The following is a 267,263-nucleotide window of genomic DNA, read 5'->3' as shown; positions in this document are numbered from 1 at the left end:
GTGTAAGGAAGACTAGTAGATAAGACCTGTACCAGAACAACCTCAGCTGACATCCACTATAAAATCACTCATTAGTGCACTATTGGTTCATGCCTTTTACCCTTGGCTGCCTCTTGTTTTTTACTCAGTCATATTTGACCTCACCAAGACACGACTGTGTGGACTGCTCTAGGCTGGCACAGGCCCCTCTGGAGAGCTGTTGCATGAGGTGAGTGGGCTGATGAACAGATGTTTTTAGCATTAGGGCGCTCTTAAACTGTCTCACCTAGTATAAAAGTTCAAGGTTCTCATTCACTGCAAAAAGACCTGCAACTACAAGAAAGAGAATCCCAAGGTGGGCTTTGCATGGATATAGAAGTCTTGGTATTAAACCTAACTTTTCTAAGGAATAAGACATTTTGGGGTAGGATTATCTATTGGTGTATAATATTTTGGAATGTTCCTTATTACTGCCTTACCTTTCTCCTTGACTGAAACATTTGGTCTCTTTCTAACAATAGTGAGGTGGAATAGAAATACACTCCATACAAAAGCAGGTTCCAGGGGAATTGAAAGTAAGCCACAGATGAGCTAGAGAAGGCTGCTGATAAGAATATGTTGCACAAATTATCTGGCTTATCCAGGTGCTCTGCCGTGCGTCTAACCCGTTGAGCCTGTGTGTTATCTCCACGTGACTTAATCTGTGAGATCTTGCCACAGGTTAACTTGCTCGTGTGTACAAGAGGCGGACATTCCTTTCAGTGCAGTCGGAACTACTGTTGATCAAGCAGAGAGTGGCAGTTACTGAAGTGTCCCTGCAAAGTGGAAACACACCTGTTCCTTATACAGTTGGCTCTCCTAACCTCAGATTTCGCATCTGCAGATTCAACCAGCCACAGATGGAAAATATGTGAATAGAAAATAAAATAAAAATAATGCAGCAATTAAAATAATACAAATAAAAACAATACAGTATAACAACTATTTACACAGCATTTATATTATATTAGTTATTATAAGTAATCTGTAAATAATTTAAAGTGTATGAGAGAATGTACATAGGTTATATGCCATTTTATATAACGGACTTGAGTATCCGCAGATTTTGGTATCTGCAGGAATTAATCCTCCACAGATACCAAGGGACAACTGTAATTTCTTTAATAAGCAGTGGTATTCACACCTGTGTGCCAGAAGTTCAGCTTTTCATGGTAACCCTATTATCTTGGAAAGAGAGTTCCTTTACATATCAAATATATCTAAGCTAAAAGCTGAACTTTAACAGCCAGCATGCCCTTAAATTTCTCACATAAAAGGGAGAAGGTATAGACTTTCCCAAAATAACCTTGCATCTGTGAAGTACTTTACCATTTATGCAAAATAACTTTATTCCATTGATGCCATTCATAACCCTTTGAGGAGGGATCTGTTACTGTTGCAAGTCTTACTCAGGCAAGACTGGCATCCATGCTTTAAAAAAAGCTGCACTCTACCCCAACTCTTAAGGGAGTGTTTTTCATGGTATTTTATTACAAAACTGTGTGTTGAAGTAGAGAGATCCTTTCATCAATTGATCTCAGACTTTACCATCAAAATATTAACTGTGGTGTCTAGAGAGAGCCAAACAGAGGGTAATTTTGTGTCTTTCCTGAGGTGGAAGGAAAAGAAAAGGGGGGAAGGAACAGAGGATGTAGCTAACCCAGGAGTGTGGTTGACCGTGGAATAACCTGATGAGTGAGGACTCTGACCCATATTCCCGGAATACGTTTAATACAAAATCTGGGAAAAGATGGGAGCTGCCCCAAAGCCCCTGGTAAATATTTAAGCTATTACGATTTGAGGAGGTTGCTAAACAATAAAACAAATAATTATTGCTGGGAAATGGTATGTTTTGAACTAATTCCCTTCTGCTAAAAATAAAAACTCATGTTCTAGGCTGATATGTACAATATCAGCCTAGGGACATATACAAGGCTATGTACTGGCAGCAGCTCTGTTAACATGTTGTAATTACAGCAACGCTGATGGACAAGGGCCAGCCATTTGTCATCTCACCTGATGAGTGGCCAAGCCCCTCATTTGCCCTTGCTTGGAATTGTGTCCTGCATTTAATTACTAAACCTCTACCACATACTGAAATCATACAAGTGCTTGTCTCCAGCAAGACCATGGTGTGGGCTGCTCAGTGGCAAAGAAGCTGGCCTTCTGCAGAGATGAAAGATGAGGTTGTTAAAAATGGAAGGGAAAAAAAAACCCAACTCTGAAATTCTTTATGACTAATTTTTCCTTGTGATATTGGTTGTGGAGTTTTCTGTCAATTCTTTATTCACTTGGTTGATTTCAACCATTATTTTATCTTACTTACAAGAAAGCAGAATCATTGCTGCTCTAAAAGTTACAGGGTAACATGACTGGGCTGGAATTGAGTAGAGGATGCTTCTCGGGTGTGTCTGATGCTGCCTCCTTAGTGGAAGCTCTAAAATTTCACTGTGGCATTGCAAGACCTGTGGATCTTTGGACAGTCAGTAAGAAACAGCTATGGAATGGGGCAGGCATTCCTAATGAGATCCCTGGATACTAAGATCCCTTAACTTACTGCTAAGGGACTTTCAAGAAACTGTTTCCTTCACTATAAAAGAGTCAAATGGAAATGACCCTCAACATATTTATATCAAATCAGTAAAAATTAAGTGTTTCTGCCTGCTGGTCAAAGTTTTAATGTACATATGTCTATGTTTGCCTTAAAAACTGGGAAAAGTATTATTAAGCAAAAAACTTAGTTCACTATCACAAAGTTCCCAAGAAAATTGAAACTAAGAAGGGAACAAAGGGCAACTGAATGGCGAAAACCCTCAGCAGAGTGGAAAACCCTGGAATCAGAGTTTAAAGACATGGTTTGTTCAAATCTCACCCCTGCCTCTTCTGTGTAGCCTTGCAGGTATTTCTCTGAGCCTCATCTGTGAGACTAGAATAAAAGCTTACCTTCTATGGAGTTGACAGGACTCAGTAACGAATTTTATAGTAAAGTACCCTATAAGCAACATGACGTACTTAAAATAATAACAATAGTAGTAATAGCAAGGTAGGAAAAGCCTGAGATGTGGAGCCAGACATAGCAAGTACAAATGTGCAGTTACTCGTCCCTGGCTGACGCTGGACAAATGATGTAATCTCAATGTGTCTCCATTTCCTCAGCTGTAAAACAGATTATTTTCAGGATTAAATGAGATTGCATATATAAATATGGCCTGACACATATTAGAAGTTCAATAAACATTTATTTTGTTATTTGGAAGCCTTTAAGTGTTATACAAATGAAAATGTTACTATTTTCACTGCTCTAGTCTAATGCATGATGATGCTTTATTTCTCTGACATACACACAGAAACATAAGCCTCATTTCAAAACACCTCAGACACATGATAGATGTTAAGGACAAGAAAGAGTTAAAAGCATAAAAATGTGGAGCATATTATTCATATATTTTATATATTTATATAATATTTATGATTTTATATTATAATTATGCATTATATGTAATATATAATTACATATATTATAATTATATAATTATAATATGTAATATATAATATAATTTGGCTCTGTGTCCTCACTCAAATCTCATCTCGAATTGTAATCCCCACATGTTGAGGGAGGGACGTGCTAGGAGGTGATGGGATCATGGGGACGGTTTCCCCTGTACTGTTCTTGTGATAGTGAGTGAATTATGAGAGCTAATGGTTTGTTTGTTTGTTTTTGAAACAAAATCTCGCTCTTGTCCCCCAGGCTGGAGTGGGACAGAGCGATCTCAGCTCACTGCAACCTCTGCCTCCTGGGTTCAAGCAATTCTCCTGTCTCAGCCTCCCAAGTAGCTGAGATTACAGGCGCCTGCCACCACGCCCAGCTAATTTTTGTATTTTTAGTAGAGATGGGGGGTTTCACCATGTTGGCCAGGCTGGTCTCGAACTCCTGACCTCAGATGATTCGCCAGCCTCGGCCTCCCAAAGTGCTGGGATTACAGGCGTGAGCCACCACGCCCAGCCAGCTAATGGTTTTAAAGTGTGGCACTTCCTCACTCTTGCTCTCTCCTAATGCCATTTACGAAGTGCCTTGCTTTCCTTTCACCTTCCACCATGATTATAAGTTTCCTGAGGCATCCCTAGCCATGCAGAACTATGAGTCAATTCAACCACTTTTGTTTGTAAATTACCCAGTCTCAGGTGGTATCTTTTTTTTTTTTTTTGAGACGGAGTTCCACTCTATCGCCTGGGCTAGAGTACAGTGGTGCAATCACGGCTCACTGCAACCTCCGACTCTAGATTCAAGCAATTCTCTTGCCTCAGCCTCCCAAGCAGCTGGGATTAGAGTCACCCGCCACCATGCCTGGCTAATTTTTTTGTATTTTTATAGAGATGGGGTTTCACCATGTTGGCCAGGCTGGTCTTGAACACCTGACCTCAGGTGATCTGCCCTCCTGGGCCTCCCAAAGGGCTGGGATTACAGGGGTGAGCCACCGTGCCAGCCAGGTAGTATCTTTGTAGCAGTGTGAAAATGGACTAATACAATATATATTGCCAATATATAATTAATATGCTATTAGTATACTTTACTGCTGTCATTATTTTTCTACATTATATTTAACCTGAACTATGGTGATAAAATAAATACAACTGAGCAATTCAGAAAAGCCTCCTATTCAAACTAGTCAGCCAAAAATATCCCCTCACTCCCTCATCCCCCTTCCATTGATTTAGTCTCCAAAGAGACAGGTGATGTACAATCTCCAGTCACATCAACTTATCAAGTCTAATCATCACAACTTCTAATCAATTAGCATCAAATCTAGTTAGTATAAAGCATCCCATCCTGACTGCTTTTCAGTCTTTATTTCCATAAGTATCTTGATAGGGTCCAGAGAGGCCTCATAAGAGCCCTCAACATTGCTACAGCATTTTTCTTTTTGTGAGACAGAGTCTCACTCTGTTGTCCAGGCTGGAGTGCAGTGGTGCCATCTTGGCTTACTGCAAACTTTGCCTCCCAGGATCAAGCAATTTTCATGTTTCAGCCTCCCAAGTAGCTGGGATTACAGGCACACACCACCCCACCCACCTAATTTTTGTATTTTTAGTAGAGATGAAGTTTCACCATGTTGGCCAGGCTGGTCTCAAACTCCTGGCCTCAAGTGATCCACCCACCTCTGCCTCCCAAAGTGCTGGGATTATAGGCGTGCGCCACTGCACCTGCCCTGCTACAGCATATTTGACAGATTCATACTGTTTCCAAATGTAGCCCACCTGTTATTAGCCAAGACTCACAGGAAGTGTCTTTCAGGCATGGACTCATCCCATGACATAGTTACACGAGTTGTGGCATCCATTCGAATCATCTTATTACTTGGCAGTTCTGCATGGCCTACACTCCACAGCAAGCTCAGGAAAAGGTGAGATCAGTCCCATTGAAGACCTCAAGTTCTCTGCATAAAAAGGAGAGGGGCCAAGAAAGTGGGTGAGAGTAGATACCTTTTACCACAGGTAGGAATATCAGTAGAAAAGGTAAGGCAGTACTGGAGAAAATAGCTGTATATTCTGTCTTCCCTCAGCTCCACCCCTTGCTTTGCTGGTCTTTATATGTGCTAATGTTTGAAATTTGCCTATAAGTAATAATAATACTTATAAAGTCCCTTTAAGAACTATATCCAGAGATATCTGATGTCTTTCTTCTCAAGGTGGTCATCCTCAGTCTCAACCCTGGCTACACGTTAGAATGATCCGCAAAGCTTTTAAAAGCATGGATGCAGGGTCTCATCACAAGTCAATTAACTTAGAGCTGAGCAGACAGCGGGCAGCCATCACTACTGTTCTCAAGAGTCCCCAGGTCATTCTATTTTTGCAGTCAGTGCTTTAAGAGCAGTTGTGATGTCCACATTCTCTGGTGTTCCCAAAAAGGCACTGCTCTTCCCACAAGTGCTGGGAAGCATGAAATGTGAGGGGGAGACTATTTTTCATGGGTAGGAACAAGTTTTTCTGTCTCAGATTCTATCTTGTTGACATGTGTGATGCTGAGATAAGGAGACCACTCTTTCTGGTGGACGCCCTTAATGCCTTCGGGAGTTTACATCTCATTCTTCAAAATGTACCACTCGGCCTATAAGGAAAGCCAGGATTGTAAATGCATTTGCTCACGTGGAAATAACCTACCTAGCCCATTTGCAGATTAAAAAAAAAATGAAGCATCTACGTCTGTGCCATCCTTTCCACTAAGTGCAGTTCTTTACTAACTTTGACTTCATGCCTCCATGAGAAGCATCCACAGGCTTTTTTTTCCCCAAAATTGCATACTCCCTCATCTTCCACCCAACCCCTCGAGTCTTGCAAACTAAGAACTGCTGGGGGTCCTTCATTTTTGTTTCTATTTTTTTGTTTTTGTTTTTGTTTTTGTTTTGTTTTGCCGGAATTTTGCTCTTGTTGCCCAGGCTGGAGTTCAGTGGCCCCACCTCGGCTCACCGCAACCTCCGCCTCCCAGATTCAAGCAATTCTCCTGCCTCAGCCTCCAAAGTAGCTGGGATTACAGGCACCCACCACCATGCCTGGCTAATTTTTTGTATTTTTAGTAGAGATGGGGTTTCACCATGTTGGCCAGGCTGGTCTCGAACTCCTGACGTCAGGTAATCCACCCACCTCAGCCTCCCAACATGCTGTGATTACAGGCGTGAGCCACTGCGCCCGGCCTTTGTTTCCATTTTCACACAGCACTGCTGCCCATCTTAGGGACTTTAGCATTCACAGGCCCATTGCCCCATATCTACTTGTCAATATGAGAAAGCAGGAGGCCAAGAATTACAAAATGATTCTCCTTTGGTTGGACTTCAGTACCCAGGCCACCCAAATTGACAAAAACTCTGAATGCAGACAAACAATGCTTGTTCCCTGTCCTCTGGCCCTTTGCAAATAAATGCCTTACCAGACCTGCCCTGCCACCCCACTCGCAGCCACCCAGCAAGAGCAGCATGTCAGCCTGCCGGAGCTTTGCAGTTGCAATCTGCATTTTAGAAATAAGCATCCTCACAGCACAGTACACGACCAGGTGAGTCAGTTACTTTTCTGCTTGTCTCTGGAAGTTTCCTGTAGGATTAGCATCTCAAGGTCTTCTTAGCAGCAAAGTACATGACAATGTTAATCCACATGGCAATATACAGAGCCCTAGAATCTAAACTTCGAAAAGAGATAAGAAAATACATAGGGTGCATCTTTATGAGTTTTCTGTGGAAATGTGCTGCTGTTTCTGGGGATTTATTTTCAACAAGGCACTCAAATGTTAAGATTGAGGTATTCTTTAAATATCTGGAATTATAAAATAAAGCTTGTTTTCACCAGTGTATGATGAACCTGGGTTTATTAGTGCCTGATGTCTGAGAAGTTTAAAATTAAGGAAATTAATCTTTCCCTCACTCTGCTTCAATGCCTGACACCTTTAACATTTGGATACATCACCCTTTTGCCTCCACATTAGGCAAAGGTTAACTATTTTGTTTCTTTCCCTTGACATCCTGAGTTGTGTTCAGAGGCATGCATTTTGTTTAGGGCCATTTGGGATTTAGGTCATATTTCTTCCATTCCAGAATTGCAGTGATGCAGACCTGTCACTCATGCTTCTACCAAAGATACTTTTTCTCCTTTTTCTCTGATCCTAATCGGAATTGCAAAGCCCATGGCAAGTCATCCAGGAAACAAATCACCCATATAATAAGTTTTTATTGAACAGCTACACTGTACCTAGAAATGGTGGAGGTTAGGGTCACATGAGGCATCCTTCCTTCCATCCTGGAGTCATCAGAGTAGACATCGACCTGTATAATTCAATACAGGATGATCCGTTCTGGGGAGAGTACTGAAATATTCCTCACTTCAACAGTGTGGCTGGGGGGAAATGTCTGCCCAAGCCCTGTTCCTCTGCTCAGACATAACCATAACCTGCTTCCAATTCCTCATTAGTCATTTGACTCTTGGTTTACCCAAATGCTGTTTTGAACTTTGATGCCCGTCTCCAGTACATATTTGCCTGCCTCTTGGCTGCAGTTGGAGGCCGCCATTCAGCCTGGGCTCCACTCAACAAGTGGGTTATTCACAGGGCTGTATCTTTCAGGAGGGGGCACCCAGAGGTGCTACACAGATGAACATGGGCCCTGGATCCAGTGCTCGACCAGACCTTTCCTTCATCCCTCCTCTTTCCATATTATCTGTAAAGCATTGTACCATTCAGGAAATATTTTTGTTTAGTGGGCATCTGGGCACAAAAGGGATTTGGAAAGGCAGTTCCTCCAAGTTGCTTTAGCTCCCTTGAACTTCACCTGACCCTTTCTTAAGCTAAAAAATAATAATAATAATTCAAACAACCCACATTCCTAGATTGCAGCTCCTGCTGATCAAAAATGAGAGGCTGTGGGGAAGCTTTGATTGCTTTGAAGTGCGTACCCCCTGGGTCCTGGCCACACTCAGCTGTTTCAGGGAGGACCGGAAAGCCCCATTAGCTGGACCCCAGCTCCAGCAGCTGCACGGCTGAGTTTGGTTTGGTTTCGTGGGCTCCCATTGCTATGCCCTCTTGAGTTTGCCCCGGTTGCCCTGCTCTGAATGCTCTGTGCTTTGCCCTTTGACGGGGGTTGAGGTCAAAACAGAGTGTTCAGAGCCCTCAGTCATGAAGTGAGACGATTTGTTTGAATAATAGCTAACTGAAATTTGCAAAATAACTTTTAAAATCCTCTGAAGCTAGACTTCCCAGGCTCAGGTCAAGGTGCCTTTACTTACCAACAGTGTCATTTTGGGCGGGTTGCTTGGCCTCTCTGTACCTCGCTTCCCTCGTCTGTAAGATGTGGTTTTATTTATGTCCTGGGACTACCATAACAAAGCACCACAAGCTGGATGGCTTCAAACAAAAGAAATGTATTGTCTCACAGTTCTGGAGGTTAGAAGTCTGAAATCAAGGTGTTGGCAGGGCCGTGCTCCCTCCGATACTCTGGGAAGGGTCCCTCCTAGTTTCTGGTGGTGGCCAGCACTCCCTTGTATTTTATTTTTTGGTTTCAGATCATTTCAGTCTATGTGTCTATCATCACATGGCCATCTTCACATCATCTTCCCATTGTGTATGTCTTTATAAAAATGTCCCCTTTTTAAAAGGACACCAGTCATATTGGATTAGGGCCCACCCTAACGATGTCATTTTAACTTGATTACCTCTGTAAAGACCCTATTTCCAAATAAGGTCCCAGTCTTATTTGACACTTAGGACCAAATAATTATCTGGGGTTAGGACTTCAACATACCTTTCAGGGTTGGCGGGCAGGCACAATTCAACTCATCACAATGGTAATGATAGCATCTGTCTAATAAGGTTTTCGTTGTGAACATTAAACAGGTATACATGTAATGTCCTTATGACATCTGTGCCTGGCGCATGGTAAGAACTTAATAAATGCCAGGTATTTAAAAAAAATAATAACCTTCCTGTGCTTTCACTTTGCTATCTTTCTTGTTTAGGACGGAAGGGTTGGAATTACAGCTAGCCTTCAGGGCTCTCCCATGGCTTGAAGACATCTCATGCCACAGCTACAGTGACCTATTATTACTGGAGAACTGTCAGGGATTTCTAACTATTGTTTTTTTCTTTTTTCTTTTATTTTTTTACAAAGATTAATGTGCCCATGAGAACTGGCCATGAGGGGGACATCATCTCTTATGTTTCTCAAGGTAGAGCATCAATGTTTAAAACCACCATGAGAGTAGAATAGTAGCTCAGAGCGTTGCTTCTGGAGCCAGGTGGCCTGGGTTCGATCCCAGCTCCACAATTTACTGGCTCTGCGCCTTAAGTAAATTCCTTAACTTCTCTAAACCTGTACCTCACCTGCTAAATGGGAATAATAATGTGTCCTGCTGTGAGGAATACCTGAGATAACAAAGACAACATGCTTAGCACAGTGCCAGGCAAACAGGAAGTGCTCTGTGAGTGTAGCTATCATTACCTTTTCTCTCTAACTTGTAAATAACAAAATATGCACATGGTTCAAAGATCAAAAATAAAACAAGGTATACATTGAGTATCTTACTTTCCCTACTCATAACTTTCCGTGAGATTTGTGTTATTATATGTAAAGTATATATAAAGAGTTTAAAAACACTTCTTCGCTCCCACCTCATCCTACCTCTACAGGTTGTCACATATATAAGTTTCTGAGTATTCTTCCAGTACTTATTTTGTAGGTTAAACCATAGACTCATACGTAATCTTATTCTCTCCCAGTCTTTTGCAAATGATATCATATTATATATACTATTTTTTACTTTCTTTTACTTTCCTTTTTTTTTTTATTTACTTCATGGCATGTCCTGGATAACTTTCTGAGTCAATATGTGGGAACTTCCTCATTGTCATAGCTGATTAATTCTTACTGATGAACATTTGGGTGTTTCCAATCTTTCGCACTAGAAATAATGTTGCAATGAATATCCTTGTTTATATATCATTTTGTAAGTGGTTAGGTGTACCTGAGGATTAATTCCCAGAGTGATCTGAGTCAAAAGATAATCACTTTGTGACAGTGCTAAAATTGCCCTATTTGTATTATTTTGCACTTTCACCAGCAGAGTAAGAGTACTTGTTTCTCACAGCCTTGCGACAGGAACCACAGGCCAACCTTTTGATATTTGTCAACTTCATAGGTTAAAAAAAAAATAGGTATTTTGGCACGGTTTTAATTTGCCTTTCTCTTATTGAGTCAGATTGCACATTTTTTTCATACATTGAAAGGCCATATATATGTTTTTCTTCGCGAACTATTCATTTCCTTTGTCCATTGTTCTATTGAGTCTCCTGTCTTTCTCTTACATATTTCTATGATCACTTCATAAATTAGTCTTTGTCTCTGATATGAATTACACATATTTTTCCCAGTTTGTCATTCTTCCTTTGACTTTATGTGGTATGTTTTAGTGGAGTTACTTTCATATTTAATTTATTCTTCACTTTTTAAATAACTAAGGAGTACTAGATTGGGGTTTAGAAGACCTGAAAGTGACTAGTTACCTGGGCTCTGGAGAGAAGTTGTCCGGGTTTCAATTCCAACTCTGCCACCAAGTAGCTGCTGTCTAATCTGAGGGCAATTCCTTACCATCTCTGTGGCTCAGGTCCTCATCTTTAAAGTATAATAATAATAATAATAGTAGTAGATATCTAAGGGATGATATAAGAATTAAGTGAGATGATAAATACAAAGGCTTAAGGGAAGAATTCGTGACACATATAAGCACTCACAAATGTTAGCAACTATTATTTAATTTATTTTAATTCAATTTATCTCAACAATCTGGAAAAATATCCAAACATTCATTAATAGAAAAGTTTTGGATATCTAACAAACCAAAGATATTTAAAATGTCACTTTTTCCTCCTACTTTGGTTATATTTGCCTAAGTTTTTCATTTTTATATTCCATGCAAGTGAACAGATATTTATTTATGAACTACATTTGGCCAAATAGGATAATTTGTGTATTTGTCCATTTAATACAGCAAACAGTTATCAACTTTGTCGAATGAGCCAGACGTTGTGTCAGGAATTGCAGTATAATGTTGAACACATTACGGAGGGTCCCTGCCCTCACTGGGCTTACAATCTAGTGAGGAATGCTAACAAGGAAATGGCAATTACAACTCAGTCAAGTTCCCTTGTTGCACCTCAGCCAAGTGAGGCCTGTGATGCTCCTGTGAAGCTTCACCAGTCCACTTGCATACCAGCTTCCTCTGCTCTAGCCTAATCGAGCACTTTGCTCCAATAATGCTGCCACTTTTCTCCTGCAGCATCAATACCTCCCTTTTACTGAATCAATCTCAATGACATACAAACATATTTTAACTTAAAAAAAAATGGCACATTTCTCCACTTTACTCTAGACCCACTCCCTTGCATCCGGTCTCGTGGTATGAAATACCCTCTTATATTCTGACAACATCACATCTATATCTATGGTGAAACGCCACTTATACGCCGACATCCCCACATCTATACCTATGATGAAATACCACTTAGACTCTGACAACTCTCACATCTGTATCTCCAGTGCAATTGTTTCCCTGAGCCCAGTGACCAATTGCTTAGTCAACATCTCTTCTTGAAAAATCTAGTAGGCATCCCAAACATAACATGTCTGGAGAATACCTATTGATTTCTGTACTCGTCTCTACCCACCCTGCACCACCATTCTCCAAGTTACTTAGATTAAAACCTGGGAATCATACCTGAGACCTCTACGTGTGTCATTCCCACTTGCAACTTAACAGTGAGTCCTATTGGTACTACATATATATATATATATATATATACACACACACACACATATATATATACACACACATATATATATACACATATATATACACACACACACATATATATATATATATATATTTTTTATTTATTTATTTATTTATTTATTTTTTTGAGATGGAGTCTCGCTCTGCCACCCAGGCTGGAGTGCAGTGGCGCGATCTCGGCTCCCTGTAAGCTCCGCCTCCCGGGTTCACGCCATTCTCCTGTCTCAGCCTCCCTAGTAGCTGGGACTACAGGCGCCCGCCACCACGCCCGGCTAATTTTTTGTATTTTTAGTAGAGACAGGGTTTCACCGTTTTAGCCAGGGTGGTCTCGATCTCCTTACCTCATGATCCACCCGCCTTGGCCTCCCAAAGTGCTGGGATTACAGACGTGAGCCACCGCGCCCGGCCCGGTACTATCTTTAAACATATCCCAAACCTGATTGCTTTTCGCTATCTCCATGGGCACGACTCACTCCAGCCCAAATCACTATTATTTCTTGCCTGCCTCCATTTTTGTCCACTCCCCAGTAGTCAATTCTCCATCCAGCAACCACAGAAATCATTGGAAAACACAAACTTGTGTTACTTCTGCTCTCCAACTCTTCTAAGTATTCCTAGCAAGCTCAGAATCAAATCCAAACACCTGTCCATGGCCTACAAGGTGGAGCTGCACCCTTCCCTGTTCCCCAGGGCATTTGCACTCTCTTTTTGGCTCACTCTGCTCTAACACCATGCTTGCTGTGCCTCCAACATGCCACATCAGGGCCTTTGCACTTATTTTTCCCTTAGCTTGGAAAACTTTATCCAGACCCTCACAGAGCTTCCTCTCTAAATTCATTGAGGACCTTAATGGACTATCACCTTCTACTCTCTTTTTGTTTTGCTTTTTTGCTGTGTAACAACTCATTCCAAAATAGTATCTTAAAAGAATAGCAATTATTTCTTTTGCTCATAAATCCAGGGGTTGCCTGGGCTCAGCTGAGCGGTTCTCATGGACCTCCCACATAGGTGTAGTCAGATGGTGGCTGCAGCTGGGGTCATCTTGATGGCTTATTCACTCACATGTCTGTCACTTGGGCTGGGAAGACTCAATCAGCTGGGGAGCTGAACAACTGGGTGTCTTTAGGAATATCTCTCTCTCTCTCTCTCCACCCCATGCTCGTAGGTGGCTTCGTACACAGTGGTGAAAGGCTTTCAAGCAAATATCTTTAGATAAACCAGCAGAATTTGCATGGCCTTTTGTAACCCAGCCTTAAAATTCATACAGTGTTACTTCCTCTGCCTTCTACTCATCAAGGCTGTCACAAAGGCCCAGCCAACTTCAATAGAAGCACACATAAACCCTACTTTTGATGGGAAGAGTGTCAAAGAATTTCTGGACATATTTTAAAAGCACCACACCACCTGCGAGAGGATTCTTTCACTGCCCTCCCTCCCAACTCCAGTCCTAGGGCAGTCTCTATCCTCTTACCCGGTCTGCTTTGTTTTCCTTCATAACTCACATGTCTTAAGAAATATTGCATGTTGTATTTTCTAGCATACTTGCTTATTATATCTCACCCACTAGAGTGTAGGCCTCATGATGACAAGGACATTTTCTGTCTTGCAACCTTAGCCACTAGAACAATTTCCGACATGTACCAGTTCCTCAGTAAAGGTTGGTGACCCTTGGCTCATTTAAAGCACATGAGAGAAGCTCTGAAATAAGACTTGAGAAATCAGGAAAGGTTCGTTAAAAACTTAAGTGTTTGACACTGCTGTTATATTATCTTTTCATCTTGACGAGTTGCATGAACTAAAGAAACTGTGCCAAATCCATTGGTTAAAAATGTAGTCCTAATTGGCTTATATTTCTCCCCTCAAAGAAGCCACATTATCATATTTATTGACCAAAAGATTCCTTCATAAAGTAAGTGCTTTCCTGTCTGGGCCTACCACAAAGTATCCTGGAATTTGAGGTGCTACTGAGGCTTTCTTTTTCTAAAACTGGAAACTTTTCTTCATGGCAGGATAATAGGACCAGGCGTATATCAATGACTCTTCATTTGATGCATTTCTGGCCCAGAGGTAGATCTCCTGCCATGTTGATGTACATCACTTTGATCTAGGAAGTGACTTTCAAGCTGAGATTGAAACACTTGGAGATACGTTTTATTTGATAAACACATTTCATCTAAGAATCCAGAAAGTGCTTTACAAATACTTCTCCACTCAGCCTAATAGCACAGCAGGGTAATAGGCAGGTGGTAAGTGTTGTACATATGCAGTCCTTGAACTACAAAAGATGATCTGCTGAGTGAGTTAAGTGGGCTGAGGAGGGGGTGTTGGGCTCAAAGGATGAAAGACAGAAGAAGCTATTCAAGATCACCTATGTTCTTTCTTAGTATTTATGCAGCATATTCTTTCAATAATATATTCTTTTTGCATGACTTGTTATTCTCTGCTAAAAATTCCCATGAGTTCTGCCTTCACTGTGCTTCCAGTGAGCCAGGTAGCTGGCACAGTGAAGGCAAAACAACCAGGTGTTAAAACAATTTTCAATTTATTTTTGCCTAATTTGACATCATTTAGGTGTAAGCTTAAAGTAGGTCCAGGCAAGCGTCAGGCTGTCCCACTGACGTGCTTTGCCTGGGGCTGCTATATGTTTAAAAATACTTGCATTCTTGTCCACTTGCTGTATCTCAAGATGTCTAAAAGGCATGAGGCTATTAGATGCAGAAGTTACTAAATATGCTATGACCACTCAGCTTATTTCAAAGAGGATTTAGGTTTGGGGGAAAAAGCCAGCACAGGAGACAGGGAAACATTGCACTGAACTAAGAGCTAAGAGTTGTCGAGTCTAGACCCAGTTTTCTACTAACTGTTCAACTTTGGATAAGTAGTGTAATTCTCCATTTTTAGTTTCCCATCTATAAAAAAGAACTAGTAATGCTTACAAAGTTTACCAAGAAAAGGTAGAGTAAAGGTTAATGAGAAAATGAGCTTTGAAAATTGTCTAGTAAAATGAATAGACAAATATAAGGGTTTACTTAATCAAAATCATTTATGAGTGTTATGGGCTGATCTCCCCCCATCCTCTGCCACTACTACCACCATTTCATATGTTGAAGTTCTAACCCCCAATACCTATTAATGTGACTGTATATTCAGTTAAGGCCTTTAAAAAGGTAATTAAGTTAAAATGAGGTCATTAGGGTGGGCCTTAATCCAATACGACTGGTGTCCTTATAAGAAGAGGAAATTTGAACACAGACACCAGGGAAGGCCATGTGAAGACACAGGGAGAAGATGGCCATCTACAAGCCAAGGAGTGGGACCTCAGAAGGAGTCAACACAACCATATCTTGATTTCAGACTTCTAGCCTCTAGAATTGCAAAAAAATAAATTTCTGTTGTTTAAGGCACCCAGTCTGTGGTACTTTGTTATGGTGGCCCTAGAAAACTCATACACTGAGCTTAACATCCAGAGAATGTAAGTCCTAGTCCCAGGGCAAGAGAGTGATATGTAAGAACCTTCCTATGGTGATAGATTGAATCATTCAAAGAATGAATTCAAGTCACAGTCCGGGAGAGCAATAAAAGATAAAAGGCAAAGATCTGGTGCTTTCTATTAAGTCCCAAGCGTGAGTCATACTTTTAATAAAAAAAAACAAAAAGGAGTCCTTGGGTTAGAAGCTAAGAAGGAAGTAAATAAGTGTACACATAGTCAACGAGGTCCTATTATTATTGCAAATCATGTTAGAGAACTGTCTAGAGGTAATGCCAGTATCATTGGAGCAGGGTCTAGTCACTTACGTGTGGGAAAGATGAATAGCCCTGGTTGGGTTCTAGATTTATCCAGTAATGGACTGTAACTCACTCTGGAGTATTTGCAGTGAGTTTTACCTTCCATGCATGATTCTCCAGTCTGTACAGTATCCTCTGAACCAGCATTCACTGAGGCTTGTCTGAGTGGCAGGTGAGAAAGATGAGGTTTCTGGAACCAAGGAAGTAATCTATCTTGGGGAAATGTTGAAACAAAATGTTAACATATTCATCTAAGTAAACGACAAATACAAAAGTAATAGACAAAAACAGATAATCCAGTTCAAGGCAACAACAGCACTAACACTGGAGAAATCAGACATTAAAAAGATTCATAGAAATGTTAATAGAGCCTAGAGCAATTCCTGAAACCAATGATGTTCCAATGAGATTCCTTTACCTCCTAGTGTAATTTAGTTTTCTATGTACATAGCATCTTGTCTCATATTTCATTTAATTAAGTATTTACTCACTTATTCACTCATTTATTCATTCATCAAATATTTATTAATTTCCTATTATTAGCTATGCAGGGGGTTACAATGGTATTCAAAATAACAAAACAAAACAAAAACCATGATCCTCAAACTAACTAGCTAGAGTTTACATTCTAGCTAAAAATATCAGTGAGCTTGGGGACATTTCTGTTTTGTTCAGCTTGAATATCAAATACCTGGAACATAGTAGGTACTCAGAAAGGATACCAGCTCAGTGACAATTTTAGGTCTATGGTGGTTTCAATCTTGGGTAATGATATAATGAGTACTCCTACACCTACTTGAGGTCCACCCTTCAGATATCATGGATTTCCACCAGATGTTGCTAAGCAGTGTTTCTCAACATTGTTTGAACATGAGAATCACCTGGGTAACTTTTTAAAAACATTGATGCCTAGAGCCAATCCTCAGAGAGCTTGATTTAATCAGTATAGAATGGGGATCACAATTTTACAATTCCTATTTTTAATATCTAAGGATTATGATATGTACTTGGTATTGAGACCCACTGCTATAGGGCATTAAGGTGTATGTGCTATTGCCTCTTGATGTGGCCTGTCAGTTCCAGATGAGGCTGTAGTTTTATGGAAACATTCCAGCAGAGAATTTCTTAGTCATGTGGTTTCAGATATGCACTAGTACTCAGACTTCCAAGAAAGCAGGTTCTTCTAGACGTTTTGGCATCCCATGTAATACATTTTTAGCCTGCAATTTTAGAAGATGAAGCTCATCACACCTCCAGATATTCTGGAAGGTGTAGGCAAGGGCCAGGCTTACAAAAATGCCACCTCCAGCCAGGAAGCCTGCCTTGCAATCCTTGCTCAAAAACCATGTGGATGATTCCCCAGGAGATCACACCCTAGAGAGATACAGGCCTAGATTTGGCCAAAACCCCATGACTAAGGACTTCCTTCCTCCTCTTTCAATTATTCAATTATTCATTTAAAAAAAAACCCTTCCTGAGTACCTATTATGTTTCAGGTATTTGATATTCAAGCTGAACAAAACAGGAAAGTCCCCAAGCTCACTGGTATTTTTAGCTAAAATGTAAACTCTTACTTTGGGGATCATGTTTTTTGTTTTGTTTTGTTTTGAACACCATTATAACTCCCATGCTTAGCCAATAATAGGAAATTAATATATATTTGATGAATAGATAAATGATGAGTGAATAATTAATTCAATGAAATATGAGAACAAGATGCTATAAGAATATGTATATAGAAAACTAAATTACACGGGGAGGTTAAGGTGGATTCCCAGAAAAATATAATGTGTGTCCAAGATGAGATCAATGTAGTGAATAGTGAATAGCATGGTTAAAAGCCTGAAGACATGAGAAAAAGTGGCTTGTCTTGAAATTTTAATGTTCAGTGTAGCTGGAGCTTAAGTGGAGTAAAGTAAAGTTGGAGAATTAGGAAAGGGATAGGCCATGTAGAGCTCTCAAGGCATTGTGCTTTTGTTTCCTATCACAGCTGTAACAAATTACTACAAACTTAGTGGCTTAAAACACAAATTTATTATTTAACAGATCTAGAAGTCAGAAAATTGAATTAGGTTTCACTAGGCTAAAATCAAGGTGTTGGCAGGGCCAGATTCCTTTCTGGAGGCTCTAAAGAAAAATCATGTCCTTGCTATTCCCAGATTCTACAGCTGCCTGTGCTTCTTGGCTCATTGCCCTCTTCTTCCATCTTCAGAGCCAGCAACAGCAGGTGGAATCCCTTTTCATGCTTTGAATTTCTCCTGCCTTTTCTGTCTTCACATCTCTCTCACCCACTCTTCTCCTTTAAAGAGCCCGTGTAATCAGAGTGGGCCCAACAAAATAATACAGGATGATCTCCCCATAATCACATTTCCAAAGCCCCCTTTGCTGTGTAAGGCAACATATTCACAGGTACCAGCAATTGGAACAGGGATATCTTTGAGAGTCGTTATTCTGCCTATTGCATTATGTTAAAAAAAAAAAAAAAAAAAAACTTAGACTTCATCACAAGAGTGGTGGGAAGCTACTGAAGGTTTCTCGTAACTGAATGATAAGATCAAATTTGCATTTTTAAAAGACCCCTCTGGATGCCTTCTGGAAACTGAATTAGAGAGTAATTTTTGTAGTCATCTAGGAGATATATAATGTTGGTGTAGACAAGAAAAACATCTGAAAGAGATGAAGAGAATGGATGGGTTTGAGAATCATTTACAAGACTGTAACAGCAAATTTTTGTGGTTGACTAGATGGCATAGATGAGGATTGGAGTGCAGGATGAGACAAGTAGCACCAGGTCTCTGATTAGAATGACTGCATAAATGGAAGTGCCATTTGCCAAGACAATAAATACAAGGGAGAAGCATATTTGAGAGGGGAGAAAAATTAACGCACTCATTTGGGAATGCATTGAGTTCAGTAAGTCATGAAGACCTTCAAGTGCAAGGTCCAATTGGAAGTTGTATTCAAAAGTTTAAAGTTCAGGAGAGATGTCTGGGCTGCTGACTTATCTCTGGGTGTCTGATATGGTTTGGCTCTGTGTCCCTACCCAAATCTCATGTCAAATTGTAATTCCCATGTGTTGAAGGACAGGCATAGTGAAAGGTGATTTAATTATGGGAGTGGACTTCCCCCTTGCTGTTCTTGTGATGGAGTTCTCGTGAGAGCTGGTTGTTTAGAAGTATGTAGTACTTCTCCCTTCACTCTCTGTCTCCTGCCACTATGTGAAGATGTGCTTGCTTCCCCTTCACCCTTCCACCATGATTGGGTTTCCTGAGGCCTCCCCAGCCATGCCTCCTATACAATCTGTGGAACTCTGTGTCAATTCAACCTTTTTTCTTTAGAAGTTACCCAGTCTCAGGTAGTTCTTTATAGCCATGTGAGAACAGACTAATACAGAAAATTGGTAACAAGAGCGGGACATTCTTTAAAGATACCTGAAAATGTGGAATTGACTTTGGAACTGGGTAACAGGCAGAGGTTGGAAGAGTTTGGAGGTCTCAGAAGAAGACAGGAAGGGAAAATGAGAGAAAATTTGGAACTTCCTAGAGACTTGTTGAGTGATTTGGGCCAAAATGCTGATAGTGATATGGACAATGAAATCCAGGCTGAGATGGTCTCAGATGGAGATGAGGAACTTATTGGGAACTAGATCAAAGGTCCTCTTGCTATATTTTATCAAAGAGACTGGTGGTATTGTGCCCATGCTCTAGGAATCTGTGGAACTTTGGACTTGAGAGAGATGACTTAAGGTATCTGGTAGAAGAAATTTCTAAGCAACAAAGTGTTCAGAATATGGCCTGGCTGCTTCTAAAATCCTATGCTCATTCGCATAAGCAAAGAGAACTTATATTTAAATGGGAAGGAATGTGTAAAAGTTTGGGAAATTTGCAGCCTGACCATAAGGTAGAAAAGAGAAACTCATTTTCTGGGGAGAAATTCCAGCCAGCTGCAGATATTTGCAAAAATAAAGAGGAGCCAAATGTTAATAGCCAAGACAAAGGGGAAAATGCCTCCAGGGCATTTCAGAGACCTTTGTGGTAGCCCCTTCCATCACAGGCTTGGATATCTAGGAGGTAAAAATGATTTCATGGACTAGGCCCAGGGCCCCACTGCTCTGTGCAGCCTTGGGACATGACACCCTGCATCACAGCTGCTCCAACTCCAACTGTGCCTAAAAGGGGCCAAGTACAGCTCAGGCCATTGCTTCAGAGGGTACAAACCCAAGCCTTGGTGGCTTCCACATGGTGTTGGGCCTGCAGGTGCACAGAAGGGAAGAGTTGAGGTTGGGGACCTCAACCTAGATTTCAGAGAATGTATAGAAATGCCTGGATGTCCAGGCAGAAGTTTGCTATAGGGACGGTGCCCTTGTGGAGAACCTCTACTTGGGCAATGTGGAGGAAAAGTGTCAGGTTTGAGCCCCTGCACAGAGTCCCTACTGGGGCACTGCCTAGTAGAACTGTGAGAAAAGGGCCACCATCCTCCAGACCCCAGATTGGTAGATCCACCAACTTGCCCTGTGTACCTGGAAAAGCTGCAGGCACTCAATGTCAGCCCATGAAAGCAGCTGCAGGGTCTATACAGGCAGCGGCACAGAAGCAGAGCTGCTCCTTGCATCAGCATTCCCTGAACATGATTAGTGGAGTCAAAAGAGATCATTTTGGAGCTTTAAGATTTAATGACTGTCCAACTGGGTTTTGGACTTGCATGGTGCCTGTAGCCCCTATCTCTTGGCTGATTTCTCTTTTTTGGAAAGGGAGCATTTACCCTATGCCTGTACCTTGGGAGTAATTAACTTGTTTTTGATTTTACAGGCTCATAGGCAGAAGGGACTTGCCTTGTCTCAGATGAAACTTTCAACTTGGACTTTTTAGTTAATGCTGGAATAAGTTAAGACTCTAGGGGACTGTTGGGAAGGCATCACTGTGTTTTCAAATGTGAGAAGAACATGAGATTTTGGACAAGCCAGGGTGGAATGATATGGTTTGGCACTGTGTCCCCACTCATCTCCCACGTTGAATTGTAATCCCCACATGTTCAAGGAGGAGCCTGTCGGAAAGTGATTAAATCGTGGGGCTGGACTTCCTTTTTGCTGTTCTCATGATGGAGTTCTCATGAGACCTGGTTGTTAAAAACTGTGTAGTACTTCCCCCGTCACTCTCTCTCTCCTGATGTTATGTGAAGATGTACTTGCTTACCCTTCACCCTTCTGACATGATTGTAAGTTTCTGAGACCTTCCCAGTCATGCCTCCCATACAGCCTGTGGAACTGTGAGTCAATCAACCTCTTTTCTTTATAAGTTACCTTGTCTCAGGTAGTCCTTTATAGCCATGTGAGAACAGATTAATACAGTGTCATTAGCATAAACATGAAAACCAAAGTTCTGGTGAAAATATAGAGAAAAATAAGAGAGAGAGAGAGACATCCAAGGAAAGGATCTCGAGGGAAAATTAGTATTTCAAGGACTATCAGAAGAAGAGGCGCCTGCATAAAAGAGTAGGAGTACCAGGCAGAGAAGAAAAAAGAAATGAAAGAAAGACCCTATAATCCAAGAGAAGAGAGTGTCCTGAAGAGCAACAGTGGTGAATACATTGAATGCCATGAAGCAGTCAGTAAGATAAGGACTGAAAGGAACAGTGAGGCACATGGCAGTCATCACGGAGTTGGGCAAGAGCAGCGTTCACAGGGCAGGAGGGTTGAGAAGTGTTGGGATGTAGGAAACAAGAGACGAGGGTGCTCACTACTTTCTCAAGAAACTTGGCTAAAAGAAAAGAGAATTTAGAAGTAACTAAAAGGGCATGTAGAGTTTGAAGGAGATAAGACTTGTTCTTTGGATGTCAGAAAGACATAAATGTGCTTCCAGCATTTATTCTAAGAAGTGTTATTGTGAAGGGCAGGAGGGAGATGGTAGTGGTTGGAAGAAAATGTGTAATCAGGGATGGTGCATGATTTGTTCATTCCTTGGCTTTTTATGTTTAATATCACAAGCTTGAACACTTTATATTACAAATGGAAAGGAGATAGTAGAGAGGGAGAGTTTAAAAGGAAGGAGATATTCAATGAATCAGAGTCTCTAAGGGGAGCTGGGATCTAGAGAATTTGAGGAGAGATTGGCATCACCTAGTCTTTTCTGTGTTTTTTTTTTTTCCTTTTTTGTTTATTATACTTTAAGTTCTAGGGCATATGTGCACAACGTGCACGTTGGTTACATATGTATACATGTGTCATGTTGGTGTGTTGCACCCATTAACTCGTCATTTACATTGGGTATATCTCCTAATGCGTTCCTTCCCCCCTCCCCCCCACCCCACAACATGCCCCAGTGTGTGATGTTCCCCACCCTGTGTCCAAGTGTTCTCATTGCTCAATCCCTACCTATGAGTGAGAACATGCAATGTTTGGTTTTTCGTCCTTGCAATAGTTTGCTGAGAATGATGGTTTCCAGCTTTATCCATGTCCCTACAAAGGACATGAACTCATCCTTTTTTATGGCTGCATAGTATTCTATGGTGTATATGTGCCATATATTCTTAATCCAGTCTATCATTGATGGACATTTGGGTTGGTTCGAAGTCTTTGCTATTGTGAATAGTGCCACAATAAACATACGTGTGCATGTGCCTTTATAGCAGCATGACTTATAATCCTTTGGGTATATACCCAGTAATGGGATGGCTGGGTCAAATGGTATTTCTAGTTCTAGATCCCTGAGGAATCGCCACACTGACTTCCACAATGGTTGAACTAGTTTACAGTCCCACCAACAGTGTAAAAGTGTTCCTATTTCTCCACATCCTCTCCAGCACCAGTTGTTTCCTGACTTTTTAATGATTGCCATTCTAACTGGTGTGAGATGGTATCTCGTTGTGGTTTTGATTTGCGTTTCTCTGATGGCTAGTGATGATGAGCATTTTTTCATGTGTCTGTTGGTTGCATAAATGTCTTCTTTTGAGAAGTGTCTGTTCATATCCTTTGCCCACTTTTTGATGGGGTTGTTTGCTTTTTTCTTGTAAATTTATTTGAGTTCTTTGTAGATTCTGGATATTAGCCCTTTGTCAGATGAGTAGATTGCAAAAATTTTCTCCCATTCTGTAGGTTGCCTGTTCGCTCTGATGGTAGTTTCTTTTGCTGTGCAGATGCTCTTTAGTTTAATTAGATCCCATTTGTCAATTTTGGCTTTTGTTGCCATTGCTTTTGGTGTTTTAGACATGAAGTCCTTGCCCATGCCTATGTCCTGAATGGTATTGCCTGGGTTTTCTTCTAAGGTTTTTATGGTTTTAGGTCTAACATGTAAGCCTTTAATCCATCTTGAATTAATTTTTGTATAAGATATAAGGAAGGGATCCAGTTTCAGCTTTCTACATAAGGCTAGCCAGTTTTCCCAGCACCATTTATTAAATAGGGAATCCTTTCCCCATTTCTTGTTTTTCTCAGGTTTGTCAAAGATCAGATAGTTGTAGATGTGTGGTATTATTTCTGAGGGCTCCATTCTGTTCCATTGGTCTATATCTCTGTTTTGGTACCAGTACCATGCTGTTTTGGTTACTGTAGCCTTGTAGTACAGTTTGAAGTCAGGTAGCATGATGTCTCCAGCTTTGTTCTTTTGGCTTAGGATTATCTTGGTAATGAGGGCTCTTTTGTGGTTCCATATGAACTTTAAAGTAGTTTTTCCAATTCTATGAAGAAAGTCATTGGTAGCTTGATAGGGATGGCATTGAATCTATAAATTACCTTGGGCAGTACGGCCATTTTCACGATATTGATTCTTCCTATCCATGAGCATGGAATGTTCTTCCATTTGTTTGCATCCTCTTATTTTGCTGAGCAGTGGTTTGTAGTTCTCTTTGAAGAGGTCCTCCACATCCTTTGTAAGTTGGATTCCTGGGTATTTTATTCTCTTTGAAGCAATTGTGAATGGGAGTTCACTCATGATTTGGCTCTCTGTTTGTCTGTTATTGGTGTGTAAGAATGCTTGGGATTTTTGCACATTGATTTTGTATCCTGAGACTTTGCTGAAGTTGCTTATCAGCTTAAGGAGATTTGGGGCTGAGACAAGGGAGTTTTCTCAATATACAGTCGTGTCATCTGCAAACAGGGACAATTTGACTTCCTCTTTTCCTAATTGAATACCCTTTATTTCTTTCTCCTGCCTTATTGCCCTGGCCAGAACTTCCAACACTATGTTGAATAGGGGTGGTGAGAGAGGGCATCCCTGTCTTTTGCCAGTTTTCAAAGGGAATGCTTCCAGTTTTTGCCCATTCAGTATGATATTGGCTGTGGGTTTGTCATAAATAGCTCTTATTATTTTTAGATACGTCCCATCAATACCTAATTTATAGAGAGTTTTTAGCATGAAGGGCTGTTGAATTTTGTCAAAGGCCTTTTCTGCATCTATTGAGATAATCATGTGGTTTTTGTCTTTGTTTCTGTTTATATGCTGGATTACGTTTATTGATTTGCATATGTTGAACCAGCCTTGCATCCCAGGGATGAAGCCCACTTGATCATGGTGGATAAGCTTTTTGATGTGTTGCTGGATTCGGTTTGCCAGTATTTTATTGAGGATTTTTGCATCAATGTTCATCAGAGATATTGGTCTAAAATTCTCTTTTTTTGTTGTGTCTTTGCCAGACTTTGGTATCAGGATGATGCTGGCCTCATAAAATGAGTTAGGGAGGATTCCCTCTTTTTCTATTGATTGGAATAGTTTCAGAAAGAGTGGTAGCAGCTCCTCCTTGTACCTCTGGTAGAATTCAGCTGTGAATCCATCTGGTCCTGGACTTTTTTTGGTTGGTAGGCTATTAATTATTGTCTCAATTTCAGAGCCTGTTATTGGTCTATTCAGGGATTCAACTTCTTCCTGGTTTAGTCTTGGGAGAGTGTATGTGTCCAAGAATTTATCCATTTCTTCTAGATTTTCTAGTTTATTTGTGTAGTGGTATTTATAGTATTCTCTGATGGTAGTTTGTATTTCTGTGGGATCAGTGGTGATATCCCCTTTGTCATTTTTTGTTGCATCTATTTGATTCTTCTCTCTTTTCTTCTTTATTAGTCTTGCTAGTGGTCTATCAATTTTGTTGATCTTTTCAGAAAACCAGCTCCTGGATTCATTAATTTTTTGAAGGGTTTTTTGTGTCTCTATGTCCTTCAGTTCTGCTCTGATCTTAGTTATTTCTTGCCTTCTGCTAGCTTTTGAATGTGTTTGCTCTTGCTTCTCTAGTTCTTTTAATTGTGATGTTAGGGTGTCAATTTTAGATCTTTCCTGCTTTCTCTTGTGGGCATTTAGTGCTATAAATTTCCCTCTACACACTCCTTTGAATGTGTCCCAGACATTCTGGTATGTTGTGTCTTTGTTCTCATTGGTTTCAAAGAACATCTTTATTTCTGGCTTCATTTCGTTATGTACCCAGTAGTCATTCAGAAGCAGGTTGTTCAGTTTCCATGTAGTTGAGTGGTTTTGAATGAGCTTCTTATTCCTGAGTTCTAGTTGGATTGCACTGTGGTCTGAGAGACAGTTTGTTATAATTTCTGTTCTTTTACATTTTCTGAGGAGTGCTTTACTTCCAACTGTGTCGTCAAATTTGAGATAAGTGCGATGTGGTGCTGAGAATGTATATTCTGTTGATTTGGGGTGGAAAGTTCTGTAGATGTCTATTAGGTCCACTTGGTGCAGAGCTGAGTTAAATTCCTGGATATCCTTGTTAACTTTCTGTCTCACTGATCTGTCTAATGTTGACAGTGGGGTGTTAAAATCTCCCATTATTATTGTGTGGGAGTCTAAGTCTCTTTGTAGATCTCTAAGGACTTGCCTTATGAATCTGGGTGCTCCTGTATTGGGTGCATATGTATTTAGGATAGTTAGCTCTTCTTGTTGAATTGCTCCCTTTACCGTTATGTAATGGCCTTCTTTGTCTCTTTTGATCTTTTTTGGTTTAAAGTCTGTTTTATCAGAGACTACGATTACAACCCCTGCCTTTTTTTGTTTTTCATTTGCTTGGTAGATCTTCCTCCATCCCTTTACTTTGAGCCTATGTGTGTCTCTGCACATAAGATGGGTCTCCTGAATACAGCACACTGATGGGTCTTTACTCTTTATCCAATTTGCCAGTCTGTGTCTTTTAATTGGCGCATTTAGCCCATTTTGCATTTAAGGTTAATATTGTTATGTGTGAATTTGATCCTGTCATTATGATGATAGCTGGTTATTTTGCTCATTAGTTGATGCAGTTTCTTCCTGGCATTGATGATCTTTACAATTTGCCATGTTTTTGCAGTGGCTGGTACTGGTTGTTTCTTTTCATGTTTGGTGCTTCCTTCAGGAGCTCCTGTAGGGCAGGGCTGGTGGTGACAAAATCTCTCTGCATTTGCTTGTCTGTAAAGTATTATATTTCTCCTTCACTTGTGAAGCTTAGTTTGGCTGGATATGAAATTCTGGGTTGAAAATTCTTTTCTTTAAGAATGTTGAATATTGCCCCCACTCTCTTCTGGCTTGTAGAGTTTCTGCCGAGAGATCTGCTGTTAGTCTGATGGGTTTCCCTTTATGGGTAAGCTGACCTTTCTCTCTGACTGCCCTTAACATTTTTTCCTTCATTTCAGCTTTGGTAAATCTGACAATTATGTGTCTTGGAGTTGCTCTTCTCGAGGAGTATCTTTGTGGCATTCTCTGTATTTCCTGAACTTGAATGTTGGCCTGCTGTGCTAGGTTGGGGAAGTTCTCCTGGATAATATCCTGCAGAGTGTTTTCCAACTTGGTTCCATTCTCCCTGTCACTTTCAGGTACACCAATCAGACATAGATTTGATCTTTTCACATAGTCCCATATTTCTTGGAGGCTTTGTTCATTTCTTTTTATCCTTTTGTCTCTAAACTTCTCTTCTCACTTCATTTCATTCATTTGATCTTCAATCACTGATACCCTTTCTTCCAGTTGATCGAATCAGCTACTGAAGCTTGTGCATTCATCACGTAGTTCTCGTGCCATGGTTTTCAGCTCCATCAGGTCATTTAAGGACTTCTCTACAGTGGTTATTCTAGTTAGCCATTTGTCTAATCTTTTTTCAATGTTTTAGCTTCTTTGCATTGGGTTCGAACTTCCTCCTTTAGCTCAGATAAGTCTGATCGTCTGTAGCCTTCTTCTCTCATCTCATCAAAGTCATTCTCCATCCAGCTTTGTTCCATTGCTGGTGAGGAGCTGTGTTCCTTTGGAGGGGGAGAGGTGCTCTGATTTTTAGAATTTTCAGCTTTTCTGCTCTGTTTTTCCCCCATCTTTGTGGTTTTATCTACCTTTGGTCTTTGATGATGGTGACGTACAGATGGGGTTCTGGTGTGGATGTCCTTTCTGTTTGTTAGTTTTCCTTCTAGCAGTCATGATCCTCAGCTGCAGGTGTGTTGGAGTTTGCCAGAGGTCCACTCCAGACCGTGTTTGCTGGGTATCAGTGGCGGAGGCTGCAGAACAGTGAATTTTGCTGAACAGCAAATGTTGCTGCTTGATCGTTCCTCTGGAAGCTTCATATCAGAGGGGTACCCAGCCATGTGAGGTGTCAGTCTGCCCCTACTGGGGGGTGCCTCCCAGTTAGGCTACTTGGGGATCAGGGTCCCACTTGAGGAGGCAGTCTGTCCATTCTCAGATCTCAAACTCCATGCTGGGAGAACCACTACTCTCTTCAAAGCTGTCAGGCAGGGACATTTAAGTCTGCAGAGGTTTCTGCTGCCTTTTATTTGGCTATGCCCTACCCCCAGAGGTGGACTCTACAGAGGCAGGCAGGCCTCCTTGAGCTGTGGTGGGCTCCACCCAGTTCGAGCTTCCTGGCTGCTTTGTTTACATATTCAAGCCTCAGCAATGGCGGGCGCCCCTCCCCAGCCTCGCTGCCCTTGCAGTTTGATCTCAGACTGCTATGCTAGCAATGAGCAAGTCTCCATGGGCCTGGGACCCTCTGAGCCAGGTGCAGGATATAATCTCCTAGTGTGCTGTTTGCTAAGACCGTTGGAAAAGCACAGTATTGGGGTGGAAGTGACCCGATTTTCCAGGTGCTGTCTGTCACCCCTTCCCTTTGGTAGGAAAGGGAATTCCCTGACCCCTTGCACTTCCCGGGTGAGGCGATGCCTTGCCCTGCTTCAGCACACACTCAGTGGGCTGCACCCACTGTCCTGCCCCCACTGTCTGATGAGCCCCAGTGAGATGAACCCGGTACCTCAGTTGGAAATGCAGAAATCACCTGACTTCTCCGTCACTCACGCTGGGAGCTGTAAACGAGCTGTTCCTGTTCAGCTAGCCTTTTCTGTGGTTTAAGAGGCCTAACTATAGGAAGGATCAGTGTCAGGTCAGGCAAGTAGAGGTAGGGAATTTGTAGGATTCTTGTTGGGTGGTTTCTGGTTCTGATGTGTTTTCTTTTTTTTGTAATTATCCTGGGTGATATTTCAACCAGAAGAGACTCAAATGGTGAACCAACGGAGAAAGGAAAGTTCAAAGCCAGAAAAGCCTTGCTGAGCAGTGGGCCTAGGGGTGGAAAGGGAGGCATAAGTGCCAAAATATATGATGTTAAAACTCAGAAAGATCAGGAATAAGTCCTGAAGTGAAGTGTGAAGTGGCAAGGCATCCAGTTTAGGGCATACAGAATACCAGAGAGGGGAAACCTGATTTATGAGGTGCCCGCTACAGGAATGGCTGGGCCTGGGCTGGCTGGCTTAAATTTGCAAGAGAATGAGGTAACTTAGCCTCACCAGATTCTTGGGAGGGGTGGGGTATGGTGGATGGGAAGGAAGACACACAAAAAAATAAAATCAGATTTCTGGCTTCATTATGTTCATAATCTAGTTGGAAATATAAGATTAATCTATGTAAAACACCTGGAAAGATGCTTTGCTAGTTTTCCTCATTGCCGTTGTTTTGTTGTTTCAAATATTTGCATTCCTGGGAAGTTAAAAGTTAACTTACAATACAGACAAGAATTAACAAAAAGATGAGTTGAAAATACAAAACAGCATGCAATTGAGGGTGAAATGAGAGATATAGTAAAAAGATAAGTGGTATAATTTGAGAGGGGATAAAGTACAAAATGAACTGTGTTTATGAAGACTTCTTGGAAACAGATATACACAATGGTCATTATAAACTGGGATGTTCTGTTATCTTAGTTATGACCCAGAGCTAACAGAAAGCAGTGGCTCTGCATCACACATAGACTGCAGAATGAGCCCCTGGAGTGAATGGTCACAATGCGATCCTTGTCTCAGACAAATGGTAAGTGTTCATCTCCCTTCCCCACTGACCTCCCCAAATGGAAACTGTATTGCTAGCCTCTCCAGAAAAATGATTATGAGGCAGGGAGCCCCACAACTGAGTTCCAAACCCAGAAAGAGAGATAAACATTTAAATGTATGTTGCTAACTTTTCCAGGAAATCTTTATGTTGTACAGAATACTAAATGAGTGTCCAGAGGAATCATCTGTATAAGAGGCTGCCAAACCTAGAATGCAGAGTGTTACCCTAAATAACATCAGTGACTTCTTCCACCACTTCTATCTTAAAACCATTGACTCATTGCAGGGATATAGTTGTATGGATGCACCTTTAGACCATACCCTTTTTTTGGCATTAGAAATTCTAATCATTCCAACTGATATTGTGCAGTTTCGTTCAAGAAGCATTGAGGTCTTTGGACAATTTAATGGGAAAAGATGCACCGACGCTGTGGGAGACAGACGACAGTGTGTGCCCACAGAGCCCTGTGAGGATGCTGAGGATGACTGCGGAAATGACTTTCAATGCAGTACAGGTAATCTTTGTGCTTGAATTGCTCATTGTGGCTTTCTGTGTGCCTTCCTGAATGAAAAGAAAAAAAAAAGCATATGCTTCTGGACACTTGGATTTCCAAGCGTGAAAGGCCCCAAAAGAGGCCATCTATATATTCTGTACAAAGAACTCAAATGTGTTTTTCTGATACCTCACCTCCAGGGTTAAAATGCATTTGATAACTTCAGAAAGAAAGAGAAAATTTGACATTAGATACATTGAGTCTCTCCTGATTTTGATTGCAGGCAGATGCATAAAGATGCGACTTCGGTGTAATGGTGACAATGACTGCGGAGACTTTTCAGATGAGGATGATTGTGAAAGTGAGCCCCGTCCCCCCTGCAGAGACAGAGTGGTAGAAGAGTCTGAGCTGGCACGAACAGCAGGCTATGGGTGTGTATTTTACTTGTACTTTTTCAGATGAAAATGAGTGAAAATGATCTCCATCTCTCTCATTGTGATAGACTGGTAGAAGCATTTGTGCGAGGGACATAGGTGATACAGCTGATGGGTCTGTATTATTTTTGAACTACCTTTAAGCTTAAAGGAAGTGCTAAATAAGCATCTCAGGATAATTTGGACAAATTGCCTGCCCTCAGTAGGGGTCTGTAGAGTGGACTAGATGATCAAGATGTTAGATAATTGTCTCTCAGTGGAGCAAGAGATGAAATCTCTCATTTAGGAACCTCTGGGAGACCACAGCAACATTGACATGATATGTTAACATTTGGAATGAATTTCCAATACGAGATCTAGCAATTCAATTCAAATATTTGCATTGCTGGGAAGGCTGTCTTCCATTGGAACTTCTCCTGGATCTTGGGAGTTTCCAGCATTCTGGAGCTGACCCAGGAGGAATGTGATCAGAGGAAGTAGTTTTGATGCCAGAGGATGATTATGTTGAGGTTCTGGTTCTCATTATAGAGAGCTGACATTTCACTCATTTTCCATACAAAACCTAGGGGCTCTGGACAGATGGCTGTAAGCTCAGATGGGATGTCTTGGAGTTTAGAACTCAGGATTATACAGAATAGAGACTATATGCAGAGAGATTCGGTTCTATTCTGTTCTGTTCCATACATAGTCAGAGGGCATCCTAGGAATATCTACTACACAGCCTCTCTTACTCACTCTGAGCTGTTTTTGGTAAAGGTGGATTTGTTGCTATTTTTGGTAAAGGTGGATTTGTTGGAAAATTGTCCCCAACAAAGACATGGTCATTCTTCCACCCAGTAGTATATTGAAAGAGATGGTATATGGCTTTATTTCCTCACCTATAATGTAATGTGTCTCTTTATGCTCATAATTCCTGTGCCTGGGTCATAGTAGGTGCTCAGTAAATACTTGGTAGGTGGATACATTGGCTAATTATTAATTAATGAATATCCTTTAACTACTTTCTAAAATATTGTCAATTGGCATCATGTAAGACTGAATTTCTTTTCCCGGATAGGACTCCAGTCCCGGGTATGGAGATGAGGAGAGGAAAAAAGACAGGGGTGATGGTAAGAGCAAGGCTGGTAGAAGGGTAAGGCAGTGGTTCTCAATCAGTGGTAATTTTTCCCCCAGCAGACATTTGACGATATCTGCGGCGGGTCACGCCTGTAATCTCAGCAATTTGGGAGGCCGAGGCGGGCGGATCACGAAGTCAGGAGATCGAGACCATCCTGGCTAACACGGTGAAAACCCATCTCTACTAAAAATACAAAAAATCAGCAGGGCATGGTGGTGGGTGCCTGTAGTCCCAGCTACTTGGGAGGCTGAGGCAGGAGAATGGTGTGAACCCAGGAGGCACAGCTTGCAGTGAGCCGAGATCATGCCACTGCACTCCAGCCTGGGCGACAGAGCAAGACTCCATCTCAAAAAAAAAAAAAAAAAAAAAAAAAAGAGAGAAAAGACAGTATCTGGAGACCATTGTAGCTGTGACATCTTGGAGGGGGTGAGAATGGGGAGTGCTATTGGCATGTAGTGGGTGGAGGCCAGAGATGATGCTAAGCATAGGACAGCCTGACCCAAAGCGTCAGTGCCGAGGTTGAGAAACCCTACACAAAGTTACTAGGCAGTTCCTATGATAAGACCTCTATAAAGTTTAGCTAATGAAGGAGATGTCTCCTCTCTCTAAGCCAAATGAAACTTCTACTTCTTAAATCTAGGTAAGAAAAATATCCCAGGATACCAAGAGTCAGGCACCAGATAAAGCATTTCACGTGCCCTTCATGCACTTTATAAAATCTTGTTCAAGCAGCATTCAAAATTACTTACAGTGCCTTTGGCCCTTAGCCTAAAGGTGGGAATCTCAAATCAAATGGATGGTCTTAGGCCCCTAAGTTCTGCAGGCCCTCTTAGTAAATTTTAGGCAGTAAATGGCATGGGAGTTTTCCCAAATCTTATAACTAGATCATGGTGTGCTCAAATGGTCCTGATTCTTTTTATTTATTTCCTCAGGGAAAGATTGTGAGTCCATGGTGAAAGCCCATTACTACTTTATTTTGCTTTAATTGGGATCCAAGAAACAACTTTCTTTTTAATCTAAATAAAACAGCTTAACATATGTTATTTATTCTCATTCAATGCAAATTTATAGTTTGTCTTATAGGAAAAGAATATAGAAATATTGGCCCATTTAGCTGAAAAACAATCATTCATAATCTATTGGTTTCCTTTGTTCAGGGAAAAGAAAAATTTGTTGCATAGCATTTGTCAGAGAGTTTCATAATGAAGCAGGGCTAGCTAGGAATTCTTAAATACCTCACGCTTTACCACAGTCAGGGTTGGTGTTAGGAACCATCCCACAGCTGAGTCTTCAAGGCTGTGTAAGAAGGTGGTGCCCTAGCTATGGGGAAAGGTCAGCTGCAGAAATGGAAAATGAAGTAGGTCTTGATAGAATCAGTCCATCAACATTTTTTAATTAAATTCCCCATTACCATGAGTAATAACCTATGTTAAATTTAGTCTTCATGAAACCTATTGTTCTATGACGACTTTCATTTGCATAATACTTTAAACTTTTCAAAATATTTTTCCACACTGTATCTCCATAGATTTTCCAAATAATACTGGGAGATTGTTAGAGGAGGTATTATATTCATTTTATAGATAAGAACTGAGTGAAATAAATAAGGCCATTTGACTGATTAGTTCTAGTAGAGCTGAAACAAGTTTCTCTGAGTCTCATAAAACTATATTTTTCTACCATACCACCTTACCCTCTCCTCCTTAAAACCCCAACCAACACCCACAGCGGTTCCCTCACATCACTACAAAATCCGTAAGTCTTAACTTCGACACCTTAACTTCAAAGCAAAACTAACCTTAAAAAATGAAACTCCTTAAGTAGCTACTTATCACACAAATATTTGAATTAAGGAATATAGGAGAGTGGTATAAATCAGTAATTAATATTTAGGAAGAGGTTTCAAAACAACATATATTGTTATATTTGTAATATTCTTTCATACCATTAATGTTGCATGTTTACTCACTACAAACCTCCAGTATTCTTATATGGAGCTGTGGATTCTTTGTGAAATAGAGGTAATAGGAGTACACTCCCTAATCATAGCAACATGCTTATAAACTACATCTACCCAATTCATTCTGGACAACCTCAAAAAGTCCTATCAATAGTCACATACAGTTAGATTCTTCTACATGTGAAAGTCACAAGCACTCATGGTAATTAATTTATACTGTTTTCATTTGAAGGCCTCTCACATCTATGTTCTTATGCCAGGAGAATTGAGTTGTATCACAAATGTTTCAGCCTCTTATTTGTAGGCATCTGAGATTCTCCAGAAGTGTTTGGGGAAATCCCCCAACCCATCTTGCATTCATTGAAAAGGCATACATCCAGCCAGCTGTAAGTGATATGCAAGGAATTATTTTTTGTGATCTAAGCATAACACCACTTCTGTGAAGGGAGCTTTCTCTTCAGTTCACCTGGTAAATTGGAACTGCCCGTGGTTCTAGATGCAGGTGTGAAAGCAGGCATCTATAAGCACTGCCAAAGAACATATTCTTTTTTTATTTCCCAGGTGATGACTTTCCATCCATGAGAAGTGTTCATGTTTCTTGGCAGAAAAAATTGGCTTATTCTGGACTAGACTGGCTGTCTCTGTAGTAGTGGAACCAAGTCCAAAGCTTTTGAAACATTTCTTCCTTTGTTGTGCTTTAGACTGTGGATCAACTTCATTTTAACTTTCCAGATGGGTCCAGCCAACTGGCCAATTTGATGATCTATAAAACAATAACCTTCAAACTAGGATATGCAAACCATGGGGTGCACAAAAACTTTCCAAGGGCAGACAAATAAGTCTTAAGGTAATAGTTTCCTCAACTATTAATTATGTAGCTAAGCTAATAGTAAATCCTCAACTTCCATACGTACATGTTTTTCACAAAATTAATAAGCATGACAATTCAGCTGCATTCAAGCTGTCAGGCCCATTCTCCTTTCTTGCTTTTTTAAACAATCACTTACTTCTTACTTTTTAAGAGCAGAGTATACTCCTCACCCATCTCACACTCACATTTTACTATAGAGAGGAAAAAAAAAACAAGACACAACTCCAAATGTTAGCACTCAACTGGACTCTGACACCTTGAAGTTTTGTGATCTCTAATTCTTTTTATCAACACTGAAAGATTACCTAATCAACTTTTAGATAATGGAGCATAAAAATAATTTTTGATGAAAGATCACTAACTATGGGATCTCTTTTTGGTATATAACTCAGAAAAAGGGATTAAAATTGTGTGACATTGTTATAATAAAATTTCTTTTATTCTTATCTACTTATTTATGTGAGTAAAACTTCTCAGCACTTACAACTATAAAAATGAAAAGTAGGACTCAAATTGATACTGAACACTGTCTCTTCCTAGCACCATGAATGAATGAATGAAGTAATATTCATTCATGGATGTGGGAACCAACATATTAATTTAAAAAGAAGACTCATTCATTTCATTAAGATAGCTTTCCAATAAAATTTTACTTACAGTAATGATTTTTAAAAATTTAAGATACCTATATATGGCACTATTAATAAAGAATTTTTAATACTTAGACCCTATGGTCAAAGAGTATTTAATATTTTTAAATTTCAATTAATATCTTTTTGGTACAGAAAAGTATGACAAGACAATCAATAAAAACTTTAAAAAATAAACTATATTACATTAGGTTAAAATTCTGTGAGGGAAATGGAATAGAAATGTGGATTCAAGAATAAAAAGGGGCATAGAGTATATAGGAAGTCTGTGTGCCTTCTGTTCACTTTTGCTGTGAACCTAAAGCTGCTCTAAAAAGTAAAGCCTATTAAAAAAATAAATAAAAAGGAATAAAAATAACTAAAAAATTTCCAACTGTTAGAAAAATATCAATGCTGTGTGACCCAGCATCACTACAGCATTTATATTTATTGATTTTATCTTTAAAGTGGTAAAATAATTATATGTTAAAGTACAAATAATGACAACATTATTAGGAATTATATTCTTTGCATCTACTTAATCTTAAGATGAAAAATATTAGATGTCACGCTAAAAATGTGCAGGAAAGTATAATTTATCAAAATTCCTTTATAGCGGAGACAAACAGAGTATCTGAAGACCATTACCCTCATAACATGCCATTTCCGTCTCTGAGCTCTTACCCACACATTTCTCCTGCACTAGCCCCATCCCAATTTACCCACCCCTCAAAACCCATATCAAATCTTTCTTCTAAAACTCTTTTAATGACCCTCCCATGGTGATTTCCTCCTCCAGAAGACTCAATGTGTAAAGCACTCACATGTACCCCTCATTTGGCACAAGTACAATCCTCCCTTTCTACCCATCAGGGATCGGTTCCAGGACCTCCCACATGTACAAAACTTTCAGGATGCTCAAGTCCCTGATATAAAATGACATAGTATTCGCACATACCTATGTACATCCTCCTGTACTCTTTAAATCATCTCTGGGTTATTTATAACACCTGATACAGTGTAAATGCCATATAAATTGTTGCTATACTACAAGAGAAAAAAAGTTTGTACGTGCTTATCATGTACATTTTTTTCCAAATGTTTTTAATCCATGATTGGTTGAATCCACAGGCACAGAGCCCACAGATATGGAGGGCTGATTGTGTATTCTTCCTTGGCCTAGTTTTTGAAATTGGTGATTTTATGTTCTACTCCTTAATTTGAACACAATTTGCATGGAAGCAGAGAGTGAATATAAACTGTCTTAATATTCCCCCCTGCTAATTGCAAACACTGTACAACACATAGATATAGTAGTCACCTAAGAGCTAATCATCAATATAAACAAAAGTTGATTTCATTGTTCACTGAAAATAAAGAGGTACAATGTCTCTGTTAAAGTAGCCACACCAGATATGTAGTTCACTATCATATAAAGAAAATGTAGCTGAGATCTTGTTTAAGAAACAACCCAGGTCATTTGCTTCCAGTATTTTATGTCTTACTGGTGGAGAGCTTGTGTCAAAACCTTAGTGATACAAAAATAAGTGTTTATTTCTTTTTTTTTTTTTCCCAAGGCAGAAGAATTTTTCTTAGTACAGAACAAAATGAAAAGTCTCCCATGTCTACTTCTTTCTACACAGACAGAGCAACCATCTGATTTCTCAATCTTTTCCCCACCTTTCCCCTTTTTCTATTCCACAAAACTGCCATTGCCATCATGGCCCGTTCTCAATGAGCTGCTGGGCACACCTCCCAGATGGGGTGGCGGCCGGGCAGAGGGGCTCCTCACTTCCCAGTAGGGGCGGCCGGGCAGAGGCGCCCCTCACCTCCCGGACGGGGTGGCTGGCCAGGCGGGGGGCTGACCGCCCCACCTCCCTCCCGGACTGGGCGGCTGGCCGGGCAGAGGGGCTCCTCACTTCCCAGTAGGGGTGGCCAGGCAGAGGCGCCCCTCACCTCCCAGACGGGGCAGCTGGCCGGGCGGGGGGCTGACCCCCCCACCTCCCTCCCGGACGGGGCGGCTGGCCTGGCGGGGGCTGACCCCCACCTCCCTCCCGGACGGGGTGGCTGCCTGGCAGAGACGCTCCTCACTTCCCAGATGGGGTGTCAGCCAGGCGGAGGGGCTCCTCACTTCTCAGACGGGGCGGCTGCCGGGCGGAGGGGCTCCTCACTTCTCAGACGGGGCGGTTGCCAGGCAGAGGGTCTCCTCACTTCTCAGATGGGGCGGCCGGGCAGAGACGCTCCTCTCCTCCCAGACGGGGTTGCGGCCGGGCAGAGGCGCTTCTCACATCCCAGACGGGGCGGCAGGGCTGAGGCGCTCCCCACATCTCAGATGATGGGCCGCCGGGCAGAGACGCTCCTCACTTCCTAGATGGGATGGCGGCCGGGAAGAGGCGCTCCTCACTTCCTAGGTGGGATGGCGGCCGGGCAGAGAGGCTCCTCACTTTCCAGACTGGGCAGCCAGGCAGAGGGGCTCCTCACATCTCAGACGATGGGCGGCCAGGCAGAGACGCTCCTCACTTCCCAGACGGGGTGGCGGCCGGGCAGAGGCTGCAATCTCGGCACTTTGGGGGGCCAAGGCAGGCGGCTGGGAGGTGGAGGCTGCAGCGAGCCGAGATCACGCCACTGCACTCCAGCCTGGGCACCATTGAGCACTGAGTTAACGAGACTCTGTCTGCAATCCCGGCAACTCAGGAGGCCAAGGCTGGCGGATCACTCGCGGTTAGGAGCTGGAGACCAGCCCGGCCAACACAGCGAAACCCCGTCTCCACCAAAAAAATACGAAAACCAGTCAGGCGTGGCGGTGCGCGCCTGCAATCGCAGGCACTCGGCAGGCTGAGGCAGGAGAATCAGGCAGGGAGGCTGCAGTGAGCCAAGATGGCGGCAGTACAGTCCAGCTGCCGCTCGGCATGAGAGGGAGACCGTGGAAAGAGAGGGAGAGGGGAGACCATGGAAAGGGGAGAGGGAGACGGAGAGGGAGACGGAGAGGGAGAGGGAGAGGGAGAGGGAGATATAAGTGTTTATTTCTCACAAGGCTGGGCTTCACTGGGAGCTTCACCTCAAGCTGCAACAGCTGGGTGGTTCTGCTTTTCACTGGGATCACTGGGATAGCCAGGTTGAAGGGGCAGCAGCTACCCATTAGAAGCCCTTTTCAAGGCAATGGCACAAATACAGGAAAGCAAAAGCAATGAATGAGGCCTCTTCATTCCCATGCTTTGAACTGGCCCACTGTCACTCTCAACTACATGCCATTGGCTTAAAGTAAGTCACATGGCCAAGCACAAAGCCACTAGGGAGGGAAGTATACTTTGCCGGTGATGAGGTCATGGCAAGGGTGTACATGCAGAGATGGGTAAAGGATTGGGACAAAATTTTAATTTATCATGAGGAATAAGGTGTTTAAAAAAATAAATCAAATATATAATGTTTTTTTATTTTTTCTCATATTCAAATTAATAGGTCTAATTTTTGACCCTATATTAGAACTTTAAGGCCATAGCATTTTTCATGAAAGGTATTTTGGTGGGACAGGCAGTGGGAGGTGGTCAATTTTATCTATATGTCAGCCTTGAGGAAGATATTCATGCATCAGTTTCTTAACTTGCCTTCCATTAAAGTTGAACCATTTTAGATTCACTTTGGAACTTCGTAGATTCAAAGTTTATGTAAAATGTGCTATTTATATAAAGATGTTGTTTTTAACTAACCCACTACCAGTAGGAAACCCTTTCAATTATTTCTCTTGCATAAGCCATGGGTTTACAGTAAACTACCCACTCTTTGACAAATTGGTCTTAAAACCAACATCCAGATTTGTAATCCAGTTCATTGGAGTTAGGAATGTGGCCTAGGGCAATGGAAGAGTTTGTGTTTTTGTTTTTGTACCAAGGTAAGTTATAGATTTGATCCTCAAACCTATTGGCCTCCCTGGCTTGGGGCCGTTTATTCCAGATACAGCCTAGACAGCAATGACTGTGTTCCTCCAATGAACAGAGGTATATTTCACAAGGAAATAACTGCTTCTAGTTCATATATTGTTTCTAAGCCTACAAGTAAAATTAAACTTTTTTAAAAGCTAAATAAAATTTATATTTATGAATGAAAGCTTGCCAAATAAAAATATTTTGCTATGGGAAAAAATAGAACTTTTGAGAATGCCTTGCCAGGATGCTAAAATTTTTGTGTTCATCTTGGAGAGCATAACGGGAATAATATAAGCCTGGAGGGAATGAGGTTCTTGACAAGCAATGAGACAGCTGGAGGAAAAGGCTTAAGTTTAAAGAGAATGGGGTGAGTGAGAGAAAGCCCCAATGTTGATTCATAGATGAAAAATTACATGCACATGTTATATTGGCCCCCTGAGATGCTCTGTTCTCAAATAATTTAAATAGTTGGTATTACAGCATCAGTTATTGGTTCACTAAGGGAGGTTAGGTAAGAGTTACAGCAGTGAAGTTAAAACTCCAGGAACCAGATGGTCCCATGTGCCTTACTTATTGCATTTCTTTCATTGCACTCTAAACAGTGCCTTAGTTGCCTAAAAGAGTTCATAAGCCTCTCCTAAGGTATGCTTTCTGCCAGAGACACTGAGCCAAGGTGAACAGGCTCTTGCTTCTGTTCCTGATTATAGCACACACATATTGGGTGACGGTGACATGAACTGAAGCTGTCTCACTTTTTCCAGCTACAGAGGGCTGCCTTGCATTGTGTTGTGGTATTTCCACTTCTGATACTACTCTGTTCATTCTCAGGATCAACATTTTAGGGATGGATCCCCTAAGCACACCTTTTGACAATGAGTTCTACAATGGACTCTGTAACCGGGATCGGGATGGAAACACTCTGACATACTACCGAAGACCTTGGAACGTGGCTTCTTTGATCTATGAAGTAAGTCTCCTCGGAGGAAAACACATTGTTCAACTTTTGGCTGAAAAATTGCTTAAATAAGTTTAGTACCAAACAATGTGAAAAACTCAGTAGAATAATAATTTCACATGAACACAAGACTTAAAGAAGAGGCGATGTAGTTTGGATCTCTTTAGAAACATACAATTGTGTCTTCTCAATCCTCAGTAACATGCACCTAGTGATAAAGATGTGGCAAATACCTAGACTCCATAAAAAGAATTATCTCAGGATCTAACATAACTAAAAATTAAATCAGTGCTGATTTAAGTAGTGATAACACTGCTTACGTGCTACTTGAGTTTTGCTGTTATTGTTTGCTAGCCTCCTGATGAAAACTCATCTTTGCGTTGGTTTTCCTTCAGCATCCGCCTATGAAGAGCCTGCTTGACTAATGTGAGTGGCTATTTTCACTCACCTTAAACTCCTCTACCTCTTGAAAATGATTTATAAAAATGATTTTTACTCTACACAACACTATTCCAAACTTAGCTATCTTTCTTAAAGTCACCTAATTCTCTAGAACAATGACAGACTGTAGCCCTCCACCATTAAAAGGATTAATATTTATCACCTTTAGAAATTCTTTCTTTGTTCCAAGCAAAATATAATGAAGAATAATAATAAGCTTGCTCTGACCCAGGAGCTACAAGAGTCTGTTTCTTAAAGTGGTCCCATTGGTAAAGAAGAGCCACAAGGTCTGCCTTATTCAGTTATTACAGGGCTCTTATTGTTATCAGTCCCACCAGTTTGAAAAATGTGTATGCTTTTAAATAAGCATTACTTTCTGAAAATATCATAAATCAGTCTCTACATATTGCAGCCAGAAGCAATCATGTTTTCTCATGAATGCTAAAGACTGTCATATCTTGACCATTTGACTGGCATGTTTTTTTTCACATGTAGTCATGTTTCTTATACCTATAAGTCAGAATATGTCAGTTGCCAAAAAATCTGAGGAAATCTTTTGGGCTGTTGGTTTTCCCCAATAATGCCAGGTTAAACTTCTTTAAGCACAGATTTTTGTGATGGAAAGATGACAATTATTTTTAAAAAGTATTACATACATTCTCCTTTCTTAAATAGAAAATACCAAACATGGTCACCTTGGTCATTGCTGATGGGAGAAGGGCTATTGTTGTGTTGATTTAGTTTGTTTGGAGTTTAGTCTGCATTTTACGGTTTTCCTGTCTTCACCACTGTGATCAGCTCTTAGCTTCTCCAGAGGGGTAATAACTTGTACGACATAGAATAGTGACGGCTAGGGGCTGCCCAGGACTGATCTTGAAGCCACGTTTGGAAAGGAAGCACTGCTTTCCCTTATCCATAACCCTGGAAACACATGTGTTTCAGCATTTCAGAATGTTTGGTATTTTAGAAAGGTGATGTGGTGTGATATAAATCACAATGGAGTTTGGAGCAGCATCACATAATCTAACACATCAATATTTCTGTAGCAAAACTAATCTATGTTCATATATGGTGGGAAAAATGAAGACTATAGATACCTTTTACTAGTTCAGGTGAGATTAATACCCCCAAAAGAGTTTGATGTCAAGCTTATTAGAAAGAAGATAGGAATTGTGGACTTGAATATTTATTTGATGCCAACTGGGGCAGTGGGAGTTGAATAGGGGTTGGCTAAGGCCTCCACATCACTCCGTTGCTGCTCCCACTGCTGATAATCCCCTTATTCAAATCTGTTATGGTCTTGGAAAATAAGTAGCCAAACTCATTATTATTATACATAAAAGAACACAAACTTACATGAGGGGAAATATCTACTTTAACTCCTTAGAGATGATTTTTTTCTTTAATTCCTACTACTTAATGAAATATGTCATTTACTTTCTCATGTGTATCAGTAGTACCTGAAGGCAAATTATACATATTATACTTCTTTATAGCTTATTACCAATACCAACTCCATATAATCCTCACCAGTTTTTGTTGGATGAAATAATTTTTTAACTCTTGCCTTAGTTACTTATTGGCAATAATTTATTGGCTTTCATTTTTGACAGAATTATACTGGTCCATCATAACATGGGAATGCACCTAAATAATGACATCTTATTCTCATCCATTCATACTCTCTCATTTAGGGTCTTTTGTCTCTAATGGGCTGTGGTTCTAGAGCCACTCTGCTTAGGTTGAAATCCCACCTCTGCCCCTTAGTGCTGTAAAATCTCAGGCAAATTACTTATCATCATTGTGCCTCAGTTTCTTTATCTATAAAATAGAAATAATAATGCCTACCTCATGGAGATAAATGGGTCTAAATATGTGAAACACTCAGAAAGTCACTGGCATATAGCAAGCCCTCAGTAAATATTAGCTATTATTCATTTTAGAGTATAATTAGTTAAAGACTTAGCCAAAGCTAGGTACATAATTAGTGGTCACACAGCAGGTCAAGACTTACTGACCACTTTATAAATTAGCAGTAATGACCAAGAACAACTGTAGAAGTAAAAAGGGGAGGGGGGAGTGATGATTGCGTTTATAACTTAGGTCCTTTTCTACTTACTTTTCTTTGGTTGTTTCTTCACTTTTGTTGTTGAATAACAATTTGTAAGCCTAAATCAGGTTTCAGGTGTTCATTATAATTCTTCTTAAATCTGAGTCTCCATGAAAATGTAAGATTTGGGAGATGAACAAAAATTTGCAAAATGCACACAGATTATAAGCATAGTTTTCGCCCCAATCCTGCCAAAATCCTGGGTGACTTCAATATCATGTGGACTGCCAAGTATTTCTTGTTGCCTCATAACTTCCTATACCATTTCACTACAGCCACTCTCATTTCTAGCCACCTAACCCTTGGCTTTGTCTTTACCAGAACTTTGCTGTCTCTGAAATTTGAAAATCCAACTTTTAACCCTCTCATCTTATCACAGTTGTCTAACCTCTCAGCTCTCACCCTCATTTATGCCCACAAACCTCTTCTTGGCCTCATCTAGACCTTCAGTCTTTTTGGAATCTTTTTTTCTCCTGGTATATCTTGCTCTTCCTACTTTAAATTATTTTGTTCATCCAAGCTAGATCCATTTTGACTACATTTGCCAATATTAGCAATGTCCTTGTTTCCATTCCTCCTACAATCCAGAAAAACTCTGATTTGGCATGAACCTTATTGTTTTCTGCCCTACTTGTAAACTTACACTGCTGAACACTAAAGAGAATATTATGCTCACACAAAAACAGCTAGCATTATAATTTCAACTGAGTCCTCCACATTGTTCAGTAGGTCTGTAACACCTTCTCAGGCTTTCCTCATTCTCGTTCTTCACATGAGCAGGCTCAATCTTTCAGCAACACCCTCAAGCCTCTTACTCTTACTCACCATTTTGATCCTGGGTTCAGCAGATGACATTAGCTCCAACTTGACAGAGAATACCCAAGTCATAGGCAGGAGCTTTCACAGTTGTTTCTTCAAAGTTATTCTGTGTACTTACTTTGCTACTCAGTCCCTCTTTACATCCTATTCTCTCAGTAGGAAGTTATTCTTTCTCTTCCCTAGCCTGGATCCCACTCCAAGTACATTGCTAGACATTCTGCTAAGCCTCCACTCAACCTTTCCCTCTTTTTCCTTCCACTCTGGCCTTCATATATAAATCTTTTTCAAGGGTCTCATCTATAAAGAAACAAATGAAGAAACCTCTGCCATCTCTATATACCCATGTTGTCTACACTTGCTATCTCAACATATGTGCATTGCATTTATTCCCCACTCTCTGTTATCTTGTGTCTATGCATTTTTCAACCCTCTTCAAGTCTATCTCAAGCTTATTTTGAGCTCCCTTTTGGAGAATCCTTAAATAGTATTGAACTCTTTCCAGAGTTCCTACATTGCTTCACTGATTTCTCTCTATATATTCTTCTTAAGTGATTTCCTTTTCCTCTTCTCCTATGGCTTCAGTTTTCACTCTATTCTGATTGCATGCAAATCCTATATTTCCAGCCCACATCTCTCTCTGAACTAGATGCTTGTATATCCAGTTGTCTGCCATTGTCACAGAGTCAACATACCTACAGCTGATAACCAATCTTACTCCCAATTTCCTGCTTCTTGCTCTTGAATTCTCTGTCTTGGTAAGTGGAAATAATATCAACCTAGTCATCAAACTCAAAACCTGAAATCCCTCCTTAAGACATTCTTTACAGACTCATTTCCCTCAAAACCCACAATATCCAATCAATCTTCAAGTTCTATTATTATAATCTCCTTTAAATCTGTTTCTTATTCCCCATTCCCACTGCCACTGCCTTAAGCTCCCATCACTTCTCATGTAGGAATGACTCAAAATAGTGTTCTTAGTTTACAGCCTCTAGCTTTTCTCAACTTCAATTCATTCCCCACATTTCAGTGTAAAAATAATAAATCTGATCATTCTCCTTGAAGCTTAAATTTGGTGAGTGTCTATCTATAGCCTGCAGTGTAGTAGTCAATCTCCTTGGCAAGGAGTACAAAGTGATCCCTGATCTGATTTTTGATTGCCACTCCACCCTCAGCTTTCTCCTCTGAATCCTCCATCTTCTAAAATGCTTCTCCTACAAATAAATGCAATATGCTTTGATTTTTTCTCTATTTGGTATATATTTTGCTGTATAATACGTGCTTTTTGGTTGCTATCTCACCCTTTTATTTACCACAGAATACTGAAAAACTATATTGTATACTATGCTAGATAAATGCCTATTGAATGAATAAAAAATTCATGCCAGCATATTAACACTGTAAGTTAATATTTCTAATGATGGCAAAAAACAAATATTTAATTGGAATTGCCATTAAAGTTGACAGCAAAATTGCAAGCAGAGGCTTAATACACATTCCAACTATTCTTTCTACTGACAACTTAAGCCCATTTAGAAAATCTAGCAGCAGATAAAGCTTATTACATACCTGGTTATTTGTCCTATGTTGATGTTTCTCAAGTGGAAAATATGTAGTCTTTCCCTATAGAAACTGCTATCTTGAAAGGGACTCTGTTCTACAAATAAACTCATGCATTCAGGGTTGAAGTCATAGGCAGGGGTTAAATCATGAAGGCACTCATGTGCCATAATAAATACACTGAGCATAGTCCTGAGCATAATGAGGGAGCCACTCCGGAGAGCAAAACCCTGAGAGTTTCATTTTAGAACTTTGTGTTTTGTGGAAATAAATTTTAAGGGAACAAGACCAGAGGTAATGAGAACAGAAGGAGGCTATTTTATGGTCCAAGAAGCAGATGACAAAAGGCTAATCTGGGTCTGTAATAGTAGAGATGAAGAAGAAGAGATAAAATCCAGCATATTTAAGAATTAAGAAATTATTAATAAATTGGAGACAGTATAGCATATGATCAATCACAAGGTTCTGAATTAAGATTCTCTGGGTTTAAATTTTGGTAACTTCCTCCACTTACCACCTATGTGAATTTAGGCAACTTAGTTACATTTCCTGGATCTCAATTTCCATGATAAAATCATATGATAATAGTATACACTTCACAGGGTTTCAGAAAGATTAAATGTGTTAATAACTGTGAAGTGATTAGAATAGTGCCTATCACAAACTAAATTTTCTATAGATGGACCCTATAAAAATGGAAAGAAAAAAAACCCCACACAAACAACCAGTGAATTATAGGCCATCAAAAGAGATGTGGGAAGTTGGATGTGCAGGAAATCTACCAAAGAAGGAGTGGGTTCTAAGAAGATAATGATTCGAATGCTGGTAATTTTGAGTTTGAGGGTCTATATGAAATTAGATGGAGTTATCCTACAACAAGGAGATTATTTGAATCAAAATGGAGAGAATGATCTAAATTGTAAAAAGAGATCTAGGTGTTAATTAACATACACATGATCATTGCATCTTTTTTTTTTTTTTTTTTTGAGATGGAGTCTCGCTCTGTTGCCCAGGCTGGAGTGCAGTGGCGCAATCTCAGCTCACTGCAATCACTGCCTCCAGGGTTTAAACGATTCTCCTGCCTCAGCCTCCTGAGTAGCTGGGATTTGAGGCGTGCGCCACCGTGCTCAGCTAATTTTTGTATTTTAGTAGAGATGGGATTTCACCATGTTGGTCAGGCTGGTCTCTAACTCCTGACATCATGATCCGCCTGCCTCGGCCTCCCAAAGTGCTAGGATTACAGGCGTGAGCAACCGCGCCTGGCGATCATTGCATTCTTGAGGGTGCCTGAGATTACCAAAGAAGTGTACAATGAGGGAGAAGAGAAGAACATAGAGACTGAAGTCCTAGAGCACACAAACGTTTAAGATTTAGGCACAGAAAAAATATTCTATAGATAATAGAGATGGATTGTACTTGTTATCCTTTACTGTCATATTACCCCAAAACTTAATGGCTAAAGGGTTAAGAATGTGACAGTAGCTTGGCTAGATGGTTCTGGCAGAGGGGTGCCTCAAAAGGTTACAATGAATCTGTTGTTCATAGGTTTCTTCTCTCAATTAGTGAGAGATGGCTTTGATAATAATAACTAATATGTGGTTTATGGTTTTATTATCCATTTGTACAAATAAAATTTTAATGACATCTTCAACAGTTTTCTCTACTTACTCTCTATTTACAACTGCTCTCCAAACCTCCACAACTTGAACTCTGAAATATTTCTTGATCGTGTCTATCTCTTCCATTTTTAGTGCCATAAGCAATGTTTATTTCTTTTCAAGGAGTATTATATGAACAAATTCTTAAACAGGATAACTTCAACTGACCCTTATAATATGTCTGGCCTCCTAGAACATGCAAGCCCCTTGATCTTCTCTCTCTGAATCTAGCTTCTCCAACATCTGTTTATTCAGTACTCATAAAGAAACTTGCTTCCATCTTTGTGTTTTTCTGCTTTCTGTAATCTTGCCCCTTGGTCTCTCGTCCAAGACTTTTGCTTTTCTCTCTATGATGGTTACAAGTATTGGTCTATTTCTGAATGCTTAACATTGAGCCTAGACTTCTTTTCGCATGGATGGATTTTTCCATTTCCCAATTCAGCTTTCATTCCTATGCTTTCTGGGATGACTCCATCCTCAGAGTTTCAGGCTGTACTCGCCACTACCATTCTGGCATAGTGAGAAAAGCTACCTTTTCTTGAGCCATTCAACAACATCCTAATTGATACCCTGACCAACAATCTGTTATATCTGAAAGTGGCCCTCTACGCTGCTGAGTTGATAATTGCCTTATGCCATTTCCTTTCTAGTCATTTCACATACAAGTGCAGGTGCCTACAAATTACACCCCCTCTATCAGAAAGCATGGTGCCACCAGTATTGTTCTTTTTTCTCAAGATTGCTTTGGCCATTCGAGATTTTCTGTGGTTCCATACAAAATTTAGGATTGTTCTTTTTATTTCTGTGGAAAATGACATAAAATTATGATAGGGATTGCATTGAGTCTGCAGATCATATTGGGCAGTGTTGCTATTTTAACAATATTAATTCTTCCAATCCATGAATATTGGATATCTTTCCATTGATTTGTATATTTTCCATTTCTTTCATCAATGTTTTATGAATTTCATCATACAGCTCTTTCACCTCCTTGGTTAAATTTATTCCTAAGTGTTTTATTCTTTTTAATTCTGTAGTAAATGGTATTTTTAAAAGTTTCTTTTTTAGATGGTTTGTAGCTAGTGAGTAGAAATGCAACAGACTTTTGCATGTTGATTTTGTATCCTGCAACTTTACTGAATTTGTTAGTTCTAACATTTTTTGTCTTGTTTTGTTTTTTGGGTGGTGTCTTTAGGGTTTTTTACATAAAAGAATATCATCTGCAGACAATTTTACTTCTTCCTTTCTGAGTTAAATGCCTTTTATCTCTTTCTTTTGCATAATTGCTCTAAGACTTCTAGTACTATTTTGAACAGAGATACAATGGGCATCCTTGTCTTGTTCCTGACGTCTGATAAAAAGTTTCAGTTTTAACCACTGAGTATAATGGTCAATGTGGGCTTGTTGTATATGGCCTTTATTATGTCGAGATACATTCCTTCTATACCTAATTTGTTGAGAGTTTTTCTAATCTTTAAATGACGTTGAATTTTATTGACTGCTTTTTCTACATCTATTGAGATGATCATATAATTTTTATCCTTCATTCCATTAATGTGGTGTATCACAATTATTGATTTGCATATGTTAAACTATCTTTGCATCCTAGATATAAATCTCACTTGATCATTGTGTATGATCATTTTAATATATTTCTGAATTTAGTTTGTTTATATTTTATTGAAGATATATATACATATATGTTCATCAGGGATATTGGCTTGTAATTTTCTTTTCTTGCAGTGTTCTTGTCTGGCTTTGATATCAGGGTAATGCTGGTCTTATAAAATGAATTTGGAAATATTCCCTCTTCTTCAATTCTTTGGAATATTTTAAGAAAGTCTAGGATTAGTTCTTCTTTAAATATCTGGTAGACTTCATCACTGATGCCTTCAGATTCTGGGCTTTTCTTTCATGGGAGACTTTTTGTAGTACTGATTCAATCTTTTTAATCATTATTGGTCTGCATTTTCTATTTCTTCATAATTCAGTCTTGATAGATTGTATGTTTCTAGGAATGTATCCATCTCTTCCAGGTTATTCAATTTCTTTGTGCATAATTTTTCACAGTAATATCTTATGTTTATTTATATTTCTGTGGTATCAGTTGTACAGCTGTCCCTCAGTATCTATGAGGAATTGGTCCCAGGACCACTCACAAATAGCTAAATCCTTAGATGCTCATATAACATGGTGTGGTATTTGCATATACCCTATGCTCAGCCTCCAGTATAATTTAAATCATCTCTAGATTACTTAGAATACCTAAGTGATGTAAGTGCTATTTATATAGTTGTTATACTGTAATGTTTAGAAGATAATGACAAGGGAAATAGTTTGTACATGTTCAGTACAAATGCAACCATTGCAGGCCCAACTACATTTGTGATCCAATGATGGTTGAATCCACGGATGCAAAACCTGCAGATATGAAGAGCCAACAGTAATGTCTCCTCTTTCATTTCTGATTTTATTTGAGTTTTCTCATTTCTTCCTGAGTTAGCCTAGCTAAAGGTTTGTTCATTTTGTTTCTTTTTTAAAAAACAAACTCTTGGTTTTGTTGGCCTTTTCTGTTGTTTTTCTACTACCTATTTTATTTATTTCTGCTCTGATCTTTATTATTCTCTTACTTCAATTGACTTTAGTTTAGTAAGCTTAGTTTGCCCTTCAGTTTTTAGTTCCTTAAGATGTAACAATAGATTATTTGAGAAATTCTTTTTTGATGTAAGCATTTATTACTGTAAACTTTTCTGTTAGAACTGCTTATGCTGCATTCCATAAGTTCTGGAATGTTTTCATTTTTATTTATTTTAAGATATTTTTAAACTTTTAATCTCTTCATTGACTTATTTATTGTTCAGGAACATGTTAATTTTTCCATATTTGTGAATTTCCCAAAATTTCTCCTGTTATTGATTTCTAGCTTCATACCATTGTGATCAAAAGAGATCCTTAATATTATTTTAATATTCTTAAAATGTTTAAGACTTGTTTTATGGCCTAATATACGATCTGTCCACGAGAATGTTCCATGTGTGCTTGATAAAAACATGTATTATGTTACTTTGGATGGAATGTTCTGTGTATATTTGTTAGGTCCATTTGGACTAAAGAGTAGTTCAGTTCCAATGTTTCCTTAATAATTTTCTCTCCAGATGACCTGCCTATTGTTGAACGTGGAGTATTAAGAAGTCCCCTACTATTTTATTGCAGTTTGTCTCTCCTTTCAGATCTATTAACATTTACTTTATACATTTAGGTGCTCTGATGTTGGGTGTCTAGAAATTTAAATATCCTCTGACAAAATTGACCCCTTCATTATTATATAGTGATTTTCTTTGTCCCTTCTTGCAGTTTTTAACAAGTCAAAATTTTATCTGGTATGTTTAGCTATCCCTGCTCTATTTTGGCACTTAAAGGTGAAGTGAGTCTCATAGGCAGCATATATAATAGTTGGGACCTGCTTTTTAATCCATTTAGCTACTCTGCATCTCTTGATTGAGTACATTTAAGATAATTATCGGTAGGTAAGGACTTACCACTGCCATTTTTTTCATTGTTTTCTGGTTGTTTTGTATGTTCTTTCTGGCTATTTCTTTCTCTCTTGCTATCTTCCTTTGTGATTAGATAATTTTCTGTACTGATATGCTTTAATTCTTTGCTTTTATGTTTTCTGTGTCTATTATAGGTGTTTGCTTTGTGGTTTTCATGAGTTACCATGCAGCTTACATAAAATATCTATAGTTATAATAGGCTATTTTAAACTGTTAGCAACATAAATTCAATCACATTTTTAAAACTTCTACACTTTTCCTCCCCACATTTTGTTTTTGATGTCACAATTAACATCTTTTTATATTGTGTATTCCTTAACTATTATAGCTATTATTATATCTAATAGTGTGGTCTTTTAATTTTCATACTACAGATATACTTGATTTGTACATCATCAATATGGTGTGAGAGTATTCTGAATTTGACTATGTACTTAATTTTACCAGTGAATTTTATAATTTCATAAATTTTTTATGTTATGAATTATCATTCTTTTCTTTCAACTTGAAGAACTCCCTTTAGCATTTCTTATAGGAAGGTCTAGAGGTAATGAACTTCCACAGCTTTTGTGTCTCTGGGAAATTTTTTATTCCTTCATCATTTATGAAGGTCAGAATTGCCAAGTATACTATTCTTGATTGGCAGTTTATTTTTCTTTCAATACTCTTGAATATATCATCTCACTCTCTCCTGGATTCAAGGCTTTTGCTGAAACATCTGCTAGTAATCTTATGTGAGCTCCCTCATATGTGACGAGTTGTTCTTCTCTTGTTTTCAAAATTCTCCTTATTGTATGACTTTTGAGTTTGATTATAATATGTCTAAGTGAAGATCTCTTCATATATAGTCTATTTGGGGTTCTTTGGGATTCATGGACCTGGGTGCTCCTTTTTTTTCTCCACATTGGGGAAACTTGCTGTCATTATTTCTTTAAATAAGTTTTCTACACTTTTGTGTTTCTCTCTTCCTTCTGGGGCACCATAATACATATACTGGTTCACTTGATGGTGCCCCATAGTTCCCACAGGACTTCTTCACTATTTCTTTTTTATTTTTTGTTTTTCTGATTGGTAATTTCAAATGAACTGTCTTTGAGCTCATGATTCTTTCTTCTGTGTGATAGAATCTGCTATTGAATCTCACTATGAAATTTTTCAGCTCTGTTCTTTAACTCCCTAATTATGTTCTTTAACTCCCTAAATTTGGTTGTTTGTGTTTTTTTATGCTTTCTTTCTCTCTATTGAACTTCTAATTTTGTTCATGTATTTTTTTCCTGATTTCATCTAGTCTTCTGTCTGTATTCTCATGTAGCTCACTGAGCTTCTTTAAGCTGATTATTTTGAATTCATTATCAGGCAGTTTGTAAATTTCCACTTCTTTAGGGTCAGTTACCAGTGCTTTATTTTGTTCCTTTGGTGATGCCATGTTTCCCTGATTATGTGTGATCTTTGTGACCATGCATATCTATGCCTTTGAAGAAGTAAGCACTTATTCCATTCCTTAAAGACTAACTGCAGCAGGGATAACCCTTCATTAATCAGTGTGTCCAGAGATTCTGGGCAAGTCATCTGGCATGGTCCACAAGCAGGCTTGATGCTGGAGTCCTTGGGTAGACGTGATTGGTTCCTTGGTTCACTGGGGAAGGCCTGGAGCTTGGGTCTGCTGGAATGAGCCTGGTGCCTGTATCCATAGAGGTCAACCTAGCACTGGAGTCTACAGAAGTGGGCCTGGATCCTGGGTCCAGTGGGTCCACTGGATCTTGAGGCTGTAAGGACCATCCTGGAGGCTGAACTCATGAAGGCTGGCCTGGAGCCTGGGGCCAATAGGGCTGGCTTTGCACTGGGATGGCCCTAGAGGCTGGATCCCTGGTCTCGCGCCTGATTTTGGGATTTGCAGTGGCCATTCTGGCACTGGGTGAAACTGGAGCCTGAGTCTGTAGTGACCAGCCTTTGAGACTGAGTCCCAGGTGCTGGCCTGGTGCTTGAGGTCATGGAAGCTGGCCTGAAGCTGAGGTGTACGGGTGCTGACCTGGCATTGGGTTATAGCTGGAGTCTTAGTCTGCAAGTAAAATCCTGAGTCTAGGGCTACAGAGACCAGCCTCATTCTGGGCCTGTCTAAAGCCTGAGTTGAGGCTGGAAACTTTGTCTGTGAAACTGGCCTCGGGCCTGAGGCCATGGAGGCTGGCCTGGCACTGGTTAAGCCTGGACCCTATATCTATAGGGTGCTGGGATGTAACTAGAGTCAAAGGCTGAAGTTTTATTTAATAAGTAATTATAAAAGAAGTGGTTTTCATTTTATTTTGTTTTAAAAGAGGAGCCAGAAAAGCTTGTAGCAAAAATATTTGTTAGTCTGTTATATCAGGAGGGGCTTTCCTAAAGAAGTGATGTTTCAGGTAAGACTTGAAATAGGAGTGGGAATTAATCAACCTGAGGCCTATGTTTTGTGTGTATGTGTGAAAGGGAGTGTGTGTGATGTCTGTGCTATGGGAGGGTTGGGGGGAAAGAGTAAGAGAACATTCTAGAAAGAAAAAGCAGCATAAAAGGGACTTATGGTAAGAACAGCATGGGTTGTGGAACAGCTGGATGGCTGACACACAGTTAGGGAGAGATTGACTAGAAATAAATCTAGTTTAGACTATATTAAAGTCATTAGAAATACATTAGAAAGATCTAAGTAGGGAAGTGGCAATGGTTAGTTTGCTTTTCCCTGTTATGCTAGGCAGTTTCTTCAACATGTCTTGTTTTAAAGATAACTATATACATTTCAGTCTTTTCATGAGACAGTAATAACTTTAGGTTTCTCATGCAGAACAACCACTCAATACTAAATCCAGTCCATGACACTGTCTGAAGATACAGGTGTCCCCTTCCCAGACAAGAGTTATACCTAATTCAGAAGATTTCTGAAAAGGGAACTGAACCACTTATATAACAAGTCTCTCACTGACAACAACCTGACAATAGCCAAGTTGGCAAAAAAAAAAAAAAGTTCTAATTGAAATTTTAGTGTTGAAGGAATATACCTCAAAATAGTAAGAGCTATATATGAAAAACCCACAGCCAATATCACCCTGAATGGGCAAAAGTTGGAAGCATTCTCCTTGAAAACCAGCACAAGACAAGGATGCTCTCTCTGATGACTCCTATTCAACATAGTATTGGAAATTCTGGCCAGTGCAATCAGGCAGGGGAAAGAAATAAAGGGTATTCAAATACGAAGAGAGAAAGTCAAATTATCTTTGTTTGCAGATGACCAGATGACATGATCCTATATTTAGAAAACCCCGTTGTCTCAGCCCAGAGGCTTCTTAAGCTTATAAGCTACTTCAGCAAAGTCTCAGGATGCAAAATTAATGGGCAAAAATTGCTACCATTCCTATATACCAACAACAGGCAAGCAGAGAACCAAATCATAAATTAACTCCCATTCACGATTGCTAAAAAAAAAACCCATAAAATACCTAGGAATACAGCTAACAAAGCAAGTGAAGGACCTCTTCAAGAACTACAAACTACTGCTCAAGGAAATCAGAGAGGACATAAGCAAATGGAAAAACATTTCATGCTCACAGACAGGAAGAATCAATATTGTGAAAATGGCCATACTGCCCAAAGTAATTTATAGATTCAATGCTATTACCATTAAACTACCACTGACATTGTTCATGGAATTAGAAAAAAAAAAACCATTTTAAAATTCATGTGGAAACAAAAAAGAGCCTATATAGCCAAGATAATTCTAAGCAAAAAGAACAGAGCTGGAGGTGTCACACTGCCTGACTTCGAACTATAGTACAAGGCTACGGTAATCAAAATAGCATGGTACTGGTGCAAAAACAGACACATAGACCAATGGAACACAATAGAGAACTCAGAAATAAGACTGCACACCTACAACCATCTAATCTTCAACAACTCTGACCAAAACAAGCAATGGGAAAAGGATTCCCTATTTAATAAATAGTGCTGGGAGAACTGGCTAGCCATATGCAGACAATTGAAACTGGACCCCTTCGTTACATGTTATACAAAAATTAACTCAAGATGGACTAAAGACTTATATGTAAAACCAAAAGCTATAGAAATCCTAGAAGAAAATCTGGGCAATACCATTCAGGACACAGGCATGGGCAAAGATTTCATAAAATGCCAAAGCAATTGCAACAAAAACAAAAATTGACAAACGGGATCCAGTTAAACTAAAGAGCTTCTGCACGGCAAAAGAAACTAACATCAGAGTGAACAGGCAACCTATATAATAGGTGAAAATTTTTGCAATCTATCCATCTGACAAAGATCCAATATCCAGAGTCTATGAGGAACTTAAACAAATTTACAGGAAAAAAACAAACGACCCCATTAAAAAGTGGGCAAAGGATATGAACAGACACTTCTCAAAAGAAGACATTCATGTGGCCAACAAACATATGAAAAAAAGCTTAACATCACTGATCATTAGAGAAATGCAAATCAAAACCACAATGAGATACCATCTCAAACCAGTCAGAATGACAATTATTAAAAAGTCAAAAACAACAGATGTTGGCAAGGTTATAGAGGAAAAGGAACGCTTTTACAGTGTTGGTGGGTGTGTAAATTGGTTCAACTATTGTGGAAGACAGTGTGCCAATTCTTCAAAGATCTAGAAGCAGAAATACCATTTGATCCAGCAATCCCAATACTGAGTATATATCCAAAAGAATAGAAATCATTCTATTATAAAGATACATGCATGCATATGTTCATTGCAGCACTATCCACAATAGCAAAGACTTGGAATCAACCCAAACGCCCATCAATGATAGAGTGGATAAAGAAAATGTGGTACATATACACCATGGAATACTATGCAGCCATAAAAAGGAACAAGATCACGTCCTTTGCAGGGACTTGGATGGAGCTGGAAGCCATTATCATCAGCACATTAACATAGGAACAGAAAACCAAACACCTCATGTTCTCACTTGTAAGTGGGAGCTGAATGATCAGAACACATGGACACGTTAGGGAAAAAACACTCACTGGGGCCTGTTGGGGGTAGGGGTGACAGAGCATCAGGAGGAATAGCTAATGGATGTTGGGCTTAATACCTGGGTGATGGGTTGATCTGTGCAGCAAACCACCATAGCACATGTTTACCTATGTAGCAAACCTGCACATCCTGCACATGTACCCCAGAACTTAAAGTAAGTTGAAAAAAAAGTTTGCTATACTATAAGTCCTTCGTATGCATTATCTCACTGAATTTTTATAAGAACCTTTGTGCTAGGTATGATGAATATCCCTGTTTTATAGACTAAGAATCATACTAAGCACATAGAGATTATTGCATAATCACTTCAAAGTGACAGAGTCTGTATTTGAACCCCAGGAATCTGACTCCATCACTTTTGCTCTTAACTCCTTTGTTCTACTGCCTTTCAAAGAATTGTTTGACTTCTCTTTGGTTCTGTTCTGCTTGTTTTTCCTTTTGTTTCGTATCTTGTTTTTAACAACACTTTTTTATTCTCTTTTAGACCAAAGGCGAGAAAAATTTCAGAACCGAACATTACGAAGAACAAATTGAAGCATTTAAAAGTATCATCCAAGAGAAGACATCAAATTTTAATGCAGCTATATCTCTAAAATTTACACCCACTGAAACAAATAAAGCTGAACAATGTTGTGAGGAAACAGCCTCCTCAATTTCTTTACATGGCAAGGGTAGTTTTCGGTTTTCATATTCCAAAAATGAAACTTACCAACTATTTTTGTCATATTCTTCAAAGAAGGTAAGACAAAACAGTTAATATAGGAATATAGAAAGGTTCCAAACTACCCAGACTCTTTAAGTATTTTGAGCAAATAGAAATCATAAAAAGGAAAAGAAACATGGATCAAATTCTCAAATATGTAGCTAGCACGTCAGAAAGAATACTAACTGGAGAAAAGTCTGATAGAATCTTTGGCAGTGGTAAATGAATAATATGTTTGGTGGTAGTGAGCAGAAAATGCGTATTAAGAATTTAGAGCATTTTTTGACTGAGATTGTGGTAATATACCATTCAATTTATATGATCATCAGAATTTTAATGAAGAATTATACTGAAGAATTCTGGTAATTCATTGCAATGCCTTACCTAGAATGATCACTGTTTATTAACTACAAACTGTGTCTCTAAAGAAATGATGCTATGAAATTATACACATGCACATAAAATTGGTCTGATTATTTTGTAATCATACGTTTGAGACTTTGAAAATGTGATTTTTAAAATATTTGAACCAGATTTTGAAGTTTGTTCTACCACTCTTGGAATAAATATAAAATATACTCTCTGTAATCAGCATGACGCCAGTAAAATGCTCATTCTTCCTTTTCTGATACCACAGTCACTTATTTAGACAAGCTTCTCCCACATTAACAATAATAATTCACTCTTAGTACTTATATGATGCCTAACTATGTAATTGTTTTGTATGGGTCTGTACATTACCTCTCTATTTACATGCATACCCACTCAAGTGTACAGGTGGAAAATTCTTTAAATCATTCAACAAATATTTAATTGTGACCTATCTGGCCTAGGTACTTAGAATATATTTGTGAACCAAGCTGATGAAAATTTGTGTCCTCATGGAGTTGAAAACTCCACAGAAAGAGACAGCCAAAAATAATACATATAATAGCAAAAAAGAAGTAATATGGTATTTAGAAAGTATTAAGTTCTGTGGGATACAAGGAAAATTAGAGTAACATGAAGGAAAGCAGGGATGCCTGTAGGTGGCATGATTAAAAAGGAAGCTCAGGCTTAGCTTCATGGAGATGAGAAGTAACCAAAGCTTTGGAGGAGAGGAGATAGCCAAAGAGTAAGATTTCAGATTATTTATCTGACGGAAGGAACTGTTAGAGAAGTCTCTAATGTAGGAAAAACCTGGTGTGATAAAAGTTAGTCAAATTGAATCAGAAGGATAAAAAGTTAGAAAAGTTACCTTGAATCAGATCATGAAGAACTTAAAAGTCCACTCAGTGTGGCTTTTTTTCTGAGTGACATGGGAGGTCACTTGAGGGTTTTTAATTTTAATTTAATTTAATTTAATTTAATTTATTTATTTTGAGATAGATTTTTGCTCTTGTTGCCCAGGCTGCAGTACAATGGTGTGATCTTGGCCCACCACAACTTCCGCCTCCCAGGTACAAGCAATTCTCCTGCCTCAGCCTCCCGAGTAGCTGGGATTACAGGCATGCACCACCACGCCTGGCTAATTTTGTATTTTTAGTAGAAATGGGGTTTCTCCATGTTTGTCAGGCTGGTCTCGAACTACCAACCTCAGGTGATCCACCCGTCTCGGCCTCCCAAAGTGCTGGGATTACAGGTGTGAGCCACCGCGCCCAGCCTACTTGAGGGTTTTTAATAGAAGATTGACATTCTCTATTATATTTTAAATGATTACTCAAGGTATTTTGTCAAGAAGAGATCATAGGTGCTAAGAGCCAAAGCAAGGAGTCTTGCTAAAAATTACTGAAGGAATCCAGGTGAGACATGATGGTAGTTCAGATAGGACAATTATAGAGTCAAACATAAGTCCAAGGTTTTTGGCCTGAGCAACTAGAAAAATGGAGTTGCTGATGGAGAAAGCTTCAGATAGAGCAGATTTGGAGAGGGAGACCAGTAATTAAATTTTAGTTAGGTTAAGTTTGAGGTGTTTATTAGACATCCAATTGACAATGCCAAGTAGGAGTTGGTGTTTTGAGGCTGGAGTTTGGGAAAAAGACCTGGAATTGAGCTATACATTGACTTGTTGACTTCGTCATGGGGTCACTAACAGAGTTAGTGTACATAGAAAATAGAATACAATCAAATACCAAACTTCCTGAATTTCAATAGAAAACAAGTAAAAGAAACCAAAAAGTGCCCAAGAACTTTGCTACTTAGAGTGTGGTCTATGGAACAGCAGCATCAGCATCGCTGGGAGGCTAGAATCTTAGACTGTGCTCCAGAATTGCATTTTACCTGACTCAGTGTTGCATTTTAACAAGATTCTCTAGGTGGTTTGTTCACATTTTATAGTTTGAGAAGCACTGGCCTAGAAGACAAGAAAATAATCTCTATTAAGAAGAAGAGAGTGATGAACTGTGTCAATTGTGCTAACATGTCAAAGAAGATGAGGGCTAAGAAGATGAGGGCTAAGAAGTGATCATAGGCTTTAGGATTATGAAAGTCATTGGAGACCTTGATAAGAGACATTTTGTTGGAGTAGTGAGGTCAGAAGCATGAATAATTTAGATTTAAGAAAAACAGGGAAGGGGAGAATTCAAAATATACAGTATAGAAAACTGAATAAATTTTGCTTCTAGTGAGGGCAAAGAAATGGGTAGTGGCTGGTCAGGCAAGCGAGGCCAAGGGAAACTTTTTGTTGCTTTAAGATAGAAGAAACAACTGCATATTTGGATGATAATGAGCTAAGAGCTACCTTTGAAGTAAATTGACCCAAAGAACATCACATGTCTTTCTTACCCCAAATCCCAAGATATACCTCCCAGTTTTAGCAAAACTGAAAAGAAATCCAAATATGCTTTGAATAAGGCATATTTGAGAATTCTTGTGCAAGTCAGGAGATGAAGAGCTCATATGACCTATAACATACAGGCTAAGATTTTTATTAAAGACTGGATCACCCACTGTCACCTAAAGTTAAATCATGATGACAACAATGTGCTTTAAGAAGACAGACAGTTTGGTATGATATTCATATACTGCAAGATATACCTTTAAAAAGAAATAAAATATTTTAAACTCCCACATAATCATCATATGTTAACCACAGCTGTTAGGAGACCCTCAAAAGATCCATTTGCAAAATTGTGGGTGTCAATTGTAGTTTAGTTTTCATCAGGACAAGCTATGGCATTGAATCACACAGTTCACTGCCCTAGTTTTCTCCGGGAAAGGTAAGCCATCAGCCCTGGCCCTGGAAACATTTAACTGTTGAGTTGCTTAGGCTGACTTGAGTTCCACGTCTCAAAATATTGTCTGTCCTGTCTCTGTCATTAAAAATTGAGAGGGTGGACTGAAAGGGACAAGGAGACCTGAGATCTAGGTTTTTAGTACCAATGCTGTCAAGTATTATTCATATGTTTTGGGACAAATAACTTGATATCTTTAAATTAGTTTTCTCATCTGCATAATAGCAAGATTGGGCTTTATTGATAATGTCTCCATTTCCTTCCACTGTTGTTTTTAAAACAACTTAGTGAGGTATAATTTCATAAAATAAAATGCAAAGATTTTAAGTGTATAGTTTCATGAGTTTTGATAATTATGTACATTAGAGTAGCCATCTCCTTTAGCAAGAGAATATTTTAAATGTTTTAACATAGAAGACACAGCAGCATATTTAGATGGAAATTATTTAAGATCTATGTTTAAAATACATTGAGTTAAAGAACATCACACCAAGAAAATTCCATCATGAAGAGACACTCAGGCTTCTTACCCCAAGAAAAATTCCTTATGCCCTTTTCCGTTCCCTACCACCTAAGAGGTGACCACTGACCAGATTTATCTGACCACAGCTTAGTTTTGCCTAGTCTAGAACTTCATATAAATGGAATTATATAGGATATACTCCTCTATGTCTGACTTCTTTTACTCAGTATAATATTTTTGAGATTTATTTATGTTGTTACATGTATCAGTAGTTTTATTTTCCTTTTTATTGATGATTAGTATTCCATTGTATTAATATGCTATGGTTGTTTATTGATTTCTCTCTTGATGGACATTTGAGATGTTTTCAATTTTAAGCTATTCTGACTAATGCTGCCATGAAATTCTTATACAGATACTTTTGTGAACAAAATTTTTATTAGGTAAATATGTAGGAGTGGAATTGCTGGCTGGTCATAAGCAAATGTGTGCTTAACACTATGGGAAAGTGCCACACAGTTCTTCAAAGTGGCTGTCTAATTTTACCAGTAATGTAGGAGAGTTTTAGTCACTGCACATTCTCATCAGTAGTTGGTGTTGATAGTATTTTACATTTAGCCCTTCTGGTGGATTAGAGTGGTATCTCATGGTCACTGCTAAAACATTTAGTGCCTATGGAAGTTCTAAATTTCATAAATTTTCATTTGAAATGGTGGATAAAACACATGTTTCTCTTCTTCATCTGCTCTACAACACAGGAAAAAATGTTTCTGCATGTGAAAGGAGAAATTCATCTGGGAAGATTTGTAATGAGAAATCGCGATGTTGTGCTCACAACAACTTTTGTGGATGATATAAAAGCTTTGCCAACTACCTATGAAAAGGGAGAATATTTTGCCTTTTTGGAAACCTATGGAACTCACTACAGTAGCTCTGGGTCTCTAGGAGGACTCTATGAACTAATATATGTTTTGGATAAAGCTTCCATGAAGCGGAAAGGTATGCCTAGAAATAGAGCTCTGACTTCAAATACTGTTTTGACCAAACATTATTTTGTTCACCAACCTGTTTCAATGGTTAAAGTCTTAAGAATACAAAGCCCTGTAACCTGCTCCTTTGAGAGGACTCTCTTCCTGCCCTTTGGCACCTAAAACCCTGTTAAATAGCAAATTGACTTCCATCTCAAACAAGCTGACTTGGTCATACTCTACTCAACAGTAGCACTGAGAGATGGATCCATTGTATTGCAGCTTCACATCTATTAGAAGGTGGTACTTTTAGTGAAATACTAAACAAAAGGTGAAAGAAAGTACAGACATAATTTGTATAACCTACTTCTTAATCAATAGACTAGTTCAATTTCTATATCACAGTTATCTTCCAGAGTATACTTCAATATTGGAGGGAAAATATTGTTCTAAATTTTCTTTTAGAGGGAAAAGAAGAAGCAGTGTTATCATATAAATCTAACATCTTAAAGCAAGGGTGGAAAATTAGTTTTACCTCATGTGATGACACTTCTCATTATATGGTGGTGGTTGAATTGGGCTCATGTTAAGTAGGTTTCTGGTCATGGGGAAATCATGGGGAAAAGGGCCATGGTTAATTATCAATGTCTGTCATGGGTAGAAGATAGGCCTACTGATACATAGTTATCAGCCTGGCCTAAAGGGTTCGTCTAAGTCTTTTAAGAAAAAAGTAAATGCAAAGTGACTATATTAATAAGTTGTAATCATTCATGTTGTGAGTAATTATGGCTAGTTATAATATTCCTTAAGGAGGTGATGGATGCCAGGATGCTTCCTCTCTGCCCTTGTAACTATAGGTGTGTCTCTTAGGGAGGAAAGCGTTGCTAAAAACCACTTTAATGGCTTTTACGGGGTCAGTGTCAAGGTATCAGGTGTTAAGTGAAGGGTGGAATGTAACTGTGACGTAAAAGCCTGATATTCTCCCCAAGGTCAGCAAATACTTTATGGATAACAAAACATGACATAGCCAGAACCAGCTGGTCTTGATGCCTCAGTCTTGTTTTGGGCAGAGAGAAGCTTTCCCGGGGGGGAGTGGAATGTAATGTTACTTAGCTTACACTTTCACAGGGCTATATCCACAGCATAGTGAAGTTGCTGTGAGCTCCACCTGGAAGCTATATTGATGGAGATATCACGTAAGGGAAGGGTACAAGAGGACACAGGTCTTGAGTAACTTGAAAATGAGAAGAGAAAGGCTTATGAGTGGTGATCAAAACACAAAGAAATCTTCAGACTAGGAGTTGTTTTGATGAAAAAGCTCCATAGGAAGAGATCTTTAATCCTGAATAACTCAGAAGCTACTTACCTTCTGGCCTTAATAGACAAGGATCATCAGGTCAATTCTAGTGACTTTGAAGAGGAAGTGCTCTTTCTCACTTCTCCAGTGCCAATATCTGAGAACCAAGCCATGTCCTCCACCTCAATTTAAGATGTCTGGACATGAGTGTCCACTGCTAAGGCAGAGAATCTGAGCCCTTTAGGGTCACCCAGGTTATCTTTCACCCTCATCTTCAGAAGCAGAGTCCTCACACTTCTTAAGGATAAGGTTAGAAATCTAGAATTACGGATTTCTAGTATTGTCTTCGATTTTTATCCTCTCTCTTCCCTTCCCATGGGAAATGCCACCTGATAATTTCTAAGTTCTCACTAATTGTGGGTGCATGAGAAATATTTGATAGGTGAATAAACGCCTAAATGCCCCCAGATGTCTACCCCTGATACTCCTTGTAGAACCCCATGATTAACCTCATTTCATTTTTTTCTTTCCTTTTTCATAAAGCATTTTGACTCCCAGAACAAATAATCACAAATTCGTGTGTATGTGTGTGTGTGTGTGTTTGCATGTATGAAATAAATGATAAATAACGGCAAAAACTGACATTGTCAGTGAACTGTGGTCTGGGATGTTTACCCTTAAAATAGAGGAATAATTATTTTTTTTATGAATTGCAAAAACAGATAATAACTGATAGACTTTGAAAATATTAGGATTTTTCTTTCTAGTAACTGTTTGGGCATCTACACACCATAATGAGTCAGCTTCCAAGACTGATATCTACCAAGTAGCATTCATAGGATGAAAACAAAGTGACCACATACATCAGCCATCTGTCCAAAGCGATGAACCAGCTACATTAAGGATGAACTGAGTCTTCCAAAGAGGATCAGGAGATGTTGATGTATCTCATCCAAATTATGAAGTTGATACAGAGAAGTGCTTAGTAGCTAGACAACTCTGGGTTCAAATCCAAACTTACTAGCTGAGTAATGAGCCATTAGTAGGTTATTCAACTGCTCTGCAATTCCATATTTTCATCTGTACAATGAGGACAATATGGACTTACTTCATAAGGCCAGTGTGAGGATTAAATTAGTTAAAGCACACAAAATGCTTAGAAGGATGCCAGACACATGATAAGCATTCAATATATGTTAGACATTGTTGTCCCTTTTCTATGATATTACAGATAAAAGACTTTACTATAACCACCATAGTCTGACCTATATCCCTTTAAACCATGTGGTAGACTTAATGTGTCCTTTGCCATTAAGTTGACAAGCAAAGTCAAAAGGAGGTCACTATAATCTAATATGAGGACAAAGCAGGACAGACATGATGGCACATTTGAATTTAGTCATGGTGTATAGGAACCTAAGTAAGGATGTTGCTTGAAAATAGCAAAATTGGAATTTATTTGTGATGTTGGTAGACATTATCTAATAATTTTCAAATAAATTCATTAAACAGGTGTTGAACTAAAAGACATAAAGAGATGCCTTGGGTATCATCTGGATGTATCTCTGGCTTTCTCTGAAATCTCTGTTGGAGCTGAATTTAATAAAGATGATTGTGTAAAGAGGGGAGAGGGTAGAGCTGGTAAGTGTGGCCTCACTTGTTAGATTTTATAAAGCCTGAGGGTAGATGTCAATGAGCACTGCCCTCTTGCAATGAGCCCTCTTAATTGTCTGTCCTCTTTGTGCTTAAAAACTATCTTACATTTAAAGCGGTTTTCAAACCACTATAAACACCGATAGCGCATGGACATGTATTCACCAGTATCACTATTGTGCCAGTTGTACAGTACACAACTCAAGGGGGTGTGATTCACACGGTAGTCATTTTAGACTTGTATATTTATTATGGCAATAGTAAAAAAGTATCTTCATAAAAAGTTTCCTTTCTTCACCCTAATTTTAACAAAGCTTCCAAATAAGCAAGCGACAATGTTCGTGCATCCATTAACAAAGGACAAGGCCAAAACCATTTCCCCAACTCCACCTTCCATCTAAATTGAAATCCCTAATTCATCCTTAACTTTAAATTGGTGCCTAACCTTTTCAAAAATACAAATATGTTTGGTATAAATATTACTTCCTACTGTTAATCTTTAGCAGATTTACAAGCATGAATTAGTGCTAGAGTTCTCAACTTTTCCTCTAATCAGAAATACCTGAGAACATTTTTAAAATACAAATGCTTAAAGCTCACCTTTAAAGGAAGAGTCAACTGGTAGTGGGGAGGCAAAAGTGAGGAAAAACCTGATATATTTAAAAGCATACCAACCAATAATATGTGTCCATGATTGAAAAACCAATGATGAAGTAGTGGAAAAAAGCTGAATTTGCCATTATACGGTATAATTTCTATATTTGGTCCTTAAGCTAACTGTGTGATCTCTGACTAGTCACTCCACCTCTCTAAGTTTCCAATTTCTCTTCTATAAAAATGAAGAGGGGATGACAAAAATTATCTTGAAATTCCTTTCCAGTTTTAAAAATTCACAGCTGTAAAAGACTTACAAAGTTTTGTTAAAAGTGGCTTCATCTACAGAGAGACACTGAGGGAAACGATGGGTAGGATTTGGGAGTGGAAAGAAATGTTACTTTTCACTTTATTCTTTTTTGAACTCTTCTTTTTGTAATATTAAAACATATCAAAGCAAATGTACACAATATAATTATGAAGGTAAGTTTGCAAAAGAAAATATATATTACACCCAAAGTCATATTTAGTTCCCGTGAGTACATGTTTGTATGTGAGGAGCTGTGAATTTATCAGTGTATCTAGACCATGGGTATCATTTTTATTTTTTAAAAGAGATGACAGAAATCTACAACTGGTTACTAATGTAAATTTCCATTGTAGATTTGAGGTGAAAAAATGCATAAGCAATATTTACAATTAAAATTTAATAAATACATTAGGCTGTATTTTACTAAAAGGACTCAATAAATGTTTATCATATGTCCTTTTGATAACTGGCTTCTCTTTAAACTTCTTCTGCTTCTCTTTAAATCTTCCTTCTCTCCTCAGTAAACATCACCAGTGAAAACCTCATAGATGATGTTGTTTCACTCATAAGAGGTGGAACCAGAAAATATGCATTTGAACTGAAAGAAAAGCTTCTCCGAGGAACCGTGATTGATGTGACTGACTTTGTCAACTGGGCCTCTTCCATAAATGATGCTCCTGTTCTCATTAGTCAAAAAGTAAGAAACGTGTTTATTTTCAAACAGAAGACTGTGTCATTTTTTTATTAAATGTCACATTGTTTCAGGTGAACTGTTAGCTTCATCTGAAAGAGACGTGAACATTCAGATACACTCCCATTTCTTCCCCAAAAGGAGGCATGGCATAGAGAAAAGGCATGGTGTAGAGTCAGACCATCCTGGCTGACTTCCTGTCTCTGTCTCTCACTATGTGTGGGATGTTTTCTGACCTCTACAACACTGAATTCTCTAGGACTCCATCTTTGTTCTGAGAATTTAACGAAATTGCTTATATAGAGCATACAGCACACACTGTAACAAGATAGGTACTCACATATGATTAGTTCCCTCCCGTCGGCCCCTGGCTGTTCTTGCCTTCCCGTGGTGTTCCACTATCACGTCTAACACAGGAGAATTGTATTTACTAAGTGTCTTTTTTTTTTTTTTTTTTTTTGAGACAGAGTCTCACTGTGTCACCCAGGCTGGAGTGCAGTGGTGCAATCTCAGCTCACTGCAACCTCCGCCTTCCGAGTTCAAGTGATTCTCATGCCTCAGCCTCCTCAGTAGCTGGGATTACAGATGCGCACCACCACATCGAGCTAATTTTCTTGTATTTTTAGTAGAGACAGGGTTTCGCCATGTTGGCCAGGCTGGTCTCAAACTCCTGGCCTCAAGTGATCTGCCTGCCTCAGCCTTCCAAAGTCCTGGGATTACAGACGTGAGCCCCCATGCCTGGCCTAAGGGTCTTTATGAAAGAAATGTTCATAAAGTCTACAAGAAAATAAGACTAACGGTGAACAATTCTTATGGTCAGTAGATTTTTTTCCTTTTTCTATCTTGATTATAATAGTTTTCAGCTTACAAACCCTTTGGGAGTTCATAGTCAAGTTCTTATTCCTAGACAAAAAAAAATGTGTTATCATTGTAAAGATATAAATGACAATGTTATTTAGCCTCATCTTTCTTTCCCCAAGCTGCCTAAAACTAGTATGCATTTTTCTTTACTTCTTTTACTGGTACTATTAGTAAGTGCTTTTTTTCTACTTACCTTTATAACTTTCAATTTTCGCCGTATGTTTTACAATTTGCTTTCCTCAGGTCACATTTATTTTTGACTGCTCCCTACTCCAGTTTGATTAACTTGAGTTACAGAAATTTTAACATTTTCATAGGACTAGTTATTGGAGAATTTTATTCCTTTATTCTATTTTATTGTCTTTAAAGAATGAGTGAAACCACTATCTCCTTTATGTGAAGAAGGAACTCAGAAACTGAAAATTTTTATAATCTATTCTCCCTTTATGTTATAGAAATACAGCCGTTCATAGATATGCAATGTATTTATGAGTTAAAATATTTTGTCCCAAAGTAGGACAAAAAGGGGGAAAAAAGCTGGTGAAATTCCATGTATGAAATTAAAATCAGAGGATGCCTCTTTGATCTTATTAAATTTAAATCTAACACAAATTCATTATCTTGAACTCAGTAAAATAAGTTTATGTTGGAAGATCTTAAATAAGAAAAAAAATGGGTGATTTAGGTGAATATTTACATCGAGGTGAACATCCCAGGAGGCTTATTTTCTCATCTCTACAAAGCAAATTCAACTGTCTTTCTACAAATTCAAGAGTGTTCTCTGAAGAGGTCTTAATAATAGTTCAGCACGTTCTAGAGATAATTTTTTAAATCTCAAGTAAATAAGGCAGCTGCTGAAGATTTACTACTAGATTTATTAAAACTATTCAAAGACCCTCATCAACTTTGTTGGTGCAGTCCTGCTGTATGGATGCACAATATAGTTTATCCCATTTTTAGGGACAACCATTTACTTCCCCAAATTTTCAGGTTGGTAGGCATTCCATTTAGACTATCTGTATAAGTTTCTTTCTTGATAAACTGGAAGGCTGGCCTTTTCATATCAACATTCTACCTAAGGAAATGGTAGCTATAGTTAGTTCACTATGGACCACTTTTTAAATTTATCTTCTTGTAGAAAGAGTTGAGGAAAAGCAAAATTATGGGTTTTGTTGACTTTGTATGACTTTTAAGTCTCTGAAGAAACATGAGATATAGTTAAATTTGATCTTGAATTAGATTCCAAGTTATTTTACTCTCATAATTCAGGTAGAAGTGGACCTCTGGTTAACTTGTAGCTATTTCCAGGAGACAATTACACAATCTATGATCACTAATTCATTTTCAGGAATTTGAAGCATTATGTTGTCTGCAGATGACATGTTCAAACATAGGGGATAGTCTTTTGAAGAATTACTAGAACCTCTCCCCACCCACCCTAAACTATAAACTGGTCAATATTAAATCTTCTGTAGCAAATTAAAGCAATTATCTAGGTATTTATGTTGCAAACTGATTATCTTGGAGGAAAGACCAGAAAGGTGACTGTAAGCTCTCACTTAATATTATCAATAGGTTCTTGGAAACTGTGACCTTAACCAAAATGACCTGTAACAAAACCAATTTTACCATACGCTAATGAATGGGTTAAGTTCCTGTAGTGTATTTCTGGTCACAAAAACATCACCAAACTTCTAAATAAAAACTGAAACACTTCTAATATTAAATTTTGAAATATATGTAAGCTATTCACACATTTTAAAAAGATTAATAAAAACAAGTAAGATAATGATTTACCTGTTTATTCTAGTTCAGGGTAGTCTATCCCAGCAGCTCAGGGTGCAAAGCAGGAATCAGCCATGGACAGAGCACCGTCTCAACACAAGGCAAACTCCACACACCCACACTCACTGAGACTAGGACCATATAGACACACTGATTTGTCTAGCATGACTATCTTTGGGATGCGGGAGGAAACAAGCAGAACCAGAGAAAGCCCACACAAACATGGGGAGAATGTCAAAATCCCTATGCAGACAGTGACCCCAGCTGAGAATTGATTTTTTTCTCAATATTACAAAGAAATGACCTTGAATGAAATAACATTCTGGGACCTGCTGTTTTACTCTAAGTGGAATGCTGTATGAATATGTTACTGAGATTTTCTAAGTAAACTATGTGGTAAAATATATATGTTATAAATATATAGTATATATAATTATAAATATAATTTATAAAATACTATAAAATAATATAGTTTATAAAATCTATAAATACAGTTATATATTTTTCCGTACTAAAGTAACTATAGCCATGCTCTGTTAGGTAGAACCTGTGGTTTTGAGGCCCCATTTGTCTGCTTTGTCAAACCCAAAACCACTTCTTGAGGAATGTCTTGGCCCAGCCCAAAAATCTCTCCTTGGCCTTTCTCCATGCAGAGGACATAGGCTGGCCCTCTCTTTCAGTACTTACTTTTGTCATGGTCTTCAGCTTCCATGAAAGTATATTAATTCTATTGCCAACTTGCCTGAATGTTAACACAAGTGGTTCTACAGTTTAACTCAACAGAATAGCTGCACTTTGTTTTCCTCTTAAACCTACTGCTACAAATTAGTTATTAAAATGTCAGCTAAGAGAAATTACATTTATTATAGATTGCCTGGAAGATATAAAGATTATTATTTCTTCTAGAGCAATAGCAGCAAGATGAGTACAGCTACAATATTGGCTTCCTGTAAAGTTTTGTTTTTCCATTATTAGAAACAAAGTTATGTAATCTACTGTTTTATTTACTAAAAGGTTGTTATGTAATGCTGTGTCCTCTTTATGAGACTCATAAGAAATATTACTCTTTAATCTCATTTTGTTTCTCTTGGGAATCAGGTGAGTTCTTCTACCTGATTGGTAAGAAATGCATGAGATCAGTAAATTCAACTGTGTCTTACTCAATGCACTAGAAAATGAAGCTAAATTTGTGACCTACTTCATGCAAATGGATGGGTCCTCCTGGCATGAATGTAGTTCATTTTTGTTGCTTTTGCCTCCATCTTGCTTTTTCTGTTCTCAGTTCTCCTTTCCCATTTCCCTCAACCACTCATATGTCTATATGTTAAGCTGTATTAGTTCTTCCAGAGTTACATGATGTAGTAATTCATGAATTAATTAACCCGTCATTTTTGCTCTATTGTGTAACTGTTAGCAGTTATGAACCAGATGTTAAAGAGCATCAATATTTTAAAGGGTTGTAGTACCAGTGAAAATCATTTCTAACTCTCTTGTTTAGGGATAAAAAACAACACTCATTCTATCAACAAACTACAGTTGGTATACATAGTTTATTTTGGATGTCTGAAGGAAATCTCCACCTATTTATTATTAAACTATATTATCAACTTATTTATACTTTACCACTTTTATGGTAGATTATATCCTACCATAAATATATCAACACATGGTAGAAAGATAGAGTTATGTAGTATAGGAGAAAAAGTAAAATCATTTTCTTACTTAATAGAAGATAAAAGTTCATCAGAAAAAGATGGAACCCTTCAGGAAAACTTCAAAAAGTACATTTTAATTTTCCTTTGTCCTCCTGTGGAATTTTTAACTCCAGGATTTGAAGCTCCTCTGAAACTATTGCCATTGCATGTCCTTCATCTTTAACTCTTCCAACACTGTTTATACATTTAATCCAAATTGTATTTCCTTCATGACCCTCTATTCCTGTATCTTAGACTGTCTGGCCTTGACTTTCCTTTGAAGGGTATAACAAGATGAATTTCTTTAAAAAAAAATCAAAATAATTCTACCACATGCCTATGTTGTTTGTGCCAATGTGACAATGTTGGTGAGAGGTTTCCTTCTTTCAAATAAATATGACATGGTTGAAATCTGAATCCTATATACTATATACTAATTCATAAAAGACTACACTGGTGAACAGTTATGCTGACTTTGTAGAAGTTCTTGATATATTCCATATATGAGCATATTCACAACTAAAGTTTTGCAAATATCTTCTCCCACTAAAGAATTTCATCTTTAATGGTGTTTTTGATACAGATGTCCTCTTATGTACTTTTTATTTTGAACTAATTTTAGACACAGCAAAATTACACAAATAGTGCAGATAGTAATATTGCAGAAGTAGTATTGCAGAAGTAATATTGCAGAATAGTACAGAGAGTAATATTGCAGAAATAGTAGAGAGAATTCACTTATAAGCTTCATCTCCCAGCTCCTAATGTTAGTAATTTACATAAGCATAGTAAAATTATCAAAATCAGAAAATTCACACTGAGTAATTAGCTAAAGCACAGGTTTTGTACAAATTTCACAAGTTTTTCCCTTAACCTTTTTTTTTTCCTGTTTCAGGATCCAATCTAGGGTCCCACATTGCATTTAGTTGTCACATCTCTTTACTGTCTCCCAATCTGTTATAGGTCTTCAGACTTTCCTAGTCTTTCTCAACCTTGACACTTTTTATGAGGACTGGTCAGTTATCACGTCAAATGTCTCCCAATTTAGCATTCAAGTAGGTTAAGGTTATGCATATTTGGCAAGAATACTACAGAAGTAATGTTCTGTTATTCTCAGTGCATCATATTATGGGTTATGATGTTGATGATTTTTTTATTTTGACTTAGTTAAATGTATCTTTCTATTCACTATAGTTAGTGCTTTTAATGTTTGAATTAAAGTTGTTTCCTACCTCAAGGCCTTGATACTTTCCTATGTATTATCCTTCAACAGCTTTATTATTTTGCTTTTATATTTAGATCTACAATATTAAACTTGGTCTCACTAAAATAAGGAATACACGAAAAATATTAACTCTCATCATTTTTATTTCATATTACACTGAGTCCTAGCCAGTGAAATAAAGCAAGAAAAATAAATAAAATACCTAAGGACTGCAAGGAAGAAGTTAAACTGTCTTTCTATACATGGTATGTTGTTTAAATAGAAAATTCTAAGAAATCTATAACTCTACACTACATTTGTGTATTTATTTCTCCTTGTACTTGGATCAATTTTTATTTTATATATTTTAAGGCATATTACCAAAGGCATACAAATTTAGAATTATTACATTTTCTTGGTCAATTAAAATGTCTTCCTTTATTTCTAGTAAATGTTTTCTGCCTCAATTTTTTTTTTTAAATTACCTATGTTTGCCAGACGTCTCTGTTGGTATGCACATAGCACACATTCTCCAGTCTTTTTTTCTCAATTTGTTTGTGTCCTCAAGTTTTGTTTGGATTAGTTGGACTTTTTAAATCAAATGTGATGATCTTTGTTCTTTTCTTTTTCTTTTCTTTTTGCTTCTTTTCTTTTTGTTTTTGTTTTAAAGATCGAGTCTCACTCTGTCACCCAGGCAGGAGTGCAGTGGTGCAGTCTTGTCTAACAGCAACCTCCACCTCCTGGCTTCAAAGGATTCTTCTGCCTCAGCCTCTCAAGTAGCTGGAATTACAGGTGCTTGCCACCATGCACAGCTAATTTTTGTATTTTTAGTAGAAACAGGTTTCACCATGCTGGCCAGGCTGTTTTCAAACTCCTGACCTCAAATGATCCACCTGCCTTGGCCTCCCAAAGTGCTGGGATTGCAGCCAGGAGCCACTGCACCCAGCCTATTTTCATCTTTGACAAATACTTCTTAGGCACCTGCAGTGTACCAGGCTCTATTGTGGCATTGAGTCTAAAGCAGTGAATAAAAGAGATAAAAATCTCTAACCTAACAAACCTTTTCTAATATAATCCAAAAACACAAGTGAAATAGATATCATAATGTTAATATTTTAGTGTACATTTTCCAGTCATCAGAGTCTTTATCAGAGGTATAGTTAGCCAATTTGAATTCATATAATATAATTTTATATCTTGGTTTTTAGTGAGTAGTATATAGATACATTTTAATGTAATTAGATTTTTAAAAATAGACATTACTTATGTAAAGTAAAATTTATTTTTTTTAGTGTAAAGGGCCCTAGGTTTCCACAAACACTTACAATCATGAAACCACCATGAAAACCAATACATAAAACATTTCTACCACACAGTTCTATCATGTCCATTTTCAATCAACTCCTCTTTCCTGCCCCACTTCTACATAACCACTGATCTATTTACTGCCATATAAATGTAATCACGTAACTTTTTGAATTTGGCTTCTTTCACTTAGTGTTACACATTTGAGATCCATCCACATTCACACATCGACATTCTTGTATGTATGAGTAGTTCCTTTCATTTTCATTGCTCAGTAGTATTCCATTATATGTAGTTCCATGATATAGATTAAACAGTTTGTTTATCTAGTCATCTGTTGAAGGACATTTATTTGTTCCCAGACGGGGATATTTTTTGGTGATTATGAATAAAGCCATTATAAATATTTGAATACAGAATTTTGCATGAACATATTTTTCTTTTCTCTAGGAGAGAGATTGCTTGGTCATATGATATGTGTGTTTATACAAAATTACATAAGAAATAGCCAAATTTTTTTCCAAAGTAGTTGCATTACCACCAGAAATATATGAGAGTTTCAATTCCTTAGATAATCATGTCATCTGAAATAGAGATTTCTTTATTTTCTCAATCTCTATGTATTTTATTTCTTTTTCTTGCATTATTGCATTGTCTAATGCATCTAATATAATATTGCACCATTAAGTATGATGTTAGCTGTAGGTTTTACATAGATTATCTCTATCAGGTTGAGGAAGTTCCCTTTAATTCCTAGTTTGCTCAGAATTTTTGTCATAAATAGATGTTGAATTTTGTCCAAGAATTTTTCTTTATTGAGATGATCATATGGTTTTTCACTTTTAATAAGTTGTTATGGTGAATGATATTGATTATTTAAATTTTGAGCAAACCTGGTGCTTAAAAACTATTGTATTTGGTTTGCTATTGTCTTGGGATATTTTGCAAATATGTTCATGAGTGATATTGATTTGTAATTTTCTTCTCCTAACTATTTTTATTTGGTTTTGGTATCAAAGTAATGCTAACTGTAAAATAAGTGAGAAGTAAATTCTTCTCTATTTTATGAAAAAGTTTTTGTAGAATTGATATGTCTTTTTTAAATGTTTGTAGAATTCACCAATAATGCCATCTAGGCCTTCTTTGTTAGAAAAAAATTTAACTCTAAATTCAATTATTTAAATAGATATTAGAAGTCCAATTATGCATTTTTTCTGATTCAGTTTTTATCAATTGTCTTTCAAGGAATTTTTCCATTTTATTAAGCAGCTGATGTCTGTAGATTCTATAGTGATATCCTGTCTTGGATTCCTGGTATTGTTAATTTAAAGTTTTTCCCTTTTGTCTTATCTTGTTTGATTTTTAATTAATCTGGTAGAGGTTTATCATTTTTTGTAATCTCAAAAAAGCAGCTTTAAAAAAATTTTCTCTATTTTTTTCCCATTTCAATTTCTATTTCAATTCTCATTATTTCCTTCCTTATGCTTTGTACTTAAATTTTTCTTCTGTTTCTAGTTTCTTAAGCTGGGTGCTGTTATTATTGATTTTAGATATTTTTTTCTTGTCTAATATAGGTATTTTGTGCTGTAAATTGACCTTTAAGCATTTCTTTAACTGTGTCCCACAAGTTTTGATGTGTTTTCATTTTCATTCAATTTAAAATATTTTCTAATTTTTTGTGACTTTCTCTTCTACACATGGGTTATTCAGAAATGTGGTAATTAATGGGGTAAATATTTGGGGATTTTTCAGATAGCTTTCTGTTACTTATTTCAACTTTCATTTTGTTTGGTCTGAGGACATACTTTGTATTATTTTCATTATTCTCAATATATTGAGTATTTTTAAGGCATAGATATGCCTATGTGCACTTGAAAAGAATATGTATTCTGCTGTTGTTGGGTAGAATGCTCTGTAAATGTCAGTTAGGTCAATTAGTTGATAGCACAGCCCAGGACTTCTTTTCCTGTGCCCTTACTCTTTCAATTATAGAGAGCAGAACTTTGAAATGTCTAGGTATATTTATTATTTCTCTTTTCAGTTCTATCAGTTTGAGCTTTATGTATTTTAAAGTTCTGTCATTGGGTGCATACACATTTAGATTATATATCTTCTTTGTATATTGAAAACTTCATCTTTTTATTCCTAACAATATTATTTGTTAAGAATTTTTTGTATGGTAATATAGCCAAGGAGGTTCCATTTAATTAATGTTGTATGGGATAACTTTTTCCATCCTTTTACTTTGAAACTATCTACAGCTTTGTATTTAAAGTGAGTTTCTTGTAGACAGTATATAGTTGGGTCTTGCTATTTTTATCTAAAGTAACTATCTGTATTTTAATTAGTGTATTAAATCCATTTGCATTTAATGTAATTAATGAAACAGTTAAATTAAAATCTGTACTTGCTAGTTGTTTTTATTTGTTCTGTATATTCTTTGTCTCCTTTTTGCTCATTTCCGACATTTCTTTTTTAAACTGACATATAAGAATTGTACATACTTATGGGGTACATAGTGATATTTTGATAATGATAATGTATAGTTATCGGATCAGGGTAATTAGTGTATCCATCATCTAAAACATTTGTCATTTATTTGTGTTGGGAACATTCAATATTCTTCTTCTAGATACCTGAAACTATGTATAATAACACATAATTATTAACTATAGTAATCCTACAATGTTATAGAGCACTAGAACTTATTCCTCCTATGTAGTTGTAATGTTGTATCTTTTAACAAATATCCCTTTCAGTATGCTCTTTCCCATTCAGTATGATGTTGGCTGTGGTTTTGTCATATATGGCCTTTATTGTATTGTCTTTCCCCTACCCTTCCCAACCTCTAGTATCCTCTGTTCTACTTTTTACATCTATGAGATCAGTTTTTTTTTTAGCTTCCACATATAAGAGAAAACATGCGGTGTTTAGCTTTCTCTTTCTGGCTTATTTCACTTAACATAATATCCTCCAGTTCCATCTATGTGGCCACAAATGACAAGATTTTGTTCTTTTTTATGGCTTAATAGTATTCCATTGTGTACATACATTATTTTCTTTAAAAAGAAAAAATACATTATTTATTTATCCATGTGGCTACTGTGAATAATGCTGCAATAAACAGAAGGGTGCGGATGTCTCTTTTATATACTTATTTTCTTTCCTTTGGATAAATGCCAGTATTGGAATTGCTGGATCATGTGATAATTGTGTTTATAGTTTTCAAAAGAACCTTCATATAGTTCTACATAGTGACTATACTAGTTTACATTCCCACCAACAGTGTTATGAGTTCCTTTTTTTTCCACATCCTTGCCAGCATTGTTTATTTTTATCCGTTTGATATTGAACATTTTTAAATATACTTTTTGGCCTTTTATGTGTGTTCTTTTGCAAAATGGCTCTTCAGATCATTTGTTTATTTTTCAATCAGATTATTTATTTTGTTGTTGTTAGTTGTTTGAGTTCCTTCTAAATTCTGGATATTAGTCTCCTGTCAGATGCATAGTTTGAAAATATTTTTCCCCATTCTGCAGGTCACGTGTTGATTGTTTTATTTGCTGTACAGAAGCTTTTCAATTGGATATAAACCATTTGTGTATTTTTGCTTCTGTTCCCTGTGCATTTGAGATCCTATTCAGAAAATTTTTTCCCTGACCAATGTCCTGAAGCATTTCCCTTATGTTTTCTTCCAGTAGTTTTATAGTTTTAGGTCTTACAATAAAGTATTCTATATTGGGTTGATTTTTTATAGGACAAAAAGTGGGGGGTTAATTTTATTCTTCTGCATATGGACAATCAGTTTTTCCTAGCACAATTTATTGAAAAGATTGAAAAGAAACCAGTTATTTTTCTTGGTACTTTTGTCAAAAATTAGTTGACTGTAGATAGATATATTAATTTCCGGTTCTCTGTTCTGTTCCATTTGCTTATGTGCCTGTTTTTATGGCAGTACAATGCTGATTTGGTTACTACAGCTTTGTAATATATTTCGAGATCCGATAATGCGATACTCCTAGCTTTGTTTTTGTTGTTGTTGTTGTTTGTTTAAGATTGCTTTGGCTATTTGAGGTCTTTGTGGTTCTACACAAATTTTAAGATTTTTTTTTCAATTTCTGTGAGGAATGTCATTGTCATTTTGATAGAGATTGCACTGAATCTGTAGATTGTTTTTGGTAGTAAGGCCGAAGCCTGGAGCATGGGATTTCTTTCCATTTGTTTGTATCCTCTTCCATTTCTTTCAATAGTGTTTCATAGTTTTTCTTTTACATCTTTGGTTAAATTTATTCCTCAGTATCTTCTTTTGTAGCTATTGTAAATGGTATTGACTTTTTGCATTCTTTTTTGGCCTAGTTTGTTGTTCTTTAATAGAAATGTTACTGATTCTTGCATGTTGATTTTATATTCTGCAGATTTACTAAAGTCGATTGTCAGTTCTAAGTGTATTTTGGTAAAGTCTTTAGGATTTTCTACATATAAGATCATGTCTTCTGCAAACAGGGACAATTTAACTTCCTCTTTTCCAATTTAGGTGTCCTTTATTTCTTTCTCTTGCCTAAGTGCTCTGGCTCGGATTTCCAGTACTATGTTAAATAAGAGTGGTGAGAGTGGGCATCTTTGTTTCAGTTCTTAGAGGGAGAGCTTTCTGCTTTTTCTCATTCAGTATTATGTTGGCTGTGGGTTTGTCATATATGGCCTTTATTGTGTTTAATTACTTTTATTCTATACCTAATTTATCGAGAATTTGTATCACAAAGAGAAGTTAAATTTTATCCAATGGTTTTTCTGCATCTATTGAGATGATCACATGGTTTCTGTTCATAATTTTGCTGATGTGATGTTTCTCATTTATTGATTTCCATATGTTGAACTATTTCTCGGATAATTCATGCCCACTTGATCATGCTGTATTATCTTTTTGATGTATTGTTGCCATCAGTTTGCTAATATTTTGTAGAGGACTTCTGCATCTATGTTCATTGGGGATATTGGTCTATGGGTTTTTTTGTGTGTTGTGTCCTTGTCTGGTTTTGATATCAGGGTTATGCTGGTCTCATAAAATGAGTTAGGAAGAGTTCCCTTCATTTCAGTCTTTAAAAAAATTTTTGAGAAGAATTAGTGTTAATTCTTGTTTAAAGATTTGGTAGAATGCAACATTGAAGCCATCTGGTCCTGGACCTTTCTTTGTTGAAAGACTTTTTATTACAACTTCAATCTCTTTACTTATTATTAGGCTATTCAGGTATTCTATTTATTCTTGGTTCAAACTCGAGAGGTTGTATGTGTCTAGAAATTTATCCATTTTCTCTAAGTTTTTACATTTATTGGTTTATAGTTGTTCATAGCAGTATCTAATGACCCTTTGTGTTTCTGTGGTATCTGTTGTGATATCTCTATTTTTGTATCTGATTTTATTTATTTGGGGCTTCTTTTTTCTTTTTCTTAGTCTAGCTATTGTTTGTTTATTTTGTCTTTCTTTTAAAATAAAAACCTTTAATCAACTTTTTGTTTCATTAATCCTTTGTATATGTTTTCAGTCTCAATTTCGTTTATTTCTGCTCCGATCATTATTATCTCTTTCCTTCTACTATTTTGGGGTTTGGGTTGTTCTTGCTTTTCTAGCTCCTTGAAATGTATCATTAAGATGTTTATTTGAAAATTTTCTAGATTTTTGAAGTAGACATTGGTTTCTATAAACTTCCCTCTTACTACTGCCTTTTCTGTGTATCGTCAGTTTTGGTATGTTCTGTTTCTATTTTCATTTATTTCAAGAAATTTAAAACATTTCCTTCTTAATCTCTTAATTGATTTAATGGTCATTCAGGAGCATATTGTTTAATTTCCATGTATTTGTACAGTTTCCAAAGTTTCCCTGATTATTGACTTCTGGTTTTATTCCATGTGGTCTTAGAAGGTATTTAATATAATTTCAATTTGTAAAATTTTTTCGAGACTTGTTATGTTTTCTAACATATGATTAATCTTGGAAAATGTTCCACGCACTGATTAAAAGAATGTGCCCTCTGCAGCTCTTGGGCAAAAAGTTCTGTAAATGTCTGTTAGGTTCATTTGGTCTATGGTGCAGCTTAAATCCTGTGTTCTTGGATTTTTGATTTTTCTGTTTAGATAATCTCTCCAACGCTGACAGTGAAATGTTGAAGTACCCAAATATTATTTTGTTGTTTCACTTTAGATCTAATATTTGCTTTATGTATCTGGGTGCTCCAGTGTTGGTTGCATATATATTTAAAATTGTTATATTTTCTTGCTGAATTGATCCCTTTATTATTATATAATGTTATTATTTTTCTCCTTTTTACAGTTTTTGACTTGAAGTCTGCTTTGTCTGATATAAGCATAGCTACTCTTGCTTGCTTTTGGTTTACCTTTGCATGAAATATCTTTTTCCATCCTTCACATCCCATCTATGTATGTCTTTACAGGTGAAGTGAGTTTCTTATAGGGAACATATAGTTGGCTATTATTTCTTTTTGTCCATTTAGGCTATCTATATCTCTTAAATGGGGAATTTAATGTATTTACCTTCAAGGTTATTATTGATAGGTGAGGACTTATTCCTGTCTTTTTATTGATTGTTTTCTGGTTATTCTGAATATCTTTTGTTTCTTTTTTCCTTCCTAGTTGTTTATCTTTGCAGTTGAATGGCTTTCTGTAGTAATCTGGGCATGTAAGACCCCCTGGCCTTCCAACCACCAGAGATGCCTTTCTGCTTCCCCCTGAACTCCAGCACTCTCCCTTTAACATTTCAGTTAAATCTTGTTTATTCATTACATTGTTCCTTTCTTGTCCTGACTATTCTTTTTTATTCAGTATGTTATATGATTCCATTTTATTTCCAGTATTGATATATTACTCATGTCTCTTTTAAAAAATATTTTTTACTCTATAACATATGATTCACAATATACATCCTTAATTTATCATAGTCTGCCTTCAAATGATATTATGCTGCCTTATGTATAGTGTAAAACAAATACACTATATTTCCAAATCCTCCCTCCCATTTTTAATGCTATTTTTATCATATTGTATCATGAGTTTATAGTGTATGTATATTTTACATACATATTTTTAAATTTTTACATACACTATAAACTCATACTACAATGCGACAACATTTGCTGTAGATAATATATGTTAGAGCAATTAAAACTAGAAAGGTATATTTTTGCCTTCATTTTAGTTATGCTCAGAGCTCATGATTACTTTATGTAGGTCCAAATTTTAGTTCTTTGTGGTAATTCTTCTGCCTGAAAAATTTCCTTTGGCATTTCTTTTAGTGTGCATTAGCTAGTATCAAACTCTCTTGGCTTTTTCTTCTCTGAAAAAAAAAGTATTTTTTTCAATGACATTTCATTAGGTATAAAATTCTATGTTTACAGTTTGTGTGGATTTTTTTTTGTTTTGTTTTGTTTTTGTCTTTCAGTACTTAAAGATATTACCCCTTTGTCTTCTGGCTTGCATAGTTTTTAAATAAGCAGTATGCTGTAACTCTTATCTTTGACCTTCTGCTTGTAGCATTTCCCTTTGTTGTCATCGCCTTGAAGATTTCATTTTAATCTTTGGTTTTCCACAGTTTGAATGAGATGTATATTTATTCTGCTTGAAGTTCCCTAAATTTCTGGAGTCTATGGTTTGATTATTTAATTACTTTTGAAAAATTCTTGGTCATTATATCTTCAAATATTTCTTCTGCCACAATCACATTCTCTTTCTCTCCCCCTCTCAACCCCTTCTTATAACCTCTTCACTTTTTTCAAGGATTCCAGTAACACATGTGCTAGTCTCTTTCATATTGCCCCACACTCTTGGATGCTTAGTTCTGGGTTCCCTCCCTTCAATTCTTTTATCTCTTTGCACTTTAATTTGGCTAATTTCTACCACCCTTTTATCAAGTTTACTGATTCTTTCTTTTGCTGTGTCAAATCTACTGACAAACTCATCAAAGATATTTTTCATCTCTTTTATCATGCTTTTTATTTTTTACATTTCCATTTGACTCTTTATAATATTATTGATTGTATCTAGTAAAGTCAAATTTAGTCTACTTTCAAAATACTAAGGCTTTTTACTAAACTGTTTTTAAGATTTTCTCCATTGTCTTTGGGTTTTGTTTTTTTAGCAATTTTTCTCTGATAATACCTAGCTGCAAAATTATTTTTCACCGTAGTTTTTATTCATAAGATATCTTGTTGTTTTTCACCAGGTCTGGAATATTCTCAGTCATTAGTTTTTCAAATATTGCTTCTTATTTATTCTGTCCTTTGTTCTCCTTCTGGGGCTCAAAATATATGGATCTTTTCCCTTCCCACACTATCACTTATGTTTCCTTCCCTCTTTCTGTATATCCTATCCTTTTGTCTCTTCATGCTTTATTGTCAATATTTTCTTCTTACCTATATTGCAATTCATTAAATTGCTTCAGTTTTATCACATTTGCTATTTAACTAATTCACTAATTTGTATTCTAATATTTGTTTCTTTTTTTCAAATCTATTTTTAATAACTTCCAGTTCTTTGCTAAAATTTTCAGACTTGTCTCTTATCTCCCTGTTTATGCAAACAGTTGGTTTAAAGTCTGATAATTGTTTGAAGTCTGATAGCACAAACATTGGCAGCCACCATAGCTGTTTCTATTTTCCATAATTTCCACTGGTCTCATTCATGTTGTGTTATTTCCTTGTGTGCCTAGTTATTTTTACTGTGGGCTAAATACTGTACGTAAAATTATTATAGGAGTAGCCTGATGCCTGGGGTAATTTTGTATATTTCAAACATATATATTTATATTTGAAAAGCTTCCAGCATCCCCACTAATGATCCAAGATTATTTTAATCCAAACTGGGCTGCAGTTTCTGCCAGAGCTATCCTACTTCCACTTCCCTCTTAGTCCCCAAATCAAAGGATAGCATGTCTACCTTGGTTGATCTGAATTCCAGTGTTTTTTCCTCAGCTCAGTAATGTGTTGCTCTACCTCCTAGTCTCTCTACTAACTCTTGCTGAATTAGGAAATGTGTCAAGAGGACTAGTAGCCCTAGAATACTGGGCCCACCTCTTGGATTTCCACCTCCTCCCAGATCTTAGATCAGTGATTTTTTATTTTCTTATTAGTTGTCCAGGGCATTTTAGCAGTTTTAAAAAAAAATGTTTGGTTTTATTTTGTTTAGCTTTCCTCATTGTCCTTAGGGAAAAGATGAGTCCACATTATTTAATCCATCATTATTCTTCTGCAGGAATTTGTGGGGTTTTTTTGGTTTGTTTTTTGTTTTTGTTTGTTTGTTTGTTTGTTTGTTTTAGCTCTGGGCTCTATAGATTCTCATTTCTTTTAAGTTTTGTGGTCTCTTGTTTTAAAGTGCTCTGCCACCAAAGTGCCTCTATTTCTAACAGTTTATTCACTCAAACAGCTCTTGCTAGTTACACAATTGAATTTGCTTAAATTAAGTGAACATATAAATTTCCCTGTATATGTTATGATATCTCCATTATAAGAACTTTTTAATTTTTTTCTATGATCATCAAGCTGCACAATAGATCTTCTGAACTTACCCCTTCTATCTAACTACAATTTTGTATCTTTGGAACAACATCTTCCCAACTTCCTCCTCCATTTAAAAACTTTCAAAATTCTTTACTGTATGCCTGAAATAGTCTTCTCTCTGCCTTGACACCTTCAAATCTCAGCTCAGTATTTATTGTCAAAGCTTTCCAAACTTCCTTGATTTCAGTGTAGCAACTGTGTATCTTACTGCAGGAATTTGAGTGTGCCAAATAAATACTTTTACTTCATTTTCTTTACATCTAATTAAATGTGATTTTGAGATCATGTCCCTCCATGTTGCTAGAAAATTCACCTTTCATTTACTTGTTGGATGGGGCTCAGGAAATTTTTTCCCTGCTGTCTAAATTGGTATAAGAATCCTAACACTTCCATCTGGGAAATGGAGATATAATTTACATATGCCTTTAGTTCATCGTAGTTACCTCAATAACCTTATTGTTCAGGCTCACATGTTCACTAGAAGTCAAATATTTCCAAGCCCTCCATGCCAGGCTTGCAAATGGAAATCACTGACAAGACTGGATTCCTGATACTTCATATGCAGCTTCCTCAAGGCACCCCATAGGTCCTTCTATCTCCCAAAATAGCTGCTAAATATCTAGCTATGGTTTCCTGTTACTTGAGGTATATACTAACTTCTATCCCCTTTCTATTCTGGAGGAATCTCTTTCCTTGGTGGCATTCTTCTATATTCCTTCCCTCTACAAAAATTTCTCAATGAATTTAGACTTTTAGAGGAAAAAAAAAACAAGAAAGAAATTAGAAAAAGGTTGCCTTCAGGGGCATTCTGGACTTGGCCTTGCACACAAACCTCCTCTTAGGCAAGAGATAGCAAGCATCTGGTTACCTTCTGGAAGAGAAGGAAGAAGGCAGCAAAAACAATTCACAAAATATGTCAATAAATTATCAAGCCAGAAGTTTAAGTCCCTCAGTTGTTCATTTTTAAAGCACATATACCTGTTTTTTTTTTGTAGCACCTATCACACTTTCTATTTGAAATTTATGCATCATTATTTTATTAATATCAGCCTCCTTAACTCCGTAATATGACCTCCCTGATAGCAGTCATCTTGACTAGTTTTGATTGTTTAAAAGCTAACATCACATCTGGCAATACTATACATTCAATAAGTCTTTGTTGAATTAATGAATCAGTGAATGAATAATTAAGTAAAGTGTATTCTACAAGTTCTCTCAGTTAAAAAGGACCTAAAATTAAATGTTTTGCTTCCTTTCAGCTGTCTCCTATATATAATCTGGTTCCAGTGAAAATGAAAAATGCACACCTAAAGAAACAAAACTTGGAAAGAGCCATTGAAGACTATATCAATGAATTTAGTGTAAGAAAATGCCACACATGCCAAAATGGAGGTACAGTGATTCTAATGGATGGAAAGTGTTTGTGTGCCTGCCCATTCAAATTTGAGGGAATTGCCTGTGAAATCAGTAAACAAAAAATTTCTGAAGGTGAGGACAATTTATTTGATGTGATTAAAGACAAAAATATGCACTTTGGGGTTATCTAATTTGAAAACTAGCTCTTGAATTAATTTGTACTAAATCTCTAGATTATTTATATAAACAGAAGATAAAGATTGAGTGAATAGTGAAAATGGGTAAATCAGCCTTTATGTGTCATTCTGACATATTCTACTTGTATATATTAAGATAGAATTATAAATAAATAAATTATAATTATTGTATTACTCTTTATAAAAATATTCTTATAGAAGGTTTACAGAAATACAACAAACATCAGGTATTCACTATATAGAATTGATGAATGTTAATACATATATATCATATACACTTTGCATATATATGTGTTTATGTGTATAGACGTAGACATATATACTTTAAAACCCTTTTTTAAGAAGCAACAATAATACATCCAATTAATTACTTTGTACCACATCCCCGCCCCCCAAAAAAATTCTATTGCCTTTTCTCTCTTCTACTACTCAGATACAGTCACTTTCATTAAGTTGGTATGTATCTTTCCAGTTCATATTTTTGTGCTTGTACTAAATATGTATGTACCAATGAAAAATATGTGATATTGTTTTGTATGTTTTTAAATTTTATATAAATGATATTCACTAGATTTTTATTTTGCATTTTTAACTGTATTTGTGTTTTTGAAAGCTGAGATTCTGTATTGTATTTTTAAGTTAATCATAAGGAAACATTATTTTACATTAAAAATATTTTTATTATGAATTTAAAGGGTACATGTGAAGGTTTGTTACAAGGATATATTGCATAATGATAAGCTTTGGGCCTCTGGTGTACGCATCACCCAAATAGTGAACATTGTACCCAACAGGTAATTTTTCAACCCTCATCCCCCTCCCATCCTCGCCATTTTTGGAGTCCCCACTGTCTATTATTTCCTTCTTTATGTCCATACATACCCATTGTTCAGCTCCCACTTATAAGCGAGAACATGTGGTATTTGATTTTCTATTTCTGGGTTATTTCACTTAGGATAATGACCTCCAGCTCCAACCATGTTGCTCCAAAAGACATGATTTCATTCTCTTTCATGGTTGAATAATATTCTATGGTACATATGTACCACATTTTCTTTATCCAATCATCCATTGATGGACATGAAAGTTGATTCCATGACTTTGCTATTGTAAATATGTATTGTAAATATGTGCTATTGCACATCAAAATATGTGCTGCAGTAAACATATGTGTGCAGGCATCTTTTTCATATAAAGATTATTTTCCTCTCGGTAGATACCCAGTAGTGGGACTGTTGAGTGGTAGTCCTATTTTTAATTTTTTGAGAAATCATCTCTATTCTCTTACCATATACAAAAATTAACTTGAGATAGATTAAAGACTTACATGTAAGATCTGAAACTATAAAAATCCTAGAGGAAAATCTAGGAAAAACTCTCCTGGACATTGGCCTAGACAAATAATTTATAACTAAAACCTCAAAAGCAAATGCAATAAAAACAAAAATAGACAAATAGGACTCAATTAAACTATTTTACTTCCTACAAGTAAACATGACTTTAGTCATGTTTCTAATCCTAAGAGTTTATGCTTAGTATTTCATTCTGGTAGAATTATTCAGACTCCTAATAGATTAGTGAGATCTTAGTCCAAGTGTTAATATCACAAGATTAGCTATTAAGATTAACTTTCTATGGCAATCATTGTTTGAACAAATACAGTTTCCTGAAACAAAATTCTAAAACAATTATGTAGCCAAAGTTCACAGCCTCGTTTATCATTCAACCATATTTTCATCTCTTACAATATAAATTTTTAATATTTTATGAATTTTTTACACTTCTCAGCAAATGGCTTAGAAACTCAATCATGTGGTGACAAAATATGTAAGTTAGAATTTAATTTAAATTTTAGAATGATTGATTTATAAATGTATGCTAACTCTGTCTCTCATCGGTCTAAAGTCTCAATCTAGTGCTTTGCGTTCCAAAAAAAACTCTCACTCTCCAAAAATGTATACTACTTGGTACTTGGAACGTCTATTTTCTACCTATTTCTCTCTATGTAGAATATTCTGCTGATTTCTCTGTGATTTCTTTAGTTCTAGCTTTTAATTTTCCAATTATTTTATTCAACTTTGTATAGTCGATCCATTTGCTGACCTATTGAGATTATTTTAAAAGTATTTTTCTAAAATTTTGATTTGGTTCTTTTTCAATTTTCTTTTGTCTAGTTTTTTCTGTTGTCTAGTCTACTGGATTATTTTCCTACCTTTATAGCTTTCAACATGTTAAATATATCTTCACGGAATTCTTTCAAATTGTTCCAGTATATATTGTTTCTGCAGTGCAATTCTCTGCTAAGTCTACCAATTCATTCTCATGGCATATTATGCTTTCTTCAGTACTTAGTGATTTTTTATTACAGGCTTAGTTTTTGGTGGGAATTATTTCCTGTGGAAACCCGTCTTCCCTGGATAATGAACATATTCTTAGGGTTAGTTTGTTTCTTAGGAGGTCCTATCATTTTCATCAGTCTTGCACTAGATTTTTATGTAAAGTTCTTGGTTCGGGTTCCATATGTTGTGTTTCATAGATAATGAATATCAAGGTCCCTTCCCCAATATAAAATTATCTTTGATCACTAGGCATTGTTTGGTTGACCTTTCAAACCTGACCCAGGATGGCCCACAGCTTCTTGCTGAGACATTAGACATTTTCTTGTTGAATTTTTCCCTCAAGGTAGATCTTCCAAGCATCCATGTTGACATAGAATGTTCTAGTTTCCAATTTACACTAGCTTACACCCATGATGAGATTGAAAACCGTAACACATCATCTTTCTTTTTCTATACCATTTACTTAGCTTGAAATGCTTCCAACTTTCTCTCCCTCAACTAACCGAACCTCCTTCTCCCTTATTCCTTGTGTGCGTTTCTACTCCTAGACCAATGGCTCTCAACCAGGTTGGTCATTGGATTCATCTGGCTCACTTCCTTAAAGGAAAAAAAAAAAAAGAAACAAAACAAAACAGATGTCTATCCTAAGCCAATTAAACAAAAGCAGCCATGGTAGATCCTGCCTGGGCATGGGTTTTTTGTTTTTTGAATTTTTAAAAAATCTACTGGTTATTCTAATCTTTAGCCAGGGTTAAAAACCTCTATTTTGAACCCAGTCCAATTAGCATATCTTTGATGAAACCTTCTCCAATTTCTCCAGGAATCAGTTCTCTATCTATGCTGCCTGAGAACTTTCCCTCTGTTTTTCCAGCACTAATCACATTGACTCTCTGTATACAAGACAAATAGCCCTTTCTGGTATGAAAATGTGCCTTGTACCTTACACCACATTCTATTCCCAGTACCTAGACAGTATGGCACAACGTGGTGCAAGAGGATAAGAAGGTGAAAAAGCGGATGGGTGGATGGACCCAAAGTAAAATCCTATTGATGATTAAGATTTGATACTTATTTGTTTTCTCTAGGATTGCCAGCCCTAGAGTTCCCCAATGAAAAATAGAGCTGTTGGCTTCTCTGAGCTCCAGTGGAAGAAGAAAACACTAGTACCTTCAGATCCTACCCCTGAAGATAATCTTAGCTGCCAAGTAAATAGCAACATGCTTCATGAAAATCCTACCAACCTCTGAAGTCTCTTCTCTCTTAGGTCTATAATTTTTTTTTAAATTTTTCTTCCTTAAACTCCTGTGATGTTTCCATTTTTTGTTCCCTAATGAGAAGTCAACAGTGAAATACGCCAGAACTGCTTTATCCCACGGAAAATGCCAATCTCTTCTAAAAAAAAACAAAATTAAATTAAAAACAGAATGTTGGTTTAAAAAACTTCAAAGTAATTTTCAAACGGCTTTGTATGGTTAACATATTCTGCCAGGTCCATGACCACACGTCTGTACCATGCAATTTAACTCTTATTTACATTGTTATGTTTAGTTTGGTTATTTGCTTAGGTGTGCATACATTCATTCAGCAAATGCTGAGCACCAGCCACGTGCACAGCAGTTGCTTTTACTAGTCTTAGCTCTACGATTTAAATCCATGTGTCCAAGGGGGAAAACATATTATATTTGTAACCAAAAACTACTAGTTTACCAGAGGACTGAAGGGAGATAAAGAGGAGTTGGTTAATGGGTACAAAAATCCAGTTAGATGAAAGGAATAATATAGATAGTGTTCAGTAGCAGAATAGAATGAACATAAACTATTAGTTTAAATTATGTGAAATTCCTTCTATTTGATCATATTTTACAAGAAAAAACATCAATTTTATATAGTCCAACTTAATACCTAGCCTTATGAGTTGTATAAGGTAAGGTTACCTACCTGAGAAGCTGATTAACATTGGTTGTACAATCTTATTCATTAGAGAACATGGTGCTTAGGGTCTGAGACCTTTTGAAAGGTCTGAGAACTCTTTAAAAAAAGGAAAGAAAGAAAGAAAAGAGGAAAAATATATCAAAATAAAAAAATGCAAAATGAGAATTAATAAATGCTTAAACATCAGTATGTATCATGTTAACTTTATTGTTACTATTAATAAACATTTCACACATTTATAAATAAATTATGTTACTTTCTCTCACTTGGCAGAAATTCACAAGAATGCATTTGATTGCTGGGAGATAACAGTAACTAAATTACCTACATGAAAATAATTTCAAAAGCAAAATTTTTAAAAATAATTTTCAAAATTGTTTTTAAATAGCAAATAAAAAGATTACTGGATGTGGGATGTATTTTAATATGTTAGGTATGATATGGAGATCATACTAATAAATGTGCCCTGGCCCTTAAGAGTCTTGCATTTGCCCTGGGAGCTCCAGAGAAGTTCTGTCCCCTGCCCTTCAAAACACTGTGTGAATTAGAGAGGAGTAAGATTTGTTAAATGTGTATAAATACTGAACTCTGTTCTTGAACAATCCACTATTGAGAGAGTTTTTGATGGAGAGCATCTGGCTCAAGGCTGTTATTAGAGTAACACCTGAGAATTCCTTCCACCCTTAGGAATTACAAATGTCAAACAATAAAAGAGCTGAGCCTTGACCAGACCCCCTAGGGCTAGCTTAATGATTTATCAGAGTCCTTTCTAGGGTAATGAATAGCAGGAACAGCCCAGGTTCACACTTGATGGAGAGTCCTCCGACTTCTTGCCAAAGGTGGTATATCTGATGATAGAGCATCTCCAGCAGGGAGCACTATTGAGACACCAGAAACTGCTCAACAGTAATCAACACAGAGCAGAAAGTCTCCAGGCCTAAACTAAAGGAGAATCTCTAGAAACCGGGAAAGATGAGGACCCACTAGGCCTAGCATGTGTCAGCGTGGACTGTTGTTTGGAGAGAGCAGATGTAGCTTAGTTTGCCCAAATGGAGTGCATTATAGGTGCCCCCTACTCCACATGCTCTCTGAGGGGGTGCACCACCAATTCAAGGAAAAGGACAGGTGAAAACAACAGCCCTGTGAAGCCCAGTCCAGAAAGTTGGATCGTTATACTAAATCACTATCGAAAGAAGCCAGTATCAAAAGAAGTTAGAGAAGTGGGATGGGTATTTATGTTCACTAGGACCTGATGGATAAAGGAAGCTCAGAGTTTTGCTACATTTTTACACTTTTCCCTTTTTATACTCAAAATTCAGGTCACTTATTTATTCTAGTGATCACAGAGTAGACAGTCAACATACACCTGTTGTCTAGTGTTCGACGTGTGGGTCAGCATTCTCACCCTGGCTTTACACAATTGTCTCCCCTGCAAGCCCTTTTAATTGTTTAATGGGACCCAACAATAGCATCTCCTAAATTAGTCTCCCAATATTTACTTATGAAAACAGCCCAAAATGGTAAATGATATGGTCTGGCTCTGTGTTGCCACCAAAATCTCATCTCAAATTGTAATCTCCATGTGTCAAAGGAAGGACCTGGTGGGAGGTGATTGGATCATAGGGGCAGTTTCCCCCATGCTTTCCTTGTGATAAGTGAGTCAATTCTCACGAGAGCTGATCAAAGGCTAGTTCAGTTTTTTTCCTTAATGAAACAATTTTTATATACACATGTAATTCACAGGACAGTCAAATATCTGTCCTATGACAGATATTTGGCCCCCACTCTTTGCTCTTCCACCCCCACCTCATGCCCATTACCTACCATTATGCTAAGAGCAGCAAAATGGCCCAAGAAAAGGGGATGGCATGGCTATTTAACAATGGGCAAGTTACTAAACCCTTAAGCCCTAAAATATGCTCAGGGAAAATAATATCTCTTTCCTAGAACTGTTAGGTTGATTTACTGAGATCATTTATACTGTAACCGACTGGAAAAGCAATAAATAGTAATAGTGGCTATTACTATTATTAGAACACATGACTATTAGTCAAAAATCTTCAAAGTATAACTAACATTTGTGACATTAGATACATCAGTGTATTTTGCAACTTTTTTGGCCTAATCTTCTTTTGGGATAAAAACTGGGAATGAAGAAAGGAAGGAAGGAAAGAAAGGCAGAGACAGAGACAGACAGAAGAGTAGAAAGAAAGAAAGAAAGAAAGAAAGAAAGAAAGAAAGAAAGAAAAAGAAAGAAAGAAAGAAAAAGAAAGAAAGAAAAGAAAGAAAGGAAGGAAGGAGGGGGGGAGGGAGGGAGGAAGGAAGGAAGGAAGAAGAAAGAGAGAGAGAAGGAAGGAAGGAAGAAGGAAAGAAGGATGGAAGGAAGGGAAGGAAAGAAAGAAAGGAAGAAAAAAGAAAGGAAAGAAAGAAGAAAGAAAGAAAGAGAGAGAGAAAAAAGAAAGAAAAAAAAGAAAGAAAGAGAAAGAAAGAAAGAAAGAAAGAGGTGGAGCCAAGATGGCTGAATAGGAACAGCTCCAGTCTACAGCTCCCAACATGAGCGACGCAAAAGACAAATGATTTCTGCATTTCCAACTGAGTTACCGTGTTCATCTCACTGGGGCTAGTCAGACAGTGGGTACAGGAGAGTGGGTGCAGCGCACCAAGTGTGAGCCGAAGCAGGGCAAGGCATCGCCTCACCCAGGAAGTGCAAGGGGTCAGAAAATTCCCTTTGTTAGCCAAGGAAAGAGGTGAAAGAGGGCACCTGGAAAATCGGGTCACTCCCACCCTAATACTGCACTTTTCCAACAGTCTTAGCAAACGGCACACCAGGAGATTGTATCCTGTGCCTGGCTCAGAGGGTCCCACACCCACAGAGCCTCGCTCATTGTTAGCACAGCAGTCTGAGATCAAACTGCAAGGCGGCAGCGAGGCTGGGGGAGGGGCGCCTGCCATTGCTGAGGCTTGAGTAGGTAAACAAAGCTGCCTGGAAGCTCAAACTGGGTGGAGCCCACCGCAGCTCAAGGAGGCCTGCCTGCTTCTGTAGACTCCACCTCTGGGGGCAGGGCATAGCCAAACAAAAGGCAGCAGAAACCTCTGCAGACTTAAATGTCCCTGTCTGACAGCTTTCAAAAGGGTAGTGGTTCTCCCACCATGCAGCTGGAGATCTGAGAACGGACAGACTGCCTCCTCAAGTGGGTCCCTGACCCCTGAGTAGCCTAACTGGGAGGCACCCCCCAGTAGGGGCAGACAGACACCTCACACGGCCGGGTACTCCTCTGAGACAAAACTTCCAGAGGAATGATCAGGCAGCAAAATTTGCTGTTCACAAATATCTGCTGTTCTGCAGCCTCTGCTGCTGATACCCAGGCAAACAGGGTCTGGAGTGGACCTCCAGCAAACTCCAACAGACCTGCAGCTGAGGGTCCTGACTGTTAGAAGGAAAACTAACAAACAGAAAGGACATCTGAACCAAAACCCCATCTGTACGTCACCATCGTCAAAGACCAAAGGTAGATAAAACCACAAAGATGGGGAAAAAACAGAGCAGAAAAACTGAAAATTCTAAAAATCAGAGGGCCTCTCCTCCTCCAAAGGAACGCAGCTCCTCACAAGCAACAGAACAAAGCTGGTTGGAGAATGACTTTGACGAGTTGAGAGAAGAAGGCTTCAGAAGATCAAACTACTCCGAGCTAAAGGAGGAAGTTAGAACCCATGGCAAAGAAGTTAAAAACCCTGAAAAAAGATTAGACGGATGGCTAACTAGAAAAATTGATGCAGAGAGGTCCTTAAAGGATCTGTTGGAGCTGAAAACCATGGCACAAGAACTACATGATGAATGCACAAGCATCAGTAGCCGATTCAATCAACTGGAAGAAAGGGTATCAGTGACGGAAGATCAAATGAATGAAATGAAGCGAGAAGAGAAGTTTAGAGAAAAAAGAATAAAGAGAAACGAACAAAGCCTCCAAGAAATATGGGACTATGTGAAAAGACCAAATCTATGTCTGATTGGTGCACCTGAAAGTGACGGGGAGAACGGAACCAAGTTGGAAAACACTCTGCAGGATATTATCCAGGAGAACTTCCCCAATCTAGCAAGGCAGGCCAACATTCAGATTCAGGAAATAAAGAGAACGCCACAAAGATACTTCTCGAGAAGAGCAACTCCAAGACACATAATTGTCAGATTCACCAAAGTTGAAATGAAGGAAAAAATGTTAAGGGCAGCCAGAGAGAAAGGTCTGGTTACCCACAAAGGGAAGCCCATCAGACTAACAGCTGATCTCTCAGCAGAAACTCTACAAGCCAGAAGAGAGTGGGGGCCAATATTCAACATTCTTAAAGAAAAGAATTTTCAATGCAGAATTTCATATCCAGCTAAACTAAGCTTCATAAGTGAAGGAGACATAAAATACTTTACAGACAAGCAAATGCTGAGAGATTATGTCACTACCAGGACTGCCCTAAAAGAGCTCCTGAAGGAAGCACCAAACATGGAAAGGAACAACCGGTACCAGCCACTGCAAAAACATGCCAAATTGTAAAGACCATCAAGGCTAGGAAGAAACTGCATCAACTAACGAGCAAAATAACCAGCTAACATCATAATGACAGGAACAAATTCATACATAACAATACTAACCTTAAATGTCAATGGGCTAAATGCTCCAATTAAAAGACACAGACTGGCAAATTGGATAAAGAGTCAAGACCCATCAGTGTGCTGTATTCAGGAGACCCATCTCATGTGCAGAGACACACATAGGCTCAAAGTAAAGGGATGGAGGAAGATCTACCAAGAAAATGGAAAACAAAAAAAGGCAGGGGTTGCAATCCTAGTCTCTGATAAAACAGACTTTAAACCAACAAAGATCAAAAGAGACAAAGAAGGTAATTACATAATGGTAAAGGGATCAATTCAACAAGAGGAGCTAACTATCCTAAATATATATGCACCCAATACAGGAGCACCCAGATTCATAAAGCAAGTCCTTAGAGACCTACAAGGAGACTTAGACTCCCACACAATAATAATGGGAGACTTTAATACCCCACTGTCAACATTAGAGAGATCAACAAGACAGAAAGTTAACAAGGATATCCAGGAATTGAACTCAGCTCTGCACCAAGCAGTCCTAATAGACATCTACAGACTCTCCACCCCAAATCAACAGAATATACATTCTTTTCAGCACCACACCACACCTATTCCAAAATTGACCACATAGTTGGAAGTAAAGCACTCCTCAGCAAATGTAAAAGAACGGAAATTATAACAAACTGTCTCTCAGACCATAGTGCAATCAATCTAGAACTCAGGATTAAGAAACTTACTCAAAACTGCTCAACTGCATAGAAACTGAACAACCTGCTCCTGAATGACTACTGGGTAAATAATGAAATGAAGGCAGAAATAAAGATGTTCTTTGAAACCAACGAGAACAAATACACAACACACAAGAAGCTCTGGGACACATTCAAAGCAGCGTGTAGAAGGAAATTTACAGCACTAAATGCCCACAAGAGAATGCAGGAAAGATCTAAAATTGACACCCTAACATCACAATTAAAAGAACTAGAGAAGCAAGAGCAAACACATTCAAAAGCTAGCAGAAGGCATGAAATAACTAAGATCAGAGCAGAACTGCAGGAAATAGCGACACAAAAAACCCTTCAAAAAATCAATGAATCCAGGAGCTGGTTTTTTGAAAAGATCAACAAAATTGATAGACCACTAGCAAGACTAATAAAGAAGAAAAGAGAGAAGAATCAAATAGACGCAATAAAAAATGACAAAGGGGATATCACCACCAATTCCACAGAAATACAAACTACCATCAGAGAATACTATAAACACCTCTATGCAAATAAACTAGAAAATCTAGAAGAAATGGGTAAATTCTTGGACACATACACTCTCCCAAGACTAAACCAGGAAGAAGTTGAATCCCTGAATAGACCAATAACAGGCTCCGAAATTGAGGCAGTAATTAATAGCCTACCAACCAAAAAAAGTCCAGGACCAGAAGGACTCACAGCCAAATTCTACCAGAGGTACAAGGAGGAACTGGTACCATTCCTTCTGAAACTATTCCAATCAATAGAAAGAGAGGGAATCCTCCCTAAATCATTTTATGAGACCAACATCATCCTGATACCAAAGCCTGGCAGAGACACAACAAAAAAAAGAGAATTTTAGACCAATATCCCTGATGAACATCGATGCAAAAATCCTCAATAAAATACTGGCAAACCGAATCCAGCAACATATCAAAAAGCTTATCCACCATGATCAAGTGGGCTTCATCCCTGGGATGCAAGGCTGGTTCAAGATATGCAAATCAATAAACGTAATCCAGCATATAAACAGAATCAATGGCAAAAACCACATGATTATCTCAGTAGATGCAGAGAAGGCCTTTGACAAAATTCAACAGCCCTTCATGCTAAAAAACTCTCAATAAATTAGGTATTGATGGGATGTATCTAAAAATAATAAGAGCTATCTATGACAAACCCACAGTCAATATCATACTGAATGGGCAAAAACTGGAAGCATTCCCTTTGAAAACTGGCACAAGACAGGGATGCCCTCTCTCACCATTCCTATTCAACATAGTGTTGGAAGTTCTGGCCAGAGCAATCAGGCAGGAGAAAGAAATAAAGGGTATTCAATTAGGAAAAGAGGAAGTCAAATTGTCCCTGTTTGCAGACGACATGATTGTATATCTAGAAAACCCCATCATCTTAACCCAAAATCTCCTTAAGCTGATAAGCAACTTCAGCAAAATCTCAGGATACAAAATCAACGTGCAAAAATCACAAGCATTCTTATACACCAATAACAGACAAACAGAGAGCCAAATCATGAGTGAACTCCCATTCACAATTGCTTCAAAGAGAATAAAATACCTAGGAATCCAACTTACAAGGATATGAAGGACCTCTTCAAGGAGAACTGCAAACCACTGCTCAATGAAATAAAAGAGGACACAAACAAATGGAAGAACATTCCATGCTCATGGGTAGGAAGCATCAGTATCGTGAAAATGGCCATACTGCCCAAGGTAATTTATATTCAATGCCATCCCCATCCAGCTACCAATGACTTTCTTCACAGAACTGGAAAAAACTACTTTAAAGTTCATATGGAACCAAAAAAGAGCCCGCATTGCCAAGTCAATCCTAAACCAAAAGAACAAAGCTGGAGGCATCACGCTACCTGACTTCAAACTATACTACAAGGCTACAGTCACCAAAACAGCATGGTACTGGTACCAAAACAGAGATATAGACCAATAGAACAGAACAAAGCCCTCAGAAATAATGCCACATATAAACAACTATCTGATCTTTGACAAACCTGACAAAAACAAGAAATGGTGAAAGGATTCCCTATTTAATAAATGGTGTTGGGAAAACTGGCTAGCCATATGTACAAAGCTAAATCTGGATCCCTTCCTTACACCTTATACAAAAATTAATTCAAGATGGATTAAAGACTTAAGTGTTAGACCTAAAACCATAAAAGCCCTAGAAGAAAACCTAGGCAATACCATTCAGGACATAGGCATGGGCAAGGACTTCATGTCTAAAACACCAAAAGCAATGGTAACAAAAGCCAGAATTGACAAATGGGATCTAATTAAACTAAAGAGCTTCTGCACAGCAAAAGAAACTGCCATCAGAGTGAACAGGCAACCTACAGAATGGGAGAACATTTTTGCAATCTACTCATCTGACAAAGGGCTAATATCCAGAATCTACAAAGAACTCAAACAAATTTACAAGAAAAAAACAACCCCATCAAAAAGTGGGCAAAGGATATGGACAGACACTTCTCAAAAGAAGACATTTATGCAGCCAACAGACACATGAAAAAATGCTCATCATCACTGGCCATCAGAGAAATGCAAATCAAAACCACAATGAGATACCATCTCACACCAGTTCAAATGGTGATCATTAAAAAGTCAGGAAACAACAGGTGCTGGAGAGGATGTGGAGAAATAGGAACACTTTTACACTGTTGGTGGGACTGTAAACTAGTTCAACCACTCTGGAAGACAGTGTGGCGATTCCTCAGGGATCTAGAACTAGAAATACCATTTGACCCAGCCATCCCATTACTGGGTATATACCCAAAGGATTATAAATCATGCTGCTATAAAGACACATGCACACATATGTTTATTGTGGCACTATTCACAATAGCAAAGACTTGGAACCAACCCAAATGTCCATCAATGATAGACTGGATTAAGAAAATGTGGCACATATATACCATGGAATACTATGCAGCCATAAAAAATGATGAGTTCATTTCATTTGTAGAGACACGAATGAAGCTGGAAACCATCATTCTCAGCAAGCTATCACAAGGACAAAAAAGCAAACACCGCATGTTCTCACTCATAGGTGGGAATTGAACAATGAGAACACATGGTCACAGGAAGGGTAACATCACACACCGGGGCATGTCGTGGGGTGGGGGTAGGGGGCAGGGATAGCATTAGGAGATATACCTAATGTAAATGACGAGTTACTGGGTGCAGCACACCAACATGGCACATGTATACATATGTAACAAACCTGCACATTGTGCACATATACCGTAAAATTTAAAGTATAATTAAAAAAAAGTAGGAAAGAAAAAAGGAAGGAAGGAAGGAAGGAGAAAAAATGAGAAATAGATCCCTTTTGATGTGGGACCTTTTCTTTATTTTATTCATTAAAGATCAAATTATCATTAAACAAATGGCAAAAGCAATAAGCAACCCCATGAGAGTGTGTGTCAGTTAAATCTTGTCTTGGAGACTCACTGAAGCAAAGGGATTATGACTTAGAATTCTGCTTCTGTGAAACAAATGCAAGGACAAATGATGTGAGAAATCACGAGAAGAAAACAGCAGGACCCAATAGACCCATGGAGTTCATGCATCCCCAAAGACCCAAAGAGAGGGTGTGATACAAATAATGGACAAAATTACAAAAAACAAAGCAAGGTAATATATAACCTAGAATTCTTCTATAAGCTTTGTTGTCTCTTTGCTCTCCAGGTTAACTGGTTTGATAAAAACTCCTTAAGTGAAGTCTAGATTAATTTTTTCATTGTCCTATTTTAGCAGATTGTTTTTACTGTAGTAAATATTCACCTGGGATTGGGTTTAAATTGTAAAGACAAATGCTCCCTTCTTTTCTTGAGTTTCAATACAATCTACTCGTTCCATTAAAATGTGGTGGAAACTCTCTTTTTAATCAAAAGTAAGTTGATTAATAAGCTATTTCTTCCAGAACACTGATGTTCTGAAGAGTTAAGGCCCTCTTTCATTAAAAGTAGAAAGTACAAGAGTGAAAAAGTTCACTGTGTTTTTAAAACAAAAAGTGAAAGAGAAATAACCCAAATCAAGGAAGTCCCCACTTCCTCCTGCACAGCCTTCTTAAGCATGCCTGTTCTTATTCTGCTTTTTCCTGCTACTTCCCATTTGCTATTTCATATCTAGCCAAACAGGGAGACTGAATTTCCTTGAATTTTTATGAATCTGCTTGTAAGTTTCCTTTAATTTCATGATCAAAGAGCAGCTCTGTAGTGACTATCTCTTAGTATTTGGCGATATTTTAGCCAAAGGTTCTCTTATAGCTTCCCATAAATGATGGGCTTCAAGGAAGGTTGTAGATGCAGAATCAGTGTACAAAACAAACATTGCTTTCATCTGAGGAACTCACGAGGCAAAAAAAAAAGAAAAAGTGTTTTAAAAAAAGCTGACCTAGGACCTTAGAGTGAGAAAAGGAAGTATGAAAATTAATTCTCATTGGAGCAGTTTCCAATCTAGTTGAGGAGCCAAACCTAATACACCCAATACAATTAGAGAACCATAAAGGGCAAACATATTAAAAGAGCTTAATTTTGTAGTGTGGCCTGCAGGCTTCCAGAAAAAAACAGGAGATCAGTGAGCTAGCAGCAGAGAAGCCTTCCTGGAAAAGGTGAGATTCGACATCCCTCTGTTCTATCTCAGGGGTCTTAGCCAGGCACATTAATGTTGGGCACGTAGAGTAGATGGCTACTTGTTTCTTGTATAAAATGTTAGACATTCGGGTTATAAAAAAGAAAATGTATCGGAGTTTATAACTATTTCTAACCTTCTATGCTAACAGTTTTAACCATGCTTCTTTTAAAACCTAATACCTGTAATCCCAGCACTTTGGGAGGCCAAGGTGGGTGGATCATAAGGTAAGGAGTTCAAGACCAGCCTGGGCAAGATGGTGAAACCCCATCTCTACTGAAAATACAAAAATTAGCCAGGTGTGGTGGCACATGCCTGTAATCTCAGTTACTTGGGAGGCTGAGGCAGGAGAATTGCTTGAACCTGGGAGGCGGAGGTTGCAGTGAGCTGAGATCGTGCCACTGTACTCTAGCCTGGGGGACAGAGCAAGACTCTGTCTCAAAAAGAAAAAAAAAAAGCATAATAGATAAAACACTGACGATGCTTCTCAGTAATGATCATTAATATTACTCAAATTTTATTAGTGTTCTTTCCTTTATCTACTTGCAAGATGAGTTTAAAAAATGAAGTTGGTTTTCCCTAGCCACCCCATTCTTCTAGACCTCACAGTCTCCACCTAGCCACCACCTTCAGTGAGTACTGAAGGGGCAGACTCATTCATTGCACCATTGACTGAACAAAAACTGTTTTCTAAAATAAAAATGTATGAAAAGAGAGTGCATGCCCCAGTATTTAAAGAATTATAACTTATTTTGCATTCTGTAAGCTACTTCTCCCTTCTATTAGCAGGACTAATTGCAGTGCCCATACTGCGAAAACATAGGTTTATCATTTTCAGATGGTATCACTATGCTCTCTGTCATCTTTGTTGCATTTCCTGTTTCATCTTCCTGCTCAGGAACTTATGTACTGAGCTCTGGCTTCACAGGAGATATACTCACATATGTGATGTTTGACATATATTTTTCAAATAACATGATTATGCCTTAAAAACTAAATATGAAAATATACTTGTGGACTACAAGTTATAGTTGGGAGTTTCAACTCAACTTTTCTTTTTTTTTCCAAGGCAGAAGAATTTTTCTTAGTACAGAACAAAATGAAAAGTCTCCCATGTCCACTTCTTTCTACACAGACACAGCAACCATCCGATTTCTCAATCTTTTCCCCACCTTTTCCCCTTTTCTATTCCACAAAACCGCCATTGTCATCATGGCCCGTTCTCAATGAGCTGTTGGGTACACCTCCCAGACGGGGTGGTGGCCGGGCAGAGGGGCTCCTCACTTCCCAGAAGGGGCGGCCGGGCAGAAGCGCCCCCCACCTCCCGGACGGGGTGGCTGGCCGGGCGGAGGCGCCCCCCACCTCCCTCCTGGACAGGGCAGCCGGCCGGGTGGGGAACTTCTTTTTTTTTCTTAGCCAAAAATACTTTTCTTAAATATATGTGTTTGAAAGACCACTAAATTTATTTCAATAACAACTAAAAATTACCTTAATCTGCATTTGGAAATAAGCACAACTTGAAATGGAATTTAGATGGATGAATTGAAATTCAAAGTTCTCTTAACCAGAGACTTACCCAATAAATTACACTGTTAACTGAATAATTGCTAGATTCCTGTTTATCATGTAATTTGTGTCCAACTTACTGGTATAGAGAGGAAATTGTAGCATGACTAAGATTAAGTAATTCTTTTTTTTTTTTTTTTTTTTTTGAGATGAGTCTGGTTCTGTCCCCCAAACTGGAGTGCAGTGGCGCAATCTCGGCTCACTGCAAGCTCCGCCTCCCGGGTTCATGCCATTCTCCTGCCTCAGCCTCCCGACTAGCTGGGACTACAGGCGCCCGCCACTAGGCCCAGCTAATTTTTTGTATTTTTTTTTTTTTAGTAGAGACGGGATTTCACCGTGTTAGCCAGGATGGTTTCGATCTCCTGACCCCATGATCCGCCTGCCTCGGCCTCCCAAAGTGCAGGGATTACAGGCATGAGCCACCGCGCCCGGGCTGATTAAGTAATTTTTATGTAGTACATGGGGTAAACATGTTGATTAACTTAGTAGAGAACAGTGTCAGAGTGTCACGATTATTTCTACCCACAAGGCTGGCCTGGTGATCTGTTCACTATCTTGCTAGTATGAGTCACCTGCTCCTTCTTTTAAGGCAAAGGCTCTCAAATATGCACATACCTTGGAATCACATGGTGAGCTTTGAAATACACTGATGCCTGAGTTTCAACCCCAGATTTTCATATAATAACCTGGGGTGAAGCCTGGGAGCTGAGACTTAAAACATCCCAGGTGATTTTAATGTGCAGCCAGGTTGAGAACCACTGCTTTAGAGTGATTCTCTTTACCCTAAGCTGTATCTGCACTTTGATGATCTCTATTCTAACAGACAGTAGATAAGAGGCTTTCTAGTGAAAGTAAAGAATGTCTCCATTTCAAAGCATTCTGGAAAATGTGTTATACTTAAAAGTATGCCTGGGTCCCATACCTCGCTCTTGCTTTGCTCTTCCTCCTCTATTCATTCATTAAGCATGTATTATGTGTAAGATAATGTGCAATTTCAGATTCCTGACCATCCACCAGATTCTGACCATGCCTCACATCCCTCTTTATAATATGTAAAGTTTTCAGGACAATCTCAGTTTCTACTTCTGGAACTCAACCCCTACCCTGGCTTTTTGCCTGTCCTATTAATTTCTAATTATGTCTTAATTTTGAAAACATTTTTATTTTAAGGAATAAATAACAGGTAACATCTTTTTTGAAAAAGGATTTTGTATGGATATAGGATTAATTAGTGTTTGGTCAGCATCATGTATAGAAATTTGGTGACCTTACACTAAATAAGCACTGTAATACTTACAACAAGATCTGGAAATTTGCAACCACCAAAAAAGGAATCATGCCTTTCCTCTGCCATGGAAAACAAAGATGACCTTCTACCCTTGAACTTACTTTAGTAGAAGGCTAAATATTCCAATTAAAGGGGCCAAATCTGTATATCAGAATGTGTTCAGAGAGGTACATGGATGATTGGAAAGTCTGACTACTTGGGATCAAATACTATGCCCTTAACATCTGATGCTAACAAATATTACCCCAAAATTAATACATGAACCTAGACTGAGCTGTACTTTTTTTTTAGGGAAATGAATGGCATTCTATGATAAGCTTATGAGTGTTTCCTTCATTTAAATACTGGTAATATGAATTTAAATATAATTGGAGTTGCTTATTAAAATTTTCATATACTTTTGCTCTTTTTAATAATGATTATAGTTATGTTTTTACACAAGTGCTATATACCCAAGATAGAAAACTTGAAAAACTCCAAAAAGTACAAAAAAAGAATTATTTATAATAATATATCCACTCAAGTCAAATGCTATTCACATTTTGGTGTGAGTCTTTCATAGATAAGAGAGAGATGGAGACACACACACACACACACACACATATGTATCCAAAAATATAGAAGTTATATAAAACATTAATAATGTATAGCAAAATTTAATATCTAGGTACTTCTAAAAAATTTTGTGTCAATTTTTCAGTCTTCAAAGCTACATCTATACCTGTTCCTGTATTATTGAAAAATAATAACAAGATAAACCTGGCCAGCTATACAAATGCTCTGAGGGTTGAGATAACATGCAAATGTAGCCTCACATATCAATGTGTGAAAGCTGGACAGACCACACAGCTCAGAAAAGGAAGTACACTCTGCATAGCTAACTTGCACATTCACTATCCAAGCTGCACCATCTTCGGGGTCATTGTGTGCCAGGCATATCAACTCTTTTCAATAAAAATGGTAAGTAATAGATTTTATAACTCTCCTTGGTCTCCTGGCAAATGTGCTACTCTTCTCTGCATAGAACAGTCAGAGTTGAGGGTGCTTCACAGTCAGGTCCTCTGAGCCTTTGGGATTTTGCTTGGCCACTTTTTCCTTGTGCTGATGAAGCTGCTGAGTCTTGTTCATGCCAGTTGAGAGACATGGCTTCAAGAGTTCCCTTTTTTTGATTCTAGCCTTCAGAATAGGGGAAGAGCACTGTCTTGCAGAAAGAAAATATGCATTCTTTGTCTTTGCCTCATAGGATAGCTTGGTGCCAGCCCCAGTAATTTAGTCGAGTTTCCTGTTATGAGCAGTTTGGATCCCAGGAAAGGACTCCAGTGGCGAATGTTGGGAAACATTAATGATGGTGATTGCCATTTTGATAACACAGTAGATTTTACAAAGGGACCTCTTTTGTTTGAAAATGTATTTTTTTATTTTAATTAAGAGACGCAAAAAAAGCCCAAACAGTCTTAACCTTAAGGACAGATTGTCTTCTCAAAATTAATGGGAAGTCATTATTTGGAGCATACTTAAAATGGTGAGTGGGTTCCCAGCACTACTTTAACCCATAACATAGCTGAACTACAGCAGTAATATTCTGCTTCATAATTTTCCATTATTTCTTTGGGAAAAAAAAAGGAGGGCTCCCAAAATATATGTGGTGTTCATATGCTCTCAGAGTATAGAAGAGAGCTAATTTTCTGTCTTTGTCTGCTATTCCCCAGCCCCCAGAAGACTGGAAACTGGTTATTCCTTCTCTTATTACGGAGAGGATACCTGCCTTTTGTCAGCCCCCAGTGAGAAGACAGGAGTTGAGACGATGACTCCTGTGCTTGCTCAATTGGAGATTGTGCATTGCAGACATTGGAACAGGGAGAATAAAGGGATCATTCAATGATGTGTGATGTGACTGTGTATTGTCTGAAAGCACCTTGAGTTAGGATAGGGAAAGAGTAGAGGTGAGAGAGGGTAATCTTCCCATGGGGGAGAGAGGAAGAAGGAAGAGTGATAGCGTGCAAGTCACTGAGTCTTGAGAAGGGGAGTACACGGTAGAGGAAATGTTAGTGCATGACCCTGCCTGCGGCAACACCTGTAGAAGACAGTCTCAGGCTCAGGTGGGAGTGAGACTTATAAATCCCTCTACGTTTCCAAGTTTGGTCTTTAGGTCCGGGATTCCTAGAAAACAGCTTGACCTTGGCCAGATGTGGTGGCTCACGCCTGTAATCCCAGAACTTTGGGAGGCCGAGGCAGGCGGATCACGAGGTCAGGAGATCGAGACCATCCTGGCTAACACGGTGAAACCCCGCTTCTACTAAAAATCCAAAAAATTAGCTGGGCATCGTGGTGGGTGCCTGTAGTCCCAGCCACTCGGGAGGCCGAGGCAGGAGAATGGTGTGAATCCGGGAGGCAGAGCTTGCAGTGAGCCGAGATCACGCCACTGCGCTCTAGCCTGGGCCACAGAGCAAGACTCCATCTCAAAAAAGAAAAAAAGAAAAGAAAAGAAAACAGCTTGACCTTAAACAGGAGCACTGTGGTTTATAAAGTGCTATTTGGATTTTCTTAGGCAAAACAAGATAACAGCAGGAAAAAAGGAAGTTTAACTGGATAGCATGTATTTGGTATAATATATGAGTAACGATGTTTTTAAAGATTATTGTTTTCTTATAATAAAAGTAACATGGCTGGGCGTGGTGGCTCCTACCTGTAATCCCAGCACTTTGGGAGGCCGAGGCAGGCAGATCACCTGAGGTTAGGAGTTTGAGACCTGCCTGACCAACATGATGAAACCCCGTCTCTACTAAAAACACAAAATTAGCTGGGCATGGTGGCGCATGCCTGTAACCCCAGCTACTTGGGAGGCTAGGGAGCAGAATCGCTTGAACCTGGGAGACGGAGGTTGCAGTGGGCCGAGATCGCGCCATTGCACTCCAGCCTGGGCAACAAGAGCAAAATTCCGTCTCAAAAAGAAAAAAAAAATAACACATATTTCTCAAAAAAAACTTCTTAGAAATATAGATAATGGTCAGGCTCATGCCTGTAATCCCAATTTTTTGGGAGGTCAAAGTGGGAGGATTACTTAAGGAGTTCAAGACCAGCCGGGGCAACAAAGCAAGATGTCATCTCTATAAAAAATAAAGTAAAAAAATAAATCAGCCAGGCCTAGTGGTGCATGCCTGTTGTCCCACCTACTAGGGAGGCTGATGCAGGAGGATTATTTGAGCTCAGGAGTTCAAGGCGGCAGTGATGAATGATCATGTCACCACACTCCAACCCAGGCAACCCTGTATTCAAAAAAAAAAAAAAGAAAAAAAGAAATATAAATATACAGAAATGAAACATTAAGCGTGTTCTATAATTCTGTCAACTAAGGGACAATCACCAGGTTAGTACAGATCCTTCGAGAATGTCATCATTTTAAATGCATATTTTATAAATGTAATTTTATAAGTGTTATATACTTTATGAACTATTTCCTCACATTTTATTTAAAATATCTTTAATAATATTGGAGTTACAATGTAGTTTTTAATGATAAATCATTTTTAATAATTGTGTAGTAGCCCACAATTTGTTTTAATCAGTTCCATAGAGTTGGACATTTCAGTTGTCTCTTTTTCTTTCCTTATGGTGATATAGACAAGACTGTCACAAGCATTTTTTATATACTTTGTCTGATTATTTTGCATTGACAGAATTCCTAGCAAAGTAGCCAGGTGAAAACCTACATATATTTAAAACTTCTAACACAAGTTACCTTGTTGTTAAGCAGCATACTTTAAGTTTCTTACTATATAATGGCATAGTAAGTGAATTTCTCAGTGCAATTATGGCATATACATGCTTATCTTTGTATTCCCATGCCTATTTTTGTAGCATGAAAAGGTTATACTTCAAAATTAAGTTACTTCCCCTTAATTTCTTTCTCCCTAACATTGCTGCTGACATTCTTCAACAAGTGGCAGAAAGCCATGTAGCATATTAAAGAAAGGAAAAAACTCCATTTTTTCTCCTTGAAAGAGATCAGATACAGTCAACAGGCTATATCCCTGGCTTCTTGTTGACTTGTTTTGCTTACTACTTGTTTTCCATAAGTCACTTAAGCTTTGGGTTTGTTTCCTCATCCAATGATGGTGATGACGTGATGATGATGATGATGATGATGATGATGATGATGATGATGATGATAGCTATCCCACAGGATTGTTGTGGAGAGTAAGATTGCAATTATAAAGCCCCTGTGATAATACAGGCACATGCCGGGCACTGGATGGATGTTGGATTCCTGTATTTCAGCCCCAAATAAATAGTTTCCAAAGTATGCATAGAAACTCCTAGTGATTGCAGGAGAGTAATACTGGCAGTTAGCATTGCTAAGCCCTGACATACACTATCTCATTAAATTCCTCTAACAATTCCTGCAAATAGTTATTCCTATTCCCCCTGTTTTCTAGTTGAGTAAACTGAGTCTTGTAGAGAGTAAGTAATTTTCTAACAGCCACACAGCTACTGAATATTGGGCCTGGAATTTGAGGACGATTTTATCTGTTCTCAGAGCCGGAGCTCCTCTACATTTTGTTACGTCTCAGAAAAAGTAGATACCTAGGAAGACAAGCTGGTAGTCAAAGAAAAGCCCAGGACTGGCCTTTAGGGGTGTGCCAGGTCCATTCTCAGGCTGGTGACCATGTCTGGTAGGCTTGAGGATCAGCTGTCATGTCTGCTTCTGCTATGGTCACTATGAGTTTTCCTACTTTCAGAAAGTGCACTTTATTGAAATGTTGCAGAGGCCACTGGGATGAGAGACTGAAGGAATGCCTGGCTTTGTGGTTCTTTATCCCAGGATCCAGAAAGCGGGGCTTAATGACTACATAACTCCCTTCTCCACCCCAAGCTCATCTGCTGTGTCACCACTGTGACCAATCCCCACCTCCCCCACTTCCTGAACTGTCCAGGAAGGGAGCAAGCCAAAAGGGGACCAAGTGGTTATAAGGAAATTCACGTTTTATTGCCCTTTCCCTGTAACTTATTGGTAAGGAAACTGTGGAAATGTGTGAGAATGAAGCACAAAGGCACTTGGTGTTTTATGAAGATAGATACATTAGATATTTAGATTGATGGGCATTGGACACACGACACTGGGCTCATCTTCCAACCTAGCAAGGGGTGCTGGGTTCCAGCTCAACCTTCCCATTTCTCCCTGTGGAATCTTGACCCTATCTCTTCAGCCCTCTTTCAAGAGGCTCAGTCAAGATACAGAGTTGGCTTAGGTGTTCCCCTACATCCTTATTCATAGTGTGATTCTAGATTTTAGAAGTGGGAGAAGAGGCAGTAGAATTCTACTTTATCTGCCCCTGTGGAAATTGACTTAATCTATATCCTTAGATCAGCTCACTTTACAGTCCTAAAATGAAAACAATAGAATAATACTTGTTTACTTGGCAAGTAATTTTAGGTACATTTTAAATTGTAGAATTTTCTGGAAGAAATGAAGAAATAGATGTTCTAGTCATGTACAATTTTTTTTTGTATTTTATGCATAAACCTTAGGTCAGTAAAAAAAAAAAAAAACAGTAAAAATTGTGTTTGGGGTTTCTGGTTTGTTTTGTTCCTTTCATCCAGTTTTTAAGCTACATGGGAGCTCCTGAAAGGAGTGTAGTCAAATTGCACTGTCACTCATTCATTCAACAAAGGTTATTTGAGCTCCTACTTCAAGTCTGCACTCTGCTAGTCATTGGAATGCAGGGTGAACAACACATGGTGTCCAGGCTTCCCACGGGTTACACTTAGGGTAGTGGTTCTCAAACTTTAGCATGCATGAGAATCACTGGGAGGGTCAAGGATGGGGCCTGGAAATGTGCATTTCTTTTATTCATTTATTTATTTATTTTTGAGACAGAGTTTTGCTCTTGTTGCCCAGGCTGGAGTGCAATGGCGTGATCTTGGTTCACTGCAGCCTCCGCCTCCCAGGTTCAAGCCATACTCCTGCCTCAGCCTCCTAAGTAGCTGGGATTACAGGTGCCCACCACCATCCCCAGCTAATTTTTTTTTCTTTTTTTTTTTTTTGAGACAGAGTCTTGCTCTGTCGCCCAGGCTGGAGTGCAGTGGCGTGAACTCAGCTCACTGAAAGCTCCGCCTCCCGGGTTCACGCCATTCTCCTGCCTCAGCCTCCTGAGTAGCTGGGACTGTAAGCGCCCGCCATCACAACTGGCTAATTTTTTTTTTATTTTTTAGTAGAGATGGGGTTTCACCATGTTAGCCAGGTTGGTCTCGATCTCCTGACCTCATGATCCACCTGCCTCGGCCTCCCAGAATGCTGGGATTACAGGCGTGAGCCACCACACCTGGCCAGGCCCAGCTAATTTTTTGTATTTTTGGTAGAGATGGGGTTTCTCCATGTTGGCCAGGCTGGTCTTGAACTCCTGACCTCAGGCGATCCACCCACCTCGGCCTCCCAAAGTGCTGGGATTACGGGTGTGAGCCACCGAACCCGGCCAAAAATGTGCATTTCTAATAAGTTCTCAGATGAGGCTGACGCTGCTGGTCCAGGGCCCACGCTTGGAGAACCACTTTTCCTGGGAAGTAATAGATCAAAAACATCAAAGTGAACAAATAAATAAAATACCTTGCACTGAGCTCTGAAGGAGGCAAATGAGGAGCTGAGATAGAAAATGGAGGGGAGAAATCCTCTTGAGAGAGGTGTCTGGTCTCTGATGAGGGGATGTTCAGGCTGAAGCAGTAGTTCTCTACTCTGGCTGCACATGGGAATCACTACAGCAGCTTATAAAACATCCCTCTTCTCAGGCCCCGAAACCAATGAAACTGAAACTTGAGGTGGGGCTCAGTGAGGGTTGAGCATTGCTACACCAAAAAGTGAGAATGAGTTGGGCATGGGGTAAATGGGGGTAGAAAGCATTTCAAGCTGAGGAAGTGGCAGGTGCAAAAGAGGTGAGGCAGGAGAGAGCTTGGAGCTGTAAAAAGACCAGGATGGCTGGAGAATAGGCAAGAGAAGAAGAGAGTGACAAGAGATGGCTTTATGGAACAGGCAGTGGCCACATGAATGCTGGGTCTTAAGGCTGCCTTAGTCCATTTGGGCTGCCATAGCAAAACACCTTAGACTGGGTAGCTCGTAAACAACAGAAATTTATTTTTTACAGTTTTGCGGGCTACAAAGTCCAAGATCAGAATGCCAGATTGGTCATAGTCTTGTAAGGGCCCTCTTGCAGATTGCAGACTGCCAACTTCTTGCTGTGTCCTCACATACCAGAAGGAACAAATAAGCTCTTTTGGCTTCTCCTATAAGGATTATTATTATCCCATATGCATTAAGTGTGGATGGCAGCTCTATGCAAAAGAATGTTCATCTACCACTGCTTGAAATTGAAAATAATGGCAACAAGTCAAATGTTGGATTGAACTGCATGTGTCCAAAGGGATATGTCTTGAAAATATCCGAATGTAGAGTGAAAGAAGGCACAGAGTGAGGGCTCTGTCCTTACATCCAAGCACCTCCCCAAAGGCCTCACCTTCTAATACCATCATCTTGGAGGATAGGATTTTGACACATGAATTTTGGAGGGACACAAACATTCAGACCTGGAATTTGATCATACTGTTCACCAGAGCAGCCACTGGAGACACCTGAGCTGAGGAGTGGGTGCCATTACCTGCTTCATATTTTGAGGGTAGGGCTACTTCTGAAGTGACGTGCATCCTCTCCAGATAGCCTTGATCCTGGCTTGGGCCTTAAATATTGGCTTTGTTCCTGTTCTCCCTCAAAAGTGTGGCCCCAAATTTGACTACATCCAAGTTAGAAAGTAAGTACAGAATTTCTGAGGGGAACAGGTCCTAAGATGTGAAAATAAATAAACTGTAGGCCATGATGGAAGCCCCAGTTGAGAACTGGTGTCCCAGGGAAATCTGAGAGTATGGAAACGGAGCTAGAAGGTTCCCTGTGAGGGCTGGAGTTCTGATCCACTTCCTTCAATTAGAGAGGTGATTTTTTTTTCTTTTAGGTAAGCTGTGGAGGCCAATCATAGTCCTGAGTGATAGGCTAATATCACTCCACACACTTCCCTGTTGCCATCCCTGGCCTATTCATATCCTCTCCTTCTGCAAAAGAGGACACCTACCTTCTGCAGCAAGATCTATCCCACTGTGTTAAAAAAAAAAAATCCTGTACTATGACAAGTTAGTTTTAAGCCAAGGATAAGAGGCTCAAATTCTAGCTGATATCTTGCACTCATATAACACATCAGTGCATCTAGGAGGAGATGTGAGACACTTCTTAGAGCATGTGTTAGAATACACTAAATTTGTGGCACCCTTGCTCTTGAAGTGGGTAGGCATGGGGCTCCAGTTCTTGATTCGGCAACTTCAATATCACTTCCCCAATTCTAGCACTCCATTCCATCCGCCCTTTCTTTTCTCTCATGTCCTTCTCTTTTTAAATTATTATGAAACACATAATACAACAAATGCTCATATACTCACAACCTACAATTAATGCATATTACTGTTCTGGCATCTATTTTAAAACTAAAAAAGAGAAAATTAAAGTCCCTTTCTGCCCTTTTCCAGTTCTATGTCCCTCCTTCCCACAGCACAGAAACAACTATTTTTAAAGTGCCTTTCAGAATAGCCTTCCCAGCCATGGTTTTATGCTTTGATTTTATCTGTGTGTATCCATAAAACTTATAATATCTCCAAACATATAGTATTGTTTTGCCCAGATTTTTTTTCATGATTTCTGCACTTTGCCTTCTTTCACTCTACATTGGGTTTTTTTCAAGAATATCCCTTTGGACACATTCAATCTATTGAATTGCTGTGTAATTCTATTGTAATTTATTCATGTATTCTCCAACATTTGATTTGTTGCCATTATTTTCAATTTCAAACAGTGGTAGATGAACATCCTTTGGCATAGAGGGTATGAGAACCTTCAAGTTTATCTAACATTAGCAACTTGTTCTTTAAGGTCATTGTAATGATTTACCTCCCATCAGCCTTCTACAAAAGTTGCCATTTCTCTACATCATCCCTAAAACTTGACATTGTCATATTTATTGATAGAGTTTTGACAATTTGTTACACGTAAAACTGTACTTCATTATTGTTTTAGTTTTAATTTTTCTGATTATAACTGAGATGAAACATGTTTTCACAAGTTTATTAGCCATTCCAATAAACTCTTCTGTAAATTATCTCTCATGTGTTTCATCCATTTTTTATAGATTTTTTTTTCGTGTTGATTTAGAGGAATTTCTTATATATTCTAGGCATTAATCCTGTGTCAATTACAAGCATTGCAAATTTTGCTCTCCCAGTCTATGGCTTCTTTTTAACTTTACTTTTGGTGTCTCTTTTTTATACAGAAGTTTTAAATCTTAATGTTGTCAAATTTTAAAATAAGTCTTTATCATTTCTGCTTTTGATGTCCTTTTAAGAAATTAATCCCTACCCCTTAAATATTAAAGTCATTTTTCTAATTTTTCCTTGAAGTGTTCTTGTTTTTAAGACTCCATTTTCATGTTTAGGTCTTTAATCATAAGGATACCATTTATATTTGTGATGCAAGGCAGGCATCTAATATTAGCTGATATGGATAACCACTGGTTGCAGTATTATTTACGTTAGCTTGTTCTTTTCCCCCATCACTTTCTAATGCCTCCTCTGCCACATATTCATTTCCCATCTTTGTGGGACTCTGCTTCTGGGCTTCCAACTCTGTTACACTGATCAATATAGTTCATAAAATTCCATGTTCATCATTATTTCTTTTCTTTTCTTTTCTTTTTTTTGAGACAGAGTCTCGCCTTGTTGCCCAGGCTGGAGGGCAGTAGCACGATCTCTGCTCACTGCAATCTCCGCCTCCTGGGTTCAAGTGGCTCTCCTACCTCAGCCTCCCTAGTAGCTGGGATTACAGGCACGCACCACCACACTTGGCTAATCTTTGTCCTTTTAGTAGAAATGGGGTTTCACCACGTTAGCCAGGTTGGTCTTGAACTCCTGACCTCAAGTGATCCACCTGCCTTGGCCTCCCAAAGTGCTGGGAGTACAGGCGTGAGCCACTGCACCCAGCCTCATTGTTTCTTAATTATGCTCTTTTGCTCTGGATTCATATATCTTCTTGCACGGGTACACATAACTCTTGCCTGCTGTCTAACAATTTCTTTGTGTGTGTGTGTGTGTGTGTGTGTGTGTGTGTGTCTTAATCTACACACGTTCTTTTTTTTTTTTTTAATTCTACTTTAAGTTCGGAGATACATGTGCAGAACGTGCAGGTTTGTCACATAGGTACATGTGTGCCATGGTGGTTTGCTGCACCTATTGACCCATCCTCTATGTTCCCTCCCCTCGCTCCCCATCCCCCAACAGGCCCTGGTGTGTGTTGTTCCCCTCCCTGTGTCCATATGTTCTCATTGTTCAACTCCCACTCATGTGTGAGAACATGCAGTGTTTGGTTTTCTGTTCCTGTGATTGCTGTCTAACAATCTCTAAGATTATTCAATATTTCTACTATTATTACACAAACACAACCAGGATCTTAATACAGGGTAATTGCCCATTTAATACAATCCTTCAACCCTATTTCTGGTTCTTAAAACTTCTGCTTGGAGGAAATGAACATCACTGTCATTTACACTTAATTGGCCAAAGTAAGTCATATGGACATATCTCAGTTAAACAGGGCAGAATTTATGAGGATGTATAATCCCCACGCATTCAGGGTCATGTCAAAGAACATCAACAATTTGGAAGAATAGGAATATTATACACTACGATGTATACAGTATAGGTCTTCAAATGACTGAGAACTTCATTTTGACATCACTCTTAAATGATAGTTGAGCTGACTATAAATATTCTAAATATATAGTTACTTTTCCTCACCACTTTACAGACTTACTTGATTGGCTTCTCACTTCCTTTGTTGCCAGTGGAAGTGTGCTTTCAAATCTAATTGTCATTCCTTGTATTTAAAATTGTCACCTCCTTTAAAATCTTTATGTTCTGAGCTTTTACTATGCTTCACAGAGACGTGAATTTATTTTTACTTATCCTGCTTGGTACTCCTAGTATCAATTTAAAACAGGAGGCTAAGAATATTTTATCTAAAGAGACCAGTAGTCAATGTTTTAGGCTTTGCAGGCCCTCTCACATCTGTCACAGCTATTGAACTCTACTGTTGTAACAAGAAAGTAGCCATAGACAATGCATAATAAATGGGTGTGGCTGTGCTCCAATAAAACTTTATTTATAAAAATGGATGTCAGTCTGGATTTACCCAACAAGCTATAGTTGCCAATCTCTGATCTAAAGCCTAATGACTTTCTTCAATTCTTTAGAATTCTCAGCCATTATCTTTTCAAAGCCATTACTCTATCATTTCCTCCTTCCTATGCTTTTTGTCTAAAGCTCCTATTAAAGCTAGTCTCTGATCACCTATCCTCCATGATTTTAATTGCTCTTCCAAACTTTTTATCTCTGTGTCTCTCTTTGATGAATCTTAAATCCATTTATCAGCTTCATCTTTCCATTCACAACTTTTTTTCGTATGTGTTGAGTCACCAACTGTCCTAGTGTGTCCAGCACTCTCCCAGTTTTAGCACTAACATCCCATGTCCTAGAAACCTTTCAATTCCAGACAGACCAGGAAAGTTGCTCACCCTATCTAGAGTGTCCAATGCAGATTTTATCCTATTTCTTGAGTTTTTGTTTTAATGATAAAGTTTGTATTTCCAATTTTTGGAATTGTTTCTCTTATCCCCCACGTTCCTGCCTAATATGTGCATGTTTTTGTTTTAAATATTCTTATATTCTGTTTTGGATAGTATTCTATTATTTCTTAATGAATCCTAAATTCTTAAAGTCCTTTTCAGATTATTCTATTGTTTTAATTTAATTGATATAACTGTATATTTCATGGATGATTTTGTTGAGTTCACTTTGTCATTAATAGTTTTCTTCCTGTGTTATGGAATTTCATGTTGTAGACAAATTTCAAGGAGGCTTTGTTGATCGGTTGGTTAGTTTTCTTTCTACCTGCCTTCACTCCACATTCTCTCATGCTGTACTTACCTGTACCACTTCTTCCTGAGGCCTCCAGCCCAGAGCCAGATCTACATGAACATCTGGATGATTCAGGCCCACAGTAATTCTGGACATTTCGCATACTCGTTACTAAATCAACCAGCCTACTGGCCTAGCTCCTGGTGCTGTGCTGTACTTAGTCCAGGGTTTCTTGTTCTGGAACTGGGTTTCCTGCAGTTTTGTGCATTGGAGAATGATTATCAGCATCTCTGGTCTCTACCAGCTAGATACAGTTGGACTTCAGCACTTTTGTGCATTGTTAGATGTTTAGTAGCATCTCTGGTCTCTACCAACTAGACAGCAGTAGCACCTCCACACCCTCCCATGTGACAACTCAAAGCATTTTCAGATGTGATAGAATGGCCCATGGTGGTGTGAGGGGGCAAAATCCCCAACCCCCCAGTTGAGAATCACTGGTTTATACCAACACAATCTCAGCAACATACGATTTAGTCCCCTTTCATGTTGCTGAGGAGGGAAAAGCATGTCTCTTACTGCCCTTGGTTTCACAGAGTGACCCTACACTATAAAAGCTAGATTAACAAACCCTTCCATACCCTGAACCAACAGCCGCCTATTCAGTCTTCCAGTCTCACTCATTGCCTTGTGCCTCTGTTCTCTTTCCAAAACAGAAAGATTTATCTTCTTTTTAAGTGTTGCTATCTTTACATTTTTTTTCATTTTATATTTAATCTATCACTGACATGTGCTAAGTCAGTGAGAGAGCCAAAAGCTTTCATTTACTAACCAGAAGTTGATTGCTCTCCTCCATCTCTTTTCCTGCATTTCCCTTTAGCTCCATATCTTCTGGGTTTTTGTTGTTGTTGTTCTTATTGTTGTTTTGTTTTGTTTTTGACACAGGGTCTTGCTCTGTCACCCAGGCTGGAATGCAGTGGCACGATCTCAGCTCACTGCAACCTCTGCCTCCTGGGTTCAAGTGATTCTCCTGCCTCAGCCTCCCAGGTAGCTGGAATCACAGACATGCACCACCACACCCACATAATTTTTGTATTTTTATTAGAGATGGGGTTTCACCATGTTGGCCAGGCTGGTCTCAAACTCCTGACCTCAGGTGATCTGCCTACCTCAGCCTTCCAAAGTGCTGAGATTACAGGTGTGAGCCACCACGCCCGGCTAGCTTCATATCTTTCGTTTCTCTTTTCCCCCTTCATCCCTGATTAATGGTATTGAGTAAATCAACAAAGGAGAGGAAATGTTTCAGCATCAGGGTAGATGAGACACTAGGAGAATTAATCAAGTTACTTCCAGGTCTCCATTACCACACTTCACCCCTACTCCAACCTATTAAGACGGTGGTTCTCAAAGTGTGCTCCCAAACCAGCACATCAATATCACCTGGGAACTTAATAGAACTTCTTGGGCCGCACCCAATACCTGCTAAATAAGAAAGGAGGTGGGGCCCAGCCACCTGTGTATTAACAAAGCCTTCCCAGTGATTCTGATGCACGCTCAAGTTTGAGATCTCCCAAACCCAGACACAGCTAAAGACGCTTTGGATCAGTGGTCCTCAACCTGGCTGCCCATTTTAACTGCCTGTTGAATTTTAAAGTATGCAGCTGTTTGAGTGCCAAGCCCAGAGATTTTGATTTGGCTGGCCTGGTGGCTCAGGTACTTTTTTTTTTTTTTAGTCTCCAAATGATTGAAACATCCAGTCAAAGTCTGCTTTAGTTATTCATTTACTGTTTAGCCCATTCTGATCATCACTTATGCTGGTGTTTTGGAATTCTAAGCGAAAATTGGTAAACTTCTAGTGAACAAAGTTTAAAGTGATCTCTTCTGGAGCTTGACTCCCTTGATTTCTATTTCAGTTCTTCTCATTACAATTTACCTTCTCTGTGCCTCAATTTCTCCATATGTAAAAAGCGATAAGTCACTATACCTACTTGTTAAGTTTATTTTAAGAGTTGCATGGGTTTATGTGTGAATATCTTCAGCATAATGCCTGTCACACAGCAAAATCTACACAAAATATTTCTAAAAGATTTTGTAAGTTCTACATGCAAAAAAAAAAAAAAATTCTGCAAGACGAACCTAAGTCAAAATAAGTATCTTGGGAAGAGAGACTTTTTAAAAAGTATTTAAAGGGTATTTCTCTTTTTTTCATATTAGGACCTTTGCTTTATAAGTCCTACTTTTTCCCAAAAACTGTTATATGCTGTTTAAAAACATTGGTAAAAATTAACTTTTCTCATAAAAAATTTTAGAGTTTTACTATATGCCTTTTAAAACTAGCTAATGGAATTTTAAACCAGAGTTCAGAATATTCTATACTCAGATTTGAGCTACAGAAACTGATAAGCCAACAATAAATTCAGCCCTTATGCAAGTTCTGGCAGAAGTGAAAAGACATGGAGATGAAATTAACATCTGCTGAATCTGATCTATAACAGATATTTAGATGAAATTATTTCTGTGAAATCTAGTGAAAACAGTGAAAACACTTTCACAGATGTTTGGGAGGCTGAACTTACATGAAAATGTTTGACTTTTCAAGGTATGGACATAGTCCAAAAGAACTACCATCACTTTTACTCATTGCAACTTTGAAATAAAAGTAGTTACATTCACTTTATCACAAGAGGACATTCATCCGAGAGAAATTAATTTTATCACATGTACCCACAACTACATGAGACAGCATTTCAGGCTGGGTGGACTTTTTTCAATAGCAGAACATAGCCACCCAACACAATACAGCTGCAATAAACACTGCTCAAATTAGTCATCTAGGAGGCAGAGAAGGGGAAGACAGGGAATTTCCAAACTATGTCTTAATCATCAAGCAAACCAACAAAAAAGACTGTGAGGGTGAAATCGTCGTAGCTTCCGATTTCTAAGCAAAGTCCACCTGTAGCTACCAACCATGCCTACTGCAGATGGTTGTAAAACCTAGCCACCCTGAGCTAATTTGATAAGCAGGGCAAGGAGAGAGGTAGGGCATTCCCATAAAACAGCCAGGATAACCATGTCTTGATGGCTAATTCGGCATGAAAACCCGTACGTAATATTCTAGACTCCTTGACTCTTCAATATTCTCATTTTTCTCACTATTCTACCCTTCCACACGGTAAGTCCTTCTTTTTAATTTGTAAGCCACATACACCAAAAAAAGGTGGGGAGGGCTGCAAACACATTCCTGGGAAATGATGCTAGGTCTCCCTTTTGATCACTGTGAATACTGGTTTCTCCTTTGGGTTCATTGCAGACAGGTAGTCAATCTATAGGTGAGGAAAAAATGCCTTCTTGGGCAGGTAATTTGCACAAACTAGAAACACACCATATTTTTGCATTTGTAATATCTGTGTTACCTTTCCATTGCTAAGATCTGTATTTAACTGAATGGCTATAAATACTGCCCCCATAAATACTTGTAATTAAAGAAAGATTCTATTTAACGGAGCACTTACTATGTTAACTGTTCTAATACATTTGGACCTTTAAGTGACCTAGATCATCAGTGGAAACAAAGGAGAGATACTGATTAAAATTCAAGGCTCCTTGAAGCTAGCTGGTTGAGTGTGGAAGCCTTACCTTGACAGTAAATTCTGTTTTCTCAAGTTCTCTGAGTAGCTCTTTTCTTCTTGTTGCATCCTCCACACTGAGACTGGATTGGTCTTCATTAATAGACCCACTGGATTTATCTTCCACAAGCCTGCTTTTTATGTTACCTACTTTGTTCCTGAAAACATTGGAGTTGGTGATGCAGTTCAGATAGTTTCCCTTTGGCTTTAAAGTATACAGTTCTGGGTATGTAGAAAGAGTCAGGATAAGGTTTGGTAAAGTTTGTCCTCTGCGTAGGCAGCTGATTTTGGACATGTTTGGACTGGAAGCAGTATCTAGGTGTGGAAAATGGGGTCATATTTAAATGAATAACATCCTGCTTGGAGGTTATGGACAAGTCTTGAGTGTGCGTGTGTGGAAGGAATTTAGGGGTGGTTAAAATTTGGTATAAAAAAAGGTACTGAAGTCTGCAACTTTGAAACTCATCCAAAAAAAAAAAAACAGGTGAATGGATAAATGGAGAGATGTGATAAAGCAAGGATGCAAAATGCTAACCATTAGAGAATGTAGGTGGCAGTACGTTGGTGTTAACTTCCAACTTTAATTTCAACTTTTGCAAATGCTTAAAATTTTTTTAAAAAGCGTGGAAGGGAAAGTTTAAATGTCACATAGACTGGGCAAGTAGAGCTGGGAAATATGGAACTCCATTTTCTATATTCTTAACCCATGTGTTTATACCTCCATTTATCCACCAAATGAAATATCCACAATAAACCTTTTCCCCCAAATGTAAATAGCTCCATGATTTTCTCCTCTTGTAAAAATGAGATGCATGTGATGATAAATTGTTCCGAAAATATAAGAAAATGTAGAAAAGGTAAAAATCTTACTATCTAAAGAAAACCACTATTAACACTTCAATAAATATTTTTCTAGACATATCCCTACACAAAGTATAAGGCCTTTCCATTTCTGCCTTTTACAGCTGTGCTTTTGCTGCTTCTCCTTCACTTTCCCCTCTGCCAGATCAGGTCTGGCACTTCCTTTAATGTTTGGTTCCAACTTTCTTTTTTCATGAAAACTTCCACTTTGCACTCTCTCCAGCACTAATCCCTCTTGATTTGGTGTGTCCTGTCTTCAGCATTTCTCTTGTCAATGCCTTGAAATTCTCATCAAGCACCTTTAGTTTTCAGATGCATTTTCTTCCCAATTATTTTGCATTCCACCATATTATTTTGCATGCCTCAAGTTGCCAATATGTTTTCCACAAGGCTTGCAATTTTACAAAAACCTGTTCTGATTAAGGCAAAACCATGCTTCTAACTTAATAAGTAACTACACAGTTTAAAACAAAATCCTCCTTCTAGATAGAAATGAGGATATTCATGCCAACCAATATATGCTAATTTAGGGAAACACTGAGATTGTAATTGTAAAATAGAATTTTATTTCAGAAAATATAAGCCAGATTCAGCTCCTGCTGTTTTTGCTTAGATTTTGTCATTGTCCAAAACCACAGTAAGATATCATCTCACACCAGTCAGAATGGCTATTATTAAAAAGTCAAAAAATAACAGATGCTGGCTAGGTTGTGGAGAAAAAAGAACGCTTATACACCTTTGATGGGAGTGTAAATTACTTCAACCATCGTAGAAGACAGTATGGCGATTCCTCAAAGACCTAAAGACAGAAATACCATTCAACTCAGCAATCCCATTACTGAGTATAGAGCCAAAGGAATATAAATTGTTCTATTATAAAGATACATGCACGTGTGTGTTCTTTGCAGAACTATTCACAATAGCAAAGACATGGAATCCACCTAAATGCCCATCAGTGGTAGGCTGGATAAAGAAAACGTGGTACATATACACCATAGAACTACTACGGAGCCATAAAAAATAATGAGATCATGTCCTCATTCATGGATGGGACGTGGATGGAACTGGAGGCAATTATCCTTAGCAAATTAACACAGGAACAGAAAACCAAATACCACATGTTCTCATTTATAAGTGCAAGCTAAATGATAAGAACACATGGACTCATAGAGGGCAACAACACACACTGGGGCATATCAGAGGGTGGAGGATGGAAGGAAGAAGAGGATCAGGAAAAATATTGGGTACTAGGCTTACACCTGGGTGATGAAATAATCTGTTCAACAAACCCTTACAACACACATTTACCTATGTAACAATCCTATACATTACAACACACATTTACCTATGTAACAATCCTATGCCTTACAACACACATTTACCTATGTAACAATCCTATACCTTACAACACACATTTACCTATGTAACAATCCTATACCTTACAACACACATTTACCTGTGTAACAATCCTATACCTTACAACACACATTTACCTGTGTAACAATCCTATGCCTTACAACACACATTTACCTATGTAACAATCCTATATATGAACCCCTGAACCTAAAATATTTTTTTTAAAAAAAAGATTTTGTTGTTGTCATTTCCCAAGGATTCATGATGAGTCATAGGTTCAGTCTCTGAAGAGCAGGAGAGGTTCTGGACTCCCCAGATGGCTTTTGGCAGTGTTTATAGACATTTTTATTTCATGGGAATAAAACTAGGCTTTGGGTCTTTAAAATGTGAAAATAAGTACTCACTTATATTTGAGAGTTATCTTTAATATATCTACTTCAAGGAGTTTCCATCAGTTCACATTCTTGCATTGTAAATTTTAAACATGGTTTCCTAATTTTATGGAAGTATCTTATTTATTACCACTGCAATGTCATCTCAGTGAATCTCAAAGAATTAGCTTAATAGACTAGATAATGTGAGCAGTAAAACGTGTACTTTTCTTTAGGAATAGAAAAAATCGGATTGTTTCTGTCTACCCCTTGTAAGCATAGCATTGTCCTGAGCTATATCAAGGTTCAAATCACTTTTTAAACTTTGTATTTTAGGAAATAAGAAATATAATATGAATAACAATTGCTAACATTTTACTAAGTGCTTCCCCTATGCCAGACACAGTTGTAAGTATTTTTAAAATGTCAAATCATTGAATTCTTGCAGCAACCCTGGATGAGGTACTACTTTTACTCCATTTCATGAATCTGGAAACCAGTGGGGAGAGAAGTTAAGTGATTAGCAGCCAGAAAGATCCAATCCTAGACTGTCTGGCCCTAGAACCTATGTCTAAACTATTCCACTCTCCTAGTTCTCTAGGGTAAAAAGAAAGGCACCAACCCAGTCTAGCGGTAGAATACAAAGAGAACTTGCTGTTTCATAAACTTAGTATGAGTTTGCATGTCTCTCTCTGTATGTGTGTTACTAGGTTGGTACCAGATTGTTAGTTAACTGTGCTAATGATACTGTGAGCCCTTCTCTTAAGACATATGCTTTGACCTTTTTAAAAAGAATTGGGAAGAATTTATACCAATTGATTTCTCCTTCCTTGCATAACAGATTGTTTGTGTGTTTGTGTGTGTGATCAAAAATATATTAAAGAAAATTTTAAAAAATTCCACAGCCATAGCTATTTCCCTTATATTATGTGACCATTCAGTCTTTATCTACAAGTATATGCATTTTGCATAATTATCATATTATTTTTTCACTTAAGTTTAATTCATAAACATTAGCTCACATTCTTACACACTCTTCATAATCCTTTTAATTATTGCAACACATGCCCTGTTTTTGTTATCTTTAGAATTATTACACATTATGACTCTGTTTTGAGCCATCTATATTTTATTTTATTTCTTTATTTTTTTATTTTTTATTTATTTATTTACTTTTTTGAGACGGAGTCTCGCTCTGTCGCTCAGGCTGGAGTCCAGTGGCGCGATCTTGGCTCACTGCAAGCTCCGCCTCCCGTGTTCACGCCATTCTCCTGCCTCAGCCACCTGAGTAGCTGGGACTACAGGCGCCCGCCACCACTCCAGGCTAAATTTTTTTATATTTTAGTAGAGATGGGGTTTCACCGTGTTAGCCAGGATGGTCTTGATCTCCTGACCTCGTGATCCACCCGCCTCGGCCTCCCAAAGTGCTGGGATTACAGGTGTGAGCCGCTGCACCCGGCCCTATATTTTATTTTTGTACCTTTATCATACCTTTTAAATTACTACTTTACATTATATTACCCAATAGAACTAGTGTCCCTCATTCCTTCCCTCATTGCTTCTATTTTCACAACATTTACTGATGTCCTTATCCATGTATAAATAAGTAAACTTTATAATAATTTTACTTAGTTCTTAAATCCTAGCTCTGATTCTAATTGTATTTTTCTGTTTCAAAAAAAAAGGATTAGTATACAGGGTCTAGCTTTCTTTCTTAGCATTCCTATGTATAGGGTGCACCTTACTTTTCACACTTTGCTCTTTAGAGATTTTTTCCAACTACTCAAGTAGCCCTACCTATTCTCAGGATGGCTTTAAGGTCAAGGCAGGATCTGGCCAGGGAGTAGAGAGCAGCCCATATGGAGCATCAGCCAATCCCACAGTAAATACAGTTCCAGTTCAAATGATTCCCCTCTAACTGAGTGAGCTAAGTGGTCTCTGGCAATGAAGGGCTACTTATTATATTTTTGTTGTTACCATTGTTGTAATTCAATTTAATTTTCCCCTAGTGTGGTCTATAGGGTATTTATATTAACTTATAAAGTGTTGGGCTATGTATCATTCTCATAATTTCATGGTCTAAATTAATTCCTTCAGGATTAAACACTACTTCTTATTATCTCAAGAAACACTGTTGCAGATCACAGGCCTCTATTTTCCGTTTTTCCAGGTTCTAAAATTTAAAACTTTAAACAACAAATCACTCAAGGTTTGAGTGAGATACATTCACCCACAAGACATGTAAAATATTCTCCTAATATAATCATCCTCAAAGGTTGCTATAAATCATCATTTGAAATCCTTTCATCTTTTGACCATTAAATTGCCAAATAAAACACTCAAAAATGACATGATTCCATCTTAAAGATGTTAATATTTGGTTTCTTTATTAAGGTGACTTCAGGGTAAAACATTTGTATGTATGAAGAATGGTTATTGCATAAAATCTCAGCTTAAGACGTCATCCATTTTTGTTTTTCCTTATCCTGAAATCAGAATATCATATCATTTTGAAAGTTTTTCTAGCCACTTCCCAGCACTCGCAGCATGAAGCTCACACCAGAAGTTTCCAGAGATCACCCCAGAGGTGATAAGATCTCGCCCGCCCTTCCGTCCCAGGATAGTGTGATTGCGGGACCATGGAATTTACAAGGTGAGATTCAAAGGACCCTAATTGTCTCTCTGCTTTCAAGTAATCCTGCCATTTAACACCAAAAGAAGAAAAAGAACCAAGAACATGAAAAGTCCTACTATCGCTCCACTTAATACTACTCAAAAAAGGAGGTTCCAGACACTTTGATGGTGATATTTTTGTTTTATTTTGTTTGACAAAATCTATTCTGGATAATGTTCCCAAAATGCTTCCTAATCATCAAACCTAGTGGAATCTTGTTAAACATGTTGATGGCATTTGATAGTCTTTCCTCGATTTCTGCAATACAATTCTTCCCTGATTCTCCTCCCTCTGTCTCTAACAAGTCCTTTTCAGTATCCTTTGAATCACACTTTGTATTTTGGTAACACACAAGGCACCATCTTTGCCCCTCTCTCACTCTGCCTGCCCTCCCTCAGCATTCTCTGCTTCTCTCAAGACTTTAGCTCCTGTATTAGTCCATTCTCACACTGCCATAAAGAACTGCCGAGACTGGCTAGTTTATAAAGAGAAGAGGTTTAATTGACTCACAGTTCCACATGGCTGGAGAGGCCTCAGGAAATTTACAATCATGGTAAAAGGGGAAGCAGGCATGTCTTACATGGCAGCAGGGGAGAGAAAGAGAGAGAGAGTGCAAAGGGAGAAGAGCCCCTTATAAAACCATCAGATCTCATGAGAACTCATTCATTATCATGAAAACAGCATGGGGGAAACCACCCCCATGATCCAATCATCTCCCACCAGGTCCTTTCCTCAACACATGGGGGTTATAGGGATTACAATTTGAGATGAGATTTGGGTGGGGACACAGAGCTAAACCATATTAGCTACTAACTCTTTGCTGATGGCTCACATGATGAAGTCACCATCTTTCACCAGATCTGTTCCTCCTCTTGTATTCTGTAACTTGCTGAGTGCATCCCTCACCTTCTGAGTCATTTTATATTTCTCCATTTCCACCAGTGCACTGACACCAAACTTACAAACACATACACATCATTTTCTCTCCAACTATGTTCAATAGGCTTTTTTCAGAATTTAGGCTCTTGTCCTCTTTGACTCACTATTATAGTTTTGCATCTCTCACCCCTTAAGTCCATCCCTCTCTGCTACTAGAATGGTCTTTCTAATTATGTAAATTTCTGGCTCCAACCCTCCATATAGCTCCTAAAGGCCAAGTGCAGGGGTCAGCAAACTATGGCTGTGAACAAATCCAGCCCATTGTCAGTTTTTACAAAGAATGTGTTATTGGAACATAGCCATGTTCACACATTAACATACTGTATATGGCTGCCCTCATACTACAAGAGCAGAGCTGCGTCATTTCAGCAAAGACCATGTGGTCTCAAGAGCCAAAAATATTTACTATCAGGCCCCTTACAGAAAATGTTTGCTGACATCTGGCCTAGTGGATAAAGTCAGAACTTCATGATATCACATGTAAGGCTGGCATTCTTTGGCCACAACCTCTATCCCCAGGTTTGGCTCTTGCTATAGCCCCCTTAAACCTTACACTCCAGCAGTGCTTGGCTGCTTACTGTTCCCTACACTGGCCAAGAGAAATTTCAGTGATGAAGGAGAAGTCATGTGTGTCTGCACTGCCCAGTGCCATAACCACTGGCCACATTTCACTGTTGAGCATTTAAATTGTGGCTAGTGCAACTGAGGAATTAAATTGTTTATTTTATTTAATTTTAATTAACAAAAATTTAAACTTAAATAGCTACATGTGGCTAATGGCTACCACATTGGACAGTGTTGTGCTAGACTGTCACCAATGGTATCTTTGTCCATTCTAAGGGGAATATTTAAGATATTTAGGCTACCCTACCTGGAGACAGAGTCTCACTTCATCATCCAGGCTGGAGTTCAGTGGCATGATCTCGGCTCGCTGCAAAAACCACCTCCCTGGTTCAAGCGATTCTCCTGTCTCAGACTCCTGAGTAGCTGGGATTAGAGGGGTGCACCATCATGCCCAGCTAATTTTTGTATTTTTAGTAGAGACGGGGTTTCGCCATGTTGGCCAGGCTGGTCTCGAACTCCTGACCTCAAGTGATCCCCACCTCAGCCGCCCAAAGTGCTGGGATTACAGTATTGAACCACAGCACCCGGCCAATACTTGCTGTTTTGTGATTGGCTTATTTCACTTAGCATTACGTCTTCGAGGTTTCTCCATGTTATAGCATATGTCATAATTTCTGACCCCCAAAGTGCTGGCACCACCAAGCCCAGCCTAAGTGTCACTTTTTCTAAGAAGCCTGTTGTCCCAGTCAAGCCCTGCCTCTCCCCACCTCAAAGAACTGGATATTCTCCATTTGTGTCCTCAGTGTGCCATCATATTACCAGGAAAACTTTTTCCACTCTTATCTGTCTCCACCAACCAGTCCCTAAAAGCATCCTTGTCTGCATTTGTCTTTGCTTAAAAAGCTCCTTATCCAGTGCCTGGCTGGTGTCAGAAGCTTAATTTATATGGTTATCAGTCAATTAGAGTAATTAATGTTATATTCAAACTTATTTTCAACATGTAAGTCCCTTTTCTTTATTTATAGTTCTTTGACAAATGAAGTCTGCTGTGGAGTGCTTCCACCTGACTCTCTCCACCCACCCAGAAAGTGGTCAAGAGTAGGGACTCCTTTAAATAGAAATAACTTTCTTCTTATTACACTTGAGTAACCAATGTGCTTGCTTTGACTCTTTCTAAACTGCTGGAGCAAATTCCTAAGACCTCAAAGAAGAGAAAGCAGATTGTCTGAAAACAAAACAAAACAAAACAAAACAAAAACAAGAAAGTAAGCCCAAAGCCAAGAAAAAAAGTTATTGCCAATGCATCAAACTTTCAATGTTTATTAGTACAAACTTTTCTAAAAGCACACTATGGTGCTGGCATATACTAGATGCTCAACAAATGTTTTGTAAGTGAAATTTGCTGAAATTAACCCTGGAATGTTTACTTCACCATGTAATATATTCAAAAATGGTGAAATGTCACAATTGACATATAAAGAAAAATGGCTATAAATATATGTATGGGGTAAAAAATATCCAATATAAATAATATTTTCTAGAAGTTGCACTTGTATTCCTTTATTTGGTGAGATTTTTCTTTTTAAATTATAGTCCTTATCATTTTAGGATGTTAATCTGTTGACATGAACCCAGTTTTCTGAACTGTGCCAAAACTATGAATTTTTATTCTTCTTATGTCTAACAACCTTTGAATAAGAGCTGAAGGTAAATGGTATATTGGACTCTATTTGTGCATACGTACTAAAGATTTTATCATGTGTCAAATTATGTAGGAATAAGCTTTCCATATATACCCCGTATGTTACAATTTAAAATACTATTCATCATGCAAAGCCAAGTAAAGATATACAAAATAGAAAATCTTTGAAACATTTCAAAACTTAGTATCTGGGAACTATAATCCATTAGGCAAGAAAATGACCTACTTTGCCAGTCACCCTTCTGAGGACTATTTAAATTTTAAGGCTTATTTTGCTCAGTTGAAAGGAGAGAAAGAAAAGCTATTCATTTGACAAATGGTATATAGTCATATATATATATATATATATATATATATATATATATATATATATGAACACGCATTTTGTGTGTGCACCATTATCTTATGGGCTTTACACATATTAACATAATCCTACAAGATAGGTACTATTGTCAACATTATTCCCATTTTCAGATGACATAATTGAGGCACAAAGAAGTAACTTGCTTGAGGTCTCACAGTAAGGGCAGAGTTGAAGTCCAAACCCAGGCAGCCTGGCTCCAAAGCCCAGGCTCTAACCCTCTGTATTATTCTGCCTTGAGTAGATGATGCTGTTTCCATTCTGCTCCTCACCATGTCTTTGTCATGTGACTCTGTAACATAAACATCTTTTCCTTTCAGTTTACATGGATCTATCACATCTTTTTAATAGCCAAATAAGATTCCCTTATCTAGGTATACTACACATTGTCTAACCTGGACTTGTTCTCTACCTGTGGACTTTTAATTTTCACTCTTCCACTATAAAAGTCACTTTCAACTCTCAGAACTATTACCTGTGAGACATAAGAGAGGGAACCCTGTGAAACCAGTGTATGGACAGTATTAACTTGGAGCTTTCATGGCAGGAAATATTTTCACTTTGCCTGGGAAAAAGTTGTGATAGAAGCTAAGAACATTTAGGATGCTGTTAAGGGAAAATTAACTAATCATGCCAAATTATCCTTATGACAGGAGCAGAATTGGTTGGCAATAACTCCAAGCTGAATTGACACCATACAGTATTATATTCATTATATAATATATGCCCATCATGTTTGTTGGTTAGCATACAAGAGAAAACATAGATCTTACACTTGAGCTTTAAACATCTACAATTTTATGGGTTAGTGGACAGATGGATGAAGTCATAGAACAACTCTGAGGTTAGGGTCTCTCTTTGCCACAGGGTCCCCTATCTGGTGGGCTCTAAGCTTCCCCTACTTCCTTAGGGTTTTCTCACTTTTCATCCTCATGCCACTGGTCCACCCCAAACAGAGGTACCTACTTCACTTATTCTCTCTAGATTAGGCATGGACAAAACAAAGCAGAAAGAAAAAAGCAGACTTTCTTTTTCCTCTTGGAACAACAGAGTTGCTGCAAAATTTCTAAATAAAAACAAAGTAGAAGTAGACATCCCTTCTGTCTTATAATGAAGACTGCTTTAAAGAAAGATCTATAATGGACAATAATACTGCTCACCAAGCTGTACAAAAGCCTGTTCCAGGCCAGACGCAGTGGCTCATGCCTGTAATCCCACCACTTTGGGAGACCAAGGCAGGTGAATCACCTGAAGTCAGGAGTTCGAGACCAGCCTGGCCGACATGGCGAAACCCGCGTCTCTACTAAAAATACAAAAACTAGCTGGTTGTAGTGGCGGGCACCTGTAATCCCAGCTACTCAGGAGGCTGAGGCAGTAGAATCACTTGAACCCGGGAGGTGGAGGTTGCAGTGAGCAGAGATCATATCACTGCACTCCAGCCTGGGCAACAAGAATGACATTCCGTCTCAAAAAAAAAAAAAGCCTCTTCCTCTTCCTTCTCATCTTGTCTGGACATCCAACCCAGAAATCCTCTGCTCTTGGATATCCCTTAATAGAACCCGCTTCTCTGCCCTCTCAATCTCAGGGACTGTCAGGACCATGTGAAACAATAGTGAATTCTCAGCTAGAACCCATTCAAAAGCTCAGAAGAATAACCCATCTAACCAATTGTTATGTTATTCTCCATTCTGTCTCAGGAAAGACTAATCAGTTATATTCTCTATTCCTTCCACCTCAGACTGCAAAAGATGCACACACACCCACACAAACATTACAAATATTTATTAACTACCTGCTAAGTCCAGAGATTTATAGGTATTTTGACCCTATATCTCATTTTGCATTAGGAAAATATGATTGCTATACAGATAAGAAAAGTATCTCTCTCTCTTTCTTTTTCTCTTATACCACTCCCTCCTACACACACACTTTTTTTTAATTGCAGTACAACAGACACATAACTCATGATTAATTCTGGATTCTAGCATTTGACAACTTTAAGAAAATTGTTTAAAAAATTGATAGACCGCTAGCAAGACTAATAAAGAAGAAAAGAGAAAATAATCAAATAGAAACAATAAAAAATGATAAAGGGGATATCACCACCGATCCCACAGAAATACAAACTACCATCAGATAATACTATAATCACCTCTATGCAAATAAACTAGAAAACCTAGAAGAAATGGATAAATACCTCGACACATACACCCTCCCAAGACTAAACCAGGAAGAAGTTGAATCTCTGAATACACCAATAACAGGCTCTGAAATTGAGGCAATAATTAATAGCCTACCAACCAAAAAAAGTCCAGGACCAGACGGATTCACAGCCGAATTCTACCAGAGGTACAAGGAGGAGCTGGTACCATTCCTTCTGAAACTATTCCAATCAATAGAAAAAGAGGCAATCCTCCCTAAGTCATTTTATGAAGCCAGAATCATACTGATACCAAAGCCTGGCAGAGACACAACAAAAAAAGAGAATTTTAGACCAATATCCCCGATGAGCATTGATGCAAAAATCCTCAATAAAATACTGGCAAACCAAATCCAGCAGCACATCAAAAAGCTTATCCACCACGATCAAGTGGCCTTCATCCCTGGGATGCAAGGCTGGTTCAACATACGAAAATCAATAAACATAATCCAGCATACAAACAGAACCAAAGACAAAAAACATGATTATCTCAATAGACGCAGAAAAGGCCTTTGACAAAATTCAACAGTCCTTCATGCTGAAAACTCTCTATAAATAAGGTATTGATGGGACGTACCTCAAAACAATACGGGCTATTTATGACAAACCCACAGCCAATATCATACCGAATGGGCAAAAACTGGAAGCATTCCCTTTGAAAACTGGCACAAGACAGGGATGCCCTCTCTCACCAGTCCTATTCAACATAGTGTTGGAAGTTCTGGCCAAGGCAATCAGGCAGAAGAAAGAAATAAAGGGTATTCAATTAGGAAAAGAGGAACTCAAATTGTCCCTGTTTGCAGATGACATGATTGTATATTTAGAAAACCCCATTGTCTCAGCCCAAAATCTCCTTAAGCTGATAAGCAACTTCAGCAAAGTCTCAGGATACAAAATCAGTGTGCAAAAATCACAAGCATTCTTATACACCAATAACAGACAAACAGAGAGCTAAATCATGAGTGAACTCCCATTCACAATTGCTTCAAAGAGAATAAAATACCTAGGAACCCAACTTACGGGGGATGTGAAGCACCTCTTCAAGGAGAACTACAAACCACTGCTCAACGAAATAAAAGAGGACACAAACAAATGGAAGAACATTCCATGCTCATGGATAGGAAGAATCAATATCGTGAAAATGGCCATACTGCCCAAGGTAATTTAGAGATTCAATGCCATCCCCATCCAGCTACCAATGACTTTCTTCACAGAATTGGAAAAAACTACTTTAAAGTTCATATGGAACCAAAAAAGAGCCTGCATTGCCAAGACAATCCTAAGCAAAAAGAACAAAGCTGGAGGCATCACGCCACCTGACTTCAAACTATACTACAAGGCTACAGTCACCAAAACAGCATGGTACTGGTACCAAAACAGAGATATAGACCAATGGAACAGAACAGAGCCCTCAGAAATAATACCACACATCTACAACTACCTGATCTTTGACAAAACTGACAAAAACAAGAAATGGGGAAAGCATTCCCTATTTAATAAATGGTGCTGGGAAAACTGGCTAGCCATATGTAGAAAGCTGAAACTGGATCCCTTCCTTACACCTTATACAAAAATTAATTCAAGATGGATTAAAGACTTAAATGTTAGACCTAAAACCATAAAAACCCTAGAAGAAAACCTAAGCAATACCATTCAGGACATAGGCATGGGCAAGGACTTCATGTCTAAAACACCAAAAGCAATGGCAACAAAAGCCAAAATTGACAAATGGGATCTAATTAAACTAAAGAGCTTCTGCACAGCAAAAGAAACTACCATCAGAGTGAACAGGCAACCTACAGAATGGGAGAACATATTTGCAATCTACTCATCTGACAAAGGGCTAATATCCAGAATCTACAATGAACTTAAACAAATTTACAAGAAATAAACAAACAACCCCATCAAAAAGTGGGCAAAGGATATGAACAGACACTTCTCAAAAGAAGATATTTATGCAGCCAACAGACACATGAAAAAATGCTCAGCATCACTGGCCATCAGAGAAATGCAAATCAAAACCACAATGAGATACCATCTCACTCCAGTTAGGATGGCGATCATTAAAAAGTCAGGAAACAGCAGGTGCTGGAGAGGATGTGGAGAAATAGGAACATTTTTACACTGTTGGTGGGACTGTAAACTAGTTCAAACACTCTGGATGACAGTGTGGTGATTCCTCGGGGATCTAGAACTGGAAATACCATTTGACCCAGCCATCCCATTACTGGGTATATACCCAAAGGATTATAAATCATGCTACTATAAAGACACATGCACACATATGTTTATTGTGGCACTATTCACAATAGCAAAGACTTGGAACCAACCCAAATGTCCACCAATGATAGATTGGATTAAGAAAATGTGGCACATATACACCATGGAATACTATGCAGCCATAAAAAAGGATGAGTTCATGTCCTTTGTAGGGACATGGATGAAGCTGGAAACCATCATTCTCAACAAATTATGACAATGACAAATAACCAAACACCACATGTTCTCACTCATAGGTGGGAATTGAACAATGAGAACACTTGGACACACGGTGGGGAACATCACACACTGGGGCCTGTCGTGGCGTGGGGGGAGGGGGGAGGGATAGCATTAGGAGATATACCTAATGTAAATGACAAGTTAATAGGTGCAGCACACCAACATGGCACATGTATACATATGTAACAAACCTGCACATTGTGCATATGTACCCTAGAACTTAAAGTATAATAATAAAAAAAAGAAAATTGTTAAAATAGATTGAAAAATGTTTTGAGGCTATCTAAAAGTTGGCTTTGTTTCAACTGAGAGGGAAAAAAAATAGTGATTTAACAGTTCCTGGAATGAAACATGTAAGGATTTCTGAAACCTCTCAAGGTGACTGAAAAATTTGGAGGGAATATGGCTGAAAGAAAAAGTAATGCAACATCTTTGGCCTAATAAAACTTCCTTTTCAGCTCTAATGTAAGTTTACAAGAGACTTGTACCTTAAATAACAAATTCTATGAACAAATCTTTATTAAAAAGATGCCCTCCAGGAAAAAAAAAAAAAAGAGCTTAAACTGTAACAGGAAGAATTCAGAAGAGCCTGAACCATGAGGCTCCTTTCCAATACACTGCTCTTCAAATCAGGTGGATTTCCCACTAGGAGTGGTCTGTATCATATGTAGCATTGTGCATGGCACCTCTTACGGTTGTGCAGGACACAGCCAACTCAACCATACCTGGTCTTTTGCCAGTATAGACCCATCCTTAAAAATGAGGAGAAATAAGGAAATAGGGTAGTGCCCTTGCCCACTCCCTATGTTGACTGCACTCCCCCTAATCCTTTCTACCACCTATTTATCACTCTAGGTTTTGAGGAAGGAGAGGTAGGAGGAAGGGAAAAAAGTGGAGATGCACATACACAGGAAGGTGGGGAATAAGCTGATGTGAATATGTACAGTCTCAGAATCAGGGCGTAGAACTGAAGCTTATGTCCCCCTCTACATTTTCCATGGACCAGACTCATAGGTCCTGGACACCCTGTTGTAGTGATGCCTTATTTATTTATTTATCTAACTTTTATTTTAGGTTCAGAGGTACATGGGAAGGTTTGTTACATAGGTAAACTGTGCATCACAGGGGTTTTTTGTACAGATTATTTCATCACCCAGGTGGGTAATCAGCATAGTACCCAATAGGCATTCCTTTGATCCTCTCTATCCTCTAAGCTCCTATCCTCAAGTAGGCCCTATTGTTCCCTTCTTTGAGTCCATGTGTACTGAATGTTGAGCTCCCACATAGAAGTGTAAACATGCAGTATTTGGTTTTCTGTTTCTGTGTTAGTTCACTTAGGATTATAACCTCCAGCTCCATCCAAGTTGCTCCAGAGGACATGATCTCATTCTTTTTTATGGCTGCATAGTATTCCATGGTGTATATGTACATTTTCCTTATCCAGTCTACCACTGAATGGTGTTCAGGTTGACTCTGTATCTTTGCTATTGTGAATATTGCTGTGATAAACATACACATGCATGTGTCTTTGTGGTAGAATGATTTATATTCCCTTGGGTATATACCCAATAATGGAATTGCTGAATCGAATGATACTTCTGTTTTAAGTTCTTTGAGAAATTGCCACATTGCTTTCCACATTGGCTGAACTAATTTACACATCCACCAGCACTGTGTAAATGTTCCCTTTTCTTCTCAATCTTGCCAGCATCTGTTATTTTTTGACTTTTTAATAACAGACATTTTGACTGGTGTGAGATGGTATCTCATTGCGGTCTTGATTTCATTTCTCTGATGCTTAGTATTGTTGAGCATTTTTTCATATGCTTTGTTGGCTGCATGAATGTCTTCTTTTTAGAAGTGCCTGTTCATGTCCTTTGCCCACTTTTTAATGGCATTGATTTTGGCTTGTTAAGTTGTTTAAATTCCTTGTAGATTCTTGATGTTAGACCTTTGTCAGGTGCATAGTTTGCAAACATTTTCTCCCATTCTATAGATTGTCTGTGTACTCTGTTGAGATTTTCTTTTCCTGCACAGAAGTTCTTTAGTTTAATTAGGTTCCATTTGTCAATTTTTGGTTTTATTGCAGTTGCTTTTGGCATCTTTGTCATGAAATCTTTGCCAGGGCCTATGCCCAGAATTGTATTTCCTAGGTTATCTTCCAGGGTTTTTATGGTTTTAGGTTTTACATTTAAGTTTTTAATACATACTGCCTTAACTTTTGTATATGGTATCAGGAGGGGTTCAGCTTCAATCTTCTGCATGTGGCTAGCAAGTTATCCCAGCACCATTTATGAATATGGAGTCCTTTCCTCATTGCTTGTTATATTGACTTTGCTAAAGATTAGATGGTTGTAGGTGTGCAGCTTTACTTCAGGGCTTTATATCCCATTCCATTGGTCTATGTGTCTGTTTTTGTACAGACTCAAAGGCAGAAAGTACCATGCCATTTTGGTTACTGTAGCCTTATAGTATAGTTTGAAATTGAGTAATGTGATGGCTACAGCTCTGTTCTTTATGCTTAAGATTGCTTTGGCTATTTGGGCTCTTTTTTGGTTCCATGTGAATTTTAAAATAGTTTTTCTTAATTCTGTAAACCATATCATTTATAGTTTGATAGAATTAGCATTGAACCTGCAAATTGCTTTGGACAGTATGGCCATTTTAATAATATTGATTCTTCCAATCCATGAGTATGGAATGATTTTCCATTTGTTTGTGTCATCTCTGATTTCTTTGAGCAGTGTTTTGTAAGTCTCACTGTAGAGATCTTTCCCCTCTATGGTTAGCTGTATTCCTAGGTATTTTATTCTTTTTGTGGCTATTGTGAATAGGATTGCATTCTTGATTTGGCTCTCAGCTTAGATGTTGTTGGTGTATAGAATTGCTATTAATTTTCATGCATTGATTTTGTATCCTGAAACTGCTGAAATTGTTTATCAGATCTAGGAGCTTTTGGTCAGAGACTATAGGGTTTTCTAGTTGTACAATCATATCATCTGCAAACAGAGATAGTTTGACTTCCTCTCTCCCTATTTGGATGCCTTTTATTTCTTTCTCTTGCCTGATTGCTCTGGCTAGGACTTCCAGTACTATGTTGAATAGGAGTGGTGAGAGTGAAAATACTTTTCTTGTTCTGGTTCTCAAAAGGAATGCTTCCAGCTTTTGCCCATTTAGTATGATGTTGGCTGTGGGCTGGCCATAGATGCCGCTTATTATTTTGAAGTATGTTCCTTCAATGCATAGTTTGTTGAAGGTTTTTAACATGAAGGGATGATGAATTTTATTAGAAACCTTTTCTGCATCCATTGAAATGAACATGTGGTTTTGTTTTTAGTTCTATTTGTGTAGCGAATCACACTTACTGATTTGCATATGTTGAATCAAACTTGGTGATGCCCCCTTTAGAGTGATCCACTTACACATAAGTCTCCATGAGCAAGTCAGGTGGCCAAAAAGGCACACTGGCATGTGCAGAAATACCCAGCATGTTCTCACACACAAAGAGGTTTTCACGTGTGACCATGTGACAAGGAGAAGTGGTTTAAAGCCTAGCTGTTGGAGGAAAGAAGTAAACAAACATGAAGCCTCACCCTGATACCCTCTCGGCTTTCCTTTAGGCTTAATCATCTTTCCATCTATGCTCCTTAATCTTTGTTTTGGTATTCTGGATAAGCTCCTAGACAGATTTTGTGCTGATTTGATGCTGGCTGTTGTAGAGATTGTATGCAGACACTTTGAGGGCTTGGGGCTCTTTTTTCTCTCTTCTTGCACCCACAGTAATAGTTCCCTATTTGACTACAGAGACCTCATTGTCCTCATCAACTTTTTTTCTCACATGACAGCTGCTCTTTATTGTCCCTTCTTTGGAAGGCAGGTGGGTTGGCCCACAAAAGTACTGCAAAAAAATTGATCTCACCTTAATTAAATATTTTGATATTTGCCAAGTTATAACTGGGGGATTTTTTTCCCCTAGAGTGAATTCTTTAGGAGAAACTCAAAGGAAGAAAGTAAAAAATTCACCTAAAAAAATATAATGCATTTTCTTTCTCCCACTCAGGCTTCCTTAAGATTTATCCTCACAGGAATTTTATGCACATACACGTACATACACACACACACAGATATATTATAGGATGTATATAATATATATGTACATATATATACACACATATACATGCAGAACTTCTCAATAAATATTGTTCTTTTTAATTGTAAAATACACATAACAAAATTTACCATCTTAACCATTTTTAAGGGTACAGTTCAGTGGCATAAAGTACATTCACATGGTGGTGTTCATTTGTATCTTCTCAGTTTGGGGTCAATAAACCATTCTGAATTTTGATTACATCCACCGATGTATTAGCTATTCCTCCCATACTTGTATGATTTGTAAATGTCATAATGCTTCTATATCTTTGTCTAAAGCAAGGGTGAAAATAATAGAACAGACCTAAAGAGAAAGGAGATTGAAACAGGTTCATACGAATCTATTAATCCGCATTCCCTGAGTGATGCTTTAGCCAAATACAATTGACTGATTTCCATTTTCAATGCAGATAATCTCTATCTCTAAGAAACCTCTCATTCTTGTTGCAATCTTGTTTTCCCAGCCATTTATTTGTATGAATGTTTCATATTCACAGCAACTGAAATATTCAAAACAAATTTCTCCCACTGGGTTTCTTTTCCCACCTATGCCATCATCAGTATCTCTCATTTTGTCTTGAAGTATTGTAGTCATTTTAACTCTTTTTTACTTTCAATCCTTATATCCAGTCTGGCACTAAGCACCTTAGTTCAGTGATTATCAGAAATTTTTATATTATAGCCTATGCAAGAAATGATGATATCTTATTGATTGAGTAAGCAAAAAATTCTATTTGCATCTTGGTGGGAAGTAGTTGCTTGATGAAGGTTAGAATGTTCCCCACAGCCCCCAAGGCCTTAGTGGATCAATCTCAACTCATTTATAACACCTGGACCCACAGACTGCGAAGCCCAAATTTAATTCATTCTTTCTTCAAAATATCTTTCGTATTTGCCCTTTTACTTCCATGTATGCACCTAATATCTTCAGCAAGCCGGTCATCTCATACTTAGATTATTGTAACATCCCCCTAACTGCCTTCCTTGCCTTTCGACTCGATTTATCTTTTGTGGTGCCTCTGGCTAATCTACCTAACTGTTGTTTTTGGCATGAGCCTACAATTTTTTCCAGTTACCAATGACAGTCAAACCCAAATTGTTTTGTCGGGATTTCAAGGAAAAGAGATTATTTGGGCCCAACTTACTTGTTAAATTTGCTTTCTACTATTTCCTTCATCAACCTCTGTTCAAATTAAATTCACTTACTCACTGCCTACCACCACCATAAGTACATTTCTTATATTTGTGCAACTTCCAGAAGTTCCTGGTGGCAGTAGTGAATAGTCATAACTACTTGAGTAGTCTTGTAGTCTTAAGTACCTGCTACGTGTTAGGCCTTGTGCCAGTCTTCATAGCAACCTTACATTAGCTAATATCTCTGTTTGATAGATGACAACATTGAAACTCAGGTCAAGCAATTTGGCCAAGGATAAAAACTGGCTAAGCAGCAGAGAGCTATCTCAGCCCCCTTGTCCAATGTGAGCTTAGCTTCCTCTGAATTTACAACATTTATTTCCAGTCTTTTAATTTGCTGGTTAATAACTTGCTATCTTGTGATAAACCTTTGATTGTTCCTTGTTATTCCCTGATTCTTCATTGTTATGTAGCTGTCTGCATCTTTGTCTTCATCTTTTAAACTATGATGAGAACCTTTGACTGTAAAATCTGTACCCCCTACAAATTTAGGTGTTGCTATATCTCTATGGATATGGCATCTCAATTTCTGAATTTTTTCCAAACCATTATAATTCCTCTAGCCACATGTGCAACATCACACTATCCCCCAGAAATTGGATCTACATTAATGGCCTATATTTTCTGCATTTGCTTTCACTTCTTTGCCAGAGTTATTGAATACCTTATTTTCCTATTCATAAGTTATTATATTATCAAAAACCTCAATGCCTTCTTTAGTCTATTAAAGTCCAGAACATCCAGCAGGTTTTCCAAGACATACTGGTCTCTTGAAATTAGGGATTTACTCCGATAAATTTTCTAGTGATTATTTTCATATTTATCCTTAACTTCAAAGCAAAGGAAATGGTGTGTTAATCTTCTCATTAACCCACGTTTGAGCCTTAATAAGAATTTAATATAAAGTACCTTTTAAAATCTTGTGGCACACCTAGAATTTATCTAGTATCTGAGAGGTTTAGAAAACTAAAAGATATCATAGGGTCCTGGTCCTGTACTGTCCAATACTGTAGCCACAAGCCACATGTGGCTGTTTAAATTTTAACTAACTAAAAATAAATGAAATTAATGTTTTAGTTCCTCAATTGCACAGTTCAGGTACTCAATAGTGAAATGTGGTCAGTGGCTACCATATTGGACCACACCAAAATAGAATATTTCTATCACTACAAAAGAGTCCTATTGCACAACACTGTTCTAGAAGCTTATCAACAGTTTTGTTGAGAAATATAGAAGACGTTTGATTTCATTTATGGCAGCTGATGATATATTAGCTGCAAGTTCCCATACATGTTTGATAGTTGTCGTATGTTAGACAGGTTTCATTCATCATTTATTCACTCAGTACAACACCTAGCACCAAATACTTGCTCAAAAACTGCTTAACGACTGTTTATACAATAAAAATGGCAGCTCCTATATATCTACTCAGGTGTCTAGCATCACAATACCAAAAAAAAAAAAACAAGTAAAGATTTAATTAGATTTAATTGGCAGGAAGGGAAACAAAGTAGTCTACATTTTATGAATTCTGCTGAATTCACAAAGATGCTAAATGTAAATCTGTAGCAAATTGTAGACACTCCCTCTGCCCCTGTTTGGACAACTGTGGATGACATCTGCATCAAATCAGCCAAGAGTTATTTATTTTTGAATTGTGCTCTGACCCCTTTCTAAGCCCAAAGGGTAAAAATGTCACCTTTGTTCATTTCTCAAGAAAAACATTTTTAAGATCCTGCACTGACTGTGAAAAAAAAAAAGCTGATCCTTGGGGTATTATCTGTAGTTCCCTCTTCACCTCAAGCTTTCTGACAGTCATTGTTTCTTGCCTCCATTTCTAGTTATGGTGTGAACAGGAAACAATTCCACTACCCCGCAAGCTACACTGACCTTTTTTTCTTCCAGGGAATTTAAATTGATTATTGAGTTTGTATTTATAAACTGTGTGATTTATCATTATTATTATTATTATTATTATTATTATTATTCTTTAAGTTCTTGGATACATATGCAGAAGGTGCAAGTTTGTTACATAGGTATACACGTGCCATGGTGGTTTGCTGCACCCATCAACCCATCATCTAGGTTTTAAGCCCGCATGCATTAGGTATTTGTTCTAATACTATCCCACCCCTTGCCCCCGACCCCCTGACAGGCCCTGGTGTATGATGTTCCCCTCCCTGTGTCCATGTGTTCTCGTTGTTCAACTCCCACTTATGAGTAAGAACATGTGGTGTTTGGTTTTCTGTTCCTGTTACTTTGCTGAGAATGATGGTTTCCAGCTTCATCCATGTCCCTGCAAAGGACATGAACTCATCCTTTTTAATGGCTGCATAGTATTCCATGGTGTATATGTGCCACATTTTCCTTATCCATTCTATCATTGATGGGCATTTAGGTTGGTTCCAAGTCTTTGCTATTGTAAATAGTGCTGCAATAAACATATGTGTACATGTGTCTTTATAGTAGCATGATTTATAATCCTTTGGGTAGATACCCAGTAATGGGATTGCTGGGTCAAATGGTATTTCTAATTCTAGATCCTTGAGGAATTGCCACACTGTTTTCCACAACTATGTAATTTTTAATTGCCTCTTTGTATTTCAAAGACTGAGCTCCTTGACACAATAGGACCATTTGATTAAATCTTATAATCACATTGCCTAGGACATGGGCTCCATAGGAAACAATCATAAATACTTTTATATTTATAAATTAACTAAGATTCACAAATGTGTCTCCATGCCTGGATTTAAGCATTTTAAGGATCAGTAATATTTTAATAAAAACACAAATACAATTAAAAACAAAAACAGCCTTGATGAATGACCTTTTCTCATACTCTTTATGTTTCCATGAGAAATCAGCCTTCCTGACATATGTGCTGTGGTGATGGGGCAGTGAATATGGAACTAAGTGGAAGATGCTGTTTAAAGACCTAGAAATGAGCCTGGATATCATGCATGTGGCGTTCACAGTCAGTTTACTTAAAGAGTTAGCCACAGATAACAGTAAACCCCATCTAAGCTAGAGAAAGGCCAGAGCAGTGGTTCTCAAAATGTCATCCAAAGATGCCTGGGAGTCATCAAGTCCCTTTCAGGCAACGCACAATGTCAAAACTACCTACACAATAATACTACTATGTTAACTTGTCTTTTTCATTATCACTTTCTCCTGAGTTCTCAGTGGAATTTTCTAGATACTACATAATTATCTGAAAAGGCTATTAAGATATCCTTCCCTTTTCCAACTACATGTCTGTATGAGGCCATATCTTTATATACTTCAACCAAAACAATATGCCACAACAGACTGAATGCAGAGCAAACATCAGGATACAGCTGTTTTCTATTATGCCAGGCATTAAACACATTTGCAAAAATGTACAACAATTCCAAGCCTCTCACTAAAAGTTTTGTTTTAGAAAATATATTTTTCATAGAAGTTTTATGTTAATATGTAATGATTTATTGTTATTTTAAATGCATTAATAAGTAAATTAAAGTTTTCTCACTTATTACCAACGTTAACAAAAGCATTTTGGAGTCTGCCGATCATTTTTAAGCATTCAATGGTCTTGAAACCAAAGAGTTGAGAACCACTGCTCTAGAAGATGGTGAGTACAAATATAAAACAACTGGACTTGTAAGCAATGATTAACTGAAGAAAGAATAAAGCCAATAGAACTCTGTTTCTAAGCTGGCCAGGAGACACTGCTAAGGATGCTCACCATGGTTCTTCATCCAGTCAACTAATTACCCACAGCTCTTTGGGGGCTACATCTAAGTCTAACTTCCTCCTTGTAAACCAAACCGTTTATTTGCCCAGCCAAATATTTGCTAGCTCTTTCTAGTTGCATGCAAACTTTTTAAAATGAAATGTTTATGGAAGTCAGTGTGGCGATTCCTCAGGGATCTAGAACTAGAAATACCATTTGACCCAGCCATCCCATTACTGGGTATATACCCAAAGGACTCTAAATCATGCTGCTATAAAGACACATGCACACGTATGTTTCTTGCGGCATTATTCACAATAGCAAAGACTTGGAACCAACCCACATGTCCAACAATGATAGACTGGATTAAGAAAATGTGGCACATATACACCCTGGAATACTATGCAGCCATAAAAAATGATGAGTTCATGTCCTTTGTAGGGACATGGATGAAATTGGAAATCATCATTCTCAGTAAACTATCGCAAGAACAAAAAGCCAAACACTGCATATTCTCACTCATAGGTGGGAATTGAACAATGAGATCACATGGACACAGGAAGGGGAATATCACACTCTGGGGACTGTTGTGGGTTGGGGGGAGGGGGGAGGGTTAGCATTGGGAGATATACCTAATGCTAGATGACGAGTTAGTGGGTGCAGTGCACCAGCATGGCACATGTATACATATGTAACTAACCTGCACAATGTGCACATGTACCCTAAAACTTAAAGTATAATTTTTAAAAAAAGCAAAAAAAATAAATAAAAAATAAATAAATAAATAAATAAATAAAATAAATGTTTATGCTAAAATGTCACACTTACAATGGCTTTACATGAGGATTTAATTTCAATTTGAGAGGACAGCTGGGTCCGTTGTCAGCCTGAATACCATTTCTGAGACCTGCTGCACATCTGTGGGTTATTGCAAGGAGAACGGGTAGAGTGGTGCCCAGAGCAGCCCTGACTCACCTTCCTGGTAGCTTATTCATTTCTTTAGTTTCATGTGACTTATATTTCTGGGTAATATGGGCTACTGATGCCAGAAAAGTTTATATTAAATGTTCCTTTTTTGTACAAACATGCAATGTTCATTTTGATCAAAGCTGACTCCTGAAGGAGATTGGTATGCGTGTGTGTGCATGTGTAGTGTGTGTGCATGTTCTGAAACAGGTATCTTTCTGTCTTGCTCTTTCAGCCACTCTTATCTTTGGTTCAGAGAAAGTTCACCATTGTTCATTGTTCTACATTGACCTATTTCTCAAGAGCTCAGAGCTAAGGCAAACAGTTTGATGATATACAATTCATCCGTATCCCTGAAGCTTCTCTTCTGTCTTAAACATGCTTCCAGTCACTTTTTTTTAAGTCTCTTCACTATGTAAAAATGTATTATTACTTCAGTGAGTCAGTCTTACCTAGAAACCCCTTCAAAGGCATCATCCACAAGGCTGAAGTTGGCACTGTGGTCTAATGACTGAAACCCAACTAGACAGGGTGCAGCTGAGAATTGCTGATTCTGTGGGAACTTAGACTTCCCTGTCTCAGTTCTCCCCTCTGTGAAAGAGAAATAGCTCTCTGCACCTCTGTTCACCTCCCAGCCACATAAGAATTTTGAGAAATAATTAGTGTCTGAGCACCTCCTTATTAGCACTCTTTCTCCCATTGTTTGCACTAATCTCCTGGTCTCTCAGCCCACGAAATCCTACCCATTCTTCGAGTAGCATTTCAGGAGCACTCCAATGTGTAATAATTTCTTATGACTGGGCTGTTTATTTCATTCTTGAAATATATTACCCTGCAATAGTCATTGTATTATGAATTTTCCAGAAATATATCATATGTTTTTCCAAATAGCCTTGGGTTTCTTGAGAGAAGAGATTTTTTTCTTATTCAACTTTGCCATAGCACCTAACAGAAAGCTTTGTAACCCAAAAGGTACTCAGTACATTTAGAGAGAAAAGATGGCCAACCATGTATTTCGTACTTGCCATGTGCCAAGCACTGTGCCAGGTGCTTTTGAATGTGTTCCCTAATTGAATTCATGGAATTGAGGATGGAAATGGGGACATGACTTGTCCAAGGTAACACAGAAATCCCAGGGCAACAGCAGCTGAAGCTGGTGGCTACAGCTGTTTTGTTTTTTTTGTTTTTTTTTGTTTTTTTTTTTTTTGCTCTGAGCTGAGTACTTTTTTCTATTCCATCAAACTGCCTCCTGGAATAAATATGTCTTGATTAATAGCTCTTCCTGCTCATTATCTTTATTTCTTCCTCCTTGTTCTAATCAATATTAATATCATGATACAACACTTTAGTATATTTTCCTTTTTAAATAGAAAGATATTTGCACAAGATTATGCTCCATTTTTATTACGGTTGGCCTGGGACAATCAGTCATTCCATTCACTCTACTAATATATATACATGTATGTGTATATATATGTGTGTGTGTGTGTGTGTGTGTGTGTGTGTGTGTATACTGAGACAGGGAAGTCTAAGTTCTCACAGAGTCAGCAATTCTCAGCTGTACCCTGTCCAGTTGGGTTTCAGTCATTAGACCGTGATGCCAGCATCAGCCTTGTGGATAATGCCTTTGAACGGGTGTCTAGGTAAGGCCAATTCACTGAAGTAATAATACATTTTTACACAGTGATAGGACTTTTTAAAAAAGTGACTGTAAGCATGTTTAAGACAGAAGAGAAGCTGCAGGGATGTGGAAGAATATGTATACATATATACACACACACATATACAGAAATATATATACACATATTATACATATATACATATATATATGCTGTGACAAATTACCATGAATTTCATGGCCTAAAGCAACAGAAATTTATTGTCTTATAGTTCTGGAGGTCAGAAGTCTGCAATGAGCCTCTGAGGTGTGGGCAGAGTTGTGCTTCTTCTGGAGGTTCTGGCGGAGGCTCCATTTCTTTGCCTCTTCCAGCTTCCAAAGGCTGCCTGCATTCCTCGGCTCATGGCCTTATTTCAGCTTGAAAGCCAACAATAGCTGATCAAGTCTTTCTCAGCTGCATCACTCTGACACTGGCCTTCCTGCCATCTGCTTCCATGTATAACGATCCTTCTGGTTACTTGGGTCTTCCCAAAATAATCCAGAGTAATCTTCTCATTTTAAGATTCTTAACCTAATTGCTCTCCTGCAAATTCCCCTTTGCTATATAAGGTAGCATATTCACAGTTCCTGGGATATGGAGGTGGACATCTTTTGGAAGATGGGGACGTTATTTTGCCTACCTCACTATAGGAAGAGTTTAGTTATGTTGGAAACAGTATAAAGTAGTTCAGAGATTCCCGATCTTGATTTGCCCATTAGAATCATCTGAGAGCTCTGAAGAGTACAGATGCCCAGGCACCTCACTCAAGTACTGTGATTTAATTGAACCACACGGGCCTGGCTGTCAGCATTTTGTAAAATTACCCTCAGGTTATTCTCTTGTGAAGCCAGCTTTTAGAATCACTGGGTGTATTTAACGAAGTGGATCTGGACTATTATACAGACTGAAGTTTCAGGACCTCTTCTGCCTTTTAGGCAACTCACTTTACCTCTCTAAACCTGATTGCCCTTATCTATAAAATGGGCATAATCATCACCTTAGCAATATTATGAGGATTAAACTAGACAATCTATATAAATTCTCTGCACCTTGCCTGGAATATGTTAATCCCACAATAAAGGTAGCTATTAATCATTATTTGACTTTCATACAGTAAGTCAAATCATATCCCTAAGTTAAGGCAGACATAAATGTCAAAAGTGAATATCAAAGGATGTACCCCCAACTCACCCGCCTTGGTCAGACTTAAAGGAGTTTAGAGTTTCAACTAATTCTGGAAATGGACACAGTTCAGGTGAGTTACTAGTTTCCACTGTCATTTTATTTAAGTCTGGACAATGGCTGATTTCTCCCCTGGTTTCTTCTTTTATAGTCACTCTCTTAACACTGCAGAGAATGACTCTATAGAACAAATTAGCTTCGTATTTCGTGCAAGCAGCTTGTTGTCTGCACTTCTCTACTGGGGAATGGTGGACATCAATCCCATTCCAACAAGCTCAGAGTCCTACTGTGTTTTACATGGATCCTTTAGTAAGGGAGTATCAGCCCCTGTCTTCTAAAAGATTCATCCACTATTCCCTGGGTCCTGAGTCCCAGGCTCCTTTTGATAGCCCCAGTCCCATTCTGGCCAAGAAGGCAGGAGGACATTGAATCAGGACAGACCCCAGTCCTAGGATCGTAGCCATACTCTTCACACAGAGAGATGAGATCTTCTGCCACTGTAAGACAAAGCCTTGTTACTATCTCATTTTATTTCCATGCATTACAAAAAAATTATAGTGGACAAAAGAACCATCCTAATTTTATCGTGAGAGAAAACTGTATTTAGGTAAAAATCCCAAAGGGGTCATCAACTGTAATACTCTAATTGTGTTTTAAAATTTATTAGCTCTCAGAACCAAAAAAGAGGAAAGATTACATCATAAGTCAGAGATCTTGCTTTATTAGCTCTCAGAGTAAGAAAATAAAAAGGAAGGGAAGTTCATATATAAGAAGTATCTTCTACTTTTTTGTCTTGATTTTCTTTTGCTAACCTCTTTCTTTAACCACTGGGGAATTACGGGGAAATACGGTATCAAAAAATGTTGACCCTGGTGATTTGAAATTAAAATCAATGATTCCTAATATTCAATAGTAGTCAAGAAAACTGGAGGCTTATGATTCTACTTCCACTTCCTTCAGTTCTGGAAAGAAACTGACAACACATTACTATAGGTGACAACTTTTCCAAAGTTGGCATGTCCATGGTACAAAATATTTGTGGATATCTTTGTCCCATGAGGGGTAGACACATTTTGGTTTGTTTGTTTTGAGAAATTTTACAAACAGAAGAAACAGAATATATAAGAAACAACAATGTATTCATCACTAAGAACTGGCAAAGATTTTGTCATCTTTGCTTAAAGTCTTTCTAATACGAAAAGAATAAACATTATATATAAAGTTGAAATTCAGTCATAATTGTTCCTCAGGCCTATTTCTTGCCTTTGCTTCCCAAAGACAGTCTCTATCATGATTTCACTGTGTTTCATTTGAGGTTACTTATCTATCTACCAACTAAATGTAGTTCTATTCATCCTGATTTGTATGGCCAGGACCCCAGATCCTAGAAGGTGGAAATAATATTATTGCTCTTGTTAAAAGTTATCCTTTGCCTCTGAGTCTTTCATCTTATTCCAATCTGATCATTGATCTTAGAGAGATGCACTGGGCTTTATATGTGTGTCAAGAATGGAAACAGCATATATGTCTTATCCAAGCCTTCTGTTCCCAGTTCCCAGTTGGCCCTCTCAAGGTGAAAGGTCTTCCCCAGTGAAAAACATTTTGGGTCAATCTTATGGGATTCAAGAAAAACAATTCTATAAAGAGAATCAGGAGGAGAATTTCAAAAGCTCATGACTCAATGAGGCCTGATGAAGGAAAGCTTTATGCGTGTTATTAAGGAGTTGAAATTTTTTCTTCCATGGATTGCAAACCAAAGGCCTACTGGATTCAGGCAGGTGACTTCAATGACGGAAGCCATTATGGCAAACTCTGGAGGCTTTTCAGAGCTCCAGCAAATTGTTGCATCAGAGAATCAGACTTTGCATGGAAAGCTAGAAATTTCCATCATTACATGAATTCACTTTAGTGTTTATATTTTATCATTTTTAAAAATTAAAATCTACAGAAAAGCTTAAACAATAACACAGCACACATCTATATCCCTTTCATCTAGATTTACACCAAATTGTTAATGTGTTGCCACATATGTGTGTATATAAATTATTTCCTAAGCCACTTGAATACAAGTTGTGCAAATGACAATTCATTCTCACAGATCTCAGCATGCACCTCCTAAGAATACGAACATTCTCTAGTTTAACCATAATACTATTGGCATCCCCTATGAAAAATAATAATTTCATAACATTTAATTGCCCATATTGAAATTTCTCCAGTTGTACCAAAATTATCTTATCAACTTTTTTTTTGTGCAAACCAGAATCCAACCAAGAGTTATGTATTACACTTGATTTTTATATCTTTTTGGTATATTTTAATCTGGACAAGTTTCTCCATCATTTTATGCTTTTCCAAACTACTTTTAATGGATTTATATGAACGTATGTGAGTGTGTGTGAATTTATGTGAATGTATGTGTGTTTGCACACACAGAGATGCAACAAAAACAGGTCTGAAGACCAGATTTATGCTGTGAGTTTTATTCTCTGCACCCAGATATAGCCTATCAAAAGTCCCACAGACAAATGTGTAGTCAATATAGCTTTTGCCTCAGCCAATATTAGTGTATTTTCTTATTAGGCATGGAAAGATAAGAGATAGAGAATGCCTTCTTTTATTGACATTTATTGAGGGCCTAAGCACCTGATGCTGCACTAAACTCTAAGAATGATAAATGAAAGTCACTTGGAGGAGGGAGCTAGTTACAATAGCAGTTTGCCTGGCACCACCCTAAACCTACTAAATCTGGAATCTGCACTTTAATCTCCTCTGGTTATTTTTATGAACACTAAAGTTTGAGAACTACTATTCTAAACACACCCATGAAAATAAGAAAGTGAACTCTACCCCTGACAAGATCTAGTAGAATGAAGATGTAGAATGCTATCATACGATGCAATACATACTCTGAAAGGGTCAGAGGAGACTTTGATGGAGGAGGTGAAATTCTAGCTGAATTTGAAAAAGGGTGGATTAACAAAGGGTAAGACAATGTGGAAGAAGACATGAAGTGAGAGAAGCAAAAGCAATGCCACATGCAAGTGAAGAGGTAGTAAGCTCTGATGAAGGAAACGCTTGTATGTACTCTTAAAGAGTTGATTTTTTTTTTTTTTAAAGGTTTGGAAAGCTAGTGAAAGGCTTAAGCAAATATCATCCAGTTAAGCATAGGAAGATCATGTTGACAACCCTGCAAAGAAAGGATTAGAGGCAGAACAATTCTATCGGAAGCCACTGCAGTTAAAGAGGCAGGAAATGATGAAGTTGGTGCACTGAGACTGGAGGGAAAAGGCTGAATTCAAACAACACTTGGGAGACAGGAGCAACAGGACATGCTGGTTACACATGAACATGTAAGTCAGAGAAAGGAGTCTAAAGCCAATCCTCAGCTCGCATTTCAGTCTTGTGTAGATGGTGCCTGTTGGACATTCAGGGGAAAATGTCTCTTATGTGGTTACCTAGCCAGGAGAGCAACAGTAAGACCCTCAGAATTGTGAACCAGGGACCCATGAGAGGCCTGCAGCTGGGGCAAAATGCTGTGACGAAATAAGCCTTGGATCAGACTGTGGGCTTGGTGCACACTTGCATGCTGAGCAAAGGAACTTGTTAACACTATTAAAAAAGTGGAACCAACCACTGGTGAACATTATGGTTTTGTTGAAAGATCCCTGTATGCTTTGCCTACTTCTAGTGCAATGATTTTCTCTCTCCACTCTTTTTTATCAGTTGCCTCCAAAATAAAATGAGTATCTCAGGAGGAGTGTTCAAGACAGTTCATTGGGCATGAAGAGAAATTGTTAGAAATCTTATACTTTAAAAATCTCTTCCTTTATTTTCTATTTTTGTTTGCACTTTATAATGGTTAAAGTATATGCATAACATACTTTATAAGAAAAATTTCGTACAAGATGAATTTAGCAGTTTATTTGAATAAAAAACAATTCATGAATTGGGCAGCATCAGAACCACAAAAGGTTCAGAAAGCTCCACCCCAGCAGCATGGGCAGTGAGTTTTCATAAGTGCACTAAGAAAAAAGACAAAGAAAATATATTTGACTGTTTAGAGCAAAAAGACTAGTTAGAGGTTAGTTGGCAGTATCTGATTGGGAAAGTCTTTACTTAGATGTTAGTTGGCCATTCTAATTGGTAAAGTTTATCTTATTGTTTATATTGGGCTTTGGTTTGCTAACATAAAAACCTAAAACTCTGGAGCCTTCCCAGCCTAATGCTCTGTCAATTAAAATGTTGTAACAGACACATACACACCATACACACATATATACATACATGTATATATATGGGTTCATTAATAAATATTCACATTTTTGCAGTGCTTACTCAAATATATTTTACTGCTAGCTATACAAAACCAAAAATCTTCAGTGACCACTCTTCTGCATGGCAGAAAATCAGGAAGAGACTAAAGGATGCGAAGTGGGGAAGCAGACACTGTTCTCATACCTCTGCTTCTTAAAGATTGCTGACATCTTTTATAAGGTTTTGTCCACTAATAAAACCCCATGTAGCAAAAACCTCTGGAAGGTATTCAAGTCCCTTATAACTTTCCGTAATATAAATGCATTTCTAGAATTTTAGAAGCTTGGAGGTGGAAAAATCTCTGATGTTAACCAAGTAGTTTCCTACTTGGAAGAAAGCAGGAAGAATGAGCAGGTTAGAGGAAAGAGGTTGAAGTTAGAAGGATTTAGGGAGAGGAAAGTAGAGAAAAGCCACTTTTTACACATTAAATAGGAGCCAGTCCTGCAGCTTGCAGATCGTAATGCTTCTCTGATATGTGTACATGAGTGTTGAGTTGAGTAAGGGGAAGTAGCTGTTAAAGTCAAAGAAAATAAGCAGAACCCATTTCTTTTCTTCTCTCCTACACAGTCCATTCTCATCCTAATGTGTTTGGGCACTGAGTGATTTCTGACAACAGACAATGAGCTCTCTAGAGGAATACACACCTTTAATGAACTGTGATCAGGATGTGATTGGCTTAAAGACAGAGCTCTTGACAAGTCAATATATGTTGGCAGGGCAACAACAAGCTTCCAGAAAGGCGTGGACTCCTCAGAGCTTCATCTGCTGCTGTCTGGAGCAGTGGCGAAGCTTGGGAGGCCACTCCCTGGGTGAGCAAGCAGAAGGTGGCAGCCCTCCCCCATCTGTTTTCACAGGACGCTTAATCCCTGTAGTAAGGGAAACCGTCAGGACTGTGCTAAAGGCTGACTGGAGGCCAAATCATTTCACTTTCAAACACATTCATGATTTGTTTTCTGAGTAAGTCACTGGAGGCTTTTATCTGGCACAGCAGAGCTGGCTTGGCCACCAGAACCAGATCACCTTTCCTTGAAAGATGGCTGGAATGGCCATCGGTTTCGTGTTATTTACTCCTTTGAGAATATTAACTTCATCATTTTTTTAATTGTGGAAAAATATAATTGCTAGTAAGTACAACAATAAGTACAGTATTTAATTTAGAGGACAGAGAAGCAAGCACATTGACAAGTGATAGGCATGAACAGGCTGACACCTCAAAGTCATCATTATACTGAGCAGACAGCACAGGATAGGGTTTCTCCACCTGGAGAAGAGGGGAGTGTGGGATGAGATAGGGACAGTAGAAAATTTGGGCTGGGGTATAAAGACAGAAATTCTTATATCTGAAATGGATATTTGATACTGGGAGTAGTGAGTTGAGAATAAGCTGACCTTCTCCATCTCTACTACACCCACCCCCACTCTAATTCTCTTACCTAGGGTTTTATCTCCTTGTATTGCACAACAGAGCTGCACCAGATAGAGAAGTGGAAACCTAGTTTTTACGTCCACAAAGAATGAGCTACTCATTGAGACATTCATCATTTGCTTAGAATTACTCTTGCATGGGGGAATGGAAGCCCTAAACATTTAATAAATATCCAGAAGCACTGAGGTGTTAGCTTGATTCTGTAGCAGATGTTAAGACCAAAAACTTTATTTAAGAAGCATTTGAATGATTTTTTTAAATTTAATTGCTCAGGTTTCCCTGTAATTTATGAAGGCCTTTAGTGAATAGCCACAAAAATAATGAAAACTTCATATTCAAATAATAACTTAATATTACATTACTGGTTTCCTTTAGAAACATAATGCAAGTAATTCTTTTCAACTTCACCTTCTGTCAACACCATCTCAAGGAGGACTATACATAAAGGAAAATATGCTCCTCATATTTTTATATTTTCCTCTAAATGATAGGGGAAAATACTACTACTATACGGTGTCTTAAAAGTCTTACATTAATTCTCCAGTTCAGAAAATTGGTTGCCTGTAGCCAAAGCATGTAGTAAAATAGGTTTGCATGAAAAGCAATGCTTTTGCTTTTATTTTTTTATTTTTTATTTTTAAATTTTATTTTATTTTATTTTAAGTTCCAGGGTACATGTGCAGGATGTGCAGGTGTGTTACATAGGTTAACGTGTGCCATGGTGGTTTGCTGTACTTATCAACCCATCACCTGGGTATTAAGCCTGGCATGCATTAGCTATTTTTCCTGATGCTCTCCCCTCCATTGCCCTCCCCCAACAGGCCTCAGTGTTTGTTGTTCCTCTCCCTCTTTTATTGATTATAAGACACATAACACAGAGTGACAAGGGGAGAATCAAATGTAATTATCAGCATCATCATCTTGTTGTAATCAAATAATATTACTGCACAAATTTTCCTTTGTGAGCAAAGATTTTATAAAAATAGAAAAATGGGTGTTTATTATTATGTAATAATAAGAAAAGCTCAAAATAAGATAAATTTGAGCAAGTATCTATACTTCCGCTTATTTCGGAAACATACCATCATGTTACTAAACTCACCTCATAGCATTTTAGTTGTTTTTATTAAATCTTCAAACCTTTCAGACACTACTAAGCATAGAGACCATTCATAACAAATGAAACTTTCAGTTTTTTAAACTAAAACTTTCTAAATGTGTACATTTCTTTTCTGCCTTTTTGGAAAGCAAACTTTTAAAAATGTATATACTTTTAGGACACAGAGGCTGAGAGATATAAATTGCTGGGCTCACCTTCCCTTTAGTGGGACAAATGCATTAAAAAAGAGCAAGAGTCCCACAAACCAGGAAGCTGCCCTTGGCCTCTAATACATTAATTAATGTTTATAAAGTGCCTTCTGTATGCCTGGCAATGTACTACAAGCTGGAAATCCAGGACAAATAAGCCACAGTTACCGCCAACCCTTAAGGAACTCATGATCTAGTGAGAAACACAGACATATCTCCAACAACTAAGAGAGAGTACAAGACGCCAGAGCTCAGAAGGCCTTACCCAGTCTTGTGGGACAAAGTTCAAAAGGAGATCATATCTACACTGGGTTTTGGAGCATAAGCAGGAGTTAGCCAGGTGAAAAAGGAGAGGGGGCAGTACATTCCATGAAGACAGGGCGTGTTGCTTGCTTTTGGAGGATTATTTCATTTTATTTTATTTTATTTTATTTTACTTTATTTTATTTTATTTTATTTTTGAGACAGAGTCTTGCTCTTGTTGGCCCGGGCTGGAGTGCAATGGTGCAATCTCAGCTCACTGCAACCTCCGCCTCCTTTGTTCCAGCAATTCTCCTGCCTCAGCCTCCTGAGTAGCTGGAATTACAGGTATGCACCACCACCACGCCCAGCTAATTTTTGGATTTTTTAGTAGAAACAGGGTTTCACCATGCTGGCCAAGCTAGTCTCGAACTCCTGACCTCAGGTGACCTACCCTCCTAGGCCTCCCAAAGTGCTGGGATTATAGGCGTGAGCCACCTCACCCAGTGGATTATTTTATTTTGTTTTGGCCATCTGAGAGAGGTTGGCAGAGAGGAGAAGAAAAACAAGTAATCCCAAATTCCAGTTAGGCTTCCTTCATGGCCCAAGATCAACTGTCCCATGTTAGGTAAAGTCTTCCTCAACTCTTCTGCCCCCATGCAGAAGGAATTACATATTCCTGGGTATTTCCAGATGCCTTTATTCATACTTTGAGCTTAATACTCATCACAGTGTGTCATGGTTAGTTATACAGTGTCTATCTCTATAGTGGTTATAATACATGTTTGGTTGCAGCAAAAGAGACACAACATAACACTGATTTTTAAAAGTTAAATGTCTGTCCTCCTGTTCCCTTCTTTATAACCATCTAGCAAAATCCAGTGAAGATGGGGTTGTCTCCTGTGTTGGGGGCCAGGTCCTTCTATCTCCTGGCTCTGTCATGCCTAGAGTATTACCTTAGTCATCACTGGATCAGAAGAGCTCAGGCCCCCACAGCATCCCAGCCAGCTGGGAGGGGAAAGCATGATGGGGCCCTCTTTTAGGACACACCAAGAAGCTACATAGATCCCTTCTGCATAGATCCCATTGACTAAAACTTAACCACATGGCCAAATCTAATGTCAAGAGGGACTAGAAAATGCCTTATCCTGTGTAGCTGTGGGCCAGGTAAAAAGCCAGAGATCTCTTAGGATAGAATAAGCATCCTAAACTTTTGGCAAACTTTTTCTGCAGAGGACTAGATAGTAAATATTTCAGGCCATATACGGTCTCAGCCATGTCATCATCATTGTTGTCATCATCATTGTTACCATCATTGTCTTCTTTTGCTTCTTCTCCCTTTTCTTACAATTCTTAAAAAATGTAAATTCTTAGCCTGAGGTCTGTACAAAACATTCCACAGGCCAGATTTGGCATGCGGGCCATAGTTTGCTGACCCTACTACTCTATAAGAAGGGAAAATCATACGGGGAGGAAAGTGACCATCTCTGGCATAACGTCTGTAAGATTATAAGCCACTGAGTGGAAAATCCTTGTCTTCTCCATCTTTCTAGTCTTGGCCAGTGCTTGACCCACACAGTAAGTGTTTGATGTTTATGAATGAATGAGTAGAAGGAAGGTGGGGGAGGTTAATTTCACAATCACAATTTGTTAAAATCTCATTTAGTCCCAATGGTAGCCTCTGTTTTGGGGGGTTTCTTTTCTTTTCTTGTCTTTTCTTTTCTTTTTTTCTCTTTTCTTTTTTGAGTTTCTTTCTTTCTTTCCTTCTCTTTATTTTTCTTTCTTTCTTTCTTCTTTTTTTTTTTTCCTTCAGACAGGATCTTGCTCTGTTACCCAGGCTGGAGTGCAATGGTGGTGCAATCATAGCTCACTGAAGCCTTGAACTCCTGTGCTCAAGAAATCCTCCCACCTCAGCTTCCCAAATGTCTGGGGCTACAGGCATGCACCATCACACTTGGCTAATTTTTTTTTTATTTTTGTAGAGACAGGGTCTCACCATGTTGTCAAGACTGGTCTTGAACTCCTGGTCTCAAGCAATCCTCCTGCCTCAGCCTTCCAAAGTACCGGGATTACAGGCATGACCCACTACACTCAGCCCCACTGGTGGTCTTTTCACATGGATTATCATCTAAATACTCCATTTCTTCCAGCCTCAAGAATAGTCTAACAGAGAGCCGACAGAGTGAGTCTAGTGGGCTTTCCACACATGAGTGACCACTCTTCAGTTGATATGGTCAAGCACACCACTTTACCTCCTGACCTCAGGTGCAATTAGCTTCCAAATATTCCACATGCTCCAGTGGACCTTTCTAATTGTAAGCATCCCCCTTTGGCCCCCATTGCAGGTGACACTCCTGGGTGTGTGGAAAGATTATGGGTCCAAAGAACTTACAGCTTCTTCCTCTTGAATAAACATGGTGGCAGGCAGGAGAATCTTGTTTTGGTTTTACCCTTTTAAATATCACATGCTTGGTGGGAATGTTAGCAGAAGTATCCAGGCTGAACAGACACTTTTAAGTTCCCCTTTCTCCTCCTTATTACTCAATATCCTGAGGGCATAATAGAACTTTTCTTGTCTAAGTTTGCCTGGTCAGGGGAGGGAGGTGTGGCTCACTCAACCACTGACCGGGACAAAACCCTGCCAGGCATCAGAAAGCTCCGCAGTTCTTGAGTTCCACATGCAGAGCAGATGCGACAGCTAGAAGTGAGTAGGGCCCAGACCCTGGCCCAGGAAGATCCACTAAAGGAGGCCATCCTTCCGCCTTCTTCTGCAGGAGTCAGGTAACAGCTATGCCTAGGTTTCTTCTTTCAAATAAATGTGTAATTTTTTATAGCAGGAAAAAAGCACCACTTCCAAATTCTGGCAGCACAGACTGTGCTAGCTGAATAACTGAAGGAAACGCATGTTCTGTTGGAAAATAGCAAAAGAGATGAACAGGAGACACTAAAACTCAGCCTCATGGTAGCCAAAAGGATGATAAGCAGATAAAAATGTGGCCGGGAACGTGTCTGTCACTTGCTCTTTCGTAACTGGATAAGGCCTCTCATGTGTTCTTGTTGGAACCTCTGGTGCCACTAGCGTTAAATAACGTCTTGCAGTGAAACCAGAAACAAGGTTTTATTGCCAACAGAGCTGGGCACAGATGGTTTATTTCATCCTGGTTCCTAACAAATATGTGTCCATCCTTTTGATGAGAAAGAGTAACTTTCAATTTCCTCCAAACCTGGCAGGAGGTGAGGATTCACATGAGATTTCTACATAGACTAAAGAAAGGGACTATACTGCCATGAATTATGCCTTCTCAGAAGGAATCCTGGCAAACTGGATAAATGATGACAAACAGCTGCAGATCAGCCAAGGAGGCCTTTCAAAGCAACCAGCAACTCCAAATTTTCCTCGGAGCCTTTGGCTGTCTTGTATACATTGCTGATTCTTCTGAAAAATTCACAAGGTCTTTTCCCCCCATTTAACTTGATTTGCAGGGAAGTAATTAATAGAAATGGGCCTCTGACTCTGCCTTCTATTAGCTGTGTGACTTTGGGAGAGCCACTTAACCTCTCTGTGTCTCAGTTTTCTCATCTAAACATGGGGATAATAATAGAACTCATCTCATGGAGTTGTTGAGGGGATAAAACTATATACACTTTTTGAGTACTAATGTAAAATAATAATTAATATTCACCATTTTAAATATTTTTTCATTAAATACAAATAATTCTGCGTGGGAAACAGATGGGCTTATCACCGGAAGGGTGAAGTTGTGGCTGTGATTTTCTGCCCATGCTATGGGAATGCCACCGGAGGTTTTAGGTAGAGTAAAACGTCCCCATGCAATGTGAGATACACACACTTCAAATAGTCCGATACCTTAAGAAATTAATCATAAGTGATAGGTGAGGGGGAGGAGGATAAGGGTGCTCTTTCCAATAAAACCACATGTTTTATGATGTACCATTAAAGGCGATCCTGAATATCAAAGGCGTTATGGTGCACTTAAGGCACCCCGTGGAAAAGTTGACCATCCGTTTCAAAAAGGAAAGGCTAAAAAGGTTTCCATTTCCCTTGAGAAATTATTGTAAAGGTTGAAATCCACACTGCCTGACTGTCATGTCCATTATTTGTTTACTACCATTGGGCTTCAAATTCCCCCCAGCTTCTGCTGGAGTCCAGAGGCTTGGAAGCTCGCAGCAGCTGATTTCTGGTGCAATGCTGCACCTTGCCAAGTTACGGCTGCTTCATAGAGCAATCACACTGACATCTAGTGGTCTAAAGAGTAAGTGCAGGCGGTGGCTTTGAAGCTTTTACCAGCCTCAATGTGCTTTAAAAACCACATTTTCCACCATTTACACAATACGTTAACAAGAGAGAGAGATCAGGGATGTAGAAATGATATTTCATTTGTCTGAGGTGTTACTAGAGGCTGCTCTACAGGAACATTTCTAAAAACAAGAAAGTGAAGAGAGTGAACCGTGGCTCGCTGGCGGGTTTGGGCTGTGGTTCCAGGGGTTGCGGTTAAGACTGTGACTCCAGAATCAAGATCCTGAGCTTGAAGGTGGTCTCTGCCACGCACCAGCTGTGGGCCTTGGGTGAGTTCCTAAATGGTTCCATGACTCAGTTTCTTTATCTGTCAAATGGGGATAACAGTAACGTCTCCATTGACCTGTTTTGAGGTGATCCCTGAAAAGCTCCTAGCACAGCACCTGGCCCAGAAGGCAATCGGGGTTGCCCTCTGTTCTTGTTGTGACTGTTTTTTAAGAGCAAGCTGCTGCAGAAGCTGGCACCCCACAGGTCAGACAGCATAGCGCAGTGGAAAGCTCAGAGGATGAGCAAGGGAGAGACCCAGATTTTAGCCCAACTGTGTGAACCTGGACAGATCCCTTACGCAGTTTCTTTTTTGTAAAATGAAGGACCTTGGTTCGCTAATGTTTAAGGATTTTTTCCTTTCTCAAACGTTGTGTTCTAAACCTTGTACAGGCTTCTAATTGAAATTGTTCTACCTTTAAGGCCCATTTGTCTCCTTTCTTTTTACCAAAGCCCAGGGCCAAGCATGTCCCAGGTGTTTATTATATAGTTGCTGACTGATAAGAAGTGATTGTTGGAATGCTCTCTATTGGTCACTAGGAATAAACCAAGAATGTCTTTGGGCAGGAATGAAAATCCAGTGGGAAGCTCTGGAAGTCAAGGAATATTTCCCCATCAGAAGCTGGTCTGGGGTTTCTCTGATAAATTTGGAAAGCTCAGTGGTTGTCTTGTTTTTCTACCTCTGCTAATCAGCCTCTCTAAACAGATAAGAAACCAGGAAAATCATTTAGCTATATAAATTCAATACATAACCTTGTTAATCACGTTGCTGCAGCCTGCGCCTTGTGAGTTGGTCAGAGCAGTGGATGACTTTGCTTCTAAGTGCAGGTGAAATGCCACCAAATTCACATGCTGCCTGTGACCAATGCCTAACTCAGTCTTTCCAAGCCAGGGATAATCCCAGCTGGGATGTCACCTCTAATATGGCAACAAATGGTGGTGCAGCAAAAAATAATCATGAAACAGTCTTTCTTCCCTTCTTCCTAAACTTCATCCACATAGACTGTTGGATATTTATAGAAATCCAGCACAAACACAGGGAGGGGAACGACACACACTGGGGCCTGTTGCAGGGCAGGGGGAGAGAGAGCATCATGATAAATAGCTAATGCATGTGGGGCCTGATACCTAGGTGATGGGTTGAGAGGTGCAGTAAGCCACCATGGCATGCATTTACCTGTGTAACAAACCTGCACATCCCGCACATGTATCCCAGAAAGAACTTAAAATAAAATTTAAAAACAAATAAACAAAAGAGTGAACAAAGGAGGGAGCTGCGGGTAGAATTTTAACAACATGCATACCACTATTTTTATATTAGAGATTTCTAATATATGCTAATATAAATATATGCAATATTAAAAATCGTATTATACACACACACGAAAAAAGTTTAATTTGGGAGTTTTGTAAGGGCGTGTATTATTTTCCTGTGGTTTCTGTAACAAAGTACCACAAACTAGGCAGCTTACAACAACAGAAATCTATTCTCCCTCAGTTTTGGAGGCCAGAAGTCTAAACTCAAGGTGTCAGTAGAACCATGTTCCCTCTGGAGGCTCTAGGGGAGGATTCGTTTCTGGCCTCTTCCAGCTTCTGGTGGTTCCAGGGATTCCATGGCTTGTGGTTGCATCACTAAAACCTCTACCTCTCTTGTAAAATGGCCCTCTCCTCTTCTGCTGTCTCTTCTTCTCTATCTTATAAGGACACTTGTCATTGGATGTAGTGCTACCTACATAACCCAGAATGATTCCGTTGCATGATCCTTAATTACACCTGCAAAGACCTTTTTTCCAAATAAGGTCACATTCACAGGTTCTGATACATGGGCGTATCTTTTTGGCATATACATGGGCATAATTTATAGACAAGCAACCAACATCTGCATTCCAATCCCATTCACTCGTGCTAAATCAGGGTACCTCCACCAAAAGGTGCCCCAATCCTTGCCACTGAATTTCTGCCACTCTTTTGGTAGTAATTGATCAAGAAAAATGTGAGGATAAGACAGATCCAGGATTCCACTGGTTTTTAATAATGTTTGCTTCTGAATACACCACAGGATGCCACACCCTCCCCCTTGCACCCCTGGCTGGCTGGGCTGGTGAGTCTCCCCAAAGATCCCTGAGAGGAGCACAGCAGGGTGGGTTGGACCACACAGCAAGTGCTGCTTTAAAAAAACTTCCCCCAGGGTGATCCTACCACACAATGTGCTTCTCATCATTTCCCCATCGTCATCGCAATGAAAACCACTCAAAATATTTTTATTTACCCTATCAGTCAAAAAAAAAGTAGTCAGTGAGAGTTGTGTTTATATTTCTCAAATGGATTTTTTATTATTTTATTCATATTAGATGTTTGACATTGATCCACTGTTACATTTAATTTAAATTTATAATTCTTCAAACACCTTTTTTAACATTCTTATTGAATTTTTAATTATGGTAAAATATACATAATATAAAATGTGCCATTTTAACCATTTTTAAGGGTAAAATGTGGCATTACATACATTCGCATTGTTGCGCAAACATTGCCACTATTGATTTCAGGAACGTTTTCTTCTTTCCCAACTGTAACTCTATATCCATTAAACATTAATTGCCTGTTCCCTCCTCCCTCCAGCCCCTGGCAACCACCATTCTACTTTCTGCCTTTATGAATTTGACTACTCTAGGTACATCATATAAGTGAAATCACACAATATTTTTTTTTTGACACAGAATCTCGCTCTGTTGCCCAGACTGGAGTGCAGTGGTGCGATCTTGGCTCACTGCAACCTCCGCCTCCCAGGTTCAGGTGATTATCCTGCCTCAGCCTCCCAAGTAACCTGGGATTACAGGCTTGCACCATCATGCCTGGCTAATTTTTGTATTTTTAGTAGAGATGGGTTTTCACCATGTTGGCCAGGCTGGTCCCAAACTCCTGACCTCAAGTGATCTGCCTGCCTTGGCATCCCAAAATGCTGGGATTACAGGCATGAGCCACAGCACCCAGCCAATACTTGTTGTTTCGTGACTGGCTTATTTCACTTGGCGTAATGTCTTCAAGGTTTCTCCTTGAATGTCAGAATTTCCTTCCTTTTTAAGACTGAATAACATTCCATTGTATTATAAACCTCATTTTGTTTATCCCTCTATCTGTCAACAGACACTTGGTTTGCTTCCACCTTTTGGTATTGTAAATTATGCTACTATAAACATGGGATCTACCCATATCTGCTCAAGTCCCTGCTTTCAGTTCTTTTGGGTATACACCAGAAGTGGAATTGTTGGATCATTTGGTCATTCTATGCTTAATTTTTTGAATAACCACCATACTGTTTTCTATAGCAGCTGTACCATTTTATGTTCCCACCAGCAGTGCACAAGCATTCAATTTCCCCAAATCCTGTCCAACACTCGTTATTTTCTGCTTTTTTTAAATTATAGCCATTCAAATGGATGTGAAGTAGTATCTCATTTTGGTTTACATTTTTAACTAAAAGAAAATTCTGTCTAGAAATAATAGATGACTCTCTCTGTGGTACTTTCTTTTGAAAACCATTTAGTATGTAGAAAAGCATAACACAGGAAAGGGTTTTGGTGTGTTTCATTTTTTGTTGTTCTTTGAACTAACGAAAGATGTTAACACTTTTTTCACTTTTTCATTCAGACGAAGTTGTTATATATAAATGCATTGTTATCAATCTGATTTTTGCCATGGGACTTCCCAAATTATAACTTCTTTCTCCCGTAGTATCTGTTTATGCCCCTCTTCAACCACCCCTGGTAATAAGTTTGAGGCTGCAGCCAAATGAACGATAATCACCATCTCAGGCAGACAATGAATGAACCAGAATGGTGTCCTGGGCCCCTAAACTACCAGTTAGATGGTTCATGTAACCAACTCTAAGGGGCAGCTGTTTGGAGCCAGGGTTGGGCTAAAAAAGCCCTAATATAGTCATCTACCTAAACACCTCACCCCCACACCAACACACACACAGAGACTAAATGTTTTTTCAAACAAACGGAATTGTTTGTCTTCTCTTAGTTGTTTCCCCTTTCAGATTGCCCACGATGTTGCAAAGTCAATCAGGATGTTTTGGCCTTGAGCCCTATAAACCCCATGCCTTGCTCTGTTTCCTTGCTCATCTCAGATCTGCCAGGATCACAACCATAAGTAGGACAAATGTTATCACATCCCTTGCAATGACAAGGGATTCTTGGACAGGAGGTCAATTTCTAGAGTTAGGTGGAAAACATTTTGGATTAGAATAAGAAACTGCTAAAAAGTTTTGTGTGTGAGCTGAGAACTTAAACTAGTAACTATATGACAAAGACAATGAAAACTCTGGTTCCTATGGCATATAGGGTGAGCACAGAATTTAGAATCAGAACCTGGGTTTGGTTCTCATCCTACCACTTGCTAAAGCTTAGGTGACTCAGTTTAAGGTTATATATTAATAACACTAAAAACTAATTGGGCTTTGGGAGGATCAAATGAGATATTATATGTGAAATGTTATTTTAAAATGTGATTATTAGTTTAATAATGAAATTAGGAATGGGTATAAACTACTAAACTCTAGAATTTCTTGATAATTATATGAGTATATGTAGAGTTGGGTTTTTTTTTTTTTTGGCAGGGGGCGTGTAAAGGTGATTTGTTCGCCAAGAAAAGCACTTTTAGTAAAGCACAGATGTTAATCTAGATCATGGAAAAGTGCCACACACTAGATTTAGCACATAAGCAAGGAGTCTCTAGAACACTCAGAAGAAAATGAATGAATCCATGAATGAATGGACAAGTGAGAGCCCAGAGCAGCTGAAGCCATGAAGTGCTTTGGAAAGAGAAGCGTGCCTGGGAAAAGAGAGTGGCTGAGTGCTAAGAGCAGGGTGAACACCATGGAAAACTTGAAATTGAAAACATCACAATTTTAATGAGAAAAAGCGCAACCCAAAGTGAAGAGCACCATTATAACAAAGGTGAGAAAAGATGCTCATCTTATGACAGAGTCTTGTTTCTGTGCAGTTATCAGAAAAAGTGAGCTAAGAGGTGTGATGTGCTTATATTGTTTAATCCTGATTACTAAATACCAAATGCGTTTTCTTCAAAGCTCTAAAGGAGAAGAAATGGAATGGGAACAAGGGGGAGGGTTGAGGGCAGGGAGGATATCCCACATTGTCATATTCCTTAGAGTAAGGTTTCAAAATATTATCTATTTCTCTTTGTGGAATCTTCCATAGCTTTCCATTTCTAATGTATAGCTTTCACTTTCCTCAAATCGAACTCTGGATCTCTCATTGACTAGAAGCTGCCACATGCCTTTTTTTATTTTTTATTTTTTATTTTTTTGAGACAAGGTCTTGCTCTGTCACCCAGGCTAGAGTACAGTGGTGCATTCATGGCTCACTGCAGCCTTGACCTCCCGGGCTCAAGCAATCATCCCACCCCAGCCTCCAGAGTAGCTAGGACTACAGGCACTCACCACTGTGCCTGGCTAATATTGCATATTCTTTTGTAGAAATGAGGTCTTGCTTTGTTGCCCAGGCTAGCCTCAATCACCTGGCCTCAAGCAATCCTCCTGCCTCAGCTTCTCCAATTGCTGGGATTACAGGCCTGAGCCACCCATTGTGCCCAGCTGCTGCCACCTGTCTTGGTTAGCTCGTTGAGTTCTTCCTCTTCTTAGCAGTTTTCACACAGATCTTTTCACATGCTGGGAAGGAAGTCTCTAGAAAACCCCACAGATAGCCTCATTCCTCCACCCCCACTTCACTCCATGTAGACAATAAGCTTTCAGTTTCTAACATCATGTTGAGTGTAGAAAAGAAATTTACCACCCAGGAGCGTGTGTCTGTGTCTGTCTATGTTTTCGTGTTTGTTGGGAGTGACACGAAGGCTGAGGGAAAAAATAAAGCATAACATTTCTATTTTTCGCTTGACAAACAGTATCTTTCCCAGACATCAAAGATTTTTATTTCAGACTTCAAATGTCCTTAGCAAAATAAAGTTTTTGTTGGGGTGTACATGAAAATAGAACAACCATAAGAAATAGGCCGGGCGCAGTGGCTCACGCTTATAATCCCAGCACTTTGGGAGGCCGAGGCAGGCGGATCAAGAGGTCAGGAGATCTAAACCACGGTGAAACCCTGTCTCTGCTAAAAATACAAAAAATTAGCCAGGCGTGGTGGCGGGCGCCTGTAGTTCCAGCTACTCGGAGAGGCTGAGGCAGGAGAATGGCGTGAACCTGGGAGGCGGAGCTTGCAGTGGGCCGAGATCGCGCCACTGCACTGCAGCCTGGGCGACAGAGCGAGACTCCGTCTCAAAAAAAAAAAAAAAAGAAAAGAAAAGAAAAAGAAATAGTAGCTGAAATTTAGGTCTCTCTTTGAGGTTGGAGGAACAGAAAAAATGAAAGAACTTATATTGTATTATGAAGTGTACATCAACTATTAGCCTAAGAACCAAATAAGCCACTAATAAGATATCTATGAAAACATTTTTCAATTATCTACAAGTTCGTTAGTCAAAATGTAAATTCCTGAAAAACTGTTTTCTAATTTGGTATTTTCAGGTCATGCAGGCTGAGTGAATTATCCTAAACAAATGTAAGTTAAATTTGCTATAAAAAATTGTAAAATAGAATAAGAAAAATAAGTGGTTTTAGGACCATTTGTTGTTCTGTACTATCTACATCTCACTCTATATTCTCTACATCCTATCGCCATTCTATCCACATCAAGAACTCAAAAACATATAGCAAAACAAACCTCAGAAACACATAGAAACTCATATATATTTATATGTATGTATTTATACTAGAGACAGGCTCTCGCCACGTTGCTTAGGATGAACTCAAACCCTTGGGCTCAAGCGGTCTTCCCACATCAGCCTCCTGAGTAGCTAGGACCACAGGAATGCACTATCATGCCTGGCTAGAAAGTCGTATTTAACTTCCTTATCCATTTATGCTTAAGCCCTCAGAGGCCATGGCAAAGTCAAAACTATTTGTACAGGAGCTATTTTGTAGGATAACCAGGAAAAGAACATTGAAGGTTCGAATTTGTAGAATGATGATGATTGTCCCGCTCCTGATTCTAAAAACAGGGGGTACACAAAAATCCAACTGATGCACATGCCTTATAGAGAATACAAGGCGCCAGCATTTGGGAGGTGGACCATCACCATCAAAGCTTTACTACTTGCTAGGCTATCTTGCTTCTTCTGCTCTAATTCACTCTGGAAGAGAGAACACAGTAGAAACAGGAGAAGGATCCGGATCATCAGTGCTCGGAATAACACCAGACCAGGAGATAATGCACAGCGATATCTGTGGTGGTTTTTCTGCCAAGGTCCGAGGGGACCTGGCGGGGCACACACACCACCCAGAAAGTCCCCATTTAAGTCAGGTGTTTCCTTCCACATGACACCTCACAATGCAAGGCCATAGCAGACAGGGCATCGCTGGGGTTGTTGCAGTTCCACCTCCACCTTCACAAGTTACTGAAAAACATACAGGGGTTGTCACAATCAGGGCTACCACCGCTGCTTCCGCCACCAGGTCCTCCTACCCATGCCTTCGCCCAGAGCCTGCAGCAAAGGGCTCCCGCCCCAAGAACTTAATTTGCGGCGAGAGTCAAGTTCCCACATCCTGTTGAAGAGGGGCCTGGTGCTCTCTCCAGCCTCCGAGGCTCAGCCCACTGGAATGCATCACAGCCCATTTGCAATGAAATAGATATTCAATTGGCAAGTGCTTAAATCACAACTGCAGGTCAACAAAGGAGCTAAGAAAATCATCTCCTCCACTCCCATCTGTATGACCAATCAAGGTGAAATTTAAGTAAACGCAGTCCATCAGCCAGTACGTTCAATGCATATTATGGAAAGAGATGCGCCAGGATCAGGGATGTGTCTGCTTGTTTGCCGGGGAGGGAATTGCTGTTGAGGAGGAAAAATAAAACCAGGTTCCTGCTTTTACATCTCCTTAGGGAAACAGAGAACACACATGTAAATTATAATTCATTAAGAATCTAAATAGGCCGGGTGCGGTGGCTCACGCCTGTAATCCCAGCACTTTGGGAGGCTGAGGCAGGTGGTGGATCACCTGTGGTCAGGAGTTCAAGACCAGCCTGGCCAACATGGTGAGACCCCATCTCTATTAAAAATACAAAAATTAGCCAGGCGTGGTGGTGCATGCCTGTAGTCCCACCTGCTCGGAGGCTGAGGCACGAGAATCGCTTGAACCCAGGAGGCAGAGATTGCAGTGAGCCAAGATCGCGCTACTGCACTCCAGCCTGGGTGATAGAGGGAGGCTCCGTCTCAAAAAAAAAAAAAAACATATTTAAACAGTGTTAATCGGGATAAAAAAGATCACTGCTGTTCTATTATCGATAGAGGAGCTTGTTATCTACGATGCTTGTGAAGGGTCTCGTCAGGAGTACTGTATTTTCAGCCAGCAACCGTTAACTCTTAAGTCGGAGTAGTTTTGAGGTAATTTCTAATAGTAAAGAGTTTTATGAAAGTTTATTTTCAGATTAAGACCATTCCCTTTTCCAGGTTTACTGGGTACAACAGATCAAGTCTCTTTAAAGAGAAAACACTGTGTGTGTGTGTGTGTGCGCATTGTGTGTGTGTTGTGTGTGATGAGAAGGGATGGAGGGCTTGGTCATGGGGGTCATATGTGTTATTTTCTTTAATCTAGGCGATGCAAACCAGTAATGCAGAATCCTATTGCTCTATAAAAATTTGAATTGCTTGAATCTATTACAAATTTTTGCCAGTGTGCTTCCTGCCTCAAGGATGGTAAGTTTCTCCAGCTTAGGGGAGAACATTCTGTCTCCTCAGTCTTTTTGTTACACCTCCTGGTCAGGCCTTTGTAGAGCAGGTCCTAAGTTTGAGTAACAAAAGGCATCACCCCCACAGAACCTGGGTCTCCTAACCAGCACACCGTCTTCACCCGCCCTGGCTGCAATCTCCGAAGCCTTAGGCAGGACGAGGGCTGGCTTTCTGGAACCGTTTCTCTTGTACTCATGATCGCCCTCACAGCCTCTTGTTGTCCTCTGATGTCACTGTACTGGGGTCCTATCATGGGTAATGATGGCAGTGGCAGAAACAAATTTTGTTCCATAAGAAGAACCAGCAGTTGAGACCGAATAAGTAAGTCATGGGTAACAAACGACTTTATCTCAACATAACTAACAATAAAGAAACTCCACGTATGGTAAAAAATTATCAAAGATTTTTTGAAAAACCGATTTGGGTAAACTATTTTATTCATTTACTGCCTCCACCATGATTAGAAGCATTACATGCAATCAAATGAAGTCATTTTATTCCCTTTTTTATGGGCTTTATATAGGGAAGAGTAACAGCAGCCACAGCAGAGATTCATTCTCCTCTTGCTTTAATTGCAAAAGTGACACAAACATATCTTAAGGAGGTAAAACCTGGCTTCCAAGTCATTTTAAATTCATTAGTTTCCCATGATTTATGGAAGTTTTGTTTCTTTTGTATTTTAAAGAACGTTCTAAAGATGAGACTTTCAAAGGTGGGCAACTTTAAAAACCATTGCTAGTAGTGGCTCATTTAGTTTCTATACAGTTATTTGTAGGTGTTAGAGTGTAGTCTATGGTAAAAAAAAATTAAAAGCAGACTTCCTGGTAAGTTAATTTCAGTAATTCAAGAGCAATAGAATTAGCTCAGGGTTTCTCAATCTTGGCACTATCCACATTTTGGACTGATAATTCTTTCTTGTGGGAGGCTCTCGTATAGGACAGATGTGCAGCATCCCTGGCCTCTACCCAACCCCTTCCCTGGCTGGTCATTTTCGTCAAAAATGCTTCCAGACATTGATAAACATCCCCAGGGGGGAAATTCCCCGGCCCACCCCCACACCCCAGTTAAGAACCAGTAGATTAGCATAATATCCAAGAAATATTTAAAACCATGAGTAATATAACAATAAAACTAAAACAAAACAAAATCCTGTTCCTAATAATAGAGATAATATATTTTTAGTTTTCCAAATGAAACTATGTAGATGAACTGACTACAAAAGGGACGATTTTCTTTCTAGGAACAGAAAAGATGGGATGTCTGTCCTTCATGCCATCTCAGCCTTTAACTGTTTACTTGGTTCATTACTTTTATGCAGATTGCTAAAACTCAAAAAGATTTTCTGAAAACTGGGTTTGTTAACTGTCAATCTGGAGGTTGTAACGAAAGCATTTTTGTTAACAGACATTTTCCCAAGGTCTGTGGCAAATGTAAAAGTTTATACCACTGAAGAGACATAATTCTGAGGAAAGGCAAAATATATGGGGGCTAAAGGAAATTAATTTCTATGAAGAGATTTTCTACTATTAAATCTGTGTTTGTGAGCAATGTTTGTGAGTAATCTGGACTAAGCATTATATGGATACATAGCAGGTAGAAATAATAACAAATTGCTTCAAATGGCTTTGGAAAAGAAATTGCAAATGAATTTGAATTTGCAAATTCAAATTGCAAATTGCAAATTGAATTTCACAATCTGATGTCTTCCAGATTGTGAAATACATCCTCTGATGAATAAGTAGAAGCCCAATCTTGATATCAGTAAGTTAAAAAGGTTCTGCAAATAACACGCACCAATATGATCCAACTAGCAAGGGAAAAAAGTAGGGTTAATATTGAAAATATCTAACAACTGGAATTGACATAGGTACCAAACAATCCCAAGGGTTGCTGATCATATATCCACCTGTACTGGTGTATATCTACCAAATATCAGCCCTAGAAAAAGGCAAGGTGCAGAGTAGAGGTTTCCATCTGTGTGAAAAGTGGGAGAAGGAAGGGTGTTTGTTTGTGAATATGTGTGTGTTTATGTTTGCATATGCACCGGTTAGCAACATACATAGGAAACTGGTGACAGTGATTGCCTCTAGAGAGAACTAGGGAAGGTCACCATGTAGTTTATTATTTGAGGAAGATCAGTTTGAGATTAAAACGGAACATTGCTAATCATTATTCCAGAACAACAGGTATAAACTCATACTGTACTGGTAAATGAGGACATCAGCGTAGCCTAGAACTGGGGAACTAAGTTAAGGAGTTATAGAAGGCTTACTTTCCACTCTATCACTCAAGAATATATTACCCCTACCCTTTTTTAAGTAAAAATAAAAGTACTAGATAATTGAATAGATATTCAATCTACAATGAAATCAGAATGAGAGAATGTCCATTTTAAAAATCATTTTTGCTTTTTCTATCATTACGCTTAAAGAAAAAAACTACCTATTATTGTTACGATTAAGGGTGAGTCTGGGTGTTGAACATTTTATCTACTAAACTTATTAACAGTCATCATGATTAAACAATCTCTAAAGCTAAGAAGCCAATATTAGTGATTACATAGTTGCAGAGTTCAGGCTACTGATTTGCCAGACATATTAGTGGCTAAGGGGCTCTAAGATGTCCTGCATAGGAACATGTTGCTCTTTCTTTCCCTGTCTTTCAACATCCAGTGAAAAGTCTCACAGTGTAGGTAAACCAAACTTAAATATCATAACTCTATTATGTTATTCAGGAGTACATTAGTTCTAGCTACTTTGATTTAAAATTCGGACATAACATTAATGATTGTAACTTCGGAATTTGGTCACATAGAGAAATAATGTTTTGTGACTAGCAAATTAGAAAAACAGAGATGGCAGATAATTATTACATATATATTACGTGCAATTCTTATCTAAGAATTTTACATGCCTTTGCCCATTTAATCCTTATTTTAAAACAAAAACCCTGTGAGCTATAGGTACTGTTATTATTCTCATTTTAAAGATGTAGAAAACTGAGCCTCAGAGAGGATAACTACCATGCTAGATCACGTGGTTAGTAAAATGGCAAAGTCAAGGTTTGAACTCAAGTCATAACCCCAGAGCCTGTGCTATTAACTTTGACATTGCACTGCTTCCTGGGTCTGGGTTGGCAGCTGAGAGACTTACGTTCCAATCCAAATCTACCACTTCCATATTTTCTAAACCAAAGCCAGGACATTGAGTTTGATCATGGGCTAGGGTATTTCATGGGTTTTCCTCCATGAAATCCAAGACATAAAGTTGCCACCTAAGTAGGATACCACTTAAAACTCTTGCTTTCCATTTCCTCACCGATGCAGCGAGAGAAGGGACTACAGAATGACTAACATTTCACTTGATTTATAAAAATCAGAAATCCTCCAATGTGTCAGGTACTCTTTAAAGTGTTTTACACACAGCAAGTTGTTTAATTTTCCTAACAGTCCTATGGCTACACATTATTATTCCCATTAGGGAGGTGAGAAAACTAAGCCTAAAGAATTTTGATGCCTTTTGTCCAAGGTTACATAGCGAGTAAGATTCAAACCCAGGCCACCTGGTTCCTAAGTCTGTGCTTAGTCACTCAGCTATGTAGCCTCCTGTTATAAATCTGGGATATACATTATATGATATGGAATTAAGTCTAGAATAAAAGGCATCTTCCACAGAGACAGACTTCCTTCAGTTAGGGGGCAAATTTTTGTTCTTGGTACTGCCATAATTATGCCCCTTGTAGTGACGTTTGGGGTCCTCTGCAACTCTGATCTCTCTGAAGGTTCAGGGAAGAACCCATTCTCTCCTATTCCCTCCCCCAAGCACCCAAATTCTCCCTTGTTCTGCTGTCTTCCTGCCTCTTGCCTTCAGGAATTGCTTGAGGATTTGAGGAAGTCAGGGGTGGTAGAAAAGTGGCAAAGGGAGGAAAGGTAGAAAACAAGCAGTTTCCAACAACTCAGATAAGGGAGGTAAATTAAAGTTACAAAATTCAAGTTGGAATTTGCTGCTCTGTGTTAGCTTTTCTGTTCCTGCCTAAATCCCTAGCCTCCTACCCTGCTACAGTTTGGTATGGACAGAAACTCTTGCTGAGGGCACCATTTCTTGTAAAATCACTATGCACAGTATTAATCTCAGTGCCTGCCCTCATTCTCCAAGCATATATTAGAATCCTGAGGGAGCCAGGCCCTGGTCTAGGTGATGCAGGGATACAAAAAGAAATGAGACATTTTCTGGACTTCAGAGCCCCAGATACACCTGAGTTTGCCTGCCTGTGCTCACAGTTCCTACAACTGTTAGGTAGCATGTTCAAGGCCTGGAGTTGCTACATAACAGTTCTAATAATAATTTCCATATATTGAACCCATATTGTACACCAGACAGGCATTTTACAAATTCCATGTTTAAAGCACATGACAATTCTGGCTAGGATTTAAACCCAGTTCTCATGTCTGGCCATGCCATCCTCCTGCAGTTCCAGCCTCATTTTCCTTTCTTGTGAAATGGGGTTAAATAATGTCATTCTTTTAGAACTACTGTAAGAATGAGACGGGATGATATAGAACAAAGCACATGTATTTACCCCCCACTAAATGGTAGTTCTCATCACTCTAAGAGGAAATAGCATAGGGGCTTATAGAAGCACCTGAAGTGTGCATGAGTCAGGAGGTGGGAGCAACCTTTCCAGCTGGAGGGACCTGGTTTTGCACCTTGAAAGATGAAATGTGCCTGGGTATGGGGCAATGAAAGGTGGGGGATGAGAGGTAGGAAAGCATGTTATGGGTGAACTTTAAAGCATGAAAAGGGAAATTGTCATGGCCACATTGGTTAACTTCAGTGATTTTTTTGAAGCCTCCAATTTTGAAATATTTCTAAAAGAACTAAAAATTTAAACTCCTTGCTTTTGAGACAAAGAGCAAACACACCATTAACTTTCCCAGGTAAAATGGGATTACATTCACAGAGAAAAATGAATGCCTATTATCTTTGCTAAGTAATACCTAAATTCTAGACAAGCAGGGGAGACTCAGTAAAAGCACCTCTGAGAAAAAGGGATGACTGTGGAAAGAAAGGTCTGGAAATAAGACTGACAGCCTGTCCCTATTACCTCTTCCTTATCTTCCCCCTTGTGCCTCCAGACCATAACCTCTAAACAGAACAATTCTGAAAGTGAGTACAATCGCCTGCTAGTATGGATACAGGTGAATCTTTAGTGCTAAATAATTACAAATAAGGAGAAGAAGTCATTTTATTACTTACTTATAAAAATGAGCAAGGTTTTTCTGCCACATCTCCCTGTTAACAAACAGAACTTCAATGTGGATAGAAGCAAAAAAAAATACTCTTGCAAACCACAGAGATGTATGTTAAACATGGCCATGCTGTATGAAGCACACAGCCTCAATTTACAGAAGAACTTACTTTCATTTTTTAAAGGTAGTTTCTACTTAAGAGTTTCAATTATAAAATATGGAAGAAATCTTTTTTTAGTCACTTCCATATTTTTTCAAGTGAAACTTTAAAAATAAATAATACCAAGTTAGAGTAAATCCAACAAGATAGCTAGAGAAACAGTGAGAATAAAGAAAGGATTTGTTCCTTAAGTAAAAATAAGCAAGTCAGTCCGAGATAAGCAAAAGAAAAAGTATATGCACAACCATAGCCTTCCTCTTTCAAGAAACTCTCGCAACTTATTTTGCCAGAGAGGAAGATAAATGTTACAATATCTTGCTAACCAATCAGCAACGCTGCAGGCCTCAAACCAGGAAGCTCTGTAAGGTATAGTATTTTAAACTGTGCAAGTAAGACTTTTGTCTCTCAGCTATTTTTTGTTCCCTATGTTTGTAGGATGGAAAGGCAGATGTAAAGTCCCTCATGGCGAAATATAACACGGGGGGCAACCCGACAGAGGATGTCTCAGTCAATAGCCGACCCTTCAGAGTCACAGGGCCAAACTCATCTTCAGGAATACAAGCAAGAAAGAACTTATTCAACAACCAAGGAAATGCCAGCCCTCCTGCAGGACCCAGCAATGTACCTAAGTTTGGGTCCCCAAAGCCACCTGTGGCAGTCAAACCTTCTTCTGAGGAAAAGCCTGACAAGGAACCCAAGCCCCCGTTTCTAAAGCCCACTGGAGCAGGCCAAAGATTCGGAACACCAGCCAGCTTGACCACCAGAGACCCCGAGGCGAAAGTGGGATTTCTGAAACCTGTAGGCCCCAAGCCCATCAACTTGCCCAAAGAAGATTCCAAACCTACATTTCCCTGGCCTCCTGGAAACAAGCCATCTCTTCACAGTGTAAACCAAGACCATGACTTAAAGCCACTAGGCCCGAAATCTGGGCCTACTCCTCCAACCTCAGAAAATGAACAGAAGCAAGCGTTTCCCAAATTGACTGGGGTTAAAGGGAAATTTATGTCAGCATCACAAGATCTTGAACCCAAGCCCCTCTTCCCCAAACCCGCCTTTGGCCAGAAGCCGCCCCTAAGTACCGAGAACTCCCATGAAGACGAAAGCCCCATGAAGAATGTGTCTTCATCAAAAGGGTCCCCAGCTCCCCTGGGAGTCAGGTCCAAAAGCGGCCCTTTAAAACCAGCAAGGGAAGACTCAGAAAATAAAGACCATGCAGGGGAGATTTCAAGTTTGCCCTTTCCTGGAGTGGTTTTGAAACCTGCTGCGAGCAGGGGAGGCCCAGGTCTCTCCAAAAATGGTGAAGAAAAAAAGGAAGATAGGAAGATAGATGCTGCTAAGAACACCTTCCAGAGCAAAATAAATCAGGAAGAGTTGGCCTCAGGGACTCCTCCTGCCAGGTTCCCTAAGGCCCCTTCTAAGCTGACAGTGGGGGGGCCATGGGGCCAAAGTCAGGAAAAGGAAAAGGGAGACAAGAATTCAGCCACCCCGAAACAGAAGCCATTGCCTCCCTTGTTTACCTTGGGTCCACCTCCACCAAAACCCAACAGACCACCAAATGTTGACCTGACGAAATTCCACAAAACCTCTTCTGGAAACAGTGAGTTCTTTTCTCGTTTGCTATTCAGTATGGTTTACTCCAAGGCAGAGAATGTTTTAGCTTCTGGGGAAAGTTTTGTAACAAGGAATGATTCTCTATATCTGGTACTCATATGTGTATAATGAATTTTCTTTGTCTTGTTTTTTTCTTTCATGTGGGAGGTCTGGGAAAGTAGGAAGTCTTCATTCTGTGAGAAAATGCCTTGGTCAGCTGGGGTTTTGTTGGGGGAAGGGAGAGGGAATGCATCCACTTCATTGATACGTGGTTTTGCTTAATGATAACCATTGTATTTACTTCCTTTGTTGGGTTTCATTTCTGTTGAATGAGACTGAGGTATGTTACCCCTATCAACACAGAGGAGTTAGACAGAAAATGAGCTATCCTGTAGGTCAGCAGTTCCCAAAGGGAACAATTTTGACCCCCAGGGGACATTTGGCAATGTATGGAGGCATTTTTGATTGCCACAACTGGAGGGTGCTACTGGCCTCTAGTGAGTAGAAGCTAGGGATGCTATTGAACATCCTACAATGGCCAGGACAGTCCCACAACAAAGAATTATTCAGGCCATAATGTCAATAGTACAGAGATGACAAGCCCTCCTTTAAGTGACTGCAAATATCCACACAATTCATCATGTTTCCTAAGCCCAGTATTCAAATGAGAAAGGAGCAGTACTCATGAAATGGTACTTTGTGTTTCACATTTTAGCTATTTTCCATTTCTCAGTATAAAGTTTTCTGAACTTTTATGATTCATAAAGTAATATATAGTTAGGAAAATGAGCCAGACAAAGGAGTACTTTACTCTCCTTTCGGGTAAATAGTTTAAATTTCTACCAGAGATATCACTGCAATTCTCTTGGATGTGGTACTGAGTGACTGCATGTAAGAAGCTCACACATGCCTGAGATGATTAATATTTTAGGTAAATGATGTGCAACTGTTGTTTATTGTGAGGGGGAAACAAGATGCCTACAGGTGACCACACTACTTGTAGTCGCATCTTTCTCCTTACCGAAGTATGGTCTAGTTAAAGCAATTCTAAGCCTAAAGGTTGTTTTTCGTTTTTGCACTGTAGAAACATCTTGCGATATGTTATCTTCCTGAGTTCAGTATTCTCCTTGTTCGTAAACAGCTTAGTGATCAAGTCCTCTGCTAATTCAAACACACAGAAAGCAAGTTTGGAATGATCCCATGACCATCTGTCTTCCAGAAAGGTTCATCCTTGTTTCACATTGCATCTCCTCCTCATCTGTCATCTTGTTTCATTACCAGGTCATAATTCAGAACTATTATTTTTGTGAGACTTTCTAAAAGGTCCCTTATTTCTCTTATTTCTTCACCTCGGATAAAAAATTTAGTATTATGACCTCCATTTTATGGCTGTGACTTCACACCAGGGAAGGAGTTCTGATGTTAGGCAGAAATCCCTGGGAACTTTCTTCCATCTTTGTTTCACTCCCGCTCCAGTGTGGGTGGTGGCAGAGCATGGTGGTAACACATGTTGCCCGGTGTCACGCTTTTCAGTGAGTTGCCACAAATGCTAACCAAGTCCTCTTTCTGACTCTGAAGGCCTGACAAGGTCTGATTTTTAGTGAAGTAAAGCTACAAGGGACCCAGGCAGAACTGCAGAGCAGACGGAGTTTATCCTTGTTCTCCTTCTCCTCTCCTTTGCAACCCTCCCCTGCTCCTGAATGCTTCCTCACTGTCAGTAGCCCATGCCACAGTTCACATTTTAAATCCTGTCATCAGTGTAACCCCCTCAACATCTGATGCCTTGAGATGTATTATGCTCCAAAATGTATCCTGTTCTCTATTCATTCACCTCTTCCACAAATCAAAACTCAATCCCTCTTAATCTAGATTGACCTCATTTGATATCTGGATTAAGCAATCTGATTCATAACTTTAAACTCTGAATAATACCCCTTTAAAGCATTCACCTTTTTAAAAAGCATTTGAATTCTTTTATCTTTTAAGTAGAAATTACATTCTGACTGAAAAAGCAGTAAGTGTAAAATGGTGTACAGTGAAGCTACCTTTAACCCTTGTCTGCCACTTTCTGGGTCTTTCCAGCCCCTACCCCATAGAAACCACTCTTCTTAATTTCTTATATGTCCATCTGAAGTTTCTTTATGTTCACAGAAGCAAATATGAACATAAATACTACCCCCCACCCCGGCTTTTTACTCATGAAGTAGAATATTATGTGCAATGCTCTGATCCTTGTATTTTTAAAATAAATAAATCCTGTATATCTTTCCACATTTTAATAAAGAGTAACTGATTATTCTCTAGAGTTGCATAATACTTCAGTAAATGGGTGACAAGCTTAATCAATTTAACAATTTGTGTTGTTTCCAAAAGCGTTCTTTTGCAACAATACTGCAGAAAATAAACTCGTGTATGTGTCATAAAGTAAGCATTTATTTTCTGAACACAAAGTTTTTTAAGTCAGGTCTGCTGACTCTTGATCCTGCCACTGCTATTTTTCTTAAACAATGCTAGAAATACTAAGTAATTTACCATTTCATTTAGGAAGGTTAAAATATATCAGAATTAGAAAGTATATGTTCATTTTATATAACTGGATAAGCAATATAAAGAAAAGAATTAAATTTCTGTTGTAGCAAAATTTTTTAAAATTCTGAAATTCTATTTTTTATAATTCTGGAGTATGTAAGTAGAAAATAAATAATTATTAAATAATTAAATAATAATATACATATACGTATACATAAACATGTGGTATATTGTACGTACAGTCTTTAGATGGGAAAATTCTTTATTAAGTGTAATTATCGCCCCCATTTCACAAATGAGTGTTGAGATGTGACATAACCAAATCATATATCTGAGGCTAAAATCCAAGTCTTCAGATTGCAAGTTTAATACTTTCTCCATGTACCATCGTGCCCCTGTATGTATGTTTGCATGTTTATGTTTAAAGCATAAGTGTATTATTTATTTATATAGAATATATATGCAGATATTCCTTGACTTGTGATCGGGTTACATCCTTATAAACATTCTTAAGTTGGAAATATTATAAACTGAAAACACGTTTAATATACCTAACTACCAAATGTCATAGCTTAGCCTAGCCCACCTTAAACATGCTCTGAACACTTACATTAGCCTACAATTGGGCAAAATCATCTCACACAAAGCCTATTTTATAATAAAGTGTTGACTATCTCATGTAATTTATTGAATACTGTACCATGGTTTCTACTGAATGCATATTGCTTTTGTACCATCATAAAGTCAAGTAATCATTAATTTGAACTGTCATAAATAGGGCACCATCTGTGTATGTATACATATTATTACTAATATGTACATGGGATTTTAACTTTTTTCAAAGGACTTTCAAAATGTTTATGTCTTTTATTACTTATAATGTCCCATGAATTAGATACAGCAGTTTAATGAACCCATTTTAAACCAATGTGCAGAGTTGCCAGGTTATCTATTAGTAATGTTATTAATGGTACAGAGCCTAGCATGAGAGTTGTTTGCCATATAATGTAGACTTCAAAGTCAGTGGACCTGGGGTTTAAGCATGACTAATGTACTAGCTATGTGACCTTCGCTTTACCTCTTTCCGTGTATGTCTTTCTTCATTTGAAAAAACGAGTATAATACCACCTACTTCGCCAGCACATTATAATCACTACATGAGATTCGTTGTAAGTGCTTAATACAGAATTTGACATATAATAGTATCAAAATAAGTGAGCATTGTCTATAATTTTATTACTTTTATTAGCATTAAAATTTTATCACCAGCCCCATGATATTCTGATCATCTTATAGTATAAATCATTTTATATTATACTATATTATTCTAGGAATCATGAAACTGCATTTTACTTACTTCTGTTTGTAATATAGAAATGTATTTGTGATTTATGATGCCAGAGTCAAACAATGATTGTTGGAAGAGAGGTTTCCCACCAGAAGTCCATGAAATTTCTGCGCTCAGATGCCTCCTTCCCTACAGCAAAGGCTGGTAGAGAGCAGTAGGCGGCACCCAAGTGGCACTAGGTCACAAGTGCCCCCAGATTTTGCCATCTCCTACTGGCTGAAGCCAAGCGAAGGCATCTGACTCAGCCAAGCAGAGGTGGAGAGGCTGCAAAGCCAGTATAGATGGCTGTTATCCCAAGACACTGGTATTATCAAAGGCAGTTTTCGAAGGTCATTGTTTCCAGAGTGCATTTGCTTTCCCCATTACCTGTCAACCTGGAAGAAATAAATAAATGTGGCCAATGGATTTGCTCTGGATTATGATTGGCCACAGCTGCTTAGATTGGCAACTTCCAGGGAAAATGCTTCTTAGTGTGCTGCTACAGACCCTAAAATTTTTTGAGATTGGAGTTTTTACATGAACTCCAACAAAAAATGCCCTAAACACACCTGACTAGGCATGAATTTTCATATAACAGGGCTTCCAGATAAATTATTTGCTGCATGGTATAATTAGAAAATTATTTATTTGCTTGTAATAAAATGGGAAAGAAGAGAGATTCTATGCTTTAGAAAAAATGAGATTCTATTACTAAATATTTATTCACTAAGATTTAATAGTTATTGACGGGAGCAAAATGAAATGCCTTGCTCAGTGAATGCAGAGACTCCAAAAAGACTATTTTTTCTTGTTAGAAGTAATTATACTAGTGTTCAAATTAACAAACATTCATCTAATAACTCTATATGCCTTTTAAACTAATACTGTTTTCATAGCCTTCTACCTCATTTCTTCCTTTCCAGGTTCTCATCCAATTCTTTAAACCTCTTCCCCAGATATACCCTCCATCTCATCATCTTTGCCCAATGTATTAACTGTTAAAAATATTCATCATTTATTGAGGACTTGCTATATACCACATACACATTATGCCGTTTATTCCTCTCAAGCCATGAATAGGAATTCTATGAGTAAACTAAAGCTCAGAGAGGTTAGGTAACTTGCCCAAAGGCATAACATGACTAAACAAGGCTGGGGTCAATCTCATGTCTTTCTGATTCCGCAGACTGTGTTCCCACCCGCATTCCACTTCCTCGTGCTGGGCTGCCTCTCTTCAAACACAGAATATCACAAGACAATGAATCAAGCATAAATGAAACTCCCAAAATCCTCATTCCTCTCCCTTTCTGTGGCCTTTGGTTGAAACATGCCTTTTGTTTGTTGTCTGTTTTGTAAATACCACTATAAGCTCCATGAAGACAGAAGCCAGTCTGCTTGCCATTCTCTCATTTGGAGTACAAAAGTAATATAAATTTTTGTTAGCTTCTCAAGTTTATTCTTTCACAGAATTCTATTTAACCAGACCGGGTGCGGTGGCTCATGCCTGTAATCCCAGCACTTTGGGAGGCCGAGGCGGGCTGAACACCTGAGATCAGGAGTTCAAGACCAGCCTGGCCAACATGGCGAAACCCCAAAAATACAAAAATTAGCCAGGCATAGTGGTGCGCACCTCCCAGCTACTCAGGAGGCTGGGGCAGGAGAATCATTTGAACCCAGGAGGTGGAGGTTGCAGTGAGCCGAGATTGCACCACTGCACTCCAGCCTGGGTGACAAAGCGAACCCTATCTCAAAAAAAAAAAAAAAAAAAGAAAGAATTATATTTAACTAGAATTTATTTACTCCCAGATTTTGTTCAGTATTAGATTTTAATACTCTATAGCTTAGCAATTGTTTTAACACAATAGATAACCCCTGCCAGTAGACTTGTACTCAACTGAATGGAGCTTGGACACAAAATAAATGTTATAAGAGAGGGTCTATCTTGCAGATCTATTGAGCTCCCTTCCTTGTAAACTGTAAGCTTGACTCTAACATGTTGCTTTCTGATCATGAAGCTAAATTTTTTTTTCCTAAGAACAATTTAAGGTTACAAAAGACTAAACGTTTTTTTTAAAAAAACCCAAAATATCAAAATATTCTCTGAACTAACCTTTCCTTTGCTTCCTTTTGGGTCCTGAGCCAGTTCTGAAAGGGCTTCTTCCCATGTGTCAACACAATGCCTCACCAAAGTTTGGGTTCATAAGAATCCCTGGCCTGACTATTGGTTTGCATGTATGATTTAGTAAAAACCTGCTGGGAAATATTCAGTTTGACCCTTTTTTCTAGTCTTGTTCTTAATACTGCTGAGAGACCAAGACTGATTTTTTCCATATGTTAGCTATAGGAATGATCAGTTAAGCACCTTGACAGCAACAGGTGTAAGGCGAGGGCCCCAGAGGGCATTAACAAAAGACTGATGGCCCCCTCCTCATCTGTGTATGTATCATTTAACTAATCCAGCCTACAACAACTTGAAACCAAAAGGTGCCTGGGCTATTTTCACCAGCAAGTAACTTGTTTCCAGGAGTGGGTAAGATTTTCCTTCACAGGCCCCAAAGCTATCACCTTTCTTTTTCCCCCCATTCTCCTTTTATGTGTACTCTCTTAACATGACCTTATTAGATATTTACATATTGAAAACTGTTTTATATCAGCATGTGGCAGTATTTTCCAAATTGTTGCTCCTAGCCACCACAGGGAAAAAGGATTCTATGTTCACATTTTAGAAACGTAGCGGTAAGTGCTATTCTTTAAAGCAAGATTTCTCCAAGTATTAATATGTCACTGTGCACTGGGAACGTAAGAACATGATACAAAAAGAAGAGATCCCGGGATGCTTTGACTGAAACGGCTCACAGACTGGACTATTACAGGACACTGAATCACTGGAGGCAAAGCTCTCTCATACACAGACTGGAATTTGGAGTTGCTCAACGGCGTGGTTCAGCTTCGGGTAACAGCCAGGCCCTCAGCACACCCTGCACGCTCGTTCTCCCAGGACCTGGTGCACACTTTGTGGCTGGTGTCACTCTTCTTTTTACTCCAGCCCGAGCCCAATTTATTCCACCCACCCTCCTTAATCCCTGAAAAAGCAGTTGTCCAGAAGACCTCCAGGGCTTCTTCCTTCTGGTGCATGTTGACGTGTCTGAGGAACACACTTACTATTAATCAGGCAGCTTACCTGGGTTTAACCCCATAATCGAAATGCCTCAGAAAGACTCTCTTCCCTTAACCACACTGTCCCTGGTCAAATTTTACGAACTACCCCTATTAATCTTCCCTCTTTGAAACTTCTTTCTTCTGCTCTTCTAAGATAAGCCAGCAAACAAACTGTTCCCTCTTGTTTCCTATCCCAGCAGCATCCGTTGGTCTTTTTTAATGCAAGATATCCTCCCTTCCTTCCTTCCTTCTTTCCTTCCTTCCTTCCTTTTTCTGTCTTTCTTTTTTATTTTTTGAGACAGGGTCTTGCTTTGTCACTCAGGCTGGACTGCAGTGGCACAATCACAGCTCACTGCAGCCTTGAACTCCTGGGCACAAATCCCTCCACTTCAGCCTCCCGAATAGCTGGGACTACAGGCACATATTACCACGTCCAGCTTTAGTATTTTTTAAATTTTTTGTAGAGACAGAGTCTTGCTTTGTTGTCCAAGATGGTCTAAAACTCCTGGCCTCAAACAATCCTCCTGCCTCAGCTTCCCAAAGTGCTGAGATTACAGACATGAGCCACTGCACCCAGCTAATGTTTCATTTTTATAAGCAGTCTACATGGTCTTTATTTCAAGATTCTGGCATTTAAATTTACTGTGGAGAAGTATGCAGACAACCTAAATTTCCCTCTTTGAAAATGATTTGCTTTTCTGCCTGGATTTCCAAAGAAATCTTTGTCCTTAAGGTCAAGAATCTTAGCCAGGATATGTCTGTGTCAATCATTTTATCAGTATTCTCTCAGGCTCTCAGGAATTTACTGTGCTATATGAATAGGGGTCACACTAGTTCTTTTGATCTGGCTGATGGATGACAAGTGCATCTGCAAGTTCTAATCCAGTGTGATAAATTTGCCTTCCCCTCAGAATTGCGATTTGAGTTCTGAGTGTGACTTTGAATCCACTCTTCTGTGGCATAAATGTTAGCTGTGCTCGTCTCCAGGGTAGTCCTTACTGGGGACCCAGATTCCGTTCCATTTTCTGAGATCTCATTCAGTGCCCTGTACCAGGGCAGGGCCAGCCCTGGCAGCTCATCCCCCTTCTGCCTCTCGTGTGATCCTGTTGTGGTATTTAGGACTTTTATGCTGAAGGATTTTCCTTGACCTTCCCAGGCTGCTCACTCACCTTACAGTTTGCTTCTCCAACCTGGAGTGTATTAGAGAGAATTCACAGGCTTGTCTAGAACCACTGTCTTCCCCCAGTATTGCTTCTGGATGTAGAGAACAGGTGGGAAGGTTAGCTCTCCTCCGGTGGCACCAGAACCTTCTATTTCTTCCCTTAGCCATGACTTTTTGAAGTTTATGCATGATGTTATCTTCCCTTTCTTGTGAGGTGACCGCTAGTGAGTTTTAGATAATGTTTGCCTTGACTTATTTTCTTTTTTAGTATTTTTAACTTGGGAATTGGAGGAGGGACACTCTGAAATTTCCCATCCTCATTTTTAAATACCAACTAAATACTTAAATTATAGTCTAAGGATCAACATTTCCAAAAAGATCATCGATTTGCTCCCTCACAAGGCAGACAGCAAGATGGCAGAACTATTAATAACATGCATTGAGTGCCCACCCCAAGCCTTGTTCCATGCTCTCTGGACCATGCTCACTGGTCAAGGACACTCAGGTGTCCTCTAACCCCTCCCCAAGTCTCCTACTCTGAGGAGTCTTGTGGACATGATCCCAGTGGGGTATGGGGAAGTTCCAGGTCTGGATGCCTGGACTGTGATAGAGTCTGCCCTCTCCTAACCTGCAAATGCCTTGAGGGCCATCATTGTGTAAGCCTTTAATCAGCCAATCCACTTAGAGGAGGAGGTGAACAGAACACTGGATGGGAGAGTGAGCCACGACAAGGGGAAGGCCCCTGGAGCTGGCCTATGAGAAAGGTAGATTCCTCAACTTCAGAGACTTTGCCATTGAAAAGTTCCCTTGGCACATTTAGGGTCCTGGTTCCCTGCTGCACACTCAATTTGACCTTCAAGATTCTTTCTGCTCAGGCACCAGCTATTCTTTTAATATTAACTTTAGCTCAACAATAGTCCATACTTATCATTTAGTTTACAGGGAAGAGTTCCCTTAATATAGTTATCCTCACCCTGCTTTAAGAGGAACTGTCGCTTTTCTTAGTTATGTGAAAGGAAGTTTCCAAATAGCATAGCTTAGGGCAATATGCCATGATTTGCCCTTGTTATAAGAACTCTTCCTGCAATCAAGAGGATAAAACTGATATATGTTTAAGCATCTCAAAAAATAAGAAAATATTGCCCATTCAACTGGCATTGTATCAACTTTAGTAGCCTACAAGAAGATATGACCACTTGTAATATAAATAAATGTTTTTACAGTTGCTGAAATAAATAAAATTTGAAATACATTACCCTCAAATAAAGTATGAGATGCATTGTGAGATGATTTACCTAATTTGATCAAAATTATATAACCTCTAAAATATTAAAAGCATTAAAATGAAATTATAATTTACTTCAAAAAAGGAGAGCGAAAAGAAATTTTAATGAAATACAAATACATATGAGTATAATAATTAAAAATAAAGGCTCTTTCTGACTTCCTTTCGATTGTGCATACACACATCAAATGTTTAAAACTAGCTAAGAATATTGGACAAATGTATGTGTTATGATTCAGTCTGCAGGAGGTGCCTTGTTTCATACAATCTGCTAAAACAATTTCCAAGCCAAGTCAAATAAAACCCTTTTATAAATGATTAGATGATAAATACGCTTTTGCCATTAAAGGCTTCTTCTTTGCCTTGATTAAAACTATTTCTGATATGATGGATTTCTATGCCAGAAGAATGTCTTTGTGCATGCTTTTTGTTTTGAAAACAAAATGAAATTGACTTCTTTAACAAAAGAGTAATTCCAGCTATTGGAAGAACAAAATTATGCCTCATGAGCAAAAATCCATCTATCTATTTTTACAAAAATACTGGAAATTTTCTGTCCTTTCAGACAAGGCACAATAATGATATTTATGGCGTGGCTTTAAAGTCCAGGGAATCATCTAGAACAATAGATTATTTGTTTTTCCAGCATCTGAGGAATAAGGGACAGAAAAAGAGTTAAAAAGTTGGAGACATTTAACTGCTATATTAACCACTAGTAAATAGATAAGAAATATGTCTCTTTGTTTAAATTGCCACCAAGGGAGAAAGATTATACTTCATTCTGTCTGGCATATCAAAGGTAGAAAAAAACATCTAGAACACTCAATAGCAATAGATATTATCAGGAAAAAGTAACCGAAGATGAGACATCTGGTTATAGAAAAAAATCGAAACCAAAAACCATACGAGGTTTCCTTCTCCCCAAAGTAAGAACCTGCATTGTAGAATCAGCTGTTTGTATTTATTATAACAGTCCACATCTCTCTGCAGCTGCACGACTGCACACCACAACGGCTTTTTCAGCCTTGGTCCTGGCAACAGAGCCTGTGTGTTTCCAGGGGTGGCAGTAGGTCTATGGAGGTAAAGAGGGACACGCTTCTCTTCTCTTTTCTTGTTTTTCTTATAATTATCAGAAGAATAAAACAGCTCCCCTGGTTTTCAAAAGCAACCTGTGTGGCGATATGATTAGTTACAACCAGGCAATTAAAAATCTGTCCCCAAAAAATGGCAAAGCAGATAAATCTCTCAGACAGACATCCATACCATGTTTGAGTATTTGTTTTTCTTATTCTGGAATAGAAGGTAATCGACAATTATTGGGAGGAGAAAGAAACCTGTATTTGTGGAAAAAGAATCTCCCTTAGTGTTTGTTTTACAATCCTGCAGTACTTCCTATTTCTCTTCGAAATTGTCACCTTTAAAAAGTTGAGGTTGCCTCATGTGCTCTCAGTCATTGAGGATCTAGATTGCAGCTTCTCCAGGACTTCTGTTTCTCCCACCTCTCCAGCCTCTCACTTCTGGTTCATCTAGAAACCAGATGTGAGATGTATGTGTGTAACAAAGCCAACATCTCTCTCTCACACACACACACACACACACACAAATAAGCATGGTTTGCTCCTCAGTCATTTTTCAAAAAGCAGTTTTATGTGGAAGGAGAATAAGGCAAGCCTTTAGAATGCATTTCAGTAATCGCTGTTTCTTTGAGTTAAAGAGAATTTTCTAGACCTGATACAAGCCATTTAACAAGCAGCAAGTTTCATTTCTTTGTAGCAAGGGGCTGCCTTTGATTTCTCTGAATCTGGGAGTTCTTAGTCCTCATGGGGAGAAATTAGTTGTTCTCGGGCTGAGTGGCATGCAACCAGGTACAGTGTCCAGTTCTCCCACTAGGTCTGTACCTACCAGCTGGGGGCCCTGCTCTCCCCACTAACCCTAAGATTGTCCATAGCTCCTCAGGATTGGGTGGAGCAGCCTGTGCTACAAAACCTAGCAAGGAACATTCCATCACCTGCCCCCAACCAACTTTCTCCCTCCCATTTTCCCACTTTCTTCTTCTTTCTCATCTTCTAAACTGTGTTCTTTCTCAAAAATCTTAATTCTTTTTTATTCCTTCAACCATCATTGCAAATCTCCCTTCTTTTCGGTCAGTGAAACCCACAGAAAATACTGGGCTTTATGGAGCAATCCATTTGAAGAGATTGCTGAATTCTGAACTACTGAGAAAGCACAGAGAATTACAAGCATCAACATTATTTTAAAGTAGAAAAGCCAATGTAGGAAATATAAAAGCTATGTTACCGTGCTCCTTAAAATCAGGACAAAGTTAGTTCCAAACATCATCCTGTGTGTTATTCAAAAAATCTGATGCTCTCTGCAGATCTATGAAGGAGCAACTGGCTCAATTTCTCAAGGTCACTTCTAGCTTCCGGCTCCTGCTTCTTCTAACTTGGATGGGTTTGGGGATTGCCCCCCTGACCCTGTGCTATACTGCAATAACCTAAACAAGGACTCAGCAGTTTCCCTTAGTTTTCACTGCAGACCACTTATCAAAGGCATGTGTGTGCAGGACAGGCTTCACCGAAGGTTTGAGGAGCCAGAGGGGTTTACATTGCACCTTGAGCTGGAAAAGTAAAATATTGGCAGTCTCCGTCCTTCAAAAACAGCAGGTATTTTGTAACTCAGGCTCCTGCCTTCTCCCTGTAGCTCACCCTTTTTTCTTTTCCTCATTTCTTTGACCCATCCTTCCCAAAGGCAAAAAAATAAAAGCCAGAACCACTCTTTCCATTTTATTACTCAGAATAGTTCAGCTATCTCCAAGCTGAACCCTTCAACACAGCTGTGGTCTTCCTCTGAATATTAGCAGAAGTTTCTTATTCAAAGGCCTCCTCCCAGAAGAAGTCAGTGGGAAGAGATGGCCAGGGGAGGAAGTGGGTTTATTTTCTGTTGCTATTGATAGTCATTGTATTACTAGAAATGAACTGTTGATGAATAGAATATATTCAGGACAATTTGGTCAATTCCAATGCAAGTACGGAAACTGAGTTGTCCCAAATTGATGTGACAGTCAGGCTGTTTCATCTTTTTTGTTTATTTTCAATGCCTAATAAACAGAGATCCTAAAAAAAAAAAAAAAAAGGAATTCCATAAAAGGCGTTCTTCTGCCAGACCTAGGATTTGAAAGCTTTCAGGTTCTTTCCTGAGTTAAAATATTACAAGGATACCCCAGACAACCAGCATCTCTTACTTGTCTTCCTGATCATTGTGAGCTCTAAATGGATCTCTGAGGAGAAAGATGACCAGGACAGATAGTGGTTCTAACAGTGAATGTGTCATATATTCAGAAGAAGCAAAAGAAAAAACACCAAAATTGTGCCTTCATCTTTCAAAGGTTCTTAAACTTCTAGTTGCATAAGAATGTCCCCAAAGTTTTTAGTTCAAGAGGTCTGGGATGGAACTCAGGAATTGGAATAGCTATCAAGTTTCACCAGATGATTCTAATGCAAGGTGTTCCTGGATCACATTAAAAAGTACTGTAGTCAGACGGGCGCAGTGGCTCACGCTAGTAGTCCCAACACTTTGGGAGGCTGAGACGGGCGGATTACCTGAGGTCAGGAGTTCGAGACCAGCCTGGCCAACATGGTGAAACCCCATCTATACTAAAAGTACAAAAAATTAGCCGGGCGTGGTGGCAGGCGCCTGTAACCCCAGCTACTTGGGAAAGTCACTTGAACCCCGGAGGCGGAGGTTGCAGTGAGCCAAGATCGCACAATTGCACTCCAGCCTAGGCAACAAGAGCGAAACTCTGTCTCAAAAAAAAAAAAAAAAAAAAAGTGCTGTAGTTGATGAGAAGGATTAGAGTGGGGGCAGTGGGGCTACGGGGGCTGTGGGGTGGTACGTTGGGGTTAGGTGTGCAAGGGTTGGTGGGGAGATGAAGGGTTTCTAAGCCATAGATATTTTTCTTAAAAGAAATACTGTAACACTGAACCAAGATACTAGCAGTTAGTGATTACATCAAAACATGCAAATGAATGAATAATCCATTTAAGCAAACAAGTAGGTCTGTGGTTGTTCTTGAAAATTTGCTTAGTGAGGGAAAGAGCAAAGGTGTTACTCAAATATCTAACATATTCCATGGCATAGCTCTGACCACTTGGAGTAGCTGAACAAGTTCTTTGCTATGGCAGATAATAACCCTTTAGTTACTGGATCACAAAGAGGTCCAAGGGTTCCTGAGGGATATCGGGGCCTTTGGAGGGCTGCAGCAACTTCACTACTTCAATAATTGGTAGATAGTGCACACCAACTGACCGTCAGCCTGGAAGAGTGGTGACGTGTTCTACCCACAGAACACCTGTAATCAACGACTCTTGCCACCCTCTCCCTCTTTCCTTTCTTTCTTTTTCCTGTTTTCTATTCCCTTTCATTTTCATGTCTTTGTTCCCCCTTCTGCCCTGCATTGGCTTGAGGTTTGTTCCACACAGTGCTTTCAGGTGGCACATATAATTACTATTCATTAAATATAAAAAAAAAAACTTAGCACTACTGGTGGTATGCAAGGCAAAGAAAAAAAATGGAAGCACTACAACAAATAGACTTTGAAAATCTGAATAACTGGGTGTCAGTCTAAGAGCTGCCTCTATGTTGATAAAGGCCATAATGGCGATGGAGCCCACAGTCCTGCCCAAGATGACCACACTTGTTCCTTTAGGAGCTCTCCATGCTTGGTGATACCCCTTCCCACCTGCCCAAACTGACCAGGAAGTCTCAGAGATGAGAGGAGCTAAAAACACTGCATCTTTTTATGCTCCCAAACTGATTATTGCCCAAGTGCAACTGTACTGGCCTAGTTACCCCACTATCTAGATGTCTCATCATTTAGTAACAATGTTCATCTTGTTCTTCAGTGATGTTTTAGTATGTTAAGTACCTAGTCTTCAAAATAGGCTTATACGGTACTTACAAGAAATTAGACCAATGCAAAAGCAAGCTAGGCAGTTGTCCTAAAATCAAGGTGCCTTTCTTTTATAATGCTTTATCGTTGGATCTTCAAAGATAAGCAAGTTGAAGAAAAACACTCTCAAGTTTTCATGCTGTAGACAGACTCCTGTGTTTGTGAGCCTAATGATAAAAGAAGAGGATGAATGTGGCACTGATAAAAACATTTTTTTCAAGCGTGTCACAGTATTTTTGTAAGCTGAAAGCTTTTTTTAAGCTTGCTTTGAAGTTGATAGGAGAACCTGCAAAAAGCGCAATGAGCACTTAACGATCTGTGAGAAGTGAGGTGTATTATGAAGACAGGACCACTTTTTTGTTTTGAAGAATGTAGGAGTTTTCACAATCATTTTTTTTATCATGAGTTAAGAGCAGTTGCTTTGTTATTAGAAAGACTTGGGTTCCAGTACCAGCTGTACCAATTACTGTAGGACCCCAAGGAGGGTTCTCGGCCTCTTTTAGCCTCAGTTTTCTCATCTGCTAATGGGGATAATAAGTCTACTATGTCATAGAATTATTGTTAGGATTAAAAGGAAATGTAGTAAAAACACGTAGCACAGTTCCTAGTACATCATAAAGAAAGACAATAATTGGCAGCAATTTAATTAATATTTTTAAAGGATAAAAGGAGAAAAAACTCAAATAAAGACCCAATGGAAATAGATGAATAATAGATGATAGCTATCAGCTGCTGCCTCAGGGATCAATAATAGTAAAAAAAAAAAAAAAAAAAAAAAAAAGCATCCAATTGTTGCAGGTGTTAAATCACATTTTGTTTTGCTTAAACATAACATAAAGATTTTCATTATCACATCAACTTGATCCTCTTGTAGATGCAGTCTCTTCCTGTGCCTCTCTTGCTGTATTACTCTGTTTCCTTAGGTATAAGTTCTACTCTTTGTTGACTTCAGAGTGCTGTTCTCTCAGTGTTGCCTTTTTTGTTTTGTTTTGTTTTTGAGATGGAGTCTCACTCTGTCGCCAGGCTGGAGTGCAGCGGCACTATATTGGCTCACTGCAACCTCTGCTTCCCAGGTTCAAGTGATTCTCCTGCCTCAGCCTCCTGAGTAGCTGGGATTACAGGCATGTGCCACCACGCCCAGCTAATTTTTGTATTTTTAGTAGAGACGGGGTTTCACCATGTTGGCCAAGATGGTCTCGATCTCTTGACCTGGTGATCCTCCCGCCTTCGCCTCCCAAAGTGTGTGTGTTGCCTTTTCAATGTTTGAAAATTCTTGATTTTGTGTTCATGTTTTAGTGGAGCTTGAATTCAATTGTCCACCGTTTCTGTTTGTGCAGCCCGCTTGAGGGAAGAGAGGGGTGGGGTTAGTGTGCCCGGACATGGGGCACTTTGACAGCCAGTCTTCAATCCAGGTGCTCCTCTTTCCTCCTGGACAAGGCAGCCAGCGGGACTCTGCTCAGCTTCGCCCACTCAAGGGCTCACTCGTAGTTCTCAGTATTTCTGTTGTGTAGAAGTCAAAAGTGCCCGGCTGTCCCTGCTTCATACCCTCAAGTAGTCACCCATGGGCCCCTACCTGCTCCCAATATTCTCCATCTCTGAGTGCGGAACCCTCACGGAGTGGCTCCAACTTTTATAGCTCTCTCTCATGCTCTCTTTGGGCTTTTATTACCTCGTTGATCTGATCTCTCTTCAAATCTTTTAGGGATTCCTCATGGTTTCTAACACACTGTGGGTTTGCTTTTTTTTCTTACTTCCAGTGTGATTATGTGTGTGTGTGTATATATATATATATGTGTGTATATATATATATGTGTATATATATGTATATATATGTATATATGTATATATATACACACACACAATCATATCATATATATCATATATATATATATATTTTTTTTTTAGTCAGTTATCTTTTCTATCCTTTCTAGAGATTTAGGGTGAGCAGAGCTTGCTGCCACATGAAGCTCAGCCTACCATCTTGACTGGGAACTTTTAATCACATATCTAAGGGGGAAAACATTGGTAAGACATTTAACTGCTACAAAGCATCAATATCAGAAAAATAATGGGTTATCTTAAAAGAATCACCTAAGGCTTAGGTTTATACAATGCAAAGAAGAGTGAAAAATTCAATCATCCTCAGGTATTGACAGTGTATTTATGATAACAATGAAGAGTGTGCACATGGTAAGAATAAGACAACCATCCTAAAGAAGTTAATTATTTATCTGGGCTTCTCAATTCTTGAAATAGGTCAAGGAGAAAGCAGTGTTTACTTGATCTAATGAGTACTCTTCCCTATCCATAGGACTTAGAAAATCTGAAGAGAATTTTAACTTAGATTCCAAAATTAAAGTATAAACGCTAATAACATATAAGCTAAAATTAAAGTTAACTAAAGCTGGGTCAAAATTGTTTTCACTTACAGTACTTTGTATCTAGGGAAAAGAATGAATGTATATTGATGCTGAAGGATGTCCATGGCATATAATTAATGAATTAATATTTTATTATAAAATACATATAATTTCTGTAAAATTGTATAACTAAGTTAGAACAGGTTGTGCATCATCTCTTGCTTTTGAGAGCATACTAGTTTTAAAACCTGTATCCAACAAGTGATCTCTATTACAACATTAAAATGAACTTGGGGGCAAAGGATGGATCATCAAGAAATGTATACATTTATTGAAGAGATTTTTTTTAAGTAACACTAACAAACTGATGGAAGTTACTTCAGCATCTTGATTCAACAAAGAATATTAAAGTCCAGTTTTCAATAGCAGTAACATATTCAATAGCATATTCTGCAAATATGAAATTAATTGTTCCTTCAAATGAACTAGCCATTCAATGTGAGAATTCTTGGCAAATTTTCTTGAAAAGGCAAGAAAGTTAACCTTTTTGTAGTCTGTGAGTATTACCCAGTGGTTTAGGATTTTCATGTTCAAACTCACCAAAATAGCCCGTTTAACTTTTGTTTTCAAAATTGCACATTGTAGTAATTTGAAATCATATAAAGTCAAACAACATTATTGATTTTATTAAGATAAGTGTACCTACCTCCTCATAGAAGAAAACTTATTTTTTGTTAAATAATTGAATTCTTTATTGTCTTAAGATATTGTTCTTCTATTTCAATAACAGAACTTCAAAATATTTCAGATTTCATTGATCAGTTGGTTGAATTATAATTTACCTCAAAACTTTGACAACAATCTGCTTTAGATAGTTTTTGGGAATAATATAATCACATTTTCTTATAAGATCACAAAATTACCCTAGAAAATTAATTTTTAATTATTTACTTTCTTTCTGAAAACCAAAAATTGCCTTTTCTTCTAAATTACTAAATAGTAATATAATACTGGGTTTGCCAGTAGATCATATAAATTTTTATCATCTCAAATTATTTCACCTGATACCTATTATAAAATTTCCTTTTTACCCATCATTCCTCAAGGCAGTGTTTCTCCCAATGTGGCCTGTGGATCATCTATACCAGAATGAGCTTAGATGCTTTTTAAAAATGAAGATTCCTGCCCTTATTCCACCACCACCATAGCCCCCTTCCTGAATCAGAACATCTTGCTTTGAGGCCTACGTATCTCCATTTTTAATAACTTGCCCAGGAGATTCTTATGTATACTGACAATAGAAACATTTTAACCCAAATCAGTCCATCTTTAAGTGGCAAATGCCTTTTTGATTTTTACAAAGTCAAGAATAGCTTGTTTTGAGTTGTTATAGAAACTCATTTTTTTAGGGACACATAGAGAGTAGGAATGGAAGAATAGAGATATCAAGGAAAACAACTTCCTGTAAACCAGGCAGTTGGTATGAATCATTCTAGAACATCTCACTGTAGATGCTGGGCTTGCCTCAAGTGATACTAGAGCTAGCATTTGGCAGTTCACTTGTGTAGAAGCTTACAAGACTTTTGGGACAACATTCATTCTCCCTTTATGCTCGACACTCTACCCAGTGCTTCTCTAAGAGGCAAGTACCCTTGGGATAGATACTAACAGGTCCAATGTATCTATTACGCTTGGTTTTAGTTGCAATTAAAGATGACTTGCATACAACCAGTCCTGGATTAGAGCTTAATCGTACCTTAAAAAAAGGAAACAAGGCCAGGAGTGGTGGCTCATGCCTGTAATCCCAGCATTTTGGGAGGCCGAGACAGGTGGATCACCTGAGGTTGGGAGTTCGAGACCAGCCTGACCAACATGGAGAAACCCCGTCTCTATTAAAAATATAAAACTACTCGGGAGGCTGAGGCAGGAGAAGCGCTTGAACCCAGGAGGCGGAGGTTACGATGAGCCGAGATCACGCCTTTGCACTCCAGCCTGGGCAACAAGGGTGAAACTCCATCCCTTCTACCCCCCAAAAAAGGAAACAAGACACCTATAGGAGACACAAGGACTTTTGAAGACAAACTTTGTCAACTTAGTTTTGCTTAGAATGAGACCTGTCTGTAGCTTATTTCCTTTTTCCTAAGAAGACAACCCTGCTCTGAACAACTTTGGAGGATAATGAATTTTTTTCTGAAACACCTGAAAAAATTAATAATAACAACAAATGGAAAAGGAAACAATAGCACAAATGCCGTGCAGGGCAGAAGGGCTAACTGTTGTAGGGAAAGTAGTAGCACAAGGAGAGACTAACTCCTCTGCCTCCACTGGGCACTTTATTCTACTAAATATATTTGACATCACCCATGTGCCAAGTACTCTGACTTTCAAAGACCTTAAATAATAGCTCCTTGTTTTTACCTATTGGTTCTATGATGAACTACCTAGCAAGGAAGATGATTCTCCTAAAAGAAGCTCTGCCTTCCCAAATCGTACCTGCATGGGTCACACTTACTAACCCAGCTAAAATGATGTGCATGACCTGAGTCTTTTTGAAAGCCTTTATGTAATTAAAATTTTATATTAACCAAAGGTAGACCTCAGGTCTAAATAAAAGCATTATTTTATTGTTTTGAGGCACCTGCACAGTACCTCTGGGAGCTTCCTCAAAATTTGACATAACCAAATAGCACCGGTACATGATACTTGACCACATACACACACACACACACACACACACACACACACACACACACACACACACACACACACACATGCATGCACACACACACAAAAAGCATTTGTATGTGCCACCTGCACTCTGTTCACACTGGCATTATTTGAGGAATGATAAGAAGATGAATGAGGTTGCAGTGAGGAGAAAGCAGGGAAAAGCAATAAAAAATGGTACTGGGGAGTTAGTTAGGCAGGAACCGAACCTTATATGTCATGTTAAGGACTTGGGGCTTAAGCCTAAACATGAGGGTGACCTGGTGAGGTTTTGATGTTTGGGAAGAATTCTTCTAGTAGCAGGAGTAGGCCAGTACATGATTTCAGCTACACAAGATGAATAAGTTCTAGAGATGTGCTGTACAGCAATCCAGCTCTAGTTAGCAATTAAGTATTGTGCACATAAAAATTTGTCAAGAGGGTAGACATTATGTTAAGTATTCTTACCACAATTAAAAAAAATTAAAAAAGGAAGTAGGAGATCATGTAGTAATCCATGAGCCTCGATTAAGGAGGTAGACATGGAGATGAGAAAAGAGGTTGGGTTTGGAGATACTTACACTAGAAAATAATGGATTGGTTGTGTGGATGAGAATGAGTAGGTGTCAAGGATGATGCCTAAGATTCTAGTTTAAACAATTACAGGGTCACAGGTTTTGAGAGAGTGACCAGGATTCAGGGGAGGACCATGATTTTTATTTTGAACATGTTCAATTTGAGGAATCTTTGAGACCTTGGAGATGTCAAATAAGCAGGCAGTGCAAGGGCCCAGAGCTCACAGGAGCTTCAGTTCTCGCTACATTGTTAACACTCCAGCCTACCTCTTGGGACCTGATGCTTCTCTGAGTTTTTATAATTCTACCTGCCTGACAGACTATAGATCTATCAGTTCTATACTGTCCTATATAGTATCCACTAACCACAGTGGATGTTTAAATTAAATTAAATTGAAATTCAAAATTCAGCTCCTCAGTTGCACTAGCCACATCTTAAACATTCAATAGCCACAGGCGACTAGTAGCTACAGTATATAAGTATACTATATACGCTATATAAGCACAAACATTTGAACATTTTCATCTTCTCAGAACATTCTTTTGGACAGCACTGATATAATGATCTGCTGCTACCTCAATTCTCACACCTCTAAAACTTACTTAATATTTCCCACAACATCATACGTATTCTGTTCTATATGGTGTCAGTTATTTCTGTCCCTAAATCCATATGTATCATGAGTTCCATAAAAGCAAGGACCATGCTCTCCTCTTCCCCAAGTTTCCCTGTATGCCCAGCAAAACACCTTTGAACTGTGTGCTTGGCAAGCATTGGTTGAACGAATGAGTGAGTGACTGGCTGAGTGAGCAAATCCCTGAATTTCTGTTCCAGAAATATATGGAAAAGTAATCTTTTATATAATCTCTTAGGCTTATACTGACAAAATAGCTATTAAAAATAAAAAATGTACGGTGGTAATATAGCCTGGTCACAAGACTGCTTCAATAAAAGGGTTTATTATTCACAAAATTATAATATAAATAGGGTAGAAGCTGGAGAAGTAGAAAGTAGATGGCCTCCTCTCAAGTTGCCTTCTGCCCCTACTGCTCTCCATCTTAGCTACACCAGCATTTAGTGGGAAATACCAACCACATTTTACCACTTCGTGGAGGCAGCAGCAACAGCATTAGCATCTTTTGCTAAAATAGCTCTGCTTCCATCTCAACTGTTTTCTTCCCCTAAGGAGCCAAGATACCTGGCCAGAGAACAAAAGTAGGGGTAAGAGTTCTGCCCACATAGTCTTCCTGGGTTGGTCTGGTCAGCCTTTCAATAGGGACTTTTCTAACAGGTCTTGTCCAACACCCAAAAGCATATGCTCATCACATATGCTGTTACAAAGGATCTCCTCCTAACACATAAGGATGGGAGGAATGGAAAAAGAATAGGAATGAAATAGGAATTAAGCGCTGGTGAAGGGCATCAGGGGAATGGTGAGCACGTGAAAATGGAAAAGAACAAAGGAGGCAAGGCTTGAGTAGAAACACTCCTCCTCACTTCTTCCAACAGCATTCTAGAGTCTGAAATTACTTTCCCGTTAATACACTAGGAAGAAGGAAATTATAGAAATATTATTCTGGACATGGCAAACATTGGGGAATGGTGCAGTGGTGGATAGCAATTATTAAACACCAACCATGTGCTAGGTATTGTTGTAGACCTCAGGAATCCAATAGAGATGAGACAGTTACGTCTCTGTTCTCCTGAAGTTTACCTTCTAATAGGAGTCATGGTCAGAAAAATGGGCACTTACATTACCACATGTTAAGTGCCAAGGTAAGGAGAATATGGGGTACTGGGTGCTTGAAGGCTTAAGTATTCCTGGAGGGTTAGATAGGGAAGACTTCCTACTGGAACTGATGCCTAAGCTGAGCCCCAAAGACAGAGTAGGCATAAACCAGGCAAGTGAGGGAAGAGGATATAGGTTGAGGAGAGGAGGTAGGGGTGAATAGACTTGCATGTGCAGGCCCCTGGAGAGAAGTAAAAGCTTTAAGTGCAGGGCTGGGCGTGGTCACTCATGCCTGTAATCTCAACACTTTGGGAGGCCAAGGTGGGAGGATCACCTGAGGTCAGGAGTTTGAGACCAGCCTGGTAGACATTGGTACTTGGGAGGCTGAGGCAGGAGAATCGCTTGAACTCAGGAGGCAGAGGTTGCAGTGAGTTGAGATCGCACCACTGCACTCCAGCCTGGGCAACTGAGCAACACTCTGTCTCAAAAAAAAAAAAAAAGAAAAAAGAAGAAAAGCTTGGAAATGGAGCAAAGTGGACTTTCCTGTAACTCAGAGCATCCGTGGGAGAAATGGAGAGGTGTGAAGTAAAAAGTTACTGAAAAGATAAACTGTATGTACTTGTTCCCTGACTCCTGAAAATGGAAAAGATTGTCTCATTATTTTTTTTCTTACTCTACCCATTTTCTTGTTCCCACACTGGAACCCAGACCCATCCTGCTGTTCCACTGCCATGTCTGGAGGAGTGCACAGTGGTCATGTTAGCAAGCTTTGGGACCAGGCTGTCTGGGTTTGAATCCGAGCTCTGTCCCTCCATAGTTGCCAGACTTTGGGCAAGTTAACAATTTGCATGTTTCCTCATCTACAAATGAGAACAATAGCGCTGCCTACCGTATATGGTTTTTGAGAGATTAAATGGATATTTTCATAAGTAGAGCTCTCAAAGCAGTGCCTAGCACACAGGAAGCACTCTAAAAATATTATCTGTTATTATCATGGACTTAAAAGGACTCTTGTTAGCTAGTGTGGGAACAAACAAGCCGACATTTACATGCAAAACTACGTATGGACTCTTCTGTGCCCCAGCCCGCGGAAAGCCAGGGCTAGATAGAAGATTTTCAAACTCAGCCAGTTTTCTATGTGCTTGACAAGATGATACGTTTCCTAACATAAAGGATTTCCTAAGATTATAAGAAAATTATCCGGTACCTATCAGAAAACTATTGCAATGTGTTAAAAGATGTTGGGGGGAAGCTGTCTAGTACACACAATGTTAATTTCCCAGGTGATATTTCTTTAAAGATTTTTTAAATTCACCTCAGTTGTCATCAGAAACATAATGGGAGGACTTATGCATTTTTTTGAATCTTGTTGCAGTTAAAAAAAACCTCAATGTTGCCCATGTTTTTCCACTTTATTTGGATATTTTACCAGTAACTTTATTTTCGTCTCTCTCCACATTACCTCATAGTCTGTCTTTATTCTCCCATATTACAGTGAAGATTCAGAGGCTCAGAGATTAAGTGATTTATACAATGTTATGTAATTCATAGGAAGGACAGCCAAAATTAAACCACGGGCATTTTGACGACTATAGAGTCTGAATTTGTTCTATGATATTTGAGCCTGACAGAGGCATCATCCCACTAAAGTGCTTGTAAAACTGTAGGGCATACAGTACACACTCAATAAACGCTACTGTAATCTCATCATGACTCATCTACTAAGCCTTCTGCAGGATGTTCACACATGAATGTTGCAGAGGAAAAATGATTCAAATACATTCAGAAAATCTTGGGTTAAGCAAAGTTAAATTAGTTCTCTTATTATAAAGTCTTTGAGACAGTAATGAACACTATGAATATCAAAGGAAAAGTATAATTCACAGCAATTTCCAAATCATATTTGACCACAGAACCTTTTTGTTCTTTCTCCCAAAATATCTAAGTAGGACCAATGTTCACAGGAATTAACTTTGGGGGAAATGCTGCATGAGGTCAATGCAGGTAACAGATAATACTTACAATTTTAGTTCACTGGTGGAAAATATTTTGTGTTTGCAGGAAAGCTATTTTACTGTACAAGAGCAGAAGTAGCATAAAAGGGAACTTAAAGTCATTGTTCTAAATCTTAATTTGCTTGAGATGGGGAAGCGGAGTGAGAACAGCTTTGCAAAAATATGTCACCAGTAAAGTAGGAAGTGGGTATTCTTGCAGCTTCTAACAGCTTCAGCAACTTTGTTGTTCAAAGCCAGAGCTGCAAGACACCTTATCTCACAAAGCATACACACGTACACATGCAATCTCCAGGACGTGAAAAAGAAAATGAAGAGAGTTACAGATTTTGTTGGTGCCATTTCATATATAAAATGTTGAGGCTCAAAAGTTTGAAGTAAAACAATGGCAAATTTTGTAAAACTCACTGTGGGAAAAAATAGTTTTGCATTCTAAATGATTCTATGACAATCAGTAGTTTGAGCACAATACGTTGTAGAGAACTTAATCAGCCTGCAGTTATTACATTGAGCAATGTGGTTAGGTTTAATGTCAAGAGATTCAGTCCTGGGCCCAACTCTGTCAGCTTTGGGAGACCTGGGACAAATAACTTCTTTGACCACCTTCTCATTTTGCAAAATGTGAAGGTTGAATTAGACCACCCCTGAGATACCTTCTAGCTCTATAGCTCTGTGAATTTAAAGGAACAGGTAGGTTACGGACTTCTTTGGTTTGTTAGTTACCCCAAGGAAATAGAGTCCTCTCTAGGTAGCAGGCGCACAATAGTAAGAAGGCAGCAACAGAAACAATAAACTTTGGAGGTTAGCCACAGCCCTCAGGAAACAAGATAGGTGTCTAGCCTCCAGCCTGTGGGGCCACTGCATGATGTTACTAAATTCAGGATGGTACTGAAATAAGTGTGAGCTACCAATGCCTGGAAATAATGAAAGCCATCAAAAAGTTATATTCTACTGTTGCCAGGACAAAAGTTCCTGAGATAGTCTACATCTTTCAAAGTCAGAAACAACATACAGGAGAATGAGGATAACTGCCTTCCTCCCACACACCCATGATGCCTAATTGAAATTGTAACCCCCCAGTCTCTGGAAATTAGGCTGGCCTCTTTCCTTTCTGTTTTTGCTCCTGCCTATCAAGATGAAACCTAGTTGTGGTTTTACCAGTGCATTTCTTTTAGCTGCCTACACCATCTCAATTAAAATGGGCTTGAGGAGCCACACCAAATAACTAGCACATGAAATAACTTCACTCAGAAAATCAGGAAGTTGTGTTGCTATTTTTATTTTACTTTTAACAAAAAGCCTCATTTCTGAAAAACTAATGTTTTCGTCTTTGTTTCCTTTCCCACAATTTATGACTGTTTTGAGAGACAAACAGCATTTATCTTTTTAAAGATTGGCACTTTTAAAGAAACACCAGTCAGAATAATCAAGAAATGAAGACCAATCATATGATCATCCAAAGTTGCAGGTTGTTAAATGTTTCATTGTTTTATTTCAAAGTATAGATTATCTTTTGTTAATGATTGTAATAGCAGCAGTGTGCCTTTCTAAACATGTTGTTCTTAAGCAAATATAAAAATGACTTGGGGCCTGGCATGGTGGCTCATGCCTGTAATCTCAGCACTTTGGAAGGCCGAAGCGAGTGAATCACCTGGGGTCAGGAGTTCGAGACCAGCCTGGCCAACTGGTGAAACCCTGTATCTACTAAAAATGCAAAAATGAGCTGGGCCTGGTGGTGCGCACCTGTAATCCCAGCTACTCGGGAGGCTGAGGCAGGAGAATCACTTGAACCCAGGAGGTGGGGGTTGCAGTAAGCCAAGATCGCGCCATTGCACTCCAGTCTGGGCGACAGAGTGAGACTCTGTCTTTAAAAAAAAAAAAAAAAAAAAAAAAAAAAAACAGAAAAAAAATGACTTGGGATTCTCTGAACACAAGACAACAAATATGAAGAGGCCACTGTGGGGCACTAGAATGAGTTCCCGTAGAAGGGAGGCTGTATTTGAGGAGAGCTGATCTGTGCTCTGTACCGGCCCCTGGAGCACATAATCCTTCTGGATCTCAGCTATAAAATGAGTGATTCCATATTCTTGAATGTCACTGATGTCTGGGACACACTATTCCTTATCCATTAGAATTCTCCTATCATAGGAATTTTAGACTCCCTGACCTTGAGCCCCTAAGAAGCCAGTAGCATTCACTAGGTTATTCACTATTGTAATGACCAAAAGCAACCCCTTCCCCCAACACCAGCACTCAATTCCAAACACTTCCTTGAAAGCTGGTACTGCCTACCCCCATTTGGAGGCACCAGCCAATGAGTTCTGAGATTCCTTTCTGCCCAGCATTCTTTAAGGAGTGGCCAGGAAGAATACTGGGTAGTTAGGAGCCTGCAGTTTAAAATCTCTCAGAAACATTCCACACAGCATGTACCCGCATGAAAAGGGCATATAAATTGTTGAGCCTATTATTAAATTACACAGCAGCGTTTCTACCTGCTTTCACAGCAAGTTTTGTCACTTCTCTTTTATAAGTCCCAGAAGAAGGCAGAGGTTTTCCCCAATGAGTCAAAAGAAGCCCCCAGCTAGTTACAACCATTGGACACCGGCATACTCCAGCCCATGTGAGTCACTTTCTTGATAGAATGGTGTCAACTCAATCCAACAATGTTCACCGCTTATATCAGAGTCATCAATCAACCGGAGTCTTCTCCAAACCCTGTCTCCCTGTCTGATAGATGTCTAACCCAGTTGCTGTTGTCAAACTCCCTACGCCTACCAACTGGGCTCCTTCTTTGACATATTCTTGGTTTCTCCTTAAAGAAGGTTGAATAGCCAATGTAGTGTCTGCCTGGCTGGATCTCCATTCTGTTCTCTTTTCCTACCTCATGCCCCTTTTCCCTTTCCCCAGCTTAGAGACTTGACTATCAGCAATTCCCCTCCTCCTTATTGTTTATTTGTCAATCTTGCTTACTCCTAAATAATCATCCCACCACAAACGCACACACACAGGTAAGAGCAAGCAAACAAATAGAACCATAACTTTTAAAAAATTTTACAGTACTCCTCATCACAAAGAAAAGCTGAGACACTGGTTTCTCTATGGGAGAAGAGGTCTCCCTGCTTCTGTTCGCCCTTAGTCTATTAGTTGTTGACTTTGCATTTTGCCTAGTCTCTTCTTAGCTTCCTCTTTCATCTTAGAGAGTAACATGTACCTTTTCAGTTATTTCACCATTGAGATGCTGAAAACACTAACAAAAATAAGATGCTTATGTTTTATCTTTTTAAGGTTTTTAAACAAACTAAAAAGAGAGAAAGAGCTTATTTTGATTTCATGGCATGATAGAAAGAACTTCAGACTTAAAGAAGAAAAACAGGATTTTAGTCCGGGAGCTCATGTTTTTAAGCTTTGTGTCCTTGAGTAAATCATTTATTAAACTTATCTGGACCTTGGATTTTTCATCTTTGATAAAAAGGGAGAGTGTTTTTCAGGGTTTCCTTATGCTATGTCATCCCTAAGTCTAAATGATATTCTTATTCCATGTGTTAAAGTCCTGTGCAGAACCAGGAAGATGGCTTCACAAATAATCAACTGGTTTGTTTATGCCAAATTATATAAAAAGCACTGGAACAGTAAATTCAAAGACTTTCAGTCCTAGGGTTTTATGGTTCTATCTCTAGGAACAGAAATTCTGATTCCTTGGTCATTTGTTCTATAAGTGATATAGGATAGGCCCAAAAGGGATTCTATGTACAGAAATCAGTAGCATTTTTATATACCAACAACATTCTAGCAGAGAACCAAATCAAGAACACAATCCCATTTACAATAGCTACAAAGAAAATAAAATACCTAGGAATTCATCTAACCAAGGAAGTCAAAGACCTCTTCAAGGAGAACCACAAAACACTGCTGAAAGAAATCAGAGACCACACAAATAAATGGAAAAAATGTTCTATGCTCATGGATTGGAAGAATTGATATCATTAAAATGGCCATACTGCCTGCCCAAAGCAATTTACAGATTCAATGCTATCACTATCAAAATGCCAATGTCATTTTTCACAGAATTAGAAAAATCTATTCTAAAATTCATCTGGAATCAAAAAAAAGACTGAATAGACAAAGCAATACTAAGCAGGAAGAACTAAGCCAAAGGCATCTTACTGCCTGACTTTAGACTATACTATAAGGTTACAGTAACCCAAAGAGCATGATACTGGTACAAAAACAGACATATAGACCAGCTGAACAGAATAAAGAACCCAGAAATGAACCTACACTTCTACAAACTATCTGATCTTTGACAAAACTGACAAAAATAAGCAATGGAGAAAGGACTCCCTTTTCAATAAATGATACTGAGATAAATGGCTAGCCACATGCAGAAAAATAAAACTGGACACCTGCCTCTCAGCATATACAAAAATTAACTCAAGTGGGTTAAAGATTTAAATATAAGATCTCAAACTATAAAAATCCTAGAAGAAAACCTAGAAACTACCCTTCTCAACATAGGCTTTGGTAAATAATTTATGGATAAGTCCCCATAAGTCCCCAAAAGCAATTGCAGCAGTAACAAAAACAGACAAGTGAGACCTAATTAAAGAGCCTCTGCACAGCAAAGGAAATTTCCAACAGAGTAAACAGCCTAAAGAATGGGAGAAAATGTTCAGAAACTATGCATCTGACAAAGGTCTAATATCCAGAATCTACAAGGAGCTTAAATCAACAAGCAAAAAATCTAATTAAAAAATGGGCAAAGAACATGAACAGACACTTCTTAAAAGAAGTTGTACAAGTGGCCGATAAACAAATGAAAAAATGCTCAACATCGCTAATCATCAAAGAAATGCAAATCAAAACCATAATGAGAAACGATCTCACACCAATCAGAATGGCTACTATTAAAATAATCAAAAAACAACAGATGCTGAAAAGGCTGCAGAGAAAAGGGAGCACTTATAAATTGTTGGTGGGAATGTAAGGTAGTTCAGCCACGGTGGAAAGTAGCTTGGAGACTCCTCAAAGTATGTAGAACACAACTACCATTCAACCCAGCAATCCCTACTACTGGGTATATACCGAAAGGAAAATAATTCATTCTGTCTAAAAGACACATGCACTTGTAGGTTCATTGCAGCTCTATTCACAATAGCAAAGACATGCAATTAACCTAGGTGCCCATCAACAGTGGATTGGATAAAGAAAATATGGTATATATACACCATGGAATACTATGCAGCAACAAAAAAGAATGAAGTCATGTCCTTTGCAGCAACATGGATGGAACTGAAGGTCACTATCCTAAGCGAACTAACACATGAACAGAAAACCAAATGCCTTATGTTCTCACTTATAAGTAAGAGCTAAACACTGAATACACATGAATGTAAAGATGAGAACAATAGACCCTGGGGACCACTAGACACAGGAGGGAGGGAGGAAGGTGTGGGCTCAAGAACCACCTGTTGGTTGAGTGATGAGATCACTGGGACCCCAAGCCTCAGTGTCACACAATACACCCATGTAACAAACCTGCATGTGTACCCTCTAATCTAGAATTAAAGTTGAAATTACTATTTTTTTTTTTTGAGATGGAGTCTTGCTCTGTCGCCCATCCTAGCATGGAGTGGCATGATCTCGGCTCACTGCAACCTCTGCCTCTCAGGTTCAAGTGATTCTCCTGCCTCAGCCTCCCAAGTAGCTGGGATTACAGGTGCACACCACTATGCCTGGCTGATTTTTGTATATTTAGTAGAGACAGAGTTTCACCATGTTGGCCATGCTGGTCTCAAACTCCTGAGCTCAAGTGATCCACCTGCCTCGGCCTCCCAAAGTGCTGGGATTACAGGCATGAGCCACCACACCCGGCCAAAATTATTTTTTTAAAAAGGGATTCTATCCTTTCAGTGGGTCTGCTTTGTCTGATTCTGTTCCCTTTCTGTGTAGAAAATTGGTGGTTCATATTATATAAAGAATGCATTAAAGACTGCTCCTCACCATGCTGCCTTGTTTTCCCCAATCTTTTCAATATATTATTTCCTAAAGTTGACTTCTGATTCTCCTCATTATCTTTACCATCCTTCACCCCTGCTTGTCACTTCCTCGTTTGTCCAATTACAAAAGAGGTAATGCCATGGCATCTTAACAAGGCTTTTCCCACCTTACAATCCCCAGGTTCTCTTACTTCAGCAAATGTTTGGCCCACGTATGCTTTGGCTCTTGCAGAAAGGGCAAGTGATAGCCAGAAGGAACTCTCAGACAATGAAATACTAACTGAAAGTGTCAGCTGGTAGTTAACGTGGTATTATTAAGAATTGCAAACAAATAAGTTGTGTTTCAAAACAAAAGAATGGGAGGTGACGATAGTATATACCAGGCAATATTGCACTTCAGTAGTGCAATAACTTCTGAAGTTATTGGTCTTTTCACAGCCTGCCTGTTGCCTCTTTAGGTTGAACTTCAAATGAGACATGTGTACCCACCATTTATTTTATATCAGTGATTCTCAAACTTCAGTGTGCATTAGAATCACCTAGAGAGCTTATTAAAACACAGATTGCTGGGCCCCAGACCCAGAGTTTCTAATTCAGTAGGTCAGGCATGAGGCCTAAGAACTTGCATTTGTAGCAAGTTCTCAGGTGATGCTGATGCTGCGAGTCCTGATTCCACAACTTAAAAACTACTGTTCTATACTATAATAGAAGAAAATGTATAAATGCTATCTTCAGGGTTTACTTTTTTTTTTTTGGAGACAGAGTGTCTGTTGCCCAGGCTAGAGAGCAGTGGCACGATCTCGGCTCACTAGAACCTCTGCCTCCTAGGTTCAAGCAATTCTCCTGCCTCAGCCTCCCGAGTAGCTGGGATTACAGGCTTGTGCTACCACATCCAGCTAATTTTTTTGTATTTTTAGTAGAGACGGGGTTTCACCATGTTGGCCAGGCTGGTTTCAAATGCCTGACCTCATGTCACCCCTCCGCCTCAGCCTCCCAAACTGCTGGGATTACAGGTGTGAGTCACCGTGCCCAGTCTAAAAATTCTTTTAAGCAATTTACTTAAGCAGAAACATGAATGGTAATACAATAATAGGGGAAAGGAGCGTTCTGATCAGAGAGCAGGGAGTACAAATTCCTTAGGTAAGAACAAGCTTTATGGGGTTAAAGAAACAGAAAGACTTGGATGGGCTGGAATATCACAGATGAAGGAGGAATAATGGTTCCAGATGAGGCTGGAGCAGTAGGCACTGACCAAATTCCATAGATCCAGAAGGTCACAGTTTGGAATTTATGATAGGAAGACATTGAAATTGGAGCCATAATGAAGAGGAATGTTATAGTCTGGTTTGCATTTTAGGACCTCTTTTTCCTGTGTAGAGCATCAGCTGTAGGCAAATAATAATGACACCAAAAAACTGGTGAGGAGGCTACTGTTAAGAGTCCAGATAAGAGATGATGAAGTTTGCACAAGGGAGGTCAAATGGAGGAGAAAGAAATGGATGAATCTAGAATGAGTTTCAGCTGTAGCATTAATGGGGAATTCTCATGTATTGGATGTAGGGAATCAGAAAAAAGGAGGGAAGTTTACTCAGCCTGGGCCCCCTCCAGGTCTGCTGCTGAGGGGGTCCGGCCCAGGACGGCGACAAGACCACGGTGCAGCTGGCCCAGAGTCCTCAGGTTTGCCAATAGGATTATTCTGCTGCCATCATGTCTTGGTTTGTTGATCTTGCTGGAAAGACAGAAGATCTTTTAAACTGAGTTGATCAAGGGGCTGCAACAGCTCTCAGTAGGAAAGACACCACCACCAGCAACATCATATATAGCAAAAATACTGACTATACTGAACTTCACAGAAGTTCAAATACAGATTTGACATATCAGACTTGACCTGTAGCTACTTATACTTCATCAGCAACTGATAACATTTGAAATCAAAAAGCCACCATCTTAGCTGGCACTGCAAATGTGAAAGTAAGATCTAGGACACCAGTGGAGGCCTCTCATCCTATTGAAAATTCATCTGTTCCTAGGCCTTCATCCCAATTTGTGTGAACAAGAAAGTCAGAACCTGATGATGAGCTGCCCTTTAATTTCCTTAATAGTTCACAGAAGGAGCCTACTGGGAGGGTGGAAATCAAAAAGGAAAAAGGAAAGACACCTGTCTTTCAGAGTTCTTGGACGTCAAGTGTTAGTTCTGTGAACCCCAGTATAACCACCATCAAAACCACTGAAGAAAATTCTTTTGGAAAATGCATCATCAAATGCTGCCTGCACTGAGCACATCCCAACACCTAATGAAGATGGCAAATCACATGAACTATCTAACCTTCGACTGGCCCGGCTAATTTTTGTACTTTCAATAGAGACAGAGTTTCACCATGTTGGCCAGACTGGTCTCGAACTCCTGACCTCAGGTAATCCACCCGCCTCGGCCTCCCAAAGTGCTGGGATTACAGGCGTGAGCCACTGCATCTGGCCCTCCTTGGTCTTTCAACTGGAGCACCTCAAACAGCAGATGGACTCTGCCTCTGGAAGTAGTAGTAACGGGTCTTCGATTAATATGTCTGAAATTGTCAATGGTGAAGGCACTCTTCTGTGAAATGTTCCTGTTCTTTTTAATGGCACAGAAACTAATCTGGCAGGAATGTACGGAAAAATTCACAAAGCTAGTTCAATTGACCGGTTTAGTATTCGTCTGGGAATTTTTCTCCAAAGATACCCCATAGCATGAGTTTTTGTGATTATATATATGGCTTGGCTTCACCTCTGGGTCATGATTGTTCTGTTGACTTATACACCAGAAATGCACCACGACCAACCATATGGCAAATGAACTGAGCCCAGATGTTGCAATGATTAGTTGTCTTTTTCTAAACTTGGGATCTGCAAGAAGGCCAATTGCCTAAAATTTCTGAGAATGTGCACAAGATTATTTTATCACTACAAGCTTTTAACTTTTTAAGTTATTATGCAAGTATTCTGCTACCTAAATCTTCCTATTTCCTTTAAATGGTAAGAGTTTCTAAAAGAGACAATAATTTAACAAGCTCAACTCTGCTTTTTCTGAGTTCAGTGGTCCTAATATACATGTAGAGAAAGATGCTGGTGGTGTTCACCTCTGTACAGACCATCTATATGTTAGGTGACATTGATAATGGGTTACAATCAGGGAAACTAATTGTATTTAGTGACAAAAATAAAAAGTTTCCTATTTTGATTAAAAAAAGAAAAAAGGAATTAATATGAATGATTATTACATATTCATTAATTATGTGTTCATTTCACCAATTGACTATTATGTTTGGACTTTATACACGATTATATGCACAACAGTAAATGTGACTACGGTTTTTAACTTAATTTTTATAATATAGTGACAAGATTTAAGAATTAGACTTAGAAGCTGTAAAACCTGGCATTGTTTGATATTATAGTTAGAATTATTAAGCAAAGTATACAGATTAGATAAATAAGGTGGAGGTATCTTTACATGCAATTGATAACCTAACTGTGGCAATTAGGGCAGTATAGATCAACCCAAGGTCTTTGGACATTCTCAGAAATCCACAAATTTCTTACACAATTTTTTACATTATGTTTTCATTCAGTGAAAGTCTAAAAAAAAGTTAATGGAAGAATAACTTTTTCATTAATTGTCATTAAAATACACCTTTACTTGTCTCAGGCTAACAAGTGCAGGCCAAACATTGTCATGATGAACTACAGAAACAAAGGTTTTACAGTAATTGAAAGAAGAAATGTAGTGGGAAAACTGAGTTATAATACATGACATGATAATATAGCAATGCTAAACTCAAGAGAAATATTCCTGATTACGGCACTTTAATTAAAAATGGAATATGAATGTGGGCTAAAAGTTTTTGAAAAAAATAGGCTTACTCAGCAGTTAAACACATGCTACCAATTGCAAAGGTTTATTAGCACCGTAAGAAAGTTACACAGAGACACATCTAGTTTGACTAATTTTTTTTCACTAAAATATCCATAATAAGGGAAGAGAATTAACATTTATAAAGTGTCTTTTGTGAGTTTGTGATGGGCACTGTTGTTAAATAATATAATTGTCATAACTTTATTGTGGAGTAGAATTTTTGCCTTTTTACAGAGTAAGCTGATGCCCTGGAGGATTAAGTGATTGTGCTAATGAAATTAAAAAGTGATTACAAACGTCCAGTGACGGAGAGGGTATGAGGAGACAAGACTTCATTGAGGCACATTGCTGAAGCCTCACTGGAGGACAATTGGCAGATCCTACAGGAAAATAAAATATGCAAATCTTTCATCTCAGCAATTCTACTTTTAGATCTCTGTCCTAGAACACTTCCCCCCACCACTGCCCTGCAGTTACACAGAAAAGCACAAGTAGATGCTTAACATTACATTGTTTTTAGTCAAGGGGGAAGACTGAACAAACCTGGACTATCCCTAACACAGAATACTCTGGAACATTTACAAAGAACAAGATAGGCCCAGAATAGGCAGCACAATATTCAGCATGCAGAGCAATTTAGGTTTTTAATCAGATATTCCTGTGCATACATACAAAGGTCAGTAAACACTTAGAAAAAGTTCTGCAAAGATAAACAATGGTAGTTTCTGGGAAAGAGAGGGCAAGGAGGAGTGAGAGGTCATCTGAAACTCTACTTTATCTGTGTTGTAAAGCTTCTTCCAGAAATGAGTCATGTATTATTTGTGTAATAAAAAATAACTTAAAACAAAAACAAAAACAAGGGAGAGAGAGAGAGAGACAGAGAGAGAGAGAGAACTACCCAAGATCACACCTCTAGTAGAAGCTTGATCCCCGCATCATCTCATTTCAAAACGCTCGCTCTCTCCACTGTGCCCCACTACTTCTTTGTGGCTTTTATATTTTTTTCCTTCTGTGTCTTTTCTTCTTTTAGGTTGGTGCAAAGTTAATTGCAGCTTTTACCAAAAGTAATGGCAAAAACCGCAATTACCTTTGCACCAACTTTATATATCTTTCTCTCCTCTAAAACCTGATTTATCATCTTATGTTTATGTGCTATATTTTGACTCAGGGTCCCTCCTTTCTTTTTTTATTTATATAAATTTAAGGGATAAAGTGCAGGGGTTTTTTTTCATGGATACCGTGTGTAGTAATGAAGTCTGGGCTTTTATTATAACCATCACCAGAATAGTGTACATTGTACCCATTAATTAATTTCCAATCCCTCACTCTTGCCAACCCTCCCACCCTTCCCAGTCTCCAGGGTCTATTATTTCACACTCTATGTCCGCGTCTATATTTAATTTAACTCCCACTTACAAGTGAGAACAGGTGCTTTTTGACTTTCTGTTTCTCAATTATTTCATTTAAGATAATGTCCTCTACCTCCATCCATGTTACTGCAGAAGACATAATTTTATTTTTTTATGGCTGAGTAGTATTCCACGTATACCACATTTTCTTTATCAGTGTCATCCATTTTATAAGTTTCATCCATTGATGGACACTTAGGTTGATTCTATGACTTTGCTATTGTGAATAGTACTGTGATAAACATACAAGTGCAGGTGTCTTTTTGGTAAAATGATATCTTTATTTCTTTTTTTTTTTTTTTATGAGACGGAGTTTCACCTTGTTGCCCAGACTGGAGTACAACGGCACAATCTTGGCTCACCACAACCTCCACCTCCTGGGTTCAAGCTATTCTCCTGCCTCAGCCTCCCGAGTAGCTGAGATTACAGGCACCTGCCACCAGGCCCGGATAATTTTGTATTTTTAGGACAGAAGGGGTTTCACCATGTTGGTCAGGCTGGTCTTGAACTCCTGACCTCAGGTGATCTGCTTGCCTCAGCCTCCCAAAGTGCTGGGATTAGAGGCATGAGCCACTGCTCCTGGCCGATTTCTTTTCTTTTGGTTGAATATCCAGTAGTAGGATTGCTGAATCTTACAGTAATTCCATTTTTAGTTGTTTGAGAAATTTCCATACTGTTTTCTCTAGAAGCTGTACTAATTTATATACATTCCCACCAACGGTGTATAAGCATTCCCTTTACTCGACATCCTTGCCCACATCTCTTATTATTTTATTTTTTAATAATAGCCATCCTGACTGCTGTACGATGATATCTCATTGCGGTTTTAATTTGCAATTCTCTGGTGATTAGTGATGTGGAGCACTTTTTCATATTCTTGTTGGCCACATGTGTGTCTTCTTTTGAAAAATATCTGTTCAATGTCCTTTGCCCACTTTTTAATGAAATTATTTTGGGGGTTGTGAGTTGATTGTAGATTCTGGATATGAGTCCTTTGTTGGATGCATAGCTTGCAAATGTTTTCTCCCAATCTGCAGATTGTCTGCTTATTCAGTTGATTATTTCTTTTACTGACAGAAGCTTTCTAGTTTAGTTAAATCCCATTTGTCTATTTTTGGTTTTGTTGTATTTGCTTTTGAAGTCTTAGCCATGAATTTTTGCCTAGGCTAATGACCATAAGTTTTTCCTAGGTTTTCTTTTAGTATTTTTATAGCTTCAGATCTTACATTTAAATCTTTACTCCATCTTGCATTAATTTCTTGTGTATGGTGAGAGATAGGAGCCCAGTTTCATTCTTATGCATATGGCAGTCAAATTTTCCCAGCACCATTTATTGAATAGAGTATCATTTCCCCAGTGTACATTTTTGTCGACTTTGTCAAAGATCAGTTGGCTGTGGGTATGTGGCTTTCTTTCTGGGCTCTCTATTCCATTCCATTGACCTATGTGTCTATTTTTATACCAGTGCCATGCCGTTTTGGTTGCTATAGCCTTGTCGTATAATTTGAAGACAGGTAATGTGATGGCTCCAGCTTTGTTCTTTTTGTTTAGGATTGCTTTGTCTACTCAGGGCTCTTTTTGCTTCCATATGAATTTTATGATTATTTTTTGTAAGCAATGGCAACAATAGTCATTGCCATAGCAAAAGTAGCAAATATTTAACTTAACTGAGTACCTTCTCTTGTCACATGTCTGTATATGTAGTTGTGCTTCTTACAGGTTTACTGAGTCATAGTCACTTTATCTCCCTTTGAGTCACGCTAAGAACACTTGCTCTGTCCAGGCACTACAGGGAAGCTCTGCCTTCTTTGTTGGCAATTCTAGTTCTTTCTCCAGTGCATTACAATTCTTTGCCTGGTCTAATGGTCTAATTTGTCCCTTTCAAAACTTCATAGTTTTAGCAAGGAAAAGCTTGCTTCCTGGATGAACCACACTGGTCAGGCAATTTCCTTTATTAAAATTTCTTTGCGAGGCTTTCTCTTTCTTTACTTAAAAAGGGTGTATGTCATAAATTAATGTAGCACAGGCCAGTCATGGTGGCTCACACCTGTAATCCCAGCACTTTGGGAGACTGAAGCAGGTAGTTCACGTGAGGTCAGGAGTTCGAGACCAGCCTGGTGAAATCCTGTCTCTACTAAAAATACACAATTAGCCAGGTGTGGTGGTGGTTACCTATAATCCCAGCTACTCAGGAGGCTGAGGCAGAAGAATCGCTTGAACCTGGGAAGTGGATGTTGCAGTCAGCTGAGATCACATCACTGCACTCCAACCTGGGCAACAGGGCAAAACTCCATCTCAACAACAACAACAAAAAAAGAACGTAGCCCAAAAATGTGCTGTGTTGGGTGTGCAGAGTTTTTTGTTTGATTGATTTCTTTTGTTTTAATAGTTGCCAACATTCAAAAAGTAGAGGATTTTATAGAAAAATCTAGTCTTTTTCTTCACATATTTACAGTGGGCTGGAGCCCCACAGTGGCCACCCACTGAGACAGGGCATTAGTTTCCTGTTCACCATGGTCACGTGCTCCCAGCTCAGTGCACACAGGCATGCTCCTGCCTGGCACCCACAGACAGCTGAATTTGGAGCACATGCTTTATTTCTCCTCTGTTTGCCCCTCTCTCTCCCTGAGGATGTGCTATTGCCTCTGCACATCAAGGTTTATTCCTTCTCTGCTTATAGATGTTATATTACTGGCTTATATTGATTTTATCCTAAAAGTGTTCTCAAAGGATTTCTACTGTTGATTTAGCCAAAACATTCACTATTCCCTCAAAAATTGAAAGTGTTCATCTGAGGATGTTTCTAAAACTTGATTTCTAGTGCTTTCTTTGCTCCTATAGAAGTTATTAGTACACTTTTAAAATAACTTTTCATATTTGAAGAATATTCAGTTATTGCCTTATGCCCAAATATGTTGTATCTTAGAGGAGGGAAGAGACACCCTGTAATCTATGAGCATCTGACAAAGAACTTTTCTTATATGCTGACATTTTTCCTTCTTAAAGTCACACTTAACCTTCCAAAAAAAGATCCAAAAGTCAGCAATATCCTGTCTAATTACCGCCTAATTTGAATTTCATATTATTTTATGACTGGAAAATGAATAAACTCATTTATAAAAACAATTTACCTTTCATGATTACATATAATTGAATAACCAACAAAGTTATTGGGGAGGTGAATTTTTAACTGTTGAAAAAATTATTCAGAGACATTGAATGTTAAAGTTAGATCTGAGTTGGAAGAGTTTATGACAGTGATCAAAGCCTTTCTGTACTTATTTTCCTCTCATTGATCATTAGATTTGTTTTGATCTCTACCTCTTCACCTCCATTCTAATTTCAGCTTTGATTATCTATGTAAACATTGATGTTTCAGTATTACTTTTCTTTCCACTTTGTTGGACTGTTCTAAGCTGCCTAACATTTTCTTGGCAGTTTGCATTCAAAGCAAAAGATTTCATACTAATATAATTACAGTGCTTTGTTTTCAACTAAATTGGTTTTCAAAATTTCCCATTCACAATGGTTTACAAATCCTTTGAAGATAAGAGCAGATGGCTTTGAATTAGGGCAAGGAAAAATTCCGTAAAACTAGATTTTCTAAGTCTGTGACCCAGGCGTTTCAAGTCCTTAGACTTGAAGGCTGCCGAGGATTGAAAATTTTTAATGATACTTTTACCTACATAACAATATCTACTAATATGTTTGTATTGTATATGAAACTCTGTATTATATCAAATACCAATCATAAAAGAGAATGTTCATTTTTCCAGCTATTTAATTAAATAGGATGCTGTACTTCTAATATTCTTTATAAAGAAGACATACTCACACAAATAAAATGTCTTATAAACATATGAAAGAATGCTCAGTCTCACTTATAAATATGAAAATCCAATTGATATAGCATTTATGTTTTACCTATCAGGATTATTAAGACCAAAAATGTGTGATAATATACATGCCAGTGAAGTTATGGTAAAACAGGTATTCTCCCACTTGTTTAAAAAAAAAAAAATCACTAAACGGCATTACTTACCAAAACTTTTTTTTTTTGAGATGGCGTCTCTGTTGCCCAGGCTGGAGTGCAGTGGCACCATCTCGGCTCACTGCAACCTCCGCCTCCCTGGTTCAAGCGATTCTCCTGCCTCAGCCTCCCGAGTAGCTGGGACTACAGACAAGCGCCACCACGCCTGGCTAATTTTTGTATTTTTAGTAGAGACGGGGTTTCACCATGTTGGCCAGGATGGTCTGGATCTCTTGACCTCATGATCTGCCCACCTCGGCCTCCCAAAGTGCTGGGATTACAGGTGTGAGCCACAGCACCCAGCCTACCAAAATATTTTAATGCTCAGTTCTTTTGACCTACCGATTTCACTTTCTAGGAATTTATCCTACAGGTACATTTATGCTTGCAGTCAAAGACATACATACAAGAAAAATTTTATAATTGTAATTGTCTAAAATAGCATAAAATAAGCAACAATCCAGAGTTCCTCAGAAGGTTGAATATGGAGTTACCTAGCAATTCTACTCTTGGTATTTACCCAGGAGAAATGAAAACATAGGTCCACACGAAGACATACATTAACGTTCATAGCAGCATTCTGTATAACAGGCAGAAGATAGAAACAACTTAAATGTTCATCAACTGATGAATGGATAAATAAATGTGACATATGATGAAATATGATTCAGCCATAAGATAGTAATATTAATATCTGCTACAATATAATTGAACTGCAAAAACAACTAAGTGAAAGAAACTAGTCACAAACAACCACATATTGTATGATTCTGTTGACATGAAATATCTGGAATAAGCCAATCTGTAAGAAACCAAAAATAGATTATTGGCTGCCTATGGCAGCAAGGTTTGGGGATAGGGATGGGGAGTGACTGCCAGTAAGTACAGGGGTTTATTTTTGAGGTGATGTGTATATTCTAAAATTAGATTATAGTACTGGTTGCACAACTGTAAATATATTAATACCATGGAGTTGTATATTTTAAACCAGTTTATTTATGTGACTTATACTTCAGTGGTTATTTTTATAACCTAAGTGACCAGAAATAATGAGACTGGTCACATAAAATAAGGTAAATCCATGCAATGGAGAACTCCACTGTCATTTAAAAAAAAAAAAACCAGATTGCTCTTTTTGTGCCAATATATAACATCTTTTTAAAATTAAGTTAAGAAAGCAAAGTACAGAATAATGTATATACCATGGTTCCATTTCTGTAAAAAAATACATAGAATATATTTCTTGAAATATACCTAAGAAACTAGTAACAACTGTTGTCTTTGAGGCTTGTAACTAGACTATGGGGGTCTAGAACAGGGGTTTTTCTTTTCAGCATTCCCTCCTATATTTTCTTAAATGTTTTACTGTGCAGATATTTATTTTACAGTTTGCTTTTTTAAATTATTTTTGTTTTCTAAATGGAAAAAGGACAAAAGAAAAAGAAAATCAATCAGTGAAACATTAAATGTGTGATACATGCAGTGTCATAGGGCATACGCAGGTGTTGACAGTGGAGACCCACCTCAGAAGCTCACTGTTTAGCTAGGAAGAAAATGAATAAATAAATGAGAAAGTAATTTATGGTAATTTTAAATAAAATAAAAATGGTGTGAGAAAACACATACCAGTGCTCTGCGTACAAACAGAGAGCTCTCTGAGCTAGGTGATAACACCAGGGAATCACAGGACAGCCACACCACACTTCAAAAGGGCAGGCAGTTTTTTTAAATCTTGCTTTTAACAGAATGGTCAGATGTGTGGCAATTAGCATGTCATTTCGAGCACAGGTGGCAGTTTAGAAAACTTCTAATAAAAGTTACTGAAGTATGATGATCCCAATCTCTCTGCACAGATGGAAATAAACATGTCCTATCGATCTTTAAAGCGCCTATCCCATACAGAACACAACTGTCTTAGTTCCTAGAGTAATTCATAAGTAGCACTGAATACCTACTGTGTGCTTGGCAGATAGACATATTTTGAATTCTTATAGCAGCCCTGCAAGTTAAGAGTCAGTAGTCCCATTTTAATAGGCATAGAATCTAAAACCCAGAGAAGCAAAATAAATTACCCAGTGCCTTACAGCTAATACTGGGTGGGATTAGTAGTCAAGCCCTGGCCTCAATAACTTCAGCACAAACATTCTTTCTGCCAGTCTTTCAAATCCTCATGTTGAAAATTGTTTCTGGTGTGTTTTGGAGTGAAGAATCTGGAAGTAGTATTTGGTTGTTTTGGTGCCTACTGGGGTAGATCTAGGGATTTAAACTTCTTCATTCTTAGACTATTCTAAGATTCTCGAACAAATCTAGGATTAGACATGACTAATTTGAGGAAAAAGTGGTTTCTGTTTGTTTATTGTTTTCTTTGCAATTGAGGGGAGTAGACTGTAGTGTATGAATGGGACAGCCAGATCAATTAGTAGCTAAGAAGAATAGGACCATTTATTAAGAACTACCATACCATGTGTCAGATGCTTCTGCAGAGTGCATGTATGTGACCATTTCGCAGATGAGAAAATGAAGACTTGGAGATGTCAAGCAACTTAACCAAGTCTTCATATTGAGTAATAAAAACTGGAAGGTTGATATAAAAGTGGTTGAATCTGAATTTAAACCTAAGCCTTTCATTCTTTACTTCTCCATGAGGCCATCCAAACACATTTAAGATATAGAAGTAGCAAATGTAGGGGTTTTTTCCAAGAAGTTTGGCCATGAAGAAGAGGAACAAAATCAGCTGGTATCTAGGGTGGGGGAAGAGGTTAAAAAAGGATACTGTTGTTCTTCTATAGAGTTGAAGATATCAGACCATGTTTAAGATGGAAAGTGCATTGAAAAGATGAAACGCACAGTTCAGAGCACATGGTAAGTGCTTAGTGAATGTTTCTTGCTTGATGCAATGAAGGAGTTAATAATAAAGGGAGTGGGCTGTACAAGGAAGCAGGCACTGATGGGAACTAAAATGCCATTGTTAGAATGTGCAAGGAGGAATGCCATCTTTCCAGAGAATCTGGAGCAATAGAAAAACGGGAGAGCAAGATATCAGGAGATTTTCAGTTAGAATGCAGGGCAAGTGGAGATAGTCAGATGGGGCATTCTCCATGTTCTTAGTAAAATAAGAGGTAAGGTCATCTGTAGTACGTGAGGAAGGCAAGGGTAGGGTCTGGGAATGAAGGGGATTACAAACAACCTTTATGGTAAATGTGGTAAGATCTCAGTGAGACTCAGTCCTGAGAAATTCTGTGTTTACTTTAGATGCAAATGACTGTATGTGGCCATGCAACCATAAGAGATTCCATTAAGTGTCCACTCAAATAGTTTTACAAACTACTTAGTGCAGAGTTCACCAATACAGACTCTGGCAGCGCCATGTAGTTGCTAGAGCTTTTCTTCTTGTTTGAATGGGAAATGCTATGTACCTATACTGGCCCAGAGAAAATAAAAGTCTATATGCCGAGTTGCCAGCCCACGGCTAAAATCTGAGACAAATGCTTAATAATTCTCAAACAAATAGATGATGAAATTAAATAATTTCCAAATTTCTTAAGTTAAAGTAACAGAAATGATTTTATATGTGGCACCCCTCAGCCTTGTGTGACCATCTTTTATGTTTATGCAATGCTTCAGACTTTTTAAGATGCTTTCACATGTATTAGCTTATTTCATCCTTAAACCCTTTGAGGTAGTTAGGGCTCGATTACTCCCATTTGACAGATGGAGAAACTAAATCACATGGAGATTAAGTGATTTGCCAAAGACAAATAGCTCTTTGGTGATAGAGCTGGAGATAAAATCAAAGTTTTCTAATGCCTGGTCTAAGATACCCCAAGAAAAACAGAATTAGAAATGCCAAGTCTAGGGTCAGGGTTTTGTGGCAATTGGGAGCAGCAATATGGTATAACGTCTTTGGTGTTGTTAAGGAATCCATGGATTTAAAAATGAAATTGAGAACCAGATCTCCACATGTTCCTTATGCCCCTCGGGACATGAAGACTTTAGGTACCTTCTTAGTCAAAAGTCACAAACATTAGAATCTACAAGGTAGATATCCTAAGTCTTCATAGATCTTTGTTACCAGAATGTTGTAAAAGTATCCAGAACCAGCATTTTTGACCAACAGAAATACATAAAATGCAAAGTTTGTGAAGTAATACAATTTCCATTTCCCATGAGTATACCACCACCCTCGTTGGGTCCTCTCTATTCATTTCCACCTCTTCTGTCCCTGCTCCATCTTCCATTGCCCTCAAATCCACTTTTCTGTTTATAGAGATTTAGATCCTGACAAAATCTCACCATTTTGGGTAGCCTGCATTTCAGTGAACCTGGAACAATTCTTCAAGGCAGGGCCAGATAACCACTGAGCACCCACTGACTCATGGAAAGTCTCTCCTGGTCATTTCCTCATGATAAAATGGCCCCGGTGCTCCGCCCATTCCAGCATGCCTGAGCAGGGGAACGTGACTTGTGCAAGATCTCTTCCAAACTTCCACAATTAAAAAGGATGAAAAGTTTGAGTCAGAGGTTATTAACTTCCTAGATTTTTAAGAATTGTTTTTGTGTTCTAGAAGATATTGCAATTTCACTCCCTGTTATTCGCAATTCTCCCCATTTTTCTGTAACTGCTATAAACTGTTCCCTAATATAAATACAACCAATTTTCCTTAATTTTTTTTGTCATTAGTCACTCAAGCTCCCACTTGACTTATTAGCAAGATGCCTATTATGTCCTTCTTGAAGCCTTGATCTCCTGTTAAAATGCTCAGAGCACAGTTCCTCAGTCTGTCTCAGGACAACAGTGGGTAGTAGGTTGCAAATTCATCTGATTAGCTCATTGCTGCTGAACCATCCTGCACTGTCCAGAAGACCAGCTCTGCCCACTACTACAGGGATCCATACCCCTGCACAATCCTGTCTTTCTTTGAGGAAAACATTCTACATGGTCTTTTCAGTTCCAGTACTTTCAAATCACAGATACCCAGGCATTCCCCCCCTGAGCTTTGGGAGATGAGGTCCATAATTAGATCAGAGTTTTAGGTGTTAGCTCTCAAATTGCACATCCCCAATTTGTAATGCCAACTGAGGTCTAAACTTTTTGCTCTTTCCCCTTATTTTGTATCTTCTAAGTTCTTTTATGCTATTTCAAAATTCCCTGATTTCAGTTCTTGAGAGCTTTTTTTTCCAACCAGCTATTATCAGTCATTCATCTTTAAGAGCCTATTTCCTACTAGCTTGAATGTTTACATCCCTGCTTTCTGGTTTCCAAAATCAAATTCTAAGGCATCTGAATTTAGCATCAAGAACACCCCGATATGTGAGCCTTACAGTCTCTAGAGCCAGGTCTTTCCTGCATTAAACTGAAAACACTCATAAAATCACACTAAGAGGAAAAATACAAATCAAAAAAGCTGAACTTATGCCCAGATTGTAGGACAGTTTGCTAATGTCTATTTTAGCTTAGTAATAATTTTCATTTAATTACCTTGAGAAGCAGTAGAGCATAGCAGAAAGTGCATAGACATCATAAAAAAAAATGACTAGAGTTCAAATTCTGGCCAAGTTTGAAACCCACCGCTACGGCTTACTAATTCTCTGAACTTGGGTAGTTTTCTTAACTATCAAATGGAAGCTAGATAATAACATATACCCCCATAGGGCTGTTATACAGAATAAATAAGATTACATATGTAGAATGCCAAGTATGGTGCTTGCCAAAAATTGCATGATTAATTAATATTATTTAATATCATTATTCCCAGATATTTTTATCTTTATTGTTTCTATTTCTTTGCTCATTTTACTATAGTTCAATATTCATCCCCTTTCTTTCCATCAGAATAAAAACATATTTTTGCTTTTGAGGATGTTAATATTTCTAATTATATTTTAGTACACTTTATAAAGTCCAGATTGAGATTTTAGAGTCAATCATTAGACTCTAATGTCAATCGTTAGACATTAAAGTAAGTCTAACTGGTTTTTTCCTCCAGAAAAACTAAGATGCTTTTCCTTAGAATTATTTTGTATACATGCAAATGTATTCCTAGCAGTATTTGAAAGTGACCACCCGTTTTGCAAAGCAAAGTGTTTCACTGCCACATAGTAGTGTAACATAGGAAGACTTCAGCATATGTTCTCCCAAGCTTGATGAGGAAGAGTATGTTCAATTAGTTTAGTGCCTCATTATGTCTTTCAAACTATCTTTGACAATTGTCCAAAACTAATTTTTCTTAAAAATTTAACCAGTCCCTTTCCATCTCTTGCCCTGCTTCCCTCTGGTTTTGCTGCACTCTCAGGCGAGCCCTACTCTGGCAGTGGCAAGACTGCTGCTGGCAACTCAAGGAGGACCCCCTTCTAGTTCCAAGTCCGGTAGAAGAGCAAGCACACCCCTTCCTGGGTTTCTCAAGTTAGTATAACCACAGAAAGGAGAATAGATGTCGAGTAAGCAGAACCACAGAGGGCCCATTAGAGTCTCATAAGCCTGTGTAAAGGCAGAAAGCCTGGGTTTGGGAAAGTCAGTTTTCAGTGTTTCCAATTCAAAGGACTCACCATTCCCTACACCATTTCTATAACTTCTCACTTGTCGGCCTTAAGTCACTCTCCCAGGGTAATGCCTCCTGCTTGTCAAAATCTTTTCCATGAGAGGATAAGTCACAGATGGCTAATAAATATTTTTCTCTCTATTTGGACGGTTTATTAACATCTACTCACAGAGGCGTATTCTCTTTGGGTACAGCTTTTAAATCATTTATGAATCTACTGAACCATATTATTTATGAATTAAAATAACTGGATGCCATTTTCATCTGTCACATTCACTAGACTTTTTAATGTTTATTCTATGATAAAAGAGGCATGTCAAATTGGTAAGTAATAGCTTATCAGACAAATGGTGCAGAACGTTTGCTAAATGATTTAGGAGCAACAACAACAATCACCATAAAATTAAATCTCTATCTCACACCAAACTCCAAAATAAATTACTAATAATTTTAAAGTGTTAAATTTAAAAAACAAAAAACAACAACAACAAAAAAACTAAGCCACAGCGAAGTAGGAGAAAATGTACTGTTTATAATTATCTGTTCTCAAATTAGGGAAGGCCTTCCTAAAGATAATGTAGTGACAGAAATTATACACGAAAGGATTGATTGAATAGACTGGAGGAAAAGTCTGATATATCCAAAAATTTTTATTTTAGTTAGGACAAAAACGAACCGGATTCAACATTTCTAACATAAATATCTTGAGTTGGAATTTTTTATTCATGAGATTTATAGGGGAACTAATTCTGTCTACCTCTATCCCCTAAAAATAGCTGCAAAAGAAGAACTATTCTTGTGGGAACTGTACCTGGCCTAGAGGGTCTCGAGTCTGCAGTGCAGGGCCTGAGCAGATTTTAAGACTCCAGGAAGAAGGGAAACACTAGGGTGAGGTCAGAGAATGAAGAGAGAGGGCAATATGGTCAGCAATTACCCTAAGTGAAGAGCTTTGGCAAGAGGGAGAAATATCTAGAAGAAATTAGGAATGTGTTTGTGTCACATGCTGTGTAAAACCTTGGCATTACCCTTCTAAGGAAATTTACAGTGAAGTGCCGTATTTTTTTTGAAGTTTGTAAAGAGAGGCTTTCTTCGTTGTGTTATATTTTTAATGTATGGACAGGCAAAAGCAGGATCCAAAGCAGCCTAATTACATTCAGTTGGTCCAGTTAAGAAACAAAAAGATTAATATCCTTAATAAAAATATTTTAGAAACCAAGAAAAGGAAAATACTAATTTTGAAATAGGCAAAGTATTTGAATAAATAATACAATTAAAAGGAGGCCGGGCGAGGTGGCTCACGCTTGTAATCCCAGCACTTTGGGAGGACAAGGCGGGTGGATTACAAGGTCAAGAGTTCAAGACCAGCCTGGTCAACACAGTGAAACCCTGTCTCTACTAAAAATACAAAAATTAGATGGGCACAGCGGCGGGCATGGTGAAATCCCATCTCTACTAAAAATACAAAGAGAAACCCCGTCTCCAATAAAAATATAAAAATTAGCTGGGCATGGTGGCAGGCACCTATAATCCCAGCTACTCAGGAGGCTGAGGCAGGAGAATCACTTGAACCTGGGAGGCAGAGGTTGCAGTGAGCCGAGATCGCACCGCTGCACTCCAGCCTGGGCGACAGAGCTAGACTCCCTCTCACAAGGAAAAAAAAAAAAAAGGAAAATGGTTATAAACATGAAAAAATGACCTCATTTGTACTCAAAGGCAGGTAAAATTAAAACAAAATGTTTGTCAAGATATCCTCTTTTCCTCTCAGAAAATCACCCCAAAATGAGAAAGAAATTAAAATTCCATATTTAGGAAAACAAGGCAACCTGCGTAATTCCAAAGCCCAATATATGAAACCAGAAAGTCGATGGAGGATTGAGTGAGAGGAAGAGGATCAAAACAAAGAGGAAAGATATAGAAACAACTGATTCTAGTCACTATTTAGCAGATAGAACCTAGAAATTTTTTAGGTACCAGCAACGGTATGCTGATGATAAATGTTTAACAACCAGGAAAAACACTGTGTGTATGTGTGTTATGCGTATATACATATATGTAATACATCTTATTGATGTAAAGGATGAATAAGGCCGGGCATAGTGGCTCACACCTGTAATCCCAACATTTGGGGAGGTCACGGCAGGAGGATTGCTTGCGCCCAGGAGTTCAAAACCAGCCTGGGTGACATATCAAGACTTCATCTCTACAAAAAGTATAACATTTTAAAAAAAATTTAGATGGGCATTGTGGTGCACGCGTGTAGTCCCAGCTACTCAGGAGGCTGAGGCAGGAAGATCTCGAAAGCCCAGGAGTCTGAGCTTACAGTGAACCATGATGGAGCCACTGCACCCCAGCCTGGGTAGCAGAGCTAGACCCTGTCTCACAAAAGATATACAGCACACAACGTAGTAATAATAATAAAATAAACATACTCTTTATTGAAAATTCCATATAGCCAGTTGTTAATTTTTGCCAAATTATTTTATCTGTAGCCAACTATGTTTGCAATTAACAATCTTCTTTTTGAAGATTTGTCTTAATTCATGGTATTGTTTGCTTTGCTTCTTAGGTACTAGCAAAGGCCAGACGTCTTACTCAACAACTTCCCTGCCACCACCTCCACCATCCCATCCGGCCAGCCAACCACCATTGCCAGCATCTCACCCATCACAACCACCAGTCCCAAGCCTACCTCCCAGAAACATTAAACCTCCGTTTGACCTAAAGTAAGCAAAAGATTATCTTGCGATTTCTTTCCTAGTCTCTTGCCGTAGATTTTCAAACTGTGCTTGGTCAAATGCTGAGAGTTCCATGGGAAACTTCTGGGTCTACAAAAGTGGGCAGCTGGCAGGGAGAAGAGCTGGCTGAGCTGGCCGAGCTGGCCAAGCTGGCAGTGCAAATACCCCTAGAATTGCTCAGTTCTGAGCCATTCTTATTTATCTGTTTTATGTTGGGTTTCCCCTTAAGCCTTTATAGAAGCAAATTTCCACTGTTTTTTAAAAAGTTCTGAAGCTTTCTTGAGAACCACCAACTCCTCCACTATCAACATCTCCAACTCCTCCACTATCACGATCACCACCACTCCATCACCATATTTTTACTGACTGCTTATGAGGTGCTAGGACTTTTACATATATCATCTCTATAACCTTATTGATTAGATAGTATCATCATTATTTCACAGATGAGGAAATGGAACTTTAGCTCTGCAAAGAAGCCAAGTAACTTCTCCAAGACCACAAAATAGTGTAGAATAAAAATTTCAACCAATGTAGTCTGAATCCAAAGTAAGTGTGCTTTAAACTACTATGCTAAATAGCCTCCTTTAATTAAACAATAATACAGATTTTCTCTCATCCATCAGAATTTTTGGCTGGGCGTTAACATCTAGGAAACTTTTATTCAAGCCTGCTCTTGCTTGAATTTTCTTAGATGATATTTTTCAGAAATGTCAGCACTGTAGGGGTTGCTATGCATGGGCTCTTTATCCAGGATTTAATAGAAAAGTTGGTAAAGGAAAAAGCGAGTGGCAGGTTGGAATAAAATGGAATGTCATTTTAAGAATATTCAGACAATGGCAAGCATAAATCCTTAAGACAAAATGGACTAGATATTCCCTTTCTTCTTGTAGAAAATTGCTTAACATGATTCTCCTTTATCACAAATAAGTAATATCTCAACATATTTAGTACAATTTGATTTTCCTTCACTTAAATTCCCCTACCAGATTGATGTTCCTTACAACAAAATACTTAATATCCATAATCCATGTAATGGAAACTGTTAATAACAATATTGGATTGACAGATTCCCTGACATGCTTGATGACTACAATTTAGGGAAAGGATAGAAAACATATTCGTCATGGAAAAACACCACCATTTTTTAACTTTAATATGCTTTCTTGGGGGTTTAAGGATAGTAAGTAGAAGGTGCTAGAGCAGCTTCCTGGCTATTATCTTACATATGACCTGCGTTGTGCATTTATATTAATGGGCTGCACACCCTTCAAGGCATTTGAATTTATGGATGTCAGTTTAAAGCCTCTAATCCTCCATGATATCCAGCTACTTTTTCAAAAGGGAAAATATGTATAGTGAAAGACTTTCAAGCTCCCATCAGAAAGCTCAAGTAAATTCCACAACGAAGAAATCTCTGGGTTAGAAAATTTTCCCCAAGAAGGGGAAGCTAGAAATACATAGAGGAAATGAAACCAAAATGGGCCTTGATGTTTGGGCTCAAAAGTTTATATTTCACATGAAGGGGCAATGTATGGGGTAGTCTGTAAGAAGAATTGTGAAAGATATAGGTGTTTCTGTGCTTCTCACAGCACCAGTCCTCAAAACACATACATGAGTATTTCCCAAACATTCCCTCTGCCAACCTGCAAACGTTCCTCCCTTTTCTAATCAAAGACCACTCTCAAGTCAAGATCTAATAGATTTCCTTTACAGTCATGCAACAAGTATTTTTTGAGCCACTACATTGTGCTTTTGTAATAGGAGTTCAGGAAATATTAGTAAACAAACAAAGACCCCTGCAAAGCAGGGACCAAGAAACTAAAGAAATGAAAATAATAAACAGGGCTGGGCATGGTGGCTCACACCTGTAATCCCAACACTTCGAAAGACAGAGGTGGGAGGATCGCTTGAGCTCAGGAGTTTGAGACCAGCCTGGGCAATATAGCGAGACCCTGTCTCTACTAAGCATTTGAAAATTAGCTGGGCATGATGGTGCATGCCTGTAGACCCAGATACTCAGGAGGCTGAGGCAGGAGAATTGCTTCAGCCCAGGAAGTCGAGGCTGCAGTGAGCCATAATTGTGCCACTGCACTCCAGCCTGGGTGACAGAGCAAGACCCTATCTCAAAAATAAATAAATAATAAACAGGTAAAGAATATGGTATTAGCACTTGATACTTCCTAACATATTTCCTAAAGGGAAAACGGAGCAGAGGTAAGTGGTGGAGGTGGAGTGTGAGGGTGGCATTGGGGACAGCATGTTGCTGCTTGAGAGAAGTATATATTTATACTTTTGCACCAACCTAATAGAAAATGATACTTGAGCAAAGATTCAAAGGAAGTAAGGGAGTTAGACATGAAGGAAGACTGTTCTAGGCACAGAGCGCAGGTAGAGAGAGCAAGGGAAGGAATGGTAGGGAAAGAGTCAGCTTATGTAGGGCCTTGTAAGCCATGATAGAGATTGCAGCGCTTATCTTGAGTGAAATGGGAACCACTCAAAGAGCTACATCAGAGCAGTGACATTTTCTGACTTGTGCTTTATAAAAATCACCTTAATGGCTATGCTGAGAAGAGACAGTAGGTAGACAATTGTCAAAGCAGGGAAATCTGTTAGATATCACAGAAATGCAGGCAAGGTATGCAGTAGCACTGACCATGATGGGAACAGTGGAGGTGGTGAGAAGTGTCCATATGTTGGGTGTATTTTGAAGAGAGAGACAAAAGAATTTGGATTTAGTGTATGAAGGAAAATGGGAATCTAGAATGGGTGGTTCCAGTGTTTTTGGCCCAAGCAACTGTAAGTATCATGCTTCCATCAGCCCAAGCACCACCATGAGGAGGCTGAAGATGTCAAAGGATGAAGATGTTAAAATCACAACAGATCTAAAGATCTCAAGAGTTTCTATTTGCACGTCTAAAATTGGGCAACACTTTGTTCCATAAAGTAAAGTAAGTGTTCCAAAGATTGAAGCAGAGGAGGTTGGCTTTATAAACAAAAAGAACTAAAGAAAGCAGAAACAAAAACCAAAAAGTGGATTGGTCATTTCAAAGTTACTTTCCTTGTAAGGCAGGTACAGGGAGATAGAACAATAGAAAGATAATGGGTTGGTTAACATCAGGTACTTCAGGTCAGTCTTTCCTGTAAAGATTAAAACAGAGCTTCATTATTATGACAGAAAGCGAAAACTGGCCTCTTCAGGCAGCTAGGCCATTCTCTCTCTCTCCTGATTTCCCAAAAGGCCAGATAACAACTCAGTTTCAGTTTGGTGAGCGTGGGTGACTCCATTTTGATTTTTAATCTGGTCTTCTGGGGCCCAGTGCGGGAATTTAGTCGAAAAAAAATGGCCTCCTAGATTTTGTTTAACAAAGGTGAACAAGTTTTGTTTAACAAAGGTGAGGAAGATCTGGAGGTCATGGCTATGTTAAGTTTGAGGTACCTTTTAAGCATCCAATTGGGTAAGAAGTTCTGGGTTTAAAATAGGAGAGAAATAGGAACACATTTCACACTGAAAGTCATAAGGCTGGTTAAGATGACCAAGGAAGGGAGTGTAAACAGAGAAGAAAGGAACTGAGCTCTGGGGCACTGTAACTCTCTGAGGCCTGGGAGGAGGAGAAGGGGCAAAGGAGAATAACAGGAACAATCAATAACGCCGGGGTCTTGGAAGCCCAGGAAAGGAAGCATCCAAGGAGGAGTCAGTGAGAAACTGTGTCAGGTGCTGGTGGAGGCCAAAAAGTGAGGACTGTGGAGGTCAGTGCAGGGGAAGTTGTCAGGAGTGGTGGCGATACAAGGCTGATTGAAATGGCTTTAAAAGAGTATGAAAGGAGAGGAATTGGACAGAGCAAATATAAACAACTCCTTTACAAAGAAAGGGCAACCAAAGAAATGGGACAGTAACTGATGGGAGAAATGAGATCAAGAGCCTTTTTAAAGATGGAAATAACAGCACTTTTGTAGGCTGATGGAAAGATCCAGTCAAGAGGGAAAAATGGTAAGGGTGGAGAGAGGGGAGAATTGCAGGAGCCAAGCATTAGAGCAGCAGGGAGCAATGGCTTCCCTAAGGTTTACAGTTCTCCCTAGCATGTGGAGTGGAATCTCTAATTGGGATCAAGGAAGGAATTTTAGAAGACAGGGTGGACTTTATCATCTGCAGCCTGTTCTGCCTACTCCTAAAGCTGTTCCCAGAAGTAACTTGCAATCATATCATTCAGGTCAGGATGTTTTAAGAGTGTAAAAGATTCCAGACAGGTGAGAATCAGAAATCCTAAATAACTGAAAATAAAGTAGTTGAGGCCAAAGTTATATTGTATTTTAAATTGTATTGTTTCCCCACCTAGTGGTCAGAAATCAGTTTGTTACATTTTCTGCTATTTTTACTCAGGCATTTGAAGAGAAAATGAAATGGGTCAAAAGAGCATGTTTATCATTTTTAATGTTCAAATCAACACCTTTTAGTGTAATACATTTCTTGGTACCTTTTTAAATTATAATTTTAACATCATAATTTTTCATATTGAAACAGAATCAATGGTTGTGTTTTGGCATATCAAACAAATTACATGGTTATTAATAGTAATGAGACAGGAAAAGTGATGTAATAAAAAATAGTAAATAATGGGAAGTGACTAAGGTTAGAAAAGGGAAGGTTCAACAGTTCTTACCCTGAAGTCATTCATAGTTAGTTTAAAGGGTTTTTTGGTTTCTGTTTATGTGTGTGTTTTATTTTTTGTCTGTAAAATTGGAGGAAAAGTAAGAATTTACCATTATAACCTTTTCATTAATTAGAGATGCTTAAAATGTTCTGAAACTTGAGACTTGCCGTATCAGTAGCCAGCTGCCAGATAGTCTTCTCTCACACTAGTTGGAAAGTGTTGGCTTAAACAAGTCAGTTTTCAAATTCCTCGTGGGTTAAATATAGGAAGACATGTTCCAGAGAAAAGGCCGCAAGATTTTACTCCCAGTAAGGCAGGTATAGAACAAAGTTTAATGTGTCATGTAGATTTCTTCCTCCTTCTTTAAAAAAAAAAAAAAAAAAAAAAAAAAAAAAAAAAAAACCTGCTGATAATTAAAAGCTAAATGCATGAATAGCCAATAAAGTAAAAGGCCAGCTGGGCATGGTGGCTCATGCCTATAATCCCAGCACTTTGGGAGGCCGAGGTGAGCCAATCACATGAATCCAGGAATTCAAGACCAGCTTGAGCAATATGATGAAACCCTGCGTCTACAAATATATATATATATATATATATATATATATATATATATATATATATATATATAAAAAATACATATAATATACATATAATGATAAGGGTGGAGAAAGGGAAGAATTGCAGGAGCCGGGCATTAGAGCAGCGGGGAGCAATGGCTTCCCTAAGGTTTACAATTCTCCCTAGGGTGTAGAGTGGAATCTCTAATTGGGATCAAGGAAGGAATTTTAGAAGACAGGGTGGACTTGCCGGGCGCGGTGGCTCACGCCTGTAATCCCAGCACCTTGGGAGGCCGAGGAGAGCAGATCACAAGGTCAGGAGATTGAGACCATCCTGACTAACACGGTGAAACCCCGTCTCTACTAAAAATACAAAAAATTAGCCGGGCGTGGTGGCGGGCGCCTGCAGTCCCAGCTACTCGGGAGGCTGAGGCAGGAGAATGGCGTGAACCTGGGAGGCGGAGCTTGCAGTGAGCCTGGGCGACAGAGCAAGACTCCGTCTCAAAAAAAGAAAAAAAAAAAAAAAAAAGACAAGGTGGACTTTATCATCTGCAGTCTGTTCTGCCTACTCCTAAAGCTGTTCCCAGAAGTAACTTGCAATCATATCATTCAAGTCTGGATGTCTTAATAGCATAAAAGATTCGAGACAGGTGAGAATCAGCAATCCTAAATAACTTTGAAAATAAAGTAGTTGAGGCCAAAGTTATATTGTATTTTAAATTTAAATACACACACACAGACACACACACACACACACACACACACACACACACAGGCATATGTACAAAAGTTTAGCTGGGCATGGTAACACGTGCCTGTCGTCTCAGCTACTTGGGAGGCTGTGGTAGGAGGATCCCCGAGCCTGAGAGGTCCAGCCTGCAGTGAGCCATGATCTCTCCACTACACTCCAGCCTGGGGGACAGAGTAAGATCCTGTCTCCAAAAAAAAAAGAAAAGAAAAGTATAGAGGTCAACAGTTTTACATCTTTATACATCAGGAAATAAAGCACTAATAAGCTTTCTAAAAATGACAGTCATTAACTTTACTTTTCCTATTTAATTCTACATGCTATAGCATAAAAACAAAGATCTATAGTGAGAGGCCTTATTGAATAGACCTATTATCATAACTGATAAGCTTCTTTTTCTTCTCATTCACCCCCTCCTTCTGCTCAGTTTCTTATGACTTGGGCTGTGACTGGTTCCATTGTTTTTCTCTTACTCTCTGTATGGGGCTTTTCTCAATGCTTGGAACCCTTAGCGAATTTGCTGACAGTTTGATCTGGATTTACTCATGGCACCTGCACCTATTTATTTTCCTCATTTCTTTTCCTTTTATTCTTCACCATCATTGCTATTATAGTCACTATTTCATATTTATTGAATATTAATAATATACATATTATAAATTCAGGCCTATATAAAGTGGCACTAAGATTCATATGCTATAATTTTGGGTCCATAAATAAAACAAATGTGTGCAGGCAAACATTGTCTACAAGTAATAAATGCTTTGCATAAATGTGCAGACACACGTGTATGAATGTGCTATGCAAATACCCTTCCTTTTAGAAGTATTTGTTATTCATACAGGTGTTTTAGGAAGTAAATTGCTTAAATCTGGTGGTCTTTTTGATTTAACATCCTTTTCACCAATGATAATTTGCTTTAGTAATAAAAGTTAGTCTCTTGTTGTTACTGGAATATTGTTAATTCATCAAAAAAATCAAAAGCCTATCATGACAGGAATTATTCTAATAACTCTCTAAAAGGATAATCATAATAATAAATTAACTAGCAAAGTGACAATCCCTTTCCTTAAGGTGTTTATGGCCTGGTAGTGAAAAGAGAAACCTGAAGCAATTACCCCATAATTACGAAGGAATACAGAATAATCACTATAATGGATGAATGGATGGATGATGCAGAGAAGCAATGCAATGATTAGGCTTAAGGAAATCAGGGACAACTTCACAAAGGAAGGACTGTTTAAGGAGAGGCTTAAAGAATGGAGGCCAGGTGCAGTGTCTCACGCCTGTAATCCTAGCACTTTGGGAGGCTGAGGCAGGTGAATCACCTGAGGTTAGGAGTTCAAGACCAGCCTAGCCAACATGGTGAAACCCTGTCTCTATTAAAAATACAAAAATTAGCCGGGCATGGTGGCAGGCATCTGTAGAATCCCAGCTACCTGGGAGGCTGAGGCAGGAGAATCCCTTGAACCCGGGAGACAGAAGTTGCAGCGAGCCACGTTTGCACCACTGCACTCCAGCCTGGGCAACAGAGTGAGACTCTGTCTTAAAAAAAAGAAAAAAAAAGAAAAAAAAAAAGAATGGGAGGACCACAAGCAGGGGATGCTGAGAAGGGAGGATTATTCCAAAGAAGGGAAGCGTGGGCTGAGCATGAAGGAACAAGAAACCAGAGAGAGTTCAGACAGCATGTGAGTTTACTGTTAATATGTGAGAAGATAATGTAAGAAAAGGAAATATGAGAAATAAAGCTTTACAGGGCAAGATTGATCATAAGAACCTTGTATGCCATAAAAAGAGCTATGGATTTTACTCTGTACAATGTCAGTGTATTTTAATGTCTTAGGTATTTTCATCTTTTTAATTAATATTCAATTCATCAAAATTAGTAATGCAAAGGCCTATTTTCCTTTAAGTACTTAAATTTATATTATGTGACTTGTTATTTTATTTATACATCTAGTAATTTGTATTTAAATTAGAATTATTTTCAGGGGATCTTTGATTAATGATTGGACAACTCACATGGCTCAAACTAAATTCTTTCAAATCAATAGTTCTGTTTATAAATGTGGTTAATGAAACTTCTTGCGATGTTTCATATTGCGTGTATATATTAACATATTTAATTTCATTTTTAAACATTCCAAATATCTGAATGAACACACTTAATCACCCCACTAAGCAAAATCCTCTCAAGAATTTAAATGACTCTCATAAATCTATTAAATTGAACCATATCCAGTTCCCTTAAATATCCAATAGCATTTGCAATTAGATTTTTCTTATGCTTTTTAAGAAGTATATTTATTGTAAAAAATGTTAAGCATATAAAAGGCAGGAAGAATAGTATAACGAGCCTCCACGTTCCTTTCACCAACTTCGACAACTATAAACTCATGGCCAATCTTGTCTTATCTATACCCTCACCCACTTGCCTCTTATATTATTTTGAAACTAATACAAAACATCATATAATTTCATCTATAAATATTTCAGTAGTTATTCCTAAAAAAATAGATTCTGTGCATTAATATAAAATACCAAGTCAGTGTTCAAATTTCCAATTATCTCTTACAACATATATGTGTTTTAAGTTGTTTGAATAAGAATCCAAAGTATACACATCTACGTTGGCATATATGTTTTGTATTTTGTTGTTGTTTTTTGGTTTTTTTTTGAGACACAGTTTCGCTCTGTTATCCAGTCTAGAGTGCAGTGGCACGATCTTGGCTCACTGCAATCTCCACCTCCCGGGTTCAATAGATTCTCGTGCCTCAGCCTCCCAGGTAGCTGGGATTACAGACGCCCGCCACCACACTCGGCTAATTTTTGTATTTTTAGTAGAGACGGGGTTTCACCATGTTGACCAGGCTGGTCTCGAACTCCTGACCTCAGATGATCCACCCACCTCAGACTCCCAAAGTGCTGGGATTACAGGCATGAGCCACTGCGCCCAGCCTGTTATTCTCTTTTAAGATATAAGTTCACTCTCCATGTCTTTTTTTAATTCTTTGCAATTTATTTGTTGAGGATATCAAGTTGTTTGTGGATACTATAGTTCCCCATCATCTAGATTTTGCTGATTGCTCTCTATAATATAGCTATATGTCCCTGTCTCCTCTGTATTTCCTATACATTGAGAGTGAGAGGTAGAGGTGGCTGGATCAAATGTAGTTCTTTTATTTTTTGGTGTATTCTTTTATCGGGAACTAATAATGTTCACTTGACTCTCCTTTTTTGATGTGAGCAGCCATTGACACTCAATACCCAGACTCCTTAATGTTTCAGCTAAAATTTAGAAAGTCTACACCACAAATTTTAAATTGATGTGACAAGTCTAACTGAATATTTTCTAATGTAACAAATCTCTTAAATATTACAGATACTTAAAAAATTGACTGTACATACATTATCCCAATGGTTATAAAACTTACTCCACAAATTGTTTTTACTATGAGTTTGGCTTATTCCATCATGTCTGTATTTAATTCTGAATGTTCCAAGGATGAAAAAGACTCACTAAAGAAAACAAGTGTCTTGTCATGACAAATTTAATGAGTTAATTAACAGGGCCTTTACACTTACCCAAATAGAAAGCTAAGCATATATAAGTTAAATTTTTAATTTTCTATTTTTTTAAAGTGAGTTTATTAGATTAACAGTTAGTCCCTACCTATATTTACCATCTCAAGTAGAGACTGAGACAGATATCCATGACAGTTCTTCCTGAGTTACAAATGTATCCACTGAGCCCATTTTATGGTTTTAGTGATAAAAAGTCACTTCCAGCCCACATTCTTCAAATGTGGTGAAACACACATTTTACAACCAGCATCTCTTGTTCAAGTAATATTCTTTCCTAACTCTTTAAGGAGTTTGACTATGGGACATGAGAGTGATATAATCATATTTTTGTGTTAGAAAGATGGCAAAAGTTGGAGAAGGGACTATCAGGATAGGGAAGAGAAGGAGTAATTCTGATTACCAGGACACTGACCAGATGACTACTGCAACAGTCCACTCCAGAGATAATATAATCCTATTTTTGTGTCTAGCGGGAGAGACGAGAAATGGAAGAGGGAAGTAAATTAGTATGGGGAACTGGTGTAATTTGATGATTGATTTGACATGGAACTGAAGATGAGTGACAAACAAAGGATGAGTTGCTGCTTGATAGATATGTGAATTGTGGTGCCATCCACCAAGAAAAGAAACCTAGTAGGGAGAGCAGGTTTAGGCTGGGCTAAAAGGAGGGAACCTCAGTTTCTGAGATGATAATACAGAACTGGCTGTAGGACACCCAAGATGTATATATTTGAATCGGAATCTCAGAAGAGAAGGCTGGGCTAGAGATTTCAACATGGAATTTGCCAACATTAAGATCATATATAAAGCTATGGAGGTACATAAAACCATTTAGGAAAAACTGCAAAGTGAAAAAAGAAGAAGAGAACCAAGACCAGAACACAACAGAACATCATCATTTAAGAGAAGGCAAAAGAAAATAAACCACAAAGAAAATTGTGAGGTAGTAGCCAGAGAGACAAGAAGCGAGCCAGGAGCTATTTCTCATGGAAACAAACAAAGGAGACTCAAAGAGGGCAAAATGGCCAATACTGTCCAGGGCCACAAAGCAATCAAGTGAGATGCAGTTTGAGAGGGTCCAGTGGATTTGGTAGCTAGTATTTTTAAGAATACTCTCAGGGAAGAAGTGGCAATAGGGGAAAGATTGCAGTCGGGAAAGAAATGCGTGAGAGAAGAGGAAGTAGAGTCAGTGAATAAAGACAATTTTTTCTTAGCTTGGCTGGATAAAGGAAGAATATCTTGTGGTAATGTGAAGAATTCACAGAGGTAAAGTGAAGTGTTTGTTTCTTATGAATGGCAGTAACTTGGGCTGAGGGAGAAAACAAAGAATGAGAGATTTAAGGGCAAAGAGTGAAGTAAGGAGAATATAAGTAATAAAGCAACACATGGAAGAAAGGGGGTAATCAATGGATTCTCAGAAAATTACTGAGAATTCAGATCAAATTCAGAATACAGGTGCAGAGAGTAGAGAGAAGGTAAGGATGAGTATAACTGCAGATGAGTTTGTGGGTTAAGAAAATGTATTTTCTTAAGAGAGCTCACACCTAATGACTGCTGCTTCATCAGTGAAAGAAGAAACAAGGTCATCTGATTATAGGGGAGTGGAGAGGAATCACACATTGAAGAAAGTGGTAAACATTTTTAATAGGTATGGAGAAGGACAACGCAAGAGAAGGCTGACTACACAAAAAAGAGTGATGGGATTGTAGAAAAGCAGGGGGGATACAGCTGAGATTTAATACCAATTGTTTGTAATGTCCAGAGTCAGTAAAATTGACGGCCATTTTCTCCAGCTATGTTAATTAACTGAGAATAGGAATAGAAAATATAAATGGTCATATACATAATTAGGGATTTGTAAGGCCCAGGTATTGATAATGCTATTAAGGGCAGTTGGAGTGAAGCCATTGGAATGAAGCACCTTGGAGTTCAGGGTGATAAAAGTGAAGCCAAGACAAAAGCATCTGGAGAAAAGGAAGGAGTCAGGGATTGGAACTATGTAAGTTTTTTTTTTTTTTTTCTGAGACAGAATCTTACTCTATTGCACAGGCTGGAGTGCAGTGGTGCGATCTTAGCTCACTGCAACCTCCACATCCCAGGCTTAAGCAATTCTCCTACCTCAGCCTCCTGAGTAGCTGGGGTTACAGACGTGCACTACCATGCCAGGCTAATTTTTTGTATTAGGTCGGTGCAAAAGTAATTGTGACTTTTATCATTGGTTTTATGTCAAAAACCATAATTACTTTTGCACCAACCTAATGTTTTTAGGAGAGACGGTGTTTTGCCCTGTTGCCCAGGCTGGTCTGGAACTCCTGACTTCAAGTGATCCATCTGCCTCAGCTTCCCAAAGTGCTGGGATTACAGGTGTGAGCCATGGTGCCCAGCCCTAGAACTAATTCTCTTTTGTGTGTGTACCATAGAACCAATTAAATGCCCTCATAATCCCAGAATTGAAGTGTTGATTTACTACTAATATAATGGGAAACATATTACCCTCCAGAAGCAACGGATTAATTGTATGAGTCTACTATGAATAGATGGTGCTATACTCCAGTTTCCCAATTCTCCATTTTCTGCCACAGGAGCAGCAGAAGTATAAGGCTAAAGCCTATGCTAGTGATGTCTGAAGCTTTAAATCAGAGCAAAGGTTCAAGAAAAAAGAACAATTCATGAAATAATCCTTTTCCCTTTTTCATTGTAAGGTGAGCATCTACTTGTTCCATGTTCACTGTTTCTTCTTTCTCGTTTTCAGAAGCCCTGTCAATGAAGACAATCAAGATGGTGTCACGCACTCTGATGGTAAACGACAAAAACATATTTTATTTATTTATTTGTAAACTCAGGTACAGAAGTTTGAGCTATTCATTCTTATAGGCTCATTAATGGGTCATTATCATCACTGGTCTGTGCAAGGCCCCTCTCGTTTTATTTGTTTATTCCCTCTTATCCTCATGACTCACTTCCTTTCTCCTCCTTCCTTACTACAGACAAATATTCTAACATATTTAATGTGTATGTGTGTTTGCACAAATTCTTCACATATTGTGACATGTATGCATGTATTTAGTTCACAGAAAGAGTATGTTATAGGTTTCTCTCGTCTTTTTGTACAATCAGCATAATGTGGTTTTGGGGCCCATTCATATCACCATGTGTGTGTTTAGCCTGTTACTGTTAACGACTGCACTGTACTCCATGGTATGCATCCACATTTCACTTGCCTCAAACTCACTGGTACCACAAACAACAATGCAATACACCTTCTTGTATTCATCCCCATGCGGACCTCTCAGAGACTTATCCTTAAGATATATACCCTGAAGTGGAATGGTTGCTAAGAGCTGTGGAATACTTAGGTTGACCGAGTATGACAGGCATGCTCTCCAGAAGAGATGCATCTATCTACACTCTCATCAATCGGTCCTGTTATTCAGCTTTCCATTTTTTTCTTATGTGAATCAAATTATATCTCCTTTTAATTTCTATATCTCTGCTTACTCTTGAGTTTGAGCACTTTATTTGCTTATAAGCCTTTGTGGTTTCTTCTTCTGTAAGTTGCCAGTTTCTACCTTTTGACCATTTTTTGTATTGGGAGTGGTATATTTTTCTAGTTAACTTGTAGGGGTTCCTTTATATTTCAGACATTAATGTCATGTCAACTTCAAACATTGCAAATATCTTCTCCCATTCGGTCAGTTGTCTATTAACTTAGCCCATGCTGTCCTTCATTGAATGTAAATAAATTTTGATATAATCGAATGTATTAATTTTGCCTTGTAATTCATGCTATTTAAGAAGTCTTTTTTCCTAGAAAATAAAAATGTTCTCATTTTTTCCTGTAGACTTTATCACATAAATATATTTAGGTCTTTGATCTCTTTGCAGTCCCCTTTGAGGAGTTAGTAGAAATCCAGAATTGCCTCATGTATGGAGCCAGTTTTCTCCTTACTGTACTCTAAACAATCCATCCTTTTCTCATTAATTTATAGTGCTACCTTTATATTATATCAGCTCTATGTGTGTGTATGTGTATATTATGGGTGTGTTTATGTACATTTGTGTATGTCACTGAATTTTCTGCTCTATTCCATTGGTCTATTTGCCTGTTCTTATACCAACACCACACTGTTTTTATTATTAATATTATTATATTATTGCTCTTAATATTGGATTCTGTTTCAATATTCAGTAATTAGTTTTGATATTACACTGAACTCTTATTAAATTTTTTTAATCCAATTAACTTGATTTGTTTGATACATAAAAACAAATCCTTGGGAACTAATAAGTAAAAAGGTGTGAAACAGTGATTTTTTAATACCTTTTTCCATGCAAGCCCAGAAAACCAAATGGACATCCCTTTTCATAAAGGTAATAAACAGTGTATTAATTATTTTTCGCCCTTTGCATTATTTTATGAAAGCCAATGAAATGATTTTATAATTAAGTCACCAGCACAAATAAAAGCCATAGTAAAGATCTAAAGTACGTATTTGATTTTCTATTTCTGTATCTTTGATAAAGCATAAGTTCTGTTAGATTATGAACTATTTTGAATATTATTATATCATATCCAATAATCTTACATTAAAGTGCTTCCTTATTACAAATGTATTAAATTTTATTTTTTTAATCTTTTAGGTGCTGGAAATCTAGATGAGGTCAGATTTTTTTCTCTTCTCATATTATATTGACATAATCAGAATATTTCACAAGTATTATGATTCACTCCGTATTGGTACAAAACAAACAAATGAAAATCCTTATGAGCAATGATATTTTTCCATTTCTAATCTTATTTCATCTAAAATGCTTAAGATGTTACACACTAGTCATCACACTGACTCATTATAATGCTGTAGTGCTGAACAAACTTAAGTCTGACTACACGTCTGATTTATATAGCAAGATAGAAAAGGAAATTTTGTTTTTGCTTTCCCAGTCTATTTCTAAGGAGAAAAAAAATATTTTAAATAAGCCAAACTTACATACAATAGTTGTTTTACTGAGTATTTGAATTATTCTTTCAAAAATAATTCACAGTATGGCTCCTTTAAGTAGTTATTCCTCTGGACCATTTAATATGTGGTTCAAATTATAAAAATTTACATTGTTGCCTTCATTTTAAGTCTAAGCAATGTAATATGTGTGTCAACTTTTTAAATAATAAAAATTAATCATTATCAATGTTTTTCTTTACAGGAACAAGACAGTGAAGGAGAAACATATGAAGACATGTATGAATTACATTTTTTACCATGACAGTTTTCTTCAAAGATGAATATAATGTTTTGTATGAGGGAGAGTGGGTATATAACAACACTAGGAGGGAAGCTTGATTTGTTCAAATGACTGGCGTATAATAACTTTTATTTCAATTTAAAGGACCCAAAATTATTTAGTTCTCTAAGAATTCTACAAAGGACTCTGTTAAAAAGCTATTGTGTGAGAGGCCAGAGACATGCCTCTGAGATAAACCACAGTCAGGGAATCAGAGACAGAAATCTGATTTCTTACTCTTAGTGTATCCTTGGGCAGATGAGTTAATTTATGTTACGCCTTCTTCACCTGAACAGAGCTCCACCCACGGGGTGCTATGAAAAATAATTTATCATGACGCCCAGAGGTCAGAGTGTCAGCTGCTAAAGTGGAAAGATGTTAAACAAAGAAGTTTCTTGGAAACGAAATTTCTTGGAAAGTGGGTGAAAGTAGAAATGAATATATTATCTTACTTTATCATATGTTGATCTCAGATACCTTAATTTTCTCTACCCAGTGTTTATTCAACCAATTCTGACTCAAGTTTCAGAGCCAAGGTTTATATGTGTACCTGTGAATGCACAGGCACGTGTGCATATGAAAGAGAGAAAAAGAGATGGATTCTATTTATGCGAACATACAGCAAGAATGGGGCCTCTATAAACGGTGGCTTCCACTTGCTGGCACAAGTTGTCAGGGAAAGCAGAGCCTTTGGAAGGTATCCTCAGCAGTGTGCCTCCTACTGGTTTTAAAAATAATCTCACACATTCCGGATTTTGACAACCTTTCGCTTTTTACCTTCAACTGTACTTCAGATACCACCTTTTCTGTTGTGAGTAGAAACTTCTAGGTAGGGAGTTCCGACGCATCAACACCTGCAGATGTGAAAACAACCTAACAATTTTTACTCACAGAGAAGCATCCAAAGAAAGAGAGAAGAAAAGGGAAAAGGAAGAAAAGAAGAGGTTAGAGCTGGAGAAAAAGGAACAGAAAGAGAAAGAAAAGAAAGAACAAGAAATAAAGAAGAAATTTAAAGTAAGGGCTTGCTTGCTAATGAGTGAAAGAATAACATCTTTTTATACCTTTCACACAAAAGGGGTACCATTCTTGAAAACTTACATAGTTGAAGAATTACTTATTCATTATTCTCTAAAGAGTAATTATCTTCATAACAGTACTTTTTTGTCCAATACACCATTTTATCCCTGAACTAATATAATAAAATTTAAATAAATATATTGGTTCATAATTAGTGGACACCCAGGAAATTTTATGTTGATTGAGTGAATGAATATTTACCTTTTCAAACCCATCTTGTCTCTCCCCATAATGCATTTCATATTAGCCTACTTATACTATGAATTAGCATCACACACATAAATATCCCTGTGGTATGTATTATAGGGGGGCATTGGACACAAGTGCCTCCAGGGTGAACCAGACCTGTCTCAGAATAAGATTTCCATGATCTACTCTAATTGCTAGTATCTATACATGAGTTATATTGTTGCCTTTAAGTCTGTGTACATGCTGACTTCTGATAACTGCTGTTTCTCATCCCTCTTTGTCTGTCTGGATTCTGACCTCTGTATTCTCTGATCTCTGGTAATTGTGTGTTTTCTACCATTACTACCACCAGTAAACGCTACACTCAGGGGCTATTTTCTCCTGGCTACACCATCTTTGATGACATGGCTCATCTGGCATGGGTCTGGCATGTCAGACATATTTAGGGTGATTATCTGAATTACAAAATTATTCTTTCAAAAAGAATTCACTGTATGGTTTCTTTAAGTATTTTTATTCCTCTGGAGCATTTAATATGTGGTTCAAATTTCTTTAAAAATGATTTATATATAACTTCCCGGTATATTTATTGCATTAAAGCAAAGGTTCAATGCATGGTGCAAGGAAAATGTATAGCATCAAGTCAGCCAGACAAACTGATTCAAATTCCAGTTGCACATACAAGTTATGTGATCTTGGGCTTCTCACTTAACTTCTCTGAGCCGCTGATTCTTAATCTTTTAAGTAAGGATAAATGATACTACTCCAGAAAGTTTGTTATGGAACTAAAATAATGCAGAGCATACACTGTATCATAAGATTCTCATTTGATTTTGAAAAAGCTTGCTATATGTAAGTAAAATTATGATTACCGTATTAATATTAGAACATTTTACTTATACAGAATGCATGACTACCAATCTTTATATTTTTCAAGTGAAAAATTAATTTCAATTAATTTATGAAAATCTATATCGTAGGCCAGGCGTGGTGGCTCAGGCCTGTAATCCCAGCACTTTGGGAGGCCGAGGTGGGTGGATCATGAGTTCAGGAGATTGAGACCATACTGGCTAACACAGTGAAACTCAGTATCTACTAAAAATACAAAAAACTGGCCAGGCGTGGTGGCGGGCACCTGTAGTCCCAGCTACTTGGGAGGCTGAGGCAGGAGAATGGCATGAACCTGGGAGGCAGAGCTTGCAGTGAGCTGAGATCGGGCCTCGGCACTCTAGCCTGGGCAACAGAGCGAGACTCCATCTCAAAAAAAAATAACAAAAATCTATATAGTATACTTTCCATGAAGAAATTGTAGATTTAAAGGAATTATGTGGGGTTTTTCCATGTTTCTTCTGGAGAATTCAGCTTTACATTATCTCATTCATTCAAATAATATTTTTAGTAAGAAAAGATAGGATATGGAAATCATACCATTAAATATGAACTCAAAAGTCTGTCAAAACTAGGACTTCACCAGCCATATTCCTTTCACAAGATGATAATAGATAATAGGTAAAAAAAATTAAATAAATATGAGAACTGAGCCTCATCAGCATCATGGCATATCATAACTTAACTTACATTATTTTCTTTATTTCTTAGTGGTACATGATAATGATAAATGTTTATAATTAATGCCATCATAAATTCAATAAATTAAAGGTAGAGCTTCTTCAAAAGTCGTCATGCATATTTGCATATCAAAAGATTCAAGAAATTCTGTTGAAAAGACACCAATTTAGGATTAGAAAATTAAGAGTTTAGGATTCATAGTCTAACCAACATCATTATCCTTCTATCAATAAGCCACCATACTGTTCAGAATATTAATTTGAAAAACCTCGTGTAACATTTGCTTGCTATTATTTGATTTACAAGCTTATTTCTGAAATGTTATCTTGTTTATAGCAGGTAATGTCTGCTCCAATTTTACAAACAATGCAAAGGGGAAAAAACTCCATCTTCTGAACAGAATCCTGGCATATTCCATAAAGATACATAGCACACAGCATGGATTGTTGTACATAAACGCTGTTCAGTTATTGGGGGCTGCCTTTGCAGGCCTCTTGCAGAATTCCTAGTCAACAGATCCCTGCCTCACTCTCCTGACCCCATGCACATGTTCACCTGTCTTAGCTGGTCCTGCTTGGCCCCTGTGATTTTTCCCTAACCCCTCCTATAAGAAAAACATTCACCCTCAATTTCTGGTTAAACCCTGTAAATGTTGGTTATAGGTAGCTTAGCAAGTTGTAGACTTATATCTTTCAAAATTGCATTCCTTAAAGATTTTCTAAATTATAAGGAAATCTTTTGTGACTATTTTTTTCTCTTTGCAGCTAACAGGCCCTATTCAAGTCATCCATCTTGCAAAAGCTTGTTGTGATGTCAAAGGAGGAAAGAATGAACTGAGCTTCAAGCAAGGAGAGCAAATTGAAATCATCCGCATCACAGACAACCCAGAAGGAAAATGGTTGGGCAGAACAGCAAGGGGTTCATGTGAGTGCAAATTTCTCTATGGCTTCGAAGTATTTTCTTTGCGAGGCAATATTCAATGTACATATTCCTCCAGAACTCGTCATAGGCATCGAGTTAGGAGTACTTTACAGAGTGGACAAAGGGAGGAAAATGTTAAATGGCAGGTATAGTTCCGTCTTCACCTCATCTGTTATCTATATTGTGGGAAACAACGTACAGTTTTATATTATTCCAGGAGGAACGAACAGCATTAGGTTTTTCATTGATGTTAAAAAGAAAAAATGCTTCATGTGAATCACTTTAGAATATTTAAAATAGAAGGTAGGCTTACATTAAACTACAACAGGATTAGACTTTGACAGAGTACAGTAAAATTTGGGTCTACTTGGGAGGTCTACAAATCAGAACTACAAGAAAATAAATCAGGGGAAAGTTTAAAGAGCAAATGTGCAATTGATATTTTATTCACAACTTTAAAATATTTAAACTACAGTTGCCTGAACATAAATATTTCCCTTTTTGGTAGATGGCTATATTAAAACAACTGCTGTAGAGATTGACTATGATTCTTTGAAACTGAAAAAAGACTCTCTTGGTGCCCCTTCAAGACCTATTGAAGATGACCAAGAAGTATATGATGATGTTGCAGAGCAGGATGATATTAGCAGGTATGTGCAAGTACGTATTGTAGAACAGATCAAACTGTCTCCTTGTCAGAAATTTTGTATATTAAGATCCTAGAATTTTACCCTCCATAACTCCTACTGCTCTCTATCACTAAACTAAATGACCACTTACAATAACCCCAACATGGGTGAAAGGTCGTTTGAAACTCCATAGTCTTTCTTTTGATTATATGCATCAAATACTACTTGAAATATAGTGGGCCATTTGCCAGATCTTGTAAAATGTGTTTTCATTCTAAAACACTTTTATAATGTTCATTATGACTTGATCTTAGGGATATGCCTAATGAAATATGATTTGGTAAAATATGAAGCATAAAATATAAAATTTAGCCCATTTTTTCTCATAAATCTCTGATTCTAAATATATTTGTTGTTATTTTTTGAAAATACGACAAAAAATGATTTTTATGGCAACCCCAGTTTGCTCCTTAAAAGTAAAAACTCCGTTTTTTTATGATCCCTAGGTATCAATTAAGGGTCCAACTTTCCACGGCCCATTCCACTAGATTAAAATGACCTTCACTTCAAGAATTATGGGAACACCTTCCTGGTATAGAGGAACAGAATAGAACATCCTTTCTGGAGGACCAATGAGAGGAGATTGGCCATCCCTCCCTTGTACCTCTCCTTCTCTTCTTTCCTTTCTTAGTCTTCTGCTTCTTTCCTCTCTCCATCTCTCCTCTTCTTCTCTTTGTTCCAGCTCTGATTTTTTGTCATTCTTTTGTCTCTTTTGTACTTTTCCATTCCCTTTCTCCTTTCATTCCTTCTTTCCTCCAACACCTCCGTTTTCAGTTTAAAGCCATAATCCCCTCAAGTTGAAAGGAGGAAAATCTCTGGTCCAGTTCAGAACTTTAGTTTTTTGATGACTACTTTATAAAACTAGGAAACCTCCATTGTGATCCCAAAAAACATCATCTGTGCTAGCTCTTCACCTGGGTAAAACTGTGTCTGCATTCTTCATAACTCAAATTTCAAAGGAAACAATCTTCATTGTCAGCCATTTCTAAAACACCAAATTAGTAATACACTTATAAAGCACATGAAGAATTAAATTTTCCTCTTATGATCTTTTATATCATGGTATCAGTTAAGCTTGTTATGCTGCTTTCTAGCAGTTTTGTCTTTCTAAAATGAATTACAGCCGGCTATGCCTTCTTACCATGTTCTAAACATAAATTATGCAACATATACCAAAACATACAATGCATGCACTAGAGTTTGGAGATCATTAACTGACTTTAGTCAAACATCGACCTAGTGTGAGTCAGTAAATGCCAGTTTTGAGGCCAGATGAAGTTCCAAATCGTCACATTCTGTAACTTACAGAATTTTCATGACTATGTCAAGCATATTACCAATGTATATACTTTGTGTGTGCCTTTTGTTTTTTAAAAAGCACACTCCCTTAATTTTTGGTGAAAGAATTCCAGTTACATTATTTGCGCATATTTACATGGATGTGCATACTCAAGAAAAAAATAACAAATCCAGAAAAAACAATGAGGTTCTTAGAATGAAACTTTGTTTAACCATATTGGGTGAATATTTCCCAAAACTAGCATTATCACCTTTTTCCATTTTATTGAATCCATACATACCACGACTCTAAAAACCTGCTCTACTTTAGTAAACATATAACAAAAAAAGAATCTTATATTTAGTAAAAGCAGGAAGTTGGAAGAGTTGTAGGGTTTTAATGCTCAGTATCTTAAACAAGTATAGCCCCACAATATTTACTAGCATCTAGCCCTCTCTTATGCACCCTTACTAAGAAAATTAAAGAAGAAGACATTTCTATACATGTTTTATTTTTGAAACTGCAGCTGCTGCGGGCAGAGATCTCATAACAGAACATGCTTTGTTCTTAGAAAAAGGGAAGATGCTGAGTGTAGCCGGCAGCTTGCCCTGGCAAGAATAAGAAGAGAAGGCATCATCTTCTCCCTCCTGCTCATGATTCCTGGCTCAGGCACTCTACCAGCTCTTTCCTGATTCCCTAGAGTGAAGAGCAATGGCTGTGAGTGCTTCAAACTCCGGGAGCAGTTTTGAGGCTTCAAAGCACAGCCCCTGACAGCTGTCCTTCTCTTTTCCTTCTCCACTAAAGCAGTATCTACAGTAAATATGAAACATTGAAGAAAAGGGAATTGCAAATGCAAATACCCCTCTACCATTTCATAGTAAACCTTCTTCCTTCCATGTATCTCTCTCTCTCCCTCTCGTCTCCTGTCACATCCTGCTCTCTCTACCTCTTCTTCACTTCATCAAATGTTTTCATCAAATGTTCTAAACAGGCCATTTTAGGAAGTTGAATAATTGCTCTAGACATGAAATAAAACAGGAGCTTTGCTCCTTATTCCAACAACCCTGTTCTTTGGAAATTGGTATAAAAATCCAAGATGAAAAGTATCTGCCAAGAGTGGCAGCCAAGCAGAATGCAGCTCTTCACATAATTCCAACTGCCTGCTTCATGCATCATGCTCAGAGGGAAGAGTCAGGAAAAATAAATGTCAAAATGGTACATAAGCAAGCAGACAGTGTACTGCAACTTCTTCAAAAAGCAGTTCCTTATTTATATAGGAAGACATTTCTAGCATGTTTTCCTACAAAGTTCCTGACAGCAACTTTATGTTTTTATTTCAAATTTAACAGGAGATCTGCATCAGATCAATTTCTTTCACCCACTTTTAACGTTAGGAAATCAGATATGAGTACTATATAATTGTCCTCTAAGACACTAACATTAAACTGATATCTGTTGCTGGCAGAAAACTGGGGGTATAGTGAGTGCAGCTAGGTGTAAAAGTGGGCGTGGTCAAGTCACTTAATTTCTCAGAGCCTGGTTTCTTTTCTGTATAATGAGGGAATTGAAGAGATGATTTCTGGGATTTTTTCCATTCTCACAGTCTACATTTCCTTTGATCTCACAGAAATCACATTTTAGTGGGAGATATAGGCAAGAAAACAGACAATTATAACATAAATGCTAAAATAGAGAAAATATAGAATGATGTGAAAGTAAGTAAGAAACACAGGCAATCTGGATTTACAGATTCAGCAGTCATACCAGATAAAAGCCCCCTGAATGAGATTTCAAGTTTTTTAAAGTTCTCCCTTTAAAGAAAAATGACTGCTATTAGACTAGGAGTAAAATGCTGTGGTCAAAAGATATTGAAAGATAATTTAATTTAATGCAACAATAATTGCTCTATGTGACTTATGGAATAATAATACCCTTGGGGCTTGTTTTAATGGTCCATCTATGGAATGATGTCATAATGTATCATCTGAAAACAACCTCATACAAAAATGTCAAAAGCAAACAATATCATCATTTTCTATATCATATATAGTGCATAATTAACTTAATTCTTGTTGTTTTTATTTGTTTTGTTTTGTTGCCTTGTCATTACCCATCTATGATGATAAGGAACATTTTTTCCTCTTTACATATAGCATTCTAAGAACTTTCGACTGGAATGTTATTTCTCTTTTGAATAACTAATCAGGATATGTACTTCTCTTCCTCATAGCTAAGTAATTCATAGATTAACTTAATATTTCTGGGTTTCTTTTCTAGCCACAGTCAGAGTGGAAGTGGAGGTAAGCCACACGCTTCTTAAAATGACATTTTACAATTGATACATATATTGGCATGTATTTATGGAGCACATGTGTTATTTTGTTACATGCATAGAATGTGTATTGTTCAAGTCAGCGTATTTAGGCTATCCATCATCATGAGCATTTATCATTTTTATGTGTTGAGAACATTTCGAGTTCTCACTTCTGGCTATATTGAAATGTACAATGTATTATTGTTAATTATAGTCACCCTACTCTACTATTAAGCATTAGAACTTATTCCTTCTATCTAACTGTATGCTTGTACCCATTCACCAATCTCTCTTCATGTCCCCCCAAACACATTCTTACATCCCTCTCAGCCTCTGGTAACAATCACTCTACTCTCTACCTCCATGAAACAAACTTTTTTAGCTCCCACATATGTGTGAGTACATGCAGTATTTGTCTTTCTATATCTGGCTTATTCCACTTAATATGACTTCCAGTTTCATCCATATTGCTGCAAATGACATGATTTCATTCTTTTTTTTTTATGACCAAATAGTATTTCATTGCGTATAGACAAAATTTTCTTTATCCATTCATCCAATGATAATTAGGTTGATTCTATATCTTTGCTACTGTGAATAGTGCTGCAATACACTTGGGGATGCAAATATCCATTTGATATACTGATTCTCTTTCCTTCAGAAAAATATCCAGTAGTGAGATTGCTGGATTGCATGATAGTTCTATTTTTAGTTTTTTTGAAAAATCTCCATAATGACTGTATGAATATATATTCCCACCGACAGTATGAGTTTCTTTTTTTCCACATCCTTGCCAGCATCAGTTACTATTTTTCTTTTTGATAACAGCCATTCTAACTGGGGTAAGATGATTAGTGATGTTGAGCATTTTTTCATATGCCTGTTGGCCATTTGTATGTCTTCTTCTAAGAAATGTCTTTTTAGATCCTTTGCCCACCTTTTTATGGGATTGTTTGGGAATTTTGCTGTTGAATTGATTGAGTTTTTGTATATTCTGAATACTCATCCCTTTTGAGATGAATAGTTTGCAAATATTTTCTCCCATTCAACAAGCCATCTCTTCACTCTGTTGGTTGATTGCTTTGCCATACAGAAGCTTTTAGTTTAATATAATCCCATTTGTCTATTTTTGTTTTTGTTGCCTGTGCTTTTGGGGTGTTAGTCATGAAATCTCTACCTAGACCAATGTCTTGGAGTGTTTTCTCTATGTTTTCTTACAGTTGTTTTATACTTTTAGGTCTTATGTTTAAATCCTTAATCTATCTTGAGTTGATTTTTATATATGGTGAGAGATGGCGCCTAGTTTTATTCTTTTTCCATATGGATATCCAGTTTTCCCAGCACCACTTACTGATAAGGGTGTTTTTTCCCCAGTGTATGTTCTTGGTGCCTTTTTCTAAAATCAGTTGGCTATAAATATGTGACTTTATTTCTGGGTTCTGTTTTCTGTTTCATTGGTTTTTGTTTCTATTTTTATACCAACGGTATGCTGATTGGTTACAACACAAAATCAGGGAGTGTGATGCTTCCAGCTTTATTCTTTTTGCTCAGGATTGCTTTGGCTATTAATGCTCTTTTTTATTTCATACAAATTTAAGGATTGTTTTTCCTATTCTGTGAAAGATGACTTTGGTATTTTGATAGAGATTACATTAAATTCGTAAATTGCTTTGGGTAATATGGTCCTTTTAGCAATATTAATTATTCTAATATGTGAGCATGGGAAACCATGCACTTTTATCAATAATTTCTTCATAAGCCTTCATCATGTTTGTGTATATTAATGAAAAAAATGCTTTAGTTTACAAATAATGAGAGAGATCTTAATACGATGGAAAGAACACTAGCTTGAGAGTCAATAAACTGGATTCTAGAGCTAGCCAGCAAGTGACTCAGAGTAAGCCACTTCTTTCTTTTAAGTTTGTTACAGATGGTATGGTGACTCCACTCCAATGTGTTCAGGACAGTCTTGACTTATTCCAGTCATCAGAGCACAATTAATAACAGCATTCTCCTTCACTTTTGGAAGTGTTTTTGTTTAGATGATAACCTATCTAGTCACCTTGACTGTAGTTCAATGGCCCCTATATTTCCCAGCAACAAAATAAGGGATTTGATCTAACACTTGCAGTGCTAAAGTTCTCATACTAAAAGTCAAATTTCAAGGTCATTTTACATATTCCTGCACATAGAAACTACTCAATAAACAATTGTTAAGTAAATATCTGTCAAATTGCAAGTTTCCTGAAGAGCATAGAATAACAAATGAAACCAGAAACAGTTTAACTTTCAAAAATATGTATTTTAAAAGTCACTTTTCACTTCTTTCTGTTTCAACTACCATCAATATTTACAAATTCACCTTTCATCCCATTGCTTTTCTTCTCTTGTGTCTTGATCAGTATCTTTTCCTAAATGTCTCCTCACCATTAACTAGTTAGCTAGATTTGTATCACCTCCTCACTTCTTTTTCCACAATAAATATTTAACTCCATGCCCTATTTAAGTTTACTTTTTCTCATGTTTTTGCACCCTCATTCCTTTCAACTCAAGTCCACAGTGCCTCTTAGCCCTCATTTTGTTATTGTAATTTCACCCCTAAGAATTCTTTATAAAATAATCAACAAAGTGTTTTTATTTAAATGGTTTACATGAAAGTGAAATGCTCTCTGCAGTTAAATAAGGAAGATTTACAATTAAAATCTGAGTGAGCATTACATGGCCAAATTATAAAATTAACAGAAGATTTTCCTCCAATCCAAATGAAGGGATATTCCCTCCACCACCAGATGATGACATTTATGATGGGATTGAAGAGGAAGATGCTGATGATGGGTAAGAATAATCAGTGAACTGCTTTTTGCAAATTATTATATATACATTGAAATTTAGTTTTGATTTCCAGTTAAAATAAAAAGCGGAAAATAGTGTTCTTTCTCACATTACCCCAAATGATTTGAATGTTTAATTAACAGCAATTGTAAACCAGGAAGTGTAATTTCACCACACTTCAAACGAAGTGTTTGATTGTTTGGAAGAACTTCAATAACTACAGCAAAACAAGTGAAATGAAAACAAAAGATAAATTACAGGTGTTGTGTATTTTTTTTTTTTTTTTTTTTTTTGAGACAGAGTCTCACTCTGTCGCCCAGGCTGGAGTGCACTGGCAGTTGTGGATATTTTTTAAGTCTTTCCTAATAAAGTCTTTATTGATCAATAATTTACTTTTACAACAATCCCTGAAGAGTTTATCAGTTGCATGGCTATCCCTTGTGTAATAACATGATTATAATATAGGCAACCCAAATAAATTGAGACCTATGCTACCTATGGCAGAACCAGTATTGAATACTTAATCCTTTAACTTAATAATAATTATCTGTTCATTTATAATAATTATAACAATTTATAAACATAAAAATATTTTAGGTCAATAAGAAAATAAATTTTCTTTTTCCATTTTAAATGGCATATTTAAAAGTTTAAGATTTCTTTTTTTTTTTTTTTTTTTTTTTTGAGACCTGAGTTTTGCTCTTGTTGCCCAGGCTAGAGTGCAATGGCACGATCTCGGCTCACCGCAATCTCTGCCTCCCAGGTTCAAATGATTCTCCTGCCTCAGCCTCCCAAGTAGCTGGGATTACAGGCATGTGCCATCATGCCTGGGTTATTTCATATTTTTAGTAGAGACGGGTTTTCTCCATGTTGGTCAGGCTGGTCTCGAACTTCTGATCTCGGGTGATCTGCCTGCCCTAGCCTCCCAAAGTGCTGGGATTACAGGCGTGAGCCACTGTGCCTGGCCTAAGATTTCTTAATTACTTCATTTTAATCATAAATAAAGCAAAATTGATGTCCAAGCTTTTTTTTTTTTTTTTTTTTTTTTGAGACCAGGTCTCACTCTGTTGCCCCAGCTAGAATGCAGTGGTAGGATCATAGCTCACTGCAGCCTCAAACTCCCAGGCTCAAGCAATCCTCCTACCTCAGCCTCTGAGCAGCTGGGACCACAGGTGTGCACCACCACACCCAGCTAATGTTTTTTATTTTTAGTAGAGATGAGGTTTTGCTATGTTGCCCAGGCTTGTCTCAAACTCCTGGGCTTAAGCAATCCTCCCACTTTGGCTTCCCAAAGTGCCAGGATCACAGGGGTGAGCCACCACATCCAGTTCTTTGAAACTTAATCCTTATGGACTTGCTTCACATTTTAAGAAGTGGGAGAATTCTCACTTGATAGAAAAAAAAATGATCAGGTTCGTAGGAGCAGTATTCAATCACCATGATCTGTAAATTTAATAACACTATTTTGTCCAATAAAATGAGTTATTTACTGCCTGAATGATTAATGTGGCCGTAATGATTAATGATTATAAAGAATCTGAATGTCCACACAATGTCTTCACTTGCCGCTGATTATTACATTCTGATCAATGCCTGCATGCTCCAAAGCTCCACACTACAGGTTCAAGAGAAGAGTAATACGTGGTCCTGGGGGATTTTGAAGATGTTAAAGGGAAAAGATGACAGAAAGAAAAGTATACGAGAGAAACCTAAAGTCTCTGACTCAGACAATAATGAAGGTTCATCGTAAGAGTCAACCAACCAAATCCAGTGTACAATAACTACACTAATATGTATTGAATCAAATGCTACTAATATTCTATAACCAATAACCAAATTCTGATAGACTTAAATCATCTTAATGCAATTTTCCGTTAATCATCTTAGCCCCGTTTATGGTGTCACCTTTAAGCTCCTGCATTACATAAAAGAAGGCCAAGTACTCAGAAATCATCATATAGTTCAAAGATATATTTTACTTTCTTCACAAAAATGCACAAAAACACACATGTACACATAATTGCACACATACCCTCTCACGCTCATCCACACAGTCATACACAAACACTGACACACCCATTTACTAGGACCTTTTAAAATATAGCATTACATCTGAAAACTCACAATTCCAATGCCACATTTTACTGCATAGTATTTTATATTGAATACTCTTCAAAATATACATTCTTTTTAATAGTTTGAAATAAAGAACATAATTTTGAATTTTTTTCTCTAAGTACAATAATTAAAGACTTTTAACTATATTACACTCTAATGATATATTAATAATTTTTCCTATACTAAAAGTATTCTAAACATCTTAAGTTTGTCCAAATAAAATCTAAGGCATAACTTTTCTCTTTCTATTCCAAAAATAATCCTTTAGTATAAATTCCATACATATGAATTTGAAAGATCTTAATCATATTCCCTGGTACAAGAAAATCTTTCTGTTTTATATTTAGCTCATGAATTCACCACATTTAGCTCAAGTCTTTATAAGATGTTAATTCCATATAGCATTCCCAATTGGCTTGTAAAACACCAAAGCAACAAGTCAATAAAGAGTACACTTGAAATTCTAGGAAAACACAAGAAACCTTCTCTTGAGCAGCATTACTCAAATATAACCCTTACTTAAAAATGAGAGGGTTTTTTTTTTCTGCTTCAATTACATACTATCCAAATCTGATTTGGGATCATTTGAATTAATGATCCCTCACATTCTATTCTAACCAGTCATTTCTGTTCTGTGCACCATTCTTTCCGTGGTGTGTTTGTGTGTGTACGTGTGTGTGTGTGTGTGTGTGTGTGTGTGTGTGTGTGTGGAGTGTATTTAGAAGTCATATTTCAGAAAATAGAAGCATGGGTCTTCTTCTGTTGCAGCCAAATGCCACTTAATTCTGATTTCAGAGCACTTTAATTAATAAGCTCTCACTCTCTGGTTTAAGTAAATATTCCTCTTATTCACCATTTTCCTGTTTTGGGGTATATATGCACATATTGGGAAACATGGTCATATTCCTGTGACCTCTATTAATTTTGAGTCTGTATTTCTGCTCTTTAATTCAAATAAGCAGTTTGGAGGCAGAATATGTATGCCACGATGCCTCCAAAATACTGAGTCCCTTTCATTTACTCTGGCTTGATATTATGCCCAAACCTCATATAGCAAATCTGGAAATTTTGATCCAGTGGCTATGGGCAAAATAAACCAATTGAGTATCTTGACTCTGGACATTTTGGCAAACATTTGGGGTTCAAAAAATGTCTTGCTAAGTTCCAAATTGATAAACAGAAATGGACTTAGTGGAGAAATGGAGGATGAGAAAGAAATGATGGTCAACAGATGAAGTAACCCAATATGCCTCTAGGCTATTGCCCCTTTATACTCTCCTATATAACGGAATCAATTTCTGTGTTCATGTTAGTCTGATTATAATTGTGTTCTCACTTTCTTTGTAGTTTCCCTGCTCCTCCTAAACAATTGGGTAAGTAATAAAAACTGATTGTATGTTCTGTATCTTCATTTCTTGCAGTGTGGTAGTGGGAAAGCTCTGGATATAGTATCTGCATTAAAGTCTTGACTCTGAAAATAATAAATTGTGTAGCCTTGAGCAAGTAACTTTACCTTGGGTGGTCACAGGTGCTCAATGATAAAATAGCAAGATGAGAAAAATTAAAAAGACTGATAGTTTTTAAACTGTTCTTCCAAGAGCCACTATTGGGTTAGGGATAAGTGGGAAGGGATAAGCACCAATTTTCCCTATATCCCCCAGCCTCAATTCAGTCCAAGCTTGATATATGAGACTTCTGCATAAGGATATCTAAAAACATTCCAGATTACATGCCAGTAAGCCTCTTCTAAATCTAATTTCTTTGAATATTTAAATGGATAGTTTATATTGTATTTGGAAAATGTTAAATATAACAGTTTCTTTATAAAATTTCTATCAGTTACTATTTTTTCATCCCTGCTGAGACAGATCTTTAGATGTTTTTAAAATTTACTTTGAACGAAATAAAATGTTGTCTTAAGAATATTCAGGGGCTTTCAAAAAGTTTATTTATTTTAACTTATAAGTATATTAAAAGAGCAAACCAACACAGAGGTAATCTATTCTTCTATAGACCCTTTATCTGACATTAGAACTTTCTTTTCAGTTATCAATTTGAAAATATGTAAGGGACAAACTCAAGCTGATCAGTGCCTGATAATAAGCTTGTGTTCTAATCTATAATATTTTTAAAGTATTCAAAAAAATTAACTCCTCAAAAAGTGGGTATAAAATGAAACAAAAGTAATCAATTCTGTAAAAAATAAGGTTTTGTTAGAATTGCTTGTTGTTCTTAAATATGTTTTAAGTGCATGTGCACGGAGTAGTAACTTTGACCCTTCTAGATGATATTTTTTAAAGTATTTATTTTTCACGCAGCTGAGCAAGTTTCATCGTGTGAAATTAGTTAACCTGAATACACACGAGGGTGGAGGACATAGAGGGGGAGATTTTATAAAGGAAATAAATTCCTTGCCACTACCAGAGAGTATTTAAACTTTTTATGGTAATAACTCCTTAAAATATTTGCAATTTCTTCAACTCAATCTCTTCAGCTTCATTGACTGTAGAGTAATTAATATGTGCAGGGAGGAAGCATTATTCCTGACTTTATTAGTAAGAAGTCTAGAAGGGAGAAAAAGCTTTAATGATTGGAAAAGCCATTGAACCAGTTAAGATCATGACAACTTTTCTGCCAATACTGTTTCTCAATACCTGTTGGTAACAGAAGTATTTAATTAAAAGAAATAATCTTTCCATTTAAAGGTGGTGCCACTCCTAATATCACTGTAAGGTAAAAGGTAACGGGAAACAGATCAATGAGGCGAAGGAAAGGAGGAAGGAAGGAGAGAGACATTTAAATAGGATGATATATATTATCACAGCACCCTAAATCCCATAAGAATCTCAATTTCTGTCTCTACTTCATCCTGCCAGTGGCCAGTAATGTTGATTTGTTTATCAGCAATTTGCCACTCCTGACATTCATTGCACTTGTAGATCTTCAGATAATCATAGTCACTGTTCCATGAGTTTTTTTCCAGATAACGATGATTATCATTATGGTCACTGGTTTTTTGAATAATTTAACACATGCATCCTGGCAAATAATAACCTCTCCCCTTTCAGAAGCAGACAATGCTTCCAGGAGAAATTTACCGAGACACTAGGACAACTTATTTTATTGTCCTTGAAGCAATCTTTATATTAAAAACATCATTGAATGCTCATATCAAAATCTAAACTAACAGTGTTTCAACCTTTGATATTCTGTCTTTTGTTAGACATGGGAGATGAAGTTTACGATGATGTGGATACCTCTGATTTCCCTGTTTCATCAGCAGAGATGAGGTAATTAAAATGCTTTCATTACAATGAAGTAATGAAAATGAGAATACTCAAGAAAATTCAACTGAAATAAAAACCCAGTGGGATGTGTGTCTACTGTGTGCGATCCTGTTGGCTCTGGACTCCTCTCTAAAGCTATGCTTCCTTCCAATCTCAGCTCTACCCTCCCTGCGAGGTTTGTGAGTAGATAGCCCAAATCCTTTGCCCCCACCTCCACCCCTTCCTCCCCTCATTCTCTTCCATCCTCCTGGTTCTGCTTCTTGTTTCCTGATTAACCTTGGGCCTGTGACTTACTGATGTCTGGTTTATTTATTCATTCATTCACTGGGGAAATATGTTTAAGATCTTGGTCACAACCAGTCTCACTGATTCTTCTCCTCTCTTTATTCATACTGTTTTCCCCAAACCTTTTTTTCTTGAATATACTTCTTAGCTTACATCTCAGCACTCACCCATCTTGTTCAAGCCACCTCCGTCTTCTACAAGATAGTTTCCTTTATGAAAAAAAGAAAAAAAGATTTATTTTTTAAAAGGACTTTTAGGTAGGTTACATTCAAATCTTAAAAAAATTAATTTTAGGCTAAAATTGTATAAAATCAGTTCAGATCAAGTAATACAAAAGGAGTGCCTTTTGGAATTTTTTTTGAAATAGAGAATAACATGGTAGGTTGCTTTCTCATAATCCAATAAATACATGAAATGATTTGATACATACTGAGTATAAAAGCAAGAACACCTATCTAGCTTTTTCAAGAGAAAAGAAAGATGACTCAAAAGATCCTGTATTTGATTAAAGGATGAAAGTAACATAAATGGAACACAGTAAGTTGTGTCTTCTGAGCTGTACTGGTAAAAATGCATGAGTAAACGCTAAGTATTTATTTTTTACCAAAATTGTTAAACTAATTTTATTGAACTAGAGAGAGTATCAAAATCAAAGACTCTGAAGGGAAAATATGCCATCATTCATATATGAAGATCAAGTTCCACAGGCAAAACAAATAAGAAAGATGAAAAGAGAGCCGTTGCCCTTTTTTTAATTCTCCATGAAACAAAAATGGAATCTTCAGTAATATGTTCAGGTTTTACTATTTCTCACCAGTGGTGTTTCAACCCTTGACAGTTGTTAATGCTTTTTTTTTTTTTTTTTTTTTTGCTTTACATTACTGTACATCACATTCCATAAAATCGCTCTCTAGGAACAAAGAGTCACACCTGGCCTTATTCTTCAAACAAAATAAACCCCAGCTAACTAAGCTTTATGTGATATGGACAATTTTCTTCCCCATTTTGCTTATTTTCAGAGTTTAAAGCAAGTTTGTGTTCTCTAATGTCGTATTCTATTTTTAAATAAATTTCAATAAATTTTTTTAAAGATAGCTTGTAGGGCATTTCTAACTTTCACGTATATTCTGATTGCCCCAGAGAGTTAATCTGGGGCAGTAATTCCACAAATGCCCAGACTACCATAGGCAGGCAGTACTGAGGGCAGACGCAGAACCTGATATAGATATTGTGCTAATTCTCTCCACAATGAATGAACGAAAGCTAAGATTCCAAAATTGAGAATTAAACATTTAAAATAAATTGGTTACAAACAAAACTTTATCTTAGATCATCTAAATAAAAATTAATATATTCTAATTTTTAAAATGCTCACTAAAGATATCTATAGCTCTTCCCTACCATCCATAATTTAACTCTAGTGAATGGTTCTCAACCTTGGTTACAAATTAATATCATGTGGGAAGCTCTTAAAATGTGTCTAGCACTACCTGGACCTTGCTCAGACTAAATTAAATTTTAAAATTAATTTAAATTAGAATGTCCAGGAATTGGGCAAGAGCAGTAGTATGCTTTAAAAGCTTCCCAGGTGATCCTGTGTGCGGACAGGCTACAAAAATCACTGTTTTAGGCTTGTTCACTTATATTAGGATAATTGGTATCTACAAAATATAGTGGATTTCTATACCTGGATCCTAGCAGTTTTAAAAAAAGTAAGTCCATTAACTGATCTAAACACTTAGGATGTGCTTATCTTTCTTACTTTCTCCCTCTCCTCCTCTCTGTCTCTGTCTCTCTTTCATACACACACACACACACACACACACACAATTGATAAAGGGATGAAGATAAAGATCAGTAATAACCATCTTTTTTAAAAAGCTCCTTCTTATAATATCTAAAATCTTAACTTTTACTTAAGTTTTTTTATTAACCAAAACTCTAGCTGCATTTTAAGTAGATGTGAACAAAACAACGTATAAATGTTATAAACCATAAAAATTGATTGTTTTTGAACTCTTCTTTTTTAAAAAGCCTTTCTTATGACATTGGCCAAGCTACATAATTATCTAGAAAGGGCTGATAATTTAGGGAGGTTTAAGAATAGATTAAGTCATATGAAACTGCTGACATGCAACCAAGTTTAAACCATGACTCAGTGATTTTATATGGTTCAGTATAAGAACGAATCTAATCTCTCACTTCCATTTTAATTCTCATAATCTATATTTGCTTGAGGAAACCCTCCTACATTATGGAATGTCATCATTTATTACAATGACAGTTACTGGATTTCTAACAAAAAGAATTAACTGAAACAAAAAGTTAAAAATATAATGCTATGAATCGTCTCTGTTATGGACTATTCTTTTTAATTTTCTAAACAAAGTGTTGTTTTATGTGTGTTCTGCCGTTCTAGTCAAGGAACTAATGTTGGAAAAGCTAAGACAGAAGAAAAGGACCTTAAGAAGCTAAAAAAGCAGGAAAAAGAAGAAAAAGACTTCAGGAAAAAATTTAAAGTATGTCATATCTAAATATTATACAAAGTACAAAGCACTATTGAAAAATCCAATGATTTTTAAGTAACAAAAAAAACACTATTGAAAAATCCAATGATTTTTAAGTAACAAAATGCACACTTTAAAGTGTAATTATCAATATTACAGTTAGCCGTTATAACTCTTTTATTTTGAACAAAATTTATTTTAGATTTAAATTTATTTTTATAAAAGATTAAGCAAGCTATAATATGCACAGTATTCACACTGTGATAATCACCTAAATTTAGCTGTCCTTTGAACCTTAATAAGAAAGTACTAAAAATAATTATTATATTAGGTTGGTGAGGTTATGAATGATGTTTGTCCCTCAACATTTTCTTTAATATTCCTACATTATATTTCGAAAACACTGAATTATCTCTTTAGCAAATAACTTTTTAATAAATCCATCCATAAATAAGTTGTTTCAATAATGCACATAAACCAATAATTTAAATATTGTTCTTTTTTTTTTAGTATGATGGTGAAATTAGAGTCCTATATTCAACTAAAGTTACAACTTCCATAACTTCTAAAAAGTGGGGAACCAGAGATCTACAGGTAAAACCTGGTGAATCTCTAGAAGTTATACAAACCACAGATGACACAAAAGTTCTCTGCAGAAATGAAGAAGGGAAATGTAAGTCACTGCTTATACTATAATATGTGCATATATATGTCACTCCAGAATTTAACAACCAAACAAGTTTTAGTGACTACTCTGTGTTTACTAACTCTTATCTATCTTTTTGCCCTATCCTTTGTAAATTGTGGCAAACGTTCAGAAGTTGGTCATTATGCTGTGCTGAAACCAATGTATTTTAATCTCTTTTTATTTACCATATACTATCTATATACTCGGTGTCAAAGATAATGCCAAATTACTGCTTCTCAAAATGCAGTACTACAGACCATCAGCATCAGAAAGCCCTTGCGTGTGTATTAAAATCGCAGTTCCCTGTACCCACCCTTGACTTGCTGAAACATGAGTTCTAGAAATCAGGTAAAAACAGTGATGATAACTTTTTCCCTAGCTTGTTCATGTATACACTAAAGTCAGAACCACTGTGCTAAAGTAGACAGTGTCTCTTGCTCTGGCCTGCTTTTAAAATTATGGAGAATATCAAATTATACAGAATTGTGTAGAATTCTGGATATTTCACACCTAGAATTTCCAGTTTTCTTACCTTACAAATTCACTTGTTTTCATTTCCTATTTGAACACACTTAGTGCAACATACTATTCCAAATAAATCCAAAAAAGTTCCCATCTCCTTTGACTTTATCAGCTATTAAAGCTGACAGATGGGGGCCAGGTGCGGTGGCTCATGCCTGTAATCCCAGCACTTTGCGGGGCTGAGGCAGGATGATTGCTTGAGCTCAGGAGTTTGAGACCAGCCTGAGCAACATAGCGAGACCTAGTCTTTACTAAAAATCAAAGAAAATTTAGCCAGATGTAGCGGTGTGCGCCTTGTAGTCCCAGCTACTTGGGAGGCTAAGGCAGAAAAATATCACTTGAGCTGAGGAGTTCCAAGCCGCAGTGAGCCATGATCGCACTGCTACACTCCAGCTGGGGTGGCAGAGTGAGACCCTGACTCAAGAAACAAACAAACAGAAAAAATTAGAAAATAAAAGAAAACTGACAGATGGAAATATTTTTGTCAAATTTCAAAAGAAAGCGTATTTAAATCCCGAGAAGAGTAATTCAAAATTACATTGTCTTATATTTGAAACTGGATAGCCACTACAGCTGCCCCATATCAGCTTGGTCAATCTGCATGGAAAACATGGACTCTAAGTTTAATTTTAATGGGAGGAAGGTGACTCAGGGACAGGAATTGAAATGGAGTTTCAAGAATAAAACACAGTGACTCAAGGGTGGAGGAAATGGATGTAAAGTTTATCACGGAGGAGGTGTGGTTGGCTTTTCAAAGGAAAATACAGAATGTGGGTACAAAAGATAAAGGGCAGTGGCAGTGTAATATTAAGATTGGAAGTTCACTGAAGATAATGTGTAGAAAGATACCCAGGGGACAAAGAAAACCCCCATTCAGACTAGGATTTGCGAGGATCTACCTTAAGGAATAGCCATAAGTGCTAAAAGAACTATAAGCATCAAAAGTTCATCAAAAAATGTTTAAAAGTTCAAAGATTTTTAAATTATTAAATGTTACGATGAATACACCCAATTGAATGTTCTAAATGAAAATTATGATAGTAATATGATGAATCTCTCATGACATATGGTAGAAAAAGTAAGAAAGCTATTTAATTTGGTGTAGGATTTATAGCCATGTTATAAAATCATGCAAAGAAGAGAAGCTAAACTTAAAAAATAATTAAATACCAAAATAGGAATCAGTCTCAATAAGGTGATGAGTCTAAATGATGTATTTTCTGCCCTCTACTTTCCAAATAATTTCACATTTTTTACAAGAGAGAATTGTCCTAGTAGTTGTCATACAGACCTCTCTCCAGGGCACAAGCAGAAGCTTCTACATATCTTGCCCTTGGTATGGTAGAAGAAATTCTTGCCATAGTGACCTAAGTCTCCTATGCTTAGCAGCAAATCTTATCTAAAGCAACATTCCTCCAACTTTGAAGTGCATACAGATCAATGGGGATCTTGTTGAAATTGCAGATGTGAGGTCTGACATTCTTTTTTTTTTTGCTTATTTTTTTCCACCTTACATTTATAAAAATGGCATGACATTCTACAGTTTATCAAGCTCCCAGGTAATTGATGCTGCTGGTCTTTGGATCAGCATAGATCTTCACATATCCTGAGTAACAAGGATGTTATGATCTCATCAACAAACATGTATGGATATAGATGGACAGGAATAGATACGGCACCAGTGAGAGAAATTCAGAGAAGAGACTCTTATCTTCCTAGGAACCAGCTGACCTTAAGAATAAGTAGCCATTCAGAATAACTGCATAATCTAATATCATTTTCTATTTGAACATCAATAATTCTAAGTACTATTACAAATACTACAGGCCTCCTGTCCTCTTAGAATGTGTCATCTTCTAAGAATGAGAGGTGAAAATGTTTCGTAAACTTCTGATAGATTACAATCAAGAGTTTCATGTAAATATCTTTTTTCTTTCTGCTGCAGTACCAATGCACTTTACAGTTTCCAAGTTCATCGTTAACTACCTAAATTCTTAGATGGCTTTGGGGTACATCTCAGACAGGATGGAAACCACATGGTTATATGGTAGCACTTATATACATGTTGCTTTTTATGTAAAGAGTTTCTATGGGCTGGATTTTGTCTTAGTTTGGCTTCCCCATAAAGTGATTCTGCAAAAATGCCAGTGGCAAGTGAATGAGATAGAGAAGCGAAGGCAGCCGATAAAGTCTTATGATCAAAAAAGTTACCACTTGGATTATTGGAGCTTGATCATGCTGGAGACCTCCAAGTGTCAGTGTTATCCCATCCAGTGGGAAACAAATTGGGGTATTTATACACAAACTCCTGTCCTTCAGGAGCTGAAGTCTATTCCTGGGAAGGTAGGGAGTAATTCAGGATATTCAGCAAGCTGACAGAGTTCCAGAAGCCAGAGAAAAGCCATCAGTGAAAAAATTTTTAAATGCAAGTACTGTCAGTTGGATTTGCAAGTACTCACGTGGTAAGGATGCGGGTGTAAGGGAGAGGCACTAGGAGCATGTTACTGACTTTCGGGTTAAGTATTATTTCATGATTTAATCACCTTATCTGCTTACTTTCATTTTTATTTTTCCTAACTTCCTGCCTTTCTTAATTTGTACAAACCTGCTTACTCCTTCCATGGACTGGGTCCTTGACATTCTTAATTTTTAAAAATAGCTAATTCATTCTTGGCACACCTCTATAAGATTTTTTAACCCTCCCTCTCCTAGATGATTGCAATAGCCTTTCTAGTGATATGTCTATCTTTGCCCTTACACTCAGAATCAACTTCCCCACAATGTTACCCAAATATTATTTTTTAAAATATAGTATTTAGGCGAGCACATAAAACTCTTTATCATCTAGGCTTACCCTCATCCACTGCTGTTTTCCATCTACAACTGACACTCCAGAAATATAAACTATTTACTTGTCATTCCCTGAATAAATTAGGTGTTTTGGCCAGCCACGGTAGCTCATGCCTGTAATCCCAGGACTTTGGGAGGCGGAGGTGGGCGGATCACTTTAGGTCAGGAGTTTGAGACCAGCCTGGCCAACATGACAAAACACCATCTCTACTAAAAATACAAAAATTAGCTAGGTATGTTGGCACATGCCTGTAGTCCAGCTACTAGAGAGGCTGAGGCAGGAGAATTGTTTGAACCCAGGAGGCAGAGTTTGCAGTTAGCCGAGATTGCACCACTGCACTCCAGTCTGGGTGACAGAGCGAGACGCCATCTCAAAAAAAAAAAAAAATTATGTGTTTCATCCTACTATGCTACTTTATTCAACTTGGAATGCCCATGATTCTCTATTAAAAACAACTCAGTTGTCATCTAAAATTAGAAGCACCCCCAGTACCTACTCCTAGCCACACCATCACAATTAATGTCTCCTCAAATCTACCATGATACTTCTTTTGCTGCTGTCATTGTCATTATTGTTTTACCAACCTATTATTCTTATTAGACTCTGAGCTTCAGAGTCACTTCAATGAAATGTTCTCAACATCGTAATGTCAGCACGTTACACAATGCCTTGCACCTTGCGTGGGGCTTGCTGGATTGAATGAAACAATTTGGAAACTGCAGTTGGATAGCCAGATGAAAGTCTGACATACAGATACTCACAGAAAGAAGTCTGCTGAATAGTTTAACTGGTTAGAAGACAGACATTCTCTCCTTTGGCTTTAGTGATGTAGTTAGCTTGTTATATGCCATTGCAGAGCCTCTAAATCTTTTGGTTCCTTATTTCTGCATCTTTGATTACAAATGCCTTTGCATTTGTAACCCAGCACCATGGTGAAACTAATGTTATCCTTACCCTCCATTCTTCTTTAATCCATCAAAGAAAGAAAAGCATAGCTTACTTCAACCTAAATTCGTAATGATAGCAACTAAAGGCTAAAGCAAGAACAACAATCCCTTACCATTACGCAGTGGGACATCAGCCACTTTTACAGGCATTATCACATTCGATCAAGTCTCACCCATTGACTTGTAGAAGTTCCTACTGTGTAGGCGTTGAACTCTTAAATATAAATTTCTGGCACATTTCCAAATGTTTAGAGTTTCTCACTAGTATTTATACATATTCCACAACTCTATGTCTCATAAGCTGTGAGTTTTCCCACCTCCTGTCACTGAAAAAAATTTTCTACAAAAGATGTAGAATAAGATACTTTTTGTCTGAGTTATTTGTGGCCAAAATGCTCTCCATTTTCTTTAGGCATCAAAGACCAAGGGATTTTAAAGGTGCTTTCGATCTTCCCAAATCCAATTGATCATTTTTTTTTAACTTACATAATTTTTTTTTCAATTTTAAAACAACACATGCACACTGAAAGAAAATTTTTAAAATTTAGAGAGTTAAAATGTCGTCCAAATATGAAGCCCCAGAAATAACAATATAAACAGAGAAGAGGGGAAGAGTGAACGTTTTTATAAAACTAGGATAATAATTTATATTCAGTATTATATACAACGCTCTGTTTTTTCTTTTATTATACTATGAGCATTTTCCACTGAAATTGGACATTGTTCCACTTGCCTAGGTAAATCTATGCAATATGATTTTCTTGTTTTTAAACTGCATGAGGCCAAATTGAGTACATTTAATTTTATTTCTGGATTTACCCACAACAAATGAAATGATGAAATAGTATGTTGTCATTTTTATTAAGTAAAAAATTTGAAAATATTAGAATGAAGATAATTTCCACTTTTCCAAAGATTATTTTCTATTTCCTTGGTTAATCTGTATTCACAATACCCTTCTAAAAGGTGAGTCATTCATCCTGAGACACATCTGCACTGTAGCAAGCAAACATTTGGGGAAGAAATTAACTGGCACATATGGGAGGTGGGTGTTATTTTCCTAACTAGCTCTACCCCACCACATATTTCAAAACATTTGTTTCAAGCCGTTGTGTTCTGCTCTATAAATGTGAGGTTTCCAAATAATAATTTCATATTGTATGTGAGAATCCCTGGTGTGACCGCACTCACAATATTACAGCGCTAAACATAGCTGCCCTTCTACATGATACAGACCATGATGAGATTTTTGTTGTTGTTGTTATTTCATGTGTTTATATTTTTCACTAACATTCCCTATAATACATGTACATGTGTAACATGAACAAAGAGATTTTCCTACCGCAAAAAATATATGTATTTCTAGGACCTATAATGGAGAGATTATATAAAAATTTATGGTAAGTCACTTGTTTTGACACTGTCACGAATCACGCTTTTAATAGAGTGAAGTTTTAGCTGAGATTTTTAAAGGTACTAGACAGGAAAACCTGTGCTGTATTAAAAGTCATTTACCCTGTAAAAATGCTATATAATTGTGACTTTATAGCTAACAAGCCCCGTGTTATCACATCATTTTTGCAGCACAGTGCCATCTCACACTCCATCTCCCTAATACATTTTTCTTAAATAATAGTCCCAATTATTGATGTTTATGTATTTCACACAAACACACAACAACAGCAACAAAGTGTTCAACACAGGAGAAGGCTGTTCCTTAGAACTCTTGAACACACAGATATAGGAGGGAATGGAAATACAGGTTGAGAATCTAAGAGAATGTGTTTTTTATAAGTAATTTGTAAAGTTGAAGTATTAAGCTCTCTATCATGAATGATTAACTTTGGTCATGTAAAGCACTGTTTTAGCTCTCTTTTCGTTTAGTGTTTTATCCAAACCTGCAACATTTTAGCATAAATGAGTTTTAAAAAATAGATTACCTAAAAGCGTAAGCAAATAAAAATCTTTAATTTCTAAAAATGGTGATTACATTCTCTTCATTTTGAACTTTATATTTGATGCCAGAATAACTTCAGTCTCTAACAACAGTTTATAATTCTTATATATTTTTCTAATTTATCTTCCAATTTTAGCTCAGAGACTGTATGAATCCCTACCAAATCATATGAGATTGACTTCAGTGTTGAAAGCTTCAGTTCATATACATCATTATTTTTAAATTATTAACATCAACATGAGTATATTATGGGAACATTTGCTATTGTGTTATTTTCCAATTTGTTTTAGGAAAAAATCCAAAATGAAAGCAGAACCCCCCAATTTTAACTGATAAAAAGAAGTCAATGACTATTACTATCTGTAGAAAACTGTTCAAATTTTAGTGTAGCCCTATATGGGTACAGATAAAGAGTTATTTCAGTTATGAGAACCCTGATACAAAATCCACAATTTGTTCTAAAAGCTTGTTATTTGCACAGATTTTTCTCTTTTGAGAGACACATGTAGAATTGAATTTGTTGGACATGAGCTTATCCCTTTTTAAAAATTACATTAAATTATTATGTATACCTTATTTAAAAAGAAAGTCTGTTAACATGAAATGAACTGTGATATCAAAGCCTACCCACGGACTATAGATATTAATTGTAGGTGTTCTTACATTAATACTTTTTGCTACTTTTGCATTAATTGAAATATAAAGGAAGGTGCAACGTGTTCTAATTTTTCATACTGAGTAATGTGTTATTGTGCTTTTATTATCTTGACACATGTTTCATTACTTTCCTACTTTCCTAGTGTTTCATTACTTTTCCTACTTCTAGTTTTTTATACTCTGAGTAATATGTTATTGTGCTTTTATTATCTTGGCACATGTCTCATTATTTTCCTACTACGAGAATTCAAGGGTAACTTTGATTCTTTCTTTCCCAAATATGATACTTATAAATTGTTTTTATTAAAAAGTAGTGAGCTTCTTGATAAAATATTTTAGTGGAGTTTTTTTTAACCCTATAACACTTCAAGGGAAAGTTCATTTTCTTAAATTTTAATGTATAAATTCAGTTTTATGATTCCAACTTTTAAAAAATATTTTCATGTTTAATCATTGGCAATATGACATCAATACATTTACGTAAGTTTATCATTTATATTATTAATTTTTGCTTATGAGCTTTCTCCTTATAATTTGTAACACATTTGCTTTGATTCAGAACTAAAATTAGATCTAAAGTGGACCAAAACCAATAGATTGACTCACTGAGAGAAATTATTTAGAGATTGTATTGAGGAAGCAATAAATGGTACTAATCTCAAGCATACAACAGATTTTAGGCACTAACACAAAACTAACAATTCCAAAGATTAGTAATATTAATTAGATATCAGCAGGCATTTTCTTAAGAAAAATAGTTCCTATTTTTCCTGAGAAACATTTGCACAATGAGAGGCAAATATAAGGTGCCCCTCACACAACAACAACAACAAAACTTAGCTTTCTTGCATAAAATATGGCTTATTTTCTACTTAACCAGGCATCATAGAATCCATAGTATGTGCTCTTCCAATAATGCTTTTGCTCCATGAGTGATGAAATGCAAATGTTGATACTGTCCAATAGCAAAACAGTAGAGGAATTTCTTCCATACAGAGTAAAAGAGACCTGTTTGAGACTATTTACAATGCATAGTCCCCCTAGTAGTCAATAGCTGGCTGGGATCTGAAAGGGGAGTTGAATACAGTTCTCTCTCTGCTCAATATAATAAAATTTTAGAAAGTAAGTCTTAGATCTGGTGGTATTTAAAATACTTACCAATAAATGACTTTTATAATCTATGCTTACTAAATTCTTCCTAAAACTGGATCATGGGGGTAACACACTGAACTCTGTGCTACAGCCTACAGTAGCTTAATGAAAAAAGTTGCTTTTTTATTTAAAGGGGAAAGGAGGAAAGGTTGAAATTGGAGAAAAAAGAGACATACTGGAGAAAGAGAAAAGTTAGGGAGAAAAGGAGAAGAAAGGAAGGACACAAAAGTAGACACAAGTAAGAAAAATGGGTCATTTCCAGAGATAGATACAATTATTCAATATACTATGATTACTCTCTTGTGTTTTGATTTCCTGAAAAAAGTACTAAAGATTTTTCAACCTGTATTATTGATACAATTTATTTCCTTTTTCCTTCGTAGATGGTTATGTCCTTCGGAGTTACCTAGCGGACAAGTAAGCCCATTTTCTTCTACTACTATGCTTGTGAAAAGAATTTTGTGCCTTTCTTTTTAAAATATTTATAATATTACTTAAATAATGTAACCTACTCAACTATCATAAATAAATTTAAAAACAATATGCTATACTAACGTTAACATGTTAGTATCCATAATAAAGTTTAGGTTTCCATGAAGTGCTACTCTTTTAAATAGGCGAGGAGCCCTTCTCATTTAAAATTGTACAGCTCATAGTTAATAGTTTTATATATTCATTAGGCTCTCAGCAAACACTGAAGACATGTCAAAGCCAGTAACCTTTTCATCAATATTTTGCATTTTACTTGCTAATGCAATTGATTGAGTGGAATTAATTTGGGACCAATTAGTGACTTCATAGTAGGTGCTAATATCACCTGTTAACAGTTCATAATTTAGCCCTTAATTAAGGGCTTTGCTTCACTCACACTAGGCATAGTAGAGTACTATGTTGCCTTTTATGGAAGCATGCCAGAAAAAAAGACAGTCATCAATGATTCTTCTATTCTTATGAATAAGACATTGTCACAGTCTGTCACAGTGTGGTACTAGTGTGCCTTTGGAGTCCCCTGAAACATAAGATTCTGTCCCAAGTAACCCAGTGCAAGAAACGAACTCCATTATCAGGTTAGGTCACGTGCCAATGCAAAGATTTACAGAATTTAGCACAATGAAAAGATCCAGAAGGAGTCACAAACTGTGTACCCATCAACAACCTGACACCAATCAGAAAAACACAAATCAGTGTGAAGAGCTTTGCTGGCAAACTAGTAAAGGCCAAAGAAAAATAATCATAATACCTTTGTTCTCCTGAGCACATTAATCACAGTGGGAGGCAAGAGACTTTCAATAGGTTTTGTTCTATGAAAGATACAAATTTTAAGGACAGAATGTGTGGCAAATAATAGGACAACATCTCCATCAGTGATTATTACAGGCTGATTGAGAGAATTTAGAAAGCATACTCTGTAAGTAATTGTTGGTTCACCACCTATTGAAGCGAATACTTAATAAATGTTTATTGTATAAATGACAGAAAAACCTGTCCTGCTCGCATTTGGATGAGATTTCCGTTAGCCAAACCCTCCCTCCATCTCAGAGAAAAGATCCAAACAGAAGACATAGGGAACTCACAGCATCTGCCATAGTTGGCAGCAGTTTGAAGGGCCTGCTGCTGCTTCCATGATAAAGCACAGAGATTGTACAGCAAAGAGTAGTTCTGGTCTAAGTGACAAAGCCACCCTACATTTCTGAATTTTAGAAGTATATCTTACATTTCAAGGCAATGTTCATGTTTATAATGCTCTCTATTTTTATTTCTTATATAATCTCCTGTTTGATTATAAGGTACTTAAAAGCAAAGCTTGTCTCTTACTCAAATTTTTGTCTCCTGGTACATAGAAGGGATTCAGTATGTTTGTCGGATAGAAAATATCACAAAGATTCAGGGCCAGGCAAAACCTAAAATGTGTAAAAGTACCAAAATTACTATTATGGATGCTGCCTATAATCATAAGTAATAGTTTTAAAATTACATAAGAATCACCATAATAATCATATCTTGGCTACTTATTCTGTAACTAATATTTATATATTTTATTATATGTATGAGTTATAATTAGAAAACATGTGAAAATGATGCAACCATTTCCTATGCCAATTATTATTGTATTTAATTCACCATTCGAAATTCAAGTGAAAGTATGAATCTGATATTAACAGACATAAAAGTCCATTGCAGCTTTGAATTAACATCCCCAATGGGAGTATTGTACCATGATGTTTAGTACATTGTTAACAAACATGTCTTATAAAGATGAGTAAGGCATAGTCTATGCTCTTGAAGCATGTTTTAATTATTCTGTATGTAAAATGAAACAGAGGACTAGATTAAGTCAATGAAAGAAGAGATAATGAATATCAAATTTATTTCTACTTATAAATGCATACTATGCTTAAAAGTCTTAATTGTGTCTTATAAAATTATACTGTTACTCTATTCTTCTATATATTGCTCTAATGCCAAGAACATAGTTTCTTTAAAATAAAAATTTTTTTTTACATTTACAGTGATGGAGAGATCTATGATGATATTGCTGATGGTAAGTCTTATGTAGTACCACCCTAGAGAACAGTCATAGTGAATTTACTGTTTTTATAAATGCTAAAAATAGCTTGTTGGATTAGAGACTTCCAATCTGATCAGAATTTGAATCACTTGAAAATGTTAGAAAAGGTAAATGCCCTGGCATAATGGGGGGAAAATACCGCATTTCCCACAAGATGGAAAATTAAGGAAAAACCTTATTTATTTCTTTGAAAACAGAAGTATAAAAATATTTGGGAAATTTTTTATTGTACTGTGACTCATAATAAGAATTTCTTTTATCCAAGCAAATAAACATTTTTGGCAAATAAATAGGTACTTATTTCATAACCAGTAATACCAATATTCTCTAAGCATCATATAGTTCCAAACTGTAATCTAAAAAATTAATCTAACTGAAATGATGCAGTGTTGATCATGATTTCCTTTAGTCTTTTAAACTTATGAGTCTTGCTCTTTAATATCTTCAACCTCGTTCAGAGTGACTACCAAAAAGTATATGACTAAGTGCCACATAAAATAATCTTGAGTCTCATTTTAATAGAGAATAAATCTGTCCAGAAATTTTGTTGAATTATATACTAAATAATAAAAGTTAAATATATGATCTTCCATTTAACTCATTTTTTATAAAGTGAGCCAGTTCTATTTTTTTTAATCCTTAACCAGGAGAGTATGAATCACCCACATTTCCAAACTTGGAATACTTAGAGAATATGTTTTTAATAACTATATTTAAATTTGTATTTTTTCCTTTCAGGCTGCATCTATGACAATGACTAGCACTCAACTTTGGTCATTCTGCTGTGTTCATTAGGTGCCAATGTGAAGTCTGGATTTTAATTGGCATGTTATTGGGTATCAAGAAAATTAATGCACAAAACCACTTATTATCATTTGTTATGAAATCCCAATTATCTTTACAAAGTGTTTAAAGTTTGAACATAGAAAATAATCTCTCTGCTTAATTGTTAACTCAGAAGACTACATTAGTGAGATGTAAGAATTATTAAATATTCCATTTCCGCTTTGGCTACAATTATGAAGAAGTTGAAGGTACTTCTTTTAGACCACCAGTAAATAATCCTCCTTCAAAAAATAAAAATAAAAGAAAAAGGAAAATCATTCAGGAAGAAATGACCTGTCTAAAAAAACCTAAGGAAGAATAATAATATAAGAAAGGAAATTTAAAAACATTCCACAAGAAGAAAAATTATTGTTTATACTTCTACTTATGGTTATATCTTATATTCTCTATTCAAGTGACCTGTCTTTTAAAAAGGCAGTGCTGTCTTACCTCTTGCTAGTGGGTTAAATGTTTTCAAAAATTATAGCAGTAGTAGAAGTTTTGTATAAAATTTGTCCTTATTTGTTAATTGTATATAAATGTTAATTATTTGATACGAATGTTATGCATTTAGTATGCACATTGAAGTCTAAACTGTAGAAGAGTCTAAAACAAGTTCTCTTTTTGCAGATTCACATACTAATGGTTTAATTCTGTGCTCTGTTTAAAGTACTATTATAACTAGAGTAGATCTGAATGAGGATAACCCTAAAATCATGAGGAATGGAAGAATGGACCTTGAAACTACCTAGGCTTTTATGCATGGCACCTCTTTATAATGAAGACACTTTTTAAAGTTTTTGTTTTTGTTTCAATTACCGCTAGATTTTTTTTTCTCTTTTTTTAAAATCCATTTTACTGGAAAGTTGGCCAGCAGAGGGAGTAGAAATTATTAAAATTCTAGTGTTTGGATTGGGCCCTTCTCTAACAGTACATACTCATTCCCAAAGCAATCCAAAAACAAAATGTGAACCATTTGGGTTTCAAATGTTAAGAACACTAAATAGCATGATTTAAAAAATGAAAAATGCTAACACCCAAGAAAAGAAGATATTAAGTGCTTTTTAACAACTCCTAGAGTACAAAATGAGTACATCATAATGCTGGCTCTTCTACTAATGAACCATCGAGTGATATTGAATAAATTATTTATCTTCTCAGTTTCCTTATCTGTAAATTACAATATTAGACTAAGTAAGTTTTTCCAACTCTTCACTACCAATTACCTTAGGCTTTTATAATGCTCCGCCTACTTCAGTCCCATGTTTCAGAAGCTTTTGTCTATTTTTTAAACTCATTGATTAAATAATGATTAATGCATTCTCCACATTTTAATATTGCAAAGGCCCATTGGAGTTTCTGAAGTGGCTCCACAGAATTGAAATAATTTCAAATAACTGTAAAGGAACTGAAAATCTTCACAGAGATGAAGTGGGGTTTCCATTAGGTGCTTTGAAATTTGATAACAAATCATCAACTTCCACTGGTCAATATATAGATTTTGGGTGTCTGAGGCCCCAAGATTAGATGCCACTAATCTCCAAAGATTCCCTCCAATTATGAAATATTTTAATGTCTACTTTTAGAGAGCACTAGCCAGTATATGACCATGTGATTAATTTCTTTTCACACTAGATAAAATTACCTGGTTCAAAAGTGGTTTTTGTTTATTAAATTTGGTAATAAATATATATAATACACAGACAGGATAGTTTTTATGCTGAAGTTTTTGGCCAGCTTTAGTTTGAGGACTCCTTGATAAGCTTGCTAAACTTTCAGAGTGCCCTGAGACACTTCCAGCCATCCCTCCTCCTGCCTTCATTGGGGCAGACTTGCATTGCAGTCTGACAGTAATTTTTTTTCTGATTGAGAATTATGTAAATTCAGTACAATGTCAGTTTTTAAAAGTCAAAGTTAGATCAAGAGAATATTTCAGAGTTTTGGTTTACACATCAAGAAACAGACACACATACCTAGGAAAGATTTACACAATAGATAATCATCTTAATGTGAAAGATATTTGAAGTATTAATTTTAATATATTAAATATGATTTCTGTTATAGTCTTCTGTATGGAATTTTGTCACTTAAGATGAGCTGCAAATAAATAATACCTTCAATGGATAACCTTGCCTCCTACTTCATTAAAAAAATTGAGGCTAGCCAGATGCGGTGCCTCACATCTGTAATCCTAGCACTTTGTGTGGCCGAGGAGGGCACATTTCATGAGCCCAGGGGTTCCAGACCATCCTGGGCAACAAGGTAAAACCCTGTCTCTACAATAAATACAAATAATTAGCTGGGTGTGGGGGCACATGCCTGTAGTTTCAGCTACTTAGGAGGCTGTGGTGGGAGGATCACTGGAGCCTGAGAGGTCGAGGCTGCAGTAAGCCATGATTGTGCCACTGTCTCAAAAAAATTTACCCTGTCTCAAAAAAAAGAAATAAATATATTTTTTTAATATTGAGGCCATCAGGCTTCCTCTCTCTTAACTTGATCCTACATCTACAAAACAGTCTTTCTCTGCATCCAACCTTGACTCTAGCTTCAGCCTCAGAAGACGGGATATCTCCTCTTCAAGACCAAACCTTCTACCAAGACTCCTAATACTTTGACTCCTATTTTGTGTCAGAAATTAAGATAACTAAACGCAATTCCTTTCAATTCCCTACAACCTTTGACCTTAACCCATATCCAGACACTGTCCCAGAGAATAAGATGTCATGCCTTAAATTCAAAGCCATAACCTTTGGATCCCATTTCTTCCTGCCTTTTCTGGAGTGTTTGTCTTTTACAATTCATTCTTTCCCATTCTCCTTCTCCTTTTCTGCCTCCCTCTGGCTATCCCTCTTCTTTATCTTTAAGTTCTCCCACTGTGCAGATTCCTTTCTCTAGGCTTACAAACACTGAAATCTTTCCCATCTAAAAAGCAACATGAAACTTTGCCTTGGGCCCAAAAACCTGTCCAGCTACAGCCCGTTTGGATTTTTTTCCCCTCATTTCATTGTCTTAAAATGGCAGGGTATATGTGGCAGCCAGGAGAATGTGCCTCAAAGACTTCCAACTATGGGGCATTTAATTGTCCAAAAGTCCCCAGCTGCTGCATTCTGAAATCCATCACAATGTTTGTGCCAAGATCAGGCTGTTCTAGCTAATGACTGAGTGTTGCAGGGATACTGAGGCAGGCCTAT

At 37.9% G+C, this 267,263-nt stretch overlaps 2 protein-coding genes and 1 pseudogene across 17 annotated transcripts, besides 9 other annotated features; all 3 read left to right on the top strand.

Annotated features, from left to right (window-relative positions):
• On the top strand, positions 6,956-87,311 carry C9 (complement C9). The gene is made up of 11 exons (NM_001737.5): positions 6,956-7,063; positions 29,255-29,360; positions 29,751-29,895; positions 30,158-30,305; positions 39,637-39,775; positions 55,422-55,676; positions 60,074-60,314; positions 63,093-63,221; positions 64,659-64,834; positions 82,500-82,728; positions 86,218-87,311. The coding sequence occupies exons 1-11, from the start codon at positions 6,987-6,989 to the stop codon at positions 86,250-86,252; spliced, it is 1,680 nt and encodes a 559-aa protein (NP_001728.1). The 5' UTR covers positions 6,956-6,986; the 3' UTR covers positions 86,253-87,311.
• Positions 88,117-88,281: a silencer, noted in NCBI's record as "fragment chr5:39283272-39283436 (GRCh37/hg19 assembly coordinates)". NCBI's record gives its function as "represses an EF-1alpha promoter that drives an FKBP-Casp9 reporter gene in an ReSE screen in K562 erythroleukemia cells {active_cell/tissue: K562}" and the evidence as "EXISTENCE:reporter gene assay evidence [ECO:0000049][PMID:32094911]".
• Positions 96,923-266,199, top strand: FYB1 (FYN binding protein 1). 16 transcript variants are annotated; one of them, XM_047417071.1, is made up of 21 exons: positions 100,802-100,882; positions 160,360-160,393; positions 162,487-162,587; positions 168,464-169,625; positions 217,847-218,003; positions 230,310-230,356; positions 232,199-232,218; positions 232,760-232,794; positions 233,731-233,851; positions 236,437-236,596; positions 237,102-237,243; positions 240,839-240,861; positions 243,644-243,710; positions 245,316-245,453; positions 247,173-247,198; positions 249,049-249,115; positions 251,817-251,916; positions 252,415-252,577; positions 261,062-261,095; positions 263,189-263,220; positions 263,986-266,199. In XM_047417071.1, the coding sequence occupies exons 3-21, from the start codon at positions 162,585-162,587 to the stop codon at positions 264,006-264,008; spliced, it is 2,520 nt and encodes an 839-aa protein (XP_047273027.1). In that variant the 5' UTR covers positions 100,802-100,882; positions 160,360-160,393; positions 162,487-162,584; the 3' UTR covers positions 264,009-266,199. The 16 variants fall into 16 exon arrangements, with proteins under 16 accessions (XP_047273029.1, XP_047273028.1, XP_006714527.1 ...); XM_011514008.3 differs by lacking the exons at positions 100,802-100,882; positions 160,360-160,393 and adding exons at positions 151,888-152,008; positions 158,434-158,773; XM_011514009.1 differs by lacking the exons at positions 100,802-100,882; positions 162,487-162,587 and adding exons at positions 151,888-152,008; positions 158,434-158,773.
• Positions 114,692-114,901: an enhancer, noted in NCBI's record as "active region_22498". NCBI's record gives its function as "activates an Ori minimal core promoter by ATAC-STARR-seq in GM12878 lymphoblastoid cells {active_cell/tissue: GM12878}" and the evidence as "EXISTENCE:reporter gene assay evidence [ECO:0000049][PMID:35858748]".
• Positions 128,926-129,115: a silencer, noted in NCBI's record as "fragment chr5:39242438-39242627 (GRCh37/hg19 assembly coordinates)". NCBI's record gives its function as "represses an EF-1alpha promoter that drives an FKBP-Casp9 reporter gene in an ReSE screen in K562 erythroleukemia cells {active_cell/tissue: K562}" and the evidence as "EXISTENCE:reporter gene assay evidence [ECO:0000049][PMID:32094911]".
• Positions 139,150-139,444: a silencer, noted in NCBI's record as "tiled region #14491; HepG2 Repressive DNase unmatched - State 7:EnhWF, and K562 Repressive non-DNase unmatched - State 24:Quies". NCBI's record gives its function as "represses a minimal TATA promoter and a strong SV40 promoter by Sharpr-MPRA in HepG2 and K562 cells {active_cell/tissue: HepG2 | K562}" and the evidence as "EXISTENCE:reporter gene assay evidence [ECO:0000049][PMID:27701403]".
• Positions 150,311-150,812: an enhancer, noted in NCBI's record as "H3K27ac hESC enhancer chr5:39220741-39221242 (GRCh37/hg19 assembly coordinates)". NCBI's record gives its function as "activates a minimal SCP1, AML or CMV promoter by ChIP-STARR-seq in primed H9 embryonic stem cells {active_cell/tissue: H9 hESC(primed)}" and the evidence as "EXISTENCE:reporter gene assay evidence [ECO:0000049][PMID:30033119]".
• Positions 176,610-176,904: an enhancer, noted in NCBI's record as "tiled region #12253; K562 Activating DNase matched - State 5:Enh". NCBI's record gives its function as "activates a minimal TATA promoter and a strong SV40 promoter by Sharpr-MPRA in K562 cells {active_cell/tissue: K562}" and the evidence as "EXISTENCE:reporter gene assay evidence [ECO:0000049][PMID:27701403]".
• Positions 194,401-194,480: an enhancer, noted in NCBI's record as "active region_22497". NCBI's record gives its function as "activates an Ori minimal core promoter by ATAC-STARR-seq in GM12878 lymphoblastoid cells {active_cell/tissue: GM12878}" and the evidence as "EXISTENCE:reporter gene assay evidence [ECO:0000049][PMID:35858748]".
• Positions 194,511-194,570: an enhancer, noted in NCBI's record as "active region_22496". NCBI's record gives its function as "activates an Ori minimal core promoter by ATAC-STARR-seq in GM12878 lymphoblastoid cells {active_cell/tissue: GM12878}" and the evidence as "EXISTENCE:reporter gene assay evidence [ECO:0000049][PMID:35858748]".
• GOLGA5P1 (golgin A5 pseudogene 1) lies at positions 200,989-202,629 on the top strand (annotated as a pseudogene).
• Positions 213,010-213,304: an enhancer, noted in NCBI's record as "tiled region #14991; HepG2 Activating non-DNase unmatched - State 10:DNaseD, and K562 Activating DNase unmatched - State 5:Enh". NCBI's record gives its function as "activates a minimal TATA promoter and a strong SV40 promoter by Sharpr-MPRA in HepG2 and K562 cells {active_cell/tissue: HepG2 | K562}" and the evidence as "EXISTENCE:reporter gene assay evidence [ECO:0000049][PMID:27701403]".

Source organism: Homo sapiens, chromosome 5 (assembly GCF_000001405.40).
Source record: "Homo sapiens chromosome 5, GRCh38.p14 Primary Assembly".
NCBI classification, from domain to species: domain Eukaryota; kingdom Metazoa; phylum Chordata; class Mammalia; order Primates; family Hominidae; genus Homo; species Homo sapiens.
The sequence above is the reverse complement of the archived record's forward strand: the minus strand, read 5'-3'. Positions and strand labels throughout refer to the sequence as shown.

Excerpts from the sequence above, each read along its gene's own strand:
- C9 (NM_001737.5), top strand. The coding sequence starts at position 6,987 with ATGTCAGCCTGCCGGAGCTTTGCAGTTGCAATCTGCATTTTAGAAATA. Across the intron at positions 29,896-30,157 it reads TGACTTTCAATGCAGTACAG|GCAGATGCATAAAGATGCGA; the intron begins GTAATCTTTGTG and ends TTTTGATTGCAG. Across the intron at positions 82,729-86,217 it reads TAAACAAAAAATTTCTGAAG|GATTGCCAGCCCTAGAGTTC; the intron begins GTGAGGACAATT and ends TGTTTTCTCTAG.
- FYB1 (NM_001243093.2), top strand. Across the intron at positions 230,357-232,198 it reads TGGTGTCACGCACTCTGATG|GTGCTGGAAATCTAGATGAG; the intron begins GTAAACGACAAA and ends TTAATCTTTTAG. Across the intron at positions 237,244-240,838 it reads GAGCAGGATGATATTAGCAG|CCACAGTCAGAGTGGAAGTG; the intron begins GTATGTGCAAGT and ends TTTCTTTTCTAG.